At 36.1% G+C, this 279,190-nt stretch overlaps 1 protein-coding gene across 13 annotated transcripts; it reads right to left on the bottom strand.

The window, feature by feature from the left end:
- Window positions 1–6,963: 6,963 nt before the first annotated feature.
- On the bottom strand, window positions 6,964–231,290 carry TFEC (transcription factor EC). 13 transcript variants are annotated; one of them, XM_070468668.1, is made up of 11 exons: window positions 231,204–231,290; window positions 195,552–195,592; window positions 185,656–185,703; window positions 133,141–133,374; window positions 80,249–80,500; window positions 58,165–58,251; window positions 35,219–35,333; window positions 32,795–32,851; window positions 20,714–20,789; window positions 14,792–14,939; window positions 6,964–13,913 (listed from the first exon to the last, which is right to left on the bottom strand). In XM_070468668.1, exons 5-11 carry the CDS (start codon window positions 80,426–80,428, stop codon window positions 13,533–13,535), a joined length of 1,044 nt encoding a protein of 347 aa, XP_070324769.1. In that variant the 5' UTR covers window positions 80,429–80,500; window positions 133,141–133,374; window positions 185,656–185,703; window positions 195,552–195,592; window positions 231,204–231,290; the 3' UTR covers window positions 6,964–13,532. The 13 variants fall into 13 exon arrangements, with proteins under 13 accessions (XP_070324769.1, XP_070324729.1, XP_070324761.1 ...); XM_070468628.1 differs by lacking the exon at window positions 133,141–133,374 and adding an exon at window positions 148,816–148,894; XM_070468660.1 differs by lacking the exon at window positions 195,552–195,592.
- Between the last annotated feature and the right edge of the window lie 47,900 nt (window positions 231,291–279,190).

Consider the following 279,190-nt stretch of genomic DNA (forward strand, 5'->3'; position numbering starts at 1 on the left):
CAAAGTTGCAGGATACAAAATCAATACACAGAAATCACTTGCATTTCTATATACTAACAATGAAAAATCAGAAAGAGAAATTAAGGAATCAATCCCATTCACCACTGCAACAAAAAGAATTAAATATCTAGGAATAAACTTACCTAAGGAGACAAAAAACTGTACACAGAAAATTATAAGACACTAATGAAGGAAGTTAAAGATGACATAAACAGATGGAGAGATATTCCATATTCCTGGGTAGGAAGAATCAATATTGTGAAAATGATTATACTACCAAATGCAATCTACAGATTCAGTGTGATCCCTATCAAATTACCAATGGGATTTTTCACAGAACTAGAACAAAAATTTCACAATTCATATAGAAACACAAAAACACCAAATAACTAAAGCATTCCTGAGAAAGAAGAATGGAGCTGGAGGAATCAACCTTCCTGACTTCATATTATACCACAAAGCTACAGTCATCAAGCCAGTATGATACTGGCACAAAACAGAAATATAGACCAATGGAACAAGATAGAAAGCCCAGAAATAAATCCATGCAGCTATGGGTACCTTATATTTGACAAAGGAGGCAAGAATATACAATGGGCAAAGACAGCCTCTTCAATAAATCATTCTGGGAAAACTAGACAGCTGCATATAAAAGAATGAAACTAGAACACTTCCTAATACCATACACAAAGATAAACTCAAAATGGATTAAAGACCTAAATGTAAGACCAGAAACTATAAAACTCTTAGAGGAAAATATAGGCAGAACACTTGATGACATAAATCAAAGCAAGATCCTCTATGACCCACCTCCTAGAGTAATGGAAATAAACCAAAAGTAAACAAGTGGGCCATGATTAAACTTAAAAGCTTTTGCACAGCAAAGGAAACTGTAAGCAAGGTGAAAACACAACCCCCAGAATGAGAGATAATAATAGCAAATGAAACAACTGACAAAGGATTAATTTCCAAAATATACAAGCAACTCATATAACTCAATGCCAGAAAAACAAACAACCCAATCAAAAAGTGGGGAAAAGATTTAGACATTTCTCCAAAGAAGACATACAGATGTCTAACAAACACATGAAAAGATGCTCAACATCGCTCATTATTAGAGAAATGCAAATCAAAACTGTAATGAGATATCACCTCACACAAGTCAGAATGGCCATCATCAAAAAGTCTACAAACAATAAATGCTGGAGAGGGTGTGGAGAAAAGGGAACACTCTTGCACTGTTGGTGGGAATGTAAATTGATACAGCCACTATGGTAGACGGTATGGAAATTCCTTCAAAAACTAGGATTAAACCACCATATGACCCAGCAACCACACTCCTAGGCATATACCCTGAGGAAACCAAAATTGAAAAAGACACATGTATCCCATTGTTCATTGCAGCACTATTTACAATAGCTAGAGCACGGAAGCAACCTAGATGTCCATCAACAGATGAGTGGATAAACAAATTGTGGTACATATACACAATGGAATATTACTCAGCCATAAAAAGGAACACATTTGAGTGAATTCTGATGAGGGGGATGAACCTACAACCTATTATAGAGAGTGAAGTGACTCAGAAAGAGAAAGATAAATATCACGTTCTAACACATATATACAGAATCTAGAAAAATGGTACTGAAGAATTTATTTACAGGGCAGCAATGGAGTAACAGACATAGAGAATAGATTTATGGACATGGGGAGAGGGGAGGAGAGGGTGAGATGTATGGAAAGAGTAACATGGAAACATATTACCATATGTAAAATAGAGAGCCAACTGGAATTTGCTGTACGGCTCAGGAAACTTAAACAGGGGCTCTGTATCAATCTAGAGGGGTGGGATGGGGAGAGAGATGGGAGGGAGGTTGAAAAGGAAGGGGATACATATATAACTGTGGCTGGTTCATATCGAGGTTTGACAGAGAAAAACAAAATTCTGTAAAGTAATTATCCTTCAATAAAAATAAAAAACCTCAACCTTCTTTCTTTCCTCTTCTGAGTAATTTAAAAGAAAACAGGTAGTCTTTGTTTTTTATTGAAATGATACATCTCCATCTCTTATTTATCTTTGTCTTCTTCCTCTCCCCCTTTCCCCTTTTCCTTGGCCTTCCCTCTTCTTCTTTCTCCATCCTCTTTTACTTCCTTTTACTTTTAGCTCTTCCATCCTTCTTTTCTCTTTTTCCTTTTTCTGAGACCACACTCATAACTTTGAATATCAAGTCCACTACAAGCAGTCTTTATCTCCCTGATGCTCTCTTCAGTGATCTACAAAAGCTGTACCTATTCCACTGCACTCACTAATGATCTATCCATACTACTCACACCACTCTAAGTTAGACACCTTTAAAATCCCAGTTTACATAGTTAGTATTATTTTCCTCATTTTTAAAATGTAAAAGCTTGAACAAATTCTTTACTGTGTATGCCTTCATGTACTGACAAATTCCAAGTCATATCCATCCAGTAAACCTTCATTGAGGAAATAATTGTATTGCAAGCATTGTATCAGCTGCCCCTGTAGCTAGACTGGGATTCTGCAACATGAGTAAAGCACATTGGTCTGAAATCACCTGATCTGGGATTCTAGCCCTGCATTTACTTCTGTGATGGTGACTGATGACACAGCTTCTATCTCAGTTGAGTACTGTTTGTCAGGACAATGATGAAGTCTCCTCTCCTTCTGACCACAGCTTGGAAAGGTTCTCTGGTTTAAAGGATCCATATAACTAATCTGGGTCCACTTAGAAAGTAATCTACCAGTTTAATATCCTTAACTTAATCACATCTGCACAGCCCTCTTTGTCATTAAGATACTCACAGGTTCCAGGAATTGGAATGTGGACTCTTTGGCAGGAGTGAGTCATTATTCTGCCTACTGCAGGGATCTTAGCTAATGTTTATATCAGGGTGGAGATCTAACTACTTCTGAGAATATCCCTCCAAATAAATATACCTATCTACTTCTGTTTTGCCTCATTTGCCTTTCTTGTCTTCAAACAGGAAAGTAAGGACTGTCACTGGCCAAAGGGATTTGAAAACCAAGATTGCCAACAGCACTATGGGTGAATGAAGAGAATGAAAATAGAGACAACTGGGTCAACAAACTTTTAATATAAACATACCACATGTCTTAAATTGTTGACTAAATGCATTTATATGCTTCAAAATTTAGAAAAAAATAATGAAAAGATATGTAGTGAAAATACCCCCAGAGCTGCTCCACCTTTAACACAGGCATTAGGTTCTTGTACGTCCTTTAACAGCTTATTTTCACATATACAGCAAATATAAATACATATTCCTATCTTTCTCTTTATCACCTATAGGAGAACATTTCTATGCATGCAACATATATATAATATACACACACATGTATATTACTAAGTAAAAACTGTTCCTTTTCTGTTTAATTCCAGTATGTACTTAGGCTTATTTTTATGCTGTGGATTGTCCGTTTACTCATGTCCCAGACCACAGAATTTTAAACAATCAGACTGAAAGATATGTTTTAATATCTGGTTGCCATTGTCTTCCCTCAATTGCTCTTTTTTTTCAAATATTTCCCGTTTTTCTTATTTGTTTATCTTATAAAGTTTAATATCAACTTGCTTGGTTAACAGAAACCTGTTTGGTTTGATGAAATTTATAAATTTATGTAGGGAGGACGGAAAACATTATTGAGTCTTCCTATTCAAGGATATAGTGTCCCTTTCTACTTTTGTGTCATTAGTTTTTGCACTAGGTTTCTTAAATAAAATGTATAGAGTATTAAGGGTATTAAGGGCTTCCCCAGTGGCTCAGTAGTAAAGAGTCCACCTGAAATGCAGGAGACATGGGTGTGATCCCTGGGTTGGGAAGATCTTTTGGAGAAGGAAATGGCAATCCACTCTAGTATTCTTGCCCGGAGAATTCCATGGACAGAGGACCCATGTGGGCCACAGTCCCTGGGGTTGCAAAGAATCAGACACAACTGCTACGACTGAGCACACACACACACACACAAATTATTAATAGAAAGAGGCAAGGTGTTATTGGGGATTGTTGGGCATTCACACACAGTGTGGAAAAAGTATTAGAAAGGTAAACATAGGGGCTACTATATGTTTAATACTAATAAGAAAAAGATCCCTCTGGAAGCTATTTGAGAACAGTTTACCATCTCAGTATACTTCTTCCTCCTACACCTCCTCTTCGCATTCCCACACACTAAGTACTTTCTTATTTGGGGCAGAGAAAAAGTCCTCTGACCAAGTGCCTGAATAACTTGTGTCCTGCTTGATAAAGAAGTAAGATTTAAGGCTAATTACTCCAAATAAATCTAAATTTTCTAAACTCAAAGAGTTATACTAAAAGCATTCATGAGTTCTCTAACCAATCATAGTAGTCTAATTGATTGCCTCTACTTAAAGAATCCTCTCCCTTCTCTTTCTCACTTCCCCTTCTTGAACAAGGCCAGCCCCTACATTGCCTTTAGATTTCAGGTGTCCTGAGGCTGGTCCACATACCCTGACTGCATGGGGTTGCAAATCTTCGGACAAGACTGAGCGACTGAACTGAACTGAACTGTGCTTCCATAGCACACTTAATCCTGCCAGCACAGCACATATACACCTTATTGAAAGATCATCGTTTATAGTCCCCTTATCAACAACCACTGTTCTTTGGAGAGATATTTATTAAAGAAAGGGTGAATGAGTAAGTGGATGAATTCTAGAGTAGAACATGTCTCTATATCTATTGTTGTAGCTTTTGATATTATTTTCACTTCTGGAACTGATTTTTGAAATAAACTGAAAGAAGACACATACTTATCTCACTGCAATTGAAAGAACTGACAAAGAGAGACCAGAAGAGATGCATTTCAATGAATGGTCACAGCTTTGAGTGAGCACCATATCATTATCTGAAGAATCTGACACTTGCACACTTTCTTTACCTACAGTTAACCACCACTTAATCATTTATTAATAAAACAGCATGATAATCAAGACACTGTTTTAAATAATGTGAGATACAGAGAAAGCTAAGGTATAATTTTTGCTTAAAATGCCCATTCATCTACTGAAGAAGGTAATATATGCATGGCTATGAAAAGCAGCAACACAAAGATAGATTTTAAGTAGCAGCTAGCTGCTATAGCCAGCAAGGACCATAACAATGGTAACAGTCGATTGAGGTGGTGAGAAAAATTCTTGAAGTAGGAAAACGTTGCTGCAAACAATACCATAGTCAAGATTACAATTTATTTGCTGACACAAGAGAAAGGTGATGCTATAGAAGTTGGAAGAACTAACTTTATTGATTTGAGGGCCTAGGTAGAAAAGGCAAAAAAAAAAAAAATTAAAGAAAATTTAATTCATATGTATCTACTTTTTATATCTACCAATGAATAAGTAGAAATTTAATGCCAGAATGAATAAAGTCTCAGGGGTCCCCTCTTCCTGTCCTTAGGAATATTAGAACGGGTTTTATACAACTACACACTACTTCTAACATAGAGTGATTGTAAAGTCTTAAAGGACTTAGAAACCTACTTGTTCTATATAATTATATGAAATAAGTATTTTTGAAGAGATAATCATATAATGCAAATACTATTTTTCTCCACAGAAACACACAGCATCACCTTTCACTTGTGTAAGCAAATAAATTATAATCTTGACTATGGTATTGTTTGCAGCAATTTAATTTTTTCTGAATATAGCTCTTAATCTATTATAATGCTTGAATGATTCACATGCAATGTTTCCAATCCAGTTTTCTTGGCTTGTGAAACTTTTTAACGAAATGTTAGCATTTGCAGGCACCAGATGTTTTGACATAAGGAGAAGCAATATGTAAATTTTAATCCATGCTAGGAACAATAGCCTGCAGGCACCTTTTTCTTATTACATGAATTATATACTTAACCACATTGTGGTCGATCCTATCAAAATCATCATCATCTAGAATGCTGTACTCTTATTTATGGTCTTGCCAATTAATGAAGCCAATATATATTTAACATGATGTGTATCCAGTGCTTAACCAATAAACCTTATTGTATTTTACCACTTAACTAACCCACAGCTAGAACTCAGCAGGTGATAATAATAATAACTTTTTAGGTGGGTTTCAATATTAATTTTGGTGGTCAACAAAATCAATGCTTGTATTATATCCAAGTTGTTTGCAGCTGCCCATCTCACTTAACAAAAATGTTAAAACATGCTACAACTTTCTTCATCTTTTCCATCTTTTTGACTCAACTCTGAATAAGGAGTGTGTGTGTGTGAGTGTGTGTGTGTGTGCGCATCCCTTTCGAGAAGAAGAAATCTGGGGGGCTTCCCAGATGGTGCAGTGATAAAGAATTTGCCTACCAGTGTAGGAGATACAGGAGGCACCGGTTCGATCCTTGGGTCAGAATGATCCCCTGGAGAAGGAAATAGCAACCCACTCCAGAATTCTTGCCTGGAAAATTCCATGGACCGAGAATTGCAGTCCACGTGGTCGCCAAAGAGTCAGACATAACTGAGTTGCACTGCTTCTCTTCTCTCTCTCAGCTATTGCCTAGCAGTAGGCTCCAATAAAAAGTAACAAGGGGCTAGTGATAAAGAAGCTGTCTGCCAATGCAGGAGACTTAATAGAAGAGGGTTCAATCCCTGGACTGGGAAGGTCCCCTGGGGAAGGAAATGGCAACCCACTCCAGTATTCTTGTCTGGAGAATCCCAGGGACAGAGGAGCCTGGTGGGCTGCTGTCTGTGGAGTCGCACAGAGTCGGACAGGACTGTAGCGACTTAGCAGCAGCAGCAGCTGGAGTAATGGCAACCCATTCCAGTATTCTTACCTGGAAAATTCCATGGACAGAGGAGTCTGGTAGGGCCACAAAGAGTCATTCACAACTGAGCACACACAAACACACACACACACACACACAAGAATAAAATGTTCTTATATGTGGAGTCATTCCTAATATCAAGAGATAAGAAAACTTTTTTATAAGCTCCCACATAGGCAGAGATGCACTTATACTCAAACACACTGCATATGTACATATACATACAATAAACAATCAAGTGTAGAACCCATTCAGTTATCCTTTTTTCAGTCTATACAGTGTCAAAAAGATCATCCTAAATTACCTTTACCTCATTAGGTTGGTTATTACTTTCTACACAGAAATTATTATATTTTTGATCAGTATTTTTAGCATTGATAATGCATTAAGAAAAAAATTTATCTGATATAACATTTTTTTAAAAAATCAATGAATCTATATTTGAACATAGAATAGCATTTTATAGTCAACTCAGAGCCATCCTATTTTATTACTTTTTAGGCAGGTATGTAGAAAAAAATTCATAAACATGGTATTAAATATTAGAAGTCTTAACATTTAACTGAAATTCTTATTAATTTCATTATCAAGGGATAGGTCTAGTCAATACCAATTAGCAGCTTTTAAATGTTTTACGTATTAAAGTACAGTATTCTATTTATCCTAGATTGTCTGGGGACTATCTAGAATATTAAAAGATTTTGCAGAGTTTCTTAGTAATTTCATTGCTGCAATTATGCCTGCTAGCAATTTTGCAACATTTTGATAAATATTTTCCCTAAATCAAAACCATAACAGCATGAAGAAGCAGATGGTAGGAAACTATATTGAAAAATGTAACAATTACTTTCATTAATAAGGAAATATTGGCTTACTGTTTTCAGCATGGACTATCAAGTAAGCAGTTGTCAGTTGTGAAGTCTCAGGGCTGCTAAGTATCCTTTTAGATGATTACCCGACATTCTGTATTTTTCAGTGAGTTTATGTACAAAGTCAGAACAAAAAGTATATTAAAGCATTTAACAATTCTATGCTTTCATTTTAAATATATATACATATGCAAAAAAAATATTGGTTCATTTTTTACAGTATGTGTACAAAGATTCATGTATGTATCAGAGAACACCAGTGCTATTTTCTTAGAAAATAAGACATATTACTTTGCTATTAAAAATGAAAAATAGCAATAGTTATAAATTCTACAGTCTTATTATACTAACAATGTTTTCTTGATCTAACCAATATTAGATCAAAATTATAGGAATATTATTTCACTTATTCAAATATATAAAATGCTATTAAAGTCAAAGATTTTTAACTACGTTGTTATTATTAAGATTAAATCACTGAATCAATTTTAGCATTTTATGCCATAAGCAACTTCAGTGTTCTTAGATAAGATCCTTGAATTTAGTTAGCTTTTAAACTTCAGTATTCATGAAATAAAGAATAATATAACTGGTTGCATATAATTCTTTCAGCACATTTTGCATATTTTCTATTTTATCTGTTATATATAATCACTAGCTTTAAGTGTCGTACAAATAAAATTTATTTCTGTGGAAAAAAGCAGCATTGAGAATACAGAATTTTTTGAAACAAAATGGTAGTGTAGGAATAGGAGAGGTAGAATTGGAAACACAAAAGTCTTTAGCTTTATTCTTGAAGCATGTTAGATAAATGTAAGGAAAAAAGACATGTAACTGAAGATTTCATCAGTTTAAAACACAATAGAAATTTAAATATGTAGAAATAACTACACAAATCCCTTTACAACAAAAAGATTAAAAGTTCCCTTTTGTGTATAAAGCAGCAGATAAAGTATTTCATCATTAAATTGGTTGAATCAGTGGGAAGTTTTTTAATGAAAATAATTATTTTTGGATAATCTCCTATATACTAAAATACTCTATGACTCTCACAGAAAACAAATGTAGCACAGAGAAATTTTAAGAAAACTATTTTTATCAGGTTTTAAATACTTCATATACAAATTAGAAATCATACAAATGATAAAATATTGATGTATACAATGAATAACGATTACAGGAAGATTATAAGATGCATTAGATATGCAACACTCTAAATTTTGTGTTAAGTATTTATTAAGTAAATGTAATGAAATCACTGTATATGTAATTTACACTAAATCAAATTTACATCTTGTACTTATCAACAAGCAGGGCATCAGAAGGGCAAATGATGTAATTCCATGTAACAGATATAGGCTGTGCCATTATCAATACTGAAGCAAAATTCAGTTCTTCAGGTATTTTCAAGAGACCCAGATGGCTGATCTAGTGTTGATAACATAGCAAAATGATTAATTGATTCCAGTTTTCATCTCCATCTTAGATCTTATAAGGTAGGTAAATATCAGCCTAGAGACATTATAAAATATCAAAATTCCACAATATCAGAAGAGTAAAAAATATTTTCATGATAGTTTGAAGTATAAGAAAATTCCAGTATGACTCAATCTATCAAAACAAAGAAAAAATAAATTATATTTTACCTTGTGAAATCTAACTTCTCCCTTGACATGAAGGTAAATGAGCATACCAAATCAAAAAACTCATTGTGTTTATTTTTTAAAGAAAGAGCTACTAAATATTTTATTTACAGTGAAGTGAGTGGCAAAGAATGAGTTTAAAAAGTAGAGGAAGGCTGTTTCTCAATGTTCCCAGTTCATCTGGCTACTTATTTCTTAGAACTTTTGCACTCACACATAGAAAGCGATAGCCACTGACTTCACATCTGTAAACTGAGAAAATATTATCTGTATATATATTCTCCAGTTATGGGGAAAATTCAAGAAGAAAGGACACTGAAAAGAAAAAACATACAGAAAGCTACATCTACTTGTAAGTGGTCCTTGTTATTTTAAGATAATTAGGAGTTGGAAGGGTTATTTAATGTGAACCCAGGAAAAGGAAGCCAATACTTCAGAGAAAAAAGATTGCATGGGACCTTATCTTCAAAAATAAATAAAAATAATTTTTAAATTGTTTTATTTCATTTTAACAAAGTTTTTATTATGATAGCAATTATATAATTATTTGCATGAACAGGGCTTGGTTAAATTATGTATTAATAGTGCAGTGATAGCTGATGTTTATTGTGATAAAATTATTTTAGACAATGTATCTGTTTTACTGTTGTACATGGGCTTCCCTGGTGGCTCAGAGGGTAAAGGATCTGCTGGCAGTGCAGGAGACCTGGGTTCAGTCCCCAAGTAGGGAAGATGCCCTGGAGAAGGAAATGGCAAACCACTCCAGTACTCTTGCCTGGAAAATTCCACAGATGGATAAGCCTGGTAGACTACAGTCCATGGGATTGCAAAGAGGTGGCACACAACAGAGCAACTTCACTTCTCCTAAATCAAATGTACTGTTGTATGTCTCATTTCTGCAAAAATATTACAGGCATCAATTTTCCTAAGGATCATTTTTGATTCTTAGATATTCAAATAATTTGCCTGTGGATTTATATTATCTCTACTTTGGTAAATATATATGTATATATAACTTTAAAAAATATCATTGTCAGATACTTGCGATATCTAATTATCACAGAGAAACTGAGCCATAAATGTATAAATATATAACAGAGGCATATATATAACAGGGGTTGTTAGAGAGGGTCTATTTTATAAGTGAATTCACAACTTCTTTAGTGAAAGCAACTAGTGTTTCGTACACTTTCACTTACCAATGCAACTTTATCATTTCTGGAGCTTGGATAATGATATTCAGATAACTAGGGCTCCTTCTTCTCTCATTACATATGACATTAACTGTACTCTTTGCTCTTGATGTGAGAATTTTTCATCTGGGATCCAAGGAGATATACAGGAGATCCCACAAAACTCTTAATGCATATAAATTTAGGGCTGCATATATAAACTCTGCATTTTTCTGGGGAGAAGGTCTATAACTTTCCATAAATTCTCAAGGTCTTCAAAAGTTAAGAACTAAAATTAATTTTTTAATCTACTTCAGTTGATTGTGACAAAACACTATCTCTTACTCTGTCTTTAAAATTCCATTACCTATTTCACAATCCCCTAATAGCTATTATAATCTGCAAGTAGCAGCAAATATTACCTTTTCCAGCAAATATTTCCTCTACCAGATCTCTCTCATCCAGACTCTACCATCTTGTGTCAAGCCATTCACTAGCCAAGATTATGAGAAATGGCTTTCAGGGCTGAGTAGTAGTATTTTAGCAGAATGGAAAATGATGACAAATTAATGACATCAATAGTGTAATTTTTCTAGAATATGAAGAAATTATAATAATGTACAAAATTAGACAGAAATTAGCCTCTGTCTAGAATGATGTGTTTTTCATTGACTCTAAGATATATTCCTTCTCTATGATTTGCAATGTTAAATTATCAACTCAGATAATAAAGTAGAATTTTGAAATAAAGTATATAATGGTATCACCAATTTAATGGACATAAGTTTGAGCAAACTCCGGGAGATAGTAAAGGACAGGGGAGCCTGGCTTGCTGCAGTCCATGAGGTGACAAGGAGTCGGACATGACTTAGCAATTGAACAATATAATGTTCTCAAATTCTTGAGGAAATGTATCTTATTCTTTCTTTCATGTGACCTATTTCAGATGAATTAATGTATCTGGCTTTGATGACTATTCCTATAACTAAGAGATTTTTCATGTCAAAAAGTGAAAATTATTTCAAATCTCCAAACTCTGAATTGGTGCTGTAAATCAAGCCTGAGATAATTAATACACCATAAGGATTTAGTATTTGTCCACTTTAATTAGCAATAAGTCTCAAATTTTGTGATGATGTATTTTTCATGTGAGTAAAACCTGAAGCATCCTTTCAAAAATTTATCCCAAAGTTAGTATTCATGAAAGACTACATCTCAATCATAGTAATACACAGCAGCATTTTAATTTTTAGACTTCTTCTTCCTGGTAAAAAAAATATATACATATATATATATATATATATCTACTACATTATTTCATCTTGGTTTTCAAAGAGACTTTCATAAGTTGTTGCCAATAGTTTTCAGGATTCCCAACAGATGTCTTCTAGATCTCTCTAATGAATATCTCATGAAGATACTTTCCCAACTTATTCTCATTTTATCATTTAGTTGATATTATTCTCCTGTATAGCCTCCTCTCCACCAAATGTATGCTTTTTAAAAGAAGTTTTAAATTCTGCTCTTCCCACACACTTTTGGGATTCTCCAACTTTCATTTTTATTTTTTCTGAACTTCGGTATTTGCAGTTTATACCGCACCATGTAGACTTTAATTTTCAAAGTCTTCTATCTTTTGTTTTGTTTTCTTATGCAGTCTCATTAACTCCCTGAGGAGTAAGACCGTATCTGGCTCACCTGTTCTATATTTTCATAAAACTTATTGCAGTTTTCAGTATCTCTCCCTAAATGCTCATTGATCAGGTGATTATTCATGCAGGTCTAACACAGAGCAATAATCCTGGTAAGTCAACTACCAAACCTTTGAAGAAGCTCAAGAGAGAAAAAATTGAGTAAATCACCATAGGTATAAATGTTCTTATTAAATGCTAACAAAGATCATAAGGTATTTTAAGTACTTACAGGAATAGCACTATATCTTTTACTCAGAGCTGAATGTAATAAGAAAGCTTTTCTGTTTTACTAATTATTTTGTCAGTTGGCAATCCAGTTTTCAATATTTCATGAATTTGAAGGAAAACTGTATCAACTAGCTAATTTAAATCCAGTTTTTGAAACAGTGATAAGTGTTATTTAACAAATTAACAAACTGTCCTATTAGGTAGACTTTCAATATTTTATTTGCTGAGACTGATTATCTAATATCTCTTCTTGATGAAGCAAAAATGATTTAGTATGTAATTTCAGATGCTGATTAGAAAATCAGAAGAATGAAGGGGAATAAAGAACATATATTTCCTCCATTTTGTACCTGTTTGGGGGAGTACATTTGTGAGAAGTGATATGATATAATTCCAACCAATATTCTTGAGGAAAAGATTCAGTGTATTCCTTTTCTGGACTGTGCGTGTCTTCTCTATAAATATGCAAAGAAGCTTTTAGAATTTGTGTAATTGAACTGACGAAGGGAATTTGAGTCTTTAGAATCCAAAGTTTTTATAAATTCTCTGTGTTTTATTGTGGAAAATTCTAGAGTTTATTATAGATTTACTCTTCAATTATAAGTGGTAAATAATCTATCATTTATTTAGTTCCTCTACAAGGCTTGAACTTTAGACAACATATCCACTAGACAATGTAGAAAGGCAATAAACCACCAGATTGTTGATCTTTGCATGTTTCAAAAGGAAGAAAACATTTGTATGTTTCAGGTTTATTCTTGCAGTCTCTTAGTTCCAATAGCTCATCATCAAGTGACTACTTTTAAAACATCAGTAGACAGCTATTTCTCATGTTGTGCCTCTTTCCAGAAAAACAAAATTCAAGTAGATTTGGACTTAGTGGTCAAAGAGGAAAAAAAAAACCTTTTTTTCTGTTAATAATTCAACACTGTGTTTGTTCTTCCTGTAAATTCTGCTGTTTCTAACCAATCAGTGTTTCATGACCAATATATTCCTTTCAGAAAAATTAAGTGAGAGAAATGTATGAAACAAGAATGTAATTGCATAGCACCAGCACAAAATTTCTTCCCAGTTGATCAGTTGAGCCTGTTTATTTTTTTTTATAACTCATCACCATCTTCTGAGCTAAAGCTACTTCTTCTACTGCTCTCTTTAGAAACCGCAGGAGAAGTGGCAGATAGCAGAGGGTCTGTTCCAAACGGAGATACTGTGTCATCCAGTAGCACATTATCCAACCTCTGTTCCTCTTTCAAAGCTGCACTAAATGATAAATCCGTGAAGTGCGACAAAGGATCAGAGAAGGCCATAGCTTGATCACAGAGCTCAGGGCTTGTCCCCTGAGACAGAACCAACTGTTGGCAATAGTCTCCTGAATTCTGCTCTAGATGGGTCTGTTGTTTGGTGATGTGAGCACCTAAATCAACTGTGACAAGTGAAGCCAGGGTTGGCAGGCCATGAGCACGAGCCTGTATTTCTAGTTCCTGCAATATCAAACAAGAGTAGTTAAATAATGACTTTGATAGTAAACTCAACTCTAGATAGTAAGTCAGAAACAGATCTAACAAGCACTCAACATGAAGAGTAGTATAAATTAGAAATATTCTTTGCAAATAATAGAGTGTGGTATGTTTCTAATGCCTGAAAAATAATCCTGAGGAAAATACTCAGATTTCTAAAAAAATTCCTCCCCCATTTGTTCATTAAAACAATACATGACATATAATGGTCTCACAGTGGCTCAGATTACAAGACAACTATTTGGAGATAGTGGAAATCTTTCAGTCATTCTTCCTAATTAATTTCTCAATATAAGACCATTTTATGGAAACAAGTGTTTTACCTGGCAATAAGCTTGTTCACATATTAAAGAAAAAATCTTGAGAGTTATGAAAACCTATATTTTGAGATTTGCATCACATAAGAAGATGACGCATGACTTAATATAAACTAGCACAATATTCCTTAAGGCTACAAAATCCATATCAGTGTTACTAAAGAAATAAAACAGGGAGAGGAAAATTTAATGTCCAATATTATCCAAAGAAACAAAGATCCTATTTACTACTATTTTTTGACTGGGATAATATTTGTGTGTTTATAAAATTGGTTCTATTTTATGCATTTTGCAATTAGTTATTGTCATTCCTTATATATTTTTAAAGTCAGCTTGATCCTAGATTTCTAATCAAAACCTAATTGAATCAGTCTAATTTGTGAACTTCTAAAAGGCAATAAAAATTATCCTTGAGAAGGAAAAAAAAAGTTGTTAGTAAGAAAAAAAACACGACCAATGAATAGAACTGATGATGGATAAGTCATATGTAAGGTACATGGTTCATGGCAATGTTCTTATGAAAACCTGAATGCGGAGTAGAAGGCGCCTGTTAGCCTGCTCTAATTTCTTCTGTCTGTGTTCTAATTCTTGAGCTCTCTGTTGTTCTTTTTGTAGCCACTTGATGTACTCCACTGATGCTTTTAGAATGGTTCCTTTGTTCCAGCGCATATCACTGTAGAACGGAGAGATAACCTTTTCACAATTGTGCATGTCAGCAGAATTCATAAGAACTTACAAAATCTTTTACATTAATATGAAATAATGATTTACATGACTATTATTCACTCTTAGATATTATTGCTTCTGAATAGAAATTTTAATAGAATAGTTAAGAAGCCCTTATATAGTAAAATTAATCCCAGAATGAAAATAAGTGTCAAAAGAAAGTAATAAAGTGACTTTTTGTGGGAGAGCTAAATGCAATATCATGATTCTACCATTACAGTTTTTATATTTTTAGTGAAAATTGCTTTTATTATTAACTCTGAGATTAAAATCTATGTGCAGTATTTCTGCATTAATGAACTAGGAAATGTACATTACTGAAGACTTAAGCCTAAATTTTTTAAGATCATTTCATATGTACCAATCTTTTAACCTACTTTCTATAAGGTTGCTTTTATGCTTCCAGGGGAAAAAAATAAGGTCCCATGTCTGTCCTGAATGGTGATCCTGAGTAATTGTGAAACAAATCATTTTGGCAACTTTATGCAATAGAGCAAAACTTTCTAGATTCATAAGGCAAATTTTTCCACAAAAAAAGCATCAACACATTTTTTTATAAAAAGCTATATATCTATTTTTAAATTGCTGATAATCTTCAGGCTGCAGCATAGAAAAATATTTTATTAAAACTTATTTTTAAACAATAAAAATCATAAATCCAGAATTATAGAACTGGATACTTATTTTAATGTCTAAAAACATATTTCAATCAATTTAATACTATCTGACAATTGGTAATATGTATGGAGAATAAGGCCAAGCTAATTGCTAAAAGTTAATAAAAATAGCTGAAAAATCTGGGTGAATTTTCAACTTAGAATAATGAGATTTGTTTTGATACAACAGAAAGTAAGCTTGTAGGGAAATTTTTAAAGACATTACACTGCATGTGATTTTAGTTTATGTGATCTACGTGAAATATATGCAACTTAATATGTATTTACTAAGTACTCAGAAGTAGAAAAATATAGTTTGAAAAATCTGACTGGTATATGCCTCATAATTTTGTTTCATTTCTTCTCATGGAAAGAAAAAATTAGAAGGACAGAAGGAATACGATGAAAACAATATCCTAGTCAACTATGAAATTTAAGGTACTGTTTATTTAGGTCTAAAATAAATATTTGAGGTTTTGGTAGAAAACACACAGTGGTACTTCCCTGGTGGTCCAGTGGATAAGCAGTCACCTTCCAAAGATACGGGCTCAATCTCTGGTCAAGAAACTAATATCCCACATTCTGTGAGGCAACTAAGTTCTGCACACCACAACTGAGACCTGATGCAGCCAAATCAATAAATGTGATCAATTGCTTCAGTTGTGTTCGAATCTTTGCAACCCCATGAACTGTAGCCCGCCAGGCTCCTCTGTCCATGGGATTCTCCAGGCAAGAATATTGGAGTGGGTTGCCATGCCCTCCTCCAGGGGATCTTCCCAACCCAGATATCAAACCCATGTCTCTTGTGTCTCCTTCTTTGCAGGTGGATTCTTTACCACTGAGCCACTTGGGAAGCCCAAATCAATCAATCATATTTTTTAAAAAGGAAAACACACAAAAGGTTTTCCTACAATATCTATTTGTTGTCATTTCACCAAATTTTTAAAAGTTCACTTATTTTAAAGCCAATATAATGTATGAGATTTCATCCTAAAATATTTTGTTTTCCAAATATATTAAGGAGATATATTAATTATATCTCCCAAGATAATTTCAAGCAGCTAGGCATTAAAAACATTATATATGACCGTATACTATAGACACTAACACAAAGACTTGCCTAAGGAGTGAATGTTGATAGTGGCTTACCATTTTCTACAAAATAATTTATTTTGAAGAACTTAAATCTTTGAGGAAGTTAAAACCTTGAATGTCTGTAGGGTTAAAGCAGGTATTAGAAATATGTAAGTTAGAGTAGGAATGCTGCCAGGCAAAACTATGGAAATGTATGATCTGTTGTCATCTTAGGAGTGCACATTCACTTAAAAGCATTACAAAAATAAAAAAGAAAGCAAACATCATGAGAGGTCTGATTTTTCTTCCTTTGATCAACATTTTATAACTTCTGATTTAGAAAGTCTTGTTAGGTCTCATTTACTACTTCAACTGCCATTCTTACACAAGAGCAGAAGAAAGTTTTGACTGTAGAAGATAAAAAAATCAGTTTAGTAGGAAAAAAGCCCCTTAGGTTTACATCTAAAAAAGTAGTAAAAAAAAAAAAAAAAAGTAGAAAAAATAATAATTTGATAGCACAATGCATGCTCTGCTAGCATTTTTATATTTACAAATGTAAATATGATTAATAAAAAGCACATATGAAGTAGATCACTACCACATATCTGTAGAAATGCTTCACCTTTTTACTTGTTAGTTCTGTTTGATTTTTCACTAATAGTTAAGATATTATCATTCCCTGGTAGTGTGCTTTTCATTTCATTTTCTCAACATATTTATCTCAACTATAACTGTTTACTATTTTTTTCCCTTCTGACCATACTGTTTTGATCCAGCAAAGGAGAAAGAAATACAAATTTCTGAAAGTTTTTGATACACAAAAATGGCAACTTCATAGAATTCAAAACGCCTTCCGGTATTAGCTTTCATTTCCTAAACCAAGTGAAAGTGAAAGTCACTCAGTCGTGTCCAGCTCTTTGCAACCCCATGGACTACAGAGTACATGGAATTCTCCAGGCCGTAATACTGGAGTGGGTAGCCTTTCCCTTCTCCAGGAGATCTTCCCAACCCAGGGATCGAACTGAGGTCTCCCCCATTGCAGGCAGATTCTTTACCAGCTGAGCCACAAGAGAAGCCCTTCCTAAACCAAATCCTAAGTTTATTCCAGTCGTGAGCTGGAAAGGCACTCAGAGCCTTTTTAGAACTGCTGGCTAGTTAGAAGAGGGAAATAGGGCCCAAAACGGCAGTCCAAAACAGTGGTCAAAAACAGTCATGGGAGAACATACTGACACTCCTTTCCCTGATTCGAGCCCGAGGTCATGCTTCATTTGCATAATGTCTTACCCACTTCCCTGACTGGTATCTGGTTCATGCCTCATTGGCATGAAGCGCAACCAATCAAGCCCCCAGAACTACCAAAGAGGAAGTAACAAAAGATATAAAGAGGGAAACTGAGCCAGGTCTAGACCACTCTTATGGGGGTTGGTCCACTCTCATGTCCGGAGAGTGTACAAGACAAGAACGGAAGAAGAACTGACCCAGTAGAACCAAAGCTTCAGAGTTCTTTCTGCTTGCCCAAACGCATGTGTTTAGAAGTTGGGCCCTAGCTCTCTTCTATTTAGCACAGTTTTTGCAAATTTGTGGTTTTCCCACTCTCAAATGCATCTGCCATAAGAAATGTGTTTTATATATTATGACCTAGGGTATTCTTTGTACATAAAATTGCAACAAAGTTTTCATGAGGTATTACTATCCTCCTAACATGTGTAATATATAATACCTTTATATTTCCAGTGCCTACATATGATATGATATAATAGAATTAAAACAATTACTAATTCTCCTTTCTGAAATCTACAAAGAAGAGAAAACCACTTAAGAAGGCTTACAATGATGCTTCCCCAACTATGGTCCCTTTCAGATGTGATTATGGATAAACTGATTTTCCTTATTCCAGATCAGCCTACAGCCTGCTTTTGTCAATAAAGTTTCATCAGATGCAGTCATCCTCTCTCATATACATATTGTCTATGTCTGCTTTCATGCTACAATGGCAGAGTTAAATAATTGTCAGAGGTTTTATGCTCACAAAGCTTGAAATAATACTATCTGACTCTTTAAAGGAAAAGTTTGCCATCCTTTGGTCTTGACAATGAAAATTTTGCTATCCCTTGTTCTTGACAATGAATTAGAACCAGAGAGGAGCCATTTATAGCCATAGCTACTCTATAAAAATATACAGTAATAATTACCCCTCACATAAACTTTATCATTTTTGAGGTTATACCTATTATTTTATTTTTATAAAACTCCATCCATAATTGGTGATTTATAGGCATGGTGATATCAAAACATGTTCAGTCAGGCTTCATAGTTTAATCTTACAGTCTTATCATTTGTGTTTTTTGCATATAACCTGGCCCTGGCACTATGGGTTAGCTCTATCAATTACAAGAGAAGCTCTCTTAACTGACTTAACTGATCACTTTCAGGATTAATTAATGTTCTCCATTCCCTTTGTGATGCTCACTGACTGTTGTCAGATCAAAGTAGATAATAGAGGCCACTAGGCTACCTTCTGAGACACCCAGGTACTTCTGTTATCCTTCTGGTGACAGTGCTTACTGACAGGCTGTTAAATAAATGCCCATTGTACTTATTATTGTGATAGTATAATTAAATTATATGTGTTAACTAATGAAATATAAATACAAAATAAGAAAAAGCATTTATAAAAACAGCTCTTGTTTTTTTTAGGAAAAGTATATTAAAAGCCTCAGAAAAAATAAAGTAAAATGTCAGTAAGATAGTTTGCTAAAAATATGCTGTTACAAATTAGTGTGCAATCATTTAAAAAATCCATCAACACTTAAGTGTTGGCATTCAGGTTTTTGTTTTATCTGTAGGAAATTAAAATAGACTGTACATTTTTGTGCAGTTTATGTAAGCCAGAAAATTGAAACACATATTCAGACAACAAAGTCTTGACCTTATATCAAATGTTTGGTGAATAAATGTGCATTTATGTTTTAAGTGTTAAAGTTTTATCTGGAAAATGGGTGTCTGTTCTGCTAATAGAAAGAGTTGCATGCTGAGAGACCTTCAAAAGATTTGAAAAGTTAGTGTGGATCCTAGCCAAGATTAAGCTCTTCAGACTCCCTATCCAGTGTTCTTTCTGCCATTCTACTCAAGAAGCCTTCATTATCTACTATGCACATAAGAATAAATATATGGCATTTCCTCCATTACAAATGATTGAATCATCCAAATGAATTAGCACATTTGCATTTAAGGAAAGAGTACTTTCACTTTTCACAAGAACTACTTAATCAAACATCATTTCTGAATAATGGATAATGCCAGTGTTTGGAGAGTCCAGTTCTGTCTGAACAAAACATTTTTTTCAATTCCTCATTAATGCTACAATGTTTTCATGGTTTTAGAGAAACATGGTAAATTGACATTTTGATTAATCAACTATTTCTTGATATTTACAACCTCAAACATCTAGTTCAACTGACTTTGTGACTATATGGCATCAAAACCTAGCTGAAAATTTAATTACAATAACAAATTATTGACTAATATCAATAAGCATGTTCTTACAATTCTTATTTTTTGCTTATTTTTTGCTGGGATTTTGGAACGTCTGAGAATTCAACATTCCAATTTTCATGTACACATAAATCTTAAATTGGAAGAATTGCTATAACTATAAATTGAGGATTCAGTTGATATCATGAAAATATGTTACTATGACTAAATTTGCAAATATTGGTGTCATACAGAAAGATTTGTTATGTACTAAGAAGAAATAATTTACTTATTTCCCAAAGCTCAATAGGATAAGCATTAGTAACAGTTTTGATGTCTGAAGTTTAATAATTATCAGCCTTGATAGATATGTTAAAATGACACCAGTAGTTGCCTTGTCTTCACCATAAGCTGCTTACTTTACTCAGCATTGGTTCATCCCTCCACCTCTTCCCTCTCACCTGTTTTGTGTAGTATTGAAACCATTACATTATTAAGAAATGACTATTGAACTCACGGATCATTAGACTTCGGAATAAGAGTGCCAAGCTCCTTGATTCGATAGTTAATATTATATCTTCTTCTTCTTTCAACTATTAAAAAAGAAATATTATTGATTATTCTCATTAAAGCACAATTCACTTTTGGTCAACTGTAAACCTCCTTAATAATCCTTGAAAAACAATGAGCAAAAAATTTCCATTTAGTCACAAGTGTACTTCTCAACAATAAAATAAAAATTCAAATACATTTTATTCTAAAAGTAAAAAATAACAATATTAGAATTGTGATTCTATTATTCACAATGATTTTAAATCATTTTGAAACATTTTCTCTCAAAAATAACATTTTTATCATTCTTTGAAATGCTATATTACTCATAATGATATATATGTACATATATATCAGGATGGGTATATATATGTATACATATGTGTATATCAGTTCAGTTGCTCAGTCGTGTCCGACTCTTTGTGACCCCATGAATCACAGCACGCCAGGCCTCCCTGTCCATCACCAACTCTCAGAGTTTATCCAAACTCATGTCCATTGAGTCGGTGAGCGATCCAACTATCTCATCCTCTGTCATCCCCTTCTCCTCCTGCACCCAATCCCTCCCAGCATCAGGGTCTTTTCCAATGAGTCAACTCTCCGCATGAGGTGGCCAAGGTATTGGAGTTTCAGCTTCAGCACCAGTCCTTCCAACGAACATTCAGGACTAATCTCCTTTAGGATGGACTGGTTGGATCTCCTTGCAGTCCAAGGGACTCTCAAGAGTCTTCTCCAACACCACAGTTCAAAAGCATCAATTCTTCTGCGTTCAGCTTTCTTCACCGTCCAACTCTCACATCCATACATGACCAATGGAAAAACCATAGCCTTGACCAGACGGACCATTGCTGGCAAAGTAATGTCTCTGCTTTTTAATGTCCTATCTAGGTTGGTCATAACTTTTCTAACAAGGAGGAAGTGTTTTTTACTTTCATGGCTGCAATCACCATCTGCAGTGATTTTGGAGCCCCCCAAAATAAAATCTGACTCTGTTTCCACTGTTTCCCCATCTATTTCCCATGAAGAGATGGAACCAGATGCCATGATTATAGTTTGCTGAATGTTGAGCTTTAAGCCAAATTTTTCACTCTCCTCTTTCACTTTTATCAAGAGGTTCTTTAGTTCTTCTTCACTTTCTGCCATAAGGGTTGTGTCATCTGCATATCTGAGGTTATTGATATTTCTCCCAGAAATCTCGATTCCAACCTGTGCTTCTTCCAGTCCAGCGTTTCTCATGATGTACTCTGCATATAAGTTAAATAAGCAGAGTGACAATATACAGTCTTGACATACTCCTTTTCCTATTTGGAACCAGTCTGTTGTTCCATGTCCAGTTCTAACTGTTGCTTCCTGACCTGCATACAGGTTTCTCAAGAGGCAGGTCAGGTGGTCTGGTATGCCCATCTCTTGAAGAATTTTCCACAGTTTATTGGGATCCACACAGTCAAAGACTTTGGCCTAGTCAACAAAGCAGAAATAGATGTTTTTTTCTGGAACTCTCTTGCTTTTTCGATGATCCAGCAGATGTTGGCAATTTGATCTCTGGTTCCTCTGCCTTTTCTAAAACCAGCTTGAACATCTGGAAGTTCACGGTTCACATATTACTGAAGCCTGGCTTGGAGAATTTTGAGCATTACTTTATTAGCATGTGATATGAGTGCAATTGTGTGGTAGTTTGAGCATTCTTTGGCATATGTGTATATACATATATATATCTACACACATACATATATGTGTGTATATACACACTTTTTCTTCTCATATACTCCACTGAAAAGCTAACACAAAGCTTGGCTCACATTAGGTATATGTGCCCAAATAGACTATTACCTCTTTGAGGGCGGGGACCATTTCTTACTTCATTCTGTATACCCAGAGGGCTTGGCATTTAAGAGGTGTTAAATAAATGTGTGTTGATTAGACTATAAATATACTTTTCTAATTTAACAACTTTCAATAATACACAGAACAGTGATTCTTAAGCTTTGGCATGCATCAGATACATCTGAAAGGACTGTCAAATAAATAAAAATAAATTTGTACTCTGCACCTAGAAATTCTGATTCTAGTAGCATTAAGTTGGGACCCAAGAATCTGCGTTTCTAACAAATTCCCAGGTGTTGCTGATGCTGCTTGTTGAGTGACCACACTTTGAGAATTACTGATATAGGTTTTTATTCAAAAATTATTATTCAGAAAAATATTCAGAAATTATTATTTCTCTGTTTATATTCCCATGCATTGCCTATGACAATGGATATGCATCTAATAAATGTTCAAAAAATGTCAAATATACAAAGAAGCAGAGCTTTCTATATTGACCCTTACCTAAAACCAGTCTTACAGAGCACAGAATAGTCGTATAATCTACTCTATACTCTCAGAATCAGGAACCACGACTTACATATAATCCTTTGTCAGTAGGTAAAATTTTTAAAGTTTTTCAGCAAAATGAAGGAATTAAAAAGTCACAAAGAAGAAAAAACTGTATGTAGAAACATTAAATAATACATATTTGAAAAATACATACTGCTACTGGAAACAAAGAAAGTCCTAAAAAATATCAATTGTCTTGGTGAATCTACTCTATGAAGCAATTTATCATGAGTGAACTTGACCTTCTGGACTAATACATTGGGATTTCTCTGAAATTAGGATATAATTGATTCTTGGGAAAGATTATTTTCCTTCTTTGCCAGCTTTGTTTTCTCTGTGCAAAATTGAAAAAACTGACACCATATAAAAAACTGAAAAGAAAATAAACAAAGGCAAAGCTGATAGAAATGCACTTGTATTTTATAGTGAGAATTTATTAATAATTCTATGTTCACACATACTCTCATATTACAAAACAGACTCTTAAATATAAGATGAAGATCAGCTATGAAGGATGTTCACATTTCTATTTCAAAATAGGAGACTGGTGTAGTCCAATAATGTTTTTTCAAAATCTATTATTTAAATGTACCTTTCATAAAATATCAGAAATTCCTACTCTAACCTTATGAGATTGTGCTCATAAAATTTTAATGGCTAATTATAATGAGAAGTTTGTTTTCCCACTGTTTTCATACCCAGTACTAGTTGTTTGTAAAGGAGTCAAGCTTTAAGAAATTACTAAATCACTTCATGTTATATGTGATTTCACTCTTTACACAGTTTTCGATATATTCATTCATTCCTGTCCTTAGAAACAGGCAACAGGTGCCTCTTTCCTAGACTCCATACTTGAGGGTCCCCTTTGCCTTCTCTTACCACATCCATCCTCACTGAGCAAGGCAGCCACAGGGCAAAAGGATCTCCCTTCTAAACTACACTCTGGGTAATTTACACCAGGAATATTCTCCCAAATGCCCTGAGCCTGTGCCGGCTATGTCCCAGGTTCATCCTCCTGAAGGAAGATCATGACACCAAGGTGCTCACCCCAGGCCCAAGATGCAGACAAGGGTCAATTGTTTGCAGATATGTATGGAATTTGAATATACAAGATGAAGGGTTCACACTCATGTTTGAGGTCATATGCACCATAGAATGTAATAGGGCATAGAAAGAGAAGTGAAAGGGGCCATTGAGTAAGGGCTGACTGCCCCACCATGACTTTCCCACTCAAAATTTCAAGGATCAAGTGGAGTTACAGCAGCCCAATCCATTAGTGGTGCAGTACTTATACAAAATTCTGAGGATCTGAGAACTCATATTTCAAACCTGGCCTTCCTATCTTTAAGAAGGATAGAACATAATTTAGTATTTCTAGCTTGAGTTATAGCTTTTAAGTATTGACACATCTGTTAAGTGGGACCTTATTTGTCCTCTAGCCACAATCCTCACAAATGTTAGGGGATATTTAGATTCATACTTAAAATGTGATATTAATTTTTGATAACATTGATAGCTCCAAAAAATAAGATCACCAGGTAATCCAGATTATTAGTAGAAAATGCTTCTATAACGATCATGTGTGTGCTCAGTCACTCTGTGTGTCTGACTTTTTGCAACCCTATGGCCTGCAGTCTGCCAGGCTCCTCTGCCCATGATATTTTCCAGGCAAGAATACTGGAGTGGGGTGCCATCTCCTGCTCCAGGGGAAATTCCCAACCCAGGGATTGAACCCATGTCTTCTACGCCTCCTGCAGTGAGGGTGGATTCTTTACCACTGAGCCATCTATAATGATCATACCAGGAACCTATCATACTTTACATTAAATGGCCTGTTTTTTAAAGTGCAAACATAGAGGAGAGAAGAAAGGAGAAAGGAAGGTAATAGTGGCCTTAAAACTAAGAGAGAAGGCTTTAGTTCCTTGATGTGTTACTTCTTTCTGTTAACAACTAGTTCTGTCTTTCAGGTTCTTGTCTCACAAAATACACCAATGCTTGTCTGCTCTGCCACTATGTAATCAGAAGCAAATCATTTCCCTTTCCACAACTACTCTAAGGACTGTAATAACCATGGGTTAGCCTTCTCCTCTTCATATAGTCAGCCTACCCTCTGATGAAGACGGGTGCTTTATGAACAGATAGATGCAGGTTTCACAGGTATAATTCAGTTCAGTTCAGTTCAGTCGCTCAGTCGTGTCCAACTCTTTGTGACCCCATGGACTTCAGCACACCAGGCCTCACTGTCCATCACCAAATCCCTGAGTTTACTCAAACTCATGTCCATTGAGTCTGTAATGCCATCTCGTTCTCTGTCATCCCCTTCCCCTCCTGCCTTCAATTCTTCCTAGCATCAGTCTTTTCTAATGAGTCAGTTCTTCGCGTCAGATGGCCAAAGTATTCGAGTTGCAGCTTCAACATCAATTCTTCCAATGATTATTCAGGACTGATTTCCTTTAGGATGGACTGGGTGGATCTCCTTGCAGTCCAAAGGACTCTCAAGAGTCTTCTCCAACACCACAGTTCAAAAGCATCAATTCTTTGGCACTCAGCTTTCTTTATAGTCAGACTCTCACATCCATACATGACTAGACAGACCTTTGTTGGCAAAGTAATGTCTCTGCTTTTCAATATGCTATCTAGGTTGGTCAAAACTTTTCTTCCAAGGAGTAAGCATCTTTTAATTTCATGGCTTCAATCACCATCTGCAGTGATTTTGGAGCTCCCAAAACAAAGTCTGCCACTATTTCCATTGTTTCCCCATCTATTTGCCATGAAGGGATGGGACCAGATGCCATGATTTTAGTTTTCTGAATGTTGAGCTTTAAGCCAAATTTTTCACTCTCCTCTTTCACTTTCATCAAGAAGCTCTTAGGTCTTCTTCACTTTCTGCCATAAGGGTGGTGTCATCTGCATATCTGAGGTTATTGATATTTCTCCCGGCAATCTTGATTCCAGTTTATGCTTCATCCAGCCCAAGGTTTCTCATGATGTACTCTGCATATAAGTTAAATAAGCTGGGTGACAATATACAGCCTTGAGGTACTCTTTTCCTATTTGGAATCAGTCTGTTGTTCCATGTCCAGTTCTAACTGTTGCTTCTTGACCTGTATACAGATTTCTCAGGAGGCAGGTCAGGTGGTCTGGTATGCCCATCTCTTTCAGAATTTTCCACAGTTTGTGGTGATCCACACAGTCAAAGGCTTTGGCATAGTCAATAAAGCAGAAGTAGATGTTTTTCTGGAACTCTCTTGCTTTTTTGATGATCCAACGGATGTTGGCAATTTGATCTCTGGTTCCTCTGCCTTTTCTAAATCCAGCTTGAATATCTGGAAGTTCATGGTTCACATATTGTTGAAGCCTGGCTTGGAGAATTTTAGGCATTACTTTGCTAGTGTGTGAGATGAGTGCAACTGTGTGATAGTTTGAGCGTTCTTTGGCATTGCCTTTTTTGGGATTGGAATGAAAACATCTTTTCCAGTGCTATGAGTTTTCCAAATTTGCTGGTACATGTAGCATCAATTTTAGCTAACCACATGTAAGGAAATTCCTGGTTTTCAAGCTTTAAAGATTTTATTTATTTTCATTGCATTCTTTTCTCATTTTTTATTTGGTTCTCAGAACAAAAATGCTTCACACTCAACTAGTCAAGTTTACTTAAGATAGTTAAGCACTAACTTAAGAGACATGAAAAAGCACTTTAAAGCTCACCTTGCCCCTAGACAACTTCCCTTGAATGCATTTACTCACCTCATGTGACCCATTATTGAAGGCAAATGGACCTCCAGGAAGGCATCAGAGCCCTCCCACCAATTTTTTTGTGACAGTAGTAGAATTCAGTAGTACAATATAAGCAGTATTTTAAAATAACTTATCATTAGGAAAGGAGGAGCAGATTGACACAGAAAGATAAGAACCTGGTGTTACATTTCTAGCTATTTAAATGGAGTACATTTTCTTTTTTTAAATTAATTTATTTATTTTAATTGTAGGTTAATTACTTTACAATATTGTAGTGGTTTTTGCTATTCAATGACATGAATCAGCCATGGGTGTACATGTGTTCCCCATCCTGAACCCCCCTCCCACCTCCCTCCTCATCCCATCCCTCAGGGTCACCCCAGTGCAGCAGCACTGAGCACCCTGTCTCATGCATCCAACCTGGAATGACAATCTATTTCATGTATAGCAATATACAAGTTTCAATTGTATTCTCTCAAATCATCCCACCCTTGCCTTCTCCCAGAGTCCAAAAGTCTGCTCTTTACATCTGTGTCTCTTCTGCTGTCTCACATATAGGGTCATCATTACCATCCTTCTAAATTCCATATATATGCATTAATATACTGTATTGGTGTTTTTCTTTCTGACTTACTCCACTGTATAATAGGCTCCAGTTTTATCCACCTCATTAGAACTGATTCAAATGCAGTCTTTTTAAAAGCTGAGTAATATTCCATTGTGTATATGTACCACTGCTTTCTTATCCATTTGTCTGCCAGTGGGCATCTAGGTTGCTTCCATGTCCTAGCTAATGTAAACAGTGCTGCAATGAACATTGGGGTATATGTGTCTCTTTCATTCTGGTTACTTCAGTGTATATGTCCTGCAGTTGGATTGCTGGGTCATATGGCAGTTCTATTTCCAGTTTTTTAAGGCATCTCCACACTGTTCTCCATAGTGGCTGTACTAGTCTGCATTCCCACCAACAGCGTAAAAGTGTTCCCTTTTATCTGCACCCTCTCTAGCATTTATTGTTTGTAGATTTTTTGATAGCAGCCATTCTGATTGGCATGAGATGGTACCTCATTTTGGTTTTGATTTTCATTTCTCTGATAATGAGTGATGTTGAGCATCTTTTCATGTGTTCGTTAGCCATCTGTATGTCTTCTCTGGAGAAATGTCTGTTCAGTTCTTTGGCCCATTTTTTGATTGGGTCATTTATTTTTCCAGAATTGAGCTGCATGTGCTGCTTGTATATTTTTGAGATTAATTCTTTGTCTGTTGCTTCACTTGCTATTACTTTCTCCCTTTCTGAAGGGTGTCTTTTTACCTTGCTTTTCACCTTGTGCAAAAGCTTTTAAGTTTAATTAGGTCCCATTTGTTTATTTTTGCTTTTATTTCCTTTACTCTGGAAGGTGGGTCATAGAGGATCCTGCTGTGATTTATGCCAGAGAGTATTTTGCCTATGTTTTCCTCTGGTAGTTTTATAGTTTCTGGTCTTACATTTAGATCTTTAATCCATTTTCAGTTTATTTTTGTGTATGGTGTTAGAAAGTTTTCTAGTTTCATTCTTTTACAAGCTGTTGACCAGTTTTCCCAGGACCGCTTGTTAAAGAGATTGTCTTTTCTCCATTGTATATTCTTGACTACTTTGCCAAAAATAAGGCATCCATATGTGTGTGGATTTATCTCTGGGCTTTCTATTTTGTTCCATTGATCTATATTTCTGTCTTTGTGCCAGTACCATACTGTCTTGATGACTGTAGCTTTGTAGTATAATCTGACGTCAGGAAGGTTGATTCCTTCAGTTCCATTCTTCTTTCTCAAAATGGCTTTGGCTATTTGAGGTTTTTTGTATTTCCATACAAATTGTGAAATTATTTGTTCTAGTTCTCTGAAAAATACTGTTGGTAGCTTGATAGGGATTGCACTGAATCTATAGCTTGCTGTGGGTAATATACTCATTTTCACTATACTGATTCTTTTGATTCATAAACATGGTATATTTATCCATCTATTTGTATAATCTTTGATTTCTTTCATCAGTGTTTTATAGTTTTCTATACATAGGTTTTTTGTTTCTTTAGGTAGATTTATTCCTAAGTATTTTATTCTTTTTGCTGCAATGGTGAATGGAATTGTTTCCTTAATTTCTTTTTCTGTTTTCTCATTGTTGGTGTATAGGAATGCAAGGGTTTTCTGTGTGTTAATTTCATATCCTGCAACTTTACTATATTCATTGATTAGCTCTAGTAATTTTCTGGTGGTGTCTTTAGGGTTTTCTATGTAGAGGATCATATCATCTGCAAGCAGTGAGAGTTTTACTTCTTTTCCAGTCTGGATTCCTTTTATTTCTTTTGCTTCTCTGATTGCTGTGGCTAAAACTTCCAAAACTATGTTGAACAGTAGTGGTGAGAGTGGGTACTCTTGTCTTGTTCCTGACCTTAGGGGAAATGCTTTCAATTTTTCACCATTGAGAATAATGTTTGCTATGGATTTATCATATATGGCTTTTATTATGTTGAGGTATGTTCCTTCTATGCCTGCTTTCTAGAGGGTTATTATCATAAATGGATGTTGAATTATGTCAAAGCCTTTCTCAGCATCTACTGAGATAATCATATGGTTTTTATTTTTCAATTTGTTAATGTGGTGTATCACATTGATTGATTTGTGAATATTGAAGAATCCTTGCATCCACTTGGTCATGAGGTATGATCTTTTTAATATGTTGTTGGATTCTGTTTGCTAGATTTTTTTTAAGGATTTTTGCATCTATGTTCATCAGTGATACTGGCCTGTAGTTTTCTTTTTTTGTGGCATCTTTGCTTTTGGTATTAGGGTGATGTTGGTGTCATAGAATGAGCTTGGAAGTTTATCTTCCTCTGCAATTTTCCGGAAGAGTTTGAGTAGGAGGATAGGTGTTAGCTCTTCTCTAAATTTTTGGTAGAATTCAGCTGTGAAGCCATCTGGTCTTGGACTTCTGTTTGTTGGAGGAATTTTGACTATAGTTTCAATTTCCACACTTGTGATGGGTCTGTTAAGATTTTCTATTTTTTCCTGGTTCAGTTTTGGAAGGTTATACTTTTCTAAGAATTTTTCCATTTCTTCCAGGTTTTCCATTTTATTGGCATATAGTTACTGGTAGTAGTCTCTTACGATCCTTTGTATTTCTTTGTTGTCTGTTGTGTTTTCTCCATTTTCATTTCTAATTTTGTTGATTTGATTCTTCTCTCTTTTTTTTTTCTTGATGAGTCCAGCTAATGGTTTGTCTATTTTATTTATCTTCTCAAAGAACAAGCTTTCAGTTTTGTTGATTTTTGCCATAGTCTCCTTTTTTTTTTTTTTTCACTTATTTTTGCCCTAATTTTTATTATTTCTTTCCTTCTACTAACCCTGGGGTTCTTCATTTCTTCTTTTTCTAGTTGCTTTAGGTGTAAAGTTAGGTCATTTATTTGATTTTTCTCTTGTTTCTTGAGGTAAGCTTGTATTGCTATGAACCTTCCCCTTAGCACTGCTTTTACTGAATCTCATAGTTTTGGGGTTGTCACGTTTTCATTTACATTCATTTCTAAGGATACTTTGATTTCTTCTGTGATTTGTTGGTTATTCAGAAGTGTGTTGTTTAGCCTCCATATGTTTGTGTTTTTAATAGCTTTTTTCCCCCCATAGTTGACATCTAATCTTACCACATTATGATCAGAAAAGATGTTTGAAATGATTTCAATTTTTTTTTTTTAATCTACCAAGGCTAGATTTATGGTTCAGGATGTAATCTATCCTGGAGATGATTCTGTGTGCACTTGAGAAAAATGTGAAATTCATTGTTTTGGGGTGAAATGTCCTATAGATAACAATTAAGTCTAACTGGTCCATTGTATCATTTACAGCTTGTGCTTCCTTGCTAATTTTCTGTTTAGTTGATCTATCTATAGGTGTGAGTGGAGTATTAAAGTCTCCCACTATTATTGTGTTACTGTTAATTTCCTCTTTCATACTTGCTAGCTTTTGCCTTACATATTGCAGTGCTACTATGTTGAGTGCATATATATTTATAATTGTTATATCTCCTTCTTGGATTGATCCTTTGATCATTATGTAGTGTCCTTCTTTGTCTCTTTTCATGCCCTTTATTTTAAAGTCTATTTTATCTGATATGAGTATTGCTAGTCCTGGTTTCTTTTGGTCTCCATTTGCGTGAAATATCTTTTTCCAGCCCTTCACTTTCAGTCTGTATGTGTACGTTGTTTTGAGGTGGGTCTCTTGTAAACAGCCTATATAGGGGTCTTGTTTTTGTATCCATTCAGCCAGTCTTTGTCTTTCAGTTGGGGCATTCAACCCTTTTACATTTAAGGTAATTATTGATAAATATGATCCCATTGCCATTTACTTCGTTGCTTTGGGTTCGAGCTCATAAACCTTTTCTGTGTTTCCTGTCTAGAGGAGATCCTTTAGCATTTGTTGAAGAGCTGCTTTGTTCGTGCTGAATTCTCTCAGCTTTTGCTTGTCTGTAAAGCTTTTTATTTCTCCTTCATATTTGAATGAGATCCTTGCTGGGTATAGTAATCTGGGTTGTAGGTTTTTCTCTTTCATCACTTTAAGCATGTCTTGCCATTTCCTTCTGGCCTGAAGAGTTTCTGTTGAAAGATCAGCTGCTATCCTTATGGGAATCCCCTTGTGTGTTATTTGTTGTTTTTCCCTTGCTGCTTTTAATATTTGTTCTTTGTGTTTGATCTTTGTTAATTTGATTAATATGTGTCTTGGGGTGTTTTGCCTTGGGTTTATCCTATTTGGGTCTCTCTGGGTTTCTTGGACTTGGGTAGCTATTTCCTTCCCCATTTTAGGGAAGTTTTCAACTATTATCTCCTCAAGTATTTTCTCATGGCCTTTCTTTTTGTCTTATTCTTCTGGGACTCCTATAATTCAAATGTTGGGGCATTTAATATTGTCCCAGAGATCTCTGAGTTTGTCCTCATTTCTTTTAATTCTTTTTTCTTTTTTCCTCTCTGCTTCACTTATTTCCACCATTTTATCTTCCAGCTCACTTATCAGCTGCCTCAGTTATTCTACTGTTGGTCCCCTCCAGAGTGCTTTTGATCTCAATTATTGCATTATTCATTATTGACTGACTCTTTTTTACTTCTTCTAGGTCCTTGTTAAACATTTCTTGTATCTTCTCAATCCTTATCTCCAGTCTATTTATCTGTAACTCTATTTCATTTTCAAGATTTTGAATCATCTTTACTTTCATTATACTGAATTCTTTTTCAGGTAGACTCCCTATCTCCTCCTCTTTGGTTTGGTTTGGTGGGCATTTATCATGCTCCTTTACCTGTTGAATATTTTTCTGCCTTTTCATTTTGTTTAGATTGCTGTGTTTGGGGTGGCCTTTCTTTATGCTAGAAGTTTGTGGTTCCTCTTTATTGTGGAGGTTGCTCCCTGTGGGTGAGGTTTAACTAGTGGCTTGTCAAGGTTTCGCAGTAAGGGAAGCTTGTGTTGATGTTCTGGGGGGTGGAGCTGGATCTCTTCTCTCTGGAGTGCAATGACATGTCCACTAGTGAATTTTGAGGTGTCTATGGGTTTGGTGTGACTTTTGGCTGAATGACGTACATTTTCTAAAGTCACTTTTATCTCTTTAAACTTTGGAGTCAATTGAGTTCAAATGTAACTCAGTGCACTCATCTCCCTCATTAGTATTCTTCTTCAGAGAGAGAAAAATGATCAAGAAGAGAACTTGAGACTTTTCACTTCATATAAATGTCTAGCATTTTTGAGAGTTTGCATTCTCTAAATTGCCCCCAAATAGCTCTACTAGTGAGCATGTACACTTAATTTTGGTCATCTGACTTCAAAATATATACGGGCAACAATAAAACACGACACATTTTACCTCCTTGCATTTCCTCTTGGATTGATTCATTTTGCTTAGAAAAAAGGAAAATATACTCACTGAGGTTGTGGTTGTCCTTTTTTTGTCTCTCCTTTGCCAAAGCTCGAGTATCTGTTTCTGACCAAAAGGAAAATAATGGAAACAGTACTTATTTCTACCTTACAATCCTTCCAGTCAACAAAATTCATAAATACAAGTGAAAATATAATATTACTTACTCCAGGTGGTACAACAAATTTTTTTTCAAATATTTAGAAATTTGAAACAACATATTAGTAAGCAGGCAGTGGCAAAATCTATGGGATTTAAATAGTAAAACCTGAATTTGTACTCTGGCCCTCCATTTAGTAGCTTTGGGGTCTGTTACCTAAGTTCTCATCTGTGAAGTTGGTATGATACTTACTAAATATCATTGTTATGATGAAAAGAAGTAGAGTATACAGTAAGTATTAACCTGCTTAATCATTTTTACTAGAATTGTTCTCAGAACTTTAAGATTATTCAAAATTATTTCAACCTAAATTTTCAAAGCCTACATTTTTTATAAATAATTATGATTTCTAAATTCAAAGAATTGAAACTAACTACATTTCTCATATTCCTATCAAACAAATCCATACTTTAAGTAACAGACACTTTATGTGCTATGTGGTTGTAAGCACTTGTGATAGTCAGACTCCAAACTGGCCCACCATGATTCTCATTCATGATAATCATACTTTTGATGGTTACCTTCCACACTGAATAAGATTGATCTGTGAAACTGATATAATATTGTGGAAATGATTAGTGTGGCTTTCAAGACTAGGTCATAAAAGACATTTTCAGCTTCCCCCTTGGGTGTTCCTAGAATCACTACTTGTCATATCATGAGGACACTTGAGCAGCCCTGTGGAGAGTTCTACATGGTAAAGAACCAAGCAGCACTGACTAGGAAGATGTGTGAGTGAACCATCTTGGGAGTGCATCCTCCAGCCTGTCAAGTGGCAAATATCTGTATCTCTGGCCAACATCTTGACTGCAACCTTACTCAAGGCTCTGAGCTAGAAGCAATTTTATAAATCACCCCTGGATTTCTGAAATATAGAGATTGTATGAGATAATTAACATTTATTATTTCAACCTGTTAAGTTTGGGGTACTTTGTTATATAGCAATAGATAATTAATACAATGTTCTCTGAATTATTCTAGTTTTAAAATATAAATATATAAATATATTTATTAAATTTTGATTATTTGAGATTAAATTAATTAATTTTACTCTAAATAATTTGAATGCATAGATATTTTTGAGTCATTTGTTAGATTCCAAGAATAGAAACATTGCATTTATTAAAAATGCTGATATTAACTAAAGAAATATACTTAAAGATCAATGTTTGAGTGCTGAACTAAAAACATGTTATGGAAATTTCTATTAAATTTTATATTATTTTATGGAGAAACTAACACTAGACTTGTAAGTGAGGAGATCCTTATTTTGATCAAGTTTTGCTTCTAATCAGATGTATACCATTGGGAAATAACTCCTCTGACTATTTCCTCATCTACCTATTGAAGAAACTTGAAAGTGCCCCTGTAATTCCTTTAAGTTGTAACAATTTTGAAATTTATTATTGAAGACAGAGGGGTTTTTACACACTTGAGAAAGTTAAATGTGAATCATGAAATCTGTGAAACAAGTTGCAAAGAGGAAAGTCTATTTTTTCCTAATCTATTAATCTGTTATTTTGCAAACATGTTAATAAATTGAATATTTGCAATATCAAAACAAGCCTATATTAAGTGAAAGTTAGCTAAGTTAAGTTGTTCAGTCATATCCAACTCTTTGCGACCCCATGGACTGCAGTCTGCCAGGGTCCTCCATCCGTGGGATTTTCCAGGCAAGAATACTGAAGTGGGCTGCCATTTCCTTCTGCAGGGGATCTTCCCGAGCCAGGGATTGAACCTGAATCTCCCACACTGTGGGCAGACTCTTTACTGTCTGAACCACCAGGGAAGCCCACGGTGAAAGTGGAACTTAGCCAAACTGTCATAGACATACGACTAGAGGTTATGTGTGTCTATTTGTATGTGTCCAGTTCCTGAAATCACTGAGTTGAGCTGTAGGTTATACTAACTTGTTGCTTGGTTGTTATAAAGGAAAAAAAGGTGGATTTACTCTTGAAATGTTTCCCATTTTAACTACAGGAAGCCTCTTACTTGCGAATGAGTTCCTTTCCAAGCATGCACTCAAAAGTCCAATTTGTTTTTAAGTCCAACAAAATTAGCCTAGGTACCCAACTAACACAATCAGCCATGACTGAACATGCAAACACACGTTCACATCTTTGATATTTTGCAATTTGAAGGTTCATATGTAGAAGACTTACTATAACTATTTTGATACTATTTCAAAAATTGTCTTTAGATTGGAATTATATGTAACTCATGTCTTACAGAGTTGATTTTTTTCTTAAAGAAAACTATAAAAGCAACATTACCTGTAATTTCTCTTTTCATTGGAAGACTACTTGGACAAGAAGCACTTGTAAGGCCCATATTAACTGGTGAAATTTCCTGCTCACCACTGTACACATCCAAAATACTTCCAGATACCTTTAAATGAAAAAGGTAGAAAAGATCAATCAAATCTTTGGTGAATATTGATATATTTAATTGTATTATCCAAAATTGACCAATTGTTAATAGTAACTTGCAATATATAGCATTTTATTTTAAACAAAAATGAATATGCATTAACTTTATAAAGTCTTTGGGGAATGCTTGTGGATAAGATATGTTGAAAAAAGCTATTTGTACTTAAGAAAAAGGAGAAATTAGTTCACTCATGAAGAAAAATTTTTATTAATATTTACAAAGTTATGGGAATTTGATCCAGCAGATTACCTGGTTATAAATGAATAAGATTAAAAATATCACTTTAGACAAAAATCAATATACATATTAGTAAAGCTTGAAAATTCATTACATATCATAAATTAGGCATAATAGTTGAATATTTTGGAAACCTTCTTAATACCATCAGTGCTACCAGCAATTCACAGTCAAGAGGTTTTTTATACTGTTAATTAAGTGAGAAACTTTCTTTCCTTCCTGGAAGGCATACTTTTTCTCATTGTACACTTAATGTTCTAGATTATTATAAATATCCAGCTGGTAACCAAAAGTAGTCTAAAACTGCTTTGCCTCAAGTGGATATAGGGTATATCTAATTATAGCAACACTGCAATTCTCAAAGTGCTCCTCGGGAGCAATTTTTCAGAAAGCTAAGATGCTTTATACACAATTCAAAATTGTACCAATTTGTTATTGAAAATGTGCTTATTGATTGATCTCCTAAGAAAATTAAATTTAAGTAATATTCGTAACTCAAGTTAATATTTATTATTCCAGAACAACCTACATTTAAAATGCAAGATTTGAACATTTTAAATATTTCCATTCTAATTATCTTTATTTCATTTCTGGGAAGTCAATCAAGAGCCGAATAAGCAGTACCTGTTTTCTTTCCTTTAAGAAGTTATCAAACAAAGCTATATTCAGATTATTATGGAGACTCTAACTCCTTATTCCCATTTTTTGTAGAACTCCAAGCTGAAGGAACTTTTTTTAATACTAATAAAATCAGACTGAAAATAATTGTGAAGAAAGGACACATGAAGACCAAAATTAGTTTCTGAAATAATAATCTATTAAATTATGTGATTAATATTGTATATTTCTGAGGGAAAAGTACTTGGAAAATACAGTGGAAATCAGGCTAATACACAAGTGTATATGCATATCAACAAGAACATTAAAGATTGCATATGGTATTATGATGCATGTTTTCATATATTGGTTCTTTTCATTATTTACTCTGTCAGGACTCCTCATCTTTATTTTATATAAATTCATTGATTATATAACAATGAAGGACAGGGAACTCTGGCATGCTGCAGTCCATGGGGTCACAAACAGTTGGATATGACTGAGCAACTGAACAACAACATCATTTTAAAATGTGTTTTTTTGCATCCTGGATATTAGAAGTGAGCTACTGAGATATTTATTCCCTCTCAATTTCCTTATCTGAAAAATAGGGACAAGAAAACCTATCAAATTGGATAAATGATGAGTGTAAGTATCAGAGTGATACAATTAGAAACAAATTCTAAAAGCACACATTTCCCTAACATGTGAGTCATTTAGCTATATATGTAGAATTTTAAAGCTTCCAGGTCTTTTTTGAAAACCCTGTTGGTTATAAGTGGAGGCATCACCAACCTGAATTGTACATTTGCACTCTGACTTTGAGAAACATAATGACATGCTGAACTAAAAGACAGGGAGTGAGGGAGGAAGAAGGGGGAAAGAACTACGAAAAGGGCATTTTCCTCTAAAGAGCTTGAAATCAGATAGATTCAATGCAGCAGTAGCAGACAGTAGAAATGTTTAAGAGGAGCCATATTACATTTGCACTGCAACAATAAAGTGATAGGTTCCCAGCTAAAACATTTCACTGGGTTAATATTACTTGGTCTGACCATACCCAACGCATTTTTCTGTAGAAGTGGGCTGGAGTTCTGATAATGAATTCAATCCTGCTTAACTATGGGTCTATCACATCTTCTCCCGACCTTCTGTTGTTCTTCAGTTGCTCCAGTAGTGTCTGACCTGCAACGCTGTGAACTGCAGCATGCCAGGCTTTTCTGCCCTTCACCATGTCCCGGAGTTGATCAGACTCATGTTCATTGAGTCGGTGATGCCATCCAAACATCTCATCTTCTGTCATCCCCTTCTCCTCATGCCTTCTATCTTTCCCAGCATCAGGATATTTTCCAGTGAGTCACCTCTTTGAATCAGGTGGCCAAAGCGTTGGAGCTTCAGCTTGAGCATCAGTCCTTCCAATAAACATTCAGGACTGATCTCCTTTAGGATGGACTGGTTTGATCTCCTTGCCGTCCAAGGGATCTTGAGAGTCTTCTCCAGCACCACAGTTCAAAGCATAGTTCTTTGGTGCTCAGCCTTCTTCATGGTCCAACTCTCACATCAACACACAACTACTGGAAAAACCTAGCTTTGACTAGATGGACCTTAGCTGGCAAAGTAATGTTTCTGCTTTTTAATACGCTGTCTAGGTTGGTCATATCTTTCCTTCCAAGAAGCAAGTGTCTTCTAACTTCATGGCTACAGTCACAATCTGCAGTGATTTTACAGCCCAAGAAAATAAAGTCTCTCACCATTTCCATTGTTTCTACATTTGCCATGAAAAGATGAGACTGGATGCCATGATCTTAGTTTTTTGAATGTTGAGTTTTAAGCCAAATTTTTCACTCTCCTCTTTCACTTTCATCAAGAGGCTCTTAGCTCCTCTTCACTTTCTGCCATAAAGGTGGTGTCATCTGCATATATGAGGTTATTGATATTTCTCCCTGCAATCTTGATTCCAGCTTGTGTTTCATCCAGCCTGGCATTTTGCATAATGTACTCTGCATATAAGTCAAATAAGCCAAGTGGCAGTATACAGTCTTGATGTATTCCTTTCCCAATTTTGAACCAGTCCGTTGTTCCATTTCCATTTCTAACTGCTTCTTCTTAACCTGCATATAGTTTTCTCAGGAAGCAGATAAGGTGATCTGGTATTCCCATCTCCTTAAGAATTTTCCACAGTTTGTTGTGATCCACACAGTCAAAAGCTTTAGTGTAGTCAATGAAACAGAAGTAGATGTTTTTCTGGAATTTTCTTGTTTTTTCTATGACCCAGTTGATGTTGGCAATTTGATCTCTCATTCCTCTGCCTTTTTGAAAACCAGCTTGAACATTTGGAAGTTCTCAGTTCACTTACTGTTGAAAGGCTAGCTTGGAGAATTTTGAGTATTACTTTGCTAGTGTGTGAAATGAGTGCAATTGTGCTGTAGTTTGAACATTCTTTGACATTGTTCTTCTTTGGGACTGAAAAGAAAACTGGCCTTTTCCAGTCCTGTGGCCACTGCTGAATTTTCCCAATTTGTTGGTATATTGAGTGCCACACTTTCATAGCATCATCTTTTAGGATTTGAAATAGCTCAGCTGGAATTCCATCACCTCACTAGCTTTGTTCATAATGATGCTTCTTAAGGTCCACTTGACTTCCCACTCCAGGATGTCTGGCTCTAGGTGAGTGATCACACCATCATGGTTATCTAGATCATTAGTATCTCTTTTGCATAGTTCTGTGTATTCTTGCTGCTGCTGCTGCTAAGTCACTTCAGTCGTGTCCAACTCTGTGTGACCCCACAGACGGCAGCCCATTAGGCACCCCTGTCCCTGGGATTCTCCAGGCAAGAACACTGGAGTGGGTTGCCGTTTCCTTCTCCAATGCATGAAAGTGAAAAGTGACAGTGAATTTGCCCAGTCGTGTCCGACTCCCAGCGACCCCATGGACCTCAGCCTACCAGGCTCCTCTGTCCACGGGATTTTCCAGGCAAGAGTACTCCTGGAGTGGGTTGCCATTGCCCTCTCCGGTATTCTTGCTGCCTCTTCTTAACATCTTCTGCTTCATCTGTCCTTCTGCTTCCTGACATCTTCTGTTAGGTCCATACCATTTCTGTCCTTTATTGTGCCAATCTTGGCATGAAATGTTCCCTTGATATCTCTAATTTTTTGAAGAGATCTCTAGTCTTTCCCATTCTATTGTTTTCCTCTATTTCTTTCATTGATCACTGAGGAAGCCTTTCTTATCTCTCCTTGCTACTCTTTGGAACTCTGCATTCAGATGGGTGTATCTTTCTTTTTCTCCTTTGCCTTTCACTTGTCTTCTTTTCCCAGCTACTTGTAAATCCTTCTCAGACAACCATTTTGCCATTTTGCAGTTTTGTTTTTTTTTCCCCTTGGGGATGGTTTTGATCACTGTCTCCTATACTATGTTACAAATCTCTGTCCATAGTTCTTCAGGCACTCTGTTCTATCAGATGTAATCCCCTGAATCTATTGGTCACTTCCACTGTATAATTGTAAGGGATTTGATTTAGGTCATACCTGAATGGCTTAGTGGTCTTCCCTACTTTCTTCAATTTCACTCTGAATTTTGCAATAAGGAGTTCATGATTTGAGCCACAGTCAGCTCCCAGTTTGTTTTTACTGACTGTATAGAGCTTCTCTATCTTCCACTGCAAAGAATATAGTCAATCTACTTTCGGTACTGACCATCTGGTGATGTCCATGTGTAGAGTCACCTCATGTGTTGTTGAAAGAGGGTGTTTGTTATGACCTTGGTTATTGTCTAATTTATGCCCTGAAGCATAATGATTAATATCCTATTTAATTTTATGTTGTATGTACCATCTATTTCATGTAAATGGCTAATAACTTTTTAAATATCATTAGACAATTGGTTTCAATGTCAAAATATGTAATATATTTCACATAATCTAAAGAGCCTTTTCTCCATTAAAAGATATGAATAAAATATTAGGGAAAATTTAAAGATTACATACATATCAGAAAAGGCTTACAAACCAAAGTTATAATCTACTTCAGTATTAAAGTCTAAGTCTAGGCTTTATCTTACAGACTAGTAGGCAACTGGATAGATATTTTATGAAGAAATATTTATTATTCTGGTTAAAAATCATTACTTTTTTCAGAAAAGCAAAATCATTGACATAGCAATAGGGAAATATAATTATTAGAAACAAACTCACAAATTTTAAAAACACCTAGTAAAGAATTTATTATAAAATATTTCAGCAAGGTAGAACATATCTTGTCTTGTCTTAAGACAATTCTTTCTTGTAGAAAAAAGTGAACGCTTGATCTAAGAAATTGTTTTGAAGTGAGAAGTGACCAATGTTTTGAAGTGAGAAGTGACCAACAGTGATTCCTGGTGTCCAAAATTCTCTACCCTAGATTTTTCATATCTCTCATATAGAGACCGAAATGGACTGGGAACTGGTATTCCCATATAAACAATACCTTTCACAGTAGCCAATATTCCCTAAAGAAAATGAGCTTACAGGTCAAAATATCAAAGCATTCAAGAAAAATGATTATTTTAAAAGTTCAGCAACATTTAATGTTAGAAATAACATCAAATTCAAAAATTTTAGAAATTTTTAAAAAAGATTACATGAAACCAAGTTTTAAAAATTGATCTAATATACACTGTAAAGAAATAAAGAATGATGTTTGCACTAATTTATAATCTAAAATGGAACTTCCCTGGTGGTTTTGTGGTAAAGCATCTGCCTCCTAATTCAGGAGATATGGGTTTGATCCCCAGATTGGGAAGATTCCCTGGAGAAGAAAATGGCAACCCACTCCAGTACTCTTGCCTAGGCAATCCCATGGACAGAGAAACCTGGTGGGCCACAGTCCATGGGGTCACAAAAGTGTTAAACACTACTGAGTGACTAAACAACAACAATAATAATCTAAAATAAGAACAAGTAAATATAAAAATGGCCAAAGTGATCATGAAGAAATAGGAGAGATGAAAATATAATACCTGAAAAAAGAAGAAAATCATAAAATGGAAAAATAGCATAATACATAAACTGAGAAAGAAATAAAGGAATTAGTAAATTATAAAAAACAAATTAATCTCTCAGGAGGATGAGGGACCAAGAAACCAAGCATATAAAAGAAAATCTAATTAGTATGAAGGACAGAATTATTAGAACTAAAATATAGATAGGTATTAGGAGAGTCAGGGAGAGAAAAAAATTAAAAAAATAAAAATAAAAATTGGAAGGAAGAAAATACTTTAAGAAAGAATAGGGATGCATCCCAGAATTAACACTAAATCAAAGATGAAATTCTTGTCTTTAATCTCATCTTATTTTGTTGTTTTATTTTGACTTAAAAATCAAAGGGCCTATGGAATATCAAAGAAGAAAAACCTACACCCTGATGCATTACAATTAAACTTAAGAATGTACAATGACAAAGTAAAATGTAGAAGCATAATAGTAAGAAGAGATTATGTTCAAAGGAAGAAGAATCTTATAAACATAAACATTTTCATAGCAAAACGAATGAGAAAAGAAACTGAATGAAAAGATCTTAAAAACTGGAGCCTATTATACAGAGTGAAGTAAGCCAGAAAGATAAAGAACATTACAGCATACTAACACATATATATGGAATTTAGAAAGATGGTAATGATAACCCTATATGCAAAACAGAAGAAGAGACACAGATGTACAGAACAGACTTTTGGACTCTGTGGGAGAAGGCGAGGGTGGGATGTTTCGAAAGAGCAGCATGTATATTATCTATAGTGAAACAGATCACCAGCCCTGGTGGGATGCATGAGACAAGTGCTCAGGCCTGGTGCACTGGGAAGACCCAGAGGAATCAGGTGGAGAGGGAGGTGGGAGGGGGGATCAGGATGGGGAATACATGTAACTCCATGGCTGATTCATGTCAATGTATGACAAAACCCACTGAAATGTTGTGAAGTAATTAGCCTCCAACTAATAAAAATAAATGAAAAAAAAACCACAGTTTTCTATCTAGCCCAATATAATCTACATGTTAGGCCATGATAAAAAATATTCTGAAAATTATAAAATGGTTAAGAATGTTTACCCACAAATTCCAACACTGAAGATAGTTTGGGATGAAGTAAATATGATATAAACAAATAAAACATGTTATAAACAGAATATTAAGTATCTTGGTAAAGTGGCTGTAGTCTAAAGGAGAATAGGGGAATCAAGATAAAAAATAAAATAAACTATATAACCACTGACCTGCCTCTTGTGAAACCTGTATGCAGGTCAGGAAGCAACAGTTAGAATTGGACATGGAACAACAGACTGGTTCCAAATAGGGAAAGGCTGTATATTGTCACCCTGCTTATTTGACTTATATGCAGAGTACATCATGAGAAATTCTGGGCTAGAAGCACAAACTGGAATCAAGATTGCTGGGAGACATACCAATAACCTCAGAAATGCAGATGACACTACCCTTATGGCAGAAAGTGAAAAAGAACTAAAGAGTCTCTTGATGAAAGTGAAAGAGGAGTGAAAAAGTTGGCTTAAAGCTCAACATTCAGAAAAGTAAGATCGTGGCATTTGGTCCCATCACTTCATGGCAAATAGATGGGAAAACAATGGAAACAGTGACAGACTTTACTTTTGGGGGCTCCAAAATCACTGCAGATGGTGACTGCAGCCATCAAATTAAAAGACCTTTGCTCCTTGGAAGAAAAGTTATGACCAACCTAGACAGCATATTAAAAAGCAGAGACATTACCAACAAAGGTCCGTCTAGTCAAAGCTATGGTTTTCCCAGTAGTCATGTATGGATGTGAGAGTTGGACTATAAAGAAAGCTGAGTGCCAAAGAATTGATGTTTTTGAACTGTGTTGTTGTAGAACTCTTGGACTGTAAAGAGATCCAACCAGTCCATCCTAAAAGAAATCAATCCTGAATATTCATTGGAAGGACTGATGCTGAAGCCAAAACTCCAATACTTTGGCCACCTGATGTGAAGAACTGACTCATTAGAAAAGACCCTGATGCTGGGAAAGATTGAAGGCAGGAGAAGGGGATGACAGAGAACGAGATGGTTGGATGGCCTCACCGAGTTGATGGACATGAGTTTGAGTAAACTCAGGGATTTGGCAATGGACAGGGAGGCCGGGCATGTTGCAGTCCATGGGGTTGCAAAGAGTTGGACATGACTGAGTGACTGAACTGAACTGATATAACCATATAACTCCATATTAAATCTAGATAATATCAGTATGATAGGGTTGGAGTAGTAAGGAACTGAGTGAATGTAAAAGTGGTAAAAAGGAAAAAAGTACTAAAGAAAAACATATTAAAATATGTGACACACATAATAAAATAAAATGAGAAAAACAGGTGAAAAATATCAACAGTGATGATAAATGTAAATAGGTCAAATTCCTCAGCTAAAAGTTTGACAGTTCAGTTAAAAAGATAGTGTTTAGATTTATGTAATTTACAAGAAACACAGTTGCAAGGACAAAGAACACACAAGATTGAAATTTAAAAGATGGGAAAAGATATGCCCAGCAAATTATGACCATAGGAAGCTGATGCAGCTACATTCATATCAGATAGACTAAAATTAGAAAAATTATTAGGGGTAGAGATAGTCACTATCTAAAAATAAAGAATTTAATTCTCCAAAAAGGCACAGCAATTATAAGCAGATGTGTACCTAATAAAACAGGGAAGACTGTAACATTTTCAGGAAACATACCATCTGAATTTTGTACAAATATTTCCAGACAATAGAGACAATAGGGAAACATAGTATTGGAAGCAAATATGAAGCAGAATGTTTGAACTACAAGGAGAAATAAATAAATCCATCAAAATAGTGAGAGATTTCAATTTATTTCTTCTTGTTTTCGAAAGGTCAAGTAGACAAAAATAATTAGTAATGTTCTAGTTTTGAACAATAAAAGTGAAATCTTGTCCTAGTAGACATGTATATAGTTCTGTATCTAAAAATTACAGAATATACAATATTTTCCAAGTACATACAGAACATATATAAATATTGATCATATACTTATCACCAAAAACAAAAAATGAAAAACTTCAAAAATGTTACTGAGTCCTTGATTACCTTAATATTTAAAAATATTTAAATGATTCAAGAGTAAAGACAAAATCACACTGGAATTCAAAAATAAATGAAAGATATTGAAAACACATGTAAGGAAAATTTAGAATATGGCAAAGTAATGTTTTGAAGGAAATTTATACCCTTAAATATGAGGGAAAAATAGATAAAATTTTGAAATTTGATAGACTAAGTCTGTTTCTCAAGAAGTCAGAAAAATTGCCAAAAAACCCCAAAGCAAGTAAAACAGATAGTAATATAAGATCATAAGTCAGTGAAAAACAAAACAATGCAAAAGAAAAATTTTGTTTTGTTTTTTCAGTTAGCAAACTTGACAGGCCTCTTGTAAGACTAACTAAAGGAATAAAGACTAAACAAATGATATTTTAAATCAAAGAGGGATATAACCATAGTATAACTTAGATCTATGTGTTTTCCTCAAGGAACAGGAACAAACAAGACTGGGATACCTGCTTTCACCACTTCTTTTTAACATAGTATTGGAAGTCCTAGCCAGAATAATTAGTCAAAGAAAAGAAAGTCATTCAAACTGAAAAGGTATAAGTAAAAATATCTTTGTTCACAGATGACATGATCTTACATTTAGAAAATCATGAGATTCATAAACACACATACACACACAACAGTATGAAAGCTAATACGTAAATTCAGCAAAGTGGCAGAATAAAAAATCAACATGCAAAATTATGTTGCATCTTTACACACTAACAATGAACAATCTGGAAGGATATTAAGAAATCAATTTCATGTATAATAACATCAAAAAGAATAAAATACTTGGAAATAAATTTAACCAAGGAGGAAAAGACTTAGATATCAAAAACTAAAAAATGCATTGCTTAAAGAAATTAAAGAAGATATAAATAAATGGAAAGATATCCCATGTTTTTTGATGGGAAGACTTAGTATGAGGGCAGTACTATCCAGAGCAATCAACAGATGCCTCAAATCCACATTAAAATCTTAACAGTGGTTTTTGCAGAAATATAAAAACCCACACTAAAATTCATATGAAGTCTAATGGGATCCTGAATACTAAAAATTACTTTGAAAAGAACAAAGTTGGAGGGATTAAATTTCCATATTTAAAACTTATTGCAAAACAATTGTAACCAAAACAGTGTGGCACTGATGTAAAGACAGACATATAGAGAGTGGGATAGAGAGTCCGTAAATTATTACTCAAATATATGGTCAAATGATTTTTGGTAAGGGTACCAAGGCTTTTCAATGGGGAAAGGATAAATTCTTCAACAAATAATCTTGAGAAAACTAGAGAGCCATATGCAGAAGGAAGTTGGACTCTTACACCATGAACAAAATTTACTCAAAATGGATCAACAACTTAAACATATGAGTTAAGGCTATAATATTCCTAGAAGAAAAGATAAGGAAAATCTTCATTAAAAAATTGGGTTTGGTGATGATTTTTTAGGTATAATATCAAAATCACAGGCAACAGCAACAACCAAAACAGATAAACTGGATTTCATAAAATTTAAAACTTTTGTACATTAAAGGACACTACCAAGAGAGTGAAGGGACAACCCACAAAATGGGAGAGATTATTTACAGATCATTTATCTGTTAAGAGATTAATATCTAGCTACAAAAAATAAACTCCAATGACTCACATAAACAGCAACAAAAACATTCCAATTTTTAAAATTAGCAAAGAACTTAAATAGACATTTCTCAAAAAAAGACTTCTAAATGGTCAAAAAGAACACTGAAATATACTCAACATCGTTAGTCATTAGGGAAATATAAATCAAACCCACGTTTTACCACTTCACCCTCATTAAGATGATTGTTATGAAAAGAAAGGAAAGCAAGTTTTGGTGAGGATGCAGAGAAACTGTTACCCTGTGCCTTGCTGCTGACAATGTGAAATGGTGCAGCCACTGTGGAAAATAGTATGACAGCTCTTCAAAAGTTAAACATAAATTAGCTTATTATCAGCAATTTCTCACCTCTAAGTATATACCAGTAACAGCCGAAAGTAGATTCTCAAACAGGTACTTGCACACAAATGGTTATAGAAGCATTAAATAGCCAAAGGGTAGTAACAACCCTAATGCCCATCAATAGATGAATGAATAATGGATAAATGGAATGTGGATAATGGACAACTGAAATATACCATACATATTGTGGTATATTACTTAGCCATAAAAGGGAATGAAGTACTAATACATGTTATGATATTTATGAATCTTGAAAACATTATGCTAAGTAAAATAAGCTGATAGAAAAGGACAAATATATGATTCCATTTACATGAAATACCTAGAATAGTCAAATTATACAGATAGAAAGGAGAATAAAGGTTATTAAAGTCTGGAGATAAGGAAAATGAGGAGTTATTATTTAATTGGTGACATTTTTTAATGTTTTCTGTTTGTAAGAATGAAAAATCTCTGTAGGTGAATAGTGATAATGATTGCACAACATTGTGAATCTATGTTATGCCACTGAATTATACACTTTAAAAGGTTTAGGATGGCAAATTTTATGTTATACATATTTTACCATAATAAAAAAGATAAGAGATATTACCTACAATAATTTTCTAATAACTGAATGCTTAGGTGAAATACATAAATTTCTAGAAAAACATTATTTAGTAGAACTGACTACATAATAATTAATAGCTTGAATAGTCTTATGATTACTGAAGAAATAAAAAAATACTTTAAACATATTACACAAGAAAATATCTGGATTAGACAGTTTTATGTGCAAGACTCACACTTTCAGGAAACATACCATCTCAAATTCGTACAAACATTTCTAGACAATAGAGACAGAGGGAATATGTTCCAATTCATTGAGACTGAAACCATATGAAAACATTATAAGAAAAAATATTACAGACCCATTTTATTCATGACTATAAATCTTAAGTAAAATATTACTTATTTAAATTCAAGAGAATATAAACTAGGTAACTTGCCATAATCAAATTGGGTTTCCCATAAATATATTTTATGATGTTAAAAGAGAACCATATGATCATCTCAATAGATTTAAAAAACTATCTGATAAAATTCAATCCCATTTATTAAAAATTATTAGTTTGTGAGAAGGCAACAACTTTCAATAATAGAAAAGTATTGCTTTGCCTGTTTAAAATCAATGCTTCCCTATGAGAATTGTTCATATATCCATTTACTCTCATCAGGTCAAATACAATAAAGGACAACATAAATGATCTGACCTAAATTCCACATGTTTTTTTCTGTTTGGCTTCTTCCCTCTCCATATATTAGATCCAATCTATTACCCAGTTATGATATTTTTTTCTTTTAAGTTATTTTGTTCATTGTTGTTCAGTCACTAAGTTGTGTCTGACTCTTTGAAACCCCATGGACTGCAGCACACCAGGCTTCTCTGTCCTACACTAACTCCTGAAAAGTGAAAGTCGCTTAGTTGTGCCCCAATCTGGGACCCCATGGACTACAGTCCATGGAATTCTCCAGGCCAGAATATGGAGTGGGTAGCCTTTCCCTTCTCCAAGTGATTTCCAGGGATCAAACCCAGGTCTTCTGCATTGCAGGTGGATTCTTTGCCATCTGAGCCACAAGGGAAGCCCAATAATACTGGAGTGAGTAGCTCCCTTCTCCAGTGGATCTTCCTGACCCAGGAATCGAACCAGGGTCTCCTGCATTCTAGGTGGATTCTTTACCAACCAAGCTATGAGGGACACTAACTCCTGGAATTTGCTCAAATTCATGTTTATTGAGTAGGTGATGTTACCTAATCATCTCATCCTCTGCCACCCCCTACTCCTTTTGCCTTCAATCTTTCCCAGCATCAAGGTCTTTTCCAATGAGTTGACTCTTCACATCAGGTGGTCAAAGTATTGGAGCTTCAGCATCAGTCCTTCCAACAAATATTCAAAGTTGATTTTCTTTGGTACTGACTGGTTAAATTATTGGTCAGTTTAAATTTTCTTCCATACTCTCACATCTCAAGATCCTCAAGGCCTTCAGCCTAAATTATGTCCTTCCTTCCAGCATCCCTCCATTCTTCTCAATTAGTTCCCAAATGCTCCTCTCAGACAAACTCATGTTTTGAAATACAACTTTCTTCTGATCTCTCCTAGCTCAAACATGAAATCTAAGTTTTTCCCCTTTAGCTCATATATTAAGCTCAAACTCTTATGTCTAGTTCTCAAAAATCTCATTCAATGGTCCCACATTATCTAATCAATATTATTTATTGCTGCTAACAAGTTCTGAAAGATTTCTCATCACCACATGTAAATATGTAGACTATGTCCAAAAATAGATTTTCCACTCCAGTGGGAGGGAGGAAGAAAGAGGATAGAATGTTGACAAATGGAACCTATGAATCCACATATGAAGAATTTTTTAAAGATAATAAAAAAGAAGCATTATCATAACATATATATGCAAAGTCATAGATAGTTGAGTTTTTATTATATGCCCGATATTCAGCTAAGCATGTCTCATAGTAATAACAAATAGCAGAATTTCAAGTAATCTTTATAACAACTTTATGAGTGAAGTCTCATAGTTACCATGTTAAATATGGTAAAAAAAAGTCTGAAAGAATAAGTAATTATCTCAAGATCATACAGTTGTAATAAATAGAAGACTTGGGGTTAAAATTTAGGTCTAACACAGAGGCTAGATTCTCTACTCCCTATCCGATTGTGGAAGGGACCCTGCCTTAACATTTTTAATTGTAAAAAGTATTTTGAAAATTCAAAATGTTGGAAGCCATTGGAGAATATTTATCTCAGTTTTATTCTTTGCCACTGCTATTTTCTGCACCTCAAATGTCCTCACACCTTCTTTAAATATCAAAATACAATCTACAGGCTCAACCTAAGATTCAAACCATCTCCAACACTCTCCCTTATGGCATCCTGGTTTAATATTTTTCTTCACCAAAACACTACAGTACTGGAAAACTTGACCACAAATTTAATAACTTTATTACCACAAATTTAATAACTTAATTTGTTTTTATTGTTTCACTCCTCTTAATTTATAATCTTCATTTATAATCATTTATAAGCAAGGGGGAGGGTACCATTGTATATACTCATCATGTTTCTGAATATTGATTATTTATCTAAAACCAGTAATTTTCTGGAGATATACACATGTGCATTTGTGTGTGTATAGATACATATATATATACACACATATACAGTATTCATATATGTATTATATATATTATATATGTATGTGATCATGTTGTATGTATGATGTATCTATCTCCCAGATAATCTCATTATAAACACAGAAAAAGAAAGAAAATCATCTATATACTTACATATTATATTTCCAGATAATTTTTCAGAATACAAAAAGAAAAAACATAAATCCATACATGGATGTGAATGTGTGATATCTATATTTCTATATCTATATCAGATATTTAGTGGGAGTTTCATGGGAAAATGAGGGGAAATTTTAAGTTGTTTGGATTCCCTATTTTGCTTTTCTCTGAAGACATTTATTGTGAATGCAAAATGGCAAAACTGAACATTAGACTATTAGATAGAATAACTGTAGGCATAGAAAGAAGATAAATTTCAGGAATAAAAAGTGAGCTCTGTAGGACAGCATATATCATACAATGTAAGCACACATAAAAACGGCACTTAAAAGATTGTTTTATTTCCTTTTGTGTGTTTATTCATTTAAACATGGTAAACTAGATTTTTCCAGTTTTAGGACACTCACAATTGATCTTTCTCTGACTTTATTTTCTTTGTTGAAGCAGGGCTATGAGGTTTGAATGATAAACATTGAAAAGAGAAGTCCCACTGAGTTATTATTTTTTTGTTCTATTATAAGTGAATAAAAATAATCTGTTGGGCGGGAGTGGGAGATTCCTATCCTTGACCAGCTGGCTCAAAACACAAATAGAAAAGATAAAATACAAAACAGAGAATGGTAACATAGAAACTGCTTTTGCATTATATATCTCTTATGTATAGGAAATCTATTTTATATATACAGTCTACTTAGTTACTAAATCAATGAGAACAGTAATTTAATGTAAACACTACAACAAATAATTAATGGAACACTCACTTTTTGAAAAAAAATTCAAATAAAAGAGCAGTTTAAACAATTTTTAACTAGACTACCAAAATATTTTTACTATAGCCAGAGAATTAAAAAACTATCTTGTAAGAAAACAAGCTTGTCAATACAGCAGATTGTAAATTACACTTTCAAAGCTCAACTTCTACATACCTTATTTTATTGACTATTAGTTTATAAAGTTTAAATTCAGTATTTAAGGTGGTTTCATCTCCAAACATTGAAAGAATTCCAAAATGCACTTGCTCACCAGTTTTAACTTTGAAGTGTCTATAACCTTCACAATAGCAATGGTTTTCTCTTTCTCCTTCATCATTTTCTTTTCCTTACACTTGCAAACAATAACTGGGAGAGCTGTGCAGAAACTTCTAAGGTGAACTTTGGTTCTTCCTTGGACTTTAAGTCTAATCTGGTCTAGATTGTGATTGACAAAAGCTTGCTTGCTGGTGTTACGCAGTCCTTTCAAGTTCCAACCAAGCACACGGGGTTGTTAATATTTACTCAATCTCTGTCTCTGAAATAGTCTTGAACTATAATAGTTTACTGAGATTGCCAAGTGCCACCGGCATTTACAAAGCTATGATTGAAAAGTACCCATCTATGATAAAATAAATAAGTTACTCTTGAAAGGAAGAGGTGAAATGAAGACCAAAGGGTAGAAGTTATAGAGAGACGAGTTTAAACTCAGAAGCTAACAATTCTTTAGCTGGAATGTGGCAGAGGGTCAGATCAGGCTAAGGTCCCTTCAGATCCTAAGATTTTTACAGTTCTGTGAAATGACTTCCTTCTGAGGGTGCTAGTACCACAGAGTGGGTAAGACTATTGCATCTAGTGTCATACAGGATTGGATTCAAACCCCTACCCTGACATTCACTAACTGTATGAATTTGCGTGAGTTACTGAACTTCTCTAAGCCTCTTTTCTTATTTGTAAAATGCTAATAGGTAATAGTTTCTATCTTATATGTTTGTCGTAGTAATTAAATTTTCATGAAAAGTGTTTTACACAATTCTTCTCCCACAGCAAGTACCCAAGGCATAGTAGCTATCATTACTACTGTTATCCTTATTGCTGCTTATTGCCATTAAAAAAATTTCTAAATGGTAATGCATAATGGAAACAACTTTTAAAAATATTATGTGTGAATGTTAAAATATTTACTTCATGTGCATTTGCTGAGCACCTATCATTTGCTAGGTATTGTACTGGGTGCTGAGAATAAACTAACGAACAGGTCACTCTCTCAGCTTTAGGGACACAGCAGTGAATAAGGCAGACAAAATCACCAACTTCAAGGAGTTCACATTCTAGGGGTGGGAGTAGACAATAAGTGGGTAAATAATATAATAAACCAAATAATTTTTGCAACTCTAATCCTAACCATCAGAGGGAATTAAATAAGATACTGATGTAGGATGTGCAGGGTGGGGTCTTTCTGCTAGGGTTATTGTGGAAGGCCTCTCTGACAAGTTGATGTTGATTAAAGATCTGAGGCATAAAAAGACAGTCATGCAAAGATCTGGGACAAAACCATTCCAAGCCTAAAAAAGGAAGTTCAATAGTCCTAAAATGATAACTTGCATGTCACATTTAGTGAGCAGGAAGAAGGCTATCAAGACCAGAGCCTAAAGTTAAAGGGAAGTGCTGACTATGAAGTGTCTTGGTTATATTCTGAGGATTTCAGGAAGTTAGCAGAATGTTAAGCAAGGAGAAACAGGATCTGATTTTTGCTGTGTGAAGACCATTCTGGCTGCTGTGTGATCCACAGCTGTACAGGGTAGAGAAGTAGCAGAGAAATTCGGTTAGAGTCAGTTTCTGACATTCAAGTAAGAGATGATGATAGCCTGGGAAAGGGTTTCAGTGGAGTAGCTGATAAGTTGTGAGATTCAGGAAATCTTGGGTCCTGATTAGAACAGTATATGATAAATATGGGGATATGGGAGTAAGAGAATGAAGAAGAATGACTTTTTTTGAGGGAGAAGGAAATGGCAACCCACTCCAGTGTTCTGGCCTGGAGAATCCCAGGGACGGGGGAGCCTGGTGGGGTTCCATCTATGGGGTCGCTCAGAGTCGGACACGACTGAAGCAACTTAGCAGCAGCAGCAGCCGTTCTAGATAGGTAGGGAGGGGAACAAAAACTTCTTTTCAGTTATAAGTTTGAGATCTCTGTTGAAAGAACAAAAGATGTTAGGGTAGCAGTAAGACATGTGAATCTAGCATTAGGGGAGAGAGCTAGGCTGGAGAAGGGTTGCAATTACTGATGGAACATATAGGTACATGAGAAAAGAAGATTAAAGTCTGTGCCTAGGAGCACTTTAGCAACTAGAAGTCTACTAGAAAAGAAAGAACCAGCAAGGTGGGTGAAAAGGCAAAAAATATAGTGCCACAGAATCCCAGTTAATACTTCAAGAAGCAGAGTGGTCAACCATGGCAAAGGCCACAAAGAAATCAAGTTTGGTGAGAATGGAGAATTTACTATTGGCTTCAGTATTGGTTAGTTTTAAGAGCTCTTTTGGAATTATAGGGAAACAGCTGTACTGGACAGTAGAGAATGGGAGGTGAGGGAGTGGGATCGGTGAAAACGGAAGCAGAGACATTGGGAGGAAGGCAGTGGAGTCATGAAATGGTGCGGTAGCCAGAAAGGAACCATATTCAAAGGCAATCATTTGATTTGGTTTATTTTTGAGGAATCTTAATAAAGGCAAGTGTAATGCTGCTATTTGTAATCCAATACATCATAATAGACTAATGATATAGGAGAAGCTGCTACTTAAAGAGGAAGTATTTGCGAAGGTAAAAATTAGTGGGATCTAGGACACAAGTAGTTGGACTAACAATTCTATTCAAATAGAAGGGATAGCAGAGAAAATCAAAACAGATACTGGTGGTTTTGTAGAATTTGTGATACAAAGCTAACAAGTAAGTCCTAATCTGATTGCATATGTTTTCTCTCTGAAATATGTTGTGATAGAGAAATCAGCTAGAATATGGAGAATGGTGGAGATTTGAGAAGAGAAAGTATATTAATGTTGTCTCATTTAATGAGAACTTTAACCAAGGAATAGCTGTAGTATTGTCTCGTAGTAGTGAAAGCCCCTATGAAATTTTTGTGATGCATTGCAGGTGAGTACTATGTGCAATGTAGTGAAATTTTATCCATTCAGCTGCTCAGGTAAAGATGTGGAATAAGATGAAAAATAAGTTTAGTCAGGGTTGGGCTTTTGTTAGGGAAAGAAAATGAAGAAAAATGGGGATATGTTAAGAGTATTTGCAAAATAAATGTTTATAGTGCTTAACCAAGCATAGGTTAAGGAAGAAATTTTCAAAATGTCATGAGTGGAAAATAATAGCTATTGAAAAGTGTGATAGAGTCAATTAACTTGGAGTCTCCACAAGCTTGAACAATTGTTGAAGTAAGAAATTAGACTAGGAACACTGAAAAAAAAAATGGAACATAATGGTCAAAAAAAAAATGAAAGAAAAATGCTATAGAATAGAAAAATACATAATGAGATCTGAGATATCATCATGTGAAGGATGGCTGGAGAGTGAGGAGAGAAATACCATTGACCCCAAGAAGACTGAGAAACTGAGAGGTTTGGTGTTGATGAAAGCACAGCTGATTTGGCTGAATGTGTCTTGCACTTTGGGTCTTTTCAGTCCAATTTACACAATTGTTGCAGTAAGAACTAATTGGCAAATAGCTAGCTCTCTTATTTAAATAGAAATTAAGAGGTAACTTCTCCTTAACTATTCTGAGTCTAGTCACTAATTGCACAATATTCATTTCTGTGTCAGAAATACTTGGACTAAGTTCAACTGAAAACACTGAACTCGTCCATTCAATCTGGGGAAGCCTGAAGGGCCACCACAAGTGGTCCAAGCTACCCCAGAGCCGCTTCCAAGCTTCCAACCAACAGAAATCAGAACATGAGTTAACATGGGTTAGTTAATCTTACTCTATGCAGTGGCCCCGGGATAAATCTTAGCTAAGGGACACCCAAGATTTTCTGTTTAAATCACAGCCAAAGAACTCCAAAGTGACTAATAGCAGTCAACAGAGTGCCCCAGTTGTTGTCTAGTCACCAAGTTGTGTCTGATTCTTTTGAGACCCCGTGGACTGCAACCTGCCATGTTCCTCTGTCCTTGGAATTTTTCATGCAAGAATACTGGAGGGAATTCCCATTTCCTTCTCTAGGGGATCTGACTGATCCAAGGATCGAACCCCAGTCTCCTGCCTTGCAAGCATATTCTTTACCATCCGAGCTACCAGGGAATCCTTGATTGCCCCCTTGGACTCTGCAGTCTCTATGACAATTAGAGATTATTTGTAAAATAGTTGGCAATGTGCCTGTGGTATAGTAGGTGAGACATTAAGAGTAATTATTTTTTAATAATAATTATTATTGAATTATGGCAACAATTCCTATACTCCTAGTTTTCAGTCTTAATCTAGATAATTTCTTTTGGCTGCTGGGGCTGCTAAGTCACTCTAGGGTGGGCCCAAGACCCAGAAAAATTGTCTGAGAGATAGAAAAGTGACAAAAATTGCTCCAAAAAGAATTATCTCAGAGATTTAACTAGAACTAAAGAAAAAAGGAGCTCTCCTCTTAAGTTTTTAAGTCTGACTGAATGTATCAGTGTACATTTGGTTATGACAATCATAAAATCCTGACACAATTAGCTTACAAAATAAAGGAAAAAAATCTTAGATGATGTGTGCAATCCATAGGTAAAGAATTCTCCAGGGTCATATAAGCAGTATTTATTTGCATTCGTCTTTGATTTTCCTCTCTGTACCTTTTGTTTTTCCTCAGTTTATTTACCTCCTGGGCAATCAAATGACCACATAAATCACACTGTCTTACAACATCATAGAGAGACAAAACCTTCTCTTTGGTGGGTCTCCTTTAAAGACTGAAGTAAGTTCCTAGAAGACTCCAGTAACCTGCTAAACCTTCAGAACTGCAACACAAGCTCATTCTTAAAACAATCCCTGGCTAAGGAAACGGGGCCACCAGGGTTGGCTTAAATTAATCAGAAACTTCCTCTTCCTTGTCAAAGAGTGGATGTCTAAAAAAAACAGCTGGGTTAGCAAGGACAAACTGTGTGCATGGCTAGGAATAAGCTGGGAGATTGTCTGTTCAATAGCTGAGAATAAAGCCAGTATAGAACAAAGGCAAACTTATAGAGGGATGTTCGCAGGCAATATTACTTAGGAATTTATGGATGAGATGAGCCAACAAATTCCTTTCATACTTACACCCCATATAAGCCAAGTTCTATCATCTAAAACCAAAAGTTCACTGGCTAAAATGCTTACTCAAAGCATTCCTCTGAATCTAACAGGTCTTTATTTTTACCCACATGAACTATAAAAACCCTTCAGAATTTCCTATCTCTGTTCTACCAGCTATTCTTATACATTCTCTTTTTTCTCACTTCTTGCCTTTTCTTATGTTGTTCTCTTTTCTTGCTACTTTGCTGCCTTTATGTCTACCTCTTAAAATCTTAACTTTCTTCCATAACTCTATTTCAAATGTCATCTTTTCCTAAAGTATTTCAGAAATGTCTCAATTTAGCAAGGTTTCTGCTTCACTCAAACTCCAGGGCAACTCTCTGACTAGCATTAAATATATATACATATGTGTGTGTGTGTGTGTCATCTACTAGGATTTAATATAAAAACAGCATTGGCAATAAATATTTTTAAAGATTCTCATAACACAGAAGAAAGTAAAGAAAAATTAAGTGACTTACACCATATCTAGATGACACCTTGGCTTAACATTGAGACCCATATTCTTTCCCTCACTGTCCCTCCAGTGGGCCTCACCTCACTGACTCACTATCATGTGGTCTCTTAAATAGTGTCTCACTCAACTTTTAGTTTCCTATAGCACATGTATGATGCTTTGCATACAACAAGAATCGAATAATTTTTTGGGTAATTGAACTGCATGGTTTTATTTCTTGTTTCTCGATTTATCAATAATTGTCGCTTGGCCAACAGCAGACACTTCCTTATATGAATACACACAGGACAGTAGTGTCTATCTTTTTAGAAGTACATTCTGTAGGCTGCGCTGTGCTGTGCTAAGTCACTTCAGTCACGTCCAGCTCTTCGCGACCTTAGGGACTGTGGCCCACCAGGCTCCTGCCCACGGGATTCTCCAGGCAGAAATCCTGGAGTGGCTTCTTATGCCCTGCTCTAGGGTAGCTTTCCAACCCAGGGATCAAACCCCTGTCTCCTGCATTAGTAGGTGGATTCTTTACCACTGTGCCACCTGGGAAGCCCTCATTCTGTTTACAAAAAACAGATTCCCAATCGACATTGTCACCAGTTTGCGCTGAATTAGCAATCTATGCAACCACTACAAAACAAGTAAGACAATTTGATGAAGAAAATGTTTCAGCATACGATTTCAATGAAATAAGTACCACGTACAAGGAAGAGAAGATTGAAATAAATTAGTATCATCTCCTCAAACCCAAAAGTCAAATAATGGTTGAGAAAATAGTAACCTTATGCTGTGGGATTAGATGGAGAAAATTAGTATAAATAACATATTTATGTAGAGAATTAGTCAAAATTGTTGTAAATATACTTCCTGAAATCTGAAGACAGAAGAGGTAAAAAGAATTGTCACTTCATTCAAACAAACAAACAAAAAACTCACAAAAAAATAAACTTTTCAATTAAAAAAACTATATTTTTAACCTCATTTGATCTTTGTCTGATAATACTGGAGGTAGTGACTTGTTATAAAGTGGAAGTCCTTTGTACCAGAGAAATGGAGGAAAGATATAATTCTTTCTTGTAGTCTATTTGGGAATTAATAAATAGAAGAGGGATGCTTTCTCCAAACTTTTCTTGAAGTTTTAGCTTTAAAATGTCTGTTATTAACAACACAACTCAGCCCATTGATTTACTGATGAACAGTATCTACAGTACACAATACAGTCAGAATTCACTTTTTTTAAATGAAATGTTTAAAGTAACAAATCAAAATCTTTCACATTTTTTCTCATTTTCTAAAAGCTCTAAAATCATAAATAAACCACCAACAACCCTTCAAAATGTGTAAAAAGAGCCTGTACACCACTTACAGATTCTAGAGATTAATAAATGAACAATGAGAAGGCAACAGCAATCAAAGAAATATTATCTTATCTCTTCCCTGCTTATTATTCCAGGAATTTGTGATTTCAACACAGAAGTCTGTCTAAATGCCTTAAAGTAGTGTGAGGCCTCTTCTACCTTTCTTCACTTCATCTTTAACCTTTGATTTTTGGCTCAAAAATAAAGTTATATTATGTTATAAATTTTTCCTTTCTCTATAAGGTATAGAGCCTTTGAATCTGGTAGCTGTTAATAATGGTAAAATAGTTAACAGTTAGCCTTGAACTTATGAGGGTATTATGATATGTTGTGCTCCAAATGGGAAATCTGAAGATTTCACAGCAAATGCTATATCAGATAAGATATGTAATTAGATGGACGTTTATAGAGATTAGGTAGATAAGTAGGTAGTAGATAGATAGATAGAATAGTACAAGCCCTATAAAATTATGCATTTTTTCCTGCACCAATAACTATTTTTTAAATGTTTATCTATTCTGTACCAGTTTCAAAAGTGCAGAAGAAAACACCATTTACTAATCAAATGAAATTTCTTTTTTTGTCATCAGGTGCTATTATTGATTTTAATCTCACTGACCTCCTCAGGTCTGGAAACACTTACTGTTCTTTGCATTAGCAGAGGAGAATCTGTTCCTTCCTCTTTAAAACTTGGGTCCATACCGATTATATCCTCAATAACGTCCTCCATCTAGCAAAATATAATGCATTTAGAATATTGTGCATAATGATAAAAGTTGCTCTTCAGTCTGAATTCGAAGAGAAGGATTTTAGCAATCTTTAAAAGTAATTTTTAGAATATTTAAATTAAAGTTATATGTGTATCAAAATGCAGAATATTTTAGAATTTGAAGTAACCCTGTGTTGCTTTTCCTTACATTCACTTCCACCTACCGGCTGGTGATGACTAGGCAAATCACCCTTGGCTACGCCAGTGTCTGCGTAAACACAGTAGTTATCATGAATACCTTGAGCCAGAGCTTATATACTTCATTTGTAGAGAGATGACCACCTACAAATTTTATTTTTCTTTTAAAATATTTTGACAGCATCTTATAGGTGGATATTCAAACTTCATCCAATTAGTCCACATGAATAGAAACTACATGGAAACGTATTATCCAACTTTCTCATTTATCTTCACAATGACAATATGAAGTATATACTATCATTGTCTCCACTGTATACACGAGGAAAGAAATTCAGTAACCTGTTTCAGATTATATAGCTAAAGAGTGACAAAGGCAGAATTGAAATCTAGAAATCTGATTCTACAGTCCAAACATAAATCAGTTTTTCACTTCCTTTCTCAACTCCTTTCTAAAACAACCTTCCTTTTCTTCTGTACTTCAGCTGGAGGGAATATTAAAGCTTATATTTTTAAAAACACGATCACTTTCTCTCTCACTGTCTCTATCCCCCTACAGCTCTAGCTCTCCTCTCGGCCATTATATTTATTATCTTTAGTGAAATTTTAAAATATAATGTAGGTGCAGATAGTAAGCATGCAGAATTTATGTAACTGTAATACTCTAAATTTCCCATGACATGTGCAGCAACAACTAGGAATAAACTTTGGGAGATATAAAAAATATTTTATGATTTTGTTAATGCTATCCTCTAAACAAGAATTTTGAGGACCCTAAGGTCCTCAAATCAAATGTTCACAAACATCTACTAAGATACTCCCAAAGATGATATGCCAAAAAATTGGAATATTATTTATATATTTATTTAATAAATATTTATTAAACAATATTTACCTCAAGACCTTGGTTTAGTACATGCTATAAAAGCAAAGAGCACAAAGAGTCTGCCTTCATAGAACTCAAACTACTGCAGAAACCGACAAGGAACAGCTTATAACAAACAGTGGTATGAAGAAATTAAAGCAGGTTAGGAATAGAACTTGTTAAGAGTGAATGTTATTATATGAATGAGGCAAGGATTTACTGATATTTGAACAAAGACAAGAATAACATGAGGAAATGGTAGTACTTTGAAAGAAAGCATAAAAGATGACCTAAAGGTAGAAACAAGCTCATGTCTTTGAGGAAAAGTGAGGGGCCAAGGGAAATAGAAAAGAGTGAGCAAGAGGAAGATAGCGTTGAGATAAAGAGGAAACGTAGGTAAGGAATTTACATTGTAGAATCCTGTGGGCCAGTAGAGTCCAGCAGAAATTTCTGCAACAGTGGGAATGTCCTATGTCTGCACTGCCCAATACAGTAGCAAATACATATGGCCATGAGCACTCGAAATGTGGCCAACGGTACTAAGGAACTGAAGTTTTAATTTTATTCAATTTTTAAAGACTGCATTGAATTTGAATTAACTTCAAAAACAAACAAACAAACAAGAAAAAAGCACCTGTCCATTGGGCACCATACCAGAGTGCAACTCTAGGCCCTATTTTGAACTTTAGATGTTCCATGTGTACTGAGTGATCTTTAAAGTATCTAGGAAAATAAATATGCATACTTTGTTTCCTTTGGTTAGCCTACTCTCTGAAAGTTTTCAAGTGTATTTTTGATTGTTACCAACCTCAAATTTCAATTTTATGTTATTTTTCTTATTAATATTCCAGCATTAAATGGACAACAAATGTGTATTGAACAGATGTGAAAAAGACCTGAGGAAAGAAGGATGCTAAACATAATTCATGGTATATGGTTTACTTTGGAGTACTTATAGTTTCACTAAAAATTACTCAAATAATGTATCCCTTTCTTTCTGGAAGATTACAATATAAATGATCCAGTCTCTTATACCAATGGGGCTTCCCAGGTGGCTCTAGTGGTTAAAAAAAAAAAAAAGAAGACGAACCCTGCTGTGAATGCAGGAGATGTAAGAGATGTGGGTTCAATCCCTGGGTCAGGAAGATCCCCTGTAGGAGGGCATGGCAACCTTGCCTCCATGGCACTTCCTGCCTGGAGAATCCCATGGACAGAGGGGCCTGGTGGGCTACAGTCCATAGGTCACAAACTGTTGGACACAACTGAAGTGACTTAGCATACATGCATGCTTACATCTATAATTTTTCCTCTTGTCTATAAACATTCTCATTTATTCTATTCTAGATAGAAACCCTTCTTTTGTACATGTCAAAGTTCATCTTTCTTGGAGACTCTGCTTTTGCCTTTAATAACACCTTTATTCTTCATTTCTGTCATCCACCAACATGACTATCATTTCACCTAATGATGCTGGCTTATTGGAGATGCTGGCTTTTTTATTATCCTAAATTGACTTTAATCCAAAGCATTGTTTCACAGCTTCCAGGAATCTTCATAACTAATCACCTTGGAATCCAATTGTTATTTTAAGAAAGGCAACAAACACAACATTTTTTTATCAGATGAAACAGAGTTAACATTTAGACATAAGAAATCAGCAAAATAAGCATCATAAAAGTAATAAATGAAGATGATAAAATACAAAGGAACCACACAATATTATGACTAAAGTAGAAATGGTGATAATAGGCATGAAAAGAATGAGACTCAAGGACAAAGGAAGAGATTTATAAGATTTGAAAGATTAAAAGTAAAGGTCTACAAAAGACTAAGAATTAAGCTTTTCAACAATTCTGGGAGCAAGAAGACAGCAGGATAACATTTGATAAAGACTTTTAACCTAGACATTTATAACCAATAAAATATTCTTTAAATATGTGCATAAAATAAAATTTTTCTTAGACATGAAAACTCAGAACTTTTAGAGCAAAAAAACCTTTGGAAAGCACTCTTTTAGAAAGTACACTAGTCATATAATAAACTATGGAATCACTACAAATTATGAGTGCTCATCATGTGCAACTCTTTGTGACCCCATGGACTGTAGTCCACCCAGCTCCTGTCCATGGGATTATCCAGACGAGAATACTGGAGTGGGTGGCCATTTCCTCCTCAAGGGACTTTCCCAAGCCAGGATTCAAACCCACATCTCTTGTGTCTCCTGCATTGGCAGACGGATCCTTTATGACTGAGCCACCTGGGAAGCCCACGTAACAGTAAAATGTTTTTGGTCTAAATAAGAAGAATGTGTGTATGTGTATACATATTAATATTTGAATATGTAAATTTATTCTAAAAATATCAATTCAGAAAGATAGATGAGAAGAAGGAGATAAGATCAAACTCAGGGAGCTGTTTAGCTATAGATATAACACAGATATTGCTAACCAGTGATACAGATAAAGAAAAAAATGTAACTATGTGTCTTAAATTAGGAGTAACAAAAAAATAAAGAAATTAAACCTTAGCCAATGGAGGATAGAAAAAAGATTGCAAATAAGGGAACAGAAAACATAGTAAATAAAAATGTGAAAAAAGATAACAATTAAATGCTAATGGTAAAGTAACTATAAGAATGTAAATGACAGCATGAAAAGGAAAAAAGATATGACACCAGAAGATGAGTCCCCCAGGTAGGAATGTGCCCAATAAAGTATGGGGGAAGAGCAGAGGACAATTACTAAAAGCTCCAGAAAAATAAAGTGGCTGGGCCAAAGCAGAAATAATGCTCAGTCGTGGATGTGTCTGTTGATGAAAGCAAAGTCTGATTCTGTAAAGAACAATATTGCATAAGAACCTGGCATGCTAGGTCCATGAATCAAGGTAAATTGGACATTGTCAAGTAGGAGATGGCAAGAGTAAACATCGACATCCAGGAATTTGTGAACTAAAATGGATGGGAATGGGCAAATTTGATTCAGATGACCATTACATCTACTATCATGGGCAAGAATCCCTTAGAAGAAATGGAGTAGCCCTCATAGACAACAAAAAAGCCCAAAATGTAGTACTCTGGGCAACCTCAAAAACAACGGAGTGATCTTGGTTTCTTTCCAAGGCAAACCATTCAGTATCACAGTAACCCAAGTCTATGCCTCAATAATTGATGCCAAAGAAGTTGAAGTTGACCAATTCTTTGAAGCCCTACAACACCTTCTAGAACTTAGACCAAAAAAAGATGTCCTTTTCATCATAGGGGGTTGGAATGCAACAGTAGGAAGTTGAGAGATACCAGGAATAACAGGCAAATTTGGACTTGGAGTACAAAATGCAGCAGGGCAAAAGTTAACAGAGTTTTGTCAAGAACACATGCTTGTCATAGCAAACACCCTTTTCCAACATCACCAGATAGTCAATACCAAAATTAGATTGATTATGAAATTTGTAGCCAAACATGCAGAAGCTCTAAAAGAAAGTCAGCAAAAGCAAGACCTAGAGCTGACTGTGGTTCAGATAATGAACTTCTTAATGCAAAATTCAGGCTTAAATTGAAGAAAGTAGGGAAAACCACTAGGCCATTCAGGTATGACCTAAATCATTTCCCTTATGATTATACAATGGAGGTGACAATTAGATTCAAGGGATTAGATCTGGTAGAAAGAGTGCCTGAAGAACTATGGATGGAAGTTTGTAACGTTGTACAAAAGCAGTGACCAAAAGTAACCAAAAGAAAAAGAAATGCAAGAAGGAAAAATGGTAGTCTTAGGAGGATTTATAAATAACTGAGGAAAGAAAAGAAGCAAAAAGCAAGGGAGAAAGGAAAAGATATGCTCAAGTGAATTAATTCCAGAAAATAGCAAGGAAAGATAAGAAGACTTTCTTAATGAACAATGCAAAGAAATAGAGGAAAACAATAGAAGGGGAAAGACTAGAAATTCTTCAAGAAACTTGGAGATATCAAGGAAACATTTCATTCAAAGATATTTCAAGGATAAACACTTCATTCAATAAAGGACAGAAATGGTAAGGACCTAAAAGAAGCTGAAGATATTAATAAGAGGTGACAAGAATACACAGAAGAATTATACAAAAAAAGGTCTTAATTACCCAGATAACCATGATGCTGTGGTCATTCACCTAGAGCCAGACATCCTGGAGTGTGAAGTAAAGTGGGCCTTAGGAAGCATTATTATGAACAAAGCTAGTGGAGATGACAGAATGCTAGTTGAACTATTCCAAATCCTAAAAGATGATGCTGTTAAAGTGCTGCACTCATGGGTCAGCAAATTTGGAAAACTCGGCAATGGTCATAAACTGGAAAATAGGTTTCATTCCAATTCCAAAGAAGGCAAATGTCAAAAAATGTTCAAACTACCATAAAATTGCACTCATTTCACATGCTAGCAAAGTTATGCTCAAAACTCTTCAAGTTAGACTTCAGCAGTACATGAACCAAGAACTTCCAGATGTACAAGCTGGGTTTTGAAGAGGCAGAGGAGCCAGAGATCAAATGGCCAACATTCATTGGATCATGGAGAGAGCAAGGGAGTTTCTGAGAAACATCAACTTTTCCTTTATTGAATACACTAAAGCTTTTGACTGTGTAGATCATAACAAACTGTGGAAAATTTTTAAAGAAATGGATGTACCAGATCACCTCACTTGTCTCCTGAGAAACTGAGACATCTATAAATGGGTCAAGAAGCAACAGTTAGAACCAGACATGGAAGAACTGACTGGTTCAAAACTGAAAAGGGTACAAAAAGGCTGTATATTGTCACCCTGCTTATTTAACTTATATGCAAAATGCCAGGCTGGATGAATCATAAGCTAGAATCAAGATTGCTGGGAGAAATATCAATAGTCTCAGATATGCAGATGATACCACTTAATGGCAAGAAGTGAAGAGGGACTAAAGAGCCTCTTGATGAGGGTGAAAGAGGAGAGTGAAAAAGCTGGCTTACAACTCAACATTCAAAAAAGTGAAGATCATTGCATCAAGAGTCATCACTTCATGGCAAACTGATGGGGAAAAAGTGGAAACAGTGTCAGAGTTTATTTTGGGGGGTTCTAAAACCAATGCAGATGGTGACTGCAGCTATGAAATTAAAAGACAGCTGTTCCTTGGAAGGAAAGCTATGACAAACCTAGACAGCATATTAAAAAGCAAAGACATCACATTGCTGACAAAGTGATAGTCAGAACTATGGTTTTTCTAGTATTCATGTACAGATGTAAGAGTTGGACGATAAAGAAGGCAAAACACTGAAGAATTGATGCTTTCAAATTGTAAGTGCTGGAGAAGACTCAAGAGTCTCTTGGACTGCAAAGAGATCAAACCAGTCAAACTTAAAGGTTATCAACCCTATAGAGAAATGTCTGTTTAGATCTTTGGCCCATTTTTGATTGGGTTATTTATTTTTCTGGAATTGAGCTGCAGGACTTACTTGTATATTTTTTGAGATTAATCCTTTGTCTGTTTCTTCATTTGCTATTATTTTCTCCTATTCTGAAGGCTGTCTTTTCACCTTGCTTATAGTTTCCTTTGTTGTGCAAAAGCTTTTAAGTTTAATTAGGTCCCATTTGTTTATTTTTACTTTTGTTTCCAATATTCTGAGAGGTGGGTCATAGAGGATCTTGCTGTGATTTATGTAGGAAAGTGTTTTGCCTATGTTCTTCTTTAAGAGTTTTATAGTTTCTGGTCTTACATTTAGATCTTTAATTCATTTTGAGTTTATTTTTGTATATGGTGTTAGAGAGTGCTCTAGTTTCATTCTTTTACAAGTGGTTGACCAGTTTTCCCAGCACCACTTGCTAAAGAGGTTGTTTTTTTTCCATTGTATATCCTTGCCTCCTTTGTCGAAGATAAGGTGTCCATAGGTACGTGGATTTATCTCTGGGCTTTCTATTTTGTTCCATTGATCTATATTTCTGTCCAAAGAAGACATACAGATGGTTAACAAACACATGAAAAGATGCTCAACATCACTCACTATCAGAGAAATGCAAATCAAAACCACAATGAGGTACCATTACACGCCAGTCAGGATGGCTGCTATCCAAAAGTCTACAAGCAATAAATGCTGGAGAGGGTGTGGAGAAAAGGGAACCCTCTTACACTGTTGGTGGGAATGCAAACTAGTACAGCTGCTATGGAGAACAGTGTGGAGATTCCTTAAAAAACTGGAAATAGAACTGCCATATGACCCAGCAATCCCACTCCTGGGCATGCACACTGAGGAATCCAGATCGGAAAGGGACACGTGCACCCCAGTGTTCATCGCAGCACTGTTTATAATAGCCAGGACATGGAAGCAACCTAGATGCCCATCAGCAGATGAATGGATAAGGAAGCTATGGTACATATACACAGTGGAATATTACTCAGCCATTAAAAAGAATTCATTTGAATCAGTTCTAATGAGATGGATGAAACTGGAGCCCATTATACAGAGTGAAGTAAGCCAGAAAGATAAAGACCAATACAGTATTCTAATGCATATATATGGAATTTAAAAAGATGGTAACGATAACCCTATATGCAAAACAGAAAAAGAGACACAGATGTACAGAACAGACTTTGGGACTCTGTGGGAGAAGGTGAGGGTGGGATGTTCTGAGAGAACAGCATTGAAACAAGTATACTATCAAGGGTGAAACAGATCACCAGCCCATGTTGGATGCATGACACAAGTGCTCAGGGCTGGTGCCCTGGGAAGACCCAGAGGGATGGGATGGAGAGAGACATGGGAGTGGGGATTGGGATGGGGAACACATGTAAATCCATGGCTGATTCATGTCAATGTATGGCAAAAATCACTACAATATTGTAAAGTAATTAGCCTCCAACTAATAAAAATAAATGAAAAAAAAAAGTTACAACATCAACAAGGAGATGCTCACCAACAAGAATACTCCAGTATGGGGTGATGATCCTATAAATAAAAGTTATATTGTGATGCAGTAAAAGCTGTAAATAGGGTAGATTCAGATATAGCTAGTATTGATTTAACTTAACATCAAGCAGTGCTGTGTTTTACAAGTATTAATTCATTTAATTTTCAAAACCCAACAAGAAGTTACTATTATAAGCATCATTTTACAGATGGGAACCTGAAATGAAAGATTACATAACTCTCCAACAATCAGTCAGCAAGGATCAGAGATAGAATTTGAGTTAAGCGATTGGATGCCAGTCTTAACCTTCACCACTGTGATAGCTGGTGCTCACTGGTGCTACTGAACAAGCATTGAACTTGGAGAGGGGTGGGTATGGGCTTGTTTCGGCCAATGATAAATGAACAGTGATGTGTCATTTTCATCACTGACTGTGGGGACAGGTGATCATGGGTGTATTTACCAAGTAAAGCCAGGGTTCCTGAGCTGTTACAGTGAGCAGAAAACTGCGAACCAGCACCGTATGTGTGACACAGATGAGAATTAAAGACTTATTATGTTAAAAAAATAAAATAAGGTAATCAACCCTGAACATTCACTGGAAGGACTGATGCTGAAGCTGAAGATCCAATACTTTGGCCACCTGATGGGAAGAGCCAGTCATTGGAAAAGACCCTGATGATGAGAAAGACTGAAGGCAAAAGGAAAAGGGAGCAGCAGAGGATGAGGTGGTTAGATAGCATCTCTGATTCAATGGACATGGATTTGAATGAACTCCAGGAGACAGACAGTGGAGGACAGAGGAGCCTGGCCTGCTGCAGTTCATGGGGTCGAAAAGACTTGGAGACCACTTAAGGACAGAACAACAAAAAAACAAAAATGTTAACATACTGCTGGAGAAATCATTATTCAAATTGGATTTTTTGAAAGGTATTTTAATATTTTGTCTATAAGGTACACATTTAATATAAAAAAACAGGGAAAGCTGAAATTAATGTGCAAAGCTGTACTACAAAGATGACTAAAGGTAAGCAACAGTAGGAATGTTAATATTAGACTACATAAAATTCAAGATAAAATATTGAAGGAAAAATAATACCAAGTGACCATGAATACATATGTACTTAAAAGAAAAAATCTATAACAACATCTCTCAGAAATCTATGAAAAAAATCAATAATTGTAGTTGAATACTTTAGTTCACCACTCTTCAAATCATAAACCTGAATTAAACTTTCTCTTCACCTATTCTATAGGCCATATCTGGTTCCTGTCATCCTCTATATCACACCACTTCTGAAATCTTAAATTCCATTATCTCACTCATCAAATGCAGTATTCCATTTAGTCCAATCTAGACTTTCTACGACTGATCAGCTGAAAATTTTTCATTTTATGACTCTCTGTGCCTTTACCTTATTATCTTTCTGCCCAATCATCATGAATATCCCAGGAGTTCAATCTTTCCACTTCTGTTAACTCTGAATTCAAAGTAGAATGGCTCTTGCCCACCGTCTTACTGAAATGTCTTTTGTTGCTATTTTCTTTGACTATTTGACTGATCAATTCAGTAGACATTTATCAGTCCTATTTTTTCACCACATTTGAGTGTGGGGGTCATTTCTTCCTTCTCTAAATCAATTCCTTCAGTGGCACCACACTAGCTATCCTTTTAGTTTATCTTTACAGCCCCTTTCCTCTCACCACTCCTTAAATGTTGGTGAGCCCCTCATTTCCAACCTTGATTTATTACTCTTATTGTATTCATGTTCTCCAGGAGCTTTCTTTCTCATTCAAATTTTCAAGTACTACCTACATGCTGAAGACTCTTAAATCTCTTTCTCCCTCTAGATTATTCCTCCTCAAGGCAAACTTGTATATCTAGCTCTCACTATCATTTCTGCTTGATGGTCTCACAGATACACAGTTCTAACATGTTCTAATATAAGGCCTCCTGAGAAATCTGTATGCAGGGCAAGAAGCAACATTAGAACTGGACGTGGAACAACAAACAGATTGGTTCCAAATCGGGAAAGGAGTAAGTCGAGGCTGTATATTGTCACCCTGATTACTTAACTTATATGCAGAGTACATCATGAGAAATGCTGGACTGGATGAAGCACAAGCTGGAATCAAGATTTCCGGGAGAAATATCAATACCTCAGATATGGAGATATACCACATTTATGGCAGAAAGTGAAGAAGAACTAAAGAGCCTCTTGATGAAAGTGAAAGAGGAGAGTGGGAAAAGTTAGCTTAAAACTCAACACTCAGAAAACTAAGATCATGGCATCTGGTCCCATCACTTCATGGCAAATCGGTGGTGAAACAGTGGAAAGAGTGGCAGACTTTATTTTGCCAGACTCCAAATTGGCAGACTCCAAAATCACTGCAGATGGTGACTGCAGCCATCAAATTAAAAGACACTTACTTCTTGGATGAAAAGTTATGACCAACCTAGACAGCATATTAAAAAGCAGAGACATTACTTTGCCAACAAAGGTCCATCTAGTCAAGGCTATGGTTTTTCCAGTGGTCATGTATGGATGTGAGAGTTGGACTATAAAGAAAGCTGAAAGCCAAAGGATTGATGCTTTTGAACTGTGGTATTGAAGACTCTTGAGAGTCCATTGCAAGGGGATCCAACCAGTCCATCCTAAAAGATATCAGTCCTGGACTATACATTGGAAGGACTGATGCTGAAGCTGAAACTCCAATACTTTGGCCACCTGATGAGAAGAACTGACTCATTAGAAAACACCCTGATGCTGGGAAAGATTGAGGGAGGGAGGAGAAGGGGATGACAGACAATGAGATGGCTGGATGGCATCATTGACTTGATGGACATGAGTTTGAGTAGGCTCCAGGAGTTGGTGATGGACAGGGAAGCTTGGTGTGCTGCAATCCATGGGGTCGCAAAGAGTCAGATATGACTGAGCGACTGAACTGAACTAAACTGAATATAAGACCTCATTTCTCACTGTGCTATGGAAATAATCTCCCCACTGGTCCCTCTCTCACTCCAGGCTTCTTCTCCTACTAGCTGATAGAGTGATATAAGTCAAATCCGATTATGTCACCATAGTCCCCACATTTAAGCCTTTCAAGTATTTAGAATTACTTAACATGGAGTACCAGCCTTTCTGTGATTTGTCTATCGCCCAGTTCTCTGGGGTCACCTTCCATCAATTTTGCCTCTCATTTTCTCCTCACTTCATGCTGTTTCCCATCTCTGTTCTTTGCTCATGCAATCTTACTTAGATAAATTGTCCCATTAGTCATTTTCCTCTAAGTCTACTTGACAGACCTCCAGATCAGAACAGTATTTCTACACTCCTACATATACCATTGTCCTTTCTACATAATAGTATATTTGTTTCATTTTTTCTCTTCCCTTCAACTTAGAGCTTTTAGAATGTATAGAGGATAAGAAAAACAAGCCAAGGAGTAATAAATGGCAACCCACTCCAGTACTCTTACCTAGAAAATTCCATGGATGGAGGAGTCTGGTGGGCTACAGTCCATGGGGTCACAAAGAATCAGACATGACTGACTGCATGTTCACTTTTCACTTTTAGCATGTACTGTAAAGATGTTATGATAAGAGCAGTTTTTATCCATATAACATAGCTGTTACTATGAAAACTCAGAGAATTAGGCACCTAATCCACATAGAGTATTCCTAGGGAAAGAAGAAAGCTGAAATGAATTCTGAAGAGTCAGCTGGAATTATAAGTGGAGAATGAATGAGTAGTTGGTAAAGAAAGGTTATAAGGAAGGAGAACCTGGCCACTGTGAAAGTCACAAGTGGACCATATAGTTGAAGAACAGAGCTCCATGCAAACATGAAATAATACGTTTGGGTCAGATGGCAAGGATTAAATGTGAAAGAGTCCTGTGTACCCGTGAGTTCAAATTTGAATTTTATCCTGGAAAGACCCAGGCTATAAAATGCTTATTTGACTTTATACTTGATTGTCTTACCTTTAATCACCAAGTTACTCTTAATTCCAACTCCTAAAACCTGAATCTATGGATGCTCTCACAGAGAGCAACAGTTAGAACCGGACGTGGAACAACAAACAGACTGGTTCCAAATCGGGAAAGGAGTAAGTCGAGGCTGTATATTATTTGAATTAATAATGTGTTCCCTGATGTCACAGGAGGATAAGCACAGAAGAAAGAGATACCAAAATTTGGCAACCACCATCTCCTGAGCATTCACACTGCCCTTCTGTTAGAAACTTTTAAAATGTAAGTGACATCACTAAGATGGAAACACAGATAGTTCCTGAATTCAATCCACTTCCTGAGAACAGTTAATGTCTATTCAGAAACAAAACACCACTGAGAGAATCCTAGAGCATGGGGGTGAGGCTGAAATACCCCCTGAGCCTCAGAGATCAAGGCAGACTGCATTAGAAGGTGAGAGAAGCAGATACACATTGATCTCATTGACCCTCCCCCAGTGATAGGGGCAGAAGAAGGGGACAAAATAGGTGATTAAATAGTTAATCCCACTAGAGGAATATAGGTAGAAAAAGATGGAAAACTCCTGTAAATTAAGCATTACTAGAGAAAGCATGTTTGCTTAACCACAAAACCAAGCAGGCTTGCTTAGCAACAAAACCATGCAACAGAAACACGAGACATGCCCCCAAACAACAACAACAAAAAATGATAGCATGAGACCCACATCCTTCCCAATAAGCTCAGTAATTGATGACCCCCCAAACAGGTTCTGTGAACACAACAAACAATTATTTATGGGAAGGTGATTTTTCAAAATGAAAGACCCTCATTGTACTGAGTGTCTTTCATTGTACAAGTCTCATTGTACTGAGACTTGAAAATATTTTTCCAAAGTTCTATGACAGTATGCTTTCTCAGTACAAGTCTCATTGTACTGAGACTTGAAAATATTTTTCCAAAGTGCTATGACAGTCCCGCCCTAACCATATAGGGAGAGACAAGTAAAGCTCACTGCCCTGTGTGAGGGAAGAACTAATGATGGAAACAAGATGTCTACTCAAGAAAGACAAAGATGGTCTTCTCCCACTCCCCACTTTTCCTTTGGTTATAAAACTGTAGCCCACTAAGTTCTCAGGATGCAGCATTTCTCGCTCACCAACTTGTAAGTATCAAAAGCGTCCTATTCTAGTAAATCTCTTCTCACCTACCAGTGTGCTTTTGCTGAACTCTTTGCATTGAGACATAAAAGCCTGTGGTGCCAGAACTCTTTGGAGCCCTGGAAACAACACCTACTGTTTCGCTAAGACAGTACAACACTCTGCAGAGAGGTCTCTGAGTCCCTGGTTGCTCCAGTGGGAAAAGAGAACCCAACGGGGACAATCAGTCACCGTCAACATTGTGAAGTTGCTCTGTGGGAGCCCCTGCTTTGATTTCTTACCATGGGAATTGAGAGGAATCTTTGGGATCCAGTCGCTGAGAATCTGACTATGATAGAGAAGCAGGGAGGGCTTGCAACACCAGCACACAGATCTTGGCAGACAGTCCTTTAATGCCTGAGGAGCAACCCCAACCAGCACCTTCACGTGTCAGCAGAACCCAATCAGGGGTACACTCTGACCAGATAATTGGTTGGAGGGGTGCAGATTTGACTGCTTCAGACCCTCAAAGAAGTTTTATCAGTTGTAGAGCCCATTTGCCCATACCCAGGCAAGATGATGAGTTAGCGACCCCTGGCAGCCTCATCTGACTGGAAGAGATAGGGACAACTCCTGGAAGCTGTGTGGTGCAGTGGTGTTCACGCCAAGAGGCAGGGGGACAAGCAGAGCAGATCACCCCCAGAGCAAAGCCAATACCAGCCATGGGATCTTCCCATGCAGGCACAAGTAGGAAGATTAATTCATAGTCAAGGCTGAGGGTAGCTCCTGGCCTCTCTGTAACTTGAGAACCTCTTTGGAAAATTGAAAATAGCCTAGAGGGGCCCAACCGCCTCCCTCTCAGGCATAGGGCCTGAAACAGTTTCACCCACTGTGAATACTGTCCTCTGACTCCAACTGATCAGAAGGGCTAGCAAGAATCCTGAAAGCTGTAAGCACAGCCACAGTCAAGCTGAGCAAACAGCAAACAGAACTGGAGAACAAAGCCAGTGGCGCTCTTCAGCCAAGGAACCTGGGTGTGGGTCAGACTGAGTTAAGATCACAAAGAGCTTTACTAGTTTTAGAGCAGCTTCTTTTACTATCTGGGCAGGGAATCTAATTAATAGTCTTGCTCATCATTGAATACAGCTTTCAGCCTATTCTTCCAGGGAACTTAACCAGAGCACAGGGGAAGATGCATGGCCCATTCAATAGCCCCACATACAGTGGCACTTGAACAGAGAAAACCCATGGCTTCCCCTGTAGAGCAAAATCAGTGGCCTCACCTGACCAGGGAATTCAGTGTATGCTGCTGCTGCTAAGTCACTTCAGTCGTGTCCGACTCTATGCGACCCCATAGAAGGCAGCCCACCAGACTCCCCCGTCCCTGGGATTCTCCAGGCAAGAACACTGGAGTGGGTTGCCATTTCCTTCTCCAATGCATGAAAGTGAAAAGTGAAGGTGAATTCGCTCAGTCATGTCTGACTCTTAGCGACCCCATGGACTGCAGCCTACCAGGCTCCTCTGTCCATGGGATTTTCCAGGCAAGAGTACTGGAGTGGGGTGCCATTGCCTTCTCCAATTCAGTGTATACTCAGGCCTTATTCAGGCCCCCAGACAATGAGCTGCATAGGCCAAGGGCCCTGGCCTGCTTCTCTGCCAGGAGAGGGAAGCTAATTCATAGCCCCATCTGCTATATTTGCTACATTCAGTCCCAACTATCTAATTCAGTTCGGTTCAGTTCAGTTCAGTCACTCAGTCATGTCTGACTCTTTGCAACCCCATGAACTGCAGCACACTAGGCCTTCCTGTCCATCACCAACTCCCAGAGTCCACCCAAAACCATGTCCATTGAATCGGTGATGCCATCCAACCATCTCATCCTCTCTCATCCCCTTCTCCTCCTGCCCTCACTCTTTCCCAGCATCAGGGTCTTTTCAAATGAGGCAGCTCTTCACATCAGGTGGCCAAAGTATTGGAGTTTCAGCTTCAGTATCAGTCCTTCCAATGAACACCCAGGACTGATCTCCTTTAGGATGGACTGGTTGGATCTCCTTGCAGTCCAAGGGACTCTCAAGAGTTTTCTCCAACACCACAGTTCAAAAGCATCAATTCTTTAGCACTCAGCTTTCTTTATAGTCCAACTCTCACATCCATACATGACTACTGGAGAACCATAGCCTTGACTAGGCGGACCTTTGTTGTAAGCCTGATCAGAGAATTCAAGCAACTAAGGAGCCCATTCAACAGCCTCACTTGTGTAAGGAACAAAGCCAGCAGTCCTATCCAGCTGCTCTCAGCTGGTGTCACAACCCCCAATCCATGTCCTCAGTTGCCTGGAACAAATAGATCATAGTAACAGGAATTACTTGCACAAAGACTTTAGTGGCAGACTCACCCAGAAACAAAAACTGAGCAGCCTGGTGAAGAACTGTCACTGACAAAGCAAGCCTGTAAAGTCTGCAAGGGCAGCCCTATTAATCAGATGCACAGAAACCAACGCAAGGAATTAAGGATCACAAAAAAGTCAGGAAAATATGATACCACCAAAGGGAACTAATAAAACTCGGATAACTAACTCTAAATAAATGGAGATCTGTGAACTGTCTGATAAATCAATAAAGAATTCAGAATAATCCTTTTGAGGAAGTTTAGTAACCTACATGAAAAAAAAAATGATGTCCTTTTTATTATAGGGCACTGGAATGCAAAAGTAGGAAGTCGAGATACCTGGAGTAACAGGCAAATTTGGCCTTGGAGTACAGAACAAGCAGGTCAAAGGCTAACAGAGTTTTGCCAAAAGAACGCACTGGTCACAGCAAACACCCTCTTCCGACAACACCAGAGAAGACTCTACACATGGACATCACCAGATGATCAATACTGAAACAAAATTAAGAAATAGAATAAATAGAATAATCTATTATTAATAATCTAATACAATAACATAAATTTTAACAGTAATAACAGAGGAGAAGTACAAAGAATACAAATTCTATAGACGTTACTTGCTGTCAATTTAAAATAGGGTGTTACAAGCTGGATTTAGATTTAGAAAAGGCAGAGGAACCAGAGATCAAAATGCCAACATCTGTTGGATCATAGAAAAAGCAAGAGAATTGTAGAACAACATCTACTTCTGACTCACTGACTACACTAAAGCCTTTGACTGTGTAGATCAAACAAACTGGAAAATTCTTAAACAGATGGGAATACCAGACCACCTTACCTGCCTCCTGAGAAACCTGTATGCAGGTCAGGAAGCAACTGTTAAAACCAGACATGAAACAATGAACTGCTTTAAAATTGGGAAAGGAGTACATCAAGGCTGTATATTATCACCCTGCTTATTTAACTTCTATGCGGAGTACATCACACAAAATGCCCAGCTGGATGAAGTGCAAACAGGAATCAAGATTGCAGGGAGAAATACAATAACCTCAGATATGCAGATGACACCACCCTTATGGCAGAAAGTGAAGAGGAACTAAAGAGGCTCTTGATGAAAGCAAAAGAGGAGAGTGGAAAAGTTGGCTTAAAACTCAACATTCAGAAAACGAAGATCATGGCATCCAGTTCCATCACTTCATAGCAAATAGATGGGGAAACAATGGAAACAGTGACAGACTTTATTTTCTTTGGGTCCAAAATCACTGCAGATGGTGATTGCAGCCATGAAATTAAAAGACACTTGCTCCTTGGAAGAAAAGTTATGACAAGGCTAGACAACATATTAAGAAGCAGAGACATTACTTTGGCAACAAAGGTCCATCTAGTCAAAGCTATGTTTTTTCCAGTAGTCATGTATGGATGTGAAAGTTGGACCATAAAGAAGACTGAGAGCCAAAAATTGATGTTTTTGAACTGTGTTGCTGGAGAAGGCTCTTGAGAGTCCATTGGACTGCAAGGAGATCAAAACAGTCAATCGTAAAGGAAATCAGTCCTGAATATTCATTGGGAAGACTGGTGCTGAAACTGAAGCTCCAATACTTTGGCTACCTGATGGGAAGAGCTGACTCATTAGAAAAGACCCTGATGCTGGGAAAGATTGAAGGCAGGAGGAGAAGGGGATGACAGAGGACAAGATGGTTGGATGACTCAATGGAAATGAGTTTGACCAAACTATGGGAGATGGTAAAGGACAGGGAAGCCTGGTGTGCTGCAGTCCTTGGGGATGCAAAGAGTCAGACACACCTGAGAGACTGGACAATGAACAAATTTTGTGTAAGTCTCATGGAAAACACTGCAGGTGGTGCTAGAGGTAAAGAACCCATCTGCCAGTGCAGAAGACATAAGAGACAGGGGTTCAACCTGTGAACTGGGAAGATCCCCTGGAGAAGCATTTGGCAACACACTCCAGCATCTTGCCTGAAGAATCCCACACCTGGTGCACTACAGTTGATTGTTGGAAGAGACTGAAGCAACTGAGCCCTGGAACACACAGGGAAAATCTTACACTAATTACACAAAAGAACTTGATAAAGAAGTCAAAGCATGTTGATTCCAAAAGGCAAAACAAAACAGAACAAAAAGATAGCGGGATAAGAAACAGAAATTGTTGAGGCTACCAAACAACCAGAAAGCAACTAATAACATTTTGTTGTAGGAAGCGCTTACAGCTTCCTAGGTGATGCAGTGATAAAACGTGTGCCTGCCAAGGCAGTAGATGCAAGAGACACAGGTTTGATCCCTGGGTCAGAAAGATCCCTCGGAGTAGAAAACTGCACTTCACTCCAGTGTTCTTGCCTGGAAAACTCCATGGACAGAGGAAGCTGGTGGGCTACAGTCCAGGAGGTTGCGAAGAGTCAGACATGACTGAGCACAAGCACACTCAAGCCCTTACCTATCAGTAATTGTTTTAAATATAAACAGATTAAATTATCCAATTCAAAGACACAGTGTGAATAAGTGGATCTTAAAAACAAGATTCAACAACCACTGTCTCTAGGAGACTTACTTTCACTGTAAGGACAGAGATTGAGAGTGAAGGGATGGAAAAATACATTTCAAACAATGGTAACTAAAAGAAAGCAGGAATAGTTTACATTGATTACATCAGACAAAACAGACAAAACTAAAAATGGCCAAAAAAAGAAAAAGAGAGACAAGGGAAGTCATTATATAAAGGTAAAGGGGTCAATACATCAAACTGATATAACAACTTATGCGTCCAACATCAGAACATACAAATATATAAAGCAACAACAAACAGAGCTAATGAGAAAAATAAATAGTAATTATAAACAATAATATTTGAAGACTTTTTACCACTCTCAACAATGGATAGATTATCCACAAAGAGAATCAATAAGGAAATGGTAGATTTGAACAAATTCAAAGGATCGTAAAGGGCAACACAGAACAACTATATTTTTCAAAAAACTGTGAAACCTAGAAGAAATGGAAAAATTCTTAGACACATAAAACTTATTAAGACTGAATCAGGAAGAAGTAGAAAATCTGAATATACCAAGTACTAGTGGAGATTGAATTAAATTAGTAATAAAAAAAATCCCCCAATGAGAAAAACCCAGGACCAGATGGCTTTATTAGTGAATTTTACTAAACATTTCAAGAAAAATTAACACCAGTCCTTCTCAAAGTCTTCCCAAAAAATCAAAGAGGAGGGAACACTTTCAAACTGATTTAATGAGGCCAGCATTGTCCTGATACTAAAATCAGAAAATGAGATTACTAAAAAAGAAAACTACAGGCCAATATCTCTGATGAACATAGATGCAAAAGTTCTCAATAAGATACTAGCAAACTAAACTCAGCACATATTAAAAGCATAATTCGCCAGTGATCAATCTATGGAAAAGGGAAAAAAAATATTTGCAAACCATACATCTGATAAGGAGTTAATAACCAAGACCTATAGAAAAGCTCCTACAACAACAATAAAAACGGAATTAAAAAAATGAGAGAAGGACCTGAATACATATTTCTCCAAAGAAAATAAACAAAAGGCCAACAGGTACATGAAAAGATGCTTAATGTCATTAATTATTAGGAGAATGCAAATTCAAACCACAATAAGATATCACCTTATACCTATGAGAATAGCAATCACAAAAAGATAAAATAATAATGCTGACAAGGATGTGGAAAAAAGGTTACCCTTTTATGATATTGGTGAGACTGTAAATTGATACAGCTACTATAGAAAACAGTATTCAGGATCCTCAAAAAAATTAAAAATAGAACTACCATATGATACCAAAATTCCACTCCTGGGAATATACCCAAAGCTAATAAAAACAATACTTTGAAAAGATATCTGCGGCCCCATGTTCATAGTATTTACAAAACCAAGATATGAAAGCAACCTGTGTCCACCCATCAGTGAATGGCTAAAGAAACTAAATACATAAATAAGAATTCTATTTAGGCATGAAAAAACAAGGAAATCCTATCATTGGCAACAACAAGAATAGGCCTTGAGGGCATTATGCCAAGTGAAATAAGTCAGACAGAGAAAGACAAATAGTGTGTGATCTCACTTATATATGGATTATAAAACAAAAAAAACTCATAGAAAAAGAGATCATACTTGTGGCTACCAGAAGTGGGGTGGGGGAATGTGGTATGGAATTGGAGAAAGGTGGTCACAAGATACAAACTAAAATTATAAGATAAATAACTACTAGGGATATAATGTACTACAATGCAACAACTATATTTAACAATGTTATAGATATACAGGAAAGTTTTCAATCCTCTTTTTCCTTTATTGTGTCCACATGACAAGATGGATGTTAACTGAATCTATTGTGGTAGTCATTTCACAATATATGCAAATTAAATCATCATTCTATATGCCTCAAATGTATACAGTTACTATGTCAATTACTCCTCAATAAAAAATAATTTAAAGTAATCATAAAAATGAAAGATCACAGGAGTTTCCTACAACCCACCCAGAAAATGTGAGTATCAAAAGAACTCTTCAAGCTGCAGAAATGTCAGTAAGAGAGGTTAAGGCCTGAGACCCCACAACTAGTAAGCAGTGGTTTCAACCTCACGCCATCTGACTGTGAAGACTGCACACTTTCTGCTTTGTGACAAGGACCCCTAGAACTAGTCCAAGAATATTAGCGAATGGCAAAAAAGTAGCATGTGTCGTAGCTACTAAAGACAGCAAAACTAGAATTGATGGCAGTATGTGAAAACGTGTCCATGATAAATTAAATTTAAAAACTCACACATTAAAACTATAACAGATGAAATAAAACTACAATTAACTGAACATTAATGACAGAAGAGCCTTTTAATACACAGTTAAAGAAAAATGGTTAAAAATTTAGAAAATGTTTATCTGCAGCCAGCCTGCATGCTGTCCCTAGACCATTGCACATATTGAAGCTTTCAACCTTTCCCAGCCATGCAACTAGTTTTGACTGACACCACATAAAGGACCACTAAGATCAGGTAAGCTTCTCTTATAATGTACAAGCTTATTATAAAATGAAAGCTGTGTTCCTAAGAAATAAAACTGCTTACTAAGAAAATTAACATATGTTACTCATCCTTTCTCATTTTTTAGAAAACATATTTCACAACAGAGAGTACTAACCACTATACGATCACAGCATCATATTTCATAAGATATATACTCTGATCATTTTCTGGGTTTTGCCTAGAATCAACAGACATATGCATATCTTTTGGCATTTGTTTTTTCCTTTGTAAATCAACCTTCCACAAAAGAGAAAACTTTGAAAGAAGGTGGTTATAAGACAAATTGTATTGGGTGAGTTCTAATATTTACTGTACAGATGAACAGATGATTCCCATCTTATATATATTTTTATGATCTTCATAGAGTGAACAGAGAATCTAGTTCTACATGTTTTTTTGGAAAATTCTTTATATATTTGTTAATGAAAAGTTTAAGTAAATATACATGTAGAGATTTATATTCAGTTTTGGATTTTAACTAGTCCTGTTTTGTGAGTGCTTTATATTTTATTAAACAATCTACTAGATCTTCCTCTTTTTGCTTTTCTAGATTAACACAAAATTTGCAAAAGAAAATTTTCCTCTATCATTTGGAATTTAAATACTGAGATACTGAGTATTATTCTTTTGCACCTGGAGACTATAGACTTCCCTTAAAAGCAGTGACCTGAATTCAGTAAAAATCACCAGGAATGTAGATTGGGAGATTAAATCTAGGAGCAAATAGGATCATGGCTTCATCTAACTAATCAAATGGAAAAAAAGAAAGAGAATAGAAAACTCTGTTATTGATGTAGGTTTTCTACACTGAAATATTAAAGGAAGTATTTTTCCCAGTTCTAATTCTTTCCCACTTCTACTGATTTTTCGGGATTTTTTTAAGGTCCATTTACAAACAAGTCACAATAATTATGAACTCCACAAAGCTAGACACTCATTCATTTTATATCTTCAGTACCTCAATTTTTCTCTTACTTAGTAAATGGAAAGCAAGTATTTGTTGAAAATAGAAAGGAATGAATAATCAATAATTTAAAATTCAGATATAATACTATAAAATATTAAGTGCAAGAAGACTATTAGTCTCATTCTGATAAACATTTCTAGAGTAAATTTTTACTATTATTTAAATTCCACTTGTTTCATTTTAATGGGCACTTCAGAGAATGTAACTGTTGATAAATGTTTTAACTAAAACTATCAGAAAACCAGTACAATTAAAGCTAAATATTCTTAACATAAATTACTGATAGAACATATTTTGACTCACATTGATACAAAACTGAAATGAAAATTTTAAAATGAATTGTTATATTTCATGCAAAACAATTATTATGGAAATAACTAATTATAAAAATTAATAAATTAAGACATCCTTTTTGTTAAATAAATTTGCATATAGAATGTTTACTATAAAAATATTGACTTCAATTTCTTGAAGTGTTTTTTTTCAAGAAACTATATATTTTCATAAGTCAGTTATTAGACATACATGCCATTCTGTATTGTCATCTTCTTTGCCGAGAGTTAGCAACTTGGTGAGTGGATTTCCAGCGAGACCAAGGTCACTCTTGGGAGACGGGTGTCCATGCTGCACCAGAAGTTCACTGCTAGGCGTTGAAGGATGTGACCGTTTAAAAGTCTGGTTGAGAATCTGGTGGTCAAGGGTCATGAAGGGTTTTACTTGCTGTTGCTGAACCTTCTGTAGCTGAGTCCTTGCAGGACTTTCCAAGTGTGCTGGGACCTACCAAATAGAACACAAACAAATGCACTGTGTAGCATCATCTGCTAAAGGAGTTCCACTTTTGACAACTGAATTATGACAGTAATAATCACTATAATGTCCAGTTTCTTTCTTATTTATGATCTACACATCTGTCATAATTTACATAAAATATTAATGGATTATAGTTTTAAGGAATAATTTAAAATTTACTAAAATATTTTAGTAAATAGTCAAGGGATTAGATCTGATATGCAGAGTGCCTGATGAACTATGGACGGAAGTTCATGACACTCTACAGGAGGCAGGGATCAAGACCATCCCCAAGGAAAAGAAATGCAAAAAGGCAAAATGGTTGTCTGAGGAGGCCTTACAAATAGCTGTGAAGTGAAGAGAAGTGAAAAGATAGAAGAGAAGAGAAATAGAAGAGAAGTGAAAGGCAAAGGAGAAAAGGAAAGATATACTCATTTGAATGCAGAGTTCCAAAGAATAGCAAGGAGAGATAAGAAAGCCTTTCTCAGCAATCAATGCAAAGAAATACAGGAAAACAATAGAATGGAAAAGTCTAGAGATCTCTTCAAGAAAGTAGAGATACCAAGGGAACATTTCAAGCAAAGATGGACTCAATAAAGGACAGAAATAGTATGGACCTAACAGAAGCAGAAGATGTTAAGAAGAGGTGGCAACAATACACAGAAGAACTATACAAAAAAGATCTTCATGACCCAAATAATCATGCTGGTGTGATCAGGCATTCTGGAATGTGAAGTCAAGTGGGCCTTAGGAAGCATCATTACAAACAAAGCTAGGAGAGGTGATGGAATTCAGGTTGAGCTATTTTAAATCCTAAAAGATGATGCTGTGAAAATGCTGCACTCAATATGCCAGCAAATCTGGAAAGCTCCACAGTGGCCACAGGACTGGAAAAGGTAGTTTTCATTCCAATCCCAAAGAAAGGCAATGCCAAAGAATGATCAAACTACCGCACAGTTGCACTCTTCTCACACGCTAGCAAAGTAATGCTCAAAATTCTCCAAGCCAGGCTTCAACAATACGTGAATCGTGAACTTCCAGATGTTCAAGCTGGATTTAGAAAAGGCAGAGGAACCAGAGATCAAATTGGCAACAACTGTTGGATCATCAAAAAAGCGAGAGAGTTCCAGAAAAACATCTACTTCTGTTTCATTGACTATGCCAAAGCCTTTGACTGTGTGGATCAGCAGAATTGTGGAAAATTCCTAAAGAGATGGGAAAACCAGGCCACCTGACCTGCCTCCTGAGAAATCTGTATGCAGGTCGAGAAGCAACAGTTAGAACTGGACATGGAACAACAGACTGGTTTCAAATTGGGAAGGAGTATGTCAAGGCTACATATTGTCACTCTGTTTATTTAACTTACATGCAGAGTACATACATCATGAGAAATGCTGGGCTGGATGAAGCACAAGCTGGAATCGATATTGCCAGGAGAAATATCAATAACCTCAGATATACAGATGACATAGCCCTTATGGCAGAAAGCGAAGAAGAACTAAAGAGCCTCTTGATGAAGATGAAACAGGAGAGTGAAAAAGTTGGCTTAAAGCTCAACAATCAAAAACAAAGGTCATGGCATCCAGTCCCATCACTTCATGGCAAAATAGATGGGGTAACAATGCAAACAGTGAGAGACTTTATTTTGGGGGGCTCCAAAATCTCTGCAGATGGTGCAGCATCTGGTGCAGCCATCTGGTGCAGGATCTCTGCATGGTGCAGCCATGATATTAAAAGACATTTGTTCCTTGGAAGAAAAACTGGGACCAACCTAAACAGCATATAAAAAATAGAGACATTACTTTACCAACAAAGGTTCATCTAGTCAAAGCCTTGGTTTTTCCAGTAGTTATGTATGGATGTGAGAGTTGGACTATAAAGAAGGCTGAACACCGAAGAATTGATGCTTTTGAACTGTGGTGTTGGAGAAGACTCTTGAGAGTCCCTTGGACTGCAAGGAGATCCAACCAGTCCATCCTAAAGGAAATCAGTCCTGACTATACATTGGAAGGACTGATGCTGAAGCTGAAACTCCAATACTTTGGCCACCTGATGTGAAGAATTGACTCATTGGAAAAGACCCTGATGCTGGGAAAGATTGAAGGCGGGAGGAGAAGGGGACGACAGAGGATGAGATCATTGGATGGCCTCACCGACTTGATGGACATGAGTTTGAGTCAACTCTGGGAGTTGGTGATGGACAGGGAGGCCTGGCGTGCTGCAGTCCATGGGGTCGCAAAGAGTCGGACACGACTGAGTGACTGAGCTGAACTGAAAATATTTTAAATGTTAACCAACTGTTTAAGAATATCCCTTAAAGTAACATGCAACTGGTACCAAACCTGGAATAAACATATAGGCAGCAAAACTTCTTGAGGATCTGGTAAGAATGACTAAAATAATGAAAGGAATATACAGCTAATTCATTATTATCAGGGATTTTTATATAATATATATCTCCTAGATTCCTTTGTATTATATATAAATATTACATTTAATATAATTATAATTTTTTAAATTAAAAGTTTAAGAAATTATCCATGAAGGAACAGAGACTCGAAATAAATATACTAAATATTGTCTGATACTTTATGGGTGATGTAAACCTAGGTGATTTTTTTTCAATTTTCTATATTTTCAAGGTTTTGATACTGAGTTAATTTTCAGATTTAAAAAATCTTAATTTTAAACCCTTCTGTATTCTCAGTTTATAATAACAATACTTTATTAAAGTCATTATGAATTGACAGAAAAGCAATCAGAGAAAAATCTAACTGGTGTCATGTGCCAACTAAGCAACTATCCAGTAATTTGAAATTCCTCTTTCAAAATATAAACTTAACATTCTGGGCATCTTCAGTCTAATTATCATAGTTAATGATATACCATTATTTGTATAAGGACAACTTTAAGTATTTTAAGCTTTCCCTTTAAAAGCCTCTGAAAATAAGATTGCCCAGCAGTCCCCGTTATATTTACTAAGCTGCAGTATGGCTTCTAATACATTTTCCTCAAGTGGCCTATATATAACCCTATTTAATATTTCCCTCATGTTAAACAATAGTAAAGATTGCTGTACAGTGCTTATTTTTCCTTTTATTTCAGTTATACAATCTACTCCTTAAATCCCTTAACATGCATTAGCTCAGATAAATAGCCTTTACAAAGGATTTTGCATTTAAATTAGCTGGTTTGGGTTACAATATTGTAGTAGTTACTTCAGTTTAATTCTGTTATGCTGACATTTTTAGCATTATTTTAATTGTGCTACCATAAAATAATTTTTCAGTCATATAAAAAAGATTAAGATTGGTAATAAAGATTACACATATTACTAATTATATTGCTATGAGCTTTAAGTTGTAAAATAACATTTCATTAAAATGCCAGTGGTAATTTTTTAGAGTAGCTATTTAGATTATTCTACAGTTTTAAATTAATCCTTCTTAATCCACATACATCTACAAAACATACATTATAAATAGCATTTTCAGATTCACAAATCTGACTGATTTTCATACAATGTAAATGAATGCTAAAGAACACTGTATATTTTTCTAAGAAAAGTATATTGAATCAGAATATACAACTTTCATTAACTAATTTATTTTTCGCTGTGCATTCATTGATGCTAAAAGCATCATTAGAGTACTTATTGCATTTGGTGTTACATCAGGAGTCCATGGGAAATCATAGTTGTGACCCTAGGGCTCTAGAAATTTACAATATACTTGGGCAATATTAATATCAGCTACAGCAAAAATGATAATGATAAATATAGAAATATGAAACAAGTATCAAGCACTCTGCTAAGCATTTTACACATATTATTTCATTTACTTCTTGTTACAATCTTAGGAGATAGATATCAATAGTATCTACATTACACCATATAAATGAAGACGCTAGGACTTAGAGAGGTTAAATGGTATGGCTGTCATCATTCCACTAGCAAGGGAAGGAGTGGGAATACAGGGTCTGGCTTCCTAAGCACTACAGGGTATTGGTTCCTGATTGAAATTACTGGAACACAAAGCAAAAACCTCAGTAATGTATTGTCGTTGTTGTTGTTTACTTGCTAAGTCTGACTCTTTTGTGACCCCATGGACTGTAGCCTTCCAGGTTCCTCTGTCCATGGGATTTCCCAGGCAAAAATACTAAAGTAGGTTGCCATTTTCTTCTTCAGGGGAATCTTCCAGGCCCAAGATTGAACCCACGTCTCCCACTTGGCAGGCAGATTCTTTACCACTGAGCAACCTGGGAGATAAACCAATATCAGAGTTTCAAAGTCTTCACTTATAAGGCCAGACCAGTTGCAGATTGTGAATTGATTCTTTAGATTATCAAAGAAAGTAAGACCTCCCAGATGTAAGGAAGTTTTGCTATTAAAAATAATAAATAAAACATATCTCTTGAACTCTGAATTATGTCTCAACCTTATCTCTCTGGAATGCTGTTACTGAAAACTAAAAATAATGATCAGCTTAAGTTCAAGACTTTGTCTATGTGAAGAAATCTGTTTTATTTCATTTAAAAGGATTTATTTTCTTATATTCTCCCTATTTTCCAAAACATTATAAATACTATGAGCTGTACATATGGTGTGGAGTAGGGAAAGGCAACCCACTCCAGTATTCTTGTCTGGAAAATTCTATGGCCAGAGGAGCCTGGTGGGGTCACAAAGAGTTGGACATGACTGAGCAACTGAGCACACACACATGTAAATGTGGTGAAAGGTATTTACACCATTAGATGTAATGGGCTGAAGATTAATATTGCAGCTGAGTACCAAATTTAACCATGAGCATCCTGACAACAAAGGAAAAAGGAAAATTATTAAAACATATTAAGTAGAAACTTCTGGAATCACAGATATTTGACCATTTTGATCTACAAAATGTCTGCTCCATATTGTTGTTCAGTAGTTTCCAAATCTTTGCAGTCCCATAGGCTGCAGCACACCACGCTTCCCTGTCCTTCACCATCTCCCAGAGCTTGATCAAACTCATGTCCATTGAGTCGGTGATGCCATTTAACTATCTTGTCCTCTGTCATCCCCTTTTCTTCCTGCCTTCAATCTTTCAGGCATCAGGGACTTTTCCAATGAGTCAGTTCTTTGCCTCAGGTGGCCAAAGTATTGGAGTTTCAGTTTTAAGCACCAGTCTCTGCAATGAATATTCAGGATTGTTTTCCTTTAGGATTGACTGGTTTGATCTCCTTGCAGTCCAAGGGACTCTCAAGAGTCTTTTCCAACACCACAGTTCAAAAGCATCAATTCTTAAGCAATCAGCCTTTTTTATTGTCCAGTTCTCACATCTATACATGACTACTGGAAAAACCATAGTTTTGACTACACAGACTTTTGTAGGAAAAGTAATGTCTCTGCTTTTTAATATGCTGTCTAGGTTGATCATAGCTTTTCTTCCAAGGAGCAAATGTCTTTTAATTTCATGGCTGCAGTCACCACCTGCTAAGTGATTTTGGAGCCCAAGAAAATAAATTTTGTCACTGTTTCCATTGTTTCCCCATCTATTTCCCCTGAAGGGATGGGACCAGATGCCATGATATTTGTTTTTTGAATGTTGAGTTTTAAGCCAATTTTTTCACTCTCCTCTTTTACTTTCATCAAGAGGCTCCTTGGTTCCTTTTGCTTTCTGCCTGAAGGGTGGTGTAATCTGCATATCTGAGGTTATTGATATTTCTCCCAGCAATCTTTATTCTAGCTTGTGCTTCATCCAGCTGGGCATTTCACATGATGTACTCAGCATATAAGCTAAATAAGCAGGGTGACAATATACAGCTTTGACATACTCCTTTCCCAATTTTGAACCAGTCCATTGTTCCATATCTGGTTCTAACTGTGGCTTTGTGACCTGCATACAGGTTTCTCAGGAGGCGGATAAGGTGGTCTGGTATTCCTATCTCTTTATGAATTTTCCATGGTTATAATTCAGCCTAATGTATATTTCTTAAAAGTAATTAAATCATGCCATCTCTGAGGGATATTTTTCAGAAAAATATCCAAGAATTTATAAACTAGATTTTTTTCATAAAAGACATAAATGATAAAATTCTAGTAGCAGATTTGTAATACGTGCAGTGAAATACTTTATATGCCCAGATTTAAATATATATATGTATATATACATATATATATTTATTTATTATCTTAAACTGAGTCATCCAGGAACAATCTGAAACTTGACTATGGGAGGTTTATTGGCGGTTGCTCTCAAAACCAGTTTGACAGTAGAATGAGGGAAGCAGGATCAGATGGAAGCAAGTGTAATTTAGTCATGAAGGGGATAATGTTGGCCAAGCACCATAACATCCACCACATTTATTCTTGATCAAAAGCCCAAAGCATAAAATTAAGCAGCTCAAGTGAAAGCCCAAACATAAAACTTTATACTGATCTGACTTGACCCTTAGATACCAGAAACCACACTTAGAGCAGGTGGAACAATGTTTTCCAAACCAATTTATACAGCAGACTTCATATTTAAGCACACTAACCTAGAGGATCAGCTGGTTAGATCATAACCCAATATCAATTATCTCAAGCTAGGCTTTTGATCAGAGAAGGCAATGGCACCCCACTCCAGTACTCTTGCCAGGAAAATCTCACGGACGGAGGAGCCTGGTGGGCTGCAGTCCATGGGGTAGCTAAGAGTCAGACATGACTGAGCGACTTCACTTTCACTTTTCACTCTCATGCATTGGAGAAGGAAATGACAACCCACTCCAGTGTTCTTGCCTGGAGAATCCCAGGGACAGGGGAGCCTGGCGGGCTGCCGTCTATCGGGTCGCATAGAGTCGGACACGACTGAAGCGACTTAGCAGTATCAGCAGAGGCAGGCTTTTGATAGAAATTATGTTTTTTTTCTAGAAGTTCCATTATTTGGAGTTACAAAAATGAAGCAGCTTAAAAAATCCTATTTTTTTAATGTGTTTCAAATGTAGTTAAACTCTCACAATCTAATAAAGAGATGTAGATCTTTTTAAAAACTAGAAATGCATGTGTTGATATGCTATAAATATGCTTACATTCACTAATAAGATAACCAAGGGAATATACTTAATGGGTCAATTGAAGTTTTTTTTTTAATTAGAAATACACCAATTCCTTCAAGTATAAGAGGCTAAAGAAGTTGGTCAAGAAGAGAAAAAAACAAACATTATTCTGGTTGTAGAAAATACAATCACTGGAGAATCACAAATGCAAAATGTTTATATGTTGATTTTTTTTAATTTCTATTCCTATTTTTAGACTAGAATAGATGCAGGAAAATTCTGATTATTGAGAGAATGATGGAAATCCATGAGCAATCAGGCCAATACTACTGACAAAAAGTCAGATATTCTCTGACACAACAGAAGATGATTAAGAAAATCTGGTACCTGGTTTTTTTTAAATTCCAGAGTTTAGATCAGTCTCGGATGGTTTCACCTACATAAGTCAGCAAATATTAAGTTAGAAATTAATACTAACAAAGTGTTATGTGGCCCTATTTGTGTTTGTATTTAAAATCTCCTGGTAGGTAGTAGAACTGAGGAGTAATACGGGCCAGGCAAGCAGTTCTGGCTAGAAGGGCTCTCTATGTTCCCGTGAGGAGGCATTCTTATTCTCACACAGTGGTTTTCAAATCATGCTTTTAAATACATGAATTATCCCAATTTACATTTCACTGTTCCACACTGTAGCCTTTTGACTTAGTCCTCAGATGAATTCCAGATCCTATCTAGTGGATAGCAACAGGAAGGGTATTTTGTGGGAGGAAATTTTAGAAACAACTGGGTGGGTAGCTGTACAAAAAAACAAAAACTGTGAAGGCCTTCACCAACCCTGTGATTCTCTATGATATTGTCTACTTGTATCACATATTCTTAACTATTGGTACAAATCATATAAGAACTTTTCAACATAATTCATATTTATGCAAAAATATATGATAGCCTCTTTTAAAAGTTATCTTTTTATAGAGAAATCATAAGATAATTATAAAAGCCATCAGCTAATTCTTTCAACATTCACTCAGCAAACATTTAATGAGAGTGTGCTCTTTGTTAAAGCCAGTCCCAAGGGAAAATCACTCCTTTCCAGAAAGCAGGTCTGTGACCCATGCGTCACCATCCACCTGGAGACCACTTATCTTAACTGAGGGCACAGAACCTGGGAGATGAAACACCTTCTGGGTGCTGGCCTTTTGAAATTCAAAACTAAAAAGTGGTGGCAAACATCACACAAGCAATTGTCTCAATAACAAGGCATTTTATCATCATTAATTTGACTCGCAAAAAAAAAAAAACAATCAGGCAAGATTATCTGCAAAAGCAGAAACAGAAACATAACTCAGCAAGAAATATATTTATTTTATACATATTTACTATTTGGTCATAGTAAATAAAAACATATGTACTACCACCACACACACACACACAAGCATGCATATATACACATAAGAAAGCAAGACAGACAATCTCATTCACTACAACATGACGGTACTTATTTAATTTTGCTAATTTTTTACTAAGGTCGAATTTAATAAATGAAGTAAAAGCTTGGATTTCATAAGTGAGTAATAGGTAACTATTAATTATGTTCCCAGTAGCAGAGGTATATAAGAAGAACTCTATTTTGGGGAGCTTATGAATCTACTACCTCCTAGATACCTACTCATAAAAGCCACATGACATTTGTTAATATTCTGTAGCAAAGATTAATAACTCATTTCTTCAAATCTTACTTTCTTCACAGCAGTCTTTGGATATGATATACCCATAAATCTCATCTTGACTAAACCTAAAATTATACAGTCGAGCTTGTCTGATTGAGATATAACTATTGAACAAAGTAGGCTGGGTTCATCAAAAGTTTTACTTAGATTTCTGAATAGCTGTCAGCATATTTCAGCTGAACATTATATAATCCAAAGCTATTTAATGGATAATAATATAAAATGTGATTGTAACATATTCCTTCACTCCCAATCATTTGAATTTGGATAATTCCAATGGTGTGTCTTTAGAAGAGGCCCACACTTAAGAGACTTTAAAGAGGCATGAATATTATTAAGCAGAGTTTTCCTAATTCAATAGTATTCTAGCAGCAAAAAATGCTTGCACTCCACAAGCCCTCATATTTTTATGGTAAAGTATTAGTTTCCCTAACAACTCCTTCTAGCTCCATCTATACTTGCATTGATTTACTTTATGTTAGCATCTCAGGAAAATTACATTTTGTATCCCAGCTGGCGCTACTGGTAAAGAATCCTCCTGCCAATGCAAGAGACATAAGAGACTCAGGTTCAATCCTTGAGTACAGAAGATCCCCTGGAGGAGGGAATGGCAACCCACTTCAGTATTCTTGCCTGGAGGATACAAACGGACAGAGAGGACTGGCAAGCTAAGTCCATAGGGTTGCAATGAGTTAGAAACGACTGAAGTGACTTGGCAGGCACACATGCATATATCTTTAGAAGAATTAGAACAAATGACAGAAGTGACTGGGTTTATCTGTTTTTTAAGAATATGTGTATTTAGAAATTAAGAGAAATAAGTATCAAGTAAGAATCACATCAGACACTGACCACTTCCCACTGACTTCAAAATGACACAAAAGCCACACACACACATTAAAGTCACCTGGCAATATCATCAATAACTGAAACAAGTTAATATGAAAAATGCAGATAACTTAAGCCATAATGCTTTAAAAATACATATGACATTGCATTCACAGGCTTAGCATTCATTAATTCTACAAATATTTGAGTGCCTACTACACATTAGGTTTTACACTACTGTGATAAGCTCTGGGGATGTAATTATGAACAAAATAGATATAACCCAGTATTCAGAGTTCACAGTCTACTAGAAGAGATAGATAATTAAAATATAATTATAACACAATGTGATAAATCCTATGAAAGTAAAAGGTGTCACAAAATCAAGCAGAAGGTCCTAGATAAAAATGGGAATAAATCATTCAAATGATAGTTTCTGCTATTAATTTCACTGATTCATTCACTTAATAAATATGTATATGCCTATATAGAGAGCCAGTTGTGTAGAAACAATGGTGAGCAAATTGAAACATAGTCCCGCTTCTCATGAAGTTTATGAACAGGTGGAAGAGACAGATTTTAATCTGTATTTTCAAGTATTACAAGTGAGGGGCAGGAGAGACACATATGACTATGATCCTATAGAAAAAGATCATCTAGACAAAAGTTAGGGACAACTTCCCTAAAGAAGGAATGGTAGGGTTGGATCTGGTGGTTGAGTCAGAAGGAAAGAGAGGAAGAGTATAGAAAACAAAACAAAACAAAACATTCCATGGAGATAAAGAAGCATGTGGGAGGACCCTGGTGGGAAGAAATAAGATGAGAAAAATGCAGTGAAAGGAGATGGCATAACTAGAGCAGAGTGTGATATAAGGCTGGGAAGATCAGTAGGGCCAATTCATCAATTCATGCAATATAAAGATATCTTATTTTCTTTATCACAAGAAAGATGGCAGTAGCAGTTAAATGGGATGAATTTTAGAGGGGCAAAATATGAGAATCTAGGAGAGAAAAAAGGGCTGCTTGAATTAGGGTCATGTGATAAGGGTTGTCAGTCACATGGAAACAAGTATATGGAGTCAAGAGATGTTTAGAAATGGATTAAGAAACGACATCTGAGGTTCTGGCTTAAGTGACTGAATAGTAGTGATGCTCTTCACAGAGAAGACTGGGTTTTTTGAGGGCGACAAAGAACCATAAGTTTAGTTTTGAACACACTGAGTTTGTGATGTTTTGTTGGTACCCAAGAAGGTACCCAAGAAGTTGCATATGTGGGTCTGGAATTCAGAGGTAAGGTATGGGTTGTGAATGAAGTTTACATAACATTTATGCTTAAGTGATAATCAAGATGATCTTTGGAAGATGTAGAGAAGAGAAGAGAAGACAGCCTAGTGTCAAAGATGGTGAACTCACAAGTTCTAATTACACATAGGGAAATCTATTCTGTATCTAAACTTTTATTTTTCCCCTGAGTTCCATTAATTTCTTCCTCACATTTTGCAAAATGCTTATTTGAAGTTTGTGTGTGTGTTACATTGTCAGGTAAATCCTCTTTAAAGAAATAGTTATTAGTTTGCCCTATTTCCAAATTTATGCATTTAACCTCTTAATGTAGATACAGAGCTATTTTCCTAGTCCACTTGCACTACAGTTCTAATATTCTCAGCTTCCCACCTCTTAACTACAATTCCAAAATCCAAAAAGTTTTAAAAGCGGGAGTATTTTTTAAGCTTGGCACAAACTCTTTTGGTGGCAAAATCAAACCTGAAATGAAACAAGGCTATTTAAAGTCTTTCTTTAACCCTCTAACAGTAGATACTCATAGGCACAGTTGAAGGTACAACAGTGTTTGATTATGGGATGCTGTTTTGGACTCTAGAGGCTGTGGTGGAATATAGTATCATAAATAAATACTCAGTTGGGCCTCTGCAATTATTTTCTAAAACATCAGTACAATATTTAACTATTTTATTTTCAGAAATGACAGTGTATCAAAAATTAAAATTAAACATATTCTCTCTTGGAGAAATAATAGATGAGGAAATGTTCTTTCAATTCAATAAGCCAACTGAATAAATGGTGCTTCCCTGGTGGCTCAGATGGTAAAGCTTCTGCCTGCAATGCAGGAGACTCGGGTTTGATCCCTGGGTCAGGAAGATCCTCTGGAGAAGGAAATGGCAATCCACTCCAGTACTCTTGCCTGGAAAATTCCATGGACGGAGGAGACTGGTTGGCTACAGTCCATGGGGTCGCAAAGAGTCGGACACGACTGAGTGACTTCACTTTCTTTCTTTCTTTCTTTTTCTCTTGGAAAAATAATAGATAAGGAAATGTTCTTTCCAATTCAATAAACCAACTGAATAAATGAAAGATGTATTCTTCCCTTAATAGGAAAGAATTGTTCAGTTATAACATTTTATTTTGATACTATTAGACATTTAGGTTTAGTGTTTATGGCTATATTTAAGTAAGTCAATATTCCAGTTTATATTCTTTTTAGAAGTTTCTCATGCAATTAAATTTTTTCGTGTAAATGTGAAAATATGCAAGTTAATTATTTAAGCTAGATTCAGTAAAATAAGTTTTAAATTATAAAAAAAAATAATCTAAATTCATTAAGGCCTAAACATTGATATATATTAATAAAACTTCTATAAAACAAAAGACATTTTTCTTCAGAAATCAACCATTGTATTTAGATGAAGTTTTATATTTCACAGTTACTTTCAACTTAAAACAAAGCTCTCATGTAATGCTTAAATGTACTGTTTTTCATCCTCTGTATAGTGACATTTTGATATCATTTTCATTATGAAATTGTGAATGTTCTTTCAAGGATGCAGAAAATAAAGGAGAAACAAGACTGATTTCTTTAAAAGATCATATTTCAAATATCTTAGAAAGTCATCAATGCATTTTTAAAAAACAGTTTACATGTTCTAAAATAGATCCAAAATCATAAATAGGAATATCTGGGACAAAAATCCAAATTTCCCTATAATACTTGCTATCTCTTGTATCACTCTGCTACAAATGCATTATATTTTTTTTATTTTTAGTATATGTTAATGGTACAATTTGGGATAACATCAGTATATTGCCAACTTATACAGACCTTACAAAAGAAATTCACAGGCCACTTAATTTTTTAGATTAATTTAAAATAAACAAACATGTATTTCTGTAAGAATAAAAGGACCATAAATGCTTATTCCTAAAAGGAAATTCTAAATAATTCAGATTGGTTTATATTGTCTTAGGCTTGAAAACTTTTTATATCACTTATCTACTTTATGAGTTGATATATGGTCATCAATTAATGAAGTCATTTTTATCATAATAAAATGTCATCATTAGAACTGCAGTATTCTAGCCTAACCATTTTCTAAAGGATATGATTGGGGCATTTTAGATTGTTAAATATTAAAATAATCTAATTGAAAATGAGACTTTAAAATTACTCATTATGATTGACAAATGGCAGAAAATGGCTTTGTTTCATAAGTACATTTCATCATTCAACTTTTGTAGATAATACTAGTATTTCTGGAGGGGAAAAAAAGTAAAATTTATCTTGTCTTTGTTTTACCTAACTAGTACATAGAATTATTTTTGGCTCTCTGGTTTAAAGGCACCTGTTACTACATTATTTACATAAAACAAATTCCCCAAGTAAATGTGTTCTCATGTGTGAAAGATCTCCAAACAAAGTTGTAGTTTTACTTTCCCTTTGTCACTGAAGAACAGTGCTCCTTTAGAATCAAAGAAATATAATTCCAACTTAAATTTTTTATGTTATAGTAAATATATAGCCATGAAATACTAATTTGTTGAGAAGACTGATCACAGGACCTCATGGACTAGTTGAAAGCCCCAGAATACAAAATAATAGTAGCCACAGTCACAAGTTGAATCAAACAAGTTGAGTCAAACCAATAATTTGATTAAAGACTTTATCTTGATGAAAGTGAAAGATAGTGAAAAAGTTGGCTTAAAACTCAACATTCAGAAAACTAAGATCATGGTATCATGGTATCCCCATCACTTCATGGCACATAGATGGGGAAACAATGGAAACAGTGAGAAATTTTATTTTCTTGGGCTCCAAAACCACTGCATATGGTGACTGCAGCCATGAAATTAAAAGATGCTTGCTCCTCGAAAGAAAAGCTCTGACCAACCTAGACAGCACATTAAAAAGCAGAGACATTGCTGCGCCTACAAAGGTCCTTCTAGCTATGGTTTTTCCAGTAGTAATGTACAGATGTGAGAGTTGTACTGTAAAGAAAGCTAAGCACGGAAGAATTGATGCTTTTGAACTGTGGTGCTAGAGAAGACACTTGAGAGTCCCTCGGACTGCAAGAAGAGCAAAGCAGTCCATCCTAAAGGAAATCAGTCCTGAATATTCATTGGAAGGACTGATGCTGAATCTGAAACTCCAATACTTTGGCCACCTGATGCAAAGAACTGACTCCCTGGAAAAGACCCTGACGCTGGGAAAGATTGAAGATGGGAGGGGAAGGGGACGACAGAGGATGAGATGGTTGGATGGCATCATGGACTCAATGGACAAGAGTTTGAGTAAACTCCAGGAGTTGGTGATGGACAGGGAAGCCTGGTGTGCTGCAGTCCTTGGGGTTACAAAGAGTTGGACACGACTGAGCAACTGAAGTGATCCTCATTTTATGGATAAAGAAACTAAAGCTCAAACAGGTTATCAGACTTACAATCACAAGGCAGAAAAGTGAATTTGACTTCACATCTTTTGATTAAGAAGAGGGTATTCTTTCAATTACATGTTTTTTATTATCAGCATACAAGGATGGTAAAACTCCACACTCAGCATTAGAAAAAATGTTTCCCATATCTGTATATGAATCAGTTGACTCTACTCTCTAATGTAAAAACTACTGGAGTTGCTTCCCCACTATTAGTTGAGTTGGCTTGATTCACTTTTAGTTTTGTCTTATTTTGTGTTTCACTTCATCTATCTTGTAACTACGATATGGCACAAGATCTAGGTTTTCCATACAAGTCGGACAATAATATAATCAAAATCTACCATCAGAAAATATGAATTCAAAGAGAGTGTTTCCTTTCTTAAGATGTTTTTTCCACTTCAGTCTCTAGATCTTTGTCTTAAATATACACTATTCTGAAGAATCCTGGCCCTCTTACCTAGGAGAAATTTTATTTCCTTTATATCATTTTACTGTTACCTTTCCTGTAAATGCATTGCTTCTTTTTATAAGGGTGGGTGGGAAGGGAGGAGGTAGAAAAGCAAAACAAATATATTCATTTTAGCTTGAGTTATTCTAAATAAATATCGTGACTATTCTATTCAGTATCTTTAAACTTCTTGCTCTGGCATAAACTTAAGAAATCAAGGTACATGATATCTGGTCCCATCACTTCATGACAAAACAATGAAAACAGTGACAGACTTTATTTTCTTAGGCTCCAAAGTCACTGCAGATGGTGACTGCAGCCATGAAATTAAAAGACATTTGCTCCTTGGAAGAAAAGCCATGATCAACCTAGACAGCATATTAAAAAGCAGAGACGTTACTTTGCCAACAAAAGTCCATCAGGTCAGAGCTATGGTTTTTCCAGCAGTCATGTATAGATGTGAGAGTTGGACTGTGAAGAAAGCTGAGCACCAAAGAATTGATGCTTTTGAACTATGGTGTTGGGAGAAGACTCTTGAGAGTCCCTTGGACTGCAAGGAGATCCAACCAGTCCATCCTAAAGGAAATCAGCCCTGGGTGTTCATTGGAAGGACTGATGTTGAAGCTGAAAATCCAATTCTTTGGCCACCTGATGTGAAGAACTGACTCATTTGAAAAGACCCTGATATTGGGAAAGATTTAAGGCAGGAGCAGAAGGGGATGACTGAGGATGAGATGGTTAGATGGCATCATTGACTCAATGGACATGAGTTTGGGTAAACTCCGGGAGTTGGTGATGGGCAGGGAGGCCTGGCGTGCTGTGGTTCATGGGGTCGCAAAGAGTAAGACAAGACTGAGTGACTGGACTGAACTGAACTGAACTGATCAGAGGGCAGACAGACTGAAAAACACAATCACAGGAAACTAGCTAATCTAATCACATGGACCACAGCCTTGTCTAACTCAGTGAAACTATGAGCCATGCCATATAGGGCCACCCAAGACAGACGGGTCATGGTGGAGAGTTCTGACAAAATATGGCCTACCGGAGAAGAGAGTGGCAAACCACTTCAGTATTCTTGCCTTGAGAACCCCATGAACAGTATGAAAAGGCAAAAGATAGGACACTGAAAGATGAACTCCCCAGGTCAGTAGGTGCCCAATATATGCTATTGGAGATCAGTGGAGAAATAACTGCAGAAAGAATGCAGAGATGGAGCCAAAGCATAAACAACACCCAGCTGTGGATGTGACTGGTGATGGAAGCAAGGTCCAATGCTGTAAAGAGCAATATTGCATAGGAACCTGGAATGTTAGGTCCATGAATCAGGGCAAATTGGAAGTGGTCAAACAGGAGATGGCAAGAGTGAACATTGACATTTTAGGAATCAGTGAACTAAAATGGTCTGGAATGGGGGAATTTAACTCAGATGACCATGATATCTACTACTGTGGGCAAGAATCCCTTAGAAGAAATGGAGTAGCCATCATAGTCAACAAAAAAGTCTGAAATGCAGCACTTGGATGCAATCTCAAAAATGACAGAATGATCGCTCTTCATTTCCAAAGCAAATCATTCAATATCACAGTAATCCAAGTCTATGCCCCAACCAATAACGTTGAAGAAGCTGACGTTGAATGGTTCTATGAAGACCTAAAAGACCTTTTAGGACTAACAACCCCAAAAGATGTCCTTTTCATTAAAGGGGACTGGAATGCAAAAGTAAGAAGTCAAGAAACACCTGGAATAACAGGCAAATTTGGCCTTGGAGTACGGAATGAAGCAGGGCAAAGGCTAATAGAGTTTTGCCAAGAGAACACACGGGTCATAGCAAACACCCTCTTCCAACAGCACAAGTGAAGACTCAACACATGGACATCACCAGATGGTCAACACCGAAATCAGATTGATTATATCCTTTGTAGCCGAAGATGGAGAAGTTCTATACAGTCAGCAAAAACAAGACCAGGAGCTGACTGTGGCTCAGATCATGAACTCCCCAAATCTAATATTCTCCATTAGTTTAAATGCTCCAATGGCAGAAGTTATAAAACAAAATGTTGCTTTCCTACCCCCTTCCTCCCTTCCTTTCTTTCTTCCTCAATATGACCTGAATATAATACGTGTGCATGATAAGTCACTTTGCTATAGGTGAGAACAGATGAAAATAGAAAACTAGGCAGAAGTCACCTCATAATTAGGAATAAACACCACCCTAAGCTTTGTACTGACCACCCTAGTGTGCCATACTGGACTTTTAGCAGGATAGTAAGATGATCCATTAGTATTTCATAGAAATCCCTTAGGCAAAAATACAGAGACTGGATTATTGAAAGACCAGGGCACAGGAGAATAATTGGGAGTTTTTAGTAATAGTGCAGGACAGGAGACTAGAGGGCCCGAGTTATGGCAATAGAACTTGATATTTTAAAGATAGGTCAAATACTATCCTAATACAGAGGATAAAATTTTTAAAATATGTACAGGATTTCTTACTGATTTATACATGTGGTGAAGGAGAAGGAAGATTCACCTTGATGCCTCACTTATTTTTTTTTTTTTTATGGACACCTCACTTATAATGCTTCCATTTGAAATGAGAAACTGTAGAGAAGATGGCACTTATCAAAATAAAGAATAAAAGTGGAAGCAAACAATTAGAAGGCAAGATGGTAACTTCAGTGTTGGACGTAATGAAATCAGAGCGACTGTAAAGTATCGAAGAGGGAGGCCTAGTTAACAGCTAGATGTGTACATTTATAGAAACAGACTTGGTGGCCATCTCAGAACAAATCACTGAGTCAGGGGTTTACTTAAAATCACACCAAACAAAGAATTACAATTAAAAATACAGAAGCCAAGTAAAGGACCCTGAGGAACATATAATGGGCAGGAAAGACTAGAGAAATCTCAAGAAAGTATAATGAAAATTAGGGTAGAATGATAGAACAAGGCCAAAGTAGGATAGAATTTCAAGGAAAATAAGTGGTTAACAGAGTCAAATGCCACAGGGATGAGCAAACAGAAAGAGCAGGAGACATTGCTAGTGTATCAGGACGATTTCCCTCGAGAGAATGATCTCAGGGTCTTAGTGAGAGTGGAAATCAGCAGGTGGGACAGGAGGGCACTGCAAGTTGTAAACGAGGAGACCCTGGGGTTCAGCACTAGGCCCTCCTCCTCTCTCTCCACACTCTCCCCACGGAGGGTCTGTTCCCCCGCTTTACATAACACCAATATGCTAATGACACCCAAATTTACATTTTTTTCCCAGAACTGTCTATGAAGATGGAAACTGGGAAGCAGTGACTTGAGAAGTGAATCGGAGGTGACAAAAGACTCGGCACTAGGAGGCTTTCCCTCTTTCTCATGTACATAGATGATATAGTCTATTCCCTCAATGATAAATACCATTTACATACTAACAAAACATAAACCCCAAAGTTTCTCTTTCTGGGAGGCCAAGCTTTACATATATTAGATAAAAAGATACCTCACAAATATCTCGAAATTTAAAATTGGCATGACCAACCACTCATGATAATCCTCCCCAAAGTCTGTTTCTCTTCATTCGTCTCCAAATCAGTTAGTGGCATCATTACTCATTCAATTCCTCAATTCAGAAACTGGACAGTCTTCCTTTTTTCTTCACTGTCCTTATCCCTCATATACAATCCACCCTCTCCATTCTAGCTCACAAATGAATCTCAGTAGAGTCATTTTTGTCTCTGCAACCAGAGCTCTAGAACAAGACACCATCCTCCCTTACTATGAAGCCTTCATTGCTCATCTACCAGTTCCCTCCTTTGCTCTTTTCAATCATTGTTCATAGTCTTCAGAATAGACTTTCAAAAATCATAAAATGGATTAGCCTCTCTCTTTCTTAAAATCTTTTAGTTGCTTCCAATTCATCTGTAATAAAGTTCAATTTCTGTACCACAACCTACAGATAGGTTGTTCCACATCTACTTATTCAACTTCATCTTTCATTTGATCCCTTATGATTCTGAACCTTACTTGACCCATTTTATTGATGAGCTATAAAGCAGCACATAGAGTTAAAAATCAATCAAAGCCTGCTCATCTCTATGCTGGTGTTCTCTTGAAAGTGAAACATTATGTTAATAATCATAATGATAATAATGGCATACATTACTGATAAGTACAGAAAGTTTGCTTTGTGTCAGGCACAGAGCATGGAGTGCTACCCACCATATTTCATATAATCCTCCCAGCAAGCATCGAGGTGCGCAGTCTTGCCCTTAACACTTTCATGAGAAAGTGGAAATAAAGGATAGGTTGAGGAGGTCTAAAGCAAAGCCAAGTTCAAAGCCTCACTGGTCTCACTACTGAGTCTTTGTTCCTCAACAGAACTAATTATTAAAATGAAGATGTTTTCCTTTCAAATTAACAAATATTTTTAAAATGATAATACCTAGGGGCTGAGAGGGGAGCAATGCAATAGGCATTCATGTGAGTTGCTGCTAGGGAAGTAAATTTGTACATGTGCATAGCTTAAGGAGACAATCGTAGATGTGTAAAAGGTTTGACGCATCAAGATGCTCAATGAAACATTATTAACAATGATTCTATAATGTAGAGAATATATATAATTTAAATATACACCCCAGTGGACTCTATAAGCATTTTTCAAACTGTGAGATTTAATTTACTCATCTCTTCTACTCAGGTCAAAGGGTTTCACTGCTAAAACCACTTAATCATAGAATGATTAGAAAACATAAACTTTGAAAGCAAAATTAAAGCAAGCTTCCTTTCCTTCAATCAATCACAAAATTTAAAAAATAGAATGCTACATCAAGTGACTCTAACATAAGAAAATATGACTGTTAAGCAAACTATTTTGAGAAGAGTATCATTATTTTAGTCATTACTGACACTCTGGCTTTAACTTCTATCTAGTCTTACCACTGATCTTATTTAATAAAGGCATGTGAGATAGCACTTAAGTCCAGAACATTCACAAAACATTTCCATGAGAAAAGGTAGATCTTTTTTAGGAGTGCTGAAGAGAAGCACATGAATGTCTTTCAAACAATAACAGGATATTTCAAATTCTCCAAAAAAATGCATTAGGGTGTTCAACCAATGTAAACCAGACTTCAAAAAAATTTGCTTACAGCAGACAATAACCTCATTATGTTCTCCCATAAAATCCTATATGATAATGTGAAAATAAATCATTATTTCCATCCATATAGTGTTGTTTTTGTCTTGCCCAAACTTGAGAGCTCATTTCAAAATAAATTTCCTATAGGAACATAAGCATTGATAGATAAAAAAGGGGCTTGCTTTTAAGAAGCAGCTCAAATAATGTTAACCAGATTCTCATGCCTCTCATCAAAGGATTATTTGGTGTTTTGTTTTGTTTTATTCTGTCTCTCATAAACTCTTCTTAGAAGGGCTACTATTAGTGATAAGGTCAACTTTGCCTTACCACAAGTGACTAATGACTGAATTGGTAACTTCATACCTGAGAAGTCTTTTGCTGTCATACATCTATCATCAACTCTTCAGAGGAGTAAGAGAATATGATGCCTTACTAGGACTTGGCCAAGTTAGAGTAGAGTTTCAATCTTATTGAATTCTATATTGCATAGGGGAAATGTGATTGTTTTGTAGCCTATAAATATATTGCCAGGCTGTGCAAGTGGCAAGACATCTCACTCTAGAAAGTCAAATGCTGCAATGTGTCACTTTCAAACTTCTCTCACTGGTCCCAGGAAAATATGTACAGATTTCAAATAAAGTTATTTAAAGTAGATTCTGGTATACAGACACCCACGTACTCCAAAGTTAAATTTTCCAGTTAGACTGTCTCCAGTCAATCTGACCACTTAAAAATGACAGGCAAGACAGTTAAATAAGCAGTCATAGTGGGCCAAAAATCTGTCACAATGGTTTGCTTACCTGGTGATTACTTTTTGACTGACTTGAGCAGTCAAGTTAATCAAAACAGTCAAACCAGCTTTCCCCTGTGAGCACAGTCTTAACTCTTCCTGTGTTAGTAGGTGTGCCCTGTTTATATATTTGAAGAGTTTTATTAAGCTACATTGTTTAAGAGAAACAACGTCAACACTGGGGAAGCAGGCTCATGGGGCCTGCTGGGGGCTCCAGAGGGGGGCAAGGGCAGGGCAACAAGGGAAAAGCACCATGGAAGCAGGAAGAAGCCATATGCCCAGCTCTTGACATTTCTTGGTTAGAGGACTGAGATGTGTTCTGACAGGGGAATGGGCTGGTTGCACCTTTGAAATTAAATAAAAACACTTAGAATCCAAGGCAGGGTTTGGTGACGTAGATATCACTATTGACAACAGTTTTTGATTCTTGGCCTGGGTTCGATCCCTGGGTTGGGAAGATCCTCTGGAGAAGGAAATGGCAACCCACTCCAGTATTCTTGCCTGGAGAATCCCATGGATGGAGGAGCCTGGTGGGCTACAGTCCACCGGGTCGCACAGAGTCAGACACGACTGAGCAACTTCACTTTCACTTTCTGATTCTTGGTGTAAGTAGTCATTTCTGTCGGACGAAAGATAGGCTTTAAGAATCTCCTAAAGAATCTGCCTACAATGCAGGTGACTCGGGTTCATTCCCTGGGTTGGGAAGATCTCCTGGAGAAGGGAATGGCAACCCACTCCAGTATTCATGCTTGGAAAATCCCATGGACAGAGGATCCTGGAGAGTTATAGTCCATGGGGTTGCAAAGGGTTGGACATGACTGAGCAGCTAACACACACACACACACACACACACACACACACACACACACACGAATCTCCTTAATTTAAAAATGAGGGTGAGGGCTATTTACTTTTTCATCTTGCACAAATGACAACCTTGAACTGCAATCTGATGTCTCCAAAGCAGTGTTAGAGGAGCTGTTAGGATTGCAAATTTTGGAATCAGTCTGCCTAATTTCAAAACTGTGCTGATAAGTTGTATGCCTAGAGGATCTACTCTTATCTGTCCACTGGGCACAGTGTGTGAGCTGTGCTTAGTCACTCAGTCGTGTCCAACTCTTTGCAACCCCGTGGACTGTAGCCTGCCAGGCTCCTCTGTCCACGGGGATTCTCCAGGCAAGAATACTGGAGTGGGTTGCCATGTCCTTTTCCAAGAGATCGAACCCAGGTCTCCTGCATTGCAGGCAGATTCTTTACTGTCTGAACCACCAGAGAAGCTCAATTAATTTCCAGAATCATTCTGATTACTAAATGACTTAATGTGAGTAAAGCACTTTCAGTGGGGGAAGGTAAGGAGAATTTGTTGTAGAGAAGCGTCTGATCAGAAGGTGGTCCAGCGCAAGTTCACCATAACTGCAAAAGCATCTTATTCAATTAAAGGATTTTTATAAAGTATTAGACTTCTTTTAGTACTTTAATGGGCTTCCCAGATAGCTCAGAGGGTAAAGAATCTATCTGCAGTCCAGGAGATCCTGGTTCGAATCCCGGGTCAGGAAGATCCCCTGGAGAAGCGATAGGCTCCCCACTTCAGTACTATTGGGCTTCCCTGCTGGCTCAGCTGGTAAAGAATCCGTCTGCAACGTGAGAGACCTGGGTTCAACCCCTTGGTTGAGAAGATCCCCTGGAGGAGGACATGGCAACCTACTCCAGTATTCTTACCTGGAGAATCCCCATGGAGAGAGGAGCCTGGAGAGCTATAGTCCATGAGGTCACAGAGAGTCAGACACGATTGAGTGACTAAGTACACAGCAGACTTCTTCTATACTAGGGCTTTACTTTTTTTAGTCATTTCCCAATTAATAGTTTATCATTTAAAATCTTTATAATTTCTAAAAACAATGTTAATAAGTATGTGGCTAAAGTCTCTAGGTCCCCATTCTATGTGGGCATTGAGCTTGGTGATTTACCTTTACTTTCTCACTTAATAATCCTGAAACCCAATGGGGTATATCAGGTTTACACATGAAGAAATTGCATTTCAGTCAAATTACATGACCTGTCTGAGATCACACAGCTAGTTATGACAAAGCTGGTTTTCAAACCTAGTCATTTTGCTTTAAAACCTATGCTCATTCTAATAGATCATGTTTCGAAGAACCTATAATATAATAAATATCTCATTAGTAATTACATATTTATGGTTCTTTTGGAAAAGAAGAGTAACTGATATTGTGGGTTTGGGACTTCCTAGAGAGAAACATTTGTCTCTGGACCTCTGAAGTAAACCAGCAATCAAACCAGTCAATCTTGAAGGAAGTCAACCCTGAATGTTCACTAGAAGTTCTGATGCTGAAGCTGAAGCTCCAGTACTTTGGCCACCTGATGTGAAGAGCTGACTCATTGGAAAAGACACTGGTCTTGGGTAAGGTTGAAGGCAAAAGGAGAAGAGGGCAGCAGAGGATGAGATGGTCAGATAGCATCACTGACTCAGTGGACATGAACTGGAGCAAACTCGGAAATGGTGGAGGACAGGGAAGCCTGGCATGCTACAGTCCATGAAGTTGCAAAGAGTCGGACATGACTTAGTGACTGAACAACAACAGAGGAATCAGGATGACTGACCACTGACCTGGCATGTCCAGATCCCATGTTCCTCCCACTTTCTACACTGTCACTTTGAGTTCCAAAAATTTAAAAAAAAATTTTTTTTAATGTCTGGAAGACAAAACACAGATTCCAAAAGAGTTAGAACTAGAAAGTATTTTAAAGAATGGTTAACTAAGAAAATAGGAGGTAGAGGATCTCATTAATTGAAGATATCTCAAGAATCAATTAATAGCCTGAAAACTAAGCAAGTCTATGACATCAAAACTATTTCATGGCATATTCTTGGGTAATTTTTCTGTCATTGATAGAAGTAGTAACCTCAGAGAATAAAGTACAAAATGTCTAAACTCTGAAGGAGCATGAATGAATGACATGTCTGGGGAAAGCCCAGCCTTTCAGCTGAAACTCAACATACAGATTGTAATCCAACATACAGGATTAACATCTCAGGAGACTTGCCCTAGGTCAGTTCATCTCTCTGTGATGCCTTATTCTCTAGATGGAAATAAAAACAGTGAACTCTCTTAAATGTGCCCTATGGTCTGATTAAAGATTGAAAAGGTCTCTAAAAATCCACAGCACTCCCAGGGAAAAATGCTAAATATCATTATAGTTATTACACCAAATGCCATAATTTGGTCTCCTCAGATTCCCTTTTTATGTAGATTCCATCAAACTCTGACTTTTGACTTTTTGCCTCTCTGACCAAATCTCCAATGACAAAGCAAAGGGAAATGTTGAGGCAATTAGTGGGAAATGGAAGCAATTAATTCCCTTTTTTAGTGGAAACCTGGCCTCTGAGAACCAGTTTAACCAAAAATAATCAATGACCTTTCTCTGACCAAACTGAAGCATATCTACTTGATATTTGTCACTGGTTATCCATCTACTGCTTCAACATTAATGAGTCTCTTCACTTTGCCCCTTTCTTTTATGAAATAGAGCCATCTACTCTGGTCCCTTGTTACCTCTACAACTGGTATTTTGCCAATTTAATGCAGTCAAAGACCTCATTATCCATGTTTAAGTCTAGAAACCACTTTTAAAATAGCTGTGACTTCTGATTTCCCCCAATCCTCGTGCTTTGAACTGTTTCCCCTTCTCTTCTATAAACATCAGATCTTGTTCAAAATGAGTAAAGTAGAACCACAAAGATAAAGTTTAAATTTAAAAGTTCCCCAGAAAACACTATAGAATTTACTTAGGGAAGATCCCCTGGAGAAGAGAATGGCTACCCACTCCAGTATTCTTGCCTAGAGAATCCCATGGACAAGGGAGCCTGGTGGACTACAGTCCATGGGGTTACAAAGAATCAGACATGACTGAGCAACTAATATACGCAAAGCGCATACAAAATTAGATTCAGGCCGCTGCCCCATCACTTAACCACTGGTCACCTTAGGAAACTTACCTATCCTTCAGAAGCCTCACTTTTCTCAGCAATGGAGAGAGTGGGACTTGCCTTAAGACCATGTCAGGCTTAAATAAGGTGATGAAGTCTTTAGTATGTGATGAGAGCTCAGTGGATGATAACTCTAGGGAAGGGAAGAGATATTTCATGTACAATATCTGATTTTGATACTCACTAAAACTCTTACAATGACTGAACTCAAGCAGAAGTATTATAGTTAATATTCTACTGTCTTTCTTTTATCCCTCAGAAGAGGTCTTAATATTTGAACTTATGCATTTATTTTATAAATTCTTTCCTTCTTCTAGCATATTATGGGATATTTTACTTGTTATGTTGTTATTGTTGCTGTTTGTTTTGTCTTTGGACAAATAAATCTTAAGTAACTGGTTAAAGGATGTATTATATATTTCACTGGGTATGTTCAGTGGGGCTGAATCTAAATGAATTTAGATACTACTTAACGAAGTGTCTCCTTCTGAAACAAATAGAAATGAGAGTGAACTGGCAATATATTTTTGGAAAATATGGAAAAGTAGACATGACCTATGACGAAAAGGCAAATTATGCAAAGAGTTGCTTTGTTCTCTACTTTGTTTTGTTCTGAGAGCTCTGTCCTAAGGCAGAGTCCTCCAAGGCTGTTTATATAGGAAAGGATATGTGAGATAGTAGCCCCTGGTTATGTTTTGTGCTCTATAAATCTGTCATAAATGTGAGATTAGGGATCCCATAGGGAGAAGCAGACAAGTCCTCCCTTTGGGTTGTGATCTAGATTTCCAATCTTAGAGCTCTCATGACCAATCTAAGTTTGATATCCCTGGAATAAATTCAGAACTACTCCTCAAGCACAGGAGATTTAAACTTTACCACCACCAGACCCCTCTTCCTTCACACTCAAGCTCAGCCTCAGCCCTTCATTCACTCTCCAGGCTACATGTTAATTCAATTTGAAACATTCAGCAAACACTCCCCCCTCCCAAACACACAGACTTATTCACAGTCACATGGCAAGTTAGTAGCAAGCTAAAAATGCTGAACTTCTGACTTCCTATTTTACAGTGTGTTCTATCAGCTCTAAACCAAGAAACCACAAGGAAATCACTGAATCATTTGCAAATATTTGCTTGGCCCACTGTTTGGGAGCTAATTAATGTTCAGTTTAAGTGGTTACTTCTACAGTGGAAAAGGACAGTTCATCACCTTTGATTTTCTTCCAAAGTAAGTTCTATCATATTTTTAGTAAAGATCTTGTCTTCTTATCTTGTCAGAGGTACAAACAACCACTTTACAAAGTATTACCTATACACTTGTCCTTGCTGGCTTAAAATACAGGAGGACTCTATAAACAAAATCTAAAACTTATGACTTTGGTCTTTCATCCCACCAATTCATATTCCAAATGGCCAGAGATAATCTTGCTAAAACACAATCAGATCAAGTTACCCTTGGTAAAATCATATAACCCTTAAAAGCATAGCTCTTATGATCTGCCCCTACCTTAATTCTCCAGCTCTTCTTTATGTTATTCCCCACAATGATTTCAAGCTCTAATCAAAGACCCCTGAATATGCCATGCTCTTCACATCTCTGCTCTGATGGAAAGAACAAATCATCCATCATGTGAAAAGTACCTTACATACATGGAGGACAATCAGAAGCTATAGAAGAGGACAAGTGATTGACAAAATGGAGAGAAACATTTGAGAGAATGACTAGAGGATCAGATGTTTCTTAGCCTAAGACTAACTAAGGAGAAGGCTAAAAGTTCATCAGACCTTAAAATCTAATGGTAAAAATTCTACTGTCAAAACTTCTGTTGCAGACCTCAGTAGTTCAGTTCAAATCTATTTGAATTTGCACAAGATCAAAGGTAGCAGAGAATGTCAAAATCCTAGCTGTTGAGAAATCCCCTGCAAGCACTAGCTGAGCACATTACCTGTCTATAGATAGATTTTCAGGACAAATAGGTAGTGGTCTAGATTTTTGGAGAGTATGGAAAGATGTTTGATAGAACCAGTTTTCACCAGTGGAGGTAAAAAGAGATACAGTCAAATGCCTGATTGAACAGATAACCCTGGCTCAAATTCTTATTTGGAAATACATCTAAGGAAGCTAAATGTCTTTCAGAAATTAATTGTTCATGTATGTATGAACTCCTGTATTAGAAACATGTTCGCAAAAGAAAGAATAAAGAAAGGGAGGAACAAACAGAAGGATTCTGTCACCCAGTGCAAGAAGCTAGCAAGTGAATCACAGTCTGTTCCAGTAAATTGGCTAAGGAGTGTTTCAGGAAAGAAGAAATGATTTGGAAATACTCTTCCATGGTAACTCTTGGGAATGAAGTAAGGCGACATGGGAATTTGTATTAAAACTCAATCTCTTTCCCAGACTCATTCCCTTCAATTGCCTTTTTTAGTTCTATTTTTGAAACCCGCATGTTCTTTCAAACTTAAAGTGATAAAAAGAAAAACAGCATCCTAACAGGCTTTAAGGTCATTAGGCTCAACCTCCTGCTGTATCCTAAGAACAATAACAAGATTAGAACCTAGGACTTACTTTTCGTAACCAGTCTGTTCTTAAAACTGACCATCTAAAGAACTTCTACAATCTGTCTTACTATCTCACTTTTCAATAACACAGATCCCTCAATTTTTCTAATGTTTACCAGATGTGCTAAGTTGCTTCGTCTTGTATGACTCTTTGTGACCTTATAGACTGTAGCCTGCCAGGCTCCTCTGTCCATGGGATTTTCCAGGCAAGAATACTGGAGCAGATTGCCATATCCTCCTTCAGAGGATCTTCCTGACCCAGGGATCGAACCCACATCTCTTATGTATCCTGCATTGGCTGGCATGTTCTTTACCACTAGCGCCACCTACAATACACTCTCATACCATTCTTATTTGCTGACAAGCAATGGGACAAGATTTCCATGCTCCAATAGATACAATTTAGAGGAATTACAAAATTATCTATCATCAGCTAAGTTCTCACAAGCAAAATAATGTCTGCCAATTTTGGTATATCTCCAAACACCTACACACTGACTTACAGATTCCTTAACAGGCTGGTAATTCATAACTACATAAAATTTAGAATGTTTTTGTACATTATTAATATTCATTTTTCTACAAAACTACTGTTAAAGTCTCCCCTCACAGGTTATGTTTTCAAAAACACTTGTGATTCTTACACTTCCTCATACATCCTCACCTATCTATGCTTCACTGATTCTTCTTTCTGATCTTGGTAAATAAAATCAATAAAACCTGAGCAACTATTTTGCATTATTCATTTGCACTATTCATTTGTTTTGTTTCTGCCAAATAGCATAAATCTTACAATATGCTATTTGTAAACATCACTTCTCTGGATCTGCTATCACTCCATTGCCTAATCTAACATTTTTTACTATGAAGAATTAATCAAACTTGCCTCTGCAAAGAATCTGGCATGTTGAGTGAATTTCATTTTGTACATTTATTTTTAGAAAAATAAAATTGAATTTTATTTATACATTGATAAAGAATCAATGATTATATTTCCACATGTATGTTTACTACTTTATCAGTATCCATAGTTATTCTTTAGAATCATATTTCATTAGTTTATTTGAAACTATTGTATAAGAATATTTTTTCTTTCAGTTTCTCCTTTTCTTATTTCTCCTTTCTAACTGTTTAAACCACTGTTTTCAAAATTATTTCCACTTTCTTTTTTTTTTCCATTTGTTTTTTAAGTTGGAGGCTAATTACTTTACAATATTGTAGTGGTTTTTGCCATACATTGACATGAATCAGCCATGGATTTACATGTGTTCCTCATCCTGAACCCCCCTCTCACCTCCCTCCCCATTCCATCCCTCTGGGTCATCCCAGTGCACCAATTATTTCCACTTTCAAAATTACTACAATTTCTGAAAAATGTCATTAATGCTAGTATAGTCTTCTCTGGAATATTCCATGGACTGAGGAGAAATTTCCATCAGATTTAAATATATCATATTATTTTGGTTATCTAAAACATAATAAATCCTGTGTCACAGTCTTTAAAATTAAGCTGATTTTGAAGGAACTTTTTTCAGTTTGTTTCATTTTTTACATCAGCTGCAACTTCCAGTTCAACAAAATTACACATACATTGAACTATTCTACTCCTTTGTAATGAAATAGAAATTCTTTTAAGAAAAGTAATGGTAATCAAACCAAAGACATATGCAACATGAAAATTATCTCTATTCCATTTGTTTTATAGCTAAAAAAAGTTTTTATTCTCAAACTAGAGATTACAATGTTTGGCCTATTTAAGGTAGCTTCTACCAAAAAGTAAAAGATTGAGTATTAATTCAAAAGTTACTTGAAAGTGTAAAGCTAGACTCAGATTCATCTAAAATAGAAGTGAAGGAGAATTGTCTGAATAATCTTGATAATGAACTCCATATTCTGTTTCACTTTGTTTTGTTGACACAGTCTGAAAAGGGAAGAACTGTGAAGGTTATTTTAAAGTCTCTTAACTTTAAATGAATTTCTAATAAGTAACTAAAAAGTTATCCAAAATGAATTAAAGATTATCTCAGGTTTATTTTCTTCTCAAAATGTCTATTCCCAATTAAACATTTTAAGATGTTACTAAAAGCATGGGTTATAATTCATATAAACAAATATATACAAAATATATGTGTATTTATGTGCATATATATACAAATATATATATAATCTTCCAGCCCCTACTACAACTCTGCTGATTATTACAATTAAAAACTATGACTAATAAAGTAATTGAAAACTATTGTAATAAAAAGTTATTGCTTTGGGATATTTGACATCTCCTATACAAATTTTTCCGATTCAAATTTTCATAAAAAACAGAATAACTTTTAATGCTTGAAAAATAACATATGCTAAAGTACTATCTGATATTATTTCTGCTCTGAAGAGTACTCATATTTTCTTACCTTTAAAAGTCAATAAAATATATATTGCTAAAATGTAAACAGAAATTAACATTTACTCATAAAATAACATATCAGATGCAATAAAATATCAAATCATGTTCCAATTTAGTAAATACTCTAGAATATTAAACTGAAAGAAGAAATTGCTTTGGTTATGAAATAAAACAGTGATTTCTAGATCTTGATTAAAATAAGGCATTAATAGATAGAGTTTTAGATATATTTTACCCAAATTACAGAAAATCACAGCTTAACTACTATAACATCCTGATACCCAGTGATCATGCAAGATAAAACTATAATTATCAGTAAGCCACACATATCAAAGTAAAGCAGGTATTGATTAGACTCCTCTTTCACAGTTTAAAGTACAGAAAATTAACCTGTCAGTTTGGTTACCTACCAGCAATGACTGGATTCTATCAGTGTTATCACCTTTACAAACAGCAACAAATTATAATCACTCTTCCCATAACATAAGCACCATGCCAAAAGAAACAACCAAAGTAAACGACCTAATCATGAATAATGAATAGTTTGGGCTGGTTGGAATCCACTTAGTTGAGGAAAGAGAAAAGAGAAGTGGCTCATTAGGGCATTTCCTGAACCTCGGTTGGAATTTCAGTTAAGGAAGAAGAAATGACACAGCAGTTTCACATCGGGGACTTCCTTTCTTTATCTGAAATATGCTACCAACTTGAGAAACAGCACTCCAACAAAAGTACTCCACAGTAATGTGGTCAGAATAAAAGCTCTCATTGATCCCACTGCCCCATAATCAACATTTCTTCCCAGAATATGCACAAACAGTAAATGGTTGTTATCAAAGTAGACTGAGATCCCATATTTATTGCAAATATTAAGTCTCACATTTAATATTTCTTCAACAAACTGACCTGCACTGATTTCCAGTTTTTAAGAATTACAGGTTTTAAGAATTCCAGTTTTTAAGAACTGCAGTTTTGTTGAGAGTATTAATAGATTTTGAGTTTCTGCTTTAGGCCATCAAATTTCCCATATTTCATATAATCACATTTTCCTTACATATGATTTTGCCCTCAAATTCTAGGATAATTTTAATCTTGTACAGGAATGTTTTATCTCCCTGTGTGGATGGAAGATATTTAATTCAGCTATAAGATTTCTAATTTATTATTATTATTATTAATATCCCAATGTGATCTATATTTTTAAGGGACATGAGTACCGGTTACTCACTCACTGCCTTTTATAAATGAAACATCTAAATAAGTCTCATTTCCTTTATCAGTTAGCTACATGAAAGTAAAAATCTAAAGGTACATCTTTGTTCCTACACTACAATTTGTGCTATGAAATTTTGCATTTATTTTATAATGGTTACATCATTACATATAGCATAATTACTGAAGTTTCATGCAAAGAATACATTCAAATTCCTCCTACCCTTGTGTTTTATAAAAATCATGCAATTAAAGTGACATTTATCAAGCAGTGAAGGTTATATGACAATGTCTCAATATCATGTCTTCCATGAAGAATTGCAAATCTATTGAGTAAAAATTTTAAAAGTTCTCTCATCATCAATAATTTTTGAGCTGTTTTACAATTTCTGATGATGTTCTGATACATTTAAATTTCTTAAGGTGATGGGAAGGAGTAAATACTTATTTCAGAGTAAAACTGATTAAAATTAATTTTGGAAATTAAGAAAGAAAAACACTGAGATTTTGTTATATTATAAACTACTTTAGATTGAAATATAGTTTAAAACACATTTGTGGGATTCATAAGTTTTAAAGCTCTATTACTATAAGGGCATACCTTTTGGTTTTGGAAAAGTCAGAAATGTATGGATACACACACCTGAAGCAAAAGGTACCAATGTGTTAATGGTACTTATATGTTAATGGTGTTCCAGTGGAGCACTTAAGATATTTAAAAAATTTTTGTTTACCTATAGCTTCTACACTTTATATAATAAATATATTTGTTTCTTATATTAAAATATAATTTTAATTTTAAAAATAATTTGTGCACCAAAATGTTTAGGAATAGTATGCTACTATGTATGATACTGTGATAGAATAAGAAATAAATATTTGGACTTCATTCATGGTTCCTGGTTCACAGTTCCTAACAGGGGTGAGAGAAGCACCTTTTGTCAATCATAAAAGCCCCTTTCAACCACACATGAATTTATGTTGAAGAGGTGACTTCATAGTCCCCAAAATAGCTTCTGGATGAGGACTGGTTTTCAGTGGGACCAACTACATGATTGTGCTTAGTTGCTCTGTCATGTCCAACTTTTTGTGATCCCATGGACTGTAGCCAGATGTCTCTGTCAGTGGGGATTCTCCAGAATACTGGAGTGGGTTGCCATGCCCTCCTCCAGGGGATCTTCCCAACCCAAGGATTGAACCCAGGTCTCCTGCATTGCTGGTGGGTTCTTTGCCCTCTGAGCCACTGGGGGAGCCCAGCCACATGATTGGTCTTTCTACATCTCAGATTTGAGCGGTGTACTCTCTTCATTGGTGACCGTCAGAAACTTCCTGCTGCCTAAACGATTCCCATTCCTCTGGAACAGCTTATAAAAGTCCTCAGAGCCAAATCTAAATCTGGATTTCAAGCTTCACCATAAACTTCCTTCCTTCCTTCTACTTGAAAGTAAAAGTGAAAGTCATTCTGTTGGACTCTTTGCAACCCCAAGGACTATACAGTCCATGGAATTCTCCAGGCCAGAATACTGGGTTGGGTAGCCTTTCCCTTCTCCAGGGGGTCTTCCCAACCCAGGGATCCAACCCAGGTCTCCTGCATTGCAGGCAGATGTTTTACCAGCTGAGCCACAAGAGAAACCCAAGAATACTGGAGTGGGTACCCTATCCCTTCTCCGGAGGCTCTTCCCAACCCAAGAATGGAACCAGGGTCTCCTGCGTTGCAGGTGGATTCTTTACCAGCTGAGCTACCAGGGAAGCCCTACTACTAAGAATTCTATAAATTCCTTCTACTTAGAATGTCCTAATGCAACGCTCTCCTTTTTTTTCAAAGTCTAGATTGTATCTGACCTCTTGTCTATAGGCTTTCTTTGAAACATAAGAGTTAAATGCTCTTGAGTGGGTGAAAAGATGGAACTTTACACATCTAAGTATAATAAGTATTAAAGTCAGTATATTTTAATTCCAAATAAATTTATAAATTCAATGTAATATCCATCAAAATTCTAGTTATATTCTATTGGTATTTCTATTATTATTTACTAAAAAAATGAAAAACATAGTCAAAATATTTTGAAAACAAAAAATAATGTGAAGAAGGACTTGACCAATGAGATACTGAACACACTGTAAAACTACACTAATTAAAACACCTTGCTGCTAACATATAGTAGATAGAAAACTTAAACCTAAATTTTTAGAAATTTAGTATATATTTAAGATTGTATTTCACATCAGTAGGAAACATATTTCTCAATAAATATTTTAAAGGTAAACAGCTAACAATGTGTTGAAAGAGAGAGAAGTAGACAGTGACCCATACTTCTACTAAACCAAAAATTTAATTTCAAAATCTTAAAGATACAAATATAAACTTTTAAAAATCACCCTCTAAAATGTGACTATTTTGTAACCCATAAAGTATAGAAAAGTATCAAGAAAGTCTAACATATTTGAGCACATACAGATTAAAACCTCTCTTAAAAAAGAAATATTTTTTAATGACCAACAGAAAAAAAAAAAACCCTGGGGAAATGATTTTTTTTCCATAGTTTTTAATCATATAATATGTAGGTAATTGTTACACTGCATTATCAAGATTTGATTGTTTATCTTCTTAGCTGAAAATATATTGCTGAATTGGATCATAATATTCTCTTCTTTGTATTAGTAATTCTTAGTTTCATGACACTGAAAATTATGTAAAATGCTTAGAGTTATTCCAGGCAGGGAGAAAAGGACCTGAGATATTTAGACCCCCTAAACCCCATTAGTCACTGGTTGTAGGCTGCCTCCGTGGGAACATTAAATCCCAAGCATACCCTGCCCAAGTTACACCTTAGCAAAGTGGAATCTGTCATGCTGAGGGCAGCCTTCTGACAAACTTCCCTTGCAGATGGTTGGAAGACTGAGATGATAAGTAGTAAATGAAAGTATAGACAGAACATGGACAGCATATGCTCTAAGTACTTAGAATTAGTCCTGTCACACCGTAGACAGTATATGTTAGGTACTAAGAATACTGTGTTCTTCAAAATAGCTTCTCCATCAAAATCAGTACTTTATATATTTATTTATTACTCACTAATAAGCTTCTACTGACTGCCTACCTGGAGAAGGAAATGGCAACCCACTCTTGCCTGGAGAATCCGGTGGACAGAGGAGCCTGTTGGGCTGCTGTCCATGGGGTCGCACAGAGTCGGACATGACTGAAGCGACTTAGCATGAATGCATGCATTGGAGAAGGGAATGGCAACCCACTCCAGTATTCTTGCCTGGAGAATCCCAGGGACGGGGGAGCCTGGTGGGCTGCCATCTCTGGGGTCGCACAGAGTTGGACACGACTGAAGTGACTTAGCAGCAGCAGCAGGAGCAGACCGTCTACCATGTATCAGGCAGTATGCTACAGACAAACTGCTGTGATCTTTATCCTCAGGAGACTAAAAATCAAATAGAATTTGGAAGAAATTTTCCACTATTTAAATTAATTAAAGGCAGAAAAACAGCAATATATGAAATAGCAGACAAAAATGATGTAAAGAATAAATGGATTGTTTTCTTATACCTGATTTTGTGAGGGAATGGGATATCAAAATGAGAAATGCCACAAAAGTAGAGAATGCTTGGTTTCTAAAATCAAACATATTTGGGGGCACTAAGGTAACAATAAGTAATAGGTAATTTCTAAAAAAATAATATTTAAGTTAAAAACATATCAATAGATCATAGAGGGAAAAACATGCTGTTTGCCAAATGGCAGCTAATGTACTTTTTGGAAATGGACTCAAAAAATAATTCTACAAGTAAGCAGAAAGCAGACAAGAAGTTAGCATACTAGCTCTTCAAAAAGGAAAAGGAAAAGGAAAAAGAACGCATTCATTGTAACTTCAGCTTGCTTTCATAGAAGTCTCAAAGATAAAAGATTATTGGTTAAAAACTATTTTCAAAGGCAACTGATTTTATTCATATACACCATTATGCCCACAAGTGTCTCTTTTCTTACCAACAAGTACCCTAGTTTAAGACAATTATTAATTTTGGAAAAACTTCCAGTCTGATAAACCCTGAAGAAATCTGACTTCTCTTTTAAAAAGCTAAATTCAAAGAAAAGATATAACTCTCCTAAGAAGTTTGGAGAAAAATTTCAGAATCAATATTACCATAGAAAATAAACAAACAAAATCAGATATGAGTCTATAAAGCTGGAATTTATGTGTCACTCATGAATAGAAAATTTCCTTTTACAGAAACTAATATTATCATTAAGTCACTTGCCAAATAATTCATATTGATTATTTGAAAGTCAGATTTCATTACCAGTTTGGAGAAGTGCATAAATTAGAAAGTGAATGGTCCCTGGTTTTATGTGATTACTCCAAACTTTGCCTTTGTAGCACTTTAAGATAAACACTAAATATCAAATCTGATCTTAAATTCCAATATCATTTAAGAATTACAGACTACCTAACATATAGGAGTTTATCCCACTAAAATATAACACTGTAACATATCTAGACTTCTATTTATTCACTAGCAAGTGTAGTATATGTAAATTTTTAATATATCTTTTAAAACTGCATTTAGGTTTTATTCGATGAAAGTTATGATGTCCTTAACAAGAAACACACCAGGCACAAGGGTTGTGGAACATTGTAAAATCCATATAAATATACAACTGTAATAGTAGTGCTTTTTCAGTTATAAAATGCTCTTCATCTACTTCAGTGAACTTCAGAAACATTAACTCATCATTCCACAGTGTCAGCAGAAGTGCATGATTAACATTACTCCGTGAGAAATGGAGAATCAAACGCCTTTCACAAGTTTTTCTGTCCCCAACAATCAGTTTTGAAGAACAAGGAGTCTCTAGAAACTGTTAAGGCAGTAATATAATTTAATTCTTCTATGATGCCAAGGGCTTTAAGGTTTCTCTAGAGCTTATATTTAATCTTGGCATACACTAGAGCATTAAACAAGAGCCAGTTCTTGTAAAAATTATGAAGTAGGCAAACTTTGTCTTGAACATGCAATCTCTATGTCTTTTCTCCTTTTGGCCAGACAGGTGCCATGATCCATTATCATCTCCTACTTTGCCACCATCTAAAACTATTTTAGGAAACTCTCTTCTTATTTCATTATGCACTTTATCCACCAAGGTGTAAATGACTAATAAGACTTAAAATATTCTCTTTCTCCAAAGATTTGCATTTGGAAGGTAATAAATCCTTAAGGTAAAGAGAAAAGATACATTCAAAATTGGGAAGAGAAGAATATATATAAAAGTCCAGAAATAAAAAATATTCCATGGAGGCTACCATCTAATCTATACTCAGACAAGACAATGTATTTATTATCCATGAAATAAGTAAAAGTATAAAGCTTCTTCCTTTGTAACTTAGGGAGTTCCGAATGAGAAGGTATTTCCCATGATTGATGCTACAGCTCCCTAGAGACAAGAGAAAGGACAATTATTTTACAGTCTGCAAAAACTGTACAGTTGCTCTCTGCTAGACAAGGGAGGAAAGATATGCTGTGGTAACAAATAACTCCAGAATGTTAAAAACAAAACATTATATTATACTCTCTGTGGATTGAGGCTGGAGTGGGTATGGCAACCCACTCCGATAATCTTACCTGGAGAATCCCACGGACAGAGGAGTCTGATGGGCTACAAGTCCATGGGGTCGCAAAGACTAGCGCACGACTGAAGCGACTTAGCACTCACGTGGATTGAGGGAAGAGGAGGGTTGAAGAAGGAGGGCTCTGTTACACATAGTTACTTAGGAGCCCAGGATAATGGAAAGGGCTTCCCTGGTAGCTCAGTTGGTAAAGAGTCCACCTGCTATGCAGGAGACCGCGGTTCGATTCCTGCGTCGGGAAGATCCACTAGAGAAGAGATAGGCTACCCATTCCAGTATGCTTGGGCTTCCCTTGTGGCTCAGCTGGTAAAGAATCCGCCTGCAATATGGGAGACCTTGGTTCAATCCCTGGATAATAGGGGTAAAAGAATAATGGAGGTTCCATCTCCATATATGCTTTCAAAACCACTGAGGCAGGCAAACAGTATGCAGTAAACCATATGCATGTTCTTAAAGCTTCTGCAGGAAGTGACACTCATCACTTCTGTTTATCATTCATTGACCAAAGCTGTCAATGATCATGTCTACTTCAAATGAAATTAACTTGCAATCCTTCCATATATTGAGAGAACTGGAATATTTGTCATTAGGACCAGTGACTATAAAACTCTTCTAGTAGGCTAACTTAAAACATTTTTTCCCCAGTGAATCACTCTTTAGTAAAATTTAGTCCTTCTATATATCATCTAAAAACTAAATCCAGCCCTTCAAACAAAAGCTATGAGCTATATTCTGAAACTCATTATAAATACATATAAGAAAAGAGAATAGTTACAGGAATAAGGAATAAGGAGGAAGTGGATTGGCAGAAAGATGGAGATGATAATTTTGATGATCATGATTTGGGGAGATAAAAACTAAAACAAAATTCTCTGTATGAATATATGTGTGTTTATCAGTTTTATTATCATATTTTTTAAGATCTATGTCAAAAACACCTTCCAGAATCTACCCTGAAGGAGAGAACTGGCATCTTTCAAAGGAGTGTAAAAATATGAGACACTGCAACTTCATATTTTGCTATAAGAAAACATAGAGTTTTCCTGAGGAAACTATAATACTTATAACAACATTATAAAATTTAAAAAAATAGAATCTGGAAACATAATAAGATCAGAAATAAAGAATACATATAGAAATGTTTTTCTTATTTTCATTTGGAGGGTTTTTAAAATTCCTTTAGAGATTTGAAAAAATACCCATGCCTATCAAAAAAAAAAAATCATCAAAGCATACTGTTATTTTAATTTATAATTTTTGGTTGGCATTTTTAACTATGATAAAACTACACCCTGATAAAGTAAAAGAAAAAGAAATAGAAGTGGGAAAAGGGAAGTAAGATTGTCTTGTTCCTCAAGCAAGACAGGAATACACAATAATCTACAAAATCTAGAAGTGACCTAGGCAAAGAGAATAGATTGAAGCCAGGTATAAATGTTCTCTTGGGGATAATTCATACTCATGGGGACAAGAAGTGCCAGTGGTATTTAAATTCACTTTGTCAGTAGGTGCATCATGATGTGGGAATAAGATGAAAGAAAATGAGACTTACAGGACTTCCATAAAGGTGTCAATAAATGCCAAGAAAATGATGACACTGGCAGGAATAGGCTTTTTGAATGGATATTAAGTTGAATGACGTTTTAGGAATTAGCCATATAATTTGTTTTTAAGCTTTTTAAAAATGTATACCAAAAAAATGTATACAGATGGTCCCTAACTTATAACAGTTAAACTTATGATTTTTCAACTTTACCATGATGCAAAGCAATGCAAATTCAGTAGAAACTGTGCTTCAAATTTTGAGATCAGGTCTTTGCCAGGGCTAGCTATGTGTGGTAAGCTGCTCTCTCCAAATGCTTGCCGCATCAGTCAGAGAATTCAGTCAGCCACATGATCACAAGGATAAACACTGGTACACTTAAAACCATTCTGTTTTTCACTTTTAGTTCAGCATTCAATAGATAACATGAGATATCTGACACTTTATTATAAAATAGGCTTTGAGTTAGGTGATCTTCCCAAAAGTAGATTAATGTAATTGTTCTGAGCATGTTTAAGGTAGGCTAGGCTAGGCTATGATGTCCAGTAAGTTAGGTTATTAAATGAATTTTTGATTTATGATACTTTCAACATACAATGAGTTTATTGGGACAGAACCCCATCATAACTTGAAAAAGACATGCATATTTGAAGAATGAGAGAGGGGATTAATATTTTCTATTGACAAGATTTTTTCATCTCATTTGGGCTCAGAAGAGAAACAGCAAATTAAATTCACAAGTTCAGCATTGGAAATATCCTTTCCCTCAAATTTTACAGAGCACATAAAATAGAAATTATAAATAGGAAGACCTCATATTTTAATACTATGTTTGTTTTACAACTGCACTTTAAGTACTTCAGTTTTAATTATTTTCTCTTCCCAGATGACGCTTAAATTGCACAGTATTGTGACGGTCAGGAGTTCCTCAGCTGAGGACATTGAACCTGGCCAGCACGAACGTGCAGTCATACATTCACAACACAGAGCCACTAACATCATGACCAATGAAAACCATCCTACACTTTCCATACCACATTCCCATCCCCACCCTTTGCCATTTGGAACATATCTAAATTAACCCAGATTTGCCAGAATCCATGCATGGCTTCTGCGTTGTAGGAATTATGATTTTTCTGCTTGCCAGGTGGCTCAGTGGTAAAGAATGCACCTGCAGGAACCACAGGAGGCATGGGTTTGATCCCTGGGTTGGGAAGATCTCCTGGAGGAGGAAATGGCAATCCACTCCAGTATTCTTGTTGGGATAATCCCATGGACAGAGGAGTCTGCTGGGCTAAGTCCATGGGGTTGCAAAGAGTCGGACACGACTGAGCATGTGATTTTTATGCCAAATGTTAAAGAATTAATATTGCACTGTTCACTTTTTATTTTGTCAGAGTTCAAATGTTAGGATAAATTAAATATATTGCCATGGCTTAGGAAATTTAAAATGGAATATAATTTTTTAAGTAGAGGTTTCCCTCAAGGGAATGTTAATACTTAATTTCCCAGGATCCTTGAGTATCTCTCTTCTGTTGTAACACTGAAATGAGAAGGATCCATTAAATATAATGAAATGTTTGCTGAAACATAAATAACTGGGTGTATCTAGACTAGCATGTAAACATACTAATTACACTGGGTGTAAGCTATATGAGCTGCCTTCTCTTTCAATATAACATTTGTATTTATTACATTTCCCATATGGTAGTACTTCTGGTAATTTTGCTATCAACTAATGAGGAAAAAATAGAAAATTATATATATATACATACATACATACATACATACATACATACATACATATGCTTTTTCAAGTAGTCATGTATGGAAGTGAGAGTGGGACCATAAAGAAAGTTGGGCGCTGAAGAACTGATGCTTTCAAACTATGGTGCTGGAGAAGATTCTCAAGAGTCTTGGACACCAAGCAGATCAAGCCAGTCAATTCTAAAGGAAATCAACCCTGAATATTCATTGGAAGGACTGATGCTAAAGCTGAAACTCCAGTACTTTGGCCACCTGATGTGAAGAGCTGACTCATTGGAAAAATCCTGATGCTGGGAAAGATTTAGGGCAGGAGGAGAAAGTGGAAACAGAAAATGAGATGTTTGGATGGCATCATTGACTCAAAGGACATGAGTTTGAGCAAACTCTGGAAAATAGTGAAGGACAGGGAAGCCTGGTGTGCTGCAGTCCATGGGTTTGCAAAGAGTCAGACATGACTGAGTGACTGAAGAACAAATCCAACTGAAATGCTACAGAAGGTTGGCCAAGTAACATAACATATAAACACAACTTTATTCAGATATTCGTTCTAGATTCAAGTAATTTGGGTCACATGTGTTATGTGCTAGGTTCTTTCACTTGAATATGGAATGCAGTGATTTAAAAAATTTTTAAAAGGTCACATTCTTCAGAAATTATAAAGTTAGAAGATTGGGAAATTCACCCCCTTGAAAACCTCCTACATTAAATAAGAGAAAAAGATAGCTGATAAGTGGCAGTGACCACGCTTGTGTCAATATTTCTGAAAATCTATGACAAATAATAGTATGCTGAGGAGTGTTTTTTTTCCTCCTGTGTATGCTGCTTCTGCTGCTAAGTAACTTCAGTCGTGCCCGACTCTGTGTGACCCCACAGACAGCAGCCCACCAGGCTCCTCTGTCCCTGGGATTCTCCAGGCAAGAATACTGGAGTGGGTTGCCATTTCCTTCTCCAATGCATGCATGCATGCTAAGTTGCTTCAGTTGTGTCTGACTCTGTGCAACCCCATGGACAGCAGCCCTCCAGGCTCCTGTGTCCAAGGGATTCTCTAGGCAAGAATAGTGGAGTGAGTTGCCATTTCCTTCTCCACCTCCTGTGTATGGATCTTGCTCATCATGTAGAAAACTGTACTTCATTTTCTGGGTTCAACTCAAAGCAGGAAGGGCTGAGTTTAGTAAAACCCAGGGATTTCACAGGTTCTAGGCTTCCCTGATGACTCAGTCATAAAATATACCCCTGCAATTCTGGGGACCTGGATTCGATCCCTGGTTCAGGAAGATCCCCTGGAGAAGGGAATGGCAACACAGTTCAATATTCTTGCCTGGAAAATTCCATGGACAGAGGAGCCTGGTAAGCTACAGCCCAAGGGGTCACAAAGTATCAGATACAACTGAGCAAGTAGCACATTCACACACATACTCCCTGTATTGGATGACAGCTCTGAAACAAAGAACACACAATAACATGGCTGGTGGTGACTCTTACTCCGCAGACAAAGCTTCATAATCAGTCAGTTCCTGAAGCAAAGGGCAAGAGATGCATCTCTCAAGCCACATGCAGACTCCACAACTTCACCTTTTGTTGACAAGTTCATATAAAGCAACAGATTAGGTTTTAGAGAAATACAACAGGTGTGACAAGCAAAAAACAACAGTTAAAGTAGTGCCTAGTAAATGTCACTTTAAAGAAAAGAAAAACAAGTAAATGTAGCAGGTGCAAAAATTAGATTTTAGATGTTTATACTGTCAAGTCACAGAATATAGGGAGCAAAATGAAAAAACTGGCATCTTAGCATAATGAGATGAATAAAAATTCACAGGTACCACTGAAAGCTGGTAGAATGGCATTTTTTATAGAAGAGAGTCACACAAGATGACACTTGGCTTTAAAAAATGTATATGATATACATATACATTATGGAAAGATCACCATGATCAAAACAATTAACATATCCAATCACCTCAGATAGTTAACTCTTTTTTTAAATGCAGAGAACACTTATCTACTCTCAACAAATTTCAAGTATACAATACCTTGTTTTTAACTATAGTCTAGTTGAAAGCAGAACTTTGTTGTTCAAATGGACAAACAAGTTGATTATTACTTTGTTAATATTTCATCCATACAGGAGCATTAAACCTAAGTATGGATGTAATAAGTAATCTAATAAAAGTGGCATTTTATTAAATGTAATTGCCACAAAATGATTTGGAAGCTAGAACTAAACATTAAAAACAAATTCACCCATCTCTGAATACAACAGAATGCAGGACTCATTAAGAACTGAGGCAGGAGTGATGGGGAAAACAAATATGTCAATATCTAGGTCAATATACCTCTTCCCCTTCTAATTCAATTGATAAATCTTATTAATTCAATGGGGAAATAGCTGAATAAAGCTCAAAATTATAAACTTGAATAACATATTTGGGTTTCTCTTAAACCTAAAGGTTCATATTTTCTAGAATAGAAAATAAACTTCTCTTACATTGAGAAAGAGGGTTCTAAGTACAAATATATATACTTTTGTTGCAAAACTTGAAGTTTTTACTCGTTAACTCAAACTGCCTTGACTTCTCATGTTTATGCAAAACAGATTTTTTGGAGAAAAAAAAGAAAGGTACTGTAACATCAGAGGAAATCATCAAAGAACTAGTGGCAACATCTTAAGGCTTTTATCAAAGTAGTGAGGGAATGCATTAAAGCAACAATATCTGAAGCTTACATGTGATGGGACTACTAAATTTAGTAGTGTGTCTTATGAACATATGTGGATATAATGATTTTTCTGTAAGAATACCTCATTCTGAAGGACTTTTTTCTGAGTAAAAGAACATCTCTCAAGACAATTCAGAAAAAAAAATCTACCAATATTTCATTAATAATAGATGCCTCACACTCTACAAACAGAGGACCAAAGTTTTTGAAAAACTATATTCATGATAAGTGAAGGTTATACAAAGGGGAATAAGCTTATGAATGGAAAAAAAAATCATTTAAAAATACTTCATTAAATTTTTACAAGAAGATGGTAGCCTAAACATGAATTGTTAAAACTGAGTCATAGTACATAAGGGTTTAAACAAAACTAAGGGCCTCTCACCTAGAAAATCTTGCTAAACAAGCTATGATTAAATTTGAGGTTTCTATTTACATTTATCAAAATGTGTTAAATATAAACCATTTCTTAGTTTTCAAAGAAAAAGTATTAAAAACAGTATAGTTTTACCTACAAGTAATAGTTAAGAACAAAAAGGAAAAGAAACCCATATGAAAATGATTTAACCGAGTATGACTATTTGAGATGTTGTACTTTAAAAATGTCATGAGAGGTCACCAGTGGGTTCACTCATGCCCTGAAAATCAAAGGTCAACTTCTAATGTATATTCAGTCTACTGAGGCTCATAAAATGAACTAAACACTACTGAGTTCTTTGAAGTAGAATATATAGGTGGGAATCATGACATAGTGAAAGAAAACTCATTTGGGTGCTATTTGGGGCCTCCTTATGAACATGAACCATAAAACCACTAGGATCCAATTTCAGGGCCCTCGGGTGCCACATGATGCTTGATTATTTTCTCAAAAATAAAAATGTAATCTACAATTTCCAAAAGTATATAGTCTAAATTTATGGCAGAATTAGAATCTATGTCTTTCAATGTGAATGATGTTAAACTTTACTCAGAAGTTATAAAATCTGGGCCTCTGAACGTAAAACAAAGAAGTGACTTGCCCCAAAGAAGAGAGGAGTGAGATTCATTAAATATTCCAAAGTCCTTCTATGCATATTTTCCATCATGATTAGAACAAGGCTTATAAGCTATCATGCAGTATAATAATGTTACTGCCTTCTAACTGATATTTTAAGGTATTTGGACACAATTTAATGAGAATAGGCATTTGCTCTTAATTGGTACTAACTGTATAGCTCTTTATATTCAAAATAGAGTTACTACATGCTCTGAAGATAAACTTTAAATATTTGGAATATTCTTTTCCTTTTACAGTGTTATGAGTATCAGCTGGAATAGATAAACTGACCTACACTTATGTTTTTATAAAATCTTATTAGAATGCAAGTTTATTTTCATCTAGCTAGTATAGCCAGTTGAATATCATCCAAATCTTCTAGTGTTAATTTTTCAGGTTTTGTTTTTTTTTTTTTGTTTTGAGCAACAACCACTTGGGAAGCATATTTAAGGGTCTAGAAGTTAAGTAATAAAATGAATCATGAGTTCCTGGTAAATAGCCGGATGCTGAGTGTTATTTTCTTCAATATTTTAACTGCCTACATCTGCTGACTTCAGGCAACTGACAGCTTCCCAGTCTCAGGCTTGGAGGTATGATCTATAGTTCCACTTGGAACCTGCTTCTGTAAGACGCAAAATACTCAGCAGGGACAAGCAGCACCCATGAAGGGGTTTGTCTTTTCCAAATTTGTTTCCACTGAGCACTACTATCCACTTCAGTGGAAGGGAGACCAAATTCTGTTTTGCCAGTTATATAAGGAATTACATGCGCAAAACATGAGTAAACCAGCACCCTGGATCCAAAATACCCCAGCGTTGTTACAGGGCTGCCTAAAATTGGCACAGTGTGATGCTATTTAAATTGACCAGATACTCAGTCCAACACAACTATTAAAAAGAGAAGAAATTGGCTTATAGTTATTTATGTGAAAAATATTTTTCTTTGTTTCATACCATAAGTTCAAAGAGGGCAAAAGCTTTTTCAGTTTAATTTTACCATTGTACTCCACTTACAAAACTTTGTCTAAAATATATATACTAGCACTTAATAGCTCTCTGTGGAATGAATGGAATTGACAAACATTTTATACCCTCCATATTTTAAATGCAGCCAAAGTCATCCATTTTTGTTTCAGAAACAGGTATGTCAAAAAATGGCAGAGCATCTGGGGCAAAATCACACTGTAATTTTACATTGCTGAAGTTGCAAAAAACAATGCTCATAGACATAGACCATAACATCTGTAATACATAGACCATAACATCTATAATACAATCGTTTGAATTTATGCCTTGGAATCTTATGAAGAAGATCCTTTACTATAATAGAAACAAAAGTAGTGAACACTTTCAAAGCACTTCTACTGTCTCGGTAACCATACTAAAGGTGCACAAATGTGAAAAACTTGGAAAAATCCTATTAGGAGGTCTATTATAATCCCCATACTACAGATAAGAAAAACTAAGGTGCAGAGTTCAAGTAAGTGACCAAAGTCATACTAGAGGCAAAATGCAAGATCAGGAAGTCTAACTAAAGTTGAATTTTTATATTACATAACATCATTACTAAGTGATGAGATTTTTTTCTTATCTCAAACTACATTCATATAAGCAGACTGAAAGAAAATACTTTTCTACAAAACTGGGACAAACAGCCTATTCTGTATTAATACTCATCTAATGACATTTAAGCCCATGGCATGTGTTTGCATATTTATTTACATTAGCATAGACTGGAAAAGGAGAAACAAGCAAAAGAAGCAGTATTAATAATACCAAAAACAGAGGCAAATCTTTATTAAATATTTACTACACCAGACATAGTGGTCAACAATTTTCAGGCATTATTGGTTTAATTATCTTCCAAAATGTTGATAGATGTCACTTTTTGTTTCATCTACTCTTCCCAAATTATAAAACTAAAGATTGGATAAAATAACTTTTTGGAACATCAGGTGCTCTTTGGAGTCTCATGCAAAAGATGTGAGGTGTGAGAGGAAGGGATGAGCCAAGTACTTTGTCTTAAGGAACTGTAAGGCCAGGGTTGCCATTTCCCGAGATGGGATAATCTTCTGAGAAATCAGAAGAATGGTTGTGGATGTGTTCATTTGAGGTGTTTATTACATATCTAAATGCACACATCCAAGAGAGGAAGGGATGCAGTGTACAAATCGGGGGACTGGTCAAGGCAGGGGCACAGAGAATCCCTTCCGAGTGAAAGGTGGGAAGTCAGAGGACAGGCTCAGAGGCCGGGAACATGCGGTGAGAGTTTTTGGAAGCTCTTGACTGGTGGCTCTTATTTCCTCAGTGAAGAGTGAGGAGAGCAATTCAAGGTTGGTGAAAAATGAGAGGTGTGAAACAGAAATGGAATGAATTTTGGACATATAATTGGATTTCCGGGCACTAGTGAGGGACAATTTGAAGTTCACCATTATTAATTTAAAGTGCAATCAGACAGCCTGTCTGTTTTGGGATTTTTCCCTTGACTTTCTATGTTCATGCACAAAGTACAGTTGGATTTGAAAAAGACTGAGGTTTTGCTAGACAAGAAAAGCGAAGGAACAGAGAGATGGACAAAGGATTTCAGAGTGTGAATAAGGGCATTTTGATGTTGCCAAAATTGCCAAACTGTTGGATCATAGAAAAAGCAAGAGAGTTACAGAAAAACATCTGCTTTATTGACTATGCCAAAGCCTTTGACTATGTGGATCACAACAAACTGTGGAAAATTCTTAAAGAGATGGGTATACCAGACCACCTTACCTGCCTCCTGAGAAATCTGTATGCAAGTCAAGAAGCAACAGTTAAAACCAGACATGGAACAATGGATTGTTCAAAATTGGAAAGGAGTATGTCAAGGCTGTATATTGTCACCCTGTTTATTTAACTTACATGCAGAGTATATCATGCAAAATTCTGGCTGCATGAAGCACAGCTGGACTCAAGATTACTGGGAGAAATATCAATAACCTCAGATATGCAGGTGACACCACCATTATGGCAGAAAGTGAAGAGGAACTGAAGAGCCTCTTTATGAAAGTGAAAGAGGAGAGTGAAAAAGATAGCTTTAAACTCAGAATTCAGAAAACTAAGATCATGGCATCCAGTCCCATCACTTCAGGGCAAATAGATGGGGAAACAATGGAAACAGTGGCTGAGTTTATTTTCTTAGGCTCCAAAATCACTGCAGATGATGACTGCAGCCATGAAATTAAAAGACACTTGCTCCTTGGAAGAAAAACTATGGCCAACCTAGACAGTACATTAAAAAGCAGAGATATCACTTTGCCACAAAAGCCCATCTAGTCAAAGCTATGGTTTTCCAGGAGTCATGTATGGATATGAGAGTTGGACCATAAAGAGAGCTGAGAGCCAAAGTACGGACGCTTCTGAACTGTGGTGTTGGAGAAGACTCTCAAGAGTCCGTTGGACTGCAAGGAGATCCAACCAGTCCATCCTGAAGGAATATTCATTGGAAGGACTGAGGCTGACACTGAAGCTCCAGTACTTTGGCCACCTGATGTGAAGAGCTGACTCATTGGAAAAGACTCTGATGCTGGGAAAGATTGAAGGCAGGAGGAGAAGGGGACAACAGAGGATGAGATCATTGGATGGCATCACTGACTCAATGGACATGAGTTTGAGCAAGCTCTAGGAGTTGAACAGGGAAGCCCGGCATGCTGCAGACCAAGGGGTCACAAAGAGTTGGACACGACTGAGCGACTGAACTGAACTGATAGGTATAGTGTTACTGATGATAATGATAACATAATGCAAACTTTGTGCTAGGAGGGAACTGTTCTCAGCACACATTATATAAATTATTTATTCTTCACAATAGCCTTATGTAGAATGTTTAACTACTAGTATTGTGATTTTATAGATGAGTGAACTGAGGTGAAATGATTAAGCAAATTTTTGTAAGTTATAGATAGTAAATGGCAAAGGCAAGATTTAGTCCTTTAACTCCAGGTAGTCTGGCTCAATATACCAGTACTTCCATACTGCTATGAATAACTGTGGAATCAATGAAATAAGAAGAGAGTTAAGAACATGAAAAAAGATTGTGGAAGGATCAGTGGACTGTAGTTTGCAGTGGAGTAAAAAAGAATAAATGCTAGAGCTGTGGGTCTTCAATAATGTTCAATAAAAAAAAAATTGGAAGTGTTAGTTGGAGAGTGGAACTCTTGGAATTAAAAATTATGAAGGAAGTGCATATATTTGAAATGATGAAGTCTAAAATATAATTATGCAGAAGGGTGGTTAACATAATAGAATCAGATCACTGGAGGATAAGAGATTAGGACACACGAGACCAAACTATTGGAGATATTATTTACAGAAAAACTTAAATACTGAAGACAGAACAATTTGAAGGGAGACTAACATAGATCCAGGGGCTAAGTTCAGGAATAAAGGGGGTTGACATTCTAATGGTGACTGATTGACAGGGTTGCCAGATTTAGCAAATGAAAATATAATATGCACAGATACAATCTAATTTCAGATAAGAAAAGTAAATTTTCTTTTACTTCAGTTCAGTCACTCATTTGTGTCCTACTCTTTGCAACCCCATTAACTGCAGCACACCAGGCCTCCCTGTCCATCACCAACTCCTAGAGTTTACCCAAACTCATGTCCATTGAGTCGGTGATGCCATCTAACCATCTCATTCTCTGTTGTCCCCTTTTCCTCCTGTCTTCAATCTTTCCCAACATCAGAGTCTTTTCAAATGTGCCAGCTCTTCACATCAGGTGGCCAAATATTGGAGTTTCAGCTTCAACATCAGTCCTTCCAATGAACACCTACGACTGATCTCCTTTAGGATGGACTGATTGGATCTCCTTGCAGTCCAAGGGACTCTCAAGAGTCTTCTCCAACACCACAGTTCAAAAGCATCTATTCTTCTGTGCTCAGATTTCTTTATATTTTTCAATTTTCTTTAAGTATGTCCAAATATTGTATGGACATACCTATACCAAAAAATAATGTGTCATTTACCTGAAACTCATATGTATAGCTGAGCCTCCTATATTTTATCTGGCAATCTTATTAACAGAGTCAGCATCTGAATTCAGATTTTTGCAACTCACAAATTTAGTTTCTAAATCTGATAACATATTTTATTGTTAGTATTAATTCAATCAAATAAAGTAATGAAAAAATCTTATCAAATCAAAATTATACTCCTAGTTTGCTAAATTAGAGCAAGTGTATTTCATGATCTCAAGTATGATACTCATATATTAATATATAAATGAACGTGGCATTTTATGAAAGCAAAAGCATTTTGAAAGTATGACTGTGATCTAAAAGTTTTATCACTAGTTATGTGTGTAGTAAAATATCAGTGGGTAGGCCCCCTGATGATCCCTGTTGTTAACACAGTTTCGAGAATAAGTCCAATTATGATGACAAGAAAATAGCTATGCATTATCACAAATTATCTTTCATCTTTGACATAAATGGAAAAAGAGTTCTCTCAGTAATTCCATAGTTATATTTAAAACAATTTAGCATTGTGTTTGAAGTTACGCTTTTAAAAGCTGTAGGTACCACAGTTTGGAATCAATCAGTGCTATAGTAATATCTGCCATTTAAATGTGGTTTTTGTGGCTTTTTCTTCCTTTTTCCATGCTATTTCATGCTATCTCATATTTAATTTAAATTCTTTTTGAATGATGTACAAAAAATCAGGAAAGTAAAATATGTGTACAAAAGAAGAATGGAAATCTAAATTCAAAATAAATTAAGTATACAAATATTCTTACATAATGATTTTAAAATCTACTAGGAGTTTTAGTGTTTTCATATTATGGGCTTTTCCTGAAAAATATGTAATTAATATAGGAAATACACATGGATTATATACTGAAGATATATTTCTAACAAATTTTTATAAAATCAATATTGACAATATTTGAAGAGGTTTGTGCAAATAATATTTGTTTATTTTTCAAAGAAATTTTACATTAAACATCCCAATGATTTCACAAGTCTTTGAAGAAGATACTATAGATGTAATAATCTCTTTGTTGCAAATAATCAAGAATAAACGTAAAGCTTAAAATGTGACACACCAACCAATATGAAGTTTCATTCAAGGATAGGTACTCTCATTGCTTCTGTGATCTTTCTGCTCCAATAACCTACATCCTTAGATGTTCCTATTTGATGCATACTTTGCCACATTGTTTCTGTTTTTATTGATATTATGATTAGCAGCTGTTAAAGATCAATTCATAATTATTCAAGCACACTAGTGAAATCTCGCAAAAACTTAATGAAAATATTAAGAAAGCATATTCTTGATATTACTACATCTAACCAAAACAGAGTAACTGGGACCAAATTTACACTCCTAATGAAAACAACCAAAACCAGAATACTTGAAATACCAACTTTCAGGAGACTGGGTACCAGTCAATAATAGAAAATGATCCCTGAGAGGCAGGAAGCCCTCCAGACAAAAAGTGAGCTCATTGACTTCCCTACTTCCTGCTGTGAGAGAGTTTGAGGCTGTGGGACGCAGGAAGTGAACACAGGTAGAAGCCGGCAGACTCTGTGAGTGAAAATATAGGGAGATCAAGTGAACGGTGGTGTTGGAGAAGACTCTTGAGAGTCCCTTGGACTGCAAGGAAATCAAACCAGTCCATCCTAAAGGAAATCAGTCCTGAATATTCATTGGAAGGACTGAGGCTAAAGCTGAAGCTCCAATACTTTGGCCACCTGATGCAAAGAGCTGACTCATTTGAAAAGACCCTGATGCTGGGAAAGATTGAAGGCGGGAAGAGAAGGGGACAACAGAGGATGAGATAGTTGGATGGCATCACTGACTCAATGGACATGAGTTTGCACAAGCAGCTCCAGGAGTTGGTGATGGACAGGGAAGCCTGGCATGCTGCAGTCCATTGGGTCACAAAGAGTCGGACCTGACTGAGCAACTGAAATGAACTGAAGGTGGCCAGAGTTCCCAATATACTGGAGAGGAAATAGCTACTCAGAGAGAGAACTTCAGATATCTGTAGGCAGCTCTCTCAAGGCAGTCAGCTAAGTACTGATTAGTGCATTCATGTAGGAAAATACCCCACACCAGAAAAAGAACCACTTGAAATAATTAGAAGTAAATGATGAGAACCATAGTGAAAAGCATATGACTCATAGGTATGGGGTAAGAGAACACAGAAGGATCTTGCTTCAATTATGAGGACAATGATAGCCTTAGATCTAGCACTGCTCTGCTCCCATTTAAAAGAAATCTTAAAAACAAAACTGTCAAAAGTCAAACTCTTTCCAAGTAACTAAATTGTGTTCCAAAACAAAGTTGAAAATATTTATAATAATACAAAAATATCAAGCATCTAGTAAAATTCACAACGTCTGACATCCAATAAAAATCTGTCAAATGTGCAAAGAAACAAGGAAACACAATCCATATTGAGGATAAAAAGCAATCAATCAAACAATACAAACTGACACAGATGTTAAAATTAAAACAAAATGACATTAAAATATTTTAACTGTGTTGCATATGTTTGAAAAATTATGTAAAGACAGATAAGATATAAAAAGGATGCTAGGGATAAAACTTGAACTTTGAGGGACAAAAACTACAATGTGTGAGATACAAAGTGTGCCAGATGGGAATGACAGCAGATAAGATACTGCTGCAAAAAAAGGGGAAAAAAATAGTACACTTAAAGGTCATAATAAAATAACAATCTAAAATGAAACAGAATAAGAATAATAAGAACAAAAATGAGGAGAGTACCAGCTAGCTGTGGACAATGTTATGTAGCCTAAAATATATGAAATTGTAGTTCCTAGAGTTAGGAAAGAGAGAGAGAATAGGGGAAAAAAAAAAGATGAAATAATAGTTAAAAACTCTATAAATATGGCAAAAACTATAAACCCATATATCCAAGAAGTCAATTAACCCCAAGTCCTAAACACTGTGGCATATGATTACTAAATTGCTCAAAGACAGTGATAAAGAAAAAATCTTAAAAATAGCCAGAGAAGAAAAGCATGTTATGTACAGAGGAACAAAGATAAGGATGAGAGTAGATTCCTGTCACTGAAGATAGTGAAACAGTACCATTAAGATGATGAAAGATAAAAATGGCAAATCTAGATTTCCAAATTCAACAAAAACATCTTTTGAAACTAAAGGTGGAATACTTTTCTAGACACACAAAATCTGAAAGCATTCAACACTAATAGACCCATGCTAACAGAAATGTTAAATGACTAGAAGTCATAATTTATGGATACATATTTAAGATTTTTTCTTATTATTTAAATCTCTTTAAAAGACAATTGACTAAGCAAAATTAATAATCATGCAGGGCTAGGTTTATAATATAAAAATAAAATTAACAAAAAATACCACAAAACTTGGGAGAAAGATGGAATTATATTATGGTGAAGTTCTTCACTATACATAAAGAAGTATTATATCAGTTGTGGAAAACTGTGTGAGATCAAGGACATAACTATAATCCCTAAAGTAGTCAGTGAAATAACAAAGATTTATAGGGAATAAACTAACAAAGGAGATATGGTACAATCATAAGCAATACTTGTTTAATTTGACTAATCTAAGAAAATTAGTCAAATGGATATTGACTAATGGAAAAAATAGAAAACAAATAATAATAGTTTTAAACCACTCAAATTACTAATCAGATTGAACTTAAATGGTCTTAACACTCTAATTAAAAGTCAAAGATTGTAAGTTTGAATTTTTTCTAAAGCAAGACCCAACTGTATGATTCCTGCAAGAAATGCCCACATGGAAAAAGAGGTCATTTCATAATAATGAAACTGTCAATTCATTTAAACCAATATAATGATTTTAAACATTTACACACTTAATAACAAAGCTTCAAAATATGTGAAGCAAAAACTTATGGAACTACGAGAAATAAATATTTTACAACTTTAATCAGAAATTTTAAGAACCTTCTTTTAATAACAGAAGACGGATAATCAGTAAGAATATAGAAGATGTGAATAACATTATCAACCAACTTATCCTAATTGATATTTATAGAACACTCCATCCAGCAACAAATATACATTATTTTTACATTCACATGAAAAATTTACCTAGGTAGCATATTAGGGGCAATGAAAGTGAAAGTGTTAATCACTCAGTCATGTTCCACTCTGTGATCCCATGGACTGTGTCTCACCAGCCTCTTCTGTCTGTGTAATTCTCCAGGTAAGAATACTGGAGTGGGTAGCCATTCCTTTCTCAGGCAATCTTCCCAACCCAGAGATCAAACTTAGGTCTCTTGCATTGTAGGCAGATTCTTTACCATCTGAGCCACTAGGAAAGCCCTAGGGGCAATAAACAAATATTAATAAATATAACAGAAATCATGTCATACAAAGTATGGTTCTCCACATAGTATTGTTAAATTGGAAATCAAAACAGAAAGATTTCTGGAAAATCACCAAATATTTGGAACAAAATAATATGCTTCTAACTAACTAATGATCAAAAAGAAATCACAAGGGAAATTAGTATTTTGAACTGAATCAAAATAAAAACACAAATATGTAAGCTAACTAAATGGGATACGGGTGGTAGTGCTTAAGGATGCATTTTCAGCACCAAATCACTATATTTAAAGAAGAAAGTTCTCATATCCAAACCTCAGCTTCTACCCCAAAAAACCAGATAAAGGAAACAAGTTACAAATTCCTTTTTAAAAAGGAAATTATAAAGATCAGGATGAAAATTAATAAAATAAAAATTAAGAAATCAATGAAACCAAAAGCTATTCTTTGAGAAACTCAATAAAATTGATAAAACTCCAGCCATATTGATGAAAAAAGAGAATAAAAGAGAACATGAATCACTCAATAAGGAATGAAAGAGATAATATCACTACAGATACTAAAGCTATTAGAAAAGAAGATCAATGTATATTGCAAATAACTCTATGCCAAAGAACCCTCACAACTTTTAAAAAATTAAAAGGATAATTTTCTTAAAAAGCACAAACAAGGTTTCAAGAAGAAATTATGTCTATTCAAAAAAAAAATAGAATATGAAATTAACATTCAGTGCACTTACCCAACAATTAGGATGGCTAAATGTAAAAGTGGAGAAGGAAATAGCAAACCACTCCAACATTCTTGACTGGAGAATCCCAGGGACAGAGGAGCCTGGTGGGCTGCCATCTCTGGGGTCACACAGAGTCGGACATGACTGAAGCGACTTAGCAGCAGCAAAATGTAAAAGACTGGCCATATTGAGTGCAGGTTGTGTCGGAATGGGAACTCTTTGCTGGTATGGATGTAAAAAAGTATAAACCGTAGAGAAAGTTTGCCTTCCTCATAAGAAAGACAAACAGTCACTTACTCTGTGACCTAGCTACTCCACTCTTGAGTATTTATTCAAGAGATATGAAAGCATATGTCCATGCAAAGACCTGTACAAAAATATTCATCATGGCTTTATTCATAAAATCAAAAAACTAAGAGCATGCAAATATCCATTGAGATGTATCTGTGCAAAAAGGCACTACTCAGCAGTAAAACAGGAATCTACTACAACATGCATGGATCTCAAAATTACTATACTGAGTGAAAGAAGCCAGAAAAAATGATAGTACATACTGTTTGATTCCATTTATATAGTATACTAGAAAATACAAACTAATGCATAGTAAGAGAAGGCAGATAGGAGGTTGCCTATAAATGGCAGTGGGAGAAAGCAGCTCACTGAGATAATTCATGAAAATATACCCACCCCAACTAAGAATAGAGGGCCAAAAAAGAACTTACAAGCTTCCAGGGAGAAGGAGCAGAAAGAACACATACAAAAGATTAAGTATCAGATTAAGTATTCTGCTCAGTAAACCATCACTGAGAATTTGTTCATAAAAATTCTGAAGAAAATTATTTCCAAGCAAAAGATATTTGTAGCATACAAAAATTGATATGCTGGTTTATATACATGAGAAAAGATCAACCCTACAAGGAAGTCATGGGGTAGGACAGAGTAGATCCAACATGGTGAAAAAGATGGACAAACATAGGGCTGGGAGAAATATCAATAACCTCAGATATGCAGATGACACCACCCTTATGGCAGAAAGTGAAGAAAAACTAAAGAGCCTCTTGATGAAAGTGAAAGAGGAGAGTGAAAAAGTTTGCTTAAAGCTCAACATTCATAAAACAGATCGTGACATCTGGTCCCATCACTTCACAGCAAAACAATGGAAACAGTGACAGACTTTATTTTCTTGGGCTCCAAAGTCACTGAAGATGGTGACTGCAGCCATGAAATTAAAAGACATTTGCTCCTTGGAAGAAAAGCTATGACCAACCTAGACAGCATATTTACAAGCAGAAACGTTACTTTGCCAACAAAGGTCTGCCTAGTCAAAGCTATGGTTTTTCCAGTAACCATGTATGGATGTGAGAGTTGGACTATAAAGAAAGCTCAGCGGCAAACAATTGATGCTTTTGAACTGTGGTGTTGGAGAAGATTCTTGAGAGTCCCTTGGACTGCAAGGAGATCCAACCAGTCCATCCTAAGGGAGATCAGCCCTAGGTGTTCATTGGAAGGACAGATGTTGAAGCTGAAACTCCAATACTTTGGCCATTTGATGCAAAAAAACTGACTCATTTGAAAAGACCCTGATGCTGGGAAAGACTGAAGGTGGGAGGAGAAGGGGACGATAGAGGATGAGATGATTGGATGGCATCACTGACTTGATGGACATGAGTTTGACTAAACTCCGGGAGTTGGTGATGGACAGGGAGGCCTGGCATGCTGCAGTCCATGGGGTCACAAAGAGTCAGACACGACTGAGCGACTGAACTGAACTGAACTGAACACAAGGCAATGGTGAAGGAGATTCCACATGATTGTTATATATCAGGTATAAAATACTACTAGACTGTACCAGAGAATATCAGGCTTCTCCAAAAAAAGATGAAATTGATAGTATGCTATGTATGTGAGCATCTTGAAGGAAGATACAACACTGGGGAGTTTTGGCACTAAATTAGTTACAAATGCATAAAATCATTTAAGGAGGAATGAAAGTGATAAGTCTAGGAAGAAGAGAACATTGACAACCAGTAAAAAAAAATTAATCATGATTTACCATACTGCTCAGTTCTGTATAGCATTTACATGGTCATAATAATGCAAACACATAATATTGATCTAACGTAAATAATAACATAATCATTAAGGGAAATGAGCGATGAGAAGCTGGGAAGATTTTGTATGTATTATCCATCACAGACTTTATTATAACACATTCACTTACTAGAGCATGAATTATAAAATGATTCTCAAACCAAAGGATATTTCACCATTTGAAATCGCCACAGTCTTCTTTACCTACTGTATAATAGTGGCTAAAAAGCTTCTATACATATATGCACACTTAGACATGGTTTTGATGTGGCTGATGTTCCACTAGGAACATAAGATTATCATCTGTAGAACTGAGACATAACAGACCACACCAAGTTATAGCATCATCTTAAAGAGAGAAAATGTCTTCCCAGCTAGCTAAAAAAAATTAAATGCGACCTTATTGAGGTTATTATCTTACCTAAAGAAAGCTTACATTTCAAACTGAAGGAGCCCTGCTCAGCAAAGGGAGCCAAGAAAAATTAGAATCTTCCTGGTGAATGCTGGCAATATCTATTCAAGGACTATCCAAGGAAGATGTCCCATTTACACAACACAGCCTGAGGGCCCTGCTGGCTCTTCTGCCCCTATTGAAGAAATTAATTTACCCATCTTTCATTACCTGCTGCCATTAGACATTTGAATCACTTAACCAATCCCCCTTTATTCTGATAGGCCTATCACAAAAGCTATAAAAATCATAGGCAACTCATCAGAGGACACAAATGTATTTTATATCCTTAGTGGTCGCATTTCTTATTGAAAATTACTACAATTTACAGCGCTTCTTTAGATCTAGGTTAAAGTAGATTCCTCCCTAAGGGATTAGTCAATATTTAATATGCTAGAAAATAAGACTTTTTTGTTAGTTTGTAATTCTGGTTTAGAGGAAATGAAATAGATCATGTTTTTATAACTGTCAGGGAGTATGCATATGAGATAAATCTGGAAAGCTACACATATTCTACTTTTAAAATATTGAATTACATTTGAGAATTTTTTTTCTCTGAATTGTAATGATTCTGGGAAAGTTTAAAATGCTTGAAAACTTTGAACTTAGCTGAGGACGTGTTAACTAGTTCAGACAAAGCAATTTAATCAAGTTGTAATTATTTTGTGTGATGTTTAAAAAAGGCATTTAATTTTTTTTTAAATATAAGAAACTGAATTTATAACATTGGTTATGTCTACTGTATAAGCCTCTTCAGGACGCTGAGTGGTAGCCTAGCAGTAATGAGACAATAATGCAATTTACAATTTACTAAATTGTTCCCTAGGCATAGTTTAAACAGTGGGTATATATGATCCATTAAAGTCAATGTACAATTTATGTAAAGACCACAATTTATCTTCACTAAGAGGAGATTTCAAGTGAAATATTGAGAGTTTACCATGCCATCATCTAAGAATCATTTGTACTTATGAGGAAAAAATTAACTGATATAATGAACTTTGTGATCAGTTTATGTAAATAAAATGTAAAATGTTGATTTCTCTATAAATATTTCTTAGATTCTAATTATTATTCTAATACAGAGTTTCATAAAGGGGAGAGTTAGAAGGATCTTTGGTACAGTCCCTCTAGTACAGAAAGATAAAGTTTTAAAACAAGAGGTAGGACCTGGGAAAGCTCTTTATCTTTTATCGCTTTTACTACTCAGGATTCCCTGATTTTCTACAAACTTTGATTTACTTGTTTTAGATGATTAGGCAAGACCTATTTTTCATGGATGTTTCTACATATAATGAAGAGATGGGCCAATGATTTTCAAGTACTAATTGGAGAATGTCCATAATGTCTCTGATTTCTGCAAAAACACAATGGCACATTGAGTGAGATGAACATTCTTAGCTCTAGATTATGGAAGAGAAGGTGAAACAAGAAATGAGGGCAAGAGAAATATGTAGAAACCTGCAGTCAGTTCACCAAGAACTTCAGATACCCGTGACTACAAGCATTCTCCTTGACTGATTTTCACATTGTATTGCTTAAAATGGGTGCACAGGGCAATTAATGACACATTGTTCTATCTCAACTGCTTTGAATGTTGCTACTTGCTTCTACTGTTTTGATCATATATTTGTTAACTAAGCAAATATTTATTAAGAGTAACTATGTACTAAGTGTAGCTATTATTCCAAAACTCACTCTTAAATAATCTATCTTTAGTGAAAATGGACAGTGTCCTTGACTAAAATCATTCTTCCACTAATATCACTTTCCTCCTGCACCTAATAATGTGTTTGGTCATTAACCTGCAACATTCAGTGCTGTCAAGCGGCTCTTTGGTAAATTAAACTCCCTGAGGAGGGAGGAAAGGGAGGAGCTCGCCTCTCATTTATAAACTAGAATGCATTACTAACATCACCTAACCCTCTCCTTCACTGAAAATCTTGACCTAGGATTTTCTCCTCTCAAAAATTCTATCTTTCCAATTTATCTAAGATTCTTAAAAAAAGAATCAATCCATATAAATGTCCACTATTTGAGAATTTTTTTTCCTCTTTGTTTTGAAAGGAAGTCCTTAGTATCTCAGATGAATGTTTAATTGGCAGAATTGCAAGTAGTGTTGCCAAATGAAATTAAGATATCAAGCAAGACAGAAGCAATTACTTTTTTGTATTTTTGAAGGAGTTGGGTTCCCTTACATTGCATACCAAGATGATTAACTCTTTTCCCTATAAACTCAGCCCTGACCTCCCTAAACCAACGTAAATAACTATTTCAATGTTGCTAAGCCTGGAAATACTTTGATTATTACCTTAAGAGCAACCTAAAAACTAGGATTCAGACAATCTGACTCTAACAACATAAAAGGGTGGGAAAGTAATTTATGGGTGTATAATGTGGATGTATAAATAAACGGGAAGACAAAAAGCTGGAAAACATACCATTTATGTCAAAGAAATAATTAAACCAAGTCTCCACTGGGCTTCCTTAGTGGCTCAGCAGTAAAGAATCTATCTGCCAATGCAAGAGATGTGGGTTCAATTCCTGGGTCAGGAAGAGCCGCTAGAAAACGAAATGGCAACCCATTCCAGTATTCTTTCCTGGGAAGTCCCAAGGACAGAGGTGGCTGATGGGTTATAGTCCATGGGGTCGCAAAGAACTGGACAGCACTTACTATTAAAAAAACCACCAACAAAATAACACAGAAAAGTCCTAATATTCCAAGTATTATGTACAATATATAGTTACAGTTTTTTGAATAATTTTACTGGAAATTTTTGGAATAATTAACAGTGGGAGGAAAGTTGACTTATATATGAACAGATCACCTGAAATGAAATTTTAATGATTATTTTAACACTACCAGAAAAGAATGCTTTACTTTCACAAGGCTTAAATAATAAATCTAAAAGGCAAAGGAAAAAATACATCCTAAAGTCATAAAACAACTGCAGAAAATCTATTAGATATATCTTGTTCTTTAATTTATATTCAGGCTATTTAACAAGACTCCACTTTCTCATTTTTAAAAACATTTATATTTTCTAAGGATGTTTCTAAGAATATGATATACTACACTTGAACATAGTAAAATAATATATGATTACAAACACAACAGGAAGATATAACAGAAATAAGAGCTCAGATTTTAGACAATAGGAAAAATAGATACACATAATTCATTAATATTTGTTAAATTGGGGACTTGCAAATATTATATTTTTTTATACTTGATTCTTGGCTACCAAGTTGAGCTCTCAGAAAGAGAGGTCATTTTTAAAATTCAATGAAATAGTACTTTGGTGTACTCTAGAGAAGATCAATAAAGCTGAAGTTGGTTATTTCAATAAATTGAAAGCCTAAACGTACAGATAAATCTCTGGCAAAACTGATCAAAAGAATAGAGTAAAAGTAAACTGTATAATACATTGAAAGGGTGACATAATGACAGATAAAGAGACTAGAAAAGTAATGAGAGAAAGTTATAGAATATTATATAACTCTAATTTTGAAAACAAAATTTATAAATTCCTAAAAATATATCTCATCAGAATTGACTCAATAAGAAATGAAGAGGTCGAGTAATCCTATGCACATATTTGATGCACATTTCCTCCTTATGTTGATGATAAAAAATGTTGAAGAGGAAAAGTTCAAAGACTATATTCTCTAAGATGCTGCCAGAGCCTTACTGCCAGGTTGATAAAACACTATTAATCAACAATGTAATAGCCTGCTGTCATGATTCTTAAGTATAATTTTAGATTGGTATGATTTATTAATGTAGGTTTTTAGTGAGCACTGCTTCTTTTTTCAGGGACATCATAATTAATGTTTAATCCTATACCATTATGTGTTCATCAGTAGTTTAAAAATCTTCCCACTTTTCTCCTCTCACAGTTCCTGCTTGAGATGATGGATTCATGGTATTTTGTCTGAAAAATTATAAAAGCTTGCTAAATGGTCTTTTTCTACTAAACAAATTTAATTTTTAGAAATTTACCTCAAATTACCAATCTAGGGCAATTTTAATCTATCAAGATATTTAACCATTTTTAGCTCTCATTCGTTCAGATATACTTCAACAATATAAATATATGTAAACATATATATGATAAATATACATATGTAGTTTTCTTATATATACATTAGTATATGCACGTACAAAGTAATATAAATGTTTGCATGTAGGTACACAGCCATTTTCCAAATTTCCAAAGAAATTCAACTTTGTTAATTCTTAGTAAAATGTATAACATTCAATATGCTTTCTTGTATTAAAATGTCAAGTATATTCATTTATTAATTCTTTGTCACCAGACAAAACAAGAAAAAAAATTAACCCATAAAGTAAACAAATGGATAATTTTTGTTGAGTTATACAAAAATCTCCTAAGATGTATTTATTTGAAAAATTATTATTTATGAGTGAAATATTTATGAATAAATATTAAACAAATAAATTCTCTCAATTACCTATAACAAAGTAGTAGTGATAGGTGTTTTAGTGTTTTGATACTTAAGAATCTAGTATTATACTCTAAGAAATGCATATCATTAGGTTATGAGACAAATCTGAAGAAAACATAAATATGAACACATTGGAAATAAAAAGAAACACATTCAACATATATGTCCTATTTGGCAGTTGGTTTGAAACATCATCTTTTAATATAAACATGAGTGTCTATTAGATCTAAATTGAAGTTCAATGACAAAATTTTGTTTTAAAGTAATACTGTTCTTTTATGATAAAATTATGGTACACTTGTTAGATATTTCTATCATGTGGTTAAAATCAAACCTGACAATGTGACTATCCATGTTACTCTTATCAGAGAAGCATGAAAAAAATACTTTTTCAACAATATATTTGAAGAAATAATCCCCTAAGAAGAGCAAGACAGAACAAAATGTAAGGGCATAAACCCAAAAGTAACACAGACACACACACACACTCAAGTAATGCACAATGAAATCAACTTAAAATATTCCTCTAAATTATAAATCTGAACATGATCTGTACTCTCCAAACATAATGATTAAGGGGAAAAGGGCAAAGATTCAAATGATAAAGTATATGTACATATAAATTTTAAGCTAGTTTATTTGGTTATTTCGTAAGAAGGGGAATTCCTAAAATATTCTGATGCTCCAACAAGTCAATATTTTTACTATATTAGGTGATGCTAAAATAGACACTTTAATGAAAAGGGAAAGTATGCTAAACACAAACAAGATTAAAATATTACTTTCAAAGTTTAGAGAGTCTCTGGAATTTAAGCTTACCCCAAGAGCTATGACATAATGATATTCTATATATCAAATGAAATTAATACAAGATGAGATGACTCTTTCATCCCAGCAGGCAGACTAAAGTTAAAAAAAAAAATCCTGAATATGAATCAAAGTATTAGGCATTTAAAGGGAAACTCAGGTATGTAGCAATACAGAAATATTTATCTTGAACTGAGATTTTAATAGACTATATAATCAAAGGTACTTTTAAGAAATGACCTAGTATTTTAAGAATAACTACTAAATTTCAAAAATATTCCTTTTTCCTTTTCTTAAAAAAAATGTACTTTAAAAATACAAAGTGATTTCTTTAGTCTATTTATGATTGCTATAATTATGTAAAGGATACGGTGAAATTCTGCAGATGCCACATAATACAGAAATCTCATTTTAAATAATTCTCCTATAAATGCTAATAACTTCATATTCTGACCTAAACATCTGTTTATAATGTCTCACTGTCTATGATAATGTGCTTGATTTTCTCAAGTTTAAATACCATGTATCAAAGCAGAAACTCATTTTTAGTAACATATGCCACCAATTTTAGCAAAATGCATAGTATTACCTAAACAAGAAAATGCCTATTTGTCATAATTGAAATACAAATAAGATTCTATGAAGTAAATTTATTCCTTGTTCATTAATTTCCCAAATATTAGCCATTACTTTGTTTCTATTAAAAATGCATAAATGCAAGAAATATAGCTTCAGCTTCACACTTGTATCTGTAAAATTGGTTAATTTTTACTTTATATACAAAAAGAATGTATTTTAAATTTTATACAAAGATATGTTCAATATGAGATACTGAACTATGGAATACACAGATTATGCTTTTGTAGTTGGGCCCAAATATTTTAAAAAATACATTTTATTAAAAATAAAAGTTTGTTATAAAAATGTTTAAGTAACTTTATAATGTGTTTATGCATCTCCATGAACTGCTGATTTTTTAAAAAATTTTATTCCATCCCATCAAAACATCTCAATATACGCAGAGAAAGAATCTGAAAAAATTCAACATATTTTCATGACAACAACAACAAAACCCCAACAAATTAGGAATAGAGGGGCACTTCCTCAACTTGATAAATGGTATCTTTGAAAAAGAAAGTGCAGGCTTCCCTGGTAACTCCGCTGGCAAAGAATCTTCTTGCAATTCAGGAGATCCTGGTTTGATTCCTGGGTTGAGAAGATCCCCCGGAAAGGGATATGCTACCCACCCCGGTATTCTTGTGCTTCCTGGTGGCTCAACTGGTAAAGAATCTGCCCGCAATGTGGGAGACCTGGGTTCGATCCCTGGGTTGGGAAGAGATCGTGGAGGAGGGCATGGCGATCCACTCCAGTATTCTTGCCTGGAGAATCCCCATGGACAGAGGAGCCTGGAGGGCTACAATCCATGGGGTCACAAAGAGTTGGATATGACTGAGCGATTTTTCAGTTTCATTTTCAAGTTCTTAATGGTGAAAGACTAAATGCTTAATGGTGAAAGACTAAAAGCTATCCCTTCAAGACCAAGAACAACACAAGAATGTTGTACCACTTCTATTCAACACTGTACTAGAGAGTCTAATCAGAGCAATTAGGTTAAAAATAAAAGTGAAAGGCATCCAGATTGGAAAGGAAAAAAAGTTATCTCCATTTGCAAATGACATGACCTTGTACATGCATGTATGCTAGGTTGCTTCAGTCATGATCTTGTACATAGATAATCCTAAAGGATCCACTGAAAAACTATTAAAACAGATTCAGCAAGGTTGAAGGATATAAGATTAATAACCAACAATTATATATCCATAAACCAAAATGAGCAATACGAACAATTAAACTAAGAAAACAATATAATTTACAACAGCATCAAGAAGAATACAATACTTAGGAATAAATTTAATGAATGTATAAGACTTATATCCTAAAATGATAAAACTTTGTTGAAAAAAAAAGAGACCTAAATATTTGAAGAGCTATCCCATGGTTATGGATAGGAATATTTAACTCTGTTAAAACTATGTACCAAATAGATCTAAGATTCAAAGAAATCCCTATTAAAATCCCAGTAGGCTGCTTTGCAGAAACTGACAAGCTGATCCCAAAATTCATGTTGAAATTTAATGGACTCAGAATAGTCGAAACAAGTATTAAAAAAGAACAACAAAGAATTAAGTTGGAAGAATTATTATCCCCAATTGCAAAGTTACAACAAGGCTACAGTAATCAATACAATGTGGTACTAGTCAGGGATAGACATAAATTAAGGGACTAGAATTGAAAGTCCAGAAATAAACTCTTACCTTTATAGTCAACTGATTTTCAAACAGGTGCTCAGGCAATAAAATGGGAAAGAATAATCTTTTCAACACATGGTACTGAGACACCAGGCTATCCACACACTAAAGAATAACGCTGGACACCGCACTCACACTAAAACAAAAATTGACTTGAAAGAGATCTTAGACTTTCTAAAAGCTAAAACTATAATATTCTTAGGAAAATTATAGAAATCTTTGGGTGGGCTTCCCTGGTAGTTCAGTCAGTAAAGAATCTGACTGCAATACAGGAAACCCCGGTTCAATTCCTGAGTCGAGAAGATTCACTGGAGAAGGGATAGGCTACCCACTCCAGTATTTTTGGGGTTCCCTGGTGGCTCAGCTGGTAAAGAATCCACCTGCAATGCAAGAGACCTGGGTTTGATCCCTGGGTTGGGAAGATCCCCTGGAGGAGAGAAGGGAATGGCTACCCACCCTTCTGGCCTGGAGAATTCCATGGACTGTATAGGCCATGGGGTCAAAAAGAGCTGGACACAACTGCTCAATTTTCACTTTCACTTGTGCCCTTGGGTTGGGTAATGCTTCCTTAGAAGTGACATTCAAAGCACAAGTGATGAAAGGAAAAATATATAAACTGGACTTCCAAAATTAAAAATATTTGTTCTTCAAAAGATGCCATCAAAAAAATGAAAAATCCACCTACATAATATGAGAAACTATTTGCAAATCATACACCTCACAAGGGGCTTTTATCTAAAATCTGCAAAGAATTCTTACAACTCAAAAAATTAAAAATAAAAGAACCCAATTTAAAAATGGGCATAGAATCTGAATAGGCATTTCTCCAAAAAATAACCAATTAGCACAAGGAAAGATGATAAATATTATTCATTCAGTTCAGTTCAGTTCAGCCGCTCTGTTGTGTCCGAATCTTTGCAACTCCATGAATCATTAGGGAAGTGTAAAATCAAATCATGATATCACATACACTAGGATGATTACAACAAAATGATAATAACAAGTGTTGATAAGGATGTGGAGAAATTGGAACCTTCATGCATTTCTAGTAGGAATGCAAAATTGTGCAGTCACTTTGGAAAACATTTTGGCAGTTCTTTAAATGTTAAACATAGAGTTACTATAAGACCTAGCAACAACATGGTGAATTGAAAATGAAAGAATACCACCACATAAAAACTTATACCTATATGTTATAGCAGCATTATTCAAAATAGCCAAAAAGTAGAAGCAACCCAAATGTTCATAAACCAATTAAGGGATGAATAAAGTGAAACATATTCATACAATAAAATATTATTTTCCAATAAAAGAGAATGAAGAACAAAGTTCTGATGCATGCTACAATATGGATAAACCCTGAAAACATTATGTTAAGTCAAAGAAGCTAGTGGCAAGAGACTACATACTGTGTGTTTAAGTATATGAAATGATGAGAATGGATCAAAAACAGAAAGCATAGTAGTAGTTTCCCAGAGTTGGGAAAATGGGGATAATGAGTGACTGTTAATGGTTATGGTGTTTTGTGGGGAAGATGATGAAAATATTCTAAAATTAGATTGTGGTGATGTTTGTACAACTCTGTGAATATGCTTTAGAAAAATCATTAAATGGCACATTTTAAGTGGGTGAACTGGTGTATGAATTATATCTCATAGATGCTTTTTATTAAAACATAATGTCCATCTCATTTTTTTCCCACAAGAAGTACTACACCTACAATGTCTCAAACACACACACACACAAACACACACACAAAATCTTGGAGTTTTCTCTCAGCTATACAACTTCTTTACATAGCAGAATATGTGGAATACTGTGGAATACTGTGGAACTCATTCAGTAATCTTTAAATCTTCCCTCCTCTTCTCCAGACTCATTTCTCTTGCCTCAGTTAAGTAGGTCATAGTTTATTATCTAAATAATCACAGTAGACTCCCAGAAGTCCTTGCTGTCAGTCACCAGTCTCTGCTCTCTCCAGACCAGCTATTCACTGCCTATACACTTGCCTTTCTAAACGTGTTCTTAGAAATATTCCAGGGTTACCCTATAGCTCCCAGAATTAAGTCCAAAATTTTTAGCATAGATTCAAGGTAATTTTCCACCTGACCGCATACAACAAACTGGCCTAATGTCCCTACAAGTTTCCAACCAGTACTCAGTACTCAAAGCTATCTTTCGAACAACTTGCAACTATTTGAATTTGTGCTGTGCTAAGTCACTTCAGCTGCGTCCAACTCTTTGAAATCCTATGGACTGTAGCCTGCCAGGCTCCTCTGTCCTGGAATTCTCCAGGCAAGAATAGTGGAGTGGGTAGCCATTCCCTTCTCCAGGGGATATTCTCAACCCAGGGATCGAACACAGGTCTCCCACATTATGGGCAGATTCTTTACCATCGAGCCAGCAGTGCTCTTTATGACTTAGTAACTTTGTATAATACATTGTCTCCACTCTCACCTTTCCTGTCTGATTAGATTAATTTATCTGTCTGATTAGTTATCTATCAATCAGGATGCAAGTTTAAAGGCTACCTTCTCAATGAAGTCTTATAGGAGACTCCTCAGTCATATTTAGCAGCTCCTTTCTTCGGCTTGGAAAGAATTTTTCCATATCTTCATTATAGTATTGAATACTAGGATATTGTTATTATTTGTCTATATATCTGTCTCTCCCAGTAGACTGTGAGCTTCGTGATGACACTTCTATTCATCTTTGATTTTCCAATGCATCAAATAGAATGCTTGTTATATCAGGAAATGCTTAGTTAATATTTAACTATGAAATGTATACAGAAGTAATGAATATGTATGCATACATATTTGCTTCAGGGTAAGTGGAGAATTTAACACTGGGGGATAAATCATCCAAAAAACTCAGTCCTAAATTTACGACTTCACCCAGATTTAGCATAGTACATCAGAGCTAGGAGGATCTTTTGCTAGATTAGCTTGATAACCTAAGGTCAAAAGACACTTTCTAGAATCTTTAAAACTCTTAAATTTTAAATCCAAGGAAATTTTAATTCACAACAGGAAATATTTGGCCAATATTATATATTAGTGAATATATGAAGGTAAATAAAATGAAGGTATTTTCTGTTAACTGATAAATAACTTCTGTCACATTTAGTGTACCATTATGACTGAAAACAAAAGAAAATACATTGTTAAACACTGTCCAGAAAATGTGCCAGCTAAATTTGTAAACTCATGGATTTATTAGAGTGAATCATAATGATCATAAGAATTATGATTTCCAACAGTATGTTCATATGAATTAGTGATAATGTCATACAGTTTTGTTGGCACAAATTACATTCTCAGTAGATATATGCTAGGTAATTAGTACTGATTTCATTACTATGAGATAATGAAATACATATATATATAAAGTGATTGATAGAGATAAAACTGACCAGAACAAACAAATATATATGAAATACATATAATACATATATATAATATATAATGCATACAATAATGAAGTGCATATATATAATATATATCATGAATACAATAATGAAATACATATATTTAATATATAATGCATACAATAATGAAATATATAAATGTGTGTATATATATATATATATACACACACACACACACACACACACATGTATATATATGTTCCTGGTCATTTTATCTCCATCAAGCATTTTCAATACATTTCAATAGATTTTAATAGATGTTTAATTAATGGGAATCCCAGAGCTAAATGTCTAACTCAATCAATCTTGTATTCAGTATTTGGCTCCAGTTTGTATTTCAAGTTTGAGAGAAATTTGATTGAAACATTAATGGTAAATAAATGTCTTATTTACAAGTAAATGGTACCATTTGAGAAAGACAATATAAGAATTAACTGAAAATATAGAAGCTTTTAATAAAATTCTAGTTCAAAAGACATAGCTAAGCTTTCAGTTGGATAAAATGTTAATAATAAGTACTATGAAAATATTTGAAATTTTAAGTGATAAACATTAGATGCATTAATCAGCTTTAGGCTCTGATATTTGCAATTACATAATAATAATATTTCTAAAATTGAAATTAGCTGTACTAATATGATAATATAAATTAATAGCTGCAATGATAACTTCCAAAAGCTCTGGTGTTATTAATAAAGAAAGATATTTTTTAATATTCAAGTGCAAAAATAAAATTTACTGTCTTACATAATGACCGCACAAAATTAAATAAAGCATAAATCTTGAATAAATAAAGCAAAAAAGCATAAACCTTGAAAATGTATATATATCTGTACATAACAATATAAGTTCAATTAAATTGAGCTTACTAAATTAAAAGAATTCAGAACACTTAGCAATTTCTCAGAAAACTTTCTACTTTTTCTCCCATAATGATCTAAAGTAAATAATCAAAGGATATCAAAACTTCTACAAACTTATAATCCAAAAATATAAGAAATAATCTACAGTTACATGCATAGATTGACAAAACACTTGGTATCTTTGTGCATCATATGTCAGTAATTCCATTTCATTTAAAATAATATAGGGAGGATAAACCTTTCCCCACAGCCTCAAGCATCAATCATTCAAACAGAAATACACATACCTGCCCACACCAATCAAATTCCAGCATTGTAGAGTTGGAGAATATAAGGTTCTCAAGATCCTGAATATGTCTGTAAAAGCTGTTGATTCATTTAGAAGGAATCTGTTATTTTCCCTCCTCAAAGTGTGGTTACCAACTACAACTTCTTAGACATCCACACTGCCACAACCCAAGCTTTGTTGTAACATTGTACTCTTACAGCTGAAAACCTGTTGATAATGAACCTGAACCCATTATTTTGAGTCAATGAATTGAAAGAAATAGGGCAAAGAATGAAAGCCACAGGGCCAATTATGAGCATTCTTTGATGTATTACTTGCTAGCACCCACCATATCACTTTGTGTCTTTGTCTTGATCCCCTCTGTTACTCATTAATTATTCTGGAAGGGTTAAAGTTCAGAGAGCTAATTGCACAAACCGTCTTTCTTGGTAGGGATTCTCCCTACTCTGACACTTTCCCCAACTGTGCCCAGCCAGCTTGTATTATGCCAATTAACCCAATTCTTGGCATTTTTGCTTGGACTTCCAGCACCTTTTCGAGCTTTGCCTAAAATATTTTCGTTGGGTTACCTACAAAATAAATCAAGCAACTTTAAAATTTGATTAAAACTTACTTCTTGATGTCATCTTTCATAAACTTCCAATGATACAATTACATTTTCTTCTGTGCTAATTGTCATAAACACACTATTTGTAACAAAAATACTTTCACAAATTGCTGAACATTTAGCAATTTTAAATTATTCATTCTGCCTTCTTACACTGAGTCATAGCCCATTCTAATAAAAAATGACTTTTTGCACATTTGTCAAAAATGAGATTTAGTTTTTATACATCATATTGAGGTTTCTATATAGCTCAGCAGGTAAAAAAAAAAAATTGCCTGCAATGCAGGAGACACAGGAGATATGCATTCAACCCTGGATCAGGAATTCCCCTGGAGAAGGAAATGGCAACTCATTCCAGTATTCTTGCCTGGAAAGTCACACGGACAGAGGAGTCTGGCAGGCTACAGTCCATAGGATTGCAAAGGTCAGACATGACTTAGCAACTAAACAACAGCAACGTAATATATGAACTAATCCCAATATTATCAGGATATTTAAAGAAATCACCTGTGGTAAGTTACATAGTCTCTATAAATTTTTAATATTTGCCTATTATCATAATTCTGAAATATAATTCCAAAAGTAAATAATCCTGTCTTGTAACACTTCCTGAGTTTGCCTTATATGTCTTTATATTTTTTCAAAATCTTCAAGAATTCATTGCATTTCATGTTATCAATTTCAGTAAGTATCTGGCAACTGTTTGAAGGCATCTGTTTCAGAGTTATGCATTAATTGAAAGAAAGAAAGTAAAGAAAGTGTTAGTTGCTCAGCCGCATCTGACTCTTTGCAACCCCATGAACTGTAGCCTGCCAGACTCCTCTGTCCATGTAATTCTCCAGGCAAGAATACTGGAGTGGGTTGCCATTCCATTCTCCAGGGCATCTTCCTGATCCAGGGATCGAACCCATGTCTCTTGTATTGCAAGTGAATTATTTACCATCTGAGACATCAGGGAAGCTCATTAATTAAGTACTCTATTTTCAGTTATTGAAGTTGTTTTCATTGAATAGGAGCTACTACATATCCAGCATTTGTTGGCTTCTATGGACAAAGGGTGAAAGAGTTTAAAAGAGTCTTTACTCTCACAGAACTTTAGGTTAATGGAGCTGTCAAAATTTCAACAGATAAACAAATGTTAACATATATACTAACAAACAAGCTCCCTTGAAGAAGGAGGCCCATTAGGAAACAGAACCACTAACCTGGGGAATGAAAAGGAGCCAGGCATGCAAGAGCAGGACAGATGGAACAGCATATGAAAAGATAAGGGTGAGAAACTGAAATACCCCCCAAAAAAGAAAAAGCTCCCCATTAGAGGCAAACAAGCTGACTTTCAAAAACTGTTAAGCCAGTTTGCAGTATAGTAAGAGAAAGAAGAATGACTGGAGACTAGATGAGGAAAATAGGAACCAGATCATGCAGGGTGTTTTAGACTATGATACAAATTTATTTTACTTAAGGAACATGCTTATGATGCGATTATTTTTCCATTGTTGAGAAGAATACATCAAAGCATTTTTTAAACTAAAAGAGAAGTGAAGCCAGAGATCAGTTTTTAAATACAAGTTTGTTTCATAAATCTTCTAATTACTGTTGTGGTAGAGAGAATTCTTTGCACATACACATAAAACTTACTTGAGTCTACTTACAGAACCAATTTAACCGCATAGATTCTATTTGTAATCTCCATTAAACAGATGATAGATAGAATCCTACAGTCCACAAAGCAACTGTGTCAAAAGAACAGGCCAATAACTTCTTGGCTTAAATAAAATATGTTTAAAAGCCCAAAGTACATAATTGTTGAATACATTTTTTAAGTTGGTTTATAGATTTTATTAAATGTCAGAAGAATAAAATAAGCCCAAGATGAAGCCAAAATGAAATGATTAGTGCCTGTAAAGTTATACCAATCATTCATTCAAAGTTACATAGATGTCACCTTTAACTGCAACCCTGTATTAAATGTGTTTGGTTAGTTCATTCACAGTGCTATCAACGATAGAACTTTTCAGATTGACCTTTTGATAAAGCTAACACAAAAATAACCAACCATGATTCCAAAGTTATTAAATGTATCCTTTTAACCTCTCTTTCATAAGATGCTCTAACATTAACACTAGGATGGCAAAAATAGTTCCATGAATTAATTGACTCTTACATAACATCTGTAAAAATACATTTTTCAGAACTTGTGGCTTGCCTATTTCTCGTTTTTAGAATGCCAAGTATTCTCTTTTAAATTTAACTTCTTTCACTCATGATTAATTAAGATATTAAGCCATTCTTAATATTAGTGAAAGGTAAATGATAGTTTTAAAATGTAGTTTCATTCTAATGATTTCATCTCTTAACTCAAAGTTCCATACTTGAAGTAAAGAGATGTGCTCTAGATTGATGTTAGCACTCCCCTCCCCAACTCCCTCTCGCCCCCTGCAGAATTCAAAGAACTTATTTGCTTCACTCCATCCCCTTCATCTCCCCTGGCCCAGTTTGTCAAACTAAATATTTCTCTCTCTCTATTTCTGGCTAGTCATGTTATAGGTGCTATCCTAAAATAGTGAGGCTACATTTAGGACCAGGGAAATTGAAAAAAGACCAATTCCAAATGACCATTCAATTGTTGTTGTCCTCATTTTTTAAGATCTTGAATGTTTCTTTTATGATTACCCTCTCCACTGTTTTCCAAGTTGTAATCTTATAACACACAATAAAATTCACTGTCCTCCATTGAATTGCTAGCAAATGCAGGGTGACAATATCAATACTTCAAGAAAGATGGATTTTATCTTCAGGGATAAGATTCCAGAAGAATAATTCAGCATTCCATAGGAAAAAGAGAAAGAAGAATGCTCTGCCAACTCATGATTTTAAACTTCCCTCCTCTATTTATAAGCTACTAGTAAACTGCTTGCACTGAAATAGATTGGAAACTATATAATTAGGTAACTTCTGCCTCCACATTTGCTTCCTAACATCTCACAAGATATTGTTCTGACATATTCCCTCCTGGATGTATGAGTGAGATAGTTCTGAATCTGCCAAATGCATAAAAAGAAGTGAAATGACATCCTTACAGCAGCAGCAATAATATTTGAGTTATTTTCCATTGGTAATTTTATTATCTATCTGACTTAATCTGCACTATTTGAACCATTACTGGGAATTTTATGACAAAACTCTTTGGTACATGATCTGCAATCAGTCAGAGGTCAAAGAAGAGAAGGCATCTCAGTTAATGTTAAAAACTTCCATAGCTCCAACTCAAACCTATGGGTCCTGAATTTTACACCAATAAAATTATCTCTAAAATACATTTTTTCACCATAAGCTATATTTAAAATGGTATTTAAACATTGTACCAAATCATTTCATATGGTAATTTTAAATTATGCAAATACATTAAATTATTTCTCTTTTAAGGGGCAATTTCAGATAAAAATTAAAAAATAAAAAATCATTGCATGTTAACATCAGGGCCCTCCAAAACAAGCACCCTCTCAAGATAGAATGTCTAGAACACTAAAATATACTGACTAGTCTTGGCTGTGATAATATCCTACTCTTCATATCTAAACTGAAATTGTGTACAATAAAAAAGACCATAATTTTATATTCCTTCACTATTTTTTCAAAATAGTGATCCATGAGCTGTAAGACTGCTTACAAACTGAACTTCAACTATTATATGTCTTTTTCTATGGATTCTATAGTCAGCAACTCTAGACTGCTACATTCCACTGTCATTTTTCTTAACAGCACTCTCTCCAATCTAGTAATGTTTTCAGGGGTGAATAAGGTAGAAAATACCTTAGAGAACATATTAAGTTACTTCCCAATGAAAGAAAGAAAAACATATTTTTCAAAAAAGGAAAAATTTCCAAACTGCCGTTAAGTGCCTCCAGTAACAAAGATACCGAACCAATTCTGCTGTTGGATCAATCTAATAGTTTGTTTATGTTTAATCTTAAACTGTAAATCACAACATTCTAACATGTTAACATGGTGATAAACATGTTAATTTCTGTTTCTCATTCTTCATTCAGATGAATGTGAAAGATTATTTTCTCCAATATTTCAAAAAATACTTGCTATCACATCAATCCAATCTTAAATTTGATCTCTGAGATACTGCACTTATCCTTTCATGATTCTTTGTTAGACTTTATTGTCAAGTTCTTCAAGATTTTTCTCACATCAGAACTTTTCTATCTGCTGTTCCCTCTGCCTGGAGCACTATTTCCCCAACCCCTATTGTTCCAGGCCACCTCTCTCTCATTCACCAGATTTTAACGTAGGAATAAATTTCTTTGGGATGCTGTCTCTCCTATTCTCAAAAACTGGATTGGATAACCACTCTCACCTTCACCCACAATATTACTATAGAACTGTGTGCTGACCCATTATGGGAATTTTCATACTGTCCTATAATTCTCCTGTTTTCCTCTATTTTTCAAATAGACAGCCAGCTCTCTGATGAAAGCAACTGCCTGAATCACTGATACATCTCCAAAACTGAGCACATGGTAGAAATCAGCTAAACATTTGTGAAATAACTGGAGAACTAACAAATGAGGTGGAATAGTGAGCATGGTGTTCCTCGGTTTCTTTACACATAGAGTGAGATCAGACCAGTATCCATTTACTGAGATTGTTGAAAAGATCAAGTGGGTCACTATATAAAAAAATCTTGGAAAAGTCCCTGGTACATAGGAAAGTTTTGATAAATGGTTATTTTGTGTGTGTGCAGTCAACTAAAACTCCTTTCTTTTTCACATAATATCAAACCATGACTAAACAATTTCATACTTTCAGTGTTGATTTTTTAAAAATAGGTGAAAAGCTTAGCATTTATATTAGTTACTTGTCATCTTACCCAATTGTTCGAGGTAATTGAAATACGTGTGTGTTTACTATTTTCACTTAAAATATTAATAAAGAAACATATATTTTATATATATATATATATATGTATATAAAATATGTGCATGCATACATGTTAAACCACTTCAGTCATGTCCAACTCTGCAACCCTGAGGACGGTAGCCTGCCTGGCTCCATGGGATTCTCCAGGCAAGAATATTGCAGTAGATCGCCATGCCTTCCTCCAGGAGATCTTTCAGATCCAGGGATTGAACCCATGTCTCTTATATATCTCAGGCACTGGCAGGTGGTTCTTTCCCACTAGTGCAACCTGGGAAGCCCATATATACTATATAATATATGTATATTTGTACATTATATATATATACACACACATATGTGTCTATATATATACACATACACATGGAAACAAAGACAGAGAGATGGAAGTGAGAAGAGAAGGAGAAAATGGGACAGGTAGAGAGGGAAATTTATTAGTTAAGTACAAGGATTTTGGACATAATCAACCACAGGTCTAAGTCTCAGTTTTACACCCAATGATTGTACAAACTTGGAAAAGTTATTTGCTTGCTTCCATTATTAATCTCTTTGTTGGAGATGTTTAATCAACTATAAATTTACCACAGGGCAGTGAATAATCACTAGATCAATATTTCATTATGATTTTGGCATGCATTTGCTTAAATCTATAGTAACTACAAACAACCTCTATCTTCTGAACCTACAATTACTCTGTAGAATTTATCACAGAGAAACCTGAAGTATATTTGATGAATAGTTAGTGTCATACCTGGTCCTGAAAATATGGTATATAAAAAGTAGTAAAGCAGTAACATTGGAAAAGTGAGAAAGAGACAGATTATTTAAGGCCTACAATATAAGGATGAATAATATTTGGAAGAGTAGCCAATGAAACCTTTTAGTGGAAGATTGACACACCTGGACCTCTACTTCAGGAATGTAATGTGTCACAGTATTCAAGATGATAGGATAGGGTGGTCTCTTAATCAAAGAGGCCATTTAAAAGTTTTTGTAGTGGTCTGAGCCAGAGATTAGCCAAAAGTGTTTCTTGAACCTCCATCAGGTACAAACCACAAAATTGACATATAATGTTTAAATATAAATTAGCTTTATAAGTTAAAAAACTAATCAAGTAAACTGAGGAATATAGATTATGTATATATATACATTTTCAAAACTCTAATAGAAGGCAGTTATGGCTACTCTTAAAATAGAAATTTAGGAGAAGAGATATAATTCCCACTGAGGGTGAAGAAGACTAAGGAAAATATTTCTGAAGAAGGATTATTAAAGCTGGGTCTTAAGATAGGTGGATGTCAACCACTAGCTATGGTAGAAGGATGCACACAAATAAGAAGCTGGTTTTAAAACAGAGAAGGTAAGTCCTTCTCTCTGTTCTACTAATCCGTATCTCTGGATATTTCAAGGAATACCCACTTTATGGTTTGGATCACATAAATCCAGTCCTCTGGGAAGAAGTCCCTAACCTCAGAAGTTCAGCACAACTTCTCCCAGATATCAAGGATGTGGTTCTTCGACATAAGGTCTCAACACTGGGGTGGTAGCAGAGAGCACTAGAATTCTTACTCTATTTTTTTGTTGTTGTTGTTCTCAAAAATAAAAATATAAAACTATTTTTATTTGAAACTATATTAGTATATTTTCAGTATAAATTTTTAAATGTAATAATACATAACTTAAAGATGTTCAAAAATGTTTTACCAATAGTCATGCAATGTTAAAAGATCAGAAGTTATTCGAGAGATTTGAACTGTGGACTTAAAAGAAATACACAGAAAATACTCTTTTTTTCAAGACTTCATGCATAAAAAATCCTCTAGGAAAATTCATTATATAGATCAGAATTGTGTGAAGAATATTGAATAATACAGTGGGAGATAGTCTTATCATGAAAAATGGTCTTTATAAAATCTTATAGTTTAGACTATACAAAGCTTCCAGTTGTTATAAACCCTATTAAATGATGTAAGATACTAAATAAAAATACTGTGCAAATGGTGAAATAAATGATCAGTCCTGCCTGTCACATAAATGTTTGGGATTGCATTTCTTCCCAGCTAATTTTTCTCTCAGTTAAGTCATCACTAACAGGAGATTTTTTAACATAAAACAGTTTATAAATATTTGTAATTTCTGCCTTTAGAAAATTAGTACTATTTACATACAAAATCTTTCCATGGAAGAATAAGAATAGAGACTCAAGATCCTATATAAACAAATATTTGGTTTTCAAATTGATGTCAACTTTACTGAGTTGCATTCTAAATGAAGAACACCTTCAACATGAATTTTTTTTAATGAAAATAAAAATAAACAAGAACACTAATCCTTTAGCCCAATACACAGAATTATCCAAGACTAAAAAATGCGTTTTGTTCTAAACTGCTCTTTTTATAAACACGTCTATTTTGCTGTATGGAAAAAAATTATCCAGTTGCACATTCCATTGAAAAAAGAATTTCATCACTTCACTGAAAAAAAAAAAGCAACAGGACACATATATATCCATCCCCTTTAACCATTAAGCTAAACTGGCCCAAATGAATTTCAGAAACAAAATAGCTTCTAGGCTAGAATCTTGATGCCAACTTTAGCCTGGAGCAAATTTTTACACTGACAGTGTTTTCTCTGGAAAGTGGTGTTTTAATGGAAACACTGTCAGACCTTTGTCTGCAGTAGAGCTACTGGACCCATAAAGACATAATTTAACTTCCAAACACTGAGGCCTTTTTTACGTATTAATCGTCCTTTTGGAAACCAGATCTCATCCCAATGTCTCCAATGAATTGCCCTGTGAACTCAGAAAGCACTCTTTCACATTGCCCTAGGTTCAAGTGGAAAGAATAAATGGCAGAAGTTAGATGTTACTATTTGGTTCTCATACAATATTTTTCTTCCTTTAATACTAGTTAAAACTTGAACTTCACCTAACTGACAAGCCTGTAGAATCCATTCAATTAGCTTTAATAGGATTAAAACACTGCCTTCGAACTACAGATTTTAATAGACAAGAATCTTGGCAAATACATCTTTCATGTATCCCATGAATTCTAAAATAAATATGCTACCTGAGGCAAAATAAGCATAATCAGATATTTCAGCATTTTGCTTTTTAGCTATTTTTTCCCATTATTAAAATTTTAAAACAAAGTTTAAAAAGAAAGCTTGATGTGTCTGTGTCTAAGTTTTACTCAATATGCACTCTTGCTTGGTAGTGTTCCTTTGACTTAAAATCAGAGACATGGCTAAAGGAGATACTCACCACATTAATAATTTTAATTAATTTGAATTGGGCAGTCTCCACCAAGTAAACAAGACATTCCCTGATGGTCACTACTGCTCTCTTTACTCATATATTTTAATGTAAAAAATATAGGTCACTTGAATAGCCACTGAATAATTGCCAAACTGGATCTCTAATCCTTGTCCAAAAATATGTTGCAAACTGAATATGATCAACATTAGATAACTAGCCAACTTCCCATAGGTTCTATAAGTAGAAAGCATGTTAAATTAAGAAATAGTCCCACCAAAAGCCCTTTCAGCAATTTAGGCCAGTCCTGAGCAAGAACAGATTAACCATTCTTAACGAAGGTGAAAGAATTTGCACCCCTTTCATTGGTTCATTTACTCAACAAATTAACATTTACTGAGTACCTATTGAGTTAATATATCAGAAAATGAATACTGTGAAGTTTCAAAGAAAGCAGTAGACTTGGATCTTTTCCCCAAAGGAAACTCCCCTAGTAAGAGCCAATGTATGACAGTCATGGAACCACGCTTAAGAGAGCACATGAACTCTGTAGTGTGGTCTCTGGGAAACACATGCCTAAAAAATGGAAAGTAAAAGAAAAATCTACAGTTACAGTTTATACAAGAGACCTCATTTTTGTTTTTTTAAGCAAAATTTCTCAAGGACACACATGTGAGGAAAAGAGATCCTAAAGGCACAAGGCAATCAAATAAGCAAAAGTGGGCACTAGCAAGAAAAATAAAGAATGTGGAATCAGATACTTAAATTTACCTAATCTACAATTTAATACATGACTTATCCTGCTACATGGTTTTAGAGCCGTTTTGCTTTTGTTTTTTGTTTCTGTTTAATTTTATCACTTTGTCCTGCTGCTCAGCCTGCTAAGGCTCCTCTTGTCCATGGAACTCTCCAGGCAAGAATTCAGGGTTGCCATTCCCTTCTCCAGGGGATCTTCCTGACACCTACTTAAAAAAGAGATTCTACCTTTTTTCTAACTATTATAACTTCATTAATTTCTGAAGCTTTAATAGTGAAACAATATCTAGGCAGATGTTAGGAAAATACATGCATAGGTAGATATAAATTAAGAAGAAATCAAGCTCTAAGTTTGTTACAGACATAGCCCCATCCAGAAGAAGGTCAATATCAGAAATTTAGCTATGTTCACTTAACTTGAGATACAAGATATTTTTCCTTTTTTCCCCCAAACTGTACAAATTGACAGAATTTATTGTAAAAGTGAGGTAAGTTTACAAAAACAAATACCACAAGAGGTATTTAAAAGGATAAAGAACACATTTTAAAACTGCTGAGATAGTTTGGAGATCAACAAAATAATATATGATGTAGCTTTACATTAAGGAGGTAAAAAGGAACAAATTATCTTGATTCCTGAATATGAGATTATAAATACCACAGAGAATTTGCCTCAACATCTGGTAACCTGGACAATTTTATTTTATAAAAATCAGAATTAGTTTGAAGTCAAATGGCTAAGACCAACTGCTGTTAATGAGATTGCTTTTTTTTTTTCTCATTATGTCCAGGACTAGCCTAGATTTCAGGTTTTAGCTTCCCATAAGTACTACCACGTAATGACAAATGTATTTTAAAATTAAAAATCAAAACACTTTTCTATTGGAATGTAGTAGCTTTACAGATTACCAAATTTATGGATGGTTTTTCTCTACTCTTATTTTTTATTCAGTGGTCAACTTACTGTTCGTTATTATAATAACACCAGTATTATAGAATGAGCTCACCACACCTAACCTTTATCCTGTAAATTGAAGTTAAATTGCTAACTCCCATCAGATGCTAATTAAACTGACTATCACTGATTTTATGTAGCACATTGTGCTTTAAATATATATGCCTGGGATACCTAGCAGATGAATTGCTACTTATAGTTACTAATAATGAGGCTGTTGGGTTTTTTTTTTTCAACTTTAATTAACAGTTGTAATACCCACTTGCAAAGATATCATTAAATTGTATCCAAGATTTACAGAATTTATTATACAAAGTTGGTTACTTAATATTCCTTTTAAAGGTTGACCTTTTCAAAATGCAGTTTCATATTTAACCATAAAACCACTGAATTTTCAAAACTTTGTTGCCTTAGCTCACCTCAAAACCTATTTATTTCTGTGAAATATTTCTGTTTCATTGAAATTAAAAAATATTTCACCAATTCCACTATACCAACTGCAAAATAAAACAAAAACAAGTGCCTAACTTCTGGTTTTTAGTCCAAATATAAGAAGCTTAGAAGTAGCTTCCTAAAAATAAGTAAAAAGCTGAACAAATTAAAAAATCAACAGTTCTTATTAGACATGTTTAAAACATGAAGTCATAGGAATACTCTTGCCCACCCAAAATGGAGGGATAGATAAACAGAAAACAAAGAATCACAACTTACTCAAGCAGATATCTATAAGCAGAAACCTCCTTGGGCACCAGAAGCATGGTAGAAAAACCTGAACTGTAACTGATGAATTATTGGAAGCTCAGGGAGTAGAGGACTCTGATTAAAAGCTCTAAGGGTACCCAGACATAAAGGGATTTCCCACTTTCATGAATTTTACCTCCAGGAGTTCTACCAGGTTCTCATAGTGAATAATCAGAGACAAATTCGCTCCTGCTTCTGGCAAAGGGAAGGGGATAGAAGCAATTTTAAAATAAACTAGAGCATTCTATTATTCTTAAGAAGACCTTCCCTCACAAGAGACTACTTTACCAGATCCTAACCTACTGAAGAGAAGGAAACACAACTTCAGCCTCACCTACCCATCCTGTCCCACCAGGGTATGTGGAAGTGGAGATTAAGAATTTGTGAAGTGCAGTACAGAGACTTAGGTTCACTAAAAGACTGGGACCTAATCACAGACTTTAAAATGTTTTCCTTACTCCCACAGCTTACCACTAGATTGCTGAAGACATTTTTATAGAAGATTCTTTCATGCAATACACAATGTCCACTTTAAAACAAAAAAGTATAAGGAATACTAAAAGGTGGGAAAAAAAACACAGCTTCAGGAGATTAATGTGTCAGATCCACAATAAAATATGGCAGGGATTTGATATATAAAGCCAAGAAATTAAAAAAAAAACAAAACTGTGATTAACATGCTAAGGGCTTTAGTAGAAAAAATAGGCAACATGTAAGAACAGGTAGTTAATATAAACAGAGGTGGAAATGCTAAAAAAAAAAAAAAAAAATGGAAATGTTTGAAATAAAAAACTGTATCAAAAATAAAGAAAGCCATTGACAGAATCATTACCACACTGAACATAACTTAGGAAAGAATCGCTGCATTTAAGGATAAAACCATGGAAACTTCCAAAGTTGAAAAGGAAAGCAGACAAAGGCTGAAAAACCAGAACAGAATATTCAAGAATTATGGGACAACTACAAAAGGTGTAATGTACATAGTAATGGGAATACCAGGAGAATGAAGAGAAAGAGGGGCAGAAGAAATATTTGCAGCAATAATGACTGAGAAGTTCCCAAAGTTAGACACCAAAATATATATCCAGGAAGCTTACAGAATATCAAGCAGGGTAAATGCTTAAAAGACTATACCTAGGCATATCATGTTTAAATTTTAGAAAATCAAAGACAAAGAAAAAATCTTGAAAGAAATCATTGGATAGAAAAACCTTACCTACAAAGGAGCAAAATAAGATTAACATCAACTTCTCTTTAGAAAACATGCAAGTAAAAAATAGTGAAACATTCAAAGTGTTGAGAGGCAAAAAAACAAAAAAACAAAAAAAACAAAAAAAAAACCCACAACCCAGAATCATATATCCTGTGAAATTATCCTTTAAAATGAAGACAAAATAAAGATTTTCTCAGACAAGCATATATTGAGAAAATTTGTTGCCAGTAGACCTACCTTGCAAGAAATGCTAAAAGAAGTTCTTAAGAGAGAAGAAAAACGATATAGGTCACAAACTCAGATCCATATAAAGAAAGAGCATCGGAGAAGAACTAAGTGAAGGAAAAATAAATCTTTTGTTTTTCTTATTCTTAATTGATCTAACAGAAGACAGTTTATTCAAAATAATAATAACAACAATGTTTTATAAATTTTGTATATTTATGTGTATGTTTATGTGTAAATGAAATGGATGATAGCAAAGATACAAAGAACAAGAAGAATTAGAATTATTTTATTATTATAAGGTACTTGCACTACTGTGAAGTGATACAGTGTTATTTGAAAATGGACTTGAATTACTTGTAAATGTATATTGCAAACTCTAGATCAAACATTAAAAAAATTTTTTAAGTATAATGAATATACTTAAAAAGGAGATGAAATATAATCATATAAAATGCTCAGTGAAGAGCACAAATGATAGGAAAAGTGTGGAAGAGAAAAACAGAAACAAAGAACAGGATGACACAGAGAAAACCAGTAGCAAATAAGGTAGATATTAATCCAACTATATCAATAATTACTTTGGCCAACAATGGTTTATATGCATCAATCAAAAGACAGAGATTTCCAAAGTGGATCAAAAACAAGACCCAACTATAGGCTGTCTATAAGAAACTCACTTTAAATATAAATATTATATAAATAATAATATATATAAATATATAATAAATAAATATATATATTTACATAAATGAAAATATTATATCATTTCTATAATAAACATATAAATAAATAAACATATATATTTCTTTACCACCTGAACATCCCCAGTGGCTCAGATGGTAAAGAATCTGCCTGCAATGCAGGAGACCCAGGTTTGATCCCCAGGTTGGGAAGATCCTCTAGAGAAGGGAACAGCAACCCACTCCAATATTCTTGCCTGGAGAATTCCATGGATAGAGGAATCTGGTGGGCTACAGTCCGTGGGGTCACAAAGGGCCAGACATAACTGAGTGGTTAACACTTTCACTTCACTTAACATACATCAAAAGTAAATCAATGAAGAAAGATATACCATACTAACAGTAATCAAGTGGGAGTAGCTACATTAATTTCCACCAGAGTAAACTTCAGTCAAGGAAATTTAACAGTGAAGAAGAGAGGTGTTACACAATGAAAAAGGAGTCAATTCTCCAAGAAGACATAGCAATCCTTAAAATAGAATACATGAGGCAAGAACTGTTTCAAGGAGTAACAGATGAATCCACTATTATAGTTGCAGATTTTAACATCCCACAATCACAAGTGAAAAGATCCAGACAGGCAGAAAATCACTAAGGACATAGTTGAACTCAATAATACTACCCATTGCCTGGATATAATGGACACCTGTAGGGTACCCCATCAACAATAGCAGAAAGTTCATTTTTCTTAGGCTCACATGGGATGTTTACCAATATCTGGACCATAAAACACATCTTAACAAGTTTAACAGAATAGAAATCATACACTGTATTTCTTCAGATCACAGTGAATTTAAACTAGAAATCAACAAAAGAAAGATAGCATGAAATCCCAAAAAACTCAGAGATTAAGCAAAATACTTCTAAATAATACATGAATCAAAGAGGAAAATTCCAGAGCAAGTAAAAAATTATTTTAAGCTAAATGAAAACAAGCATACAGTTTATCAAAATTTATGGGATGCCATGAAAGCAGTGATTATGCTATACTAAGTTGCTTCAGTTGTGTCCGACTCATTGCAACCCCTCGGACTGCAACCCACCAGGCTCTTCTGTCTGTGGGATTCTCTAGGCAAGAATACTGGAGTGGGTTGCCATTTCCTTCTCCAAGCAGTGCTTACAGGGAAATACATAGCACTGAATGAGGAGACTAAAAAAAAAAAAATCTAAAATCAATAACCTAAGGGAAATTTGAAAAAGAAGAGCAAATTAAATCCAAAGTAACCAAAAGAGACATTACTTTGCCAACAATGGTCCAACTATGAGCCATAGTCAAGGCTGTGGTTTTACCAGTGGTCATGTATGGATGTGAGAGTTGGACTGTGAAGAAAGCTGAGCACCGAAGAATTGATGCTTTTGAACTGTGGTGTTGGAGAAGACTCTTGAGAGTCCCTTGGACTGCAAGGAGATCCAACCAGTCCATCCTAAAGGATATCAGTCCTGGGTGTTCATTGGAAAGACTGATGTTGAAGCTGAAACTCCAATATTTGGCCACCTGATGCGAAGAGCTGACTCATTTGGAAAGACCCTGATGGTGGGAATCAATCTTGAGGGCAGGAGGAGAAGGGGACAACAGAGGATGAGATGGTTGGATGGCATCACCGACTCAATGGACATGGGTTTGGGTGGACTCCGGGAGTTGGTGGTGGACAGGGAGGCCTGGCATGCTGTGGTTCATGGAGTTGCAAAGAGTCGGACACGACTGAGCAACTGAACTGAACTGAACTGAACCAAAAGAAAATAAGTAATAAGTTAGAACTGAAATCAGTGAAATTAAGAATAGGAAATCAACAGAGGAAAAAAAATCAATAAAAACAACAGCTGATTCTTTGAAGATATGAATAAAAGCAAAGAAAAAGAGAAAGACACAATTACCAATATCAAAAATGAAAGAGAGACATTACTAGAGAGCTGATAGACATAAAAAGACAATAAATACTATTAAAAAAAACTCTATAAGCAAATTTGATAACATAGATTAAATGGACTGATTTCTTGAAAGACATAATTTGCAAAAACTTGCATAAGAAGAAATAGACAATCTGAATAGACCCATATCTATTAAATGAATTGAATTGATAATTAATAACCTTCCAAAAGAGAAAGCATGAGGCCTAGGTGTGCTCATTGGTAAATTTTACCAAATATTTAAGGAAGAAATTATACCAATTCTATACAATTTCATCCAGAAGACAGAAGCAGAGGGACTATTTCCTAACTCATTGTATAAGGATGGCATTACCCAGAGAAAGAATATTCAAGAAAAGAAAACTATAGACGAATATCTCTTATGAACACAAATGAAAATTTTTTGAAAAAAATATATAGCAAATTAAATCCAACAATGCATACAAATAATTATACTTTGTGACCAAGTGCAATTTAACCCATGTACACAAAGCTGGTTCAACATTTGAAAATCAATTAATGTAGCCCATCATTTTAAAGCTGAAGAAGAAAAATCAGATAATCATATCAATGGGTGCAAAAAGGCATTTGACAAAATGCAACACCCATTCATGATGAAAGTTTTAGCAAACTAAGAATAAAAAGGAATTTCATTAACTTGATAAAAAAATTTAAAAACTACACAAAATCTGCAGCTAATATCATACTTAATGGTGAGAAACTCAAAGCTTTCTCACTAGGATCATAAACAAACCAAGGATTTTCCCTTTTACAAATGTTTTACAGCATCTTCCCAGATGTCCTAGAAAATGCAAGGGTCATATACCAATAAGACATAGTAATCCTACGTGAGGATCAAAATACATGAAACAAAAACTAACAGAACTGAAAAGAAGAGAAGACAAATCAATTTAACTAGTGATTTCAACACTCCATATCTGTCATAAAATTGAATTTGTGAGTTGAAAACTTACAACAAATAATCTCTAAACCCAGATGGCTTCAATGGAGAAATCCCCAAACAATAAGTAACAATTGTGGCACAGTGGTAAAGATTCCGCCTGCCAATGCAAAAGATGCAGAAGACGCAGGTTCGATCTCCATGTCGGGAGGATCCCCTGGAGTAGGAAATGGCAACCCACTCCAGTATCCTTGACTGGGAAATCCCATGGACAGAGGAGACTGGTGGGCTATATAGTCCATGGGGTTGCTAAGAGTCAGACATGACTGAGCATTTATCACAGTCCAACAACCAGCTACATAATCTCTTCTGGATAACAGATGGAAAAGTAATATTTTCAAATTCTTGTTACAAAGTCAGTATTATCCTGATATCGAAGTCAGACAAAAACAATAAAGAAAGAAAGAGAGAGGGGAAGGAAGGAAGGAGAAATCCTGGGCTTAGCCATGTTGGGTTGGCCAATGAGACATCATGCAGAACAGAAGTTTAAAATAACTTTCACATTAAGGCTGGCCCCGTCTCTTCCTACTTTAAGAACCCTGCTAGGTACGAAGAAGCCAAGTTATGCTACTAAAGACAGCCAATACCAACAACCAGATTTTTGAGTGAGGCTGTCTTAGACATCAATCCCCAGAATAGTCACCAGATACTATGCAAAATTAGCAGCAAAGGAACCACTAAAATGAACTGCCCATATTGTTGACCCAGAGAATCATAAAGAGTTAAAATAGTTGGTTTTGGCCACTAATTTTCACAGCAGTAGGTATCGCAACACACAAAATTGATATAGCTTATTATTACTAAATAATTTAATCTTATTTAAACTTAAGTAAATGAGTTGACTTAATTACATAATTGAGTACTTTCGACTTTAATCTTGAAAGCACTTCATAGTTATACAATCTAACCTTTTAAAATTTGAAGTTGTTCATAGTATTATGAGGATCACCAAAGAGAGTAACAATATCAATGGAGATGATTTGGGAAATTGAGTTAAATGTGAACTTATTCAGGACCCACCTTATTTTTAATTTGCCAGTACTGATTTTGGCTTCAAATTCTGCCTACTTTCTGTATATCAAATGGCTAAAGATCAATAAATTGGCAGAGTTTACTCAGAACCAATTAATATAAGTTTTACCAATTATACCTTAATACAAACATTCAAGTCTCAAAGCACTGAGGACTTCAACTGTCTTTCTTATCATCTTTTGAAATAGTTTAAAGAAAAGAACTAACTGCCAAACATGGATGTAAACACTAAAAAGATTAAAATGTTCATCTGTCGTTGTAATTGTGCCAAATAATGTTATTAAGAGTAATTTGTGGAATTTATTATTCAAGCTATTATTTAGGTCAATCTAGTAAGAACATTAATATGAAAAAAATCTCCTTTTCACCATCTTTGCTACAATAAACATTAAAATATGCCAATCTTCATGCTTTAGGGCATAATTTGGTTACCAGCTGGGGTCAGGAAGAAATTTTCCCCATAGTATAGTATTGCCAATTATCATAGGTGTAGAGAGAACAAGAGAAAGAGTCAGGGGGTTACATGACCCTCTAAAGCATCTGGTATTGGATGCTTTCTGAGTGAGAATTCAGGACAAGATGAAACATTCAATTGTTTCTGTGTATGTCAATTCCGATATTCCTATGAGCGGCCGATATGACATTGCTGCCACAAGGGAGGGATTTCCTACAGAACAGATGTCACTTACTGTATTATGTGGGCTATCTATCTCAACAAATAATTGCTTGGCACTTCTGCCCTATGGCAAGGGTCTGAAAATATGTTAGGGTGGGAACACACCATACAAGCAGATGGTCATATATAAAAGAAAGGACAAGAGCATACTGAGTCTGAAATGCATGTGTAAAAGCCAGATGGGGGTACTGAAGCAGATGTCTTTCCTTATCTGCAGCAACTAAAGCCCCAGATCTGAATTTTCCAGCCATTAGTTATTTAAAAGTTCTATTCTAGAATTTCTTTAGATGAAAATGTGTTACATAAGACTTCAATTTATTGAAATCAAGAAACTTTGCCTTTTTGATATAAACTGCAATTTCCATTTGAAATGAATGCATTTTGCTGTAGGCCTGAAACTGTAGGCAACACCAGTGCCCCCTCCTTTCAGCCCTCCTCCCCAAAAAGGAGGAAAAACCTAAGCTGGGATAAGAAGAGGGACAAAAAGACTAACAATGAATGACAAAGTACCATTGAGATGGGACTTGCCTGAGAGAGACAGCAAGAGAGGGAAAAAAGTTCTTTTAAAATATCAATAAGAGAATCAAAGAAATCAAGATCCTTTTTCTGATAAAAGGGGAAAAGTTAATAACAGTGAAGAAAGAAGGCAATTACAGTATGCTCCAACTGTAGTGGAAGAAAAGAAGATGAAGGTAGAATCAGAAAGTAACCATTTTAAATAAATTTAACATATATGTAGCTTTCACATTTCAAGGATTAAAGTTTTAAAATTATTTAAACTATTTGCCTCAATAGCAGACCTAATTGACTATCTAAGTAATTGGCTGGAGAAAGAGGAGAAATATTTTTGTTCACAAGAACCAGAAAAGGAATTTTTACTTTTAAAATAGCATTGGCTCCAGAAAAAAGGGACTTCCCTGATGGCTCAGAGATAAAGAATCTGCCTGATATGCAGGAGACCCTAGTTTGAGCTTGGGGCTGGAGTGGGGAGCCATAATAAATATAGTATAAATTATTAACAGGAATCAAGTGAAATCTCAGAACTACAAAATTCTTCAGGATGTTACAGATATATTTCTATGAGTATAATTAGACAGAAGTAATAAGTACTTAGAAAATTTGGGGACAAAAGCAATTTGGCCATTCAATATTGTCTGCAAACTCTGAGTCAACAAAACATTTGTTCATGTGTTAGAGCAGATCCAAAGGTGATTCTTCAAGAAAATTCTGTTTGCTTGCTGGCATCCCTTTGTATGTAATTTAACCTTTAGAAATATTGTTTTTATCATAAGATATTAATCCTACCATGTTCATCTGTTTTCAAAGTTTAATAACCCATCCACAATTGTCTATATGGAAAAACAGGATACAAAGTCCTCATTTGAGACTATAATCTTAAAATTTTATTTTAGCTACAGTCCAGTTGACAGTAACGTAGGGGAATGTAGGGGAAATTGCCTAAGGATCAACCATACACTCTTCTGAGGACTCAAAGCCAGAAAGGTAAGAGGAATAAAGATATGCTGTCACCTCCAGGCCACTTAAAGAGCTTAGATTTTATCTTAAAAAGAATGAGAAGTCACTGAAAAGCTTTCGTTGGGTGTGTGCTTGGGAGAAGGGTACCACAGTCACACTTACACCATGATAAATCCCTGGGAATATATGGTGGGTAAAGATTGGGGAGTAACAGGAAGCAAGGACACCAATGTGGAGCACTGTAGTAACATAGAGGAGAAATGATGATGACCTTACTAGGATTGTGGCTGCAGCAATAGAGTGGAGCAGTTTGAAAACTATTTATGAGGGAGGCTCAACAGTATAAGGAAGACTCAAGCAGTAAGTTGCAATAAGAGAGATGAGAGGGAGAGAGGAGAATGGAAGGATGATCTCTGTTTAAGGCTTGAGCAAGGGCATAGAAAAGTATTCCAGTTATGAAATACAAAATTCTGAAAATGGATCAGGGTCTTTGTTTTGGTTTATTGTGAATGCATTGGGAGAAGCTACTAATCCAGTTGGATTAAGTTTGAAGAGGAATCTAGATAAAAGCAGTTGGATATTTGGATGGGTACCTCAGAGAAGGGCTGTAAATTGGAGACAAATATTTTTAGGTAAGCAGCATTTACTTTATTGAAACCCTGGTAGCAGTTACATTTGCCTCAGGATGATGTGAAAAGACAGAAGTGATGAATCTCAAAAACATTTTCAAGGGAAACAATTTATGAAACAAATATTTTGTAAGCACCTACTCTGTTCTAATGCCCAGAACTGCATCTGTAACAGAAATAAGGTCCATTCACTCATGTAACATACATTTTCAGGGATTGAGCCAGTTAAATAGTAAATAAATAAGAGTGAAAATCTCCAACATGATAGATACTCTGAGGATTTGTATAGAAAACAAAACAGCACATGGTGATAACAAGTGCCCAGAAGATAGTGGAACACTTCAAAGGAGAGGTGAGAAGATGCAGCAAACAAAGGAAAGCTGGAGAGAAGGGCGGGGGCCCCAGGGAAACGGGGCAGGAACAGGAATAGGTTCTTTATGGACAGAGAGAGCTGCTGCAATTCAGAAGCCAAACAAGATGCAGAAAACAGATAGGTTTCTCTCTAATAAAACCACCAGAAAGTAAAAAGTTTGTCTGTCCATACTGCTGCTTACACAGCATGCAGTCAACTGGACATGTCTCAATTAAGTTGTAGAAAAAAAGTGCCTTGAATCTAAACTCTAGAAAGTTAAAAGGAAGCTAAGGAGAAATTGGGAACTGTTTAACCTAGTGAGCTAAAACAATTAACAAAACACCAAGATAATACCTTTCCTTAATATAGTTATATATTAATATTAAAAGTGTAATTTGGAATGGAAATGCACACTATTCCTGCTTTTCTCAATTATTCATGTTTGATATTTCACTCACAGGATTAGTTACCACATCTAGACACTATGATTTATCTATTGGAAGCTACTGAAATAATTAGCCTCTGTATATCTGGACTTACATATTTAAGAAGTAATTTTTAATAATGATAGCTGTGTTGCCATTAGAATTAGCAAAACAAATTTATAGGTTGAACACATATTATTTTAAAACTCTAACAAATTTTTTTGGTTAATCCCCCATGATGCAATCTCAAGCAGCTAAGAGAGATTCATTGGAATGTGAGATCAAAATAATTTGAAATCATAATAATTTATTAAAAGCCTCAAAAGGAGACATACAAGGAAAAGTTGAGAATGGACAACAGTATTCACCTTTATGGAGGAAGATTGTAAAGTTAAAGGTGACCTATTTTCTATGTTTCAAGATAAGTAAAAGGAAATTAGGCTAAACTTACAGGCCAATCAAAGTGAATAAAAACATTAATATTATAACTGCTATAGATGCCACAATATATTATCCCAAATCCTCTCTGCTTCATTACCTAAAATCAATAGAGGCCCTGAAAAGGAAGATTAATAAGAATCACAGAGCCAGACTATCTTATACCTGAGGTCTCCAAGAGAACAGGTATCTTCCATTCTTGTGCCCTTTGGCTCCAGTGAGCCATTCTACTCCATTAGTAAGCTTTTGAGCTATGCAGATATTTCACAGGGTATTAGATGCTACTAGTCTCAGGTGTGTACTAAATGTTATTCAGAAATACCATGGGGATTGGGTGTCTTCTTGAGACTTATGAAGTTGATCATAACTTGAATGAGCTTAGTTAAGCCATAGCTACCATTTCAGTTCATCCATTACTCATAAGCAGATAGTAGTAGCTCCTATTGCTCAGATCCAACCATTCATTCCTCACGTTTAAACAAAAGGGAAGTTTGTGGAAAACACCTCCCCACTCTGGTCAAAAACATATTTTTATAAAGAGTGCATCATTTCAGTTTAGTTGGTCAATTGTATCTGACTCTTTGCGACCCCACGGACTGCAGCGCACCAGGCTTTTATGTCTATCACCAACTCCCAGAGCTTGGTCAAACTCACTGTCCAACTAAACAGTGGATAGTTCTCCCTTTATGTTTGCAGCTCTTCAGCTCCTGTAATTTCTATCCCTCTCATCAACACTAGAGGAAGAGGGGCCTTTAGAGTATGTTAGGTGTAATACACAGGCCACTTGATACTTCTTTTTTAAGTCTGAATTTTATTAGGAAAAAAGAGAAGGGTTTTAAGAAGTTTTTGAAATAGATAACTTCAATAATTTCTTCAGCATAAATGTAAATGAAATCTATGTCTGGAGGAAATGACTAAATCCTATAGATTATTTAACAAATTTAGAACATCCAAAGTAAAACTGAAGAAAATGATCTAAGCATGAAAGATTTAGCAACTGATTCTGTGAGTAGATTTTTGGGGTTTTTTACTCTTTTCTTTTTTTCTTTAAGTTTTACCTCTGCATCACAGTTAAGATAGAGCTTCCCAAGTGGCGCTAGTTGTAACGAATCTGCCTGTCAACTCGGGAGGTACAAGAGATGTGTGTTTGATCCCTGGGTCAGGAAGACCCCCAGAGGAGGGCATGGCAACCCACTCCAATATTCTTGCCTGGGAAATCTCATGGACAGAAGAGCCTGGCAGGCTAGAGTCTATGGGGTCTCAGAGTTGGACACGACTGAATACAGCACAGCACAGTCAACACAATTAATATCCTTGATATACACTTCTTGTGGATTTTTCATTTTTTGTATCCCAGCTTCTTTCCCTGCAGCCCTCCTGCCTTATGACTCCAGAGAAAAGTAAAGACAAATACCAACACTAGAAAAATGAAGACGTAGAAAGTTCTTGGCAGATCAAGCTAGAAGTAATATGTTTTCACCAAAAGAAAAGATATATATAGTAAGAGGACAAAAGGAGACAAGATGACAGATATGAGGGTCCTAATTCCCTCTTCTGGGACAAACTCATTTTTGTGCATGCAGTGAAGAGTTAGAGAGAAGAAACATAAATAAGAGGGATTTTGCTCCATTTTCCATTTATGATAGTGTTAAGTCACCACAGCCAATCAGAAATGATGACTTGACAAGTATTCCAGCAGATCCCTAGGCTCTATGACTGATGTTCAAGGTCCACTGGCATTGATCATTGATGCTGCCTCTGCTGGAGGCAGATCATGAATCTCATTAGCTCCAACTTGCTAGTAGGAGCTAACAGGAAGCCTAGTAGCCATACCAAGCAAAGAGCATCAGGGAGGAAGTTACCCAGGTTAGAGAGTGAAATTTTTTCCCAGTAAAATTTGCCATCTCCTCCTCTCCATCTATTAACATTCACAACCACCCAGTAAAATACAATATTGGGAGTAAGAAATTCAAGGAAAACATTAAATCATTATAGAAAACAAAAGAGTATTGTTTTTTCATAATTTTTATCCTCGCTACAATTTATCAACAAAGTGAAATTAGATGATCTAAGAGGATAGATGCTGAGAAAGATTGAAGGCCAAAGGTGAAGAGGGCAGCGGAGGATGAGACAGTTTGATAGCATCACTGACTCACTGGACATAAATCTGAGCAAACTCCGGTAGACAGTGAAGGATAGGGAAGCCTGGCATGCTGCAGTCCACGGGGTTGCAAAGAGTTAGACATGACTGAGCAACTGAAAAACAACAAAGAGGACAGAGCTTTTCACTTAGACTCTCTACATTCACATTCAGCATAGGATTGGCTCATGACAGTGCTTAGAAAGAAATAATTGTTCTACTTTAAAGAGGATTCTGTTTCACATACTTTAAAAGATCCAAATTTCATTCTTTAAAATAAATTATAAATATTTCTTGAAACTTATATTAAATATGTTAAGAAGCCTCACAGTATTTAAAATGCATTTAGCACAGAATGAGTCACTAAAGTTTAGCCTCTTTTACAGCGGTGTGCTTCAACATTTAAAAAGTCAAAAGTGTGCTCTGACTGATGACCTCAAACAGAGCTTCAAAGTGGGAAGGCCTTCATAAAGTCAAAGATCTGATCCTCAGCTATTTAAACCCAGAAATTAAATTTTTATCACATCACGAAGCACTGATCAGTCTGAGACACTAGCACATGCTAATGAAAGCTAGAGTTGACAAAATGGGCTCATTGTGTAAGGTGTGCCTATCCATATATTATTTATACAAAATCTAAAAACTATCCATTACATTTTTATCTTTAGTTCTATTTTAGAAGTTGGTTCTATTTCCAGTCAGAAACAGAATTTTCTACCTTAGATAAATAACAAATGTTTAAGAAATATAAAATATATCTGACTCAAACCAGCCTCATATATTCAAAAAAAATTTGACAGACCTCAGCTTAATGGACAAAATTAGACAAAGCCGCCTACCCTGAAGATGTGATTTAACAAATATAATCAGTTAATGTGTTTACAGGCAGAAAATTAACTTTGGTAATAAGAACAGGTATCATACTGGCCTGTGTTAATAGCTACAAACTGGAATGACTGCCTGACTCGTAGTAATTTCTGGAGCCATGTTTGTAAAGTGCCCCTTCCTTATTCTAATAACATATTGTTCCTTCCATCTCTCCCTACAGCCACAAAAGTGAATACCTGATTAATGAAAACTGATCATATCATCACCATCACCTTAATGACCAGGTCAAGTGCTGGAAATGAGATCCCAGCAAATTTTTATCTGAAATTTTCCACACTGGAGCTGAGTAATTAATATAAGCCTCTATATTCCTATTGACAAGTTGTGAGGATGTGGGCCTAAACAGAACGAAACCCACACAGTGTGCTGAAAGGAGTTGGCAATATGCAGAGAAAAATACAGATGAGAAATGAACACTCCTTAATGGTATTTGAAGTTTCTTAAGAGAATTCCAGGGACAGAGGAGCCTGGAGAGCTACAGTCCATGGGGTCACAAAGGGTCGGACATGACTGAACAACAAATACTTTCACTTTTTTTGTCAATAGTATTCTGTTCCAGTCACCTCTGATATCAGCTATCCTTTCTAGTAATAGGGGTCAACATATTCTCTTTGTGACTTAATCTACTTCCAACTGGGTTGTTGCTACTGGACATCACCTTAGTCCTGACTAATAAAGCTAGTGAGAAAGTGGTAAACCTCAACCCGATGGACAAATAATAACTGCCAACAGTGTAGTGGTCATAGAACAATAACATTTTTTCTAAATATACAATTTTGAGATAATTTCTTAAAATCTCTGAGCCTCAGTCTACTACCTGAAAAATGGGGCTCATAGATAGATACTCTACTGGATTATTAAAAAAATTAAGAATAATGCTGGAATGTCTTAGCAGGGTGCTTCTTAAAAAGTGCTAAAATTGGGAGGAGCTAAGATGGCAGAGGAATAGGATGGGGAGACCACTTTCTCCCCCACAAATTCATTGAAATATCATTTTAACACTGAGCAAACTGCACAAAACAACTTCTGATCGCTAGCAGAGGACACCAGGCACCCAGAAAAGCAGCCCATTGTCTTTGAAAGGAGGTAGGACAAAAGATAAAAGACAGAAAGAGAGACAAAAGAGTTAGGGCGGAGATCCATCCCGGGAAGGGAGCCTTAGTAGAGGGAGTTTCCAAACACCAGGAAGCCCTCTCACCTGCGGGTCTGGGGGAAGTTTTTGAATCTCGGAGGGCAACCTAACTGGGAGGAAAAAATTAAAACTCACAGATTACATGCCTAAAAGCAACTCCGAGCAGAAAAGTACCCCAGACGCTCACATCCGCCACTAGCAAGTGGGGGCTGAACGGAGAGGAGCGGGCGGCATTGCTTAGGGTAAGGACCAGGCCTGAGTGCCCTGAGGACAATCGGAAGGAGCTAACCCGAGATAGCAAATTAAACTGCGGGATAGCAAGAGAGAGAGAGAATTAACCTGCGTAAAGCCCTAACCTAAGGCACTGCCGCCGGTTCCCAGAACAAAGGACTGTACCACACCAGAGAAGAGCAGGCTGACTGTTGCCCGGCCCATCCCCATCCCCCGCCAGAGGCAGGAGAAAGGGGCAAACTCAGCCGCAGCGACAGCACCCCTACCAAACTGTAAACGGGCTTCCAGCTTCTAACCAAAGACTTCCTGAGATTCTGGATGGCTGACATCCGCCAGGAGGGTCGCAGGCAGAGATCAGCTCCCCAGAAGAGACACAAGGCGCATCAGACCAGCGCGGAAACCGAGGCTGAGATGGGGAGGGAAGTCGCGCTGCACCTGGGGAGAGTGCGCTCCTCAAGCTCCTGGTTCCCTGAGCTGAGGGGAAGGCACGAAACTCAGGCCCAACAGAGTCTGCGCCTTTGTGGAGTACCCAAGAACCTGAACCTGAGCGGCTTAGGCCTGGGAAGTGCACACAACTCGGGGCTCACTCCATGTAGAGCAGCCTGAAGCCTGAGCAGTGAGCACGGGGAGAGCACACACGCCGTGAGCGGGGGCAAACCCAGCGTGGCCGGAACACTGCGCGTGCTCCCCACACAGGCCAGTGACGTTTGTCTGCAGCGCCCCTCCCTCCCCACAGCAGGACTGAACAAGCGAACCTGAACAAGAGAGCACCTCCGCCCGCCTGCGTCAGGGCAGAAATTAGACACTGAAGAGACCAGCAAACAGAAGCCAAATAAACAAAGGGGACCACTTTAGAAGTGACAGGTGCAACAGATTAAAATTCCTGTAGTTAACACTGACTACACTGGAAGGGGCATGTAGATACTGAGAAGTATAAGCTGGAACAAGGAGCTATCTGAAACAGAACTGAACCCACACTGCCCACAACAGCTCCAGAGAAATTCCTAGATATATTTTTACTATTATTATTTTTTTTAATTAAAAAATTGTTTCTTTTTCTTTTTTTTTAAAGTCCTCTATTACTCCTTAATTTTCATTTTTACAACCCACTATAACCTTGCGCACACACACACAAAAAAAAGGACCCTATTTTTAAAGTGAACTTCATATATATTTCTTAAAGTTTTTCTGTTTTTGGTTTTTTTTAATATTGTATTTTTAAGAGTCTAACCTCTACTCTAGATTTTTAATCTTTGTTTTTCAGTATTTGATATCAATTTTGGACATTTAAGAATCCACCCTTCAGTACCCATTTTTACTCAGGAGTGTGATTACTGGTTTGATTACCCTCTCCCCCTTTTGACCTGCCTTTTTCTCCCCCAGATCACCTCTATTTCCTCCCTCCCCCTTCTCTTCTCAATCCAATTGTGTGAATCTCTGTGGGTGTTCTGGACTGTGGAGAACACTTAGGGAACAGAGTACCACCTAGATCTGTCTCTCTCCTCTTGAGTCCCCCTTTTTCTCCTCCTGCTCACCTCTATCTCCTTCCTCCCTTCTCCTCTTCTTCATGTAACTTTGTAAACCTCTCTGGGTGTCCCTCACTGTGGAGAATCTTTTCACCATTAACCTATTAGTATTATTATAAGTGCTGTATGGATGGAGAAGTCTTGAGGCTACTGGAAGAATAAGACTGAAATCCAGAGGCAAGAGGCTTAAGCCCAAAACCTGAGAACACCAGAAAACTCCTGACTACAGGGAACATTAATTAATAAGAGATCGTCTAAAAACCTCCATAACTACACTGAAACCAACCACCACCCAAGAGTAATAAGTTCCAGAGCAAGACACACCACACAAATTCTCCAGCAACACAGGAACATAGCCCTGAGCATCAACATACAGGCTGCCCAAAGTCACACCAAAACCACAGACCTATCTCAAAACTCACTACTGGACACTCCATTGCACTCCAGAGAGAAAAAATCCAGCTCCACCCACCAGAACACCGAAGCAAGCTTCCCTAACCAGGAAACCTTGACAAGCCAATCGTCCAACCCCACCCACTGGGAGAAACCTCCACAATAAAAAGGAACCACAGACTACCAGAATACAGAAAGGCCACCCCAAACACAGCAATCTAAATAAGATGAAAAGGCAGAGAAATACCCAACAGGTAAAGGAACATGGAAAATGCCCACCAAGCCAAACAAAAGAGGAGGAGATAGGGAATCTACCTGAAAAAGAATTTAGAATAATGATAATAAAAATTATCCAAAATCTTGAAAACAAAATGGAGTTACAGATAAACAGCCTGGAGACAAGGATTGAGAAGATGCAAGAAATGTTTAACAAGGACCTAGAAGAAATAAAAAAGAGTCAATTAAAAATGAATAATGCAATAAATGAGATCAAAAACACTCTGGAGGGAATCAACAGTAGAATAACGGAGGCAGAAGATAGGATAAGTGAGGTAGTAGATAAAATGGTGGAAATAAATGAAGCAGAGAGGAAAAAAGAAAAAAGAATCAAAAGAAATGAGGACAACCTCAGGGACCTCTGGGACAATGTGAAACGCCCCAACATTTGAATCATAGGAGTCCCAGAAGAAGAAGACAAAAAGAAATGCCATGAGAAAATACTCGAGGAGATAATAGCTGAAAACTTCCCTAAAATGGGGAAGGAAATAGTCACACAAGTCCAAGAAACCCAGAGAGTCCCAAACAGGATAAACCCAAGGTGAAACACCCCAAAACACATATTAATCAAATTAACAAAGATCAAATACAAAGAACAAATATTAAAAGCAGCAAGGGAGATACAACATATAACACACAAGGGGATTCCCATAAGGATAACAGCTGATCTTTCAATAGAAACTCTTAAGGCCAGAAGGGAATGGCAGGACATACTTAAAGTAATGAAAGAGAATAACCTACAATCCAGATTACTGTACCCAGCAAGGATCTCATTCAGATATGAAGGAGAATTCAAAAGCTTTACAGACAAGCAAAAACTGAGAGAATTCAGCACGAACAAACTAGCTCTCCAACAAATGCTAAAGGATATTCTCTAGACAGGAAACACAGAAAGGTTGTATGAACACAAACCCAAAACAACAAAGCAAATGGCAACGGGACCATACTTATCAATAATAACCTTAAATGTAAATGGGTTGAATGCCCCAACCAAAAGACAAAGACTGGTTGAATGGATACAAAAGCAAGACCCCTATATACGCTGTCTACAAGAGACCCACCACAAAACAAGGGACACATACAGACTGAAAGTGAAGAGCTGGAAAAAAATATTTCACACAAATGGAGACCAAAAGAAAGCAGGAGTCGCAATACTCATATCAGATAAAATAGACTTTAAAATAAAGGCTGTGAAATGAGACAAAGAAGAACACTACATAATGATCAAAGGTTCAATCCAAGAAGAAGATATAAAAATTATAAATATATATGCACCCAACATAGGAGCACCACAATATGTAAGGCAATTGCTAACAACTATGAAAGGGGAAATTAACAATAACACAATAATAGTGGGAGACTTTAATACCCTACTCACACCTATGGATAGATCAATTAAACAGAAAGTTAAAAAGGAAACACAAACTTTAAATGACACAATGGACCAGCTAAACCTAATTGATATCTATAGGACAGTTTACCCCAAAACAATCAATTTCACCTTTTTCTCAAGTGCACACAGAACCTTCTCCAGAATAGATCACATCCTGGGCCATAAATCTACCCTTGGTATATTCAAAAAAATTGAAATCATTCCAGTCATCTTTTCTGATCACAATGCAGTAAGATTAGATCTCAATTACAGGAAAAAAAAACTATTAAAAATTCAAACATATGGAGGCTAAATAACACACTTCTGAATAACCAACAAATCATAGAAGAAATCAAAATATGCATAGAAATGAATGAAAATGAAAACACAACAACCCAAACCTATGGGACACTGTAAAAGCAGTGCTAAGGGGAAGGTTCATAGCAATACAGGCTTACCTCAAGCAACAAGAAAACAGTCAAATAAATAACCTAACTCTACACCTAAAGCAATTAGAGAAGAAAGAAATGAAGAACCCCAAGGTTAGTAGAAGGAAAGAAATCTTAAAAATTAGGGCAGAAATAAATGCAAAAGAAACTAAAGAGACCATAGCAAAAAATCAACAAAGCTAAAAGCTTGTTTTTTGAAAAGATAAATAAAATTGACAAACCGTTAGCCAGACTCATCGAGAAACAAAGGTAGAAGAACCAAATCAACAAAATTAGAAATGAAAATGAAGAGATCACAACAGACAACACAGAAATACAAAGGATTATAAGAGACTACTACCAGCAGCTATATGCCAATAAAATGGACAACTTGGAAGAAATGGACAAACTCTTAGAAAAGTATAACTTTCCAAAACTGAACCAGAAAGAAACAGAAGATCTTAACAGACCCATCACAAGCATAGAAATCGAAACTGTTATCAGAAATCTTCCAACAAACAAAAGCCCAGGACCGGATGGCTTCACAGCTGAATTCTACCAAAAATTTAGAGAAGAGCTAACACCTATCTTACTCAAACTCTTCCAGAAAATTGCAGAAGAAGGTAAACTTCCAAACTCATTCTATGAGGCCACCATCACCCTAATTCCAAAACCAGACAAAGATGCCACAAAAAAAGAAAACTACAGGCCAGTATCACTGATGAACATAGATGCAAAAATCCTTAACAAAATTCTAGCAAACAGAATCCAACAACATATTAAAAATATCATACATCATGACCAAGTGGGCTTTATCCCAGGAATGCAAGGATTCTTTAGTATCCACAAATCAATCAATGTAATACACCACATTAACAAATTGAAAGATAAAAAACATGTGATTATCTCAATAGATGCTGAAAAAGTCTTTGACAAAATTCAACATCCATTTATGATAAAAAAAACTCTCCAGGGAGTTTTTATTGGAACATACCTCAACATAATAAAAGCTATATATGACAAACCCACAGCAAACATTATGCTCAATGGTGAAAAATTGAAAGCATTTCCCGTAAACTCAGGAACAAGACAAGGGTGCCCACTCTCTCCACTACTATTCAACATAGTTTTGGAAGTGTTGGCCACAGCAATCAAAGCAGAAAAAGAAATAAAAGGAATCCAGATAGGAAAAGAAGGAGTAAAAAACTCACTGTTTGCAGACGACATGATCCTCTACATAGAAAACCCTAAAGACTCTACCAGAAAATTACTAGAGCTAATCAATGAATATAGTAAAGTTGCAGGATATAAAATTAACACACAGAAATTCCTTCATTCCTATACACTAACAATGAGAAAACGGAAAGAGAAATTAAGGATACAATACCATTCACCATTATAACAAAAAGAATAAAATACTTAGGAGTATACCTACCTAAAGAAACAAAGACCTATATATAGAAAACTATAAAACACTGATGAAAGAAATCAAAGAGGACACAAATAAATGGAGAAATATACCGTGTTCATGGATTGGAAGAATCAACATTGTGAAAACGAATATACTACCCAAAGCAATCTCTAGATTCAATGCAATCCGTAACGGTATTTTTCACAGAACTAGAACAAAAAATTTCACAATTTGTATGGAAATACAAAAAATCTTGTATAGCCAAAACAATCTTGAGAAAGAAGAATGGAACTGGAGGAATCAACCTGCCTGACTTCAGGCTCTACTACAAAGCCACAGTCATCAAGACACTATGGTACTGGCACAAAGACAGAAATATAAATCAATGAAACAAAATAGAAAGCCCAGAGATAAATCCACATACCTATGGATACCTTATCTTTGACAAAAGAGGCAAGAATATACAATGGAAAAAAGACAACCTCTTTAACAAATTGTGCTGGGAAAATTGGTCAACCACTTGTAAAAAAAAAAAAAAAAAATGAAACTAGAACACTTTCTAACACCATACACAAAAATAAACTCAAAATGGATTAAAGATCTAAATGTAAGACCAGAAACTATAAAACTCCTAGAGGCGAACACAGGCAAAACACTCTCTGACATAAATCACAGCAAGATCCTCTATGACCCACCTCCCAGAATATTGGAAATAAAAGCAAAAATAAGCAAATGGGACTTAATGAAACTTAAAAGCTTTTGCACAACAAAGGAAACTATACACAAGGTGAAAAGACAGCCCTCAGATTGGGAGAAAATAATAGCAAACAAAGCAACAGACAAAGGATTAATCTCAAAAATATACAAGAAACTCCTCCAGCTCAATTCCAGAAAAATAAATGACCCAATCAAAAAATGAGCCAAAGATCTAAACAGACATTTCTCCAAAGAAGACATACAGATGGCTAACAAACACATGAAAAGATGCCCAACATCACTCATTATCAGAGAAATGCAAATCAAAGCCACATGAGGTATCATTTCACGCCAGTCAGAATGGCTGCTATCCAAAAGTATACAAGCAATAAATGCTGGAGAGGGTGTGGAGAAAAGGGAACCCTCTTACACTGTTGGTGGGAATGCAAACTAGTACAGCCAATATGGAGAACAGTGTGGAGATTCCTTAAAAAATTGGAAATAGAATTGCCATATGACCCAGCAATCCCACTCCTGGGCATGCACACCAAGGAAACCAGATCTGAAAGAGACATGTGTACCCCAGTGTTCATCGCAGCACTGTTTATAATAGCCAGGACATGGAAGCAACCTAGATACCCATCAGCAGATGAATGGATAAGGAAGCTGTGGTACATATACACAATGGAATATTACTCAGCCATTAAAAAGAATACATGTGAATCAGTTCTAATGAGATGGATGAAACTGGAGCCCATTTACAGAGTGAAGAAAGCCAGAAAGATAAATACCAATACAGTATACTAACGAATATATATGGAATTTAAAAAGATGGTAATGATAACCCTATATGCAAGACAGAAAAAGAGACACAGATGTACAGAACAGACTTTTAGACTCTGTAGGAGAAGGCGAGGGTGGGATGATCTAAGAGAATAGCATTGAAACATGTATATTATCAAGGGTGAAACAGATCACCAGCCCAGGTTGAATGCATGAGACAATCAGGGCTGGTGCACTGGGAAGACCCAGAGGGAAGGGATAGGGAGCGAGGTGAGAGGGGGGATTAGGATGGGGAACACATGTAAATCCATGGCTGATTCATGTCAATGTATGGCAAAAACCACTACAATATTGTAAAGTAATTAGCCTCCAACTAATAAAAATACATGAAAAAAAAGTGCTAAAATTTTAGGTTTATGAAAGTGAGGATTTGAGGATAATGATGAAGACTATCTGAAAAAATAAAGATTATAGGACTCAAAAAAAAAGATTATAGAACTCAGAATCTTGTGTAATTTTTATACTAAAAGATGCCAATTACACATATTTTAGAAAAGAAAGTTACAAGAACTATAAAGAGAAGCATAATATAGCCAGCAATAATTATAAACAAAACATCTCCATTATGTTAAGAAGCAATGATTTTTAAAAGCTTAATTTGGAACAAATAAGCATTTATGGTCAAACTTTCCCTAGAAGTTAATGAAATAGTCTTACTTTTAATAGATTTAACATAAAAACAAGCAAACGTGAGTGATATAGTTATTCCTGAGAATGGAGCAAACCTCTTAGGCCCAACTCAAATGCCTCCACAATAATTAAGCCTTTCATGATGTCACCAAACCTATGTACAATTATAAGACACCATACCTATGGTACTTTAGTTTTTCATTGTATTTATTTATTTACCCTCTACATTTATAAGATCTACATAGCAGCAAGGTCTCTCTTTTTAATATTTGTACACTATGACTATAGCTCAAGAACTTGGTCAAAAGTAGCTGCTCAAATATTAAACTGAACTCTAGAAGTTTACTGGGAGTCAGAAGAAATGGTTTTCTATCTTGCCTCTGTCATTGATTCAGTGTTTTCCTTTTTAAAAGTCAAAAATTACTTTTTGTAGAGGGTCTGTTAGGTACTCTAACCTCCTACTTCAGTGCAAAATTCCATCTAAAATGCATTTGCTAGGTTTGCACACTCAGACAGACCCTCTACAAAAAGTAATTTTCAAAATTCATAACCACTTTTTCACATAATTATTATTTCACACTGAACAACTCAACAAAGCAATGCTGTAAAAGACCCAATATCATAGTCAGCAATAGAGACCCAGAATTTCAACTCAAAGATGGCATCCTTTCTTTACACTTTAGCACTTACTTGTGTTTTAAAGTCTTAAAATGACTTGAAAAAGCTTATCACTTCTTAATAAACTTCCTATTCACATGGCACAACCCACCAATTGGTTTACATAGTCAAATAAAATGACATCACAACTTCTTTTTTGTATAATATAAAATAAATATATAAAATATATTTGTATATTATAAACATATATTTGTATAATTAATATAAATTATATTTGTATAATATAAAGTGTATAATATACATTGTATATTTTGTATAATATAAAATGCTCCAAAATATCAAGTAGTAGCATTATCCAGGAAAACATCTATTTCTGCTTTATTGACTAGGCCAAAGCCTTTGACTGTGTGAATCACAACAAACTATGGAAAATTCTTAAAGAGATATGAATACCAGATCACCTGACCTGCCTCCTGAGAAATCTGTATGCAGGTGAAGCAATAGTTAGATGGACATGGAACAACAGACTGGTTCCAAATTGGGAAAGGAGTACGTCAAGGCTGTATCTTGTCACCCTGCTTATTTAACTTATAGGCAAAGTACATCATGAGAAACGCTGGGCTGGAGGAAGCACAAGCTGGAGTCAAGATTGCTGGGAGAGATATCAATAACCTCAGATATGCAGATGACACCACCCTTATGGCAGAAAGTGAAGAACTAAAGAGCCTCTTGATGAAAGTGAAAGAGGAACGTGAAAAAGTTAGCTTAAAACTCAACATTCAGAAAACTAATATCATGGCATCTGGTCCCATCACTTCATGGCAAATAGATGGGGAAACAGTGGAAACAGTGACAGGCTTTATTTCTGGGGGTTCCAAAATCACTGCAGATGGTGACTGCAGCATTAAATTAAAAGACATTTGCTCCTTGGAAGAAAAGCTATGACAAACCTAGACAGCATATTAAAAAGCAGAGACATCACTTTACCAACAAATGTCCATCTAGTCAAAGCTATGGTTTTACAGTAGCCATGTATGGATGTGAGAGTTGGACTATAAAGAAAGCTGAACGTCTAAGAATTGATGCTTTTGAACTGTGGTGTTGGAGAAGACTTGAGACTGCCTTGGACTGCAAGGAAATCCAACTTGTCCATCCTAAAGGAGATCAGTCCTGAATATTCATTGGAAGGATTGATGCTGAAGCTGAAACTCCAATCCTTTGGCCACCTGATGCGAAGAACTGACTCATTTGAAAAGACCCTGATGCTGGGGAAAATTGAAGGTGGGAGGAGAAGGGAACAAGACAACAGATATTGAGATGGTTGGATGGCATCACCGATTCAATAGACATGAGTTTGAGTAAACTCCGAGAGTTGGTGATAGACAGGGAGGCCTGGCTCCTGTAGTCCATGGGGTCCCAAAGAGTTGGACACGACTGAGCAACTGACTGAACTGAGCATTATCTTAATGATAATATTGATTATAATGATGATGATAGGAAATAGAAAATTATGTACTTTGAATGCTTTATTGCCCTGATATTTACATGCTGTTAAATGAACCATTACTGGGAATTGAGGGGAGGCTCTGGATTTTTATACCTATTTTCTCACCAATTTTTGAGTACAATTAAAATGTATGAATTAAAAAGTAGGTGATTACCTACTACATTTACTTAGAAATTATGGCTATATATGTATTAAGATATATAGCTTGAAAAAGGATGGTAACTGACTTGAAAAAATTTCTGGTCTTATTGGGGAAAGTCTCTGAAGCATTGGTTTTTATGAAAATGGCATGTGGAACTGTGTGTGCCACCCTGGCTTCCTGGCTGAACTGAAGTCTCCTCTCCTTTTCTCCTAACTGCTCTTACACTTGAAATTGGAGTCTGGTCAAAGTTTGTAACATATTTTTCTCTTCTTTTCACTATTAATGATTTATGACCAAAAAGAAAGAAAATGAAGCTCTGCCAAAAACATGCAAAAAAATATTTTCTTTTATCACCTGAGATCACATGTCCTTAATCTAGTAAATGATAAGGGAAGCATCTGAAATAGCAAAACAAACACATTCTTTAATGGTTATGGTTCACCCATAAAGATGCAATTCTTGATGCTCAAGTTAAAAAAAAAAAAAGAAGATGAGAAGAAACAGTTGGCATTCAGCTAACAATTGTGTTTGGAGATTTGCGCCTGACTTTGTTATTCTGAGCAAAGCCAGGTACCAGTCTCTTGGGATTATGTACAAAGGCAAGAAAAAAAGTGGACATGTACAAACCTCAAAGGTGACTGCTGGGTTAATAAAACAGTCTGTTTTCTGTTCACCCACTCTTGCTCTCAGTGTGCAAGTATATTAAAATATGTCAAAAGGAAAACCATTCGCTGTGCAAAAATAATTCAACTACAAGTCACAATTTCCAGCTGCTGGAGTGCCTTAAGTGCATTTAAGTGCACTAACAAGTGACCCATACATCTCCCTGGATGAAAGTTGTATCCTCATTAAAGGAGAAACAAACACAAAATAGGAACAATTGTCACATAGAAAAACAGACCACAATAGATGGTACGTTTTTCCCTGTCCGTTTCTGACTTGAGCGATCACAGACTGAAGAGCAACACTGTCCTAGAAGTCACCTCTTAAAAAGCCATGAAAGTAAAACAAGGAAGCTGCTAGAGGAACTGAATGTGTAGCTAATAGCTATTCATATCATTTCTGGGAAAAAACTATTATTTCTGTTCAATGTATTTCTGGGGAAAAAACATGTTTTCTCTCTAGTCTCTATAAAATCTCTCATCACATAAGACACTGTAATAATGAGAAGTGACTGGATTAAACAAATGCATCCCAGGGAATTCAGAATTAATGCTCTAAAATATCTTTAAATAACCCCTTTTAGATAAACTCTGGCTTAAGCATTTATAAGATATCATACCAACCTTTGCTTTTCTGATTTTTCTCTAGAGAGCTATATCAGTGATACGAATCTGCAAAAAAAAAAAAAAAGAGAGAGAAAGAGAAGTTAATGTTCAATTCTAAAAATGCTGTTTTTATTTGCTTACTACGTCTATATTACTGTAAGGCAAAAATAAAAATTAGATGCTCAGTGTGATAGCTCCAGTCCTCAACATAGCACACTATATTGTTCAAAAGTATATACTTTTAAAAACTAGATAATGATTTGAAAAAATAAGGGAATAATATTGCAGAGAGTGTAACTAATTACAAAATGGCATTATTTTTTCAAACCTCAGTATGGTCCTCTTCTTTCGTACAAGGACATCTTTGCTCAACTACTTTTGTAGCGGTTACTAGGCATTATTATAATTCCCTATTTACTCTATTGTGCCCCCCATACTGGGATGCAAGTTCCTCAAGAGCGAGATTTGTTATGTCATTTTTTTATGTAGTTAGAACCCCCATCTGGACCATAATAGGAATTGAAAGACACTTCATATTCCCCTTTGAACTACCAATCTTTTCCTGGAAGACAGAAAAATTGTAAAGGGGAGGTGGATCTAGGAAGACATCAACAACTTCTGTGAAAAATTACAGCCCAATGGATATACAAACAGAAACAACACAGAAAAACAGAACAACTCAACTCTGAACAATGCTTTAATCTCAAACATACAGAGCCATCATTAAAAGGAAATTGAAGCCTAGTATAGGAGGAAAGGTAATAAGGGATCAGCAAACCAATCTAAAAAAATTAAATTCCTATCCAGGCCCAGAATAACTGTGTAAGCTTAGAACAAGGAAATTATATGAGGAACCAAAGTTAGTGATAAGAATAACTTATTAAAAATGGGAAATCATATATTTGGATACAAAGAACTAGTGAGCTTGATTTTTAGCCTCCATGAAATTCAAAGCAGATTTATTAAACAGATAGTCTAGGAAGCCATGAAAAATAAAGTGGAAATCATTAGGAAATAGTATTGCATGAAGTCAAAAGAACATTGTATGGAGACAGAAGTCTTAGGCTCATGTTATATATGTGTACCCCAGTTACTTTAATGATTTCTCTTTCCCCCTATTTGTTGTGGGATGAACTGTGTTCCCCTCAAGAATCTGTTAAGTCCTAACTCCTGGTACCTGTAGATATGACCTTATTTGGAAACACATTCTCTTCAGATGTAATTAAGTTGCAAATTAAGATGAGGTCATACTGGAGGCTTCCCAGGTGGTGCTAGTGGTAAAGAACCCATCTGCCAGTGCAGAGACATACAAGACGCAGGTTCAATCTCTGGGTCAGGAAGATCCCCTGGAAAAGGGAGTGGCAACCCACTCCAGTATTCTTGCCTGGAGAATCCCATGGACAGTGCAAACTGGCAGGGTACAGTCCATAGTATCACAAAGAGTTGGACACGACTGAAGAGACTTGGCACAGCACAGAACATACTGGAGGAGGGTGAGCCCTTAGTCTATATGTCTAGTGCCCTGAAACAAAGAGGAGAAGAGACACAGAAAGACAGACAGAGATGGAAGAATACTTTCTGATGACAGAGGCAGACACTGAAATTGTGCCAGGAGAGGAGCGTGAAAATCTCCCATTCTCAAAAAGGAAACACTCCTGACAACACCTTGATTTGGGACATCTGGCCTCCAGAACTGTGAGAAACTAAATCTCTATTGTTTTAAGTGACCACGTTTTTGGTAATTTGTTATGACACGTATACAAAACTAACACACTATTATATAAAATGAGACTAGTGATATATCTTCCTGAGGTGATTGTCAGAAAGACATCAGTTCAGTTCAGTCGCTCAGTCATGTCTGACTCTTTGCGACCCCATGAACCGCAGCACGCCAGGCCTCCCTGTCCATCACCAACTCCCAGAGTTTACCCAAACCTACATCCATTGAGTCGATGATGCCATCCAGACATCTCATTCTCTGTCATCCCCTTCTCCTCCTGCCCTCAATCTTTCCCAGCAGCAGGGCGTTTTCAAATGAGTCAGCTCTTTGCATCAGGTGGCCAAAATATTGGAGTTTCAGCTTCAACATCATTCCTTCCAATGAATACCCAGGACTGATCTCCTTTAGGATGGACTGGTTCATCAGAAATTCTTAATTTCAGTAAAGCATTTCACAAAGTTTCTTGTAATGCACTAACTAATAAAATAAATCTATGTGAGCTCAATTGAGTTAGGTTCAAAGTTGTTCAAACTGTCATTCCCAAGAGAGGTGATTAATAATTCAACATAAATGTTAAATTTTCCAAAAATCCACTTATTGATATGTTGAAAATAGCTCTCAGGCCTTGGGTAGCCATATTTTAGGGCCCTTGGAGACAAATGGACAGAAGTTGGGAAACTGATCTTGAGGAACACTTGTAATGGTGGACACAGGACCTTCATTCATCTGTTGCTTTAAGACTTAAAAGAAATACACAGAATGAATGCCACTCAAATATAAGGAAAAAATAAGTTGGGAGAAAAAAAAAATTGACTGAAAGACAAACTTAACATTTGAAAATAAAATTCTTATTATTATCTTAATAACTATTTATTACTATTTTATATTATAGTATAATTTAGTAATCACTATTTAAACAATTAAAAATTTAAACCCCTAACAGTACACCTACTAGTACTTGATACATAATAGATACTCAGTAAATTATTATTATTATTATTATTATTATTAATAGTGTGGTAGCCTAGAATAATGGGTCAAACTCACTTAGGTGGAAAATACATACTATTTCATTTGGGTTCAAAATTATTAAAGTATGTACAGTGGAAAATATCTAAGTTCACCATAAATGCATATATAGTATATCTGGAGATTGCAGTTGAGCAAAGTGTCAGTGTCCAGTTTTTTGTAGCCTCTAAAACAAAAACAGAACAAACAACAAAAGTAAAAATTTGATATGAATGTAAGACTGTGATAATCTGATGAAAGTGAGGCTAAGAGGTTTTGTTTTCCTAAAAGCAGCAATTCTCCTCTTTACATTTGACAGTAGTCTATGTGATGGAAAAAGAAGAGAGACTTTCAAAGGAGATGGAGGTTTTCTGTACATTCCCATCCATACTTCAGGAAGATAAAAAAGGTAGGCTCCTAAGGCGTGCAAATCAATGTCATAGGGAGATGTGGGTGAAGGCTAGATTGCTTCAGTTGAAGCAATGGAAACAATTGAAGCTCATAATAGCAGCATCTAAGAAATACAGCAGTTTTAAGAAACACCAGTCTCGCTCAGCTAAGATAGAAGTATGCAAAGCATGGCCACAGGCATTTGACAGGTTAATAGAAAAACACCAGCTAGGAAGAGACTTTGGAGCACATCACTTTCTGATATCCAAAGGAGAACCCAAAAGTAAAGAGGAAGGCAGGAGATTTGCCAGAGGATGAAGACAAAGGCAGGCAAAGAGAAGCTCACACTGTCATGAACTTTGGTGATGGCCAAGAAAATGGGACAAAGCAGGGCAGATCTAGTGTTGTTAGTGTAGCTTTTTGTCAATTAAACCTCTATTTCAAGGCTCTTAGGAATATCACATGCAATGGGGAACCTTTGGGATGTAAAATGTATTTTCCTAGATGCTGACTGGGACACAATGCCTGTAATAATGATCACAAAAAGTGACTCGGGTTCTTTATACTTGAGTTCTTTTCAATAACAGGTTTCAAATGGTTTTAGTGATTCACTGAACTAGTTTCTATGGATGCTGTAAAATAATTACCAAAACTTTGGTGGCTTAAAGAACACAATTTTAAACTATTTTTCTCTTATAGGACATCCAAAATTGGTTTCCCTGGGCTTAAGTCAATTGTTGGTCATTAGAGCCTCCTTCTAGAGTCACTAGAGAATCCATATTCTTGTTTTTTCAGATTCTAGAGGTTGCACACATTCCTTGGCTTGTGGCCCCTTCCTCCATCGTCACAATGGGCTACTCCAATCTCCTTCTGTGGTCATATGTCCTTCTCCCTGACTCCGACTTCTGCATCCCTCTTATAAGTACTATGGTGACTACACTGGGCTCATCCTGATAATCCAGAATGGTATTCCCATCTCAAGATCCTTAACTTAGTCATATCTGCAAGGTCCATGAAAGCATAAGCTAGTTAGTTTTGCTTACTTCACAAACATTTCTAATGCTTTTTACTTGCTCAGATGCTTTCCTAAATGCTTTAAAAATATTAGCACATTTAATCTTTATATTAGTCCCTAAGAGATGGGCTTCCCAGGTGGCTCAGTTATAAAGAATCTGCCTGCCAATGTAGGAGACACAGATGTGGGTTCGATACCTAAGTCAGGAAGATCCCCTGGAGAAGGGAATGGCAACATGCTCTAGTATTCTTGCCTAGAAATTCCCATGAATAGAGGAACCTGATGGGCTGCAGTCCATGGGGTCATAAAGAGGCAGACATGACTGAGCACACACGAGAGTTATGAGAGTCCTGGGAGGTAGGAATTATTATAATCCCTACTTCACTTACGAGCAAACTGAGTCACAGAAAGGATAAATTACTTGCAGACAGTTTTTTCGGTGTTTAGAGGCAGTATGAATCCAAATCGTGCCTCTTAACGGGATGGCCTTCATACAATGCTTTCACTGGGAAAATTCTATTTTATATGATTGTTGAAAAGGGTTAAATAAAATAATGTATATTAAATAGTTATCAGTGTTGTTCATTCAAAATGTACTCATTACACTGTAAATGGTAAAATAAATAAATATATCAGAGGCATTGACCAAAATAAAGACTAACCCAAAATAGCAAAAGAAGAAGAAGCACGGCTAGGGATTGGAAATGCTACCATCTGGAAAATGATAGTTTAGCTTAGAGAAGAATTATGGGGACATGATAGCTATCTTGAAATATGTGATGAACTTTCATGTGAAAAGGAAGTAGATTTATTTTAATGTCTCTCCATAAAACTAAACTAAAACCTAAGGGTAGAAATTATATGGTGATAAAATCTGCCTCAAAAAAACAGAAAGATCTAATAATTAGAGTGATCTACCAATGGAAAAGGCTGCCTGAGAATTTTGTAAGCTTTTAGTCCATTGCAATGTTCAAGCACAGGCTAAGTGACTTTCTGTAGTGCATAAAATATGGAAAGGATTTCAACAATGAAAGGAATATTAAAATACAATCATGCATTTATTCAGAAAATATTTACTGAACATCTTCTGTGTACTGTGCCTGTAAGGCCCCTTAAAACTCTGAAAATAATAGAAACTACTATTCAATCTATAAACAAATAACACATGTTACAAAAATGGGCATAATTTCAGGCTGACTCTCAACGAGTTTACCGATTCTCCAGCTTCCAGGCTCTCTGGCCTGGTGTAATCTGCAGGAGCCTTTATTTTCACAATCACTAGTCACAGGGAGACTCTTTCTACAATAAAGAGTCAGTTTTTTATAGTCAAAATCACTCATTTTGCATTCCGACAGCAGGGGCTTTTCTTTAAAGGAGAGAAGAAAATTTTATTCCTCAATAGTTAGTTTGTATTCCTTTCAGCCTAGGCAAACAAGTATAATGATAACACCTTTTAATCCAAGAAGGGGAAAACTGGGATTCTTCTCATTTGATCTGAAGCACATGCCACTTCTGGAGAGTCTGTGCTTTGCCATTGTCTTTGGAAAAGTTATGTAAAGGCTTTACTCACTCTTCTGGATTCAGAAAAAAATTAATTATGGTGAGAATCTACTAAGTCCAATTTGTCCTGGGAATTATAAGAAGCTGTCTACCTAACTCTCATCTAACCTCTCTGGCCAAGGAAAACTGTTTTGGAGAATGACCCAAAATTACACAAGTAACCTGAGAAAGTCTCCAACCACTGAGCAAAATGTTCCCAGTGTGTGTACCACCTATATGACTTTTCATCACATGGCACCCACTGACGTTTATTATACAACTGCCAGTATGTTTCAAAATTAACCAGATAATAGGATGGCCCTCTATATGATTTTTTCTGCTCACAATATTTTCTTTGTAGAAGACACAAAGCACAGATAATAATAACCCTGATAAAAGTTGACCTTTAATGAGGTCTTACTATGTGATGGTCATGTCATGTGAACCATCATAGGCAATCCTTTCATCACCCTGTTGAGCAAATGTTACCCTTATCCTTGTCTAATAAATGTGATGAAGTCAAGATTAAAATGCAAAGTGACATGCTCTTGAGTTCCCATTGACTGATAAACCAGTCTTTAACCACCTCCCTAACAAAGACCAATAAGTTAGAAGTAATGTTAAAATGTAATTACAAGTCTGTATTTAGATGTCCTTTATAAAAATAAACAGTGTGCCAAAGATGGGGTTAGAACCTAATTCTCCAGATAACAGTGTTCCAAATGACTATTGACTAATTTAAATATAAAAAGCACTGTCAGCCCCTGTGGGCTAGCGAGTTATTAAATATCATGCAAGAGCCTGTATAGGTAAGAACTTTTTTAAAATATGGTAAATTTTCTTCTCTTCCCCTTCAAAATGCCCCAAGGCACTCATATACATTATGGACACCACTGGCCTGAAAATTCTCAGTTGAGGGAAAAAGAAATCCAAAATCCTTGAATTATAAGAGGACTAAAAGAATCTAAAATGATAACTATTTTGCCCCTTTAACACCAAAAGATCAACTGATTTTTATTTTTCACTTGGAGTTGACCTTTATTTAACCCATGGCATGCCAAAGTTATGGCCTGAAGCAATTTTTTCAGTGAATGCCTTGACTTGGGACAAGAATAGACATTTCTGCCTCTGAACCATTGTTTCATACCAGTGCTGATGGTCAGTCTAACAAAGAAAAAACATTTCTCAATATTTAAAGAACACTAAAACTTTCTACTCAATTATGTATTTCCTCCATTTCAAATACATTCAGAACTGTAAAATATTTTTAAATTCCAAAATAATCTACATTATTCGGAGTTATTATTAAACTCTTCACTAAAATGTTTGTGCTCAATTATATATTAAAAATAACCAACTGATTGTGTCTGCAATTTTTTAAAGTTGTAACCATTTTTTTTTGATCAACCGGCTTCCTACTGGCATCTCTTCCTAATGGAGAAATTAATTTCAAGGCATTCTGGTGCCTCTTTTACTCCCTAGATAAGTCCTGTACCTATACACAATTGTTCAGGTCTATCCTATTATTTTGAAAGTAATAAATGAGGTATATTTAAAGGATTTAGACATGATTAGTATAGTCTAACAGTCCTCTAACAAAAACAAACTCAATAGTTGCATATCATAAAAGATTGAGATACCAAAGAAAAAAGTCCAAAAGTACAGTAGGAGATATCTAATTTAGGGATTAAAAATTTATAGCAATAAGGACTGTGAGGCACCTCTGTGAGTTATCTAAGGGAGAAAGCAGATTCTTTGGAGGTTGTTAATGATATAAACAGTTACATTTCTGAGCTGGCATAAATACTATCCTAGCTACAGGCAGGCAGAATAATAAAATAAAATAACTGTGTAGAAAAGGTAGATATAATCTAGCTCAAGGATGTCTAGAAGAAACTGTTCAACAACTATGTATGCTTATATGAACATAATTTAATAGTAGCACAAGTCTTCTGTTGTAATATCATCTTCACATAGTTTTTTTTTTTCCTGGGCAGAATGAATCTTTAGAAATTCATTAAAAAAAGATATCAGTATCATCTTATATTGAGAATTTGTTAAGCACTTTGTATCTACCATCTCTTTCAACATTTTCAATAAGCTTATTTATAAATGTTCTTTATTGTTATCAAATGGAAAAACTGAAACACAATAATCACAAGTAGTTTGCCCCATGCTACATATTTAATAAACTGAATATTAAATTCATATCAGTTTTACTTCAAAATATATGTTCCAAACTCCTGTATTATATAGCAAAATAGTCTTAGCAATAATTGACTAAAACTTGAATCCAGCTACTACATTAGGTCAGGAAAGAGAAATGAGTTAAGACTGCTAAAAGGATACATGATTATTTTTGTAAATGATACAAATAGCTATATAAAAAACCTAAGAAAAATGAACAATCAAAAATTTAAATAACCAGTTTAATATAATAAATTATAAAAATGTTAACTATATGCACAAACTTATAAAAATACTTTGAAAACTACTGAATTGTGTACTTTCAGAGAATGAATTTTATAGCATATAAATTGCATGTCAAGAAAAAGTTAAAAAATAAATGATTATACTACCAGTTAATATTTACTGATGGTATAAATGTAAATTAGAACATTTTTTTCTAGAGCATAATTAAACTTTGTTTATCAAAAGTCTAGTTCTTATCAACAAATGTCTAAAAATGTATTCTAGGAAACTAATTGGAGATAAGCCATTAGATTTAAACACAATAATATTCATAGTATTGTTTGTAACCGGTCCCAAAAGAATTAAAACAATGGAAGCCACACAAATCCAGGAACTCTAAAATACACTTCAACATATCCATAAAAAAATCATGCTTCAGAGTAGTTAATTACATTGGAAATGCTCTCAATGTTAAATGAAAATGGAAAGATACAAATAAAATTAACTAAGGGTTAAAAAGAATTAGAGCTATAATAAATAGTATAAGAGCAGAGGATATTTTTGCAAAAATATTTTGGACAAGATAAAAGAAGCTGATACAAAGGCACACTTGGGTCTAAGAAAGAATTAGTTCACTTATTGGTGGGAAATAGGTTAGTGGAGTCACCAGGGTAAGAGGGGGCAAGGAATTCCAGCTTATTCATTGTAGTGTATTTTTCCCTCTTAATATGTAGGGGGGGAAATGGATTGTTACTTTATGTCACTTTCCCTCAGATACACCAAGCCTCCTTTCCCCATGGAGACTTTGCAAGGGCTATTTTCTCTTCCTAGAAATTTCTTCTCCTAGATTTTAACCTGACTGGCTCCTGATGCACATTCCACATATATGTCACTGAAGAAAAGTCACTTACTAAACTGCAGGGTCTTTTCTGCCCACTCAAAGTATCCTGGTCATCACCTGGGAATTTGTTGGAAAGACAAAATCTCATGGTCCACCAAAGACCTACTGAATTCAAATCTGTAGTTTGACATCAACCCCAGGTGATTCTCATGCACACTAACATTTGAGAACTACTGACTTTATAGTCTGTGATAGACAACACACACTAATTTCTTTCATCATTTTCTTCATAGTTCTTATTCATCTCTAAAATTCATTCTCCATTCTGGCATGTAGTTCCATTAAAGCAAAAATCTTGTCTTTTTGCCTGTGTTCTTAGTTCTCAAAATCATTCCTGATACACAAATGGAATCCAGTGAATGATGAGTGAAAGCACAGGATAGATAGAGTGATTTTGACTGAAGAAATACCATTTCATGTTTCCTTAACTATCTAAATTACTCTGTCTTTCAAGCTTTCCTATTGTGTATAGAGACAAAAGCTAATGGATAAATATTCTAACCCAAAAGACATCATGTGAAAATAATATTTCATGGTGTGTAATAAATTTTATCTAAGAACTTTCTGAAGAATAACCAATATCAGCATGTATAAAATAAAAAAAAGGTTTCTAAAAGTTAAAACTAGAATTACCATACAACCTAGTAATTTCACTCCTAGGTAAATACTCAAGAGAATTGAAAACAGCTGTTCAAACAAAAATTTGGACGTGAATGTTAACAACATCATTGTTCATAATAGCCAAAAAGTGGAAACAAGTCAAAAGCCCATCAGTGGATGAATGGATAAACAAAATGTATTTTATACATATGAAGGAATATTATTCAGCCATAAAAGGGAATGAAGTACTGATACATGTTACAACATGGATGAACTTTGAAACTACTATGTTAAGTGAAAGAAGATACAAAAATTAAAAAGATACATACTGCTTGATTCCATTTATATGAAATGTCCAGAATAGGCAAATCTATAGAGAGAAAAAGCAGGTTAGTAGCTGTCAGCAGTTAGAGGGAAGGAGTAAAGAGGAGCCTGCTTAATGGGTATGGGGTTTCTTTTGGAATTAGATATTGATGATGGTTGCATATTACTGTGAATTTACTGTAAGTCACTGAATTGTACAGTTTAAAATGGTGAATCTTATGTTGTGGAATTTTATAAATAAATAAAAGTAAATTACTAATTTAAAATATAGTAGCATAAATGTACTGACTTGCTAGAAAAAAACTTTGTGCTACAGACTCACTTATTTCAGGGGTCAGAGCTCCAAATGATGAATAATATGTGATGATTATCTCTACTAGACAGAGATAAAGCAGGGAAATAAGGTAAAAGAAATGAGCCTGGGATTTGCCCAAGTCAGGACTCAGATTTCTTTGATTCTTGGCTAAAAGCCCTGATTGGCCAAAAAGGTCAAATGAAAAGAAAAAAACAGTCAAGAATAAATCAGTAAAATAAAAAATTCATTAAAATTTAGCTATTGGAGAAAAGGAAGTAACCTTCCTTTCTTCTACTGAAGAGAAAATTGACAACCTAATTTTCAAAACAGGTAACAGGTGTACAGCTATAGCAAGGCGCCCAGAGCTTCTTCTCTACTAGGAAATGTTGGAAATAAATTTAGGAGGAGCCTTCAGACTTACTGAAGTCACTGAAGTTGTAACTGTTGTTACAATTGCTAGGGTTTATTAAAGATCATCAGGAAGCTTAACATTAAAAAAGTATTTGGATAGATAAGACCCCTGTTTGCACTTTAAGGCTTTACTCTTAATTACATATTGCTGTGACTAAGCACTTCAAAAGTGACTTTTATTAATGTGCTATTATTTAACTTAATAATAACTTTGAATAAAGTCACAAGTTAACCAAAGTTCACTAGTAAGTTAAATGTTTGGAGCTCAGAAAGCATTTTCCCACAGATCAGTGTTAGCATGGTGGTTGCGTCCATGGGGTACAAAGAACCAGGTAATCGATACTCAATAGTACTAAAGAGCACAACAAACATGTAAAATGATTTCCATGAAAACGTTCATTCAGCATTCTGAGACCAAGATCACCTCTTCCCTCCACTGCATTACTGATGCTCATTCATTCATTCATCATTCCATCACTCATTTAACAAGTACTGGTAGTGCCTGCTATGGGCCAGGCCCATTTGACACATTGTCTCCCTTTCCATTTGACATGTCAGAAACTTTCTTCAACTTGGAATAAGTACCTTGTGGCCTAGCTTATAAACTCCATCAGGTAGGGTTCCTCTAGGGGCAAAGATGAGGCTCTAGAGCAAGGAGACATAATAAGGGTTGGGAACAAGTAAAACAAGGTGATGGCGCAGGAACCATGAATCTGCCAAGCTGCCTGTTCCCCTCTCCCCACTCATCACACTATGGCCACACTGGCTTTACAAGAGGAAAGCCCTAGGAGGTGATACCAATAAAGGTGATACAATAAAGGCCAATAAGATAAAAGATGCCTTTTCCTGATTCACTCTCCCATAGAGAAGTGACCAGGAGGCAGAAATGCCAGGAATAATGTTGAAAGCCAAATAGGTATAAGGATTGATATCTAAATATTTATTTCTTTCCTATTTCCCTTACCTGAGAGCACAGACATAAAAGAATAAAGGAGAAGGAAAAACATTTCTAGAAGTATATCCATAGGTTTCAATGTACATTGGAAATTGTGTGAAACAAAAAAATTGAGTTTTCCTGCAACTGTTGATCTCCTATCAAGGAATCATGAGTTACGAACTAACAAAGATCACCACCTAGTGGCCCCAGCAGGATAATTGCACTTAAACAAAGTGCATTGAAATTCAAAATATTAGGGTTCGTTACAAGAATGTAACATAACATTGAAGCTTCTCCTTTTGTCCCTTGGATTCCAACCTCCTATTTTCCTTCCTGTCTTGGTCTTTCCTAGTTTATAATCCCAAATAGTCTCTAAAGCCTTCTATTTACAATTATCTTTATTTAATCTTTACAATTAGCTGTCTACTTTGTCACATTTTGAGTCCTCTTCTTTTATTATATTCCATAAGCCCCTATGAGTCTTAACTGAAGTCAGCTTCTTGAAGCATCATTTTGTCATACCACTTCCCTATTGAAAGCTTAAATTCTCAAGTAGGTCCTGTTGTGATCTTTAACAAGCCTGATCTAACCCACAGAACTCCACACTCCACTTTTAATGTTGCCTGCCCTTGCTAATGTTGCCTGGCTACTTTCCTCACTGTTGCTTCAGTCTCCAAATCTCAGACACAACCACCCTTTTACCTATCTCTGAGTACTCAGATCCAATTCAAACTGCACTTTTCCTATCAGTTTTCACCTACTACCCCTGCCAGGGTTCTTTCTTCTCTAACTTCTTAACTTTGGTTACTACCACTGAGTTCACTATTTAACTATTTTCTAATTGCTTTATATATATTACGTCTGCAAAAAATGTTCTGTAGCTTAAGTATATCTGTATCTCCCACAAATCTCAGCATGGTATTGAACATAACAGAATGCAATAAATAAGTTATTTATTTAGAAAGGGATAGAAAAGAATTTCTGTAATTAAAGTGCTTTCGGCAGTCTGATAGAGAGGGATAAAGGAAAAGGAGGGAAAAAATGGAACGGGGAAAGATTGCTGTAATTATACCTTATGAACTGAAAAATGTTAATTCTATCCTCCTTTATCATGTAAAAGAGCAGTGACAAATTAAACAGAAAAGTATCCCTCAAAATGCCAGGATACATTTAAACTAATATTTCAAAATATGTAGTACAATTTAATCATGAACATTTCAGAAGAATATAGTTAATATAGTTGCTTTGGGTGCGAACAGTGAGAGAAGCTCACCTTACAGATAAAAAGAGGAGGAAAAACAGGGGAAAAAAACTGTTATTTAAAAGGTAGTGGAATGTTAATTTGCATTCTAAGGTAAGACAAAGTTTTAATTCTTGAGCAGGAGGAGAAAGTCTGCTCCAGGGATGTGGGTTACAGACAGATTAGGCAGCTGCACAGTTGGAAGTACCAGGACCAAGAGAAAGTCTTCTGCACTCAAACTCTGACATACGATTCAACCAACTTCGAATGTGAATGGAAATATTTTACCCCCAAAATGTGAATAATAAAACAAATAAAATATTAAATAATCTGCTCAAATGAAGAAGTCTGCAGAATAAGTAATGTGAACTTGAATAATCTCATTAAGTGACACCAGAATTCTATTTCTAGTGCAACTGCAAGTAGTTTTATAACTAGGCCTCCAGGAAAATAATTAGACTATTTTAAGGAGTAGGAGCTGATTCTATTTTGAGGGGAGAGAGAGAGAGAAAAAAAAAAAGGCTTCTCCAATGTAAATCACCCCCCTTCCGCCAATTCTTCAAACTGACATTTTCGAAGGGATCAAAAAAGAACAACTACTTATATCTGTATATATATTGCTATTCCACCACAAAAGAGTGACATATACACAAGGCCTTGCACAAGATACTGTAGAATGAAACAAAGAATATAAATGACAGAGACCCTGTCCTCAAGTATCTTACTGGGGCAAGAAGGCCTATGCAATTTAAAATTTAACAGATAGTAAAAAATTCCATGGCAATTTTTAAATATACTGCATCTTACACAGGTAACCTATATTTTCACACCTCAACAAATATTAGGTCACAATTAGCAAGATGCTATACTAGGTATTTGGGAATAAGAAGTAAATCAATTACACAACTGACCCTCAAAAGCAGTATTCCTAACATAAAACACATGGCAGATACGTTAACTAGGACAAGAGAGTACTCGATAGAAGAGGCAGAATTTGTGATTCACCTTCATGTACTTACGTGCATGCTAAGTCGCTTCAATCCTGTCAACTCTTTGTGACCCTATGGACAGTAGTCCGCCAGGCTCCTCTGTCCATGGGATTCTCCAGGCAAGAATACTGGAGTGGGTTGCCAAGCCCTCCTCCAGGTGATCTTCCCAACCCAGGAATCAAGCCCATTTCTCTTTTGTCTTCTACATTGGTGATTAGGTTCCTTACCACAAGTGTCACCTGGGAAGCCCAGTTATGGCTTATATAGGGCTTCCCAGATGGCTGTATTAGTACATAAGAGATGCAAGTTGATCCCAGGGTCAGCGTGGCAGCCCATTCCAGTATTCTTGCCTGGAGAATCACATGGACAGAGGGGCCTGGTGGGCTATGGTCCATAGTGTCACAAAGAGTCAGACACGACTGAAGTGACTATATGAAATATGAACCAAGAGAATCATCTCAAAGATGATGCCACTTAGGGAAACTAAGAACAGAAGAGGGGTCAGCTTGGTATCTATGAGGAGTTGATGACTTTATTCAGACATATTTTCAACTTGAAGTGCCTTTCAGAATGAAATATCCAGATAGGAATTACAATGTAGGACAATTGAGATCAGAGATTAAAGTTGTTGATTTGGGAAACATCCACAGTGAATATAAAAGAACTGAACAAACTGGAATCTCAGACCTTACACAAAGGACAGCAAGGAAAGGCAATATGATACTAAAGAAACCTAGTAGTGAAAATAGGGAGATCATGAAAAATGGTAAATAGAATCAGTTATCAGTTAGCTCCCCATGTCCTTGTTGTACATTTAGTACTCTTCCAACATGGTAGGAGGTGCGAAATTCACTCTAGAGAAATTAAACCAGGCAGTACAAAAGTACTTCCTAGTAAGAACATTACAGGAAAACAAACAAACAAAAAGACTTAAAGTAAATTTCAAGTAAAAGGCTTGAAATTAGCCTCAGAGCGATAAAAGAATATATTTTATGAAACGATAATCAGAATGCACTAAAATGGAAAAAATCCATTTCAACTAACTAAACAAATAAATATGAGGCCACCCAAAATGCAAAAATTAAAAAGTGATCAAAATAGGAGAGGAAAAAACAAGAACTACATTAGGTAAACAACAAGGAATTCTGGAATGAAAAAAGAGGGAGTTGTTAAAATAATCAAAGAATTAATAAATTAATAAATAAAATTCCACAGAACTTAAGCTCATTAATTTCCAGATTGAAAAGGCCCTCATGGACCTATCAAAAGTAATGACAAAACCACACTATTGAGAAATTTCAACGAAAAAGAGTTAGAACTCCAGAAGGTCAGATGGAATTGGTATCAGTAACCTAAGAAGCCAGAACATAATGGAAGTATGATTCCTTAAAATGTGAGGGAAAATGACTTTTGGTCTAGAAATCTTTACAAAATTAGTTACTAGGCCTAGGTTTCAGGGTCAAAAAAAAAAATCTTACAAACATGCGAGATCATGAAATTTCATTTCCCTTGCATACTCTTCTGATTACTACTGAATAAGTCACTTTAGTCAATTGTGGAAGTAAATCAAGAAAAAGAAGAGAGTGGGATTCAAAACTAAAAGTTGAAAAAAAAAATAAACAGAAGCTGGGGCTCCAACCTTAGAGTAATAATTTAGGTAGGTACACAAATTTTACATTATAATCATTTTCCCTCCACTACTCTATTGTTTTCTGGTCTCTATTGTTGCTGATGAGAAATCTTCAATTATTCTAATTCTCACTCTTTTAAAAAGGTAATCATTCTTTTCTCACTACTATCTTTAAATATGTCTGCTTCATATATGATGTTCTGCTGGGTATGCATTTAGATTGGTTTAACTTCCTGAATATGGTTATGTGACTCCAAACTAGTATGCTCACAGCTTCAGTTTTATTGGCCATTTTGAATTTTGCTTCAGAGTATGTTTGTTTTTAAAAAGCTATATATCCCTTTTCAGTTACCTCTTTTTTAATAGTTTATCTTCTTATCTTTTCTGTGGTTTCTAGCTTTGGCTGTTTATTTAGAAAGGCCTTATAAACCCAAAGAATATGGTTTTTAAATAAGCTATTTTGACCCCCCAAAAATGTTATTTAAATGCAAGTGAGTAAAGATTAATATAAAAGTGGTATGTGGATGACTGGGCTTGAGAATGCAACCTGTATGATGTGCAGTAAGACTCATTAATGAGAGATATAAGGGAAACAAGCACAAATTTGCATTTTCTTTTGCATATGTTGCTTTAGACTGGCACATCGTATTTTACTAAGCATACAGAGAATATCAAATGTAATCTGTGTATTGAAGGTAATATAATTGATTACTAAGACTAACCAATAAAGTGGTGAAATAACAAGGTCTAGAACACAACCCTCTTTGTATGGTGTTTTGTATGTAACCACTTGTTAGTTTTGTGGTTCAAGGACATGGCAATCCACTCCAGTATTCTTGCCTGGAGAATTCCATGGACAGAGGAGCCTGGTGGGCCACAGTCCATAGGGTCGATGAGAAGAGTCAGACACATCTGAGCAACTAAAACTTTCACACTTTTGTGGTTCCTGGTATTTTTACATTTCTATAATTTCCTTTTGTGTGTGTGTGGTCTGATTTATTTTTAATTGGATGATAATTGCATTATAATATTATGTTGGTTTCTGCCATGCATCAACATGAATCAGCCACACACATACATACGTCCCCTCCCTCTTGAACCTCCATCCCACCTCCCTCCCCTCTAGGTTGTCACAGAGCACTGGGTTCGAGCTCCCTGGGTAATACAGCAAATTCCCACTGGCTATCTATTTTACATATGGTAATATATATGTTTTCATGCCACTCTTTCAATTTGTTTCACCTTCTCCTTCCCCCACTGTGTGCACAAGTCTGTTCTCGATTTCTGGGTCTCCATTGCCACCCTGCTAAAAGGTTCAGCAGTACCATCTTTCTAGATCCCATATATGTGTGCTAATATATGATATTTGTTTTTCTCTTTCTGGCTTACTTTACTCTGTATAATAGGCTCTAGGTTCATCCATCTCATCAGACTGGCTCACATGAGTCCCATTTTGTGGCTGAGTAATATTCCATTATTTATATGTACCACATGTTCTTTATCTATTCATCTGTCAATGAACATCTAGGCTGCTCCCATGTCCTGGCTATTGTAAATAGTGTTTCAGTGAACATTTAGGTACATGTGTCTTTTTATTTTTTTTTTCCATTTATTTTTATTAGTTGGAGGCTAATTACTTTACATCATTACAGTAGTTTTTGTTATACATTGAAATGAATTAGCCATGGATTTACATGTATTCCCCATCCCAGTCTCCCCTCCCACCTCCCTCTCCACCCGATCCCTCTGGGTCTTCCCAGTGCACCAGGCCCGAGCACTTGTCTCATGCACCCAACCTGAGCTGGTTATCTGTTTCACCCTAGATAATACACATGTTTCAATGCTGTTCTCTTGAAACATCCCACCCTCGCCTTCTCCCAGAGTCCACAAGTCTGTTCTATACATCTGAGTCTTTTTTTCTGTTTTGCATATAGGGTTATCGTTACCATCTTTCTAAAGTCCATATATATGTGTTAGTATACTGTAATGGTCTTTATCTTTCTGGCTTACTTCGCTCTGTATAATGGGCTCCAGTTTCATCCATCTCATCTATAGTACATGTGTCTTTTTAAATTATGGTTTCCTAAGGGTATATGCCCAGTAGTGGGACTGTTGAGTCATATGGTAGTTTTATTCCTAGTTTTTTAAGGAATATCCATAATATTCTCCATAGTGGCTCTATCAATTTACATTCCCACCAACAATGCAAGAGGGTTACCTTTCCCCTACACTCTCTCCAGCATTTATTGTTTGTAGATTTTTGATGATGGCCATTCTGACTGGTGTGAGGTGATATCTCATGGTAGTTTTGATTTGCATTTGTCTAATTATGAGCATTAACCATTAAATTAAAATATCCTTACTCCTTGGAAGGAAAGTTATGACCAACCTAGATAGCATATTGAAAAGGAGAGACATTACATTGCCAATAAAGGTCTGTCTAGTCAAGGCTATGGTTTTTCCAGTGGTCATGTATGGATGTGAGATTTGGACTGTGAAGAAAGCTGAGCACCAAAAAATTGATGCTTTTAAACTATGGTGTTGGAGAAGACTCTTGAGAGCCCCTGCAAGGAGATGCAACCAGTCCATCCTAAAGGAGATCAGTCCTGGGTGTTCATTGGAAGGACTGATGCTGAAGCTGAAACTCCAATACTTTGGCCACCTCATGTGAAGAGTTGACTCATTGGAAAAGACCCTGATGCTGGGAGGGATTGGGGGCAGGAGGAGAGGGGGATGGCAGAGGATGAGATGGCTGGATGGCATCACCGACTCAATGGACATGAGTTTGGGTAAACTCCGGGAGTTGGTGATGGACAGGGAGGCCTGGCGTGCTGTGATTCATGGGGTTGCAAACAGTCAGACATGACTGAGCGACTGAACTGAACTGAATTATGAGCAATGTTGAGCATCTTTACATGTGTTTATTAGCCATCTTATATCTTCTTTGGAGAAATGTCTGTTTAGGTCTTCTGTCCATGTTTTGATCAGGTTGTTTGTTTTTCTAGTATTGAACTGCATGTGTTGCTTGTGTATTTTGGAGATTAATCCTTTGTCACATTGTTTCATTTGCTATTATTTTCTCCCATTTTGAGCGTTGTCTGTTTACCTTGTTTATAGTTTCCTTTGCTATGCAAAAGTTTTTAAGTTTAATTAGGTCCCATTTGTTTATTTTTGTTTTTATTTCCATTATTCTAGGAGGCGGGTTATAGAAGATCTTATCGTCATTTGTGTCAGAGTGTACTGCCTATGTTTTCCTCTAAGAGCTTTATAGTTTCTGGTCTTCGTCTTTAAACCATTTTGAGTTATTTTTTTGTGCATGGTGTTAGCAGGTGTTCTAGTTTCATTCCTTTACATGGAGCTCTTCAGTTTTCCCAGTACCTCTTATTGAAGAGACTATCTTTTCTCCAGTGTGTATTCTTGCCTGCTTTGTAAGAGATAACATGGTGGTGAAAAAACAAGGTCTAGAATGCAATCCTCTTTGTATGGTGTTTTCCTAGTTACCTTTGTGGTTCCTTGTATTTTTAAATTTTTATAACTTCTGAGGCCAAGTCTTGGCCAAACTGAGAAGGGGAGAGTTATTGTCATTCCCCGGATGTCTCTTCCTGCGGTACCTTCCCCAGATGATGTTCCCCGCCACCGTCAACTCCCAGCTCTCTGCTTGTCCTCCCAACATGATGTTAAGGATTCAGGACATTTTTTCTCCCTGCTTCTTTATGCCACCACATTCCTGATACCACAAATGCAAGAACATACACACACATTTGGGCTTGGCAAATCAGCCACCACAGACTTTCTTCTTGGGTAATATGGATCTATTAATCAAGATTAATCTGCTACTAGCTGAATTAACAATACCATCATTCAGAACATGTATTTTCAACTTTGGCCACAAAGATATCATGAAAATGCATATCTAGAAAAGATTCTTATTTCAGTCTAACAACATTATGCTTATTGTAAAAACAAGTGTAATCATATTAGTTCATATTATTTTTACTGAATCCAGATAAAATATTACCTCATAGAAAGAATAATCTAAAATAATTAGAGGGGAAAAGAATGATTTTAATTAGTCACATTTATTCTTTATATTTAAACATATTTTTCTAGAAAATATGACAGTTCTTGAAAAAATTGTTTCCTCAAATATTTTGTTTCCTCTTTTTATATAATTTCCATTATCATAAAGGAGATTTCTAAGCAATAATAACAATTAGGATGCGTCTTTGCCCTAGAAGCACTCACTGCCAGTGATGATTTGCAGTATTTAGTACCCTTGAGAAGTTAACACATATTAAATATAAAATTGCTTGAGAGAAACTTTTCTCTACATGGCACAATAAGATGGTAGGAAACAGGTAGTTAATTATGGTTGCCACTTTCTGCCCACCTAAAAATGTTCCTTTTAAGTTTTACTCTTGCCTGTAATCTTATTAGATCATTATACTTCACTTTATGCTCCAAAAATCTGTAGAGCATTTGATGAAGAGGTAGGAATAATTGCTCTTTTAAAATGATAAACTAGTTCTAGATGATGTTCCATCACCACATGAACAGCAGGTGATGGGATATACTGTGGAGCAGCCAGTAGCATCATTTTTAGGATTTAGTGCCTAAAGTTGACTCATAAATCCAAAAACAAAAACAAAAATGTACAGTTGACCCATAAATCCAAAAAATTACTCATGGAAATCCCTTCAATCAACCACAATCTGTATACTTTAGTGTTGTCTACAACACTGTTCAAAAATACCATTTCTCAATGTTTTCTCAAGGATTGGCCATTTAGGTCTAACACTGAATGAAAACTACAAATGCAAAAAAGATCAAAGTTATTTTCCAGGAGTTACTTGGAGTTTTATCAACAAAGTACAATTCAAAAAATGAATATGTTCAAGGATCAAAATTTAATAAAGTTAATATTTACTGCCTCATCAAGGACATTCTTAAGTAAAACTGGTAATATTTTTCTTTAACTGTGAGTAAATGGCAGTAAATAACCTAGTAATTACTAGCAGTTTGGTGCCACTGCCTTGATTCATGAAAATGCACCAGACATTTCACTCACTATTGCTCTTGAACCATCCTCAGTACACATATCAAGAGTGAAAATGGCAAATAATATCTTACAATTAATATGAAAGTACTTTTGACAATGTAGTCCTCCTAAAAGGGTCTTGGAGATTCACTGGGGATTATGGGACAGTCTTTGAGAACTATAGCATTTAATCAAAATTTTACAAACTTTAGAATATTAGTAGCTGTAAAAAGTAATTTTATTGTGAATGTTTATGTGATAAATGTATAAAATTTAAGCAATATAATAGGTAATACTTTGAAATCACTTTTATTTTTGCTTTTATCCCATTTCTTATTTGTCCTTTTTCCAGAACAACCTTAATTTTAAAGTTGTGCCAGTTACTTTTTAATTTTTTCTTCAAAATAGTTTTTTTTCTAGACTAGGAGATGAAGAAAGCCATTATTACAGTAACTAAAAGAGAAATAAATATATGCAATACAAGCTGTCATAAATCTTTATGCTTATAAATTTTAGTGCTTATTTTAGGTTTCTGTTGATTTTCAAAAGTTATATAGTTATTTATATAGTGATAAATAGTACTTTAATATTTGTTTAAATCACAATGCCTTATGTTAAGATTTCTGGTAATAAAAAAAGTGCAAAAATTTCTTATTTAGTAACCAAAAAGTAATTCCTTTCTTTATTAGAAAAGTTTCTTTACTGATAAATGTGTTTGGGAAACTATAACATAACTTAATCATTTAAAGATTTTTCATGCTAACCTTGTTGATTTCCAAAAAATTCAGCCTTTTCTATCCTGACTGAAGTGTACTTTGAAATAGTTATAAGAAAATTTTAAATTTATACCTCTTTATTTTTCATTTCCTCGCATTATTTTTCAAGGTTTAACCTATGCTATTGTAGTAAGTGTTAATTGAAGCCTAATGTGGAGCAGCTTATTAGATGCCTAAGACTTTTTAAGATTTAAAACAATGCTGATGAAGTAGAACACTTGAACTCATCGAGCAGATAAAAGAGAATGGGTCATGAAAGATAATAACGCAAAAAACAAACCAAAAAACTCAAGGTTGACACAAGCTTCTAACATGTAATCACTGACAGGAAAAGCCTGCAAATCAAGGCAAAAGACAGCAGTCCAGGCAAACCAGTCTGAAAGCTGAGGCTAAAAATAACTACCTAACTAGTCTTTGTAGAAAAATTCTGCATGCTAAACATGTCTACGTAAATGTGTCTGGTTTATGAATAAGAATATTTAAGAACAAAGACTGCATAAGTTAAAACAAATAAAATTAATATAAAAGACTGAGTCAAGTAAGTGATTTATGTAAGTTCAGAAACTTTTCAATTAAATAGTTGCAAAGCTGTTAAACTAGAATTACAGCTTTTATCACACGTTAAGCAGGGAGTCTATGCTTGACTTCCATTCTATGCTAAAAATAAAAAAGAAAATAACATTTAAAAAAAGACGAGGGAACGAAAAGATGCACCCTTTCAAGCAATGAATTGTACACAAACTGCATTACTTCTTAGAAGTTTATCAAAAATGTTACCGTGTACAGCAGTGACTGGTCTTCCCTCTCAAATTCAGTTCAAATTCTTCTCTGTAGGTCTCTGACATTATTTTCATGCTTTTGGCAATTAATTTTATACATCAAGAGGAAATGTGATTATTTGTGAATCTCTTATTTTTGGAAGAAGAAAAATTTTGTTAGAAAACTTTGAGATTAATAAGATGATAAGCATTACTATATGAAAAATTAGAAGTTCTGCTTTTGTGTCTTTTATTTGGATATCTGAATTAAACATAGGGCACAAATACTTCTCTATCTATAGAAATCTTACAAATCTGGTCATACTAATGGAAAACAAAACATATGTTTTAGCTTCAAAGCAGGGTGGCAAAAATGTACCAACCTATATTTGAAGTATTAGACAATTTTATAATACTGGTCTTTGAAACCAAAATAAATGCCTTATTTATTAAGAGTCAGGAAAGCCTCTTTAGCTTCTGTTCAAATATGTTGCAACATTTGAATAATGCCAGTCTCTGTAGGACTGATATTAGACTATGAATATCTGACCTAGAATGTCATTAACAACTTATACATTTTAAAATCACGTTTTGAAATGCAGCAAAACTAAGATTGTACTGAATTTAATTTCAAAGTCATACTATCCCTGCTTTTACACTGTATGTGGTAATCCTTGATTTTTTACACTGATGCTAAATGTTAATGAACAGAGCCACCGTGTACCATTTCACCTGGAGCAATGAAAACATTAAAATCTCTTCAGAAGCCTGAATAAAACTTTATTTTATAAATATAATCCATGTTAAAGCTCCACCGTTTCACTGTACTTTTGAATTAAGGGCACATGGAAAATATGGAAGCGTTTCCTTTGAGATGGCTAACTAAAGCTACAAAATGAGCACTGTACGGCATTTCCAAGGAACATGGTTCAAAAGTTGTACGATTACTACTAAGGTTGTTTTATTCTCTACCACATTTGGAACAGGAAGTCTGTGTTGTTCTTGAAGAATTCTGAAAAGCAATGTCACAGTCTGATGACCTCTCCTCCTCATTAAAACGTTCCCAAAGACAGCGCTCTGCATGATGTTTTGTAGCTTCAGCAGCCATGAACTAATTTGTACCTCTTATTTTGATCATGCACTGGTGAAAGCACCAAACAATATTTTTCTTTAAACACAGAGAGGTCTTTCAACAGCTCAGCATGCACTTCTACCCTCTTTTTAATCTTGGAGCACCTATTTATTTGCTCTTTTCACCACTAAATCTTCTTTGCTCCTTTCTGCCCCCTGCAAAGCGGCTAGTTAAAAATCTTCAGTGTTTTTTCTTCATAGGCTTAAACCATTAAAAGGGTATTACCATAAAAACAGAGATGAGGGCTTGTAGATACAGTACAAGGAGAATTTGCATTTCTAATTTTTAATCCAATTAAACTAAAATGATATTTATTTAGCTACTACCTTCCTATAATGTGCATGATCACTAAAACTATGTGAAAAAAATATAGCTTTAGAAAATTAGCTTTTAGAGTTCTCTACAAAGACAGATTGGTTCCTCACTGTGAAAAAAGAAAGCTTTACTTGAAGCTTATTAGTATGTAAGTGATTCATTTGTTTATTTTTTATACCCTTACAGTTTCTTTCCTTTCAGTGACATAAATCTTTTCTATGTATTTTTCTATATTACAAAGATGTTGAGATTATTGTATGCATTACACAGGAAATTGGTTTTAAGCCATGCATTTAATTTACTCAAGAAAACAGGAGGGCTGGGGGAAACCATAATATGACATTGTTAATGGATATGATTTGTAAGTAGTAATATTTTGAACTATATTAATGAAAATAACTCCAAAACACTTAATGGTTTAAAGGCATTGCTTTAAAATGTATATTAATTTATATTAATTGGAGTTACATAAAAACTCACATATGACTAAATGCTAACAACTGATTAATTTTTGGTAAATTTCATCAAGCCAATTATATAGCTGTAAGAAGACATACTTCAAGGATTATAGATCTAGTTAAGGTGAAATCTAAAATTACACATTAATAAGTGGATTCTTTCTCCACCATGAAAGATTTACTCTTTCAAAATGTAATTACTGAATACAATAAATTTCTCTTTACATAATCAAAGATAATAATGTAAATATTTCACCATTAATGTAAATCACAGTATGTCTTCAAAAACAATAGAAATTTAAATGCTAATATTATTTAAAATATTAAATCATTGACTTTCAAGTTCTCAAAAGACAATTGATTCTTAAGCACTGTTTTATATAAATATGCAATTCATGCAAATAGTTTCTCAATTTATTTGTAAAATTAAGCATTTGTATGAAAATAAATGAAATACCAAAAAGGTGTTGTTTCTAATGATATGACCAATATTAATGCTAGTGATATTTTAAAAATATTTTTATCCAAGTAAAATTAGTCAAATCAATGTTATCAAAATAAATTATGTGACTTTTTAAGTCACCCCATCTACTTAAGTGATCATTTCTCTGTTCTATATTGCTTCCTAATGAATAATTTTTGTTGCCTTATACATTTTGAAGGCAAATGAGAATGTGTAAAAATTGCTAATTTCATGTACTATTCCTTCAAATTTAATCAATTTTGTGATTTAGAATTGCTTCTTCCATAAATTTGTCCTTGATTATTTTAATCTTAAAATATACTTACATATCCTATTGTGTTTCTAACATATCTTAAATATCATTTTTTATTAATAAAGATTTCATAGGGACCAGCAACTGTCATAAATTTTCTTGGTCTTTTCCCTCAGTAAAAGACTCATCAAGTTATTTTAATTTATCTTTTAAAAATAATTTTTAAGAGCTCTTCCGAGATATTCAACTCTAAGTTGTATTTATGTGCCTATGTTTTTATGTTTCCAGAGGTCTAGTTTGAACTTCAGGAATATCTACCCACATGATTCTAAAACTTCAGATGAAATAAACATACGACACCAGCTTTCTGGGGTTCCTTGGCTTGGTTAAGGGATGCTTTTCAGTTTAGTATAACAAAGTCAGAGACCTGGATGTGAACACAGGACCAGTCACAGACCTTCAGATGAACTTGAGCAAGTTACTTCACTTTAGTCTTAATTTTCTTAACTTTAATCTGGGTTTAAACAATCCTTTTCTGCAAAGTTATTAAGATGGTTACAATGATTTTTGTAAAGGATATGGTGATGGTAGGTGCTAGCTGATAGTTTCTAATTGCCTGTTTAGCTGGGCACCCCAAACATTAAGAAATTTACTGGCATTGCACCAAGAGTGATATCTCCTAGAAGGGTGTCAGAATAAGTGCCAAGAAATCTGGATTATTTCTTCAATGCACAAGTCCCCTCACCTTCCTGAGCATCAATGAATAAGATTTGAACTAAATAACAGGACATCTTTACTAAGTATTATATATAAATTTTATATATAAATAATACTATTATTATATAAATTTATATAATAGTTGTGAAAAACCATTGAAACGTATCAATTAGAAGAGAAAACAAAAGTAATATTATAAAAATAAGATTCCAGATTCCAAACCAGAAGAAAACATTTTTTTAAGCCCCTATCTTGAAAGAAAAGAGATCTAGACAGGCTTTCCGAAAATTACATAACTAGCCAAATAGTTAATCAATAGTTCATCTGTTCTATGTAAATCTGCTTTTCTCAGGTTGACTGTAAGATATCTCCTTCTACATGTAAATTGTATTAAATTAACATCTAACTGTGCCACAATAAACTATAACAGATTAATCAAACAAGATAAGCTATTATATTCATAAATAGTTCAAAATAATATACAAAGTGGAAAACATTTCAAATGAACCTAACATCTTATCTTCAGAGCAAGTATACTGATTTTGGTATAGGAGGGACATTTTTCCTGATTTTTTTTTTAAGTATGCTATTTGAAAGTGAGGATCATCCTTGGATGTAGTTCCACGTTCCATTCTGACTTTTTTGTCCACTAGATGTCCCCACTGCGTCATACAGAAGCTCTGATCTCAGATGGGGCCTTGTTAGAATCTGCATCTACTGTTTCCTTTTGAAGTGAGTTCCTGAGATACCTTGTCAAGTGATTTTTATTCCTGAGTGCATTTCATCCTGAAAATTAACAAGCTACTAATCTACAGAGAAATGCAATCATTTAAAGATTTTTGTCTAAGAGACAGAATATAACGTTGCCAATTTGAGAAGCAATTAAAGAACATGTATATCTTCTTTTCTGAAACGCATTGAAGAAATCAAAGACTTGAAACAAATTCAAAATCCTTAGAGAAAAAGTTCATAGCCTTGAAAAGAACAACTCTTAACACAACTTTTAATTGTATTGGTTTCAAAGGGTGAATAACATTTACACAAAATAGTTCAGAAAACTTTGGTAACAGCAGGAGCCTTGTTTAATTTGAACTTTAATAAATTAAAGAAAAAATGTAAAAGCCTGAACAGTCACCCAAAGCGTTCCCTCCTAACTCACACAAAAACCTCGATAACAAAGGCTACAAGACTGAAATACAATAATAATTGCAATGTGGGGATGTTCAATTAAAACTAGGCTTGCAAAATGCAGTCTTTTTCTCCCCCAAAGCCCAGTGAGCCCATATTACAGGAGGCTTCTGCCTCTGACTGAAAAATAACACCCTCTGGGGTTGCTGCGGCAGATGGCTCGAGAGGACTGAGAATCTAGTCTTCTGAAGCAATTCAATAAGGATTCCTACAAGGTGTCTCCAAATGGAAGCACTCAGGCAGCATGTTTCTGCCTCGCAGGGCAAGAGGTAAAAAGTTCAGCTTGTGAAGTAGAACAGTTTCTGCCCCAGAGTAAGAGAGAGAAAAAGTACAAGAGCGTTCTGATGAATTATCTCTTACTCGGAGCTAACACCAGCTTCCCAGGAACAATGACCAAGTCTAACCAGAGTTGACAGCTCCATTCACTGCCCAGCACTTCTTCCCACATGGTGTTGGAACAATGGACCATTCTCACAGCTTCCCAATGTGTCCCCAGCCTTTCAACAAACTTTCTCCATTCAAGAGCCACTTCTTGATCATGCTTTCTTTGATTAAAGCTCACTTTTCATCACTCTAGCATTTTATTGTTATTATTTAGAAGCATGCCAAGAATAGAGGTAATGTCATCAAGAAGAGTTTAAACCGTTGAGCCCTGAATTTATTTAGTTAATTATCAGGGTTAGGAATGTCAATTCAATCATAAGAAACAACTAGAAAACAATTTAGTCATAACCTATGGGATCCTGGCAAGAATTACTATGGTAATTTCACAGGAGACTCTATTTGTGTCCTAGAAAAGAAGGGATTAGAGAGGAGCAGAGGCATGAACTAAATCTTAAAGCATTCATGAAACTGGGAGAAAAAAAAGGAGGCAAAAGGAGACCGGATGAGAAATCATCAAGTAAAAGGACATAGATACAAAAATGACCATTGAATAAGCCAAAGACAAAAAGAAGCCAACTGGACCAGGAATTCAGAAGCACTTGGACAGAAATGGACATAGCCTCCAGTAGACTGGATTGTAGAGGTTTAAGAGGAAAAGGCCCACTGGTTTAAAAAGCAAAGGAGAGCCAGTACAATGTTTATGCTGGGGACGTAAGGCAATAGAAGGAATGTTCTAAAAATACAGTCACAGCAGGTATTATATCATTAAAATAAATAATAATGAAAGAAGCTATATGCAATATAAACTAAAGCAATGACATATTGGCAGTGCCTTACAGTACATGAATGGCAATAACTATTTTAAATGTATTACTTAAATGGATATGGTAGTCCACACACCTAGACTTAGAGGCAAATGATATATCAGGTGAAAACTGTTTTCAATTTCCATTTCCCATTTGTGACCCTCACCAGACTATATACACTCTAGAGATAATACCATTGCAGTCTTCCCATGATTTAGCCAATATTTAGAAAGCAGTCTCATAATGTTGAATATGACACAATCTACACCCTTTTCTTTATTGACGATGCCAAAGCCTTTGACTGTGTGGATCACAACAAACTGTGGAAAATTCTTAAAGAGATATGAATACCAGACCACCTGACCTACCTCCTGAGAAATCCATATGCAGGTCAAAAAGCAGCAGTTAGAACTGGACATGGAACAACAGACTGGTTCCAAATCGGGAAAGAAGTATGTCAAGAATGCATATTGTTGCTCTGCTTATTTAACTTATATGCAGAGTACATCACGAGAAATGCTGGACTGGATGAGGCACAAGCTGGAATCAGGATTGCTGGTAGACCTATCAACAACCTCAGACATGCAGATGACACCACACTTATGGAAGAAAGTGAAGAAGAACTAAAGAGCCTCTTGATGAAAGTGAAAGAGGAGAGTGAAAAAGCTGGCTTAAAGCTCATCATTCAGAAAACTAAGATCATGGCATCCAGTCCCATCACTTCACGGCAAATAGATGGGGAAACAATGGAAACAGTGACAGACTTTATTTTCTTGGGCTCCAAAGTCACTGTAGATGGTGACTGCAGCCATAAAATTAAAAGACACTTGTTCCTTGGAAGAAAAGTTATGACCAACCTAGATAGCATATTAAAAGCAGAGACATTGCTTTGCTGACAAAGGTCCATCTAGTCAAAGCTTTGGTTTTTCCAGTAGTCATGTATGGATCTGAGAATTGGACTATAAAGAAAACTGAGTACTTAAGAATTGATGCTTTTGAACTGTGGTGTTGGAGAAGACTCTTGAGAGTCCCTTGGACAGGAAGATCAAGCCAGTCCATCCTAAAGGAAATCAGTCCTGGGTGTTCATTGGAAGGACTGATGTTGAAGCTGAAACTCCAATAGTTTGGCCACCTGATGCAAAGAAATGACTCACTGGAAAAGACCCTGATGCTGGGAAAGATTGAAGGCAGGAGAAGGGGATGACAGAGGATGAGATAGTTGGATAGCATCACCGACGCAATGAACATGAGTTTAAGTAGGCTCCAGGAGTTGGTGATGGACAAGGAAGCCTGGCATGCTGTAGACCATGGGGTCACAAAGAGTGGGACACAACTGAGTGACTGAACTGAACTGATGCCTTCAAGGCACTTGCAATCTAGTGTCCTTTCCAGACTGGCACTGAATTTTCCCAGCATCCAGATATTAGCCACATGTTTATTCAAAAAACTACTCTGCATAAAGTATCAAGCCCTGTGAGACACTTAGAAGAAACCCTTCTATGTGGTCAATACTCTCTGAAATTTACAGTCAACAAATCACACAAGTACATAAAGAGAATCATACCTGTTAGATACTAATTAATACTGCAGTGTAAGTGAGTGCTGCAGAAGTTGTCCCAGGAATTCACAGGAGGGGTATATCAGTTAGTCATGATGCAACGAATAAAAGTAAAAATTTAAAGGCTAATTTTCATTTTCAAACTTAAATTACTTGAGTAATTTTAAATATCTGGAACTGTGAAAAGGAACTGGAGCAATTCAAGCTATTATATTCTCATCATTGTGTTAATGTCACAAATAATAAATATTCTTTCGTGGGTATTTGTCCAAATATTTAATAATTTTTAAGAGCAGAGTAAAAAATGCAGTTTCTGTAGCACATTCCCTCATAACAAACTATTGAGCTCATTAAGTTGCAATAGGTAACTAACATCTTCGAGGGGCTGTCCCGTGGCTCAGCAATAAGGAATCTGCTTGCAGAGCAAGAGATGCGTGCTTGATCCCTGCGTCGGGAAGACCCCCTGGAGGAGGACGTGGCAACCTGCTCCAGGATTCTTGCCTGGAAAATCGCCTGGGCAGAGGAGTCTGGCAGGCTACAGTCCACGGAGTTGCAAAAAGTTGGACAAGACTGAAGCGACTGAGCAGGAACACAAGCAATCATCTTCCAAACAAACCAACTCACCAGCCTAAAAACATGCTCAGTACATCTGTACAGAAGTTCAAAGGGACAAAGAGTCTCTGTGTAAGCACTTGTGCACTTATAGTGTTTTGTTTTGTTTTGTTCTTTCAGTCAGATGCCTTAGAGATGCATCACCAACCAAGGACTGTGCTACAGTCAAACAAAGTTAGATTGACTACTTGCTGCATCCAGAGAGACCATGTTCCATGGGGAACTAGGAAACACCTCAGTCCAAGGGTGTTACAGGGAGCTGGTTAGAGGGGTTGGGCTTGTGTTAAGCTGATTTTTAAGAACAGTTCAAAGACGCATTCTTAGTATTAGATTGAATGTTATCAGGATAATTCAGTGGTTGGATACCAGTATAGGAATCAGGGAAAACACAGATTGTCTAAACTTTAATGGGTTAACAAACGTAGTCATTCCTGTTAGCCATTAGAGGGAGTTGTTTGGCCATTTTGTGGGTTTGGTTTTTGTTCCGTTCTATTTGATCCCAGGGTGACCTCAGCACATGCTGGTGCTGTTTTGGATAAACAGAACACCGTGCCTTAGCTGTTGGAATCAGGTCAGCTACCGACTGACAGCTGTAGAGCTGCTCTTTTTCCTCAAGCACAATTTTCTGTGATGCAAAGACTGACCATACAGTGAGAAAATGTTCATCTTCAGAAGTAATTCTTCATTTTCTTCACAACTCCCAACTGATGAGAGTTTGCTATGAATTCTGCTTGTCCCTAGGAGCACTCACTTTATCGGTAAACTGGAAGAGCTAGGCACAAAAGATAAGGGCTCTCTTTGAAGTGCTGGATTTCTATGAAGACTAATAATGCTGGCACTGTGGACACAGTCTAAGGAGTACCATCTTATTTTTCAGAATGCATCCCCATACATCGTGGGGCTCTACCAGCTACAATTGCATCATTCAATACCTCTTTGCCACAATTAAGTGGACAGAGGTAGAGACTTGACCCTAGATGGACCGAATTCCCCCACCTAGAAACCAAAGCTGGAATTGGGATTCAAAGAAGCCAAATGAGTTCTGCATGCTGCTGGAATTTTTGTATGTTACCGCTGGGATTCTGCATGCTCTTTTCTTATGTGGCCTGACAATCACAAAAAGGTAGGCTCTGGCAACAGAAAGAATCAAAACTGCAGAAAGCAGCAGAGATGCAGACATGGGAAGATTCTAACAATTTCCAGTTCCTGTTTCTAGTCTCTTCCTGAGGTCCAGCTGCATTCTCACACTTGAGCTCTCTGTGTCTTTATAATACATTCTCCATTTTTGTTCCAGTCAGCTCAAGCATGTTTCTATTATTTTAATTTTTTAAAAACATCTCTTAGCTAACAGTAATAAACACTTTAATGCCAAGCGTAAGTGTAGCACAGACCACTGATTGTAACCCAATATTCTTTCTTCTCCCTTCTTTTACAGTAGTGTCTGGGTTTTGGACAGGTACATGGTTGTCAAACTCAAGCTTTCACTTCCTAGCTTCCTTTGCAGCTAGGTGTGACTATATGACTGAGTTCAGGCTAATATGATGTACGTGAAATGGATGCATGCAACTTTAGCATTATCTCCTTCAGACAAGCAGCCTATCCTGAATTTTCCTCTTTTCTCATTGACTGGAAAATGGTGACCACTGGAACAGCTGTCTTGGACCAGAAACAGAAACACATTTGAGATGACAGAGCCAACTCACCAACCAAGATACCTGGTTGACCTTTAGGAAAAATTCTGCTACTTTCTCCACCTGCCTAACCAATTTTTTTTGCCTAACCTGCCTAACTGACTCTGTGGAGGACTTTTTGCCTAATAAAAATTGTATTGCTAGGCATGCACCCCAATGCTCACTGCAGTACTATTCAAAATAGCCAAGACATGGAAGCAACCTAAATGTCCATCAACAGAGGAATGATGCATAAAGAAGATATATACAATGGAATAGTCCTCAGCCTTTGAAAAGAATGAAATAATGCCATTTGCAGCAACACGGATGGGCCTAGCAATTGTCATACTGAGTGAAGTAAGTCAGACAGAGAAAGAAATATCATATGACATTGCTTATATGTGGAATCTAAAAAGAAATGATACAAAACAATTTACTTACAAAGCAGAAAGAGACTCATAGGTTTGGAGGATGAACTTATGGTTGCTGGGAGGAAAGATGGAGGGAAGGGATAGTCAGGGAGTTGGACATGTTTACATGGTTATATTTAAAACGGATAACCAATAAGGACTTACTGCTGTATATTGTCACCCTGCTTGTTTAACTTATATGCAGAGTACATCATGAGAAACGCTGGGCTGGAAGAAGCAAGCTGGAATCAAGACTGCCAGGAGAAATATCAATAACCTCACATATGCAGATGATATCACCCTTATGGCAGAAAGTGAAGAGGAACTAAAAAGCCTCTTGATGAAAGTGAAAGAGGAGAGTGAAAAAGTTGGCTTAAAGCTTAACATTCAAAAAACTAAGATCATGGCATCTGGTCCCATTACCTCATGGGAAATAGATGGGGAGACAGTGGAAACAGTGTCAGACTTTATTTTTGGGGGCTCCAAAATCACTGCAGATGGTGATTGAAGCCATGAAATTAAAAGGCGCTTACTCCTTGGAAGGAAAGTTATGACCAACCTAGATAGCATATTAAAAAGCAGAGACATTACTTTGCCAACAAAAGTCCGTCTGGTCAAGGCTATGGTTTTTCCAGTGGTCATGTATGGATGTGAGAGTTGGACTGTAAAGAAAGCTGAGTGCCGAAAAATTGATGATTTTGAACTGTGGTGTTGGAGAAGACTCTTGAGAGTCCCTTGGACTGCAAGGAGATCCAACCAGTCCATCCTGAAGGAGATAAGTCCTGGGTGTTCATTGGAAGGATTGATGCTGAAGCTGAAACTCCAATACTTTGGCCACCTGATGTGAAGAGTTGACTCATTGGAAAAGACCCTGATGCTGGGAGGGATTGGGGGCAGGAGGAGAAGGGGACGACAGAGGATGAGATGGCTGGATGGCATCACTGACTCGATGGGCATGAGTTTGAGTAAACTCCGGGAGTTTGTGATGGACAGGGAGGCCTGGCGTGCTGCGATTCATGGGGTCACCAAGAGTCGGACACGACTGAGCGACTGAACTGAGCTGAACTGAACTGTATATAACTCTGCTTAGGCAGCCTGGATGGGAGGGGAGTTTAGGGGAGAATGGATACATGTATATGTATAACTGAGTCCCTTCCCTGTTCACCTGAAACTACCATAACATTGTTTGTTAATTGACTATTCCCCAAAACATAATAAAAAGTTTAACTAAAAAATTGCAATCCTGGTTTACTTTGGCAAAAAAAAGTAAAAATAACTACAAAAAAATTACATGCTACTAATAATTGCCCATTTTCCTCTGATCTTAGAAAATCTGGCTGCTTATTCTTTCGCAACAGTAAATTGTCCAAACAAGGTAAAATTGATTCCTCTTCTTTCCCTAGAAATATATCTGTCTGAAATCTCTTCCCCCTAGGCTCTCAACCTTGGGAAATGACATTTACTTTATCTTATAATCAAATCCATGCTAAGAAGAGAGCAGGCTGATATCTATAAATCCTGCCCTTTCCCTGAACTATCTGACAATAGTCACTCCTGCTTTTGCTGTATATGTAAAGTGGCTAAAACTGTCGTCGCTGAGCCACAGTTAAAAAGAGGAGGGAATCATTTGGTCAGCAGGCATCACCCAAAAAATCACACCACAGAGCCCACTTCCTTTTCTACATGTATATAGAATGTCATAATTGCTAGACTCACATCCAGTAAATGCTCTGGACTCAATGATTACAGGCAATTCTTAGAAATAGGGTATTTCCAACTAAGTACCAAGACTCCAAAGTCAAAAATGAAGTTTTGATTTATTAGAGGCAGGAGCTATAACCAAGTCTCAAGTAGTTTCAGTTTCATAAATACTTGCAGGAAATAAAGTTATTTTGGATTAATTTAGGACCACACACAGTATTCCTCAGTAACTTTGTCTCAGAAATACCCATAACACCCACTAAAGCAAGGTATTAATAATTCTAGAGTAGGCAAAACTTCTCAAGTTGCTTACAAATTGAAGTACCTTAATTTCTGTGACATTTCAAAGAGCAATATTTTAAGATTCAAGCATAATACATGATAAAAATCAGTCATTATCCATTTCTTTGCATATTCAAATTCAAAATAAAATGGAAAAAAACATTTAAAATTATAAACAAGATAAAACACTGAAGTTTGAATTGTTTCTGGCAACTATGAAGGACAAGAAATCAAATGAAAAATCTTTCAGTGTAATATACCTAATACAGGTGAATAGCATTTTTAGAAATCACTTTAATGTCTGTCTGAGCAAAAGGAGACAATTAAGAAATTCCTCAACCACCAGAAACACAAAAAAAACTGCATACTCAGAGGAAATAAACTCTAGAGTAGGAGTCTGTCCAGGACTGTTTGCCAATCCCTGACAAATTAACAATCAAAATTTCAAAGGCTCACAGTTGGTGGAGAGAGACAAAGGTCTAGGACCTGAGTCGTTCAAAAAAAGTCCACCAGAGTCAGAACCGCTGAAGAAAGGACACTATGGTCAGCGCCTGAAAGAAACTGCCCTTTATAGAGTCTGTAGAGACACTTGCATGCCACAGCTTCATCTCTGAGTGGAGAGCAGAGAGAGGTTAGAGAAAGGTAATGGCCTTCCCTTCCTAACCGCAAGCCTGTCTCAGAAAAATCAGGCTATCTCTACGGTCCAAAATACCCATATCTGGAAATGTCAATTAAATCCAGGTTTGGTAGTAAACACAAGTTCCTGGCAAAAGCATCTATATAGGTAAACTCACCTTAACATATCTCAAAAAGTCTCATGGTTAATGCTCCAAGGTTGGCTCACAGTGAAAAGCCATAAACCACTAAAGGATCGAACAACTATAAATGAGAGCTAAGATATAAATCAAGAGACTGCCAACTCAGACTCTCAAAGATGGTTAATCTCATAATGATTACAAGAAGCCTACAAAATGAGTTTACTTGTTACCATTAAATAAACAGACTATTATCAACTACAATCAAAGAAGAAGAAATTATGGAAATAAATTAATAATAATATCCAATTTTGAGGATTATAAATAATTAATATTAACTATTATACTGTGTAAGAATAGCACACAAGTAGAGTATATGACTGGTGTATGTATGTATGTACAAATTCAAGCATCATCATTTCTCAAGTTGCAAGGATCAATAGAGTGTTTCAGAGTTATTTCCAAATAATAATACATTTGATGTTATATTTGGGAGTATCTTCAAATTTCAGCAGAAAAATTCATGCTTTCCTCTCATTCTCCCAATTCCCACATTTTACACTCAACAAAGATTTATATAACTTTTTCAGTCTTGGGACAATAAAGAACTGGAAAAAAGACATTAAGAGGTACTGAACTCAGTAACTCACCATTAACTCCTCAAATATTATGTCTTGCCTCTAAGTAATGGGGCATTCATACTGTAATTCCTTTACAACAGCCAATGTGCAACCAGATGGAAATCAGACTAACTCAAAAAACTTCCTCTTCCCTGTCTTGATTCCCCACCAAGTAAATTAACTCCAGACTTTAGATGTTAAGCTGACTTTTTAAATCCAAATAATTACACATTCCAACAGACCAAAACATTTGTCACACTTAGTCTAAAAGTTCTTTTTTGTTACACCTTGGTTAATTGTTATGGTTTACTACTCATCTCTGTCTGTTACTTAAAATTGCTTAATGTTAATCAGAAGACCTTACTTCTGTTAAAGCTCCTCTTCTGTGGGTAGTGAAACTATGACTTTCCAACTCCCAACTTCTTTCTAGTTTCAAAATCTTCAATGATACACATGAATTAGTTTTATAATAAAAATAATTAAATCTGTTTTTAAATTTGAAGTCAAGGGATAAATTATATCTTCTGAGGCCTCCATTACAATACTGAATACAATGATTATGAACTTTCTTGTCTTTAAATTTTATTTTAGAGTCATTAGAACTATGATTCAATGGCCTTAAAGAGAAAAAAAATCCACAGCTCACCTTTCTGCACAAAACCTACACCGTCACAGTCACATGGTAATATACAAATGGTTAAGGATAATATTAAAACAACGACAATAAAAACAACAACTACCTTGGCATCTATATGTTTAGAGAATATGTTTGCATTTTTATTGCTGCCACATTACTTTCTTGTAGAGTGTATATTTAGGGGAATACTATTTTAATACTGTGTTAACTGGAAGTGAAACTGACATTAAAATTTCATGAGAAGAGTTTTTGTGTTCTCATATTAGCATTCAGAGGTAGAGTAAGGATGATTGGAAAACATGTGGGTGTGACTCAAACTCAAATTATATTTGTTCATATAGAAATAAAGCCCTTGTGATGTATGATTTCTTGGCTCAAAGCTTAATTTGCTAAATATTAATTTTTATATACATCTCTTTTAAAAGTGAATATAATTAATAGTATAAAATCAACTTTTGAGGTTTTAAAATTATAACTTCTAAACATTATTTTATTCAAGCTACAATATTTTCATTTATTTCCTTTGAAAATAATGCAAGTTTTGTGCAGCATTCCAAATACACCATTATCAGCACATGAAAATGAATAAATGTGTGACAAAGCCTGAATTTCTTTTGAAAGATTGACTGAATAGATTTTTTTCTAACATTTATCTGAACACAGAATATTTTCATTTGTTATTAGTTTTTGAAATTTTTGCCCTCTAATTGAATTTTTCTCCTTAGCAGGGTTTGTTTTATTCAACAAGTGTGAAAACTTGATACAATGGAATTTTCTTTTATTCAGCGGGACAAACGTACTTGTCTCTTTATATAATTATACAAATTTTCATAATTGGAAGATTTGCATTTTTGATGGATGAAATAGTGAAAGAACACCTGTAGTGCAAGATATTATAAAGTCACCAATTTATTTAGTTCATAACAATCTGAATTGATCTGTTTCACTGGATTTTAGTATTTTTTTCACCAAGACATCCCTGATAATTCGGTAAGCACTAGACTTCAGCAAAGATTAAATTCCTGGAAAATGTTTTTATTAGTTCCTAATGTAGGAAATGGAATAATTCAAACATAAATATAGGCCTTTCTGGTAATTTTGTCAAAAATAGGTATTGAAACCTTTTCAAGTAATACTCCAATCTCTCCAAGTGTACCTAGATTGAACTTTGAATTTAAAAAATAGCATTTATGAGCAATGTATTCATGAGCTTTCATTTGGGAAAAATGTCAAGACTTTCACTGCCAGCCAATATAGAAGAACAAGGACCAGATTTACACCCGTCTCTTAAATAACTAAAAAGTGAAACAAAATATACCAAGCAATGATTTTCAGACACTGAACAAATGGCAACAGAAAGCAGTGATCCCTGAGAGAAGGGATATAAATTATTTCAGTTCTATGGTTGTGCCAGCTTACTTCCTGGAGAGAGTTTCCAAACCACAACACAGGGAGAGAGAATCCAAAGAGAACCCAGAGTTCTCTCTGCATTGAAGAGACAGACAAGAATCCGGAGAGGCCGAGGCGCTTAGTACTTGCACGGCAGAGAAGGGCCGCCGCAGCAAAAAGAGCTACAGAAGGTGAGCTCCCGAGGTACAGAGCTGCCCCAGAGACCTGCTGAGCACTGATCGGAGCATGAGCAGACACCTTTTGTCCGGGCAACACACGGTTGTAAAGAAGCAGTAGGAATAATTTCTAGAGATCACACAAAGCTAGGAATGGTTCATGATCCCAAGAGCCAGGGTAGAAAATACACAGGAGCATCAGGAAGGGTACTCAGAAGGGTATTGCCTTACTAATTTGGGACAAATTAGCCCTAGACTTGGCTCAGTTAGTAAAGAATTTACCTGCAGGGTAGAAGACCCAGGTTTGATTTCTGGATTGGAAAGATTCCCTAGAGAAGAGAACGGCAACCCACTCCAGTATTTTTGCCTGGAGAATTCCATCACAGAGGAGCCTGGCGGGCTACAGTCCAGGGGTCGCAAAGAGTTGTACACAACTGAATGACTGACACACACATACACAGCCCTCGACTAAAGGCAGCTTTGATTCCATCTGCAAAAATTAAAGCTAGTTGTGAAAGACTCAATATGTTCCCAAGCAACTTAAGCTCATTCCGGAGAAAACGTCAAGAATGTTTCTAAAAATGCCAATACTCACAATGCTTGATATCCAATCAAAAATTACAAACAAGTAGGTAAATATGAACAACAGTGTTTCCCACACTGTTTTAATAACTAATTTAATAAAAATAGACCAATGAATGATACAAATGTCAGCAACAGCAAAACGCATGTTAAAGCAACTACTATAACCATACTCTATAAGTTCAAGAAGATGGAAGAACGAATGAGCCTATTAAGGAAAGAGAAGCCTGAGAGATATTATTAACACTAAAGATCTAACTGTAAATTCTAGAAGAGGAAAATATAATGTCTAAAATAATACTTACTCTGGATAATAAAAATCCAAGCCTGGCAACTGGAGAAGCTTGCAACCAGAAAACACAAACAGGTTGGAAAAATAGCCCTCATATTCCTATCCTTCGAGCAAATTAAGTAACAATGATAAACTGGCTATATTCTATTCCTATGATGTTATAGTTTTTATAGTTGTAGTTTCTTGTTTTGTGTTTTTCATTCTACCTATGATCATTTGCCTTACCCATAGTGATTAGCAATATTTAGACGAAGGGGGAAAAAAAAGCTCTCTGTTCCTTTATTGTTTGAGCAAACCAAACAAAATATATATTGAAGTTAAAAAAAAAAAACAGGATTAAAAGCATATTTGACACTACATAAGGAGAGATCATTGAATTTAAAACACAATAGCAGAAACTATTCAAAATTAAACTAACAGAACAAGTCTGAAAAAATTAAGGGATTACCAGTGAGCTATGAGAAAACTTCAAGTGGACTAATATACATGTAATTAGAAATAAAAACATTTTCCAGGTTTTGAAAGCTTTCATCTGTGGCCCACTCCTTGAAGCAGAGGATTAGATGAAACCATAGGAGAGAAGAGTGGTCCTGCCCTAGCATAATGGTAAACAACACAGTGTTCACTAAACGCTGTCCAACAACAGACATTAGGAAGATCATGATTTAATTCTAGTTAATAGCTTTGATCTACAGTGACCATTCTTTATAAGGTGCCTATCTTCCCATTCCTGACAAAAATCTTCCCAAGTAGGTATGTGTACTGGAGTGGCCTACACGGTGAGACGGTGAGATGACTAAAGCAGTTAAGACAGGCTGGAGAAAAATTTATAAACTGAAATTTATAATCTGAAACTCTGCCACTTACTAATATCCTTCCTTTCCTTCCTCTCTCACACCTCTATGACCCTACTTTGTTTAGATGGAGGACTTATTATCTATTGGTACATCACAGAGCTCTTAAACACAGTGGCATTGGAAGGAGCACATAACTCTCAGTGGAGATCATGACTCTTGAAAGTATAGAGGCAATAACAATATTCATCCATATATTTTTTAACTTATTCCAAATCTTTTATGGGCGAAGCACTATGAAATGTGTTGGTAATATATTAGTGATTAAGGGAGATACATTCTTAACCCATGGAAATGACAGAATACCTGGAGAGATTGACATTACCCTGATAATAGCATTAATTAATATATACTTGTTTAGTATACTAGCATTAATTATTTGTCTGAGGTAAATCATTTTTTTCCTTTTTCCATGCTGTATCTACAGGGGGCTAGAGACCCCCGGAAAATATATTTCCCAGAATTCCTTGCTAACTGACTTCCAGTTAGGTTTGGCTGATAAGAGGAGTTGATACGATATTAGAAGTTGACAGGAGAGGGAAAGTCTTGGGTCTTCCTCTCTACTGGGCATTTATTCCTCTTTGTTCTCTTTGTGGTGGTGTCTCTGAAGGTGGCTATGACACTTCTGGGGTCCCATAATTGGCTCTGATTTCCCTAACTCAGGTATAGCAGTCCATGCTAAAATGTCCCCTTTGGCAGTTCTAGCACTCTGGTAGGCACCCCAAGAAGTCAAAAATACACCCCCAATCTAGGCCACCTCACCTTACTCTTACAGTTCCTAAGTATAGCCCACAAATCCCCCCTTTTCCATATCACTGTCAATTGGCCCCAGTCTAGTTCAAAAAGAACCCAGAGTATGGAACCAATGCTTTTACCACTTGTATAACTAATTTGTTCTATCAAATTCACCTTCCTTGAAATTTCTAGTGTGATTTCTGTTCCCCTGACTGATACATTTATCATTTTGATTAATGTCAAGTACACGGTCCAAAGAACACATATAATGGGAGATCTAATCTCTGCTGGGGAATCAGAGAGAGTTTCCTTGAAGAATTAATGTTTAAACTAAGAAATAGAGTATGAATAGAAGTTAGCCAGGTAAAGGGAAGTCGGATGATCAAATATCACATTATTTAAGATACCAAAGGACTATTCTACAAAAGACACTTCCCTGTTATACAGGTGACATAGTTCCATGGTGTACTTCTTACTGTATTACTGAACCTATAGCCAGCCTGCCAGGGCCTACTTAGAGGGCTAACACAAAGAGCTGTTTTGTTTTGTTCAGGACTACTTCTAAGATTACAATTAGCAAAATACATTTCCAACATAGGAAAATAAGATATTTCAAACCACAGAAATATTTATTTTCATGTGGGCTTCCCCATAATTCTCCCCATCCTCAGCCATGAATCTCTAAAACAGTTTGGCCATGTAGAAATGGGTCACATATATTTGTAGCCCTTTTTCTTGTGATTCTCTAGAATTTCCGCTTGGTTTCTCAAGGGTTTACTTTTTATGTTTCCAGAGCGTAGCTCACAAATCTGACATTTTCCATGTTAATGTTAATTAAGCCTCAATTTAAAGGGAAGAGAACCCAGGCTATGAAATCTAGGCAGGACTCCTAATGCCTCCTGATTTGTACCTGAAAAACAGATATTTAGGCCTCCATTTCCTCATCTCCAAAATGAAGGTTTTGGACTAAAAAATCATTAACATACTCCGTCATATTCATATCCTATGACCAGGTAATTCTGTTACATAGATGCATTTTAGACCATATGGAAGACTTAGCATAAGTTGGACTCATTGGCACGCTATCTTCATCTCTGGTTTTGTGTATAAACTTTATTTTGGAGTAGAAGGAGGGAAAACCACTAGGCCATTCAATACTTACACTTCACAGTGCTCAGTCACGTCCAACTCTTTAAGAACTCATGGACTGTAGCCCGCCAGGCCCCTCTGTCCATGGGATTATCCCAGCAAGAGTACTGGAGTGCATTGCCATTCCTCCAGGGGAATCTTCCTAACCCAAGGATCAAACCCACATCTCCTGTGGCTCCGGCAGATTCTTTACCACTGAGCCGCCTGGGGAGCCCTATTTTGGAGTATCTTCAATTAAAATTGGTCAATTAGAAAGTAATTTGGGGACTTCCAATAGTAGCAAGAGTTTTGATAGCGTACCTTAGGCCTCCATCATGTCTCAGATGATCTTTCCTATACTTTCTCATGTTCTATCTTTAAATTGTGTCCTTGGATCATATTCCCTAAAATATCCTATCTCAGAACACCTTCCTTTCACATGTAGAAGATTCACAGGCATGTGAAAAGAACTAGGTTGGCACTGTTTATATTTCTTAAGAAACTTTTCTTTTTCCTCTCTCTCCCTCTCACTCTTTCCCTCCCTCCCCTGTCTTTTCTCTCTCCATTCTCTTCTTTTTTCTGCCTTCACTTGCTTTTCCTATTTTCTTCCCATTTCTCCTATTAACTTCCCTTATGACAGTTGGGAAGATCCTAGATGTTCAGTTCAGAACATAAAAGCAAGTAAAATAGCATTACAAATTGAATTTTAATTTGACAGTATAGATACAATGCATACTATATTCAGTGCATTTGGAATAACATAGTAAGGAAAGTATATGTCATAACTCAACTGGGTTAGTTATTATGAATAATATGTGATGACAAAATACACTTAGTAAGGAATGAACAGGGTTGGGGGGGGAGAAACCAGGAAACGGATGGGGAAAATTAAAGATAAGTGTGGAGGTGGGGATAGATGACAGCTGCAAAAATAACTGAAAATACTTCCCCCCTCTTTTGGAAGGTTTGTCTCTTCTCAACTTTCAAAACTCTTGCTTCCTCTCAGAAGCCTTACCTGAGCACCCCATATTGAATTATCTATTCTCTCCTTTTTCTCACTTGTATTCTAATATTATTACACACTTCAAATTCTATCACACAGAAAGGCATTTATTTATGTGCCTGTCCATTGTCCTGCTTTCCACTAAACATGAGTTTCCTTGAGGACTCACTGTATAGTTTTCAACTTTAAATTCTTCATCTGACACATATGAGGTAGCTCTATGTCCCCTATTTACTATTCATGTAAACATACACTAGTTTTTAAGATTTTTCTGAGCCACAACCTCCTCTTTGAGAACATTAGGAAACTACTGTGTGTGTGTGTGTGTTAGCGGCTCAGTCGTGTCTGACTCTTTGCGACCCCATGGGCTGTAGTCCACCAGGCTCCTCTGTCCACTGGATTCTCCAGGCAAGAATACTGGAGTGGGTTGCCATTTCCTTCTCCAGAGGATCCTCCTGACCCAGGGATTGAACCCAGGACTCCTGAATTGCAGGCAGATTCTTTACCATCTGAGCTACAGGGAAGTCCCAAAGTCACTCAGTCGTGCCCCACTCTTTGTGACCCCATGAACTATACAGTCCATGGAATTCTCCAGGCCAGAATACTAGAGTGGGTAACCTTTCCCTTTTCCAGGGATCGAACCCAGGTCTCCCACATTGCAGGCAGATTCTTTACCAGCTGAGCCACAAAGGGAAGCCCAAGAATACTGGAGTGGGTAGCCTATCCCTTCTCCAGAAGATCTTCCTGACCCAGGAATCAAACTGGGGTCTCCTGTATTGCAGGCGCATTCTTTACCAACTGAGCTATCAAGGGAGTCCAGGAAACTACTACCTCAGGATTAAAATTAAATAGCTAGGGTTGAGCTTTCCTTAAGCACCAGGGAATTAATCAAACTTTTATTTTTAAAAGCCTCAAACTTTTAATGACATTAAACTGAATTCTGTGAGAAGGAAAAGCCTCTGAAGGTTGATGACAAAAGCAAATTGTCTAAGGCCTGGTAGTTGGATTCCCGAGGTTTGGTAGGGCAAGGTGGTGGCCAGCTCTGCAGTGCAGTAGACCTGCCTCCCTGACCTGGCAGGTCTCCCAGAGCGCCTGGAAATAGCACAGCACTGACAGCAAGGACCTTCGAATGGACCACTGCCGACTCGCAGAGTCTCACAGTGTCTTCCCTGAGCCATGGAAATCCAACAATAACCCAAAGAATGAAGAACGAACCGCAAAACAACCAGATTTGGTGAGTGGGGAACTGAAATTTTATTTTATTTTGCACTATGAAGAAATATAATGACTCTTGCTTTTTCATCATTTTCAAGCAGTTCTTATGATAAACCTGAGGTTTCTGATCAGTGTGAACTTGGCACTACAGTACAGAGAACCGTTAATTGTTTGGGGGAAGCTGAGTGGGAGGGGCTTTTTCCTAACTATTAATAGAAGCTTTGTGATTTCTACTCTGAGCTAGAGAAGATTACACTAATCTCACCAGCAGAAAATCTGGGGAGGATATTAGTCAACAGCTGACATTTTAGAAATTATTTCAGAAGATTTTTGAAGCATATTTTCTGAAAGTCGCAATCTCTGTGTTAGGCCGCCCATAGCAGATCTCAGAAAATTCTTACTACTCAAATACTTAAATTATTTCACCTTTCCATAACTGATGCTTTTCCATATACATTTAAAATCCTTTCTCTGTTTTCCACATTCAGATTTTTTTCTACTAATGAATGTGGCTCACACCCGTCACTATTTTCCCTCAATAATTTTTCTTGTCTATCAAGAGTCTTTTAAGAAATAGCAACAGTACCATTCAAATTTCACAGATTTAACTACAAATACTTTTTAAATGTTTTACAAAGTTATGAATGGGTAAAGGTAATAAGCAAACAGAAACTATTTCTGAAATTCAACCTATATCTGTCATGTAAGCTTCTCTAATATAGTGCTATTAAAAGATATTTCTGACTTGTTTCACAGCCTTTTGAGTATTTTTTAGTGATTATTTCTTTATGATCTCCTTCATTTTCAACAAGAAATATCAGCTAGAGATCTTAGCTTTAAATGAGCATTATGAACAAGAGAAGACATAGCTAAACTAAGTCAAACTATTTAGCGGAGTGAAAAATTATGCAAACCTCTGAAGTGTGTATTCCCTTTTCCTGTTGGCCTTATGTAATTTAAGCAACTGAATATATTTCTAGGCAAATTTAACAAATTCACATCTTAATTATGTTCTCAAAGCAATTTATTTTCTATTTCTAAAAAATTCCCTCCTAAGGTGAAAGAAACACTCAGGGAAATTTAAATGATATCCAAAGGAGAAAAAAAAATAAGTCTGAGCTATACAGTATTTTATGAAGACCTGTATTAGCTTTGCTTAAACAATAATGGATAAACAACTATTTCTCCTTTATTTTATGATTATATACCACTATAAGTATATAGTACTAATGCCATACTATAACAATGTAAAGTCTATCTTATTCCACAAATCATCATTAATATTATGAGCTGAAGAGGGTCTTTGCTTAATTGTACTTGCTTTCATTATTTTTTATATTTTCTCATACTAAATATATGAAGTAACAAAAAGGTATAATCAAATGTTATTAAATTTTTTACTTTAAAAGATTATAAAATGTGCTAATTTATTATATAATTTATCGCTATAAATATGAATATGAACAATCTGTGTTTCAGAGCATACATATATAATTCAAATAGCTTATTTATTTTAGTAGTTTTTATTTTTAAATAACTCATTTCTGTCCATTTAAGGGCTGCCTGAACTAAGATTCAGTGTGATAAATGAAATGAGCACTTAAGTTACAGGTGTACTTACTGCAATAAATAATGAGAAGTAAATATCACACATTTAAATTAAGAAATTCAAATCTATTTAGCCTCATTTTAAGGAAATATAATTTTCAAAATTTCAAACTTATAATGTACATACATCTTCATTAAAAATGTACTCTGTAAAGTACCTTTCTTGTCTGATGCTCTTTCTTTAAATTAGACAGATGATTGATAGATGATAGAAAGATTATATTCCTTACATTACAAATAATACTTATATGTTCAACCAGATTTTTCTAAACATATGTATTGCATAAAATGAGATAAACAAACTCATGTCAATTCATAAACTTTGACAAAATTTGAAGCCACTTTTGCACAGCCAAAAGAGAAAACTATTTAGAAATCTCAAATATCATTTCTTCATCATTTCCTTTTCCTTTTATCAAATTCATCACTGAAACATTACAATCAAATGTTACCAATAATTTTTAAAATAGCACTAAAATATTATCTATTTCTAATTTATAGAGCAAAATGTAATTTAAATGTTTTTAACACATGACTTTAAAATTAAGTTGAAATTTACAGTTATGTGCTTTTAAATCCCTAGATATATGTAATTGTATATTTTATAGTTCTAATTAAATTATTTAAAGGAAAAAATTACCTTTGTAATGTCTCAGGAACATAGTCTGTGAGAGTCAATCTCTCCATCTGCTTTCTATGTACTATAAGCATTGTCTTTCTGCTTACTCTTACTTCTCTACTTGTTCTACTTCTATGGGAGGTCAAGCTATATAAACCATGATTTAGTTCCTCTTTTTGGCACTACATTCATTTCTCATATTTCTGACTATAATTTTGAAGAGAATGAGTAATATTTAACTGATCATGATTTGAATAATTTGCAATAGCAAAAAACAACACAGTTCTTTTTCCCCCATCAAATATTTTATCAACAATGCTCTACATACAAATAAAAGGTAGAAGTGATTAATATAAAAACTGAGAAGTAAGCACAAATTTCAATGTGTAATAAGAGGACAATATTGCCACTGTTAGGTGAAGTCTCCTAGGAAAAGATAAATTATTCCTCTGTCATCATTATCCAGCTTTGTTTCTCTGGATTTTACAAATTTTCATCCAAAAAGGTCAACAAATAAGCCCAAGTTGGAAACACTGAGCTTGCTTCAAAGATTTGTAGGGAAAGTGAGTAATCTTCCCAGACCAAAAAAAAGTAACTTACATACATCTGTGTATCTGTGTCTGCGTGTGTATTTGGCAATGGATGAGTGTGGTAATCATTACCAGTGCTCACCATTTTTACCCATATTCCAGTCTCTTATAGTTCTGACACTTGAAGTTAGGAGTGGCCATGAGACTAACTTTGACACAGAGAAGTAAAGGAGTTTGAAACATATACTCTCTGATAATTGGCTCTATATCCCTCCTTTCTGGCTGCTTTGGTGGTTGTGGAAGCAAGTGTCCAGTTTCCATCAACCCAGGGCCCCAAATGACTCTGGTGGACAAAATCCTCCTATAACCTACATTGATCTCATAGCCCAAATGAAAAATAACTATTTTATTAACTACTGAGATTTGGAGGTTAAATGTCTAACCTAATGAATTCTAACTAGTTCAGGGGATGAAATTATAAGTACTCTATTTTCAAAAGTGTGTGCCTTTAACTACCCATGCTAGAAGAACAAGCCTCTGCACTCTTCTGTGAACTACCTTCCCTCTACATTGAATGTGCAGAATAGTGGCATGAAAAGAGGACAATGCTGGAGATCTGCAAAGTTGTCCAAAGCAATGCAGACTAATCAGCAGCAAAGCTTGGACTTCTCACTAACTTGTTGCACTACTTTGGGCAAGTCATTTAAGCACTCTAACCTTAAGTTTCCCATTTGTAAAGTGAGTACAATAATAGCTTCTCTGTTTATACAACAAAGTTGAGTAACAAAATAATGTACAAATTTTATGTGTTGCCCTTACTAGAGGATAGAAATGCACTCTATTCTTCTCTAAATCACCAATCACCTGGTATTTTATACCACAATGGATACTAAATAAATATTAATAATTAAGGCAAAGGCAAATTCTATTTCAATAGTTGTTTAAGACTTTAATCAATGTCTAACACTGGTTTATGGACTGAGAACAACTCTTTCAGGAAATACTTTTCACTAGCAAAGTATTTAATTATTTTAGTGTGTTAAATACTTATTAATGACTTACCACATGACAGGTATTGTTCTATGCAATGTGTATGCTAAGTCGCTTCGGTCTTGTCTGACTCATTGCAGCCCCACAGACTGTAACCCACCAGGCTCCTCTGTCCATAGGATTCTCCAGGCAAGAATACTAGAGTGGCTTGCCTCTTCCTTCTCCAGGGGATCTTCCCGACCTGGGATTCGAACCTGAGTCTTTTACGTCTCCTGCACTGGCAGGCAGGGTCTTTACCACTGCCACCACCCGGGAAGATCCCTCTATGCACTGGAGGAGTGAATAATTAAGCCATTTAGGCAAATTCTCTGATGTGATGGAGGAAAACAGACAGTGACAAGCAGAGGCTATAAGCAGAAAAAGGAAGCGGAAAGGGAGAGTTTGATAAGTAGTCAGAAAAGACCTCATTACTAAGCTGACATTTAAGCAAGAGTATTCAGAGAAGAAATGTAAACCGTGTGAATACTTGAGGAAACAGCATTCCAGGCAGTGGGTGCAGCATGTGCTAGAGCCATGATGCAGGGCATTCTTGTGTGTTTGAAGACCAGCGTGACAGCCACTTAGGTTGAGATACCTTGAGAAAAGGATGAATGCAAGGACGAGATCAAACATGCAGAGAAGGAGCCAAATCTCCTATAAGCTATGATGAAGGCAGCGAGTTCTTTCTGAATGACGTAGAAAGCATTAGAAAGTTTTAAGGAGAGGAGAACATTTGTTTTTCTTCTTTTTTTTAGGAGAGGAGAACATGATTTGGCTTACATGTTCAAAGGATCATCAAGGCTGCTTTGTGGAGAACGAATTGTAGGAGGCCAACTATGGAAGCAGGAAAATAAGTTGGTTATTGAAATAGTCCAAGTGAGACAATTGGCTCCAAGCACTGATATTTGGACAGATATATATATAGATATATATATATATGTCTGTGTGTATTTATATTAATATAAACTCATATAGAGTAAGTTGCTCAGTTGTATCCAACTTTTTGCAACCACATGGACAGTAGCCCAACAGACTCCTCTTTCCATGAGATTTTTTTCCAGGCAAGAATACTGGAGTAAACACATTTATATAACATATATGGATCATATTTCCTTTCTGCAGCTATTTTCAGAGTTATGTTGCTATGGCAAGAGTAAAACTAGAGAGAAAGTGCTGCATATGCAGGGGTATATGTATGCCAGGAATAGCCTCCTGATATGGTGAAGGAAGAAAGGAGGCTTTACCTTAAGAGATGCACAAGAAATTTATGTATCAAAACAATATGATATTAGCACAAAAACAAAGAAATATAGATCAATGAAACAGGATAGAAAGTCCTGAGATAAATCCATGTACCTTTGGTCACCTAATCTATAACAAAGGAAGCAAGAATATACAGTGGAGTCTTTTCTATAATTAGTGCTGGGAAAACTGAACAGTTACACATAAATGAATGAAATTAGAATACTCCCTAACACCATACACAAAAATAAACTCCAAATGGATTAAATACTTAAATATAAGGCTAAATTCTATAAAACTCTTAGAGGAAAACATAAGCAGAATACTCTTAGACATAAATCACAGCAAGATCTTTTTCAATCCACCTCCTAGAGTAATGAAGATAAAAACAAAAGTAAACAAATGAGGCCTAATTAAACTTAAAAGCTTTTGCACAGCAAAGGAAACCATAAAGAAAGCAAAAAGATAACCCACAGAATGGGAGAAAATATTTCCAAACAACGCAACCAATAAAGGATTAATCTCCAAAATATACAAACAACTCATGCATTCGTGAGTGTTAAATCACTTCAGTCACGTCCAGCTCTTTGTGACTCTATGGACTGTAGCCTGCCAGGCTCCTCTGTCCATGGGATTTTCCAATCAGGCATACTGGAGTGGGTTGCCATGCCCTCCTCCAGGGATCTTCCTGACCCAACGATCATTCCCTAGTCTCGTACGTCTCCTGCATTGGCAGGCAGGTTCTTTACCACTAGCACCACGTGGGAAGCAGCTCTTGCAGCTCAATTTATAAAAGGAAAAAATCAAAAAATGAGAAGAAGACCTAAATAGACTTTTCTCCAAAGAAGAAATACAGATGACCAATAGGACATGAAAAGATGCTCAACATCACTAATTATTAGAGAAATGCAAATCAAAACTATAAGAGGTATACCTCACACCTGTCAGAGTGGGTGTCATTAAAAACTCTACAAATAACAAATCAAATGCTAGAGAGGGTGTAGAGAAAAGGGAACCCTCCTATACTCTTAACTGAGAATGTAAATTGGTGTTGCCACTATGCCAAACAATATGGAGGTTCCTCAACAAATACTAAAAATAGAGCCACCATGTGATTTAGCAATCCCACTCCTGGGCATATATCCAGAGGAAATCATAATTCAAAGAGATGCATGTACCTCAATGTTCATTACAGCACTATTTACAATAGCCGTGACATGGAATCAACCTAAATGACCACCAAAAGAGGCATGGATAAAGAAGATGAGGTACATACATACAATGGAATATTACTAGGCCATAAAAATAATAAAAGAATGCTATCTGCAGTGACATGGATGGACTTAGAGATGGCCATACTGAGTGAAGTCAGTCAGAGAAAGATAAATATCATATGATATTGCTTATATATGGAATCTAAAAAAGGGTACAAGTGAACTTATCTACAAAGCAGAAATAGAGTTACATATGAAGAAAACAAACTTATGGTTACCAGGGATTAAGTAGGGGGGGTAGGAAAGGATAAACTGGGAGATTGGGATTGACATTTACACACTGCCATATATAAAATGAATAACTAATAAAGACCTACTGTGTAACACAGAAAAGTCCTCTCAGTACCCTGTAATGAGCTGTGTGGGAAAAGAATATTTTAAAAAGTGTGGATATATGTATATGTATGTATATGTATTTGATTCACTTGGCTGTATACCTGAAACTAACACAATACAGTAAATCAACTGCGCTCCAATAAAATCTTTTAAAAAGAAAGAGATGCACAAGAACAGAGTCTGTAGAAGAATAAAGAGAAGTAGGGGTAGAGGAGAAATTTTATTCGTTCCGGTTCAGTTCAGTTCAGTCGCTGTCATGTCCAACTCTTTGTGACCCCATGGACTGCATCACGCCAGGACTCCCTGTCCATCATCAACTCCCAGAGTTTACTCAAACTCATGTCCATTGAGTCAATGATGCCATCCAACCATCTCATCTTCAGTCGTCCCCTTCTCCTCCAGCCTTCAATCTTTCCTACCATCAGGATCTTTTCCAATGAATCAGCTCTTTGCCTCAGGTGGCCAAAGTATTGGAGTTTCAACTTCAACATCAGTCCTTCCAATGAATATCCATGACTGATTTCCTTTCAGATGGACTGGTTTATCTGCTAAAGTTTGGTTATTTTCAAAAAGTGACCTTCAGTGGGAAGATTGGGAATCAAAACAATCCAAATAGTGAGAACATGGAGGCAACACATATGGCTTTAAAAAAATCACCTGTGAACCACGTATATGTATGACTAAGTCCCTTTGCTCTTCACCTGAAACTATCACAACATTGTTTGTTAATTGGCTATACTCCAATACAAAATAAATTAAAATGACCTGTGGACCTATTACTAGTGACATGAGAAGAGTTATTTAGAACAGCCAGCAAGAGGCAGTGTAGGCTTATGAAGTATAACAGATACATCAGCCTGAAGTCCAAGATGAGCCTCTAAATCAATTTTATGCAACATAATATTAACACATGGTAAAAACAAACTGTGAGATATGATAGTATTACTGTGACACGTCATTTTGCAAAATATTCAATAGTCGTTGGTTTCTATTATTGCAAGAACATTTCCCTTTGTTACATATAGTCAGCAGAATTATCACCAGTGTCTGAACTTACAATCTCAAACTCTCTGTAGAAGGCAATTTCCTAAACTTCAGGGAAATCTGATCCAATAGAAAGGTGACCCCATTAAAATATCGCCCAGGGTTCAATCCCAGAGAAGCCAGACTGGTTTCTTAGGCATTCTCAGGCATTTCTCCCACATTCTCAGGCAGTTCCAAAGGACAATTACAATGTCAGTTGCTCAATTTGGTTGGCAGTCATGCCCCATGTAAGGAAGAAGACAGAGAGGCACAATCTGAGTGGAGCATGCCAAAGAAGCCATATGGCAGTCTGGAGGTAAAGAAGAAAAGTTTACTTGACTTAAAGTTAACTTAAAGTCAAGGCAGCCAAGAGGCTGGAGAATAGCTACGGAGAACTTCTGAGACTATTAATTTTTGCACAATTCAGCACTATAAATTCACACTGCTCATTAAGAATCTCTAGAATTTTAAAAGAACTCAGATGTTTCTAAGTACCGCTATTCACTGTCAGGAGTGTACACTCAGTGTGGTAAAGACTCTGCTACAGTGTTAATCTAGAAACCGCCTACTTTTTCTCTAGTACAGTGCTATGCTCCTCTGGTGGGTTGAATTATAAGCGCACAGTTTAAGCTTTTGCAACGGAGACCTAAAATACAGGCGGTTTACTTGTGCTCATGTAATCATACCAAGATAAGAAGTCTCAGGACTGGTATGAATGATCTGCCATTCTCAACAGGGGCTTCCATCTCCTGGCCAATGTGCCTGTCCCATTTCTATCAACATCTAGTGGCAAGCATCACTTTCTCTCCCATCCCTTTGGTCAGAACTAAATCTCTAAGGGAAACTTGGAAAACTAAGGCCTAGAACAAGCATGGTCCCTACTAAAATTCAGAATTTCTTTTAATAAAGAAGGAAAGAATGCCTCCTGGTGACATCTAAAAAACTCTGCCATAGAGAACTTGATAAAGTATTACAATGTGAGACATCAAAGGAAAAGATTTATGGAGTTTTCCCCCATTTTATAGATGAAGAAACTGAAATATAGTTCTATGACATCTTTCAACCTATTCAGAAAAATCTGGAAAATCAGTAAGTGATTTTCTTTGCTATCATTCACTATAAAAGCACAAGTACTTGTTTTCCTTAAGTCTTTATATCCTTTGTAATTACATAAAACATTGCTGAAAATAGTTTTATTCTTTCATGAAGTACTATAAAAATTATTTGTGGCCCAAGAGTTTGAAGACTAAGAATTACAGAATATGCTGTGTAAAACATGGCAACAGTTGAGCTCTCTATTTCTTCTACTAATAAGGAGACACATTTTAATAAATACCTTCAGCTCATATCCTCAAAGGAAAACCCCTTCAACTGAGAGAGATGTATATCTTACTCAAAATTGTTGCTACTATTAACAAACAAATGTTTATAATTCCCCAGCTAGAGATTATTTAAAAATCTTGAGTCCTATCAAAGATTAAATATACAAAAAAAAGAGTTACATAAACTAATTATAAACTTTGGTGCAATTCATAATATTATTAATACTGTATCATAATTGCCTAGGGTGATAGTAGGCATTTTATACATATTAACTGTGACTTACTCATTCAATGGCCCTAAATTGTCTTGTGACTACATGGTGCATTTGATACAGAATTTTTCTTCTAGATCCCCTAAGAACATTAGCCAGAATGTCCATCATGTTATATATACTAACCTCTTCAGCCTGTAAGTGCAATAATTCTTTTACCTTTTCTATGATCAATGCAATTCTGATTTGGAAGTTTGGTTCAATTACAGCAATCAGAGAATTCGTCTTACCGGTGGAAATAAAACAAATAAAGCAAGAAAATACCCTGGAAACCACACTTTCTTTGGGAAGTTGGTCTATTTTCATAAAGCAAAATGTCCAGTAGAGTTTACTCTTTCTTTCCCTTTTTTTTAACTATTAAGACATGGGCATTTGGTATTCTTCACTTCTCTATTCTTGTTAACATAGTTCCTCTTTATTCTACTTGGGTTATAATAAAACTAATAACTGTCTTGTTTCTTGTTAAAAAGTCCCTAACGGTGGTGAGACAGACATTGGAATTAAACTGCTGACTCACTCTCACATGACTGCACTGTGAAGTCCTAGAACTTAGGGGATCTAGAAGAAAATTCTGTATCAAATGCACCAAGTAGTCACAAGAAAGAAGCAAATTCAGAATTGAATAGACTATGGCTAGATGGAACTTCCACAGGTGACACAGTAAGACTAAGCTTTTAATTATAAAATCTAAGGTTCAGTTGTACCTTCTGTGGAATGAGTGAACAACTTGTCACAGGTCATTTGCAGGGAAGATGGGTTTCCCCAATGGCTTAGCAGGTAAAGAATCTGCCTGCAATGCAGGAGACTCAGGAGATGTGTGTTCAGTCCCTAGATTGGGAAGATCTCCTGGAGGAGGAAACAGCAAGCCACTCCAGTATTCTTGACTGAAAAATCCCATGGACAGAGGAATCTGGCAGGCTACAGTCCACAGGGTTGCAGAGTCTAATGTGACTGAGCACACACACACACACACACACAGAGAGAGAGAGAGAGAGAGAGGAGGGAAAGTGCCCATGAAATCTCTACTGCCTTAAAAGGCTAAAGAATACTGTTGAGTAGGAACACACCAACTATACACTTGCCTAAATGCAGTAAGAGGAAAAACTGGCTTCTATGAAGGCAAGGTATAAACCAATGTCACTGAGCTGTTGGCCATCTATTCTGCTATCCTCATGATCAATAATTAGCTGATCAATGGCTGACTGAAAACTACGGAATTCACTCTGAAATACAGGCACTAGTGGAATGCAGCAGATTCCTCATAAGTCAAATGTTTAATCAGCTGTAGAAAAGTTTAAGGCATGCTCTTCTGACTCTCACCCATTCGCCCCACCCCAGATCATCCCCTGCTATGCTCTGCTCTGTGCCTAGGAGCAGAGTCTGAATTACTGTTGAGCTAATAAAGCTTCTGCTTCAGGGCCCCTTCCAAGCATCGTGCCTAAGAAGACTTCGAATTATTTTTCCTGTATAGTACTTCCTAACTGTATAAAGTTCATTGCCACATGACCTGTATCCAACCCTGCCCAGGAGGCTAAATCCTTAAGACTGCCAACTGATACTGTAGGTGGAAGAGTGGTTCCTCCTAAGATGTCCACATTGTTACCCCTACATTTTGAATATGTTTCCTCACAGAGCAAAAGATGTCAGAGTGATTCTATATGGGGACTCAGTCTGCCATAGGTGACTTTAAAGAAGGAAGATTGAGCTAAAGAATGTGGATGACATCTAGACGCTGGAAAAGCCAAGGAAATGGATTTTCCACTAGAGGAACAAGCCCTTCTGATACCTTGATTTTAACCCAGTGCAACCTCTGTATGACTTCTAACCTCTAGAATTATAAGATTATAAATTTGAATTGGTTTAAGCCATGAAGTTTGTAGTCATTTTTACAGCAGTGACAGGAAGCATAACCCTGGCTTCTGGTTGGATGTGGCTACTGGGAATCATTCAAAGGAGAGTGCAGATTGAAAGGAGAAAATGTCTTTTCCCTGTTCTACGTTGCTGTTGTTATTTAGTCGCTAAGTCATGTCTGACTCTGCGACCCATGAGCTGCAGCATGGCAGGCTTCCCTGTCCTCCACTATCTCCTGGAGTTTCATGTCCATTGAGTCAGTGACTGAGCCAGTGATTGAGTCCATTGAGCCTGTTCTATACCTGCTCTGAAACCAGTGTCATGGCAGGGCACTCATATCTCTACAGCTCCCATCTCTAGAGTTACAGCCATGGTCCCCTGCTTCACTGGTCCAGCTCAGCAGGATCCTGGGGCACGATTCCTCTCCTTGCCCCTTTAACCTCAGGGTTAGTAAGAACTTCTTACTCTTGCCTGTTTCCTTAGTCCACGCACAGTTTTATAAATGAACCTATAGTGTTGAATAGTATTGCTCAAAAATTCATGTCTACCCAGAACCTGAGAATGTAATTTTATTTGGTCACAGGGTTTTCGTAGATGTAGTTAAAGATCTTGAGATAAAATCACCCTGGACTTAGGGTGACTTTAAGTCCAATGACTGATATTCTTTTCTAAAGAGGAAAGGACGCAAAAAAAAAAAAAAAATACACAAAGAAGGCTACGTGAAGATGCCTTTTGAAGCCAATGAATGCCAAGGATTGCTGGCAGACACTAAAAGTTAGAAGAGAAGCATGGACATTTTCTTTTTCCTTTTAGAGTCTCTGCTGCTGCTGCTGCTGCTAAGTCGCTTCCGTCGTGTCTGACTCTGTGCGACCCCATAGATGGCAGCCCACCAAGCTCCCCCATCCCTGGGATTCTCCAGGCAAGAACACTGGAGTGGGTTGCCATTTCCTTCTCCAATGCATGGAAGTGAAAAGTGAAAGTGAAGTTGCTCAGTCGTGTCCGACTCTTAGCGACCCCATGGACCACAGCCCACCAGGCTCCTCTGTCCATGGAATTTTCCAGGCAAGAGTACTGGAGTGGGGTGCCATTGCCTTCTCCGTTAGAGGCTCTAGAAGCAACTAAATCTCCCAACACATTGATTTTTGACTTCTGACCTCCTTAACTTTTGTTTTAAGCCACTGAGTTTGTGGTAAGTTGCTTTGGCAACTCCGGGAGACTAATACAATACCTTTATTAAAGTCTATTGAACCATCTGAGTTAGCTTCTGCTTTCTGCCAAGATCCTGGCTGACAAGAGATCTATGCTTATGACACTTGTGAAAGACAGGAAGATGGGAAGAATGTTAAAATCCTAGGCCACAGAGTCAAAATTAAAAATTATCTCACAGTTTAATGTAAGGGGCCATAACTGAAAATTATAAATTGTAACAGCCTTACATTTAGGCTGAAAAAAATCATCTGATGTTATTGCCCATGTAACCTTAGCAAATCACTTAGTATTTCTTATTCTAAATATCACCATGTTTAAAGTGGAGTTAATACAACTTGTTTTTCCTATCTAATGCTGTTCTAAGAGTAAGAGGAAATAGTAGAATATAAGGAAATTATAGCAGCCATCAGATCTAGATTCGACTTTGTCACCAACAAGTTGTGTAATCTTATTTCAATTAATTAACCTCTGTGATCTCTAATTACCTCATCTCTAAAATGAGGAACTTGGACTAGATAATATACAAGTGGATCATTTTGTGATAACATACTATAGTTTGTTTGATTTGAGACAAGGAAGACATCTAAAAACAGCCCTTCTCATGAAAAAGACCAAGGGGATTTTTGGTAGTTGATCACAAGCTCAGAAGTAACCAGTTAAGTCATGTGGGTGCTAAAAATTAATTAATTAAAAAGAAAGAGAAGTAAAACAGTATAGACTTAGTCTGTATTAGAAATATCTATCTGAAGGGAGACAAGAATTCTACTGAACTGTGTTATGTGGTCAGTTAAAAACATTAAATTTGTAAAGGAATATTAACAATAAAAATTATAAACAAGGCAGGGTTATCAGAATGATTCAGCACATGGAAAACGTTATATGTATATATAGGAGAAGAAAATGGCAACCCACTCAGCATTCTTGCCTAGAAAATCCCATGGACCGAGGAGCCTGGAGAGCTACAGTTCAAGGGATCGAAAATAGCTGGACACAACTGAGTGACTGAGTATACATAATGCATATGTTGATTTAATTAGTGAAGAATATATATCCTGGAAAATGGAAGGTTTAAGATGGTAATAAACAGGGAAAACTAAAAGTTTAGAGAATCAAAGTGGAGCAAAGGTAATTTTAGAAGCACAACCAGGGAAAGAGCAATAATAATTAAAACTATTAATATCAAACAGTGGAGTGGCAATGTTTGATGCCAGGACGATTCAAACCTAAGGACAGTTAACATTTTAGGGTTCTAATCAACCTATCAATGGTTTGTTAATGCTGGATTGTACCAACTCATAAGAGATAATTGCTAGGAACTCTTCCAAACTCCACTGACGTCATTTCAGTATTCTGAAACTGGCCTTCATGGGAGTATTTTCACCACAAAAATCAGCAAACACTGAAAAATAAGAGTCTCTGTTTTCCCCCAAGACCTGGTAGCTAAATATTTACCATGACACTACTAGGTATTATAGAATTCCGGCATTGAACAGTTCAACAATCGCAATTTTACTTCCAATCCTACGAGTCTAAGATTCTATTTGACTTGACTTAGTAGAGGGAAAAATCAAGAGAGATGACTCTAGGTAAAGTTAAAGTGGCTTCAGGGTCTTCCCTGGAGGTCCAGTGGTTAAGACCCTGCCCTCTCAACTCAGGTGGCATGGGTTTGATCCCTGGTTGGGAAACATCCCTCATGCTACACCACATGGTCAAAATAAATAAATGCCTTCAAAGTGGGACCTCTGCACCCAGTTTCCTGATTCTACACACTCATATTCTTCCTCATATTATTCTGTTGATAATGACTTTTCCATGTACTTTGGCTATTTCCTCCCCACCAGTTTTCTTTATCATCTTTCTTATCAAGATCTGACAGGGACCCATAACAAAGACCTTCAAATAGGCGAAGGGTTGTTGTGCAGAAAATAAAGCTTATTATTATTACTATTATATAATTTATCAGCAGAGGTATTATGGTGTGATTCAAACAACAACAACATCAACAATTATGTATAGATTAACACTATTCATTAGTTGGCACTGATTATCTACATATATGACAGAAGTTATATCCCCTGGATTCTTAATATCCCCTGGATTCTGTCTCTCATCTCTGAAGAACTTACAACTTCTAACTCAAAGATTTTGAAAGTTCTATATGACATAATGAAACAAAAATATTTTGTCAAGTACTGTGGCTTCACTGGTGGCTCAGATGGCAATGAATCTGACTGTAATGCATGAGACCCAGGTTTGATCTCTAGGTTGAGAAGATCCCCTGGAAAAGGGAGTGGCAACTCACTCCAGTATTCTTGCCTGGAAAATCCCATGGACAAAGGAGCCTGGCAGGCTATATAGTCTATGCAGCTGCAAAGAGTTGGACACAACTGAGTGACTAGCACACACACACATGTGAATAAAAATTATTATTGTTAATATACTATCACTAAATTTTACCTGCAACCCAACTTAAAATTGTATTTATTCTATGATTTTAACAGGAGTAAGAACTGGCTGCACATCCAATCTCCTTTATCCCCCATCCACATCGTGTATCTGAATGTGATTCAAAAGCAAAACAATGCAGTCCAGGCCTTGCCATTTCCCCCATAATAGCAGCAGTGACCACTGCAAACAATCTTCTGTGACTTTGTTCAATTCCTCAGTAGAATAGTTGGGACTTATAACACCAGGGCCTTGCTCATGTGGAGCATCTCCTTTCTCAGTATGCTCTAAGAAATAAAATTTTTGAAAGTGAAAGCATTTTGAAATACTTCACATTGTATTTTCTTTTGTATTATCTCTCTTTAAAAGTCATTCCTTCTACCACTTAAGGCTAAGGCATAGGGCTCAACAGCCTAGAAAAAGAAAATGGTAAAAGCCTAGAACAAAGAGGTCAATTTTTTATCTTTAAAATTCAAAGTTTCGATTTTTGAGTCCACAGCAAGAGAATACTCTTGAGAGTCAGGCTTTGTTGAGAGAGTAAAGAATGTTCTAAAATCCAAAGTCTGTCTTTGCATGTGAAGCTTGGAGGTCTGAATATATAATATTTTATAAAGTATAAGTAGAGAAGATACAGGATATCACATCATATCCTAGAGCTTGTGTCTACCTATCAGTTTCAAATGAGCAATTAGGAAGGAGAATGTTGGGGGTGAGGATAGGAGGTAGGATGAGAAATGCAGGGAGTAAGGAGAGAAATTCACATTAGGACAGTCCAGGAAGTTGCAAGGACTCTGAAAAGAACCTTAACCCACTTGTTTACAGAAATTCTGATAGAAATTTCAAATAAGCTGAGAATGAGAGCAACTGAGCCAGTGCTCCAGTTTATACTGCGCAGAACCCTGCAGAGCAAGGCCAGGGGAAGGCGGTTTAGGTACCTGGGGCTGGACATTCTTGCATTGTCCCCTTACCTCCTGAGTAACAGAGAAATGATTCGGGGACTTCCCTGGTGGTTAAGACTCCACACTTCCACTGCAGGGGCATGGGTTCAATCCATGGTTGGTCACATGCTGTGCGACATAGTCAAAAATTTTTTTTTCATTTTTAAAAATTTTGTATTTATAAACCCAGGTTCGATCCCTGAGTCAGGAAGATCCTCTGGAGAAGGGAATGGCAATCTACTCAGTACTCTTGCCTAGAGAATTCCATGGACAGAGGAGTCCTTGGGGTCACAAAGAGTCAGACACGACTGAGTCGTGTCGTCATACATACACACACACACACACACACACACACACACACACATATATGTGTGTGATTCAGAAGTTCCCATGAGGGGTAGAAAGATAAAGTGAACTTACCTGGGGGGTCTGAATGAATAGGAAGTTTTCTTATGCCACAGAGCTTTGAAACCAAATTCCCATGTAAGGGAGTAAATTGGAGTCATAGCTGGATCTTTGGGGACAACATAATGGGAAAGAGTTGTAGCAAAATCTGTCACCCCAAAATGTCCCTTTGGCATGCGGCCAGACGACTCAGGAAGAAACTCTGACCTTCCCCCTAACTGCCTGAAGAATGTAGATGGGAACCTGTTCCAGAAAGGGAGCTGTCACCATAGAAAACTATAATGTGAGTTAGGTGTGTAGACGGGAAGGAACCTAGCAAAGTCTGTTTGTTAAAATTTTCCTGTGTCTCTGCATGGCCTAGCAAACATCTATTAACCAAATATTCATTTTTCCATGTCCATGTCAAATGCCTTCTTCCCCTTTGAAGTCCCAAGCCACTCTCCTCAACATCCTCGTTTGTCTTTAGCTGAAGGTGGTATTTAAGATGAGAATTTCAGCCTGTTTGGTGAGTTAGATTTTCTGGGTCTCTCTTATGTATACTGGTTATTAAACTTGGGTGTGATTTGCTCCTGTTAATGTACCTCATGTCAGTTTAATTCTTAGAACAGCCAGAAGAACTTTGAAGAGTGGAGGAAAATTTCTTCCTCCCCACAGAGTCAGGGCAGAATTTGGTCAGATGGCAGAGGTAATCAAGTTTACCTGGAGCAATTTCACATCGTATCAATGCTAAGAAAAGAGAACACAAGTTCCACCATCTGCGGACACATTAGAAGAGGCGGCTGTGGACACAGGGTGCCCCATGAAGGTGCTACAATCCGTTAAGTTATCTAGCGATGTGTCAATAATAGACGAATGTGATTTAAATTATGAGAGTGAAATTTAATGCCCAAAGAACCCAACTCAAGGTCCATGAGAGCCACAGATAGAGACAAAGGGGAAAGCAAATGTTCCTCCTTGGTTCTGACCTGAGTTTTGTAAAATAAAGTAGAAAAGAATATATGAAAGACTGGGCTTAATAAAAGAAACATTAAATTTAAGAAAAGAGGCCAATTTAAAACGGAAGAGCATGAGCTATTTATTTTTGTGCCCATTCCCCAAATTTCTCAATAACAAAAATAGGGGCTTGTAAGCAAGGTGATATAAAAATAAAGAAAATAAAGATTACTTTTTCCTGTATATCTGACTAGCAAAGCATATATTTTAACTTCCCATAACCACTCCTAGTCACTTACTTCGAGGAACAATACTTTGGGTAATAAGTCAGCTAATAAAGAGACCAGAAAACCCACTGTTCTTGTTGTAAAAGGATTAAAAAAGGAAACTCTAATTGAAGGGCGTGCATTCATTTTCTCTTATGACTGAAGCCCGTCTCCCTGGAATCTGGGCAGTGATAAATGTCAATATCCATCAGACTAAAGCCCTGAGTATCAGACCCAGGTGGATCCAGGGGATGAAGGACCTTCCTGTGGAAAGCAGTGGTTATGCCAAGGAAAGATAGCACAGTTTTGAATGGAGAGTGTCAAGGAAAGAGGGTGTGAAGCTAGAAGACAGACACAACTGGTCAGTCATCTTTAGAAGGTGGAGCAGAAGTCATCCATAAAACCTCATCCCTGTGAAGCCCTAAGTATTTAGATTCCTTAATATGTGGGATTCAAGAAAAACTTCAAGTTAACTAAGACTTTAACCTTAGTTCTCTCAGCCTTGTAACTCCTTTATAAAATTGCCTTTATCCTAAAAATGTCATATACTCTTAGAAAATTGGATGTGATAGTTTTGTGAAGGATGAATAAGTAGGATGGCCAAGAGGTTCCATGGATCGAATGGAAAAAGAGTCTTAATATATCGGGGCAAATATACCTCAGATCCAAAAGTGGAAATAGAAATACTAGAGCCCAGTAGCAAATCCCTGGGATTTGAGAAATACTCCAGAAGGACACATGGATGGGGGATTTTACAGTCACATCTTCTAGCAGCCCTCACAGGTTACTGAAGGGGCCAAGTGAACAGCAAGTTCCATGTCTATGTGTCATCAGATGACTAATATGGGTTTATGTTATGAGTGGGATTATAGATGATTTTGCTTTCCTTCCTTTATTTTCTAGAGTTTACATACACATAAATACTGTTTCTGCAACATATAGAATGTACCAGTCATTCTTCATCACTGAGAAAAAAAGGCAAAAATCAATCCTTGCCCATATTTTAAATAAATACAATATAACATTAGGTTATAAATAGAAAAATAGCCACTTTGAATATTTTCAAGCTCAGCAAGCAGATATTTCTCCCTCTCTCTTACTCTCTCCTGGTTATTCCCCGTGTTCTTTCACATTATGACTAATTCTTCATTTCACTCATAGGTTACCTGAATTGCTTAAAGTTCATTGAGCAAAAAAGATCAGTATTCACAAACAATCTATTATATCCTTTAGTAAATTAACTCAAACAGAATTATAGAAAATGAATCATGATGCTTAGATTAAAACTTCAAACTAATTTTCACATTCTACTATACCCACTACACTACACCACCACCACATACTCACACACATGCAATAATGTTAAAAATTAATATAAAATTTTAAAACTTCTTTGCAGTTCAAGTATATTTGTTAAAATAATTATTAGTTTTATATGAATGTCCCATGAGGTAAAAGGGAAATTGTCTCTTACAGGATAATGAAAAATATTCCACTTATTCCATTAGGTGGCAGCAAAACACTTCCAAATCCTTTGTCTTGAAATGTCTTGACAGGTTATACTACGCAGAGAAATAAAAATGTTCAGTTGTTACCTCTCAGTGGAAGGGGCTCCGTAAACATCAAGATTCATAGTGTATTGAATTTAAAGGCTTGATTGTCAGAGTAAATTATCTTTCAAATTAAAAAAGATTCAGATTTCCTTTGTTTTTCAATCCAAAGACTTTGTTAATTATATATGCCAATAATAATCTACAAGTTTTCAATTTTTATGAAGTTGACTCCAGTAGGTAGAAATAAGCATGAAATCAATAAATATCAGTAATATCAAAAATATTAGGCTGTAATCTTCATCTCCTTTATTACCAGTCCTGTGTCATCTGAGAGAAATCCTCCTCTTTCTAAAAAGTTACCTCTTAACTAGAAACTCAAGTTTGAAAATCATTATAACACACATTGTCAAAACTGCTTGTCTAAGATTTCCTGAATAAAACAAAGATATCCACTTCCTTCATCCCCAAATTCACTGGTTCTATCGGGCCCACGTCCATCCCTGAAGTTCTAGTATGGATTGCTGTTCTTGCCCCTGCCTCCATTAATATCTTGGGGTAGAGCAGATAAAGGTCCAAATAGGGACAGAAATATACCAAGTACAAAGACCAAAAGTATGTATAGACTTGAAAGCTTAACTCTTTACAGGTTTGCCAAACTGCTTTCCAAAGTTTTTACTATTACACATCAGTGAGAAATATGTGAGGGTTCAAGTCATTCTACATTCTTATCAACACTTAGTATTAATATTGGCAGTAATTTTCATTGTACCAGTTCTAATGTGTACAAAGTGATATCTTCTGGAGGTTTCTATTTTTAAGGCTCCCATTAGTTCTCCACACAACTTTGTTAAGAACTTCTACATAAGTGAGCTGGGGCATGGTGGTTTTGCCACTTACGTATAATAGACATACAGATGTAGCTTTATCTCCCTAGCCCTCAGGGTCTCCAGGGCCAGGATAGCCAGATCACCCAGGCTGCCTTCTTCCGGATCAATGGGTCTCATCTACTTACCTCAAACTGCCATACAAACTGCATTTTCAGTGTATGTCACATGAAACAGACTGGGAAACTTTTTAAAACATATACTTAAGCTTCTACTTCTCCTCCTGTTGTGTCAGTTTCAATCAAAATCTTTTGGCACCAGATTAGTAACCAGAATTCCTTCATTTGTATTATTCTCCTCTCTTTATCCTGGGAGCAAGGGAGGGCTTGAAGACCCTGGTGGAGCAAGCAGTTTCAGGGAAGATTCAGTAGTGGACTTAGAAAACACTTCTGAAATGGGTCTACTACATCCTGAGATCCTGTCGTTAAGCATAGGACTTACCCATGTTATAAAATATGAAATCTGGCAAAAGTTATATAAGTTTCTACCTGAATAAATCAGCTCTACATCACACTTTACAAGAAGGGCCATAAAATGATCAATGTAGAAAAATTTGTTCCTTCCATTTCTATTTTGCAAATGTATGCTATGAAGCACACATTTAGGAAGGATGTGCCCTGTAGCTTCTAAAGTTTATTCACCTACCCCTCAAAACATCCCCACCATGTGTTATCACTGACCAGTTATAGAATCATGGTGTCATGGAAACGGATTGACTATATGCTCATTGTATTTGGGGGTAAGCTTTTCTGGAAGCATTTCATTCTAGGCTCTCTTCTTATCTTTGATGTTTTTAAATTCATTTCAGCAACTCTGGATCAACAATCACCTCATTAACATCCTACCTCACACTCCCTGTGCCATTGCTGGAGACCATGTTTGGTGTAAAATGATTAGAACAGGTGATGCATTTGTTCCAGAATAAATAAGTTTCATTATCATGAAATATCAGGCAAGACTAGGTTGGATATTCCTGTGAAATTGTCTGATGATTTATAGCTTCCGGAGACAAGAAAATTAGCCTCAAGCCAGTCTCAAGTGTTTCCTGGACTTATTTATTTTCTTAATAACTTATTGAAATAAAATTCATGTAACATAAAATTAACCATTAAAGTGATAATTTGATGACATATCTAACACATTCACAGTGTTATGCAATCACCTTTTTAGTTGAGTTCTAAGACAGTTTCATCACTCCAGAGTAAAACTCTATATCCGTTAAGCCATTTCTTCCCATTTTCACCCCTCCCTAGTCCCTGGACATCTGAATTCTCTATGTATTTATCCATTCTGGGTATTTCATGTAAATAGAATCATATAATATTTGACTTTTCATATCTGACTTCTTTCACTTAGAATAATGTTTTCAAGGTTCACCACATACATCCACTGTGGTATGTATAAGTACTCCCATCCTTTTCATGGCTGAAATATACATATATATGTATATATATATATATATATATACATATTTTTAAAAATAACAAGACACTTTTATTTTTCGGCCATGTTGCATGGCATGTGGGATCTTAGCTTCCCAAAGAGGGATTGAACTTGCACCCCCACAATGGAAGTGTGAAATCTTAGTCACTGGACCAGCAGGGAAGTCCTTGAAATATATATTTTTAATCATAATTTGTTTATCCACTTATCTGTTGATGAATATTTGGACTGTTTCCACCTTCTGACTGCTACAAATAGTGCTGCTATGAGCGTAAGTACCGAAGAACTTATTTTAGTACATATATTCCTTTTTTTTTTTCAGGTGTACACCTAGGAGTTCAATTGTTGGGTCATAAGGTAAGTCTATGTTTAACTTTTTGAGAATTTCCAAACTGGTTTCCATAATGGCTGAACCATGTTGCATTCCTGCCAGCAATGTAAGAAAATTCCAGTTCTTCCTTGCCAACACTTAGTTTCCATTTATTATTATTATGATACCCCAGGTGATGTGAAGTAGTACCTCATTGTGGTTTTGGTTTATATTCCCCTGATGACTAATGATGTTGAGCATTTTTCATGTGCTTTTCGGCCATCTGATACCTTCTTTGGAGACTATTTAGGTCCATTGCTTATTTTTTAATTCAGTTGTTTGTCTTTTTATTCTATAGTTGCAACAGTTCTTTATATATTCTGGATACTAGTCCTTTGTCAAATATATTATTTGCAAATATTTTCTGTCATTCTGTGGATTATATTTTCATTTCTTTGAATAATATCCTTTGACACACAAAAGTTTTTAATTGAGATGAATTCCAATTTACCTATTTTTTTCCTCTTACTCTTTCTTTTGGTGTCATACCTAAGAATCCATTGATAACTCCAAAGTCAAAAAAATTTACCCCTTTGTTTTCCTCTCATAGTTTTATGATTTTTAGTTCTTATATTTAGGTCACTGATCCACGTTGAATTAATTTGTGTTTATAGTGCAAGGTAGGAATCCAACTTCGTTTTATGAATGTGGATATGCAGTTGTCTGAACATGATATATTAAAAAGATGAGTCTTCACTCACTGAATGGCCTTGGCACATTGTTAAAAATCTATTGGCCATAGACGTATGGGTTTAATTTTTAAACACTCAATTCTACTCCATCTGTCTATACTTCTAGGCTTATGCTAATACCACACTATTTTGATTACTATAGCTCTGTTGAAGTTTTAAAATTGGGAAATGTGAGTTGCTCAACTTTACTCTCTTTTTTGAGATTGTTTTGGCTATTCAGGGCCCCTTACGATTCCAAATGAATATAAAGTATTCTATTTCAATGTGTTGAGACTTAAGTCTTTATTCTTTTATCTTGTGTTCAGCTAGTATTTTGACAGCACTTTCCTTGTACACTAGGAGCTAAAACACACACACACACACACACACACACACACATAAAACCCTCCCAGTTTTTTAGAGATTGACTCTGTGATGAGTCACTCCCTCAACACTCAGCCAGGCTGTTTATAGCTCTGAATTAGACTTCACTTCCTGCTTGCACTGAGAATAGAGGTCAGCCAGAGGTAAAAGCTTAGAGCATTCTATGGTCTTTTCTGAGCATCTGACCTTCCTTGGACAAATATTTGGGTTTCTAAATTCCCAAATATACGTGGATGCTTTTCCAAGCTCTGGTTTCTCAAAAAAAAAAAAAAATTCTTCCCAGCTTTTCTTCGCAGCCTTTGGGCAGTCTGTTGCATCTCAGCCAAAATTTTTAGCCCCAGGTGGCTGTGGGTTGTTCATCACCTTACAGTGTTTCAGAGTAATGCTGGCCAGTTTTCTACCGAGTGAGCTCCAAGTTAGGCAAATCAGAGACCTTGCATTAGTGTCTCAGGCAGCTCCCAGAGAGCTTAGAACAAACAAACATAATATTTTGTCAATTAGATCTGCTCTGCTCCCTACGGACCACGGAGTCAGACTCTTACACTGGGGAGGTGGGCTGTCATCTTCAAGAACACCACAACGCTGGGGAGGGGTTTGGGCAAGAGGAAGTAAAAATGCCACAAAGCTTTGCTATCATTGTTAAGTTGCCATCTGTTTTGATTCAGCATCTACCTGGCTGCTGCAAATCTTTGAGTATTTTCCAGAAATCTAGCAAAGTTGATTCTGCCAGTTTCTGCTTCTTTTCAGTGTTTCTGTAGAGAGATAGGAGCTTGGAGCTACAGCTCTGCCATTTTGCTGATATCCCCCAAATTTCTTTTTAAGGCCATACAAGTCTACTCAGAGTGTATTTAGAAGCTCTTGTGATAGTCTGCATCAACAGAGTAATTGAAATTGGTTAGGAGGCTACTCATAAATTCACTTTCCCAGAAAATAACCTGTATGCCAATATACAAAAAAAAAATCTTTGAACAAATTTGGTTTATAGAAATGACTAGAATTTTATTTTAGATTCCTTTGGGTATTTTATAAATATTTATAATTTTAAAATATCATGAATAAAAATAGCTCAGGCAATCTATTGTATGCCTAGTCAGTACACCTCTCTATTAGAAAAATGCCACATACTACTATCAAATGTAAAACTACTACAATACAAAGATAATTTGCAGTTTGAAAGATAATCCATCTTCTGTGGTCAAAATTCCATCTTTATATTTCACTAATGTGTTTATAAGTAAAGTACTATTGCTGTTTAGTTGCTAAGACTTGTCCAAATCTTTAACGACCCCATGGACTGTAGCCCACCAGGCTCCTCTCTCCATGGAATACTGGATACTGAATGGGTTGCCATTTCTGCCTCCAGAGGTTCTTCCTGACCCAGGGATCAAACTCACATCTTGTTTACATAAATAAAGACATAATTGCCTACATATTTTAAAAATAACAAAAAAGTATATTTTCAAGGTCCTCTTAAATATTTAACCTCATCTGAGTCTCACAGGAAGCCTGTGAGGGAAGGATTCCTAGGACAATTATCTGAGGCATCAGGAGTGTGACTCATGGGTATCATAAATATCATTCTGATCTTGTATCTGAGAGATAAGCTGTGAGAAACAGAAGAATATAACTTATAAAAGACTACCTTAATTGGAACTTGAAAAATGGGACTAGCCACTAGGGAGGGGAATAAAAACCAAGAAAGTATCAAAATATTTTAGGGAACTTCCCTTATCTTTACTGGACTCTTAATTAATTAGTTCTTTTTTTTTTTTTGGTACGATAGTGTGAAGAAAGATCTAGAGCTCTAAGAGAGAAATATCAGTTAAAAGGGTTTGTTTATTTGTTTTCAATGAAATCTTACTTATTTTCTATTTTGATCGTAAGGGTCTATTTTGTTTCAATTAGAGAAAATTAAAAGCACCCCACCTCCCACCTCCCCACCCCACCTCACTTACTACTGGTTTTAGGAAAGGCAGACAAAAAGCAAAGATTCATCTGTTATGTTATAGAGAAGCAAGCATAAACTTTTTTTTTACCACACAAAAGTAAGATTTAAAGATTTGGTAAAATATCCCTTAATTTTCTTTTATCTATTAAGCAAACTTAAATAAGTTTTTGTGTGTGTGTGTGTGTGTGATTTGAATTGCCCAGGTAATATAGAACTATATTTTTCAAAAAGAAGCTATTGAATTTTTTCCCTGGGATTAACAAAATTCTACAGGAATGTGTGTAGGTATGAGTCATTTTTTTCTTATATTCTGTTTTGAACTCTGTGTGATCTTTCTCCATACTTTTTTCCTTCTTCTTCTAATTTTAAATGTTTTCTTTTATGTCTTTGACAATCTTCTTCATGCCATATCTCTTCTTTTTTATAGGACTTCCATGCTGGGCCTGCTGGATTTACGCTTTATATCTCACTTTTTCCTCTCTCATTTTTCACACAAATATCTCTCCAAAGAGTTTATCCCATGTCTCTTCAGTAGAGAATGATGGTGCTGTTTCCCCTGCACATTTCAAAAGGCCCTGGGAAAGCACTGTCAGCTACCCTGTGGGCACTCGCTGGCCCTTCCCAAGGTGCCCTGTGGGCACTCGCTGGCACTTCCCAAGGTGCCCCGTGGGATCCTGGAGCAGGGTCCCAACAGGCTGACATTCTTTCCACTTTGGATCCTGAAAGACCATTCCCCTTACCCTTCGTAAGAATTCACAGTACATCAGCCAAATATGAATGGCTGGTTCACTGGCAATCAGAGCAATCTCAGAAAGAAATTACAAATTTAAATTCTAATAGCTTCCCTTAAATGTCACAAAGAAAGGATTTCCTACAGGTGCCCTGACTCCAACTTCTGACCAAGGTCACCTGCCTTCAAGTTTGTAACCATGGGGGGAAAATGCAAAAGTAGACATACTTTAAAAGACAAACTGCTATTGTGCTAGGATGACAGGAATATGGGGGATTGTATTTATTTTTTCCCATCTTCCAGTATTTGGGTAAAGTATTCATATTAATTTTAAAATAAATAACAAATTCAAAGTAAATCTTATCATATCAGTATGAAAAGCATATCAGTATTTATTGCTTGATAGCCACATATTCATAACTTTATATGTGCTCCTTGCTTTTTATGCATCAAATTCTGTGGCCTTTTGCCATATTCCCTACTTTAAACAGAAGTCATCATTGCAAAGTTCACCAAAGCACGTAGAATATTGGTGCTTTATGGTATTCCTCAGCTCCTATAACTTTCCCGTTCTTGATGTAAGACTCATATGAGGCCCAAGACCACCTCTTGCCTTTGGGCCCTACGGTATTCCTGTACTCTATCATTGCCTCATGTTTAGAACAAATTAACCTACATGATTTCAGTTAATTAGAATGGAAAGTTCCCTTAGAAAGACACAGGGCAAAAATCTCCAGTGATGAAAAGCCACCACCTAGCTAATATGAAGGCTTTAAAAAATGTGACAGAGATATCTGCCGTGTCTTAAACAGACAGTTTGGAAAGGCATTGCCAAAAGCCATTGCAACTGTGCCCTTGATTTTAGTTATAGGAGGAGAAATCAATTAGCAGTAATTTTAGTTAGGAGGACAGCTAACTTTGGAAGTCTATTATTAAGAACTTCACACCTCTTTTTTTCCCCCTATAAATAGCTCTTGGCTTACTTCTTTAAAGCAAAGCACATACCTTAAGGTTCAGAGTGGCAAGCAGTACTCTTCAAGTATAAAAGTTAATCAAAACAATTCATTTCTCAAATGCTGATATTTAGTTATTTTTTAAATACAGTTGACCCTTGAACAAAACAGGTATGAATTATGTGAGTCCATTTATACAAAAAGTTTTCTTGTTCAGTATTAAATACTTCAGAACTGCACAATCAGCACTTGGTTGGATCCCCAGAGGCAGAACTGGGGGTGAAGAGGAGCCTTGTACATGACATGTATGTGTGCTCAGTCGCTCAGTGGGCTTCCAGGGCTTTCCAGGTGGCGCCAATAGTAAAGAATCCACCTGCCAATGCAGGAGACACAAGAGGCATGGGTTCAATCCCTGGGTCAGGAAGATTCTCTGGAGGAAGAAATGGCAACCCACTCCAGTGCTCTTGCTGGGGAAAATCCCACGGACAGAGGAGCCTGGCAGGCTACAGTCCATGGGGTCGCAAAAGAGTTGGATGCAACTGTGCTATTGACACTCAGACACCACAAAGGTCACATGTATGGAGGGTTGACTATAAATTATATGGGGAGAATAGAGACTCCTTGGAGGGGTGGTGCCCCTAACCCTCATGTTGTTCAAAGATCAACTGTAGACATTATTACCAACTTTTTACAAATGGGGAGATTGAACCTCAGAGAGCTAACTATTTTGCCTCAGATTTCAAACCTGGTAAGTGCAAAAGCTAGCCATAAAATCCTGATTCTAAGTCTACTGGGCTTCCCATCTTTCCAGAGCCACTATTTTTTACAATAAGACTTTTTAAAAAAAAAAAGACTACTTTTTACAATAATACAGTAAGACTATACAGGACATTGATCTCAATGGAAACCAGCCTTATGAATAATATAATCAACTAAAAAATGTGTTGAGAAACCATGAGCAAAATCCCCTTCTCCAAAATATTTCACTCACTACCTAACAGATTTCCTCATCCTGGCACCCAGGTCAAGAGGAATTTACCTGAGATGAAAGCAATAAGACCTCTGCCCTTACCAATTAGTAATGGATATCAAAATAATATTGGTAGCCTTTTCACTGTACAGTACTTATGCCTAGAACCCTCTATCTCCTGCTTCCAAATCTGTATTTGGTGTGGGTAGGGACTAGCACATATGTATAACGACAATCCAGGGGATTCTCAGTTCAGTTCAGTCACAAAGTCGCATCCGACTCTGCGACCCCGTGAGTTGCAGCATGCCAGGCCTCCCTGTCCAACACCAATTCCTGGAGTCCACCCAAACTCATGTCCATTGAGTCAGCGATGCCATCCAACAATCTCATCCTCTGTTGTCCCCTTCTCCTTCTGCCCTCAATCTTTCCCAGCATCAAGGTCTTTTCCAATGAGTCAGCTCTCAGCATCAAGTGGCCAAAATATTGGAGTTTCAGCTTCAACATCAGACCTTCCAATGAACACCCAGGACTGATCTCCTTGAGGATGGACTGGTTGGATCTCCTTGCAGTCCAAGGGACTCTCAAGAGTCTTCTCCAACACCACACTTCAAAAGCATCAGTTCTTCGGTGCTCAGCTTTCTTTATAGTCCAACTCTCACATCCATACATGACTACTGGAAAAACCATAGCCTTGACTAGACGGACCTTTGTCAGCAAAGTAATGTCTCTGCTTTTTAATATGCTGTCTAGATTGGTCATAACTTTCCTTCCAAGGAGTAAGCGTCTTTTAATTTCATGGCTGCGATCACCATCTGCAGTGATTTTGGAGCCCAAAAAAATAAAGTTTCTCACTGTTTTCACTGTTTCCCCATCTATTTGCCATGAAGTGACAGGACTAGATGCCATCTGGGACCAGATGCTTAATTTTCTTAATGTTGAGCTTTAAGCCAACTTTTTCACTCTCCTCTTTCACTTTCATCAAGAGGCTCTTTAGTTCCTCTTCACTTTCTGCCATAAGGGTGGTATCATCTGCATATCTGAGGTTATTGATATTTCTCCCAGCAATCTTGATTCCAGCTTCTGCTTCCTCCAGCCCAGCGTTTCTCATGGTGTATTCTGCCTATAAGTTAAATAAGCAGGGTGACAATATGCAGCCTTGATGTACTTCTTTTACTTTTGGAACCAGTCTGTTGGTCCACGTCCAGTTCTAACTGTTGCTTCCTGACCTGCATACAGGTTTCTCAAGAGGCAGGTCAGGTGGTCTGTTATTCCCATCTCTTTCAGAATTTTCCAGTTTATTGTGATCCACACAGTCAAAGGCTTTGGCATAGTCAATAAAGCAGAAATAGTTGTTTCCCTGGAACACTCTTGCTTTTTCGATGATGCAGCAGATGTTGGCAATTTGATCTCTGGTTCCTCCGCCTTTTCTAAAACCAGGGGATTCTATAGTACTGTAATTTAATAACTGTCTTATCAGGATTTGATGATAGCCTGCAGTGAGTAAACTAGTTTTCTTTTGTTGAGGTGGTTGTTGTTTAGTCACTGAGTCAAGTCGGACTCTTTTGTGATTCCATGGACTGTAGGCTTCCAGGCTCTTCTGTCCATGGGATTTTCCCAGGCAAAAATACTGGAGTGGGTTGCCATGCCCTCCTCCATGGGATCTTCGCAACCCAGAAATTGAACCTGCATCTCTGATGTCTCCTACTTTGGCAGGCAGGTTCTTTACCATTAGCACCACCTGGGAAACCCCACACTGTTCTTCCATCTGTGTCCAAATTTCCTCTTTTTATAAGGACATAAGTCATATTGGATTAGGGTCACCCTAATAACCTCATTTTAGCTTAATTATCTCTTTAAAGAGTCTGTCTCCACATATAATCACATTCTGAAGTACTGGAGGTTAGGACTTCACTTTGGGGTAGCGGGGAACAAAATTCAGCCCATAATACAAATTCTTACTGTGTACAATATATAGCTTGCTAGTAATTTCTTTAAGGAATCCTTCATCTTGATTATTTTCCATTGCAGGCTGGGTTAGGTTTCTTTCCTCAGAACTCCCAAAGCAAGATATACATTCCTCTATCACATGAAAGTTCAGTTTTGTTTTTTTTTTCCACTCCACTCTAAGATATGTTTTATATTCTTCATTCCAGCACTTATCCCTGTGCTTGGAACAATGACAAGTGTGCAAGACTCTTTGTATTTATTTGCTTTATTGAAGTATAAGCCTTCTGGCTTGGCTGTATTATGACAGCATTTCTTAAAATAGGAAATATAGGATTAGCAAGTTTGCCCAAGGAGCTTTCTTTTGTATGCTGAGTTTAAGAGCTATCTATGGGAAATTCTTAAAGAGATGGAAATACCAGACTACCTTACCCATCTCCCAAGAAACCTATGTGCAGGTCAAGAAGCAACAATTAGAACCAGACATGGAACAATTGACTGGCTCAAAATCGGGAAAGGAATACGACAGACCTTAGATAGGCAGATGATACCACTCTAATGGCAGAAACTGCAAATCACTAAAGAGACTCTTGATGAGGGTGAAGGAGGAGAGTGAAAAGGCTGCCTTAAAACTCAACATTAAAAAAAACTAAGATCATGGCATCTGGCCCCATAACCTCAAGACAAATAGAAGGGAAAAAAGTAGACAGTGACAGATTTTATTTTCTTGGGCTCCCAAATCACTGTGGATGGTGACTGCAGCCACAAAATTAAAAGACACTTGCTCCTTGGAAGAAAAGTTAGGCAAATGTAGACAGCATATTAAAAAGCAGAGAAATCACTTTGCCATAAAGGTCTGTATAGACAAAGCTATGGTTTCTCCAATAGTCATGTATGGACATGAAAGTTGTACCACAAAGAAGGTTGAGTGCTAAAAAATTGATGCTTTTGAACTGTGGTGCTACAGAAGACTCGAGGATTCCTTCAACCGCAGGAAGAACAAACCTGTTAATCTCAAAGGAAATCAACACTAAATATTCATTGGAAGGACTGATGCTGAAGCTGAAGCTCCAATACTTCGGCCACCTGATACAAACAACCAACTCATTGGAAAAGACTCGATGAGAGAAAGATTGAAGGCAAGAGGAGAAGGGGGCAGCAGAGAATGTGATGGTTAGATAGCATCTCCGACTCAATGAACATGAATTTGAGCAAACCTCGGGAGATAGTGAAGGACAGGGAAGCCTGGCGTGCTGCAGTCCATGGGGTCGCAAAGAGTTGGATGACTTAGCGATGGAACAACAACAGAGCAGGGAGTAGGACGTATGAGCACAAGCTCAACATTTGGTGAATGGGGTGTGATCATTTAGTGAGAATATAAAAATGAGAAGAGAGGCATGAAAAAAGCCTTTAAATAATGACAAAATTTTAAAGAGTGGGAAGAAGAAAAATTAAATGGAAAGGTCAGAGATGTAAATGAGACTTAAAGAAGGTGGTTTCAGTTTGCATTTACTCTAATTTCCAAACTAGTCTGGAGTTTTGTGGTTAGCTGTTGTCCCTTTATGTTGCCACCAGGGGTCTCTAGTAACTCCTGCAATATCTGGCAGGGGAGCCCTCAACAAGTATCTCTTCAATTCAGTTCAGTTCAGTCGATCAGTTGTGTCTGACTTTTTGCAACCCCATAGACTGCAGCACACCAGGCCTCCCTGTCCATCACCAGCTCCCAGAGTCTACTAAAATTCCTGTCCAAGGACCCAGTGATGTCATCCAACCATCTCATCCTCTGTCATCCCCTTCTCCTCCTGCCTTCAATCTTTCCCAGTATCAGGGTCTTTTCCAGTGAGTCAGTTGTTCACATCAGGTGGCCAAACTATTGGAGTTTCAGATTCAGAACTAGTCCTTCCAATGAATATTCAGGACTGATTTCCTTTAGGATGGACTGGTTGGATCTCCTTGCAGTCCAAGGGACTCTCAAGAGTCTTCTCCAACACCACAGTTCAAAAAATCAATTCTTTGGCGTTCAGCTGTCTTTATAGTCCAGCTCTCACATCCATACATGACTACTGGAAAAACCATAGCTTTGACTAGATGGACCTCTGTCGGCAAAGTGATGTCTCTGATTTTTAATATGCTGTCTAGGTTGGTCATAACTTTCCTTCCAAGGAGTAAGTGTCTTTTAATTTCATGGCTGCAGTCACCATCTGCAGTGATTTTGGAGCCCCCCCCCAAAAAATAAAGTCTCTCATTGTTTCCATTATTTCCCCATCTGTTTGCCATGAAGTGATGGGACCAGATGCCATAATCTTTGTTTTTGAATGTTGAGTTTTAAGCCAACATTTTCACTCTCCTCTTTCACTTTCATCAAGAGGCTCTTTAGTTCTTCTTCACTTTCTGCCATAAGGGTGGTGTCATCTGCATATCTGAGGTTATTGATATTTCTCCCAGCAATCTCGATTCTAGCTTGTGCTTCATCCAGTCCAGCATTTCTCATGATGTATTCTGCATATAAGTTAAATAATCAGGGTGGCAAATATACAGCTTAGATGTACTCCTTTCCCAATTTGGAACCAGTCTGTTGTTCCATGTCCAGTTCTAACTGTTGCTTCCTGACCTGCATACAGATTTCTCAGGAAACAGGTCAGGTGGTCTGGTATTCCCATCTCTTGAAGAATTTTCCACAGCTTGTGGTGATCCACACAGTCAAAGGCTTTGGCATAGTCAATAAAGCAGAAGTAGATGTTTTTCTGGAACTCTCTTGCTTTTTTGATGATCCAACCGATGTTGCCAATTTGATCTCTGGTTCCTCTGCCTTTTCTAGATCCAGCTTAAACATCTGGGAGTTCATGGTTCATGTACTGCTGAAGCCTGGCTTAAAGAATTTTGATCATTACTTTGCTAGTGTGTGAGATGAGTGCAACTGTGCGATAGTTTGAGCATTCTTTGGCAATGCCTTTCTTTGGAATTGGAATAAAAACTGACCTTTTCCAGTCCTGTAGCACTCCTGAGTTTTCCAAATTTGCTGGCATATTGAGTGCAGCACTTTCACAGCATCATCTTTTAGGATTGGTGGCTCAAGGGCAAAGAATCTGCCTGCCAATGCAGGAGATGCAGGAGATGTGAGTTCAGTCCCTGTGCTGAAAAGATTCCCTGGAGAAGGAAATGACAATCCACTCCATGAACAACTGAGCATAAACATGGCATTAAGAAGAGGGCTTTTCCAGCTGTGTCATCCACACATCAAGAAGTCCAGGTGCCTCACAACAGTAACAGTTTATTGGATGCCTGATAACCTTGATTGAAGTAAAGTTAGATGAGTCCTTCAAGTGATCCATTGACTTCCCTGTAGTCACTTGTATTGGCAGTTTTATCACATGATAAATGAATGAAACATACTTTTCCCATTTCAGAACTGGACTGATTATCTTCCTAGGACACACTGGTGCCCAACATACAGACTGTATAAGGTTTGGTGAGACCTCTAAGCATACTGGGAAAAAAAAAAACCTAATGTTCTAAAAAAAATTCCTCATGTTATAGTAACTCTAGAAAATATTTTTCTTTCTTAAAAAAAAAAAAAAAGATGAGAAGAAAAATAGGTCTGTCTCCTAGAATGATGAGAAAAGAGGAGACTAGATAAAGCTGACAAGTGTTTATTTCTAAACCTTTCCCTTTTTCTCACTATTCCTACAGATGACACTATTTCTGTAATGACAACATCATTATCTCCAACAGGTTATAATGCAATTAAGTTATGTGCATATGTACTTTTATATTGGATATTTAAAATTTTGCTAACATTAAGATGTTTATTAATACAGAAAAGTAGAAATAGCAAAATATCACCTAGAGATGTCCTACATCACTAACACTTTGCCGTATTTTTTCTTATATATGTTTTTTCTCTTGAACCCTTATAAAATAAATTATAAATATTCTGATGCTTCAACCTAACTGCTTTAGTATACATTTTTTTTTTTGCTTTAGTATACATTTATAGAAAAATAAGAGCATTTTCCCAGCTATTGACAGTACTGTGCGTGTGTGTGTGCTAAGTTGCTTCAGTCATGTCTGACTCTGTGACCCTATGGACTGTAGGCCACCAGGCTCCTCTGTCCTTGGGATTCTCCAGGCAAGAATATTGGAGTGGTTGCCATGCCCTCCTCCAGGAGCGTCTTCCTGACACAGGGATTGAACCCGCGTCTCTTACATGTCCTGCATTGGCAGGTGGCTTCTTTACCACTAGCGCCCCTGGGAAGCCTGACAGTACAATAATCACATCTAGTAAATTTGGAAAACATCTTAGTGTCACCTATTTCCCAGTCTGTATTTAAATATTGTTACCTCTTTCCAAAACACATTGTATAGCTTTTTACTTTCATACCAAGAGCTAATCAAGAACCATGCATTGTCTTTAGTTGCTTTATCTCCCTTAATCTAAAACAATTACAATTCCCTCTTCCTTTTCCCACTACAATACAGACTTGAGATAAGACAAACTGTCTTGCAAAATATCCCATATCCTTGATTTGTCTATTTCCTTGTGGTATCCTTTAAATTGGGCATTCCTAGTGGCTCAGACCTGGAGGAGGAAATGGCAACCCATCCCAGTATGCTTGCCTGGAGAATGCTATGGACTGAGGAGCCTGGCATGCCACAGTCCATAGGGTCGCAAAGAGTCTAACATGACTGAAGTGACTTAGCTCGCTAGCAAGCGGCTCAGACAGTAAAGAATCTGCCTGCAGTGCCGGAGACCTGGGTTCAATCTCTGGGTCAGGAAGATCCCATGGAGAAGGGAATGGTTACTCATTCCAGCATTCTTGCCTGGAGAATCCCATGGATGGAGGAGCCTGGCAGGCTACAGTCCATGGAGTTGCAAAGAGTCGGACAAAGCTGAGTGACTCACAAACACAGACACATACAACCTTTAATCCTCTAACTACTATATTTCCTATATACTGGAGGTTAAAACTGGGCCTCCTGAATTATGTTCAAACTTAAATTCTTAACAGGAATTCTTCTTAAGTGATACTGTGAACAACATTGTGCATCGCACTGAAAGGCACAGTCAGTGTGTGCCCATCATGCCTGGTGTCCCACTGTTAGTGACAGTAAGTGTGAGTATGGCTTAAAGGGGATGAGCCAATCTCTTGGTTTTAAAGTTAAGTTAGTTTCCTTTGAGAGCTACATATAATCTGCATTCCCCATCAACCATTTACTTACTGGTTTTAGAATTCATTAACTTTCCCTACTGTGACAGGCACAATAAATCCCTCAAAGATGTTCATGTCATAATCCCCAGGACCTATGAATATGTTACCTTACATGAAACAAAGAAGTTTCAGGTGTGATTAAGGTCAAGGACCTTGAAATGGGAAAATATGCTGGAATATTGAGATGAGTCCAATCTAATCACTTTTCCAAGTAGAGCAGAGAACCTTCTCCACATGTAGTCAGAGAAAGTGATATGATGATGAAGCAAGGTCAGAGAGATGCTAAGTTGCTGGCTTTGGAGATGGAGTAAGGGATCCATGAGTCAAGGAATTCAGGCAGCCTCTAGGAAATGGAAAAGGCAAAGAAACAAATTCTCCCCTAGATCTTCCAGGAAGGAGTGCATCATGCTGACATCTTTTCAGTCCAGTGAAAACCCTCTAGGACTTCCAACCTACAGAACTGTAAAATAATACATCTGTATTTTTTTTAATAATATCTATTTGTTTATTATTTCTGGTGGTGCTGGATCTTCTTTGGTGCTGGATCTCCAGTTGCTGTGAGTGAGGGCTACTTTCCAGTTGTGGTGCTCGGGCCTCTCATTCCGATGGCGTCTCCTGTTGGGAACACGGGCTCTAGGGCACACAGGCTTCAGTAGTTGTGGCACATGGGCTGTGTAGCTTTAGCTCCTGGCTCGAGAGCACAGGCTCAATAGTTACGGCACATGCGCTTAGTTGCTCCATGGAATGTGGGATCTTCTCAGAACAGGGATCGAACTTCCGTCTCCTACATTAGCAGGCAGATTCTTTACCACTGAGCCATCAAGGAAGCCCTATATATTTGTACTTTTTTAAGCCACTAAATCTGTGGTAATTTGTTATAGCAGCAATAGAAAGCTAATGCAGATCTTCTTCAACTTACAATGGGGTTACAACCCAGTAAATCCATCATGAGTTGAAAATATGATTAAGTCAAAAATACACTTAATACACCAAACCTTCTGAATGTCATAGTCCAGCCTGCCTTAAACATGCTCAGAACATTAACATTAACCTGCAGTTGGGAAAATCATCTAACACAAAGCCAATTTTATAAGTGTTGAATGTCTCAAGTAATTGTTGAATACTATACTGAAAGTAAAAAACAGAATGGTTGTATGGATACAGAATAGTTATAAATGTACTGATTGTTTACTCTTGTGATTGCAAGGCTGACTGGAAGCTGCAGCATGCCACTGCCCAGCATTTCAAGAGAAGATCAAATGTATGTCACTAACCAGGGGAAAGATGAAAATGCAAGAGTCAAAGTATGGTTTGAAATGCATATCATTTTCATGCCATCATAAAGTTGAAAACTCATAAGTTAAACAACTGTAAGTCAGAGCCATACCTACATCAATTATTTATTGAGGGATATGAGTGAAAGTGTGTACCCATTTTCTACATCAGTCATATTCCAAATCACGTGTTTTTAAAGGTTGTGTCTGGTCTATTATGTTCAACTATAAACATAATCATGGCCCATCAACATTTAAGTAGTTATGCAATTAAATGATTTTTACTAATATTAATGTCATAGAATGAGATTTTTCTGGTTCTCAAATACTCTATACCTTCTCTATCAAAACTTAGGACTTTTTTATATAGTAACAACCTGACCTGCCTCTTGAGAAACCGGTATGCAGGTCAGGGAGCAACAGTTAGAACCGGACATGGAAAAACAGACTGGTTCCAAATAGGAAAAGGAGTACGTCAAGGCTGTATATTGTTACCCTGCTTATTGAACTTATATGCAGAGTACATCATGAGAAACGCTGGGCTGGAAGAAGCACAAGCTGGAATCAAGATTGCTGGGAGAAATATCAATAACTGCAGATATGCAGATGACACCACCTTTATGGCAGAAAGTGAAGAGGAACTGAAAAGCCTCTTGATGAAGGTGAAAGAGGAGAGTGAAAAAGTTGGCTTAAAGCTTAACATTCAGAAAACTAAGATCATGGATCTGGTCCCATCACCTCATGGGAAATAGATGGGGAGACAGTGGAAACAGTGTCAGACTTTATTTTCGGGGGCTCCAAAATCACTGCAGATGGTGACTGCAGCCATGAAATTAAAAGACACCTTCTCCTTGGAAGGAATGTTTTGACCAACCTGGATAGCATATTAAAAAGCAGAGGCATTACTTTGCCAGCAAAGATCCGTCTAGTCAAGGCTATGGTTTTTCCAGTGGTCATGTATGGATGTGAGAGTTGGACTCTGAAGAAAGCTGAGCACCAAAGAATTGATGCTTTTGAACTGCGGTGTTGGAGAAGACTCTTGAGAGTCCCTTGGACTGCAAGGAGATCCACCCAGTCCATCCTGAAGGAGATAAGTCCTGGGTGTTCATTGGAAGGACTGATGCTGAAGCTGAAACTCCAATACTTTGGCCACCTCGTGAGAGGAATTGACTCATTGGAAAAGACCCTGATGCTTGGAGGGATTGGGGGCAGGAGGAGAAGGGGACGACAGAGGATGAGATGGCTGGATGGCATCACTGACTCGATGGGCATGAGTTTGAGTGGACTCTGGGAGTTTGTGATGGACAGGGAGTCCTGGCGTGCTGCAATTCATGGGGTCACAAAGAGTCGGACACGACTGAGCGACTGAACTGAACTGAACTGAACAACATGGAGACAAGCCAGAAAGTATTCATTCTTGGAAAGCATTATCATTAGTTAAAGAATACTGCTTATATGGGAATTTTCTTGCGGAGTTCAGAAAGTTTTAGAAGCCTTATAAACATTAGTTTCCTCCTCTTTCCTATACACTACTTTGTCCCAGAAGACAAATGCCAACAGTAACTAAAAAAGATCTGGAGTATCTGTTACTATTGTCAGACAAAATGAACTTAAAAATAAGAACTGTTAAACTAGAGACAGAAAGGACATTTCATAATGCTAAAAAGGATCGTTTCATTAAGAAGGTAAAACAATGATAATATGTATGTACCTAAAAACAGAGCTCCAAAATGCATGAAGCAAAAACTGACAGAATTAAAGGGATAAATAGACAATTCAACAATAATTGTTGGACACTTTGTAATCCTATTTTCAATAATGGATATAACAACTAGAGAGATCAACAAGGAAATAGAAACTTGATCAAATTATAAACATAGCAACAAAGAACATCTATAAAACACTCCCCCAATATCAGAATACATATTCTTTTCAAATGTACATGGAACCTTCTCCAGAAGAGATCATATATTAGTCATAAAAACATGTCCCAAACTTAAAAGAATCAAAATCTTACAAAGTGTGTTCTCCAACTTCAATGGACTGAAGTTAGAAAATCACAATAAAATGACGGATGGAAATTTGAAAAATTCACAAATGTATAGAAGTTAAACAACACACTCCTAAATAATCAACAGATCTACCTGGCTGGGCAGCTGGATTGGGAAATGTTAGTGCTATAGAAGATTGTTGGTGGTAAGCCTTAAAGCTAAAATCAATGTTGGGTAGGGCCTAAGAAGCACTTCTGTGTTCAACTCTCAAATATTTCTTGGATCTGTCTTTGTCTATAAGCAAACATACATTTAATGGCTTCTGAGATAAGCCCCCAATCCCATTTATAATCAAACTATTAAACTATTGTTCATTCCTGCCAATTCAACTGCCCAGCTAGATTAACCCCTCAGGGTTTTGCAAGTCGAGGAACCGCCACCTCCTCTGTGCCTTGGCTGAAGTACTGAATGCCTGCTCGCATCTCTCTGCTTCAGTGTGACATTCTGCTGAGCTGTGCTTGGTCACTCAGTCGTGTCTGACTCTTTGCGACCCCGTGGACTACAGCCCGCCAGGCTCCTCTGTCCCTGGGGATTCTCCAGGCAAGAACACTAGAGTGGGTTGCCATGCCCTCCTCCAGGGGATCTTCCCAACCCAGGGAATGAACCCAGGTCTCCTGCATTGCAGGCAGATTCTTTACCAGCCGAGCTATCAGGGAAGCCCCAATAAGACATTATGTATATGCAATGTTGTATTAACTAGAACAATACATTAATGTAAACTATACTTACTTGCATTAACATCCTTCAAGAACCAGTTAAATTTTCTCTTCTTCCAAGAATCTTACTAAACTCCTATAGTCCTCATTGATCTCTTATTTCTTTTTCTTTTCTAGATTTTCCTCCCTCCCTTTCTTCCTATTTTCCTTCTAAAACTATATTCTCCTTCTTCTGGGCTTCCCTGGTGGCTCAGAGGTTAAAGCGTCTGCCTGCAATGCAGGAGACCTGGGTTCGATCCCTGGGTTGGGAAGATCCCCTGGAGAAGGCAATGGCAACCCACTCCAGTATTCTTGCCTGGAGAATCCCATGGATGGAGGAGCCTGGTGGGCTACAGGCCATGGGGTCGCGAAGAGTCGGACAAGACTGAGTGACTTCACTTCACTTCACTTCTCCTTCTTCTATACCTCTATCCCCCACACACCTGGTAAAAATTATTTTGAATTCTATATTTATTATTTCCTAGTTTATTTCACAGCATTTATCATTCATGTGTATTTCCTGAAATAAAACACTGCTACATTTTGTCTTTTTTAACTTCACATAAAAGAAATTATAATGTATTTGTTCTTCTGTACTTTGTTTCTTTTTATCATCATGGGTCTGTCAGTTAACTTGAGTAGGAATTATATACAAGGTTCAGAAAGCAAAGCAACACAATACAAAATACTGAATAGCCTTACTCCACTCTCCCCCTCTCTGCCGTTGCAGCCAACCTATGTCTCCCTCTACCTTCTTCCTATGCTTCTATTGAATCTTTCCAGGGAAAGTAAACCAACTGTATTCTTATCCCCACCCCAACTTTTCAATTTAAAAAGGACTTAACATCATGTATAAATCTTTTCATATAATCTTACACAGAGAGCTTTCTCATTTTTTTATAATATGCATCTGCCATAGTTTCATAACTAGTCCTCTTTAATGGACTTTGAATACTCTCTAATCTTTTACTAATACAATGTTGCAGATAACAACATATGCCATTTTCTTCTGTGTGCATGTATTTCTGTAGGATAAATTCCTATGAGTAGGACTCCTGGATGGAAGGGGAAAATACATTTATAATTTTGGCAGGCATTACTAAATTGCCCTTCAGAAAAAGTGTGCTATTTTATACTTATCCAACGATATGTGCCTGTTTTCCCTCTGTCTCATTAACCTTAGATTTTTGCTAATCTAATAGGTGAAAAATTCATCTATTGGATTTTGAGTTGTGTATATTTTCTTATTTCTAAGACTGTTTGTCTATCTTTTCTATGGCACTTCCCAAGGTGCCCTGTGGGCACTCGCGGGCACTTCCCAGTGCCATTGGGATCCTGGACCAGGGTCCCAACAGGCTGACATTCTTTCCACTTTGGATCCTGAAAGACCATTCCCCTTACCCTTCGTAAGAATTCACAGTACATCAGCCATCATGTCTTTGGTACATTTTTCCTCTTAGCTTATAGATACTTTTTCAAATTAATTCCTAACATATCAATTCCTAGAATTACATGAATAGCAACTTTTTCTCTGATTTTTTATCTTTCACTTTGTGTATTATAGTTTTGCCACAAAGAAATTTTTATAAAAGTTAGTTAGTTTTGTCTGTTTTAAAATAGCTCTGGGTTTTTAATCAAAGGTAGAAAGTGTATTCCTAATTTAATTTTGTCAAGATATTCTTCAATTTTTCTTCTAGTACTTACATGATTCCATTTCAATCTTAGGGTTTATACTTATGTAGAGTACAAGGACTGGCTCTAAGTGTATCTTCTCCCAGTTACTCCACCCAGCATCGTGTGTAAGATTTACCAGTGCTGATGCGTATAGCTACTGTTCATTCATTCATTCTGCATTTTGAATTCCATTGTGTGAATGTGAACAACTTATTTACTTTCTCCAGTGATCCAGTGATGTTGGTTATTTCCAAAATTTTGCAATTATAAGCAGAGCTTTGTAAATGTGCTTATAACATCTTATTTCTAAAGTCTATAGCACTTACTGTCTATCACGTATAACTTGCATTAACTGGATAAATGAATTGATATTTAACTGTTTCCTATTACTTATTCACTCTTTTCACACTAGGACAGGAGAAAAAGAAGACAGTAATCTTACATCTTCTCCACTGACTAGAAGAGAGATGAGCTCTCAGTAGTAAATGAATTGAGTTGAATTAAATTGAATAGAATTAGTAGCCTGCTATAGGCAGTGAAATGCAACATTATTTCCTGTTATTCACCAAAAGCAGAAGCAACAGGATCAAATTAACTACATACATATTTTGAATATATATAGCTGTTTATTTTTTAAGATTACAGGGAACATGAATCTTAACGAGAAGCCCATTGTTACTGTTTAGTCACTAAGTCATTTCTGACTCCTCTGTGACCCATGGGCTATAGCCCACCAGGCTCCTCTGTATATGAGATTTCCCAGGCAAGAATACTAGAGTGGACGGTCATTTTCTTATGCAGGGGCTCTTCCCAATCCAGGGATCAAATCCACGTCTCCTGCATTAGTAGATGGTTCTTTACCACTTAGCCACCTTGTTAGTCCAGTCAATTAATTCATTCACCTTTGATACTCTTGGAAATTTTCATGTGCATATGAATACTGATACAGATTCTGTGTGTGCTGTGCTTAATTGCTCAGTCGTGTCTGACTCTTTGCAACACCATGGACTGTAGCCTGCCAGCCTCTTCTGTCCATGGGGATTTTCCAGGCAGTAATATCAGAGTGGGTAGCCATTCCCTTCTCCAGGGGATCTTCCCTACCCAGGGATCGAACCCAGGTCTCCTGCATTGCAGGTGGATTCTTTACTGTCTGAGCCACCAAGCAAGGCCTTTTATGACCTATGAGATGAGAAATGAGAAATGGTGGAAATTTTATTGCAGTTTCCTTTTCATGCATTCAAAAAGAACATGTTGGCCTTATTTGGTGTTATCTCTCACATCATTTTTGACTAATCCTTTTGTTTAAATGATAGGCGTCTAGGAGTTCCTACATCCTCTTATGGTAGAAGCAAATGCTTTTTAGAATGCATTCCAGGCTAGGTTTTTGCCCAGGGATTAAAAGTCTGAGTTTTAAGTGAACAAAATCTACATCTCTTTCAGAACTGTAATTGATTTTCCTCCTCACCCAGCTATTACTGAAAGTACTACACGAAAATAGTCACCAATAAGCTGCAGTCATCCCTTTTTAGGACTGATTAAACTTTTGAAAAATAAATTAGTATCTTGTGTTCACACTGAAGCTTACCAGAGGCTCATATTTATACTACAGTTAAGAGGCAATCTTAAAAGTACAACATTTCCATTAGCAATAACATATTGAGCTCTCAGGAAATGGTATACCCAAGGAAAAGCAGTGTTTAAAAAATGAGATCTATGTACATTCTTAAGGTAAGAAAATTTATTAAATGACAATATAATAGATAGAAGGATGCTTTTCTATTAAGCAAAATCATGATTTTACTATTAAGTGATAACAGTCCATTAAGGCAAGGTTTAAGTATTGATAGAATTAAAATGTCTGTGAACTTTGAGCCATATAGGAATTGCACATAGTACTGTCTGACATACAAGCCAATTTGTCTTTTTCTGTACTAAAACACTTTTCTAGAAAAACCATAATTACATTATTTGGGAAATAAACTGCTAAAATAGTTAGAAAAATGTAAGACAATAGTATTTGTTTAATTTTTCATGATACTTGTTGTAGTCCTTTGGGGTTGGTATAATAAAAATACCAGAAACTGGTTGGCTTAAACAGCACACATTTCGTAGTTCTGGAGGCTGGGAAATTCAAGATCAAGGCACTAGCAGATTAGGTGTCTAGTGAGAGCCTGCTCCTCCCTGCGTCTTCACATTATTCAAGGGCAAGGGAGCTCCCTTGGGTCTCTTCTATAACGAGTGTGTACTCAGTCACGTCCAACTCTTTGCGACCCCGTAAGCCTGCCAGGCTCTTCTGTGCATGGAATTTCCCAGGCAAGAACACTGGAGTGGGTTGCCATTTTCTCCTCCAGGGGATCTTCCTGACCCAGCGATTGAACCCAAGTCTCCTTCCTCTCTTGCACTGGCAGGCAGATTCTTTACTACTGTCATTTGAGAAACCCTCTTTTATAGGGACATTAATCCCATTTATGAGAGTTCTACCATCATGACCTAATCACTTCCCAAAGGTCCCACCTCTTACTATTACCACATTGGGGGTTAGATTTCAACATGAATTTTGGGGGTATGCAAGCATTTAATCTATGGCAGTGCTCATGGTTTTTTGTTCCTGCCGATGAGCAAAACTTTAAAAAGCCCTCAGTACTTATTCCTAAAAGGTATCATTCTATCCAGGGAGCATGCTGCCATAGACAATAATTCCACGAATACCATTCAGCCCTCACTGCATTTGCCCACAAGGAAATATTTATTCTAAAAATGATGTAAAATTCTCCATTGCAAGAAACACAGGGATTCCTAGCCAATGACTTCAATAAACTCCAATGCTCTAATGTCTCCTGCTTTTATTTTACAACCCTATCCTTTACATCACATTTTCCTTGTTTGCCTAGGAAAGTAGTGAGCATTTAGCATTATTATTAATGTTTAACACTGACTTGTGGAAGAAACAGATAATAGCTTCGCTTTCTGCTTTTTACATCATTTCTAAATTCATCCAGCAATTCAAGAGGGATTACTCAATGCTCTGGGTTTAGGTTAAAAGTAAATCTTACTGAATTTTGGTGAAATAGTGATGGAGTTCTTGCTATCAAAACAACAACAACAACAAAAATTTTCCCTAGAATTGAAAAATGATTATGCCAGTATTTCCCTTAAGATTATAAGGGACTTTAATAGATAATAACACCTTGTGACTCCTTAGTTTAATAAGAAAAGAAAACTTGATTGGCCATAGATCATTTCCAGAATTTCTCAAAATTAAACTTATAAAGAAGAGTCTTATTTTACTTGGTTATGAAAGATGTGAACTGGAACTATCTGTTGCCTTGGCACTGGTAACATGAAGAAGCTTTGTAAGGGAATGAATTTGAAATACTGCAAGGGAGAGAGGGAAGAATTCTAATGAAGTCAATAAACCCAGTTGGGTTAAACTAGTTCAAATTATGTTTCTGTCCTATGCTACCTAGATAATGGCAAGACATTGAGAAATTACTATCTGGAAAATGGGGTATTGCAAAGGAAAGGCCTTAATATGTGAATCTATTGGTGAAGGGAGACAATGGTGAGATACAATCCATTGAAAATGATATTAAGAAAGTTAATTAAATTTCTTTCCAGTTTTCTATTAGGACACAGGCCATGGACACCAAGGCTGTTACTTAAAGGAATTCCAAAACAAATGTCAGGGTATTGGAGGGTGTGGGTAACATCTTGCAGTCTTCATAAGCTATAAGGCAGAGACAAGCTAGGATCCAAAGTTGGATCATCAGAAAGAAGAAAGGATCCCTTGGTATCAACCAACAGCATCAGTGTTGTTAAGAGAAGTACTTTCTACCTGTTGCCAGAAATCCAAAATAGCAGAAGGTCAAAAAACACATGTTCTGCTCATACAAAGATGAAACACTCTGTCTCATACTGAAAGTAGTGTGTTGGCTTAGAGAGTTGCTTTCAGGAGGAATCAGAGAGATGGGGAAGATTTTATCCCACATGACTCACCAAATGATCTCCTGTGTCCTCACTGTTAGGGTACTCTCCAAAAGTCTCATCTCAAGATGCAGTAACCTGGAATCAGTCCTGTGGCAAGGTGAAGCTTTCTATTATCTCTGGCTGTTTGAGGACAGTGGCCTAGAGCAGGCAATTAAACTGAGGTTAGATGGGTAGACAGAAAACCAAACTTATTGCTCAGAAATCAAATCTATGGCTTAAGGCTAGAGATGCAAAGATTTCACTTAAAAAGGGTGGCAGATTGTATCCAAAGATGACCATAAAAATATTTTCCATGCCACATTCTCACTGTGTGATATTTACATCCTTCCTATTGTACAGTTAAGTCTACGACACCATGATCTTGAGGGGACCTTTGTAACTATATTGATCAACAGAATTTAGTGAAATTGATGCCATGAGACTTACGAGGCTAGTTTAGAAAAAATGTCAATCACTTCCACCTTGCTCTCTTGAGATGTTTATTCTTGGAACCCAGCTACCATGAAATTCAAATCAGCCTATGCTGAAAGAACACATGGAGAGATCATTTGTAGATGTTTTTGCTGATAATCCTAGTCACCAGCCATCATCAACTAGACACGTGAAGCACCTTCAGATTATTCTAACCCTAAGCACTGAGACAACCCCAGGTTTCAAGTCTTTCAGCAAACAAGCCTTTCCTATGCGTGTGGTCCCCAAGACCACTCTCAGGCTCAATGATTCAGTAGAAAGACTCACAGAACTCAGAAAAACTGTTAAACTCATGTATGATTCATTACAGTGAAAAGATACAGATTAATTTCAGCAAAGGAAAAAGACACACAGGGCAGAATTCAGGAGAGACGTGAGTTTCTAGTTGTCTTCTTTCAGTGGAGTTACAAGGACAGCACTTAATTCTCCCAGTAATGACGTGTGACAATATTCAGGAAATATTGCCAGCCAGAGAAACTCACCTGAACCTTGGTGTCCACTGTTCCACATAGACGTGGGGTGTCTGTGTGATGGACCTTGGTTACTCAGTCTATAGCCACCCAAGAGGTCAAACTGATAAGGCACAGCCCATGAGTCACATTTTTAAACTATCTAGTACATCTTAAGTCTCCAGATATATAAATGCATTTTTCTGAGGCAGGATACTCCAAAAGTTTCGAGGTTATCTCCTAGGTGACAATTAAAGCCAATTTTATATTTGGAACTTGCAGGGTTTGAACAACTGATATCCATTGAGTTTACCCTTTACTGACTGTGAGGCTAGTTCAGAAAGATGCCAAGCACTTCCACCTTACTCTCTGGGACCTTGGAATTCAACTACCATGCTGTAAGGAAGTTCAAACTAACTCAGGCCAAAAAAAAAAAAGAAATCATAGAGAGGCCATATTCAGATGTTCTTGCTGATAGAGCTGGTCAATATCTATCATTAATCATACATGTGAAGACATCTCCAGAGAATTTTGTTCCCCAAATATTTTGTCATCCTTAGCCTTTAAGACTTCCAGCTGAAGTCCCAGAAATCATGGAATAAGACTTTCCCACTATGCCCTCTCCAAATTCTTGATCCACATACTTTCTAACTCTACTAAAATGGCTGTTTTAAGCAGCTAACTTCAGGCACTGGAAGTAGGGTCCTGCCTCCTTCCCCGCCCTGCCTCACACATGCAAAAAAACAATCTAAAACATCTTACGCTGGCTCTGGGAAGAAGTGAGAAGAAACTCAAGGGCCTAAGTATACTATTTGAAAGTCTAAAGGGATTCCAGGCAACAGTTATCTAAAGCTTAAGAGGGCTGTCAGTGAGTTTTTAAAGGAAAGTATGAAAGTGTTACTAGAAACGAGGAAAGAAAGCAGTTGTTATGTAGTGGTAGAAAATTTGCCAAGACTGTTGTCTGTAGTAATGTATAAAACAGAAAACACCTAGAACTGGACAACTGGAGAATACTGAAAGTGCCACCTGGCTTCTTTTTACTCTCTATGATAAAATGTGAGAAGACAGATGAACTAAAGAATGAAATGCACTGTTTAATAAAAAAGGGACTGGTACTTTCTGGGTTCAAAAGTAAAACTGTTTCACATAACCAACATTTCCACATATCTCACAATTTTTAAATTAAGTATTGAGAAATGGCTTCTTGGTAAATATCAAACCCGGGGTGCTGTATAACAGTCTTTGTTAAGATAGCAGAGAGATTTAATAGATTGACTCATATATAGTCTTTTAGAAAGATGGAAGGCCCCCTGAGGATCTTAAGGGTGTGCCTCAGATTTTGTCTGCATTTTAAAGTGTTTCTAAGAATACTAAATATAATATCTCATGGAAATTTCACACTGGGAAGGACAAGATAAAGAAAGGATACTATCAGAGAAGTTTGTGGATGTGGCTTTGGCTTAACAGAATATATTACACATTGGCACATAAGAAACACAAACGGTTTTTCAAATAATTATAAAAGCTTGAACTGAAAGGGAAAATTCAGTACAAAATGCTAAAAAGGCCTTTGGACTCCTATCTTTTGCATTCAGGAAGCAGGCTGAGAAAATGTAAGTCATTATGCAAACATGGTGTGCTCTTGGCAGAAAAGGAAGAATGCATCAGACAGCAAGGCCAAGATTCCAGAGTGGAGTCAAGACCCATGAAGAACAATTGCCAGGGAACAGAAATGAGTGCCAATCAAGGAAGCCACAAAATGGTCCTGGCCAGGTTTCAGAATCGCTATGGAACAGTGGTTGTTATGTGTCTCCTGTTTTACACATTACTGAAGAGGACTGTCTGCACCAGGTATTCTGGGACTCGCCCACTATACACTAAGTATGTGTGAGGCACAGATATCTTGTTTCTTTAGTTCAGAGTTTTTCAGATCAAGAGGAATTGTACTCAAGGAGCTGTAAGCAATTAGCTGCACTTGAGGAGTATCATCCACATCTGGACTTGATGTGGATGACAGAGACTAGACTTTGTACTGAGGAGACCTGAGGATCTGAGAGAATGACATAGTTATATCTGGCATGTGAAGGAAGGTGAGTTTTTCTGACGAAGGGTGGACAGTAGAAGATTATATTTTCCAAAGAAGATGGCAACAATATCTCCTATTTTATATACTCTTCTTAAACTGTGATTTAGATACTCCTCTCATCAAGGTGGGGTCTATGTCTCTTCCCCTTAAAACTGAGCAGATGTTTATGATTATCTCAAACAACAGACCATGATAGAAGTGGTACTACTGTAGGACGTCCACAGCCAGAACATTAAAAAATGCCATGAATTCTACCTAACTCTCTTGGAACGCTTGCTTTTGAAACCCGGCCACCAAGCTATAAAGAAGCCCAAGCAGCTCAGAGAGGCCCTAGCTGGAGAGGAACTGAGGCCTTCCTCCACCCACAAACATCACTGAGGTCCACGCTGACAGCCAGCGCTAATGTGCCTGTCGTGTAAAGCCATCCTGCAGTATGTCACGCAGTATTCAGTCATCTCAGCTGATGGTGCACGCAGTAGAGACGGGGGATTCTGGCCTTTCCTGCTCAAACTGCAGGTTTGTGAGCAAAATAAAGTTGTTGTTCTTGTTGTTTAAAGCTATTAAGTTTTAGGGTGGTTTGTTACACAGAGATAGGTAATATCTTCCGGAATCTTTTAAAGCTGAGTGCTTCTCAGCTGGGGATAGTTTTGCTCCAGAGAACACATCTGATAATGCCTGGAGATAGTTTTGGTTGTCACAACTGAGGAGGGATGCTATTGGCATCTAGTGGGTTAAAGCCAGGAATGCTATTTAGCATTCTATAATACACAGGGCAGCCCCCTGCAACAAATCATTATCTGGCTCAAAATGTCAGTGGTCTCATGGTTGAGAGATAGTCAGACATACCTAGCACTTTCACTTTTCTTAGCACATAGTACCTGAGACATGAAGTCTTCTCAATCTTCTTTCATCACAGGCCGACCTTCTGAAAGCCATCAACTGGAATTTATTTGGGTTTCCCAGGTGGCACTAGTGGCAAAGAAACTGTCTGCCAATGCAGGAGACATAGGAGATTGGGGTTTAATCCTTGGGTCGGGAAGATCCCCTGGAGGAAGTCATGGCAATCCACTCTAGTATTCTTGCCTGGAGAATCCCATGGACTGAAGAGCCTGGCAGGCTACAGACCATAGGGTCACAACGAGTCGGACACAACTGAAACAACTTATCACGCACACAAAATGTCATTGGTCTAATGGTTGAGAGATGCTGATTTAAAGTTCCCCTGAAATAAAAACGACAGGCATATTCTTAAGTCTCAAGCCTGGCAAAAGGTGTTGTTTTATCCCAAATATCTCAGTCCTCCAAAAAGCTGCTCTTATGCTAGCACAGCTTTCCAGAAGAAAATCCTCAATCAATGCCTTTTTAGAAATTCATTTTAAGGAACAATGGATAAGGAAGAGCTTTCCAGAAATAATAACCCAGTGCATCTAAAGTAGAAGACAAAGGAACTAATGCCACTGACAGTAAATTTAGTGCTTATATTCTCAATTCTGCAAGATCTAGAGTTGAGTGTGGAAGAAAGGTCACTGATCGCTTCTGCTTTTTCCTAGTAACAGTTTTATTGTGACTATGTTGCTTTTGTTCTCCCACTGTAATGGGTTATATTATGTACCCCCCCAACCAAAATTCATATCCACCCAGAACCTCAGAACATAACTTTATTTGGAAATAGAGTTTTTAATAGATGTAATTAGTTAAGATGAAGTCATATCAGATTAGTGTGCATGCTAAATTGCTTCAGTTGTGGCCAACTCTTTGCCATCCTATGGACTATAGCCCACCAGGCTCCTCTGCCTATAGTTGCCATGCCCTCCTCCAGGGTATTTTCCCAACCCAGGGATCGAACCCATGTCTCTTAAGCCTCCTGCATTGGCAGGTGGGTTCTTTACCACTAGTGCCACCTGGGAAACCCCATACCTCACTAGGGTTGGCCTTAAATCCAACAACTGGTGTCTTCATGAGAGAGAGATGAGAGATTTAGACAGAGATACAGAGAAAACAGCCGAGTGAAGATTCCTCAGGAAGGGCTCATGAGACCAGTATTTCCTAAATTCTATGTTTATAAAAGTCTTTGCCCTATAACTTGAAAGTTATTTCATATAAAATCCTTGGTTTACACTTTTTCTTGAATAACTTAAAATGTTACTCTACCCTCTTCTGATCTAGAGGACTGCTAAAGAAAAAGTGCAACGTTAATATAATTGTCTTCCCCTTTTAAGTCACATCCCTTCCTAAAGCTGAAAACCCAGAGGATTTTCTTTTCTATTCTTCAAAGTCCAGTAACTTTACTAGAATATGTCTTGTGTTGGTTATTTTGAGTCAATATATTCTCAGGTATGCAATATGATCTTTCAATATCTAGTTTCATATCATTTTTTTAACTTCGAAAAGTTTTCTTGAGTCACCATTTTTTAGTGTTTGTTCCTTTGGTTTTCATCTTCAGAGACTTCTATCATCCACGTACTTGATCTCATCATCTTTTTAATATTTGCTACTTTCTCTAGAATATATTTGCCTTCATTACTTTAAAAAATTTTTATTTAGATTGAAAGATAATTGCTTTACAATATCATGCTGGTTTTTCCCACACATCAGCATGATTCAGCCATAGGTATACATATGTCATCACTTTTTGATTTTTTAGAAAGAATAATTTTTACTATCCATTGTTTGTAGGCATTATCAGTTTTATGGCATAGTATTCTTTTTAGTTTAGCCTTCATCTATGTAATATTATTTTCTTCATTTGTAATTCTTTCCTGAATTCTATCACCTCACTGAAGAGTTTTTCTAATTCTAATCTGTGTGATCCTTTCATGACATGCATTAACTTTTTGATGTCTTTAATTTGTTTTCAAGTAATACAGTTTTGCTCTGTTTTGTGGACATATCTTTCTGATGTACTGTAGGGAAGTTATTTTGCTGTTTGCTCTCTTTTCTTACAAGTTTGTATTGGATTTGACCTTAATAACTTACTGTTACCCATTTTTATGTGACATTATTTTCCTAAACTTATACAATGAAGTAGAGTTTAGAAAATTGTGTCCAACTTCAGAGAGCTCCATCCTCCGTTGTTTTTATGAAGCGCTAACAAATACAACAGGATTTTGGAGATTTCCTGACTCCATTTCCTTTTCTGGCTGCTGAGCACTTGAAATGTGGCTAGTATGACTGAGAAGTCAAATT

This window comes from Odocoileus virginianus, chromosome 1, assembly GCF_023699985.2.
Source record: "Odocoileus virginianus isolate 20LAN1187 ecotype Illinois chromosome 1, Ovbor_1.2, whole genome shotgun sequence".
NCBI lineage: Eukaryota > Metazoa > Chordata > Mammalia > Artiodactyla > Cervidae > Odocoileus > Odocoileus virginianus.

Bases quoted from the DNA above. Each gene is read 5' to 3' on its own strand.
- TFEC (XM_070468621.1), bottom strand. From the start codon at position 148,842: ATGCTGGAATTTGATTGGTGTGGGCAG. The intron at 32,852-35,218 runs GTAATGTTGCTT...CCTTTTGGTCAG, and splicing joins AATGAAAAGAGAAATTACAG to AAACAGATACTCGAGCTTTG. The intron at 14,940-20,713 runs GTGAGTTCAATA...TCCGTTCTACAG, and splicing joins ATTCCGAAGTCTAATGATCC to TGATATGCGCTGGAACAAAG.